Genomic DNA, 288,358 nt, shown 5'->3' on the forward strand with positions numbered 1-288,358 from the left:
TTTACCGATGCCATTTTGGCTCCGAACGCATCACAGGCCTGGAGGTGGTGGCGATACTGTATTCGGCGCAGCAGTTACATTTCCCCTTTTTTGACTCTGGTGGGCAATTGTGATTTTTTTTACCGGGACGTGAGTGTGGTGTTTTCAGGGATTGGGCTAAGAAAGGTTTTCATATTTTATCTCAGTGGGTTAATGAGGACCCCTTATCTTTGCATTCGTTTCAACAACTGCAGACGCACTGGGGGATCCCACATAAACAGTTCTTTGTATATCTGCAAGGCCGGCATTATTGTTTCCAATTGTGCAAGGGACACATGAGATTATTATCCTTACCTGATGCTGAAGATACCTTTCTAGACTTTATCCAGAAATTTAATAAAATCGCAATCTGGATTAATCACTTGAAGACTACCTTACAGGATCCCCACTTGTCGCATTTAGCTGGAAAATGGAGGGGAAAAGTGGGGGTTCCTGTGGATTCGGATTGCTATGAAAAAGGCATTTTCTTGGGCACGGTGCTATTTATCTTCAGCTGCATTATGGGAAATTCAGTTTAAGTTATTGCACAGGTTTATATTTCTAGAGTTTTGGGAGTTTGCGTGAGTTTATGGGAATCTGACCAGTGCCTTAAATGTAATGTGCAGGTGGGCGCATTATGCCATATGTTCACCGGATGTCCTAAATTGCGGTTATTGGGGTCAAATTTGTGGATTACTGGAATGAACCATGGGATGTGAGATTACATGGTCCGGTTCCCTCTTCTATTTCCATTTGATGGGCGGGGGTTCTCTTTTACCTCAAGAGGGAAGGAAATTTCTGTGAGGCACTAGTTTGGCTAAGAAACTCTGTAGGAGCTTGGAAGGAATTGATGCAACAGATGGCACAGTTGGAATTATTGAGACAAAGGTCTATACAGCTTCCTAAGCAACGTCTTTTATTGCAGGTTTATTTCATCTTATGGGTGAAAACTCTTAAAATGTTTTAGGAGATTATCTTGATTTAGCTTGAGTGTGTATGTCTGCCTGGTTATGTGTGCATGTGGTATGAGTGAGGGGGAAGGGTTTTGGGTGGGGAAGGTGTTGTGGGAGTTTGGGTGATACATAAAATAATCTTAGGGAAGATATTCATTTTTTTTCTTCTTCCTCACCGAGTCAGCTTTTTGTTGTGCTTCTTTTTCATATCTCTGTGCGAGTAGGTTGATTGAATGTTTGCTTTCTTGTGCTAGACTTATGTCACTGTATCAGTTGAGACATTACTGCAGCGTTGTTTCTCTATGATTTGAATAAAACAGAATTATAAAGAAAAAGGATTTGAGGGCGCCCCATCCTGTTGCAACCTTGCTCTTTAGACTGCCCAGGGTGTCGGGTGGCTCCTGGAGTACTCTGCTGGACCTTTCTCTCTGTACTTTATGCCACATTTTTCCACCTTCCTCTACTCTTGAGAATTTATTTATTTATTTTATTTAAAAGGATTTCTAACCTGCACATTACAAGAAGTTCATGTGAATAGAAGAATGTATCTATTAGAGTTTATAACGCTCAGCGTTAGAGCCGGTAAACGACGCCAGTCCACCAGGCAGTGAAGCTGAGGGGCAGCCCACCAGCATCGGGCACCTTGAGGGACAAACCCTGACAGAAAAAAAACACAAAAAAAGTGAAAAAATCGCCAGGAAACAAAGAAGATTGCGAGAGCTCAGGGAGAATGAGATCCGCCCCCTCTGACGTCACCACGCTCAGCGTTAGAGTCGGTAAACGACACCGGTTCACCAGGCGTCGCGCGACAAAGGGGCTCTCCCCTTTGTGCACCCCTTCGTGCAAACCTTTGTGCTTCTTTTAAAAAATTTTATTTATGTTTCCTTTGTTAATTAACCTTTATTAAAGTTGTTTAGCTTTTTGCTTTGTTAACAATTGTTTCGTTATAGATGTTCAGTGTATTAGACTAAGGAATCATATTTCCTGCTTATTCTGTTTCATTGTAAACCGGTTTGATTTGCATTTGATGCAAGAATGTCGGTATATAAAAATTAAAAATAAATAAATGAATCTCGGTTTCTTGTCCTTCCGAGCACAGCCTTTGGGGTGAAACACAGTGTCCGTTTCAGGGGAACAATTTTTTATTGTGTAACTAATCAATTTCAAGACTTAGAAGCTTCTTTTGAATAAAAATGTAAAAGACTATTCACTCTCTCTCCACTCATTCTTTTGTGTGGCTCACAAAGTATTACATCCATAAAAACACAAATAAAACCAATATTTATTTATTTATTTAACAATTTTTATATACCGACATTCATTGGGAATATCACATCAGTTTACATTGAACATGAACTTAGCTTTGTTGCGACCGTCAGTCTGCGACGGCTTCGCCCCGCCTACCTCACTCTTCTTGTGGCTCCTCCCGCTCACCTCGGACTACTGGCTGCTGCGGTGTCTGTCTGCCATCCTCTCCAGTATCCCCGGACCGGCTTTGGTGCTGCTTCCCGCCATGCTCCTCCAAGGTACCATAGGGCACATGCGTGCACGCCGCCCTCATCTTTATTTCCTCGTTGGCGCGAACCTCAGGGGCGTCCCCCTGAGATGACGTCACGCTGCCCGGATATTTAAGCCTACTACTTTTGCTAGCTCATCGAGTTAGCAACCGGAACTCTACGGATGGGATTCGCTCTCCGTACCGAAGCTACTCTGCCATTCCAGCGTTATCTGGAACTCTTATTGCTAATGGGGTACCCGCTCCTCGGGGGCCTCTTCTGCTTCTTTCAGGTGCTATCAGGAAACCAGTACTCGCTCCTCGAGGGCCCATGTTCCCTGAGACGCTGCCTGCATCTACAACCCTTTCTACTTGGAAGACTTCACTAACAGTATCCATCTGTGAGTACAACTACCATCTATTCCACAGTACTGCTTCCCTGGAACCAGGTACTCGCTCTTCGAGGGCCTGCCCTCTGTTCCAGTGCCAGACCTCTCGTCTAGTGGAATCGCTGTGTGAGTACAATACCTCTGAGTCTCCCTGCACTAAGGGATCAGGTACTCGCTCCTCGAGGGCCTGCTCTCCCTGTCTCGGAGCTTCTCCTATTCTACCTGGGACTCTGTATGTTTCTCACTGTGTACTCATAACTCTCAGTCTCTTTCCACTACAGCACGGCCAAGCAGAGGATTCGCTGTTCCAGAGTCCTATGGGATACTCGCCCAGCCAAGCTCAACATCTACTACTCACTACTGCCACCTCTGGTGGTTTCCAAACTGTTTAAATAAAGATTCAAATCTGTGTTTGTGTGTCCAGAGTCTAGCCCGACACCGTCGTCCCTCACGGGACTGCTCCCCCGTGGGCGTGGTCAGCTGCCACAGTGTCCAAGGATCCACCCAAACATCAATAACCATAACAGCTTAAACCGCTTTATAGGGAACTGTGTAAGAACTACAAATTAGAAACTGGATAGTTAGGGGGACAAAAAATACAGAGCCTATTTAGTTTGTCTATGATGCAGCGATTCATTCTTTGAAAGCAAGTGTACAGAAATACATTTTTTAAACGTTCTTGAATGATTGGAGCAGCACAATGGGATTCCAGTAGGCTGTTCCATAAATGTGGCCCAGTGATGAAGAATGCCCGATTTCCGGTTATGTCGAGTCTTGTACATGTATACTTTCTGTTCCAATTCCTTTATATTACAATCCTCAGTCAGGAGGATGTTTTCAGTTTTGCTTAATTTTCCTTTAAGGAAAGTCACCTTTGTACATTTTTCCAAACTGAAGGTCATCCTGATGTCATCTGAGAAACTCTTCACTACTTGAAGTTGTTCTGCTAAATGACCATCACAGGAGCTGTAACATTTGAACTTATCAAAAACAGTAGGGGAGTTATTGCTTGGGGGTTGGTAGCTCTAGAATAGAGGATAAATCTATAGCCCAATGAGTTAGAGTATTCGGTGTGTTTAATGCCAGACAAAGCAAGAGTGGTGACAGGGAATCTCCCTGAAATATTCCTCACTGGATCTTAATGTTAGGGATGACGTATTGTATATTTGATCAATACAAGGTTCATTTTATACATTTCAAGGCAGTCTATTATCCGTGTGTGGAATGCTGTTGATAGCTTCCTTATAATCAATCTATGCTATACTTAAGTTTTGACTATTTATAAAAATGCCCATAATAGCTTTATTCAGCTTCAACTGATCTTTGGTTCCATAGACTCCTCTTTTGTTACTGTAGGGAGATATCCCATGTTTTACCACTGAATTCACATAATATGAATCATAATAGCCAAGAAATATGCAGACCAGTAACCTGACAGGCCAAAACATTGTCACAGCTAAGACAAGAAACTTTGCCCAGATGAGAACTTTAAACTGAAGTATGCTATTATGATCTGCCTGTATGTAAGCTCCTGTGTAAATAAGACCAAGGCAGAGGGACAATGCAGCACTTAAGCTCATAAGCAGAAGTCAGGAACTGGCCAAGGCAAGTCCAGAATTCAGAGGGACCCATACCGTTGGAAGAAGGGGGGGGGGCAGTCTGAGATGGAGAAAATGCTGATGTTGGCATAAAGTTTGATGGGGGGCAGAGACCCTGAGTTCAAGTGATCCATTGGTCCTAGTCCAAGACATGTGTTGTATCCGTCGGTTCCCGACGCCCTCTCCCCACCCTCCTTACCTCTTTGGCGCCTCCCTCTTCGCCTGTGGGAAGATTGGCTGCAGCGGCGTCCTTCTGCCGAAGTCGTCCGGCATCCCTGGACCGGCTAGACGCTGCAACCCGCCATGTTTCCTGGAGGCCTAGGGGCGCGCGCGTGGCGTGGCCCCGACTGAAGTACCAGCAATGACGTGAACCTCAGGGGCATCCCACTGAGATGACGTCACCCGCGACGGATATATAAGGTCTTAGAATTTGCTACCAGATTGAGTTAGCATGGGTTCAGGTTCGGGTTACTCTACCTAAGCTATTCTGCCTCCTTGGACTTACCAGGGGTACCCGCTCCTTGGTGGGCTCACTCCTTTGTTTTTCAGGTGACAGTCTGGAACTGGTACTCGCTCCTCGAGGGCCCTCGTTCCTAGACTTGCTTCGTATTCTCTTCTGCCTGGAAGTCATCACTGCCAACTACATCAGTGAGTTACCATCGCTCTCTCAGAGCTTTCCCTGGAACCAGGTACTTGCTCCTCTAGGGCCTATACATTCTAGTTCCTGGGCTTCTATGAGACATTGTGTGAGTGTTACCATCAGGTTCGGTACATGAACTCTGCATTCCCTGCCTACTCACTATATTTCAGTTTCTCTACAGCTTAGCCTCCAGGGATCGCTGTTCCAGTATCTGAGGGACTACAGCCCAGCCGGGCATTCCAGCTCACTACTGCCACCTCTGGTGGTTCAGTATACTGTCTAATAAAAGAACTAGTGTGTGTCTGTCTCCATACTCTGAGCCTGACAGGTGGTCCCTCTCGGGATCTTTCCCTTGGGGGCGTGGTCATCTGCCACTGGTCCAAGGATCCACCCACAACTCTCCTAAATAACAACAGATTGCTAACTCCATGGATCCGGCACAACTTAATGCCTTGCAGGCCAGACCGGGCCTGGCCCAGCGCATTGTGGAGCAGCAAGACGCCTTGGAGAAACTTACTGCAGCATTTCATCAGCTACACACACAAAAGGTTCAAGGCACAGCCTCCATCCAAGGTCAGTCACCGGAGGTAACTTTAAAGACTGCTGTACCACTGGCAGCTCCAATCCGCTTTTCTGGAGAAATCCAGAAGACCTGGGGCTTTTTGAATCAGTGCTGCATGCACTTTGCCTTACAGCCATCTCTATTTCCACAACTCTCTCCAAGACTACCTATATCCTTTCTTACCTGGATGGTAGGGCCTTGTCTTGGGCATCCACCTTGTAGGAAAGCAAGGACTCTATTTTGCAGGACATAGAAGGATTTATGGACTTGTTTAAATCCGTTTTTGATGACCCTGCTCGAACTTCTGTAGCCGGTTCTGCCTTAGTGGATTTGAAGCAAGGCAACAGATCATTGGCTGAATTCGCCATAGAGTTCAAAACTCTTGCGGCAGAACTTCGCTGGGACCCCAAATGTCTCAAGACTCTCTTTTGCAGAGGCCTGGATAACCATTTAAAGGACGAGTTGGCTGCTTGCCAAACACCTGACTCGCTAGACGAATTAGTAGCCTTGGCCTCTTGGATTGATCACTGGCTCCGGGACAAGGTGAAGGAACTCCGGCCTAGGGTGTTACCCGGGTTGAAACAGGCCAGTGCTGTCTCTACACCTCGGATGGTTCCAGTAATCCCTGCTGCTGATACAGATGAACCTATGCAACTTGGTCACGGTCGCTTGACCTCCAAAGAGAGAAGATTTCGGAAGAAGCGCGGCCTTTGCATGTACTTTGGTCAGCCCAGCCATAATATCTCCACATGCTCCATTCGTCCAGAAAACGGACGGGCCTAAGTCCTGCAGGAGGACTGTTCTTAGGCCATACCATGTCATCTCCTCCGCTCTCTCTCTCAGTCTCTTTGACCTACGGACCGATCATTGTTCAGACTCCTGCCCTGGTGGACTCAGGGGCAGGAGGCAACTTCATTCTCAGACATCTAGTGGAAGACCTGAGGAGTCCCCTCTTCAAATTAGAAGATCCACTACTGTGTTACAACTTGAAGTGGGCTTTGGATGTTCCCCAACTTCGCCACTTCCACTGAAGATTTCAGTGACGTCCCCAACAGCTCATCCATCGCTGCTGATATCTATAACAACATACTCAGCAAATTTTCTTCCAAGACTCAAGATCTACTTATCATCAATATAGAAGACGAATTAGAACTTAAAGTCACAGAGATTCTGGATGTTTGTAAAAGAGGCAAGACTTTTGAATACCTTCCAAAGTGGGAAAGTTTCAGCCCCGAAGTGATCTCTCGGGAGCCTCAGACCAATATCCTGGACAAAGAGATGCTTCGTCAGTTCCACCTCACGCATCCTTCAAAACCTAAGCCTGCTACCCGAAGAGGAAATCGCCCTTTGAAGGGGAGTACTGTTGTGTCTGTCGGTTCCTGATGCCCTCTCTCCGCCCTCCTTATCTCTTTGGCGCCTCCCTCTTCGCCCGCGGGAAGATTGGCTGCCGCGGTGTCCTTCTGCTGAAGTCCTCCGGCGTCCCCGGACCGTCTGGATGCTGCAACCCGCCATGTTTCCTGGAGGCCTAGGGGCGCGTGCGCAGCGTGGCCCTGACTGAAATACCGGCGATGGCGCGAACCTCAGGGGCGTCCCCCTGAAATGACGTCACCCGTGATGGATATATAAGGTCTTAGAATTTGCTAACAGATTGAGTTAGCATGGGTTTGGGTTCGGGTTACTTTACCTAAGCTACTCTGCCTCCTCGGACTTATCAGGGGTACCTGCTCCTCGAGGGCCTCGCTCTCTTCTTTGTTTTTCAGGTGACAGTCTGGAACCGGTACTCGCTCCTCAAGGGCCCTTGTTCCCAGACTTGCTCCGTATTCTCTTCTGCCTGGAAGTCATCACTGCCAACTACATCAGTGAGTTACCATCGCTCTCTCAGAGCTTTCCCTGGAACCAGGTACTCGTTCCTCGAGGGCCTATACATTCCAGCTCCTGGGCTTCTATGAGACATTGTGTGAGTGTTACCATCAGGTTCGGTACATGAACTCTGCATATCCTGCCTATTCACTATATTTCAGTTTCTCTACAGCTCAGCTTCCAGGAATCGCTTTTCCAGTATCTGAGTGACTACAGCCCAGCCGGGCATTCCAGCTCACTACTGCCACCTCTGGTGGTTCAGTATACTGTCTAATAAAAGAACTAGTGTATGTCTGTCTCCATACTCTGAGCCTGACCGGTGGTCCCTCTTGGGATCTTTCCCCCAGGGGCATGGTCATCTGCCACTGGTCCAAGGAGCCACCCACAACTCTCCTAAATAACAAGAGATTGCTAACTCCAGCAGATTGCTATCTCCCTAGCAGACTGCTAACTCCCAACAATATGGCAGGACCCCCCTGATGAAATGGGGAGGGGGAAAAAGACCTGTAAGGCAGCAAAGACCCTCCACCCACCTTGTGATTATGCATGAATTTATGCATATTTATCAGCTGGAAAGTATAAGGCGGTGGGCAAATAAAGAGATGGAAGTGATCCTGAAAGAAAGAGTGGACCCGAAGCAGCCCAGCATCCCCTGCTATAGAGAAGGGAGAAGACTAAGGTGTGGCCAGGAGACGGAGAGAGAGTAGAGGCCCTGCCCAGGTTCTGATGGTGGTACAGAGCCTGAGGCAATGGGGAGCCAAGAGCAGCCCGACAGCTCTGCCAGTATGGGACCCAGAAGCAAGCTCCCAGACAGCTGGTACTTCTGCTAGTACCAGACCAGAAGCAAGTCTCCTCCCCTGCCCACATTTTCCAGCTCTCCAGCCGGAACCTACTTCAGAGGTAAACAGGGAGATCGCCTGAAGTTGGGACTAGGGCTAAGTTATCTAGCCATAAGTATTAACATATTAAGTAGGCTAAGGTTTATGGCATGTGTGAAACTACCCATGGTACAAAATTTTCTTTAGAGTAAATTGGTGCTTAGTGGCCAGGATGTTAGAGACAGGAATTGTTATCTTCTAAATGCTAAATCCTGCCAAATCTGATAAATAAAAGTCTAATTATGAGAAGAACAGTTGTCTTTTTCCTGAACTTAGGATCATGAAGTGAAGTGGGAGGGAAATTGGAAGTGTCCTGTAGCAGACAGGTTCCTGCACCTCTAAACTTACATTACTTTTCTGTTCTGATGCCAAGATGCTATTAATCTCTTGTGGAAAGTCAATGTTGTTTCTCCTTGTGTTGTAGGATGGGATCCACAGGTCTTTTTTTCTCCCACCTCTTCCAGGCAGATGGAAAAATCCTCTCAGAGCCAGGAATAGAGATTCTCCACAATCCAAAAACAACTGTCCAAAACAATTACACAAAACTGAGACAGCTCCTTCCAGACTGGTTGGGTATGGGACAGGGTCTCTCTCCTTCTAGGTATCAGACTATGTGGACTAGATGAGGAGTTTGGGAAGGGAACTCCCAAACTTAACACTCCTCCTTCTTCAAACTCTAAATTAAAATGCCACACCACTCTAAGCAGTCTCCTGCAGTTATGCAGGCAGGAGAAACCACTGCCAACATCTTTGGAGGAGGTGCAGGTTGAGAATGGTATACTCCGTCCTCACTCCCTACCCAAAGCCTAAGATAGGGACATTGAATGGAGATCGGGGGGGGGGGGGGGGGGTGTCTCTACACTGAGGTCTCGGGTCCCGAGGGAATGTAATCAGTTCCAGCATGCAAACTAGAGAAATCTCTTGAGAGCCTCAGTCCAGTATGTAGGTCATTTTCCCTATGCCCTCACCATGGGTAAGGAGTGGGTAGGTAGTAGCGGATGGGGGATTTATCCTTCACAACACTTACCAAAAGGACATGTAGGCTTACCAGATGGACCTGTAGGTCTCTAAGGGGATAAATTCTGGTACCTCTTTTACACTTCCCAGGTGTTCTTGCTAGGTCCTGGTGATAAAACATTGGCCACTCCTATGACAAATTTCCAGGCAGATGGAAAAATCCTCTCAGAGCCAGGAATAGAGATTCTCCACAATCCAAAAACAACTGTCCAAAACAATTACAGTGTCACTGCCTCAAATCCCCTCTACCCCACCTGGCTACTTTCATTTGAGCAAATGGGAGGTGCTTTCTGCCCCACAAAGTCCTCTACCTGAGGGCCACATTTGTGAATGCAGACCCCCTCCAGCTGCCTGAATGTGCCTGTGTCCTTGCCTCTCTGCGCGGGCAAATATGTTTATGTGAAGGGGTTTGGGGGTCTACAGGTCCTTACACTCAGAAAGTTCTGCTGGTTCCTATCTTCCCACCAGCTGCTGCCACTTCCCTCCCACACACCAAACTACCTGTACAGTGGTACAGAAAGATACACAACCAGTGCTGCATACAGAAATAGCAGGGGGCTGTGCTGTGAGGGTGGGCGTGCTGTGTGGAAATGTGGCTTCAGCTTGCCTCCTTCTATACCCAACTCACTCCTTTAAGTACTTCTGTCTCAGAGTGAGAGAGTCCAGGAGTGGAAAGGGAAAGGACGGGAGATGGAGGGTGAGAGAGACGGAACACCCTGGATTTCGGGGAGGAGGGGGAAGGGGAGAAAAGGGGAGGAGGGGGAAGGGGAGAAAAGGGGAGGAGGAGAGAGTCCAGGAGAAAGAGGAGAGAAGGAGGAGAAATGGGGAAAAGAGAGTAGGTAGGAATGAATAGGAAAATGAGAGAGAGAGGAAAAGCAGAAAAAAGGAAAGAAGCAGGAGGAGGGGACAGAAAGAGAAGGAAAAGAAAATATCCATTGATGAAGGAAAGAGATAACTGAAACAGAAGAGAAGAGAGAGAAATCACAGAAAAAGGAATAGGGACAAGCAAAAAATGAGCAAATTAGAAAGAGACACTGAGCCAGAAAATCAAGTCAGAGACAAAGGTTGGAAACTATTTTGTCTGGTAGAAAATGTTAATTAGCTGACCACAGTGAAATGTCCTGGGACCCAGAACCTGGATGTATTTCCCACACTGAATTTACAATGTTGAAACAGCTGAATTGTGTTGACTAATTTGATTCATTCCAGTGCATAATTAACCGCCTGAGTCACTGAGGCTTTTCTCCCATTCTATGTCTATTGGAAAATACCTAGATGAATAGGGCCCTAAGGTTTTTATATGCAGGACATACCCCTCAGACTTTTGTAATGGGTCCTAAATATTTTATGCTAACAAAACAAAAAAACTCTAAAAACCAATCTCTTCAAAAAAGCATTCCCAAACATACGGGCCGATTCAGTATAGTGCGCTCAGGCCGAGCACACCTTTAGCCCCCGTTTGGCTGCAAGTTTTCGACGTGCTAAGGTATCAAAACCACCATTTCAGAACAGACTGTTGTTCTCCTCCTGCCAATTCTTGGTCCAAAGGAGAGATGGACTGGGACCCTTCTTGTTTGGTGGTGGAGCAGGATCTGTTAGATGCCTCCTGGGTAAGTGATCTGAAGGGTAGGTTTCCTCGGCTAGTGGAGGAAGACAACACAGGTCACTCTTCACAAACTCCCCCCCCCCCCCCTCTACTTTAACCAATATCTCCTCCTTCCCCTCTATAATTTAACAACTGGAAAAGGAGCACTTACACCCCTTACAACGCATGACTTCGTATGACAGGATTAACGGAGACAACAACAGACTCCCATGACCTCACTTTGAGAGCTGGAAGATACCCAGACTGCCATGAGAAAATAAAGAGAAGAGAACATATGCATTTGAGACGGCCTATATTTATTAATAGCTCTGTCACAAGTGACACTGTGCTGAACGGCAAGGACATGTTGAAATGGTCCGGGCTGGTGTGAGCTGTGCTGATCCCTCACCAAGGAATGGTAGCTCCTTGCCAATCCAGCAGGATCCCATTGTGTTTCTCGGAGAGCGATTCCAGAACACCCAGGATCCCGCTCACACTCTTTTCTGTCGTAAGGGTGGCCTGGGAAATTGAAGAAAAGTTTGAAGAGATGGGAACACCTCTCATACACAAAACAAAATGACAACTGGTGGAGAGATTGTGCAAAAAAGGCTAAAGGGAATCCTAGTGAGCTCCTGGAGAAAAACTCTTGAAGAACTCTACTGTTGTGAAACTAGGGCTGCCAACTTTGACTGAACCTGTTCTTGAAGGTTTCGTCATATGATACGACTATTTTAAGAGCTGGGCTTACTGAAACTCATGTATTGTAAGAGGCTGCCTCCTCAGTTCGCTCCCAGTACAAAATAAGCATGCACATGTCTGTGTTAGATTTTTCCTGTACACAATAACGTTCAAGCATGCTACCTTTGTTTTCAATTTTTATTTTCCCTGGGAATTTCAATGTTATAACAAAAACAAAAATCAATGGAAAAATAAAATTTTTTTTAATAACAAACAGGAGAAAAATCAGTGGAAAAGTCATTTTTAAAGTTATTTGTTATACCATCAAAATTCCCAGGAAAAATAATATAAAAACTTAAAACAAAGGTCACTATACATGAAACATTGAAAAATCACTAGCAATAGTGAATCTTACTTTTGAAACAGTGATGACGTTTACTTTACTGTTTAGTCAATGGTAATAGTGTACCTGCATGCTAATTCCATTTAGTTCTTAAAAAATAAAATTATATTACTTTTACAAGATAATTGATACTTTCTATCTATTCATTAGACTAAAAGCATATAAGAACATAAGAACTGACATATTGGGTTAGACTAAGGGCCAGATTTTATAACAAACGCGCGCGCGTAGATTTGTTCGCACAACCCGGCGCGAACAAATCTACGCCGGATTTTATAACATGTGCGCGCTGCCGCGCACATGTTATAAAATTCAGGGTCGGCGCACGCAGGGGGGTGCACAATTGTGCAACCTGCGTGCGCCGAGCCGATCAGCCTGCCTCCATTCCCACTGAGGCCACTCCGAAATCAGAGCGGCCTTGGAGGGAACTTTTTTTTTCTCCCCCCCCCCACCTTTCCCTCCCTTCCCCTATCTAACCCACCCCCAGCCCTAACTAAATCCCCCTCCCCTACCTTATTTTGTTGAGTTACGCCTGCCTCTGGCGTAATTACTGGATTCGATTATTGCAGCTCTCTATACATTGGCCTTCCCATCACTAGAGTGCGTCACCTTCAATTAATACAGAACGCGGCAGCACGAATTTTGAATGAATTCTTGTGACCATATAATCCCAGTCTTACCTTCACTCCACTGGCTTCCAATATACAGTGGTGCATAATATATTAATTTACTAATGAATGTAAATGCACCATGGATCAGCACAACCCTGAGACTACTTGGTCTCTTCGCTCCACAGATCAATATCTGTTAGGCATTCCTTCCACAAGAGAAGCTTATTTAGCAGAGATAAGTGACAGAGCATTCTCTATTGCTGGCACAAAAATATGGGATACTCTGCCCCTCCCCCCATCCCCCACATTTGGAACACTCAGGATACAAAATCTTTTAAGAAGGCACTTAAAACCCATCTCTTTAATGAAGCATTTGAACTTTCTGATTAAGCTGATTTTTGGCATTGATGGATTTTATGGATTGTATAAATATTGTTGAATTGTTATTTTAGATTGTTTTATTGTTGTTTTGTTTTTTTTTTATTATGTATGTTCCAATGTAACCCGCCCTGAACACTGGAGGGTGCAGATAAAAAAAAAAGTTTAATAAATAAATAAAATTGTCAGGAACGTTAAGTTGGAAACCACTTACAGCTTCCAGCATGATTATTATTAGCCCAGAGGTTACACAAGTATGTTCTTAACTAAATCTTTTCACAACCATGTTCGCTCATACTTTATAAAAAGGCCTTCTGATTCTAGGTATTTATGAAATGCAAATTTAGGAGGCTATTTTTCAGGCACTTAGGATTTTTAGAGAATATCAAAAATAGATGTTTTAGATATTTTACAACTTGAATTAAAATTGTTGATGCATTTTTGTTACGTTTGGCCAGCTGCACTCACCAGCTCATCACTAGCACCTCTGGTGGCCTCCCGACATGGCTGGAATGCCACAGCTGACACCTAGGTCCTTCGCAGCAAGAGGCCATTGTGGAGATGCCGCCATCCACTTCCTTAGGTGCGCACGCACCTGCCCTCATTATAAAGGCCCTGTGGTGGGAACATGCTCCAGGCGCCCTCTGATGACATCAGCCATGCCGAGCTATTTAAGCAAGGACCCTGCAGCACTTTCTCACCTCAGCAATAGGTTTCCTGCCTAGAGCAGTGCTTCTTGCTCCTGCGTTCCAGTGTCCAGCCTGCCTGTATCATCCAGCCTGCCTTGCCCAACCTGTTTCATCCAGCTTTGCCTTGCCCAGTCTGTCTCATCCAGTGTCTCCTTGTCTGTCCTCATCCATTCTCCATTCTGATCTCCTGGTACTGACCATTGCCTTGGACCTGATCACGCCTACCTGCCGCCTAGACCTGACTCTTGCCTTGGACCTGACTACGTTTGTTTGCCGCCTACACCAGCCCTTGCCCTGTTCCTGGTCTCTACTGTCTGCTGCCTATCCTAATGCCGGCATATTCTTGGACTCTTGCTCATCCTACCACCCTAGGGACCCACCTAAGACCTGCCAGCTGCCAGAACCCAAGGGCTCAACCTGCAAGGGAGGCAGCTTGTATAGACAAAGCTGTAGCCTGTCCCGCATCAGGGCTTGTTTGCCAACTTCAGTGTAGGCCTCATAGGTTCGACAGGAAAAGGACCTGGGCGTGATAGTGGATAATATATTGAAATCCTTTTTCCTGGGCAGTAATTCCTAATGTGGCTATTTCCTAAGTCAAAATGATTAATAGCAATTTATGTACTTCTCCTCCAGGAAACTGTTATTAATAATGTTGACTTAGGGAATAGCCAGCCACTGCTTAATGCTGGCATCAGTAGCATGGGATCTATTTAATGTTTGTGTACTTGCCAGGCACCTGTAACCTGGAAAGGCCACTGTTGGAAACAGAATGTTGGGATTGATGGCAGGCCCGGCAGCACCGGATGTGCAAACCGGGCAATTGCACAGGGTGGAGTCAGGAGTAGAGAGAGGTCTATGTTGCCGCTGGTGGATATAATCCCACCGGCGGTGGAAGATTTTCACATTTTCTGCTGCCGGTGGATCGGGAGAGACAGCATGTGAGAGCCTCTGTGTGTGTGTGTGTGTGTGTGTGTGTGTGAGATAGCATGAGAGGGTGAGAGAGCATTTGTATGTGAAAGAGAGACATTGTTATGTATGAGAGAGAACATTTGGGAGTGAGAGCTGTGTGTGTGAGACAGCATGTGTATGAGAGCCTGTGCCTGTGTGTGTATGTGTGAGAGAGAGAGACAGCATTTGAGAATGAAAGCCTGATAGTGTGCATAAGCAGGCCCGGCGCCACTGGGTGTGCAAACCATGCAATTGCACGGGGCGGCACACCTGGTGAGATGGTGTCGGGAGCAGAGAGAGGCCCATGTTCCTACCAGTGGACCTGATCCACCGGTGGCAGAAAAATCAAGAAGTAGTTTCGTACCAAGGGGGCGTGTCACTTTGACCTGTGATGCATGATGCAGCTCATCCCACCACAGCCTGAAGAAAAATTCATGTCCAGGTGCCCCTCCTCCTTCCTGCCTCACCTGGAAGAAAAATGTTGCTGGAGCCGCACGGGCAGGAAGGAGGAGGAGTATTGGCCATGTGCACAGGAACAGTAGTGAGTGTGGCAGATCTGCTAAGGATCCCACCTTGCGGTGGCCCAAGAAGAAGAGGCCCGGTAGCAGGGCTGCTGCGGATCCCATCTCGCAGCGGCCTGAGAAGATCAGGGCCGCTTCAGAGCCCATCCCGCGGCGATCTGCGAAGAGGAGGCCAAAAGGTGAGGTCTTGTAGAGCGTGTGTGTGTATGAGAGTAAATTAAGAGACTGTGTGTGGGAGGGAGAGCCTGAATGATCAGAGAGTCAGCATGTGAGAGCCTCTGTGTGTATGTGTGTGTATGTGTGTGTGACAGCATGTGAGAGTGAGAGCCTGTGTCTGTGTGTGTATGTGTGAGAGAGATTTAGACAGTGTGTGAGAATGAGAGCCTGAGGGCCGGATTTTAAAACCTCTTTGCGCGTAAATCGGGTTATGCACGCCGGGCCTATTTTTTAAAGGCCGGGCGACAAGCGTAAAGCCCCGGGACGCGTCTAAGTCCCAGGGCTTTACAAAAGGGGCGGGGAGGGGGCGGGGCCAGAGGCCTCTGGCACAGTGGCCATTTGCTGCTGTGTTGGAGGATCGCGTGCCGGCAGGCTGCTGACGCACGCAACTTGCGCCTGCCCGGAGGCATGCACAAAAGGTAAGATAGAGGTCAGGAGGGGGGGTAGGAAGGTTAGAATAGGGGGGAGGGAACAGAAAAGGCTGCGGGCGTCAGCGGACATAAGATGCACTAGTGTGCATCCCCTTGCACGCGCCGACCCCCGATTTTATAACATGTGCGTGCCTGCGCACGCATATTATAAAATCGGGCATACATGTGCGTACGCCGAATAGCAAGCACACATATATGCCCGCGCGTAGGTTTGAAAATTTATCCCTGAGTGTGTATGAGAGAGAGACAGCATGTGAGAATGAGAGCCTGACTGTGTGTTTGAGGGAAGCAAAGAAGAAGACAGGTGGATAGAGAAGAAACAGAAAAAAAAGAGACCAGGTGAAAGGAACTGGCAAAAGACTAAGAAAGGGAAGGTGGAAAAAATAAGCCTGTGACTAATCAATTAGAAAACTAAGATCAGAGAGCAAAGGTAAAAAAAAAAATCATTTTTTTATTTTTAGTGATTGGCATATGTTATCTTTGGGAATGTGTAAGAGTAGCACTTTCTCTATGCTGATCTCGAGATGTACAAGATCAGCATGGAAGAACTGGAAGCCCTGCAAATTTTTTATACCGCAGGGCCTGCACAGAGGAGGCAGCAGAATGGGCTTCAGTGCCAGTAGCAGCAATCGGTGCCTCCCCAATAGCCATGCGGCAGCAGAGCAACGAGAGAGGCTCTGAGGTTGCTGGCAAAAGAAAGAGCGGGGGGTCTGCCTCAGTGTTTGCATGTGTTTGAATGGGAGCTGTGTGTGTGTGTATGTGTGAGAATGGAGGCTGCAGGTGGATTCCTACCTGCCAGCAGCTGAAATGAAGATGAGGGCCTGACGCTGCTGGTAGATCCCAACCAAAGAAAAGCTGGAGACGCCTGTGGGTTTGTCTGAGAGGGAGCATATGTGTGTATGAGCTTGTATGTGTATGTGTATATAAGAAAGAGAGGTGAAAGTATGTGCATCCCTCTTCCACTAATCCATGACTGGAAATCAAAGTTCCCAGGTATGGAGAGTATGAATTTTTAAAATCCTTTTAGTTTTATTTTTCAGGTGTTATTTGCTGTGTCTGCTGTTTTGAAATATTTCATCGGTGTTTGGGACATTTAAAAAGACTTGTATATGAGTTTTTAATTATTTGATCTTTTATTCATCAGCTTTTTAAAAATATTATTAGTATGTTTTTAGCATTATGATTATGTATTTATTTTATTTCTTGATGTTATTGTTTGATATTTGAGGAATGGTGATAGTTCTGTTTTTTCATTGTTGCACTGAATTGAACTGAGGCATTCTCCTAATAGGAAGTGTATTAGTGTTTTAAGGCTTTCGGAGGGTCAAGCCCACACCCAATACACATCACAATAAGCCTAATACCCTATGGGTCCAAAGTGTCTTTGTTCAGGGATTTCTGGTTGGCATCACAGCAGTGCATGTCAATACAAGGTAAGTGATGTTTTTACCACACAATACTGTACTTTGATATTTATCATGTAAAATATAAATGCATAACTCTTAACTGTGTGTGTGGAATAGGGCAGAGGGCATTGTGTAAAGCTATAGCGTTCACCTATGGCACCTAATACCTTGCACCAGCCGTGGGTTGGGGGGGGGGCAGGGGGATGGTGTCAGCTTTAAATGTTTGTATCACTGAAGGGAGCTGGGCATTTTTTTTGGTGGTCCTGGGACAGAGAATGAATGAACAGGGCAGGGGACAGCCCAGTAATTGTTTGCATAGGACAGCAAAAAAGCTAGCACCGGCCCTGATTGATAGGCACTTGGTCTGACCGAATATGGCAACTTCTTATGTTCTTATATTCAGGGAACATCTGCCATGCTGGGTCGGATCAAGGTCCATCGAGCCCTGCATCCTGTCTCAAACAATGGCCGGCCCAAGTCACAAATTCCTGGTAGATCCCAAAAAGTAGATTTCTTTCTTGTTACTTACTCCCAGGGATAGCAATGGCTTTCTCAAGTCTACCTGGCTAATACGTTTTATGGACTTTTCCTCCAGGAACCTGTCCAAACATTTTTTAAATCCCGCTATGCTAGTCGCCTTGATCATGTCCTCTGGTGACAGATTCCACAGCATGCGCAGAGTGAAAAAGTATTTTCTACAATTTTCTTTAAATCTCTTTGTTGTTAGTTCCGTGGCGTGTCCTCACGGAGGGTCCATCAAGCCAAATCATTTTTTGAACCTCACACATTTAGAAGAGATGCTGAGAAACAGAGAGCAAGGAATAGCACACAACAATCCAGAACAAAGGAAGGAAAGAGTTAACTATAATCACACTGTGCACGCTGTGGTGTCACACTCACTGCTTACCGCCTGGGTTCCCATGTCTGTCTTCACCCAGCCAGGGTGGATGGCAGCACACAGGATTCCATCTTCTTTATACTGCTTGGCTTGACACCGCATCAGCATGTTCAGTGCAGCCTGCAGGAGGAAACAGGAGGAGGAAAGGTCAGAGGCTGCCCTGGGCAAAGTGAGGTGAGAAAGATAAGTCACACAGTGCTTCATGAGCGCAAATGCAGTCCTTTAGTAAATCAGCAGTTTTTCAGCGTTAAAAGTGATGACTGGTAATGCTCCTAATAAACAGCCAGAATAGAGGAAAATGGTGAGAAAATGGGTAGGTACAAAGGTTTTCAAAAGGATTGCATACTGTCATTTTGACCTTTAATTTTTTTTATTTTTTTTTACTGGTATACTTAGATGCAAAAGTTTAAGATGACCCCTTAGAATATAAATCATAACAGAGAATGTATGTGCTCCAGTCATAACAGGTTGATAGTGGAGCTGAAAAAGTTTTCAGACATAAATAAACCTTGAGCGTGCACCTTTGGGCATGTGACACAAGCCGCTGGAAATAACGCTACAGCTTGGCTATGGATGATGCTTCGACCAATGTTCTTTATAACCCATTGACAGGACCCATCAGGACTCAGAGAATTGTGAGCCAGGAACTGCAAGGGCTCTGATCCAGATCCTCCGAGGAAAGAAGCAGGACTGGTATTGCTGAGATAGTGGTGTGAGCGCAGGTTACTACAACATAATTACTCCAGCATATAGGCCGATTAGGGTTGTCAGATGTGACAACACCAGTTTGCCTGTGGCAGATAACAGGCAGCAAGTATACCAAGTAATTAAGGCAAGAAAAAAAAATCATCTACATACAGTGCTGCCGAACTACATGGAAAACCTGTAACTGGGTTGCTGAGTTGCTCCAACACACAAAATGTGTACAAATTTGAAACTGGTCAGGAGTAGCACCAGTCAAGCCTGTAAACTTAGCTATTGATGATTTGTGCAGCTTTCATAAATATTCATAGTTGAAGGACCTTAAAAAATACAAATCAGAATTTCAAAAATAAAAGTAATCTTTCATTCACTTACCTGGATTGGTAAAAGGGTCTGTGAAATGCTGGCTTTGAAAGGGCCGTATTAGGGAATGTGTTAATCTGTGGGGAAGGGAAAGTTGAGGGGGAAAGCATTTTTTTTTATTAGTAGCTAGGAAGTGGACTTGGGAAGTGATCAGTGATGCCACCGAAACAAAGCACAAAAACTATAGGAAGAATCATGCATTGCTAATGACCCTGCCATGACCTCCGTTCTCCAGAAAGGAAACAACGGGTCATGATCTTTGGTTCTCAGGGGAAAGATGGCAGAATTGGTGTCAGTTAAAGTTCGGTTTTGGGTGCAATACTGTTCAACCTGTATATATCAGTGACCAAGAGAGATGAGTAGAAGAGTGTACATTTGACATCACAATTTGGAATATTAAGGATACACTAAAGAACATGTCCCTTCAACAAGGCTTCACCCAGACTGAAGGGGGCAGTTAGGATCTAGTTTCAGTAAGTAAGGTATGATGAATAACCCTAAGAGAGATTACATCTGAATGGGAAAATGCTCAAAGTCAAAGGATCTATGTGCAATCATCCTCAACAATCTAAAAAAAAAAGACAATGCCAGGAAACCGTCAAACACGACCCCCAGATACCTGAAAAGAAATATTTATAGCAAAGCATCATGGCTCAATCAGGTTTAAGCCTCCTGTCCAGTAAGACTTAGGATATTTTATTTATTTAACATATTTTATAGCCCACTATCTCCAAACATCAATATATATACAATCAATAAAAACAATAAACATTAAAAACAACAATACAATAATAATATATCAACAATACAAAATATATATCATGGAGGGAAATGACTACTGCTAAAACTGTGACAGCTGCAGGTGGTACATAAATGAATATGAAAGGTTCAGTCCTTGGTTAGCAAGGAGAAACTAAATCTCCCAGAGTAGTTATCTTAGGGAGGGGTAAAGGAGAAGAAAGAGAGAAAAAAAGAGTGAAAAAAAAATAGAAAAATATTTTGCCAGTCACAAACAAGAGATGATTAGACTTGTGGCTAAGAAACTTTAATAAACCACACTAAATAAGAGACAAAAACAGTTGTCAGTATATAAAGTAGGACTATTACAACAGTACATGAACTATGGGATGGAAGATTTATTTATTTAACAAATGTATAATCTGCACTAATCCCATGGTTCAAGGCGGCGTACAATGTAGACAGTCATAAAAGGACAGACTGCAAACTATAAGATAGTAACTTTTAAACAGCCGCATGAGTGTGTATGTAAATGTGAATGGATACGGCAATTTTATAACATGCGTGCTTATATGAGTGTATGATATTAAATTGGCTGTACGCGCGTACATGTGTACACAATTTTGTATAGCCATGCGCTTGTGCAAGCAAATGCCGGTTCTACCGGATAAGTGGGGAGGTTTTATTAGATATGTTTGCCGACGCAATTACCAGTTGCCCCAGTCTGTTCCCAGTTCTCCCAGGTAAGGGCTCAACTTCCTAGCCCCCATAATTAGCTTCCTCCCTTTTACCCTATTAGCCGCAATCCTTCAAACCCCACTGACTAGCCCTGATTTTTTTATCTTAAAACTTAACACATGACAACATGTCCATCACAGCAGAAGTAAAATTATGTGGTAGGAGACCCTGGCACGCACATTTCAAGTAACCATCCCAGATCACCTGTGTCCCGCCCATGCTCCGCCCAGACAATAGCCATACCCTGCCCCTTTTTTAAGCTTTCTGATTTGTGTGCATACTGGCAGATGCACGCGTACTCGGGCGCTTCTTAAAATCTACACGGCGCGCGCCGGCCTGAGACGCATATATCTCCCAGCTTTGACATTAATGGGGCTTTTGAAATTCACCTGTAAGAGCTCTATGTACCAACTTGCTTTAAAACTGAAGAGCAATGAACGTTGCTGCTTCACATGCAAGTGGTTCGTTGAGCTTCAATGCCCGCTTTAATAAAATAAAGAGATGCACAACATGGCAGCATTGACACAACCATATTAAAGAGAGCACAGCAACTCAGTCTTTCCCTTTGAGCTAACTGGCTGAAACCCCTGTACCTGCATCTGTTCCCCAAAGTCAAAGCTGGTTTTCTAAGCTTTTGGGAGCAGCAGGGGAGACAGAAAGGAGCCTGATAATGGGGAGTATACATGGCCTTTGCTTCAAATATCTTTATTTGGGCCCTTGCGAATAATTTAGAGTTTGAAAACACACCAAATAGTAGCTGAATTTTTTTTTTATGAAAAAGTAGATATTTGGCAAAACTCAATATTCTGGCTGCTGTTCATCTCCTGGAAGCCATAAATACTGGAGGTGAAATCAACCACTATGCTATCTAAAATAGTGATGGAGAACTTAAGTTCTCAAGTACCACAAATAGGTCTATTTTCAGGATTTCCCCAATGAATATACATTTAATTCAAGAACCACGATAATTTGCAAAATCTGACTATCCTAAAATCCAACCCAGTTTATGGCAATTGGTGATCAGAGCTTGCCATCCTTTAAACTAGAATATGGAAGATAGAAAACCTGATCCAGTTCTTCAAGATAAATGTTGAGGATCACAGGAGCTAGCTGATATTAAATGAATAGAAATTGCAAGCAGAAGTGGCTTTAGACAGGTCAGGGTCATTTCTTCCAAACTATCTTTTAAGCATTACCTTCAAACTTGAATGCATCCCTTTTTACTATCTGACAAAGAGGAGACTCACACTGGGGTTTTGTGTTTGAGTATGTATGCACATTACCTTGCTGACCCGATATGAGATCACAGGCTTGCCCTCTGGTATTCTCTCGATGGACCCTAGTGTAGATGATATGTGTATCAGAGCAGCCTTGCCACAGTTCAGATCTGCCTGGGGATTCTCCTGAGCAGCCTTCTTCAACAGTGGTAGGAATGCCTATGGAAAAATAAACCATCAGATCAACTCACCAATTAGTATCATTGCACATAGGTGGACAGATTTGGCAAGCTGGCGTTAAAATATCATATGAGAGAGAGAGAGAAAAAACCTATCTATAAGGCCCTTGTAGTAGTTAGGTATTTGTATCTCTATAAGAGGCCCACCTAGTAACTCAAGGTGAGGTTTAGGTAGGGATTAGGGGCCACTTTTACATGCAGAGTGAGACGTATGAACAGAACAGTGCTCTCTTGTGAAGATTTGATGTCCTTTGGAGTGAGGAAACACCCACAAAGATGAGATTTGTACAATGTTCTCTCAACTTAGCTTGATGTTTCCCAAGGACATCAAATCTTCACAAGAGTGTACTGTTCTGTTCGTACGTCTCACTCTGCATGCAAAAGTGGCCCCTAACCCCTACACTACTACCTAAATCTCACCTTGAGTTACTAGGTGGGCCTCCTATAGTAGCATAAACAGCTGCTTACTATGATGCCACACCCAGAGTGTTATAGGCATATTGCACAGCTCAACGCAATTGAAAAAGGTATAGTTATTTTCGGCATCAAAACTGTGCGCCATTGTGCGAGGCTTTGCGAAGCCAGCCCACTTTTCCAGAAATCCCACCCCGGACTCCTCCCCAATCCCTCCCCTTTTAAAAATTTGCATCGCACCATGTGTTATGACGCTTAGTGCGTGCATTAAGGCGTTTTCGCACGTGTTAAGCCGTTTTTCACATGCGAAAACGCCATAACACATGCGAAAATGCCATAACGCGATTTGATAAATGACCCTGTAAGAAAGCTTCAAATGGCCAATTAGCCTTTGAAGTAGCAAGTCATATGTATATATTTGTAATCGTTGCAGATCTCTGTTTTGAATAAACAGCAAAACAGCTTGTGCTACATAGTGTCCAAAATATCTTACAATATTCTTTGTATCCTAAAAAAGCAATATAAGCAAAAAAAAAAAAAAAAAAAAATTATCCCTAAAATGAAGGGTGAGTTCAATGTCTTTCCTGAAATGCTGCTGTAACTTGCATATAACATCCCCTTTCAAGGAAAAATGCCATTCAAGTATCATTATAGGGCTATCTCAAGCATCATTATAGCTGCTGCTATTCCAGTATGTTACAAAATGTTTAAATAAATCAGGAACCAGATTTAGTGTTCGTGCCTATCAGTGTTCTTCCAAAATGGGGTATTTTGGACACTTCATGTAGCACAAGCTTTTTTTGCTGTTTATTGAAAACAGAGATCTGCCATGATTACAAATATATATGCGACTTTACCCTTCAATGGGTATTTGGCCATTTGAAGCTTTCTTTGTCACTGCTGACTTACATTGAGTACATCTGATATACATACATGAATTTAATTGGGATGAATAATTTAAATGTTTGTGCTATCAACCTTTTTCTACTTAATCTTTTAGTACACAGATGCGGTTAAGCTGTTTTTCACCCTTATTTTTTCACAAAACATTGTGCACCATACACTGCTAATGTATATCTCTGTTGCAAGAGAGAATGTGAATGAGCATGTATGACTGAGCATGTGAAAGAGCAAAGGAGTGCATGTGTGTGTATATGATTGAGAATGTGAGACTGAGAGAGCAAATAAGTGTATGTGTTAGAGAGAGAGAGGAAAACATTTGTGCGCAACAAATCCCTCTCTTCTCCCTGCTAATCCATGGCAATCTCTGGGCATCTCAAAATCAAAATGTACCTAGGTATGGAGAGTGGGGGATTTTTTTTATCCTTATTAGTTTTAATTATTGGGTGTTATTTAGTGTATCTGCTGTTTTTAAATATTTTATTGCCATTTGGAACAATTTTATGAGTTTTTAGTTGGATACTAGTCTATTCATCAACTTTTTTGAACTATTTCTTTTTATTAGTATGGTTTTACTATTATGATTGATGTTTTATATTTCTTGATTTTATTGTTTGATGTTTTATGAGGAATGGTGGCGTTTTGTTTTTCCCTTCTTGCACTGCATACAGAGTCTGGCTTGTTGTGGTTTCCAATTCAGTTTCTTTATTCTATATTTAGTGAGAGTTTGTCGTGTTCTGCATGCATGACTGAGGAGAGGGACTCTGGTAGTCTTCACGTTGGGATCGATATCTGCTTGGCTTATTTTGTTTCCATAATAGGAGTGTTTTAGAGCCTGGTGTAAAATTTGCAATGCTGACTTTTCATAAGTAGGAGTGTTACTGTTCTAATGTTTTGCTTTTTTTCAGAGTTTTCTGGTTGTCACCACAGCAGTGCATGTAAATAAAATGTGATATTTTTACCTCAGAAAGCTCCTTTTCATTTAAAATCTATTATAAATGCATAATTTGTGATTGTGTATGGGGAGGGCATGCCTGGGGAGGACGGGGGTGCAAGGATATAAGGTTTACGTAGGGTGCCCAATATCCATACAGTGGCCCTAGGGAAGAGTGGAAGATATGAGCGGTTGGAAGATGTGCAAGGGGGAAGGGAGAAAAAGAGGATTTGGGAGTGAGAAGGTTTCAAGAGATCATGAAAGGATGCAGCTGTGAGGAGAAAGACAAAGAAGCCAGATAGCTGGGAGATGGTAAAAGGAGCAACTCTATGAGGGGGAGATGGAGGATTGGGATGGGGACAATAGAGGAGAGAGTTGGCAAGGTGTAGGATTGACACAAAGAATTGGAGGGAGAGAAGGGGGATGAAATCTAGATGAGTAGATAGAAAGACAGAAAGAGAATGAAGAAAAAGGAGAAGAAAAGGGAAAGATCTGTATTAGAACATAAGAACATGCCATACGGGGTCAGACCAAGGGTCCATCAAGCCCAGCATTCTGTTTCCAACAGTGGACAATCCAAGTCATAAGAACCTGGCAAGTACCCAAACACTAAGAAGATCCCATGCTACTGATGCCAGTAATTTATAAACAAAATAGCCCAATCTAGCAAACCGAAAAATTCCCAAATAATAATGAAACACGAATTGAAACTTCAATAATTAAAATAGTGAAGACAGGACTTTAAATTATAATAAGGACCTTCATACCACCCATTTGGTTGTCAAAACATGATATTATTTCAAGTGACAAACCTACATTGTACATTCAAGTATAAATTTCTTTATACCTTATCACATTGAAAAAGAAAATTATTAGAAAAAGAAAACAGGACCGATGATTATATAAGACCCTAGAGGTTTCTCACTTGAAATAATATCATGTTTTGACAACCAAATGGGTGGTATGAAGGTCCTAATTATAATTTAAAGTCCTTTCTTCACTATTATAATTATTGAAGTTTGCAACTGATGCTAGTAATAGCAGTGACTATTTTCTAAGTCAACTTGATTAATAGCAGGTAATGGACTTCTCCTCCAAGAACTTATCCAAACCTATTTTAAAACCAGCTACATTAACTGCACTAACCACATTCCCCGGAAACAAATTCCAGAACTTAATTGTGCGTTGAGTGAAAAAGAATTTTCTCCGATTAATTTTAAATGTGCCACATGCTAACTTATGGAGTGCCCCCTAGTTCTTCTGTTACCCGAAAGAGTAAATAGGGGAGGAAATGAAGAAGACAGGAAGAGAGAGATGAAATGGAAAATTTACAAGAGACCCTATAAAGGAGTTAGGAAACCAAAAAGAAGAAAGCAGTATATAGAGATGAGGACCAAAATGATTAGAAAAAGAAAATGTCCAGGGAGCAAGGCTAAATAAAAGCATTTTATTTTCAGTTTAGTGAATGGAATATGTCAGCTTTGGGAACCTGTAGCTCATGATAGCTTTCATTTTGCCCAGTACAGGAGGACATGTATTTCTATTTCTCTGGTGTTGAAATGCATGCAGAATCTGACTTCTTGGGGTTTCCAGTTCAGTTTTTTCAATGAAGTTTCATGGCACCGGGATCCCCATACTTGTTCCGATCGAGCTGGAAACCCATAGGAGCAGGGGGAAACTACTGGGTTAAAATAAAAATGAAAGCCCCCTACATTTAACAGCATCTCCCTGGTCATGGTGTTGTGCGTTGTGTTCAGGGTGAGGGCGCACTTTTATACTTGACCAAAGGTGCCCAATGGCTTGGCTCTGGTGTCTTCAGTCCTTTCTCTCTCTTTTGTCACTGGTTATATCCAAGTTATTCTTACCAGACGTCATCTTACCTGACTTACGAGCATTGGCCCAACCACATTTGTGTTAAACACGTGCAGCATGTCCTGGGAATCCACAGTCTCCAGAGTCACATAGGTCATAATCCCAGCATTATTTATGACCAGATTCAGCCCAGATCCTTCCAGCTGGTTCCCAACAGCTTTGGCAGCTGCAGCAATGCTTGCTGGATCCGTAACGTCTAATAAACCGAAAGATGGATGTCACAGTTATGCGGGGAAGCAGCATTGCACGTTCGCTTATACTCAGTAATGGTGATAGCTGGTGCCCACTCAGCAAGCAGCAATCTTTCACCTCAAAACGTATCGGCCCAGAAGCAATCAGTGAGGAGTCAGGGATATATATTGTTGTTATTGGAGTCCTCTCTGAGTTCTAATTCAGAAGAAAAAGGTCAGAGGCTCAATGGCAGTGCTGCTTGCACACTGCTGTGTAGAATATCTTGTTGATGTGACAGGTTTCTCAAAAAGGAGCTCTTTTTACCACTGAGAAGATTCCTGCAATGGATTCTGGGTAGGAGAGGCTACTTGACTTCTACTTAGGTTCTAATCTAAATGTCGTGGAGATACTATAGGAGAGCAGAAGCTATGGTTACTACTAATTCAATGTTTGGAAAGTGTAGTGCTCTGAATAGCCACTAGATGGCTGTATGTATGGTAATGTAACAGAGTTAAAAAAAGATAATTAATGTATTAATGTATAATCCCTGAAGGATGGGTCTGGGATAGAGATTGTCAGAGCTGCAATATCTCTACCAGAGAAAGCCTGTGTTTTTTCAATTAATTGCTTGCTGACCTGTAGAACCTTCTGCGGGGAGGAATTGTAAACATTTATGAAGAGCCTTAAGGATCTCAACTAAAAAGGTTTGTTCCATTTCTCATAGGGCAAAAGCAGTGGTGTTGAGGGTTTTAGCTCCCCTATGTGAGGGACTGGAATGGTAGTCCCCATGCCACCATGTTAGGGTGTGGACCTTTTGGTTATCCTTTGTAGGGGCAGCATGTCACTATGTTTGCTCCTGATTTGTTTAGTTTTCTTAGGGAGGAACCACTGGGTCTCTAAGGATGAGGTCCATATATGTGAAAGGAGAAAGGGTGCCTTGGTCTAAACTTACCATGTCTTTTTTGGAGACCTTTTAGTTTTGGAAGAAGAAAGTGTTCCACTTTTCCTTTCTCTATTTTTGGTTTCCCTTTGTTTAAGATTTTGATTTTTATAACATGCCTAAGTACCCTAGGGCCCAGGGGCTCAGTGTACGCCATCTAAGGGGAGCGGTGTCTCTCAACCCCAGAGCACGGGGAGGGGGACTATCGGACGTCATGGAGGAATTAATTTGGGGCAGCAGTGAAGAGGTTCTGTGGCACCCATCCGGTGTTAACCACATCCACATCATGAGGATGCTGAAGAGAGGAGTATGGAGGTACCCTCCAGGTACCACTAAGGGAAGTAAGGAGAATGACTGGGCAATTGGAAAGATAGGAGAAATGGGACTTTGAATTAGTTCATCTAAATTGTGATACCATCTCATTCAACAAATAGCGGGAGGAAGCTTAAAAACTACCCCATTAATTGGAAAGGATTAAAGATAAGAAAACTATTTGAATTCAGTAACAGAATATATTAACTGGAAGCTGAAAGTCACAAATGTTTTAGAAGGTCTGAAGCTGTAAAACTGATTGTAAATACCAAGACTTTGTCACATCATAATTTCATCAAATTTCCATCTTTCATCAGTAAATGTTAAGTTGGAACCCATCAGTTGCGCCCAGCATGATTATTAGTGCTGTATACAAGATACTTTAATACTTAATTAACTATTGAATACTTAGGGTTAGATTTTCAAAGGGTTACGCGTGTAAATCCTCAGGATTTACGTGCGTAACCGCTCCTGCGCACACCGAGCCTATTTTGCATAGGTCCAGCGACACACGCAAGCCCCGGGACACGTGTATGTCCCGGGGCTTGAAAAAAGGGGCGGGGTATGGGCGGTCCGGAGCAGGGCGGGGGCGTGGCCAGAGGCCTCCATAGGGCCTCTAGGCTGGGGGATCGTGCGCCGGCACTTGGCCAGCGCACACAACCTATGCCTGCCCATAGGCAGGCGCAACTTTAAAAACAAAGGTCAGGGGGGGTTTTAGGTAGGGCTGGGGGATGGGTTAGGTAGGGGAAGGGAGGGGAGGGGGGGCAGAGGAAACAGGGAAAGCCATCGGGGCTCCCATAGGGCTCGGCGTGCGCAAGGTGCACAAGTGTGCAACCCCTTGCACGCGCCAACCCCGGAATTTATAACATGCACATGGCTGCGCGTGCATGTTAATAAAATCGGACGTAGATTTGTGTGCACTGGGTTGCGCGCACAAATCTACGCCTGCGCATAGGTATAAAAATCTGGTCCTCAGAAAATAATCTTCTTCTTGACAAAGAATCTTGGAATCTCAGAGAGGCTTGACAACTGGAAAAAAATTAATAGCTTAAGCCCATAACTGAGGTATAAGAACACAAGATATGCCATACTGGGTCAGACCAAGGGTCCATCAAGCCCAATATCCTGTTTCCAGCAGTGGCTAATCCAAATCACAAGTACCTGGCAAGTACCCAAACATTAAATAAATCTCAAGCTATTATTGCTTATTAATTAATAGTAGTTTATGGATTTTTCCTCTAGGAACGTATCCAAACCTTTTTTAAACCCAGTTACACTAACAGGCCGATTCAGAAAAACGCGCGGGAGAGCAGGCAAGCGCCCGCTCTCCCGGCACGCGCACAAGTCACTCTCCTGGGCGCACGATTCAGGAGGGTGGCCTATGCAAATTAGGGCCCGTGGTAAAAGGAGGCGCTAGGGACACTAGCGCGTCCCTAGCGCCTCCTTTTTGACAGGAGCAGTGGCTGTCAGTGGGTTTGACAGCAGACGCTCAAATTTGCCGGCGTCGGTTCTCAAACCCGCTGACAGCCATGGGTTGGGAAAACGGAAGTCGGCATAATTGAGCTTCTGTCTTCCAACCCGCGGGCCGATTTTTAATTAATTTTTTTTTTTTTACTTTTCTTTTATTTTTGGGGCTTCCGACTTAATATCGCCATGATATTAAGACAGAGGGTGCACAGAAAAGCAGTTTTTACTGCTTTTCTGTGCACTTCCCCAGCGCCAGCAGAAATTAACACCTACCTTTGGGTAGGCGCTAATTTCTGAAAGTAAAATGTGCAGCTTAGCTGCACAATTTACTTTCTGTATCGCGTGGCAATAACTAATAGGGCCATCAACGTGCATTTGCATGTTGCATGCGCTATTAGTTTCGGGGGGGGGGGGGTGGTTAGACGCGTGTTTTCGACGCGCTATTACCCCTTACTGAATAAGGGGTAAAGCTAGCGCGTCGAAAATGCGCATCCAAATGCGGGTTAACAATGCACTCCGGAGCGCACTGTACTGTATCGGCCTGTAACTGCTGTAACCACATTCTCTGGCAATGAATTCCAGAGCTGAACTATGCACTGAGTGAAAAAGAATTTTCTTTGATTTGTTTTAAATGAGCTACTTGCTAACTTCATGGAGTGCCCCCTAGTTCTTCTGTTATCTGAGAGAGTAAATAAATGATTTACATTAACCTGTTCAAGTCCTTTTATGATTTTGTAGACTTCTATCATATCCCCCCTCAGTGGTCTTTTCTCCAAACTGAACAGCTCTAACCTCTTTAGATTTTCCTCATAGGGTCGCCGTTCCATGCCCCTTACCATTTTGGTCGCCCTTCTCTGCACTTTCTTCAGTGCAACTATAGCTTTTTTGAGATGCGGTGACCAGAATTGCACACAGTATTCAAGATGCAGTCTCACCATGGAGGTGTGGGCTTTGAGGTCCTGCGAAGGCATGCTAGCCCAGGGGATTCACATAAAAGTACATGGACAGAGAGGACCTTGGAGAAAAGTAAACAAGCATTTGGGCTGAACAGTGCCCTGTGCTGATCGCCTTTGCGTGTGGGAAAGGAACCAGTCTGGAAACAGATTGAAGAGAGACTGTGAGAGCACAAGAAGCATATCAGCGTGGCTGCAGCCAGTGAGAAAAAAAAAGTCATTTTTATTTTTTGTCAGAGAGCAAAAGGAATGTTTGACCAAAGAACGACCTTATTCCTTGGTAGACGTGGGTTGTATTCTAACCCAGAGATAACAGCTTTACCAGAAAAAGAGAACCTTTGAAAAGATAGGTAAGCAAAAGGAGAAATTTGTGTACAAGGCAATTTAGTTAAAAGTTAAAGTTATCAGCAGAGGCATGTGGAAAATAGTAATCTGCTGTAATTTAAAATATGAGTGAAGTAAAGTTTGAACTGAATCTGTCTAATTTTGAATTGGGGCAATAGACCAAAGGATTTGTTCAGTCAGAGGCTGGCTGGTATGAAAACCAGAAAGGCAGAAACTGTAAAATCTGACTGGAACCCAGTTTGAAATGCTGGATCTGCACAAGTACCCTGGCAGAGTGAACTGTGGTGTAAAGGGCAGTCTTGAGACCTGTAAAGTTTGCTTTTGGATTGGAACTAAATCTCCTACTTAACACTTGGGGGAGACAAAATTAGGGAAGATTTCTCCATTAACTTACAGCCAAATACTAGTAAGATTAGCATACATATAGTCAGAGAAAGAAAAGTAAATTTAAGTAATTGACAAAAATTAGATAAAGACATACATTTTCAAAGTTTATGTTTTTATTACCTAGTGAATTTATATATATATATATATATATTTTGCCTTTCTGCATTCAAAGCAGATTATATTCAGGTACTATTCTAGTGTACAACTCAGTCCAGTGACTCCAGCAAAGGGGGGATATGCATACATAGATTCTGCCGGAAGATAACTTGCACAAAGTGTAGATAGTCTCTCCTTTTCATTCTGTTACAGCTCGGGATAGTAGGTGCTGCATTGTGGCTGGATATGGACCAGAGGAACCGAGAACCAGAAAGCACACCTACCCATCACCAGCAAAGGCGGCAGAACCATGAGCTATATTTTGTACCCCTGTAACAAAGACAGTATATTTCTGGCAAGAAACATAGAGAAACAAACATAAATACACACAAAAATACTCAAGTACACACAGAAATTGGTCCACAGTGAAAAACTGCCAGAAATTTAATGTTCTTACCTCTTCAGTACTGAAGATAATTTATATTTATCCGGTGATTTTCTGAGTAAGAACTGAAACTTGCAAGAGACAGAAAGTGAAAATATTTTGAGAAAAGAATCATATTTTTGGTTTAAGAACGCTGTACTACAAATTTGTGTTATTTGAACTGAAACTTATTTGATATTTTTTTCTGTTCGTGAATCCTTATATCTGCAAGATAAAAGAAAAAGGAAAGTTAGTACTGATGTTCTTTGAAAAACCTGAAAAAGGAAAAGAAAATAGATAATAGTGAAAGGCAAATAGTTAAAGGAAATATACTTACCTGTTGAATATTTTATGTGAATCTTTAAAGATGTTCCTGGAAAGTATTAAAGAAATCTTACTTGCTACCAAAACGTTTCTTCTATTTGTATTCTCTTAAAAAGAACAGCTCCACCCCTTATGTGTGACATCATCTCCTGGGGCTGTTTAAAAGGACCTGTGTCAGCTTTTCCTCAGCTATCAATTGCACTCTGCACTTTAAATTTCTGCCAGGCTGAGTTGTTCTCTGCATGTGCAAGCTCCTAGCACCCGATGCAAGTTAGATGGAGGAGTTGAGTAGCTCTGCCCCTTACCTGCAACCTCATCTCTATGGCCTGTGGGGCCATTTAAGAGGACAGAGCCGAAAACAAAGGGCCAAGGCAAAGGGCATTGCCACTTTGCTTGGCTCTTCGCTCGGTCTTTGGTTTTTGCTTTTTCATTTTCTACCCTGTCATATGATGGATGCTATTCCTATCTCTGTGATTACTAGGGATATGCACTGATTTTTGTTTGTGTAATTTTTGTTTCTGGTCATTAACTATTTGATTTCATTTTTAAAATAGTTCGGGAGGTGTTTATTTCGGGTTTCTCTAATTTAGGAGTTAGAGCGCACTAAGGGGACTTAGTGCTCGCTAACTGTATGTTACCAATAAGTTAAAAAGTGTCAATTGGGGAACAGTTCGTTAGCTAGAGGTATGGTTCTGCATTCCCATTGGCTGTCTCCTTAGTTACTTATTTGTGTTGCCAAGATTGCAAGGTGGTGTTTGTGGGGAAATGGCCACTGGCCAGTGCCTGGTAACAAGTGTAAACAAACAAGTGATGTAATAATAACATCAAGTTCTAGTCAGCAAAAGCCTGTAATGCACATGCATATTTACAATTTGCCAATTCCTTTGTATTTTAGAAAAGCAGCCCTGTCATTTTGGAATATGCATACTTTGAATTTCCCTGGTGTGAATCTCTATGTTTGGGTGGTGGTGGGGTGACTGGCGAGAGGGGAAGTGACTTGGGTGAATGTATGAAGTGACAGGTGAGAGAGAGAGACTGGTTGGGGTGGTGACTGGAGAGCGAGATTCAACCTGGTGTGTATGTGGGGGGTGACTTGTCACCCCATACAGTTACCCCAGACACCCCACCACACACTCACCAGGCTGCCTCTCTCTCCCTCATGTCACCCTATACAATCACCCCAGTCACTTCCCTTTTCATCAGACCCACCCTACACACAACAGGCTGCCTCTCTCTCACCAGTCACCACCCCAAACAGTCACTCCATACAGTCACCCCAGTTACTCCCCCTCTCACCCGTCATCCCCCATATACCAGGCTGCCTCTCTTTCACCAGTTACCATCTCAACCAGTTTCTCTCCCCCACCTGTCACGCCAAACAGTTACCCCAGTCACTCCCCCTTTCAAAAGTCACCCCCATATATCAGGCTGTCTCTCTTTCATCAGTCACTGCCTCAACCAGTTTCTCTCCCACCAGTCACCCCACACATTCACCTCAGTCACTCCTCCTCTCACCAGTCACACCCTACATACCAGGCTGCCTCTCACTCACCAATTACCACCTTAACCAGTCTCTTTCCCTCACCTATCACCCCATAGAGTCACCCCAGTCACTTCCTGTCTGACCAGTCACCCCCCACATTCCAGGCTCTCTTTCTCTCACCAGTTACCACCTTAACTAGTCTTTATCTACCTATTACCCCATACAGTCACCCCCATACACACCAAGATGCCTCTCTCTCACCAGTGACCACCTCAATCAGTCTCTCTCCCCCACCTGTCACCTCATACAGTCACCCGTCACTCCCCCTCTCACCAGTCACCCCCACATACCAGATTGGCCCTCTTTCAACATTTACCACCTCAACCAGTCTTTCTCTCCACCTGACACACCATAAAGACACTAGTCACTCCCCCTCTCACCAGTCACCCCCACATACCAGATTGGCCCTCTCTCAACATTTACCACCTCAACCAGTCTTTCTCTCCACCTGACACACCATAAAAACACTAGTCACTCCCCCTCTCACCAGTCACCCCCACACACCAGGCTGCCTCTCTCTCACCACTCACCAACTAGTTTCTTTCCCACTTGTCACCCCATAAAGTCACCCAATCACGCCCCCTCTCACCAGTTGCCCCCCCACACACACCAGGCTGCTTCTCTCTCACCAGTCACCACCCCAGCCAGATTATCTCCTGTCACCCCATACAGTCACCCAATTCACCCCTTACCACTAGCCATTCCAGTTTCTCTCCCACCTGTCACCCCATACAGTTACCCCAGTCACTCCCCCTCTCACCAGTGGCACCCCACATACCAGGCTGCCTCTCTCTCTCACCAATCACCATAACAGTCTCTTTCCCTCACCTGTCACCCCATACAGTCAGCCCAGTCACCCCGTCTGACCAGTCACCCCCCACATACCAGACTGCCTCTCTCTCACCAATCACCACCACAACCAATCTTCTTCCCCCTATCACCCCACTTCCCCTCTCACCAGTCACCCACACACATACCAGGATACCTCTCTCACCAGTCACCATCTCAACCAGTTTCTCTCCCCCACCTGTCACCCCATACATTCACCCCAGTCACTTCCCCTCTTACCAGTTACCACCCCCTCAAACACATGGACAAATACCAGGAAAATTAAAAGTATGCATATTCTAAAATGCCAGGGCCCCTTTCCTAAAATACAAAGGGATTGGCAAATTCAAAATATGCATTTGCATTACATGCTTTTGATTTTTCGGACTAGAACTTGATGGTATTATTATATCACTTGTTTATTTACATTTGTTACTAGGTACTGGCCATCCCCCCCCCCCCAGATATCACCTTGCAACCTTGGCAACACAAACAAGTAACTAAGGAATGTTACTTATTTGCAGAATGCAGAATGTATGGTTCTTGCCCCACTATACCAGATACGAGACTCAGTGAAAATTTAAAAATTTAGCAAGATGTTTATTATTGTAGATAAATGACTGGCCAATCACACTATAAGTATCTGGGAAGGAGAATACAGGGTCAGTAAGAAACACCGAATACCTTGTGATTCCTCCTTCCCTATGTTACAACCTTACAAGGCTTATATATTTTTTTTCTAGTTACCTTTGCCAAGTATTGATAATTTCTAAATGCGACATTCTGACCTGGCTTCCTTTCTCTAGACCACCTGCACCCCAACATCTGTTCTCATTCTTCCTTTCTTTCTTTCGGGTCCAATTTTCCATTCTGTTTTCAGCTCCCCACAATACTTTGTAGGAAGACATAGATCATCTCTTATCAGTCGCTGTATTCTCCTTTGTAGTTGGTTTTCATAAAGCCCACATACATATGTCGTACGAGATGTCTTTCACTTCTCGCTGACTTAGACTCACATCCTGTAGTTCTAATTAACTGCTTTCCTTACAGCAAACAGCACAGCACATATTTGACATGTGCTGGCACAAGCTTAGTAAGGCCTCTAGTACAGCAGTCAGAATTAAACAAGAATCATACCTCTAGCTAACAAACTGCTCCCCCAATTGATTGTTAGCATTTTCAGTTAGTGTGCACTAACTATAATTAGTGCACGCCAACATCCAATTAGTGTGCACTGTGTCCCGTTAGTGCACACTAACACAAAATACTAATTGTTAGGAAATTTCGTCATCATTTTTGTTTCATGGTGCTCCCAAAACAAGACAAAATAGACAATTTCGTTGCCTTTGTCTATTTCGTTTAAAATGAATGCACATCCCTAGTGATTACTGGGAAAGGCAGATGTGGTATTTTATTTTATTTCCCCCCATGTGTTAGAGAGAGGATTTTGGCATGCCTTCCTCACCTTCCACTGACAGTTAAGTCCCATGATTTCCTCTTTTTGTTATGATCTTTCAATGTCTTATGTGAATATTTCATTGTTCAGTAAACTTTTGACTTTGTTTCTACATATTTGGCCGATGGGTCACTGGACATTTTCTTTTTATCTGAAACATGGCTTACAGAGGCTGACACATCTGTATTAAACCAGAATTGTCCCCTTGAGGGAGGGCAAAAGGGGAGGGGATGTTTTAATGTATTGCAAATCTGCTCTTCTTAAAAATGTTATCTTTCTCTTTTAGACATGCATGTGAAAGGGTTGTGGTGAAGCAAATGGCTGGGTCATTGCATTACTCTATTGTACTCTGGAAGTTTTAAGCAAAGATCTTTCCAACTTGTCCACTATGGGCAATTAGATGATTTTTTTATGTTTAAACATTTTATTAGGTTTTTCATAGAAAAAGAACATCACTAGAGAGAGTGTACTCAGATCTCTCTCATGAGAAACAAACCCAACAAGAAATCACTGTGACCCCCACAGAGAACCATACCCTACCTCCCTCCCTTAGATGATTTTTTTAAACAGAAATCAGATATTGCATCTTTTCCAGTATAAACCCACAACACAGACTTTACGTCTGTCAATAACGAATTACTTATTGCAACAGTGGTGGTGCCGTAATTGCTGTATACCTTGATATATCTTCATTCTTTGACTCTGTCTCCTATAAGGTTTTTTTGGAGCGTCTCTGGCTTTTTGGAATCTGAGGTACTGTATTCGCTTGGTTTAAATCTTTTTTGGAAACCAGAGAGCAACAGGTTTACTTCAATAATTCTTTCTCCTGCTGGCATACTACATCTGCTGGGGTCCCACTGGGATCAGTTTCACCTTCAGCCCTTTTTTAAATTTATTTAAGGCCACTTTGCTCCATGCTTGATCAGCAGATATTATGTTTCGTATTTACGCTGATATTCAGCTTTTTTTTCCCAGTGAGGGGTAATCTGAAGTCGGTTTTGCACCATGTTTCTAGTAGTCTAACAGTTATCAATACTTGATTATGTCACAACCATTTCATGTTAAAGGTCTCAAAAACCGAAGCAATTTACTTTATCAGAAAAGCTGATTACTTATCTAAACAGAATGTTGTTTCTCAGCTTTAGGCTCTTTTATTCCATTTAAAGATTTGGTTTAGAGTCTGTTTTTTTTATTTTGACACTTGACTCTTTTAAACCTCAGATTCAACAGATTCTTCATGCTGGTTATAATAAATTGCAAATGTTGAAATTAGTCTTGAACTCAATAGATTCTGGCACTGTTGTTCAGGTTTTTGTCCTTACCACCATAAACTGTAACTCCCTTTATATTGTGATTGTGGGTTCCCACCAGGGTTGCCAGATGCCAAAAATGTTTAGAGCCCAATTATTCACCAAATCTACCCCACAAGTAGCCCAGAACTCAAAAGTTGCAAAAACAATGTTTATTATGCATGACTGTACACAAATTCCTATATTGCAGGAATTTACAGGGGGAGGGTGCGGCGAGGCAGTCGGGCAGAGGGTGGTGTGGATTAGGGAGGGCAAGGGGTGGTCAGCCAGCGAGTAGACTGGATTGTGGGGAAGAGGGGGTGGCACAGTAGTCTGAATTTTGGGGAGGGAGAAAGTTGCAGCAAAAGCGGTCAGGTAGTGAGAAGTCCAGATCATGGGGGGAAAAGGGGCAGCGAGGTGGTTGGATAGTCAAGTGGTCTGGATCATCTGGAGAAGGTGTGAGTGGTGCCAAGTGGTTCCAATCTCAGAAGTAGAGGGGCGGCCAGGCAGCCTGCCAGTAAGTGGTCTGGATTGTGGGGGTGGGAGCGGTGGCAAGGTGGTAGGACAGTGAGAGATCTGGTTCATGTGAGGGGCAGGGGGAGTGTGCTAGGTGGTCAGGCAGCGGGCGGTCCATTTTTTGGATAGGAGCAGCATGAGGTGGTAGGGCAGTGAGAGATCTGGTTCATGTGAGGGGCAAGGGGAGTGTGCTAGGTGGTCAGGCAGCGGGCGGTCCATTTTTTGGATAGGAGCAGCATGAGGAGCTGTTGGGGGATGGGGGAGCGAGGGAGTGAGTGATCTGTTGGGGGATGGGGGAGCGAGGCGATTCGGCAGCCAGTGGTCAGTTTGTGAGAGGTGCACTAGGCGGTCGGGCAGCGAGCGAGTGGTCCGTTTCTTGAATTTGGGAGTGGCACAAAGCAGTCACGCAGCGAGTAGTTTGGTTCATGGTGGGGGATCGGCAAGGTGATTGGGTAGTGAGTGGGCCAGACACGTCAAATAAGTGCACCAGTTTCAGGGAAGGAAGGCACTCGGGGAGTGTCATAGCTTGTGACGTATTAGAGAAAGGTAAGCACTTCTACTTTTAAGGCTGTATGCCCCATCCACTCTGCTCCCCTTCTGGAAAGACGCCCAAAAACTGCACATGCCAAAAAAAAAAGAGCCCAAAATCCCGCAGTCAAAAAAAGCAAAAACTTTCCTGCATATGCTCACAAAAAGTAGTCCGAGTGGAAAACAGCCCATCTGGCAACATATTGCCCGCCTAGTTCTAGGAGGGCAGCAGGGAGATCATGTGACCCCATTCTTAAAGGGAACTGCATTGGATGCCTGTTAACTAGCGAGTACATTTTAAAATCTTAGTTTTAATATTTAAAGACCTAAGAGCTAATGGGCCAGCTTACCCTTCCAATTTGTTATGCCATTATGCCCCCTCATGCTTGTTGTGGTCTTCAGATAAATTGTTACTAGCTTTACCTTTGGCGAATTCGGTTCACCTAATGGAAACTAGGCAGCAGGCTCGCTCTTTTTTTTTTTTTTTTTATTGGCCCAACACTGTGGTGGAAGGTTATTACTAGGTTCCATACTTTTTTTTAAGGCCCTTTTGTTTCAAAAGGTGTAAGTTTCGGCCAGCTGGTCTTAGGTGGGCCTCTGCTTGAGGCAGGGAGCCAGGAAGCAGCAGAGTCACAGGGTCTAATGGAGCTGGGTTCAAGATGAGGCTTGGAACCAGAAGCCCGGACAGGCTGAAGCAGTCTAGGAGTCAGGAACACATTAAGCCCGGGCTTGCAAGTAGGTGAAAGCCTAAGAAAGGCCAAGTCCAGATAGTCAGCTGGAGGCAAGGTCAGGAGCAAGCTGGAGTCAGGGCAGGCGGCTGAAGACAAGGTCAGGTCCAAGCAGGAGTCAACGCCAAGGAAACCGTCCAGAGCATGGTCAGGAACAAGCGAGGGTCAAGCCAGAGAATACATCCGAAGGGTAAACTGGAAACAGGAAGCTGGAACTGAAGCACAAGGACTGGAACAGGAATGCAGGACTGGAACTAGGACAGGTACCAGAACAGGAACAGGAAGAGGAAGCAACTAAGCACGCAACTGGAAGCGTGGAGACCTGTTGCCAAGGCAAAAAACGAATGGCAGGGCCTGCCTTAAGTAGCAGGGCCCAAAGATGTCATCATCCGGGGCCGCGGAAAGGTTTCCCGCCGCAGCCCCTTTAAAGTCGGGGAAGGCGTCCGCGCGCCTAAGGCAGACAGACTGAATTACGTGGTAGTGGCGTCTCCTCTTGATGCATGTGGGGAGACCTGACTGGGACCAGAGGAGGCCGTGGAGCTGCCGGAGGACCCTGGGAGTGTAGCAGGAGCGCGAGCGCATAGGCAACTGCCTACCACTGTCAAAGAGAAAAACCAGGTCGGGATACGCAACACCGCTGAGGTCATGGAATGCCACCAGGATCTCTTGCAGTAGGGACACCACCATCACATGCTGTATCAGTCGTGCTGCACTCCTCCTTGGCATACACTTATTGACCATGCAGTGGGAGAGTCTTGCCGACGCCCCCCTGATGATGTCAGCGCAGCTGGATATTTAAACCCCAACTGCACTCTTGCACAGTACCTCAGCAACAAGTTTCCTGCTTGCAGTACATGTTGCTACCTCTCTGTGCCTCGCTGTCCTGTCTCGTCCTGCTGTCCTGCCTTGCGCTGTCTTGTCTTAGTCTTCAGTTTCTTGTCTTGACTTTTATTGTCTGTTTTGGCCTGTTTCCCGGTTCTGACCTCTGACCTCTTGCCTGCTACCTGGTTCTGACCCTTGCTTTGGATCTGACCATTCTTTTGTCTACTGTCTGGTTTTGACCTCTGCTATGAACTCCAATTTTATCTCTGGACTTCTGCCTTCCCCAAATTTGTCCTGGAGCCGGATATTGATTCCACCTACCTGTCCCGACCTCTGCCTTTATCCTGACTTCACTCCTTATGGGACACTCGCCTAAGCTTTGCTGGCCCCCAGAACCCAAGGGCTCAACCTGCAGGGAACGGGGCTGGTATAGATGGTCCCAGCTCCAGTCCCAGTAAGGGCGCGCCCACCAGCTTTTGGCATGAGCCTAGTAGGCAGAACCCAAGGCCACACATCCATGTGACAAGAGGCATATGATATTTGTTGATTTGGATTACTGTGTTTAAAATGTGTTAATTTCTTGTTTTATTTATTTTTATATTATGTTGTGTTTTAATTGTCTGTTTATTTGTAAGTCATTATTTTATGTTTTATTCTGTACTTCACTTAGTATTTGTTTAGTTAGAGGCGAAACACAAATGTTTGTAATAAATAAAATAATAAAAACAAATTCTACTGAATTTGAGAATTAACACCTATTGTATTTCAGAATTTTATCATTGATTATTTTTCTTTACTACCAAATTTTATGCTACTTACTTCTCGTCCTTATCTTTGGAGAAACCACTGCTATTGTTAATAAACATAAAACGGTGAAGAAATGTTCTTTTATGTATGACTACCATTAGAAGAAAAGTGAGGGAGATTGGTTATTCACTTTGGCCCCGTGACAGTCCTAAAGCTCTCCCTTTCTGGACTTTTGGCACTGAGGCGGTGCTTAGCAGTTGTCACTTGTTCATACTCCTAAGGAATCTTTGGCACATTTGATTTTTTTTCCTGCGATATCTGAAACCAATTGCACCATTTCTATTTTCTAAGATATTGGACCATACATGGACAACTTTGTGGTTAAACAATCTTCAAATATGTCAGGGAGAACATAGAAAGCTGCAATGGAGAAATCTTTGTTGCAGGAAGACAAGATGGCACTGGACACAGGCCCAACGGCAGAGGGGATTTCAGAGGCCCTCCTAAAAGAATTAACTAAGGCTGTATATGCTTCAGTGAATGATCAACTTCTGAAGCTACAATCATCATTAGATGAACTGCATGAAAAATTGGAGAATCATAACTCGGTCATCGTTGCTATTGATCTGAGTGCTTAGATTCCCCGGATAGCATAGGTGCGCAGTTATAGCCAAAGAATCAAGTGTTGGAAGTTAAATTGGATGACCTAGAAAATCATAGCAGAAGAAATAATTTGCATATTTTGGGCTTAGCAGAAAGCCTGTAAGGTGAGGTTGTGATCCAGTAGTATGAAGACTGTCTGCCAGAGTCTCCGGGTGCTAGGGGGCAGGAGCACTCAGTCTTCATGGAGCACGCGCATTGCATGGGCCCTGCCGTCGCTGCTGCAGTGCTAACCAGCCCTGACAAGCATTAGTGAAGTTTCTTAACTTTACAGACAAGATGAAACTTTTCAGTGCATATCGGAAAATGGACACACTGAAATATGAAAACAATAAACTGCTTCTTTTCCAGATTTTTCTGTGAGAGTGTTTGCATCACGCAAAGAATTATCATCGTACTGTTCACAGTTTTATCAGAAGAGAATAAAGTTTGCACTTCAGGTCCCTGCATGGCTTAAAGTCTTTCGTACAGGGGAGACTCAGTTGTTCTCTACCAAGGATGCTTTCATGGATTCTCTTTGATCAGCTCTGTGAACTGATGTTTTGTTTTCCAGATATGTATTAACGGAGGTTCCAGCCACAGAGTGTGTGTTCTAGTTTGATTTTTAAGGTTGTTGCCTATGGTGGGGCAAGATAACTGACTATATGTCTCGTGCTTTTGTGGACATAGGTTGTGTACCCTTGAGACCCTTTCAGAGAAGCAAGATAAGTGAACTACACACACACGTCTTTAACATTTATTGATGAACATTACAGTTTTGCTGCACTGTGGAACTTTACATAGTTTCTTGACAAGGAAAAGAAATACCCCTTTTAGGATCCATGATTGTATTGCAAAGACTGCACTGTTTGTGAATTTGCACTAAGTATGCCTTGTATCATCTTTGGGTGTGAGGTCTGTGGTTATGTTTATTTATTTATTTATTTATTGGTTTTTATATACCGGAAGTTCCTGTATACAATACATATCACTCCGGTTCACATTTAACAGAGATAACTATCGCCGGGTAGGTGGTTTACATGGAACATATCAAATATAATATAATGAACAGAAGAACTATAATACAGTATAATATATTATATTAAGAAACAACTAAGATCAACTTAGATGATAACTTGGAACAAAACTGACTCAATGTGAGCATTACATTATTGTGGTAAGACAAGGCTGGATGTTTGTTCTTCCTGCTTTAGCTCTCTGGGAAAGCGTGAAGGAAGAGCCAAGTCTTGAGTTTCACCTTGAACGTAGTATGGCACGGTTCTAGGCGGAGGTCCGGTGGTAGTGAGTTCCAGAGTGACGGGCCCGCTGTGGATAGAGCGCGTTTCCTCAGGGTAGATTTTGCAGGTTGGGTGATCATTCTGTTCTGGTATGCCCTTCTGGTTGGTTTGTTAGAAGAGTGTAGTTGAAGCTGGAAAGTTAGGTTGAGGGGGGAGATGTTATGTAGTGCCTTGTGAACCATCATGCAGGTCTTGAACTGGTTCCTATATTTGATGGGGAGCCAGTGGAGATGCTGTAGGATTGGGGTGATATGGTCCCTTTTTTTGGCATTGGTAAGGATCCTTGCAGTGGCATTCAGAACCATCTGGAGTGGCTTGGTAGTGTATGCTGGAAGGCCCTGCAGGAGTGAATTACAGTAGTCTAATTTAGTTAGAATGATGGCTTGGAGTACTGTGCGGAAATCCCTATATAGTAGAAGGGGCTTTCGTTTCTTTAGCACTTGTAATTTAAAGAAGCATTCTTTTGTGGTGTTATTTATGAATTTATTGAGGCTGAGTTTGTTGTCAAGTAGTACACCCAGATCTCTGACTTGAGGTGCGGTGGAATATCCTGAGGCGTCTGGAGAGTTGTTGGATGTTGGCGGGGCAGATTGATCTGGTGCTATGATGAGAATTTCCGTTTTTTTGGTGTTTAGCACCAGGTTGAGGCTGGTTAGCAGATCGTTGATGGATGAGAGGCATTTTTTCCAGTAGGATATGGTTTTATGTATGGTCTCCGTGATAGGGATGAGAATTTGAATGTCATCCGCATATAAGAAATGGGTGAGCTTGAGGTTAGTAAGTAGATGACAGAGAGGGAGCAGGTAAATGTTGAAAAGGGTGGGTGAGAGTGATGATCCTTGTGGTACCCCCATCTTGACTTGGATGGGGTGAGATTCCTTGTTGTTTATCTTAACTTTGTATGTTCTGTTCTCTAGGAAGGACTTAAACCAGTTGAGAGCTGTTCCACTGATGCCGATGACTGTTAGTTGTTGTAATAGGCTAGGGTGGTTCACGGTGTCGAAAGCTGAGGAAAGATCCAGAAGCACGAGAAGACAAGGTTGGCCTTTTTCGAGATTGAAGATAATGGTGTCTGTTAGTGTGGCTAATAAGGATTCGGTGCTCTTTTTCTTTCGGAATCCATATTGGTTGTTGGTGAGGATATTGTTGTCGTCAAGGAATTCAGAAAGTTGTCTGTTGACGATTTTCTCCATAATTTTAGCTAGCATAGGGAGGTTCGCTATAGGTCTGTAGTTAGCCAGATCTGTAGTGGGAAGGTTGGGTTTTTTGAGTAGAGGTTTGAGAAGCGCTAACTTGAGTTGTTCAGGAACTTGGCCTTGGGCGAGGGAGCAGTTAATGATATCAGCTACTGGCTTGGCAATGGTGTTATGGATTGAACTCAGCAGGTTTGATGGTATATGGTCTAAGGAGTGAGAGGACGGTTTTATCTTCTTAAGGATATTTGCTATTTCTAAGGTGGAAGTGGGTTCGAGAGATTCAAGCACTGCTGTGTGAGTGTTGGGTTGAGAAGCGGTTGTTGTATCTGATTGCTGGCTGTGGTTGCTTGTGAGGCTAGCGTGTGGCGTTGGCCCTTTGAGGGGGGCTACGAGGGCTGTGATTTTGTTGTCGAAAAAATCGGCAAGTTCACTGGCTTTTTTTAGAGCTTGGTCATCTGGGATGCTTGGTCCAGGAGGATTAGTGAGGGCTGAGACATAAGAGAAGAGTGCTCTTGAATCGAATGAGAAGTGGTGTATCTTTTTGGAGTAAAATTCTCTTTTTGTTTTGTGGATTTCGTTTCTGTAGGTGTTGAGGCATGATTTGTAGTTGAGGAGGGTTGTTGTAGATGGGCTTTTACGCCATAGGTTTTCCTTGCTTCTAAGCTCGTGTTTACGAGACTTCAGTTTTGTGGTGAACCAAGGTTTCCTGTTATCTTTGTCAGGGTTAATAGACTTAGTAGTCATGTACTTATGTACTAAGAAATATTCTGAAGTCTTTGTTGGATTGACTCGAGATTGATAGATGGAAGAGAAGAAAAATGGAGAGAAATGGCATGGTAGGGAAACAAAGCCAGTTGCACGGGGGAGAACCGAAGAAAGCAGGAGAGACAAAGAAGGAGAAAGGAAATGGAAAGTAAAATGAAGAAAACAAAAACAAAATGGGAAACGAGCCAAGAAAAGCCTGAAAGTGAAAACAGAGCAGAGATAAAATGGAGAAAAAAGATAAAGGTAAAAGTAAAAGTTATCTGATTGTGTGACTTTGGGAAGTTTTCATGATTTTATATATGTAGACACCTTTTGGGATGGCCACAAGATGGCCCTAGTATTAGACCTGGGAAGAGAAGTATAGGAGAGGAACAAACCACTTGCTACAGCACCCATGTGTGCTGGCTGCAGTTGTAGGCTCCTAGTTCCCTCCTCAATTGGACTGGGAGAGAACTTTCCTATCCCTACCCCTACCCTTCCTACCTCTTCCCCTCTCCTCCCTGACCCCTAACCTTAGCTATTCCTAATTTTTTTATTTTAATAATTACTGCTCCCTGGGAGCAGAAGTAATCTGCACGCGCCAGCAGGCTGCCGGCACGAGCTTCCCCGGGACAGCGGCTAATGGCGCTATCCGGGCCCGCCCCTTGCCCCGCCCAAACCACGCCCCCCCCAGCCCGCCCCTTTTGCAGGGCCCAGCACTTCAGCACGTAACAGGGGTTATGCGTGTGGTTGGGCCTGTTCTAAAATGTGCGCGGTGCGAGCAAGGCCCGACCACGCGCATAACCTCTGTTCTTTACACGAGTGCCCTTTCAAAATTGGGCCATAAAGGGAAACATACAGTAGTGAAGTATAATATAAACTTGCAGTTTTCTTATTTTAATCAAGAAATGCAAAAATAACACTGGGTTAGCCAGGGGAACCAACATACTCATATGGGTAGTAAAAGACAAGTAAGGAACGCTAATAGAGAAAGTGGGGGATGGGGGGGAAAGCAGTGAAGTACACGACTTTCAGAAATTGTCTTTACCCTGAGTACTCAAAAGGGGGAGGGGGAGAACAGATCCACCCCAATGTCACCAGTTTGTAAAGGGTGCACCTGTCCCAAACACAAAATTGTGTGGAAAAAAAAACCATTCAAGAAAATGAAGAAATCCTTCTTGATGTGGAGCTGGCTAACTTACAAACCAAATAGATGGGCACTGCAGTGTGTGAAAGGTCTCTCTCTCGCTCCTCGGGAGCTTCCCCAAATGGTTTACTTAGTACTAAACAGAAAGCCGGCCTGGTTTCAGTCTCTTACAGAGAGACCATGGTCCACCAGCTTCTCTTTCCCTGCCCTATCCCGTGTGGCTGTACCTGCCAGCTAGGGTTTATGTTTGACTTTAGCTGAGAAGCTGAAGCAATTAAGTTGAGATATTGAATTTGGGGGCAAAAGACAAGGAAATAAACCTTCTCCCTCCTCTGCTAAAATACTCTCTGTGCAAAGTTTTCATTACTTAACTCAGGGGCCGATGCAATATAAAGCACGGAAAGCGGAGGCTGAAAAGTCAGCGCCCGCTTTCCTAATGCGTGCATGGCGCCCGCAAGGGGGGTGCCATGCAATACCCAAATTAGGGGGTCGCGCTAGCAAGGAGGCTAGGTCGCGTAAGCACCCCTAGCGCCTCCTTGCTAGTGCGACCCCGCCGCGGCTGCTGGTTATGAAGACTGACGCCGGTAAACTCAATCTGCCGAGTTATTTTTTTTACTTACTTCTTTTACCTGGGGCTCAGCTATTAACACCTGCTCCAGGCAGGCGTTAATAGCTGAGCAATAAATGTGCGTCTGAGACACACATTTATTTGTTTGCATGCGGAGTGAATGAGTAATAGCCTCATTCACGTGTATATGCATGTAATGAGCGCTATTACATTCACTCCGCGTCTGACGCAGATTAAATAGGCGCTAAGCCCCCTTTTGCATTAGGGGTGGATTAACGCCTATTTAACCCGCGTCGGAGTGTGGGTTATACAGTGCGCTTGGCTGAGCGCACAGTATTGCATCGGTCCCTCGGTTTCTTAGGAGGGTGATCCAGCCATGTGGTCCTGGGCCTGGATATCTCTGGAAAGGAATTTTCTCACTCTTCCCACCTCTGTCCCTTGTTGAGATTTTACATGTACCTCGGCTATGAAGAACAGCTGTCTGTCTCTCTATTTCCTCAAAGCTTTAGCCCTTCAGGAGAAGAACTGATTGCAGGGCTGCCAGATGCACTCCTCTCTCCTTGACTCCAACTCCTGGCTGTCCCTGCCCTGTATACACAGACAGAGCCAGCCAAATTGCAACTTTTCTACCTTAAATGGTCTCCCAGCATTTCTTTTGCTTCCTCCTCTGCTGGCTATGTAGGGCTGTTCTCTGAGCAGGCTAAACAGTACAGCCCTTTTAAAATCATCCATTGTACCCCTAATTTTACACCCTTCCAACTCCCTCTGTGTAAATAGCTCCCCCTTCCTCCCCCCTCCCCCATTTCTATTTTAACTATTGCCTCGGGCTCCCTGTTAGAGCCCCTCTAACTCTTGTTCCTGCTGGTTCTCCACCCCCATCTCCCCGTTCGATGTACTTTCTACCTGCTGTTATAATGTAAACCGATATGATGTGTATTTTAATGTCGGTATAAAAAAAACTGTTAAATAAATAAAGACTGGAGGATAGCAAATGTAACCCCAATATTTAAAAAGGGCTCCAGGGGCGATCCGGGAAACTACAGACCGGTTAGCCTGACTTCAGTGTCAGGAAAAACAGTGGAAAGTGTTCTAAACATCAGAATCACAGAACATATAGAAATACATGGTTTAATGGAACAAAGTCAGCCTGGCTTTACCCAGGGCAAGTCTTGCCTCACAAATCTGCTTCACTTTTTTGAAGGAGTTAATAAACATGTGGATAAAGGTGAACTGGTAGATGTATTTATTTATTTATTTAACACTTTTCTATACCGACCTTCATGGTTAAATGACCATATCAGATCGGTTTACATCGAATTGGGGAACTGTAACAAAAACAATAGTTTGAACAGGAAGAACAAAGTTACATTCAACAAGGATAGTAAACTTGGAAGCATAGACAGCTGGAAAGAAAGGCCTAAGAACACAGTAAAAAAAGAGAATAAACAATTGATGAATCAGGGGTGGCTCTTATTAAGTACTTGAAGGTAGTACAGAGATCCATTGTTCATGAAGGAGTATACTTGGATTTTCAGAAGGCGTTTGACAAAGTTCCTCATGAGAGGCTTCTAGGAAAAGTAAAAAGTCATGGGATAGGTGGTGATGTCCTTTCGTGGATTTCAAACTGGCTAAAAGACAGGAAACAGAGAGTAGGATTAAATGGACAATTTTCTCAGTGGAAGGGAGTGGACAGTGGAGTGCCTCAGGGATCTGTATTGGGACCCTTACTTTTCAATATATTTATAAATGATCTGGAAAGAAATACGACGAGTGAGATAATCAAATTTGCAGATGACACAAAATTGTTCAGAGTAGTTAAATCACAAGCAGATTGTGATAAATTGCAGGAAGAACTTGTGAGGCTGGAAAATTGGGCATCCAAATGGCAGATGAAATTTAATGTGGATAAGTCAAGGTGATGCATATAGGGAAAAATAACCCATGCTATAGTTACACAATGTTGGGTTCCATATTAAGTGCTACAACCCAAGAAAGAGATCTAGGCGTCATAGTGGATAACACATTGAAATCGTTGGTTCAGTGTGCTGCGGCAGTCAAAAAAGCAAACAGAATGCTGGGAATTATTAGGAAGGGAATGGTGAATAAAACGGAAAATGTCATAATGCCTCTGTATCGCTCTATGGTGAGACCGCACCTTGAATACTGTGTACAATTCTGGTCGCCGCATCTCAAAAAAGATATAATTGCGATGGAGAAGGTACAGAGAAGGGCTACCAAAATGATAAGGGGAATGGAACAGCTCCCTTATGAGGAAAGACTAAAGAGGTTAGGACTTTTCAGCTTGGAGAAGAGATGGCTGAGGGGGGATATGATAGAGATGTTTAAAATTATGAGAGGTCTAGAATGGGTAGATGTGAATAGGTTATTTACTCTTTCGGATAATAGAAAGACTAGGGGGCACTCCATGAAGTTAGCATGTGGCACATTTAAAACTAATCGGAGAAAGTTCTTTTTTACTCAACGCACAATTAAACTCTGGAATTTGTTGCCAGAGGATGTGGTTAGTGCAGTTAGTATAGCGGTGTTTAAAAAAGGATTGGATAAGTTCTTGGAGGAGAAGTCCATTACCTGCTATTAAGTTCACTTAGAGAATAGCCACTGCCATTAGCAATGGTTACATGGAATAGACTTAGTTTTTGGGTAATTGCCAGGTTCTTATGGCTTGGATTGGCCACTGTTGGAAACAGGATGCTGGGCTTGATGGACCTTTGGTCTGACCCAGTATGGCATTTTCTTATGTTCTTATGTTCTTTTCCCAGCTTGTTATCACTGTGAGTGCTGGATGCTGGTTCTTGCAGAACATTTGTCATTCACAGAAGAGCACACAGGATTTTTTTTACATATTTTTATATTCCTTCACCTTGGCTGCGGTGGTTTGCAAGGTTGAAAGCCCCTTTTTGACTGGTCCAAAACACATCCCTCGGATCCAGGCGCATGTAAGGCTCCAACATATGATAAGCTCGTGGATGCAGGAACCTGATTTATAGTAGCTTCCTATACTCGTCTCCCTGAAGTCTATAATCCAAACTTGGGCTGTCTGTGGAGGGGAGATTTGGGAGGTAGAGGGGAAGAGCTAGTGAGAGAGAGAGACAGAGAGACAGAAAAACATGCTGGTCGGATATGTGTGTAAGAGAAAGGAAACTGTGTGTGTGTGTGGGGGGGGGGGAGCTGGATGTGTATTAGAGAGACTTTAGTCGTGACAGAGAGCAAAACTTTCTGAAAAAGGCTGTAGTTGATGTGTTTGTCAGGATGGTTGAAATAATTAATAAAATGTTCTAAAATAAAGTATATGGTGGTGGCATTGAGAGCCTGGAGGGGTTGCTCAGAGCCCAAGTCATTAGAGGACTGTGGATCAACCACTGCCAGCAATCTCGTCCCCGCCCAGGTCCTCACACTCAGAGGGTACAACACGCCCTTCCCTCCCTCTCCATTGGCACGGAGAGGGCAACACATCCACCCCCACCCCCTCCACCCCTACTTCTCAAATTTGGAAGGGTGTCCAATTACGGTCCACGGAAGAGCTGGCCACCCGACTGGAGAGGGAAACAGACAGAGGGCTCCTCTCTGAGTGAGATTCAGCACAGCTGCGAGGCAGCACATGTGGGATTTATTCACATGTAAAGAGTGAATGCTGCATTAGGATCTACCACGTGCTGGCAAGAATTTACCTGTGCCTGGCAAGCCTTTATTTCCGCTCTGCCACAGGGGCATCAAGAAGCTTTAAAAGGACTGTATTACTGAAAGGAATAACAAAGCTGATTGTTGAAATGTTATTAAAATGTAATTTGATTTTTTTTGAGTCCTTGCAGCTGAAATATCTACTTTTCAAAGCTGAGAAAGAACATGGAGTGGGAAGTGCATTAGAATGGATGATGTGTGATTGAGGAGGGAAGAATTTAAAAGGGAAAAAAATGAGTATTTGAAGAACAATATGGTTAATTTGTATTTCAATGGATAATATCGTTACCAGTACAACCAATCATGAATATGGTTATGTAGAGCAATGACTTGTATATCACTGGATCTTTGAATCCTGAATAGAGTTATGTCAAAAGAAGTGCAAGCTGCTGTCACTCTGTAAGACTGGGATCTAACATAGCTGTTTCAACAAAATGTCTCTAGCACTCAATATTTGTTTTTAGGTTATATAGTCTGGGCCAGTGCTAGCTTTTTTTCTGCCCGGTGCGAACAAGTACTGTGCTGCCCCTCTCCTCCCTCCCCCCAATTAGTTCAGTCTCTATACCTGGTAAACAAAAAATAAAAAAGCCCAGCTCCCTCCAGCAATACAAACTTTTAAAACTGACACCTCTCTTAACCCCTGAGACTTCACTCCGTGCCCCAGAATCCATGGCCAGTACAGGGTATTAGCTGCCCTAGGCGAACCTTATAGACTTGCACAATGCACACCCCCATCCCCGTCCCTCGCCACATACACAGTTGAGTTATGCATTTATAATAACATTTTATATGAAAAATATCATAGTATTGTATTCTGAGGTAAAAATATCACTTATATTATATTTACATGAACTGTTATGATCAGAAATCCTGGCAAAAAAAGACATTTAGAACTCATATGGTATTAGGACTATTTTAACGTGTAGGTTTAACCCTCTAAAAGCCCTAAAACACTAATACACTTCCTATTAGGAGAAAACCTCACCTCAGTCACACATGCAGAACATAAACAGACCTGCACCAAATACAGAACAGAGCAACCATAAAATACAAATACAAATACACACACAAAAACTGAACCGGAAACCACAAGAAGCCAGACTCTTTAAGCAGTGCAACAATGAAAAAACAGAACCATCACCATTCCTCAAACATCAAACAATAAAATCAAGAAATATAATAAATACATAATTATAATAGTAAAAACACACTAATGATAACATTTCAAAAAATCTGACAAATAAAAAAATCAAATAATTAAAAACGACAATATTTTTTAATGTCCCAAATACCAATAAAATATTTCAAACCAGCATAACACCCAAAAAGTAAAACTAAAAAGGATTTTTAAAAATTCATGCTTTCCATACCTGGGAACTTTTGATTTCCACTCACCCTGAGATTGTCATGGATTAGTGGGAGTGGGATGCACACATTTTCTCCTCTCTTTCATATATATATACACACGCACAAGTTTTCTCACACACACATAAATATATGCTTCCCCTCTCACACTTACCCAGCTGTCTCCAGCTCTTCTTTGGTTGGGATCCACCAGCAGTGCTGGGCCCTCCTCTTCATTTCTGCTGCTAACAGGTTGGGATCCACTTGCAGCCCCATTCTTAGCCCCCCCACAAAATCCACGCAGACTTCCATTTTCTCTCTCGCTCACATACACAACCCAGGAAGACTCACATTCTCTCTCTCTCACACACACAGAACCTAGATAGGCTCCCATTCACACACCCTCACACACCCAAATCCTAGAGAAGCTCCAATTCACACCCACCCAAATCCCAGGGAGACTCCCATTTACACCCACCCATCCCAGGCAGGCTCCTATGCATGTTTAACTCTATCAAGAGTCACTAACATGCTTCAAAAGATTCTATAGCTTTCTGGATAGTTCCGGCTGTCCAGGGTTCACCCAAAGTTCAGGGAGTTCTGTGTAGGATGAAGAACTCTTGCCCTCCGCAATCATCCTCTGTAAGGAGGAGTACTAAGGGGGATGAGGTAATGCTGGTTGCAGAGTTAAAGATGCAAGAGGAATGTAGGATAATATAAGAGGGAGGTGCACTCTCTACACAGGGAAGGAGTTGGGAAAAAGCTATTTAAGATATTGTACAGGCATTCAAAAAGAGAGAAAGAGGAGAAGAGTGAATGAGGACTTGGGAGCAAAAGGGTTCCTGAGGATCGAAGAAGTCTGAAATTCTTGTGTTATTGAAAATTCCTGATAGCCACTCAGAGGAAGAAAACCCCTAGGAGAAAGGAAGAACTTTGTTGCTGGGGAAGCTCCAGCAAAGAAGTTTGCCCCACGGATAGGAGGTTTTTCTTTTCACAAAGAGAGCTAATTTGAACAGGGTGCTGGCTGCCATTGTTTGGCCTGGAACTGTTATATTGAACCTTTATTGAAGAGCTCTACCCTGAAGAGGTGTATGAAAATGATTTGAGTTTTCATGGGCAGTAACCTGTTACTTCCAAATGAAGGATTAACATTTCTGGAAAGTTATCTAATCTCTTTTGGATTTACAAAATAAATTCATCCTGTCTGGAACCATTAAGCTTTGTGTTTGCTGAAGCCTTCCCTTGGGCCTCCCAGAAGCTGATCTGGTCCCTGCTGACAATCCCTGGAGGACCTTTACTGTTTCTGGGGCTGCAGCAGTGTAACCCACCACCTCCGCATCACCCGAAGGTGACCCCAAGGAAAAGGGGGGGTTACACCACATGCATGCACATACTCCCCCCCCCCACACACACACACCCATCCATCCATCTATCCCAAGCAGGCTCCCATTCACACTCACCCATCCCAGGCAGGCTCCCATTCACAGAAACACACCACAGGCATGCTCCCATATACACACACACAGGCAAACCAGGCATCCTCTCTCTCTCACACACACACACACACACACCAAGCCCAGGCATACTACCATTCTCACACACATATGCAATCCATAGAAACATAGAAGCATGGAAATGATGGCAGAGAAGGACCAAATGATCCACCCAGTCTGCCCAGGGAGCTTTTCTCAGTATCTGCTGCACTGTGCAAGTTACCCCAATGCTTATCAGTTTCCCAGACCATAAACGTCAGGGCTCTTGGATGCTGTTTGAATCCAAGGGCCTCGTTTTAGAAGATGAGGGGCGGGGGGCCGAAACGGGGGGCGGGCCTGCACTAGCCGCGGGCCTGCGCTAGCCGCGGTGCGATCGCTGCCGGTTTTGCACCCAAAAGCGCCACCATAGAAGGTGTACCTATTGGGTGCGAACTTGGACACGAAAAGGGCCTTTCCTTTTCGTTGTCCGCGGCGTCTTCGCGGAGTCGGCCCCGGTGACGCCCCGACTCCTCCTCTTCCGGGGCCGACTCCGCCCCCATTTTGGTATCGCACGCGATAAGGGACTTTTCGCGAGTGAAACGTCCCTTATCGCGTGCGATCCAGATGGAAAATGAGGCCCCAATTTCCCTTAACTGTTGCCATGAAAGCAGAGAGCAGTGTTGAAGATGCATCAAAGTATCAGGCTTAGTGATTAAGGGTAGTAAGCGCTACATCAGCAAGTTACCCCCATTTTTATTTGTTCCACAAACCGTAAAAGTCAGGGCCCTCCAAGCAGGCAAGGTCCACGGGGCCTTTTATTTCTTCTCTGCTGCTGCCTCCCCCCTGTGCCTCTGTTGTGAGGGAGAACCGGAATCATTGTAGAGCTGGAGCCCATTTTGTAGCTCCTCCTCGCTGCCAGCCCCGTGATATCCAGCACTCGTGGTCCTAGCACTTCCTATATGCTCCTCTCGTGATGCAGGAGTGTTGAATACCGCGGGGGCCAGGCATGTGAGGAGGAGCTGTGGGGATGGGCTTCCTCTTCTGAGTCGCTGAGCGCAGGCCTCTTACTTCCGCTGCCCGTGGGATCAGGTCCGCTGGCGGCTGCACGAGCCTCTCCCTGCTCCTGATACTGTCCCCCCCACTCCTGGGGGTGCCCCCCCCTGTGTAATTTATTTATTTATTTGTGTATTTTTATATACCGCGGCACGTTCGGAACATCACCTCGGTTTACAAGTAACAAATAAGCAGCAACAGGCTTTACAAGCAACATATAAGGGAAAATAATATGGCAACAGGCTTTACACAGTGAACACAAGTAATACTAGGAACTGATTAACCTATGGAAATATGTACAAAAAAGGAAATGACGGTAATAACAAGGTTTTACCAGCTCATAACAGTGTGGAGATAAAGGCAGAATCATAAGGGGTGCGAAAGGATTGGTTGAAGAGAAAGAGGGAAATTAATGGCAAACAGAGGGGGAAGTTATTAAACGTTCGGGAGGAATATTGGGGGCTTTGCATACAGTGCGAATCTATGTATGCAAAAAAATCTATGTATGTATGCATACAGTACAAATCTTTGCATACATAGATTTGCATACAGTGGAGGTAGTGCATGCAAATCTTTCTCATGCATATTCATTGTGGATATCCTGAAAACCTGGCCTGTTTGTGGCACTCGAGGACTAGAGTTCACCATCACTAGACTGGTGTTAAATAGAGCCCTGGTTATAAAACAATGGTTCCCAACCCTGTCCACTGCCTCTATAACATGCAAATTTTCTCTCATGCATATTCATTGTGGATATCCTGATAATCTGACTGGCTGGGGGGTCCCCAGGACAGGGTTGGGAACCACTGCTATAGAAGATTCAAGTTTTTTAGATCACTAACAGCATTCTGCGTCACCAGAGGGAATATGTTTGCCTTGGCAAGTGGACAGGAATGAGGACTTTGAACAGCCACCTTTTGTAAACTTGGCAAAAATCTTTTATCACTAGGGACCAAATATACAGGAGAGGTTAGCTATTGCCAGAAAGTTTTGTGTTTTCCTTCTGGGCCAAAAAATGGATACCTTCATCAGATTCTCTCTACTCCAGGAAGTTCTAGTTCGCTATATCCTGATCAGGAAATATTTGAAAATTATGCCGTTTTTGCCCTGATTTTGCATGATTTATTTTTCTCTTTATGGCCGAGCAGTTTCCTCTTGGTAAAGGGGATTCTAGCTCAACTGGAGCCAGCCTCTGCTGTGCTATGGTGTACAGAGCCTTTATTTGCTGCTACCCCAAATATTTTCCCCACAGCTGTCTAGCTCAGTCACAGCAGTGACAATTCTCGGCCAGGATTCACAGACTGGATTTCCCTCTAGAGCTCACACGCGGCCAGAGTCTACTCCCTAGGTCAGGGTTATTCACCCCGGGCTCTCGAGGACCTCCAACAAGTTGGGTTTTCAGGATATCCCTAATGAATATGTATGAGATACACTTCCATGCACATGACTTCAATTGTATACGTACCTACCTAAGTATATTTAGTAGGGATATCCTGAAAACCTGGCAGCTCTTGAGGGCTGGAAATCAATAGGCAAGGTTCCCTCCTCTAGGCACTGTGAACATTGCTTCTGTACAATTCCGAGCCCTGGCTGCAGACTGACAAGCAGAAGCCAGGTTTGGGAATCAACTCCAGATCTGCCACATGGTAGTGTGCATCATTGCCAAGAAATCAACGGGCCAGCAGTCTCTTGCCTGTTCTTTAATCTGGCCCTTACCAGACCCTTTGGAACTTTTGGCCTGGGGAGCTCCAGTTTCAAATGGTTCCATGCACCACATTATGCAGAGTTAGTGGTTAGAGTCCAGGGTCACCATGGACAGGATCAGCCTGGCCTGGTTTTGCCCCACTGGGTCCTTGTAGTTTGTAGTAGTTGTGCTTCTGTGGCATAACTGGGCCTGGTTCAACCCGTCCCTGCTGATCTGAGGTTATCTGTTAACCCCGCTATAACACCGTGTAGCACACCATCTCCCTCTTAGGCCTCCATTTATTACTGTGTTCCTCCTCCCTTTTAATATAGCAATCTTTGCATTTTACCTTGGCAGTTAATAGTTCCATATTACTGTCCTACCAGTATCTGGTTGTCTAATTGTATTTGTTATAGCTTATTATACATCTAACAAAAAGAAAGTCTGTAGAAACCACTGACTTTAGGTTATCATTTTCAGGGAAAGGGGAGCCGTGGAGACATACCTAGCTGAAGCAACACAAGGTTGGAATGCTTTGATGCCAAATCCCTTAATTCCTAAAATCAAAAAACAGAACAAAAAGTAAAATCATGGAAAATAAAAATGAGCAGAAGGCAAGGTCTGCAAGAATTGTCTGCAAGAATTGTCATGCCAAGAACAACTGGCACATTTTTCTTAGCATGAAAAACGAATGAGAGCATATAATATGACTTGCAGGGACCCCCCCTAGGTCCCAACTATCCAGTTTGTCCCTAGCGTAAGCCTTAGGCCAGGATCTTAGGGAAGAAGTAGGAGTTTGCAGACCATCCCTTGCAGGCACCTGGACCGGTCGGCAGCTTGAATAAAGGCAGGCAGAGCATGAGGAGGAGTAAGGCGTTGTTTTGGAGATTTGGAGTATCAGGAGATGACTGGAATGTTTCTCCATTTTTAGGACCCCCCTAAGCTTGATACCAGGTGGTGAAGAGGCGTATTTCTCACCAATATCTCCTCAGTCTGGCAGGGGATGCTCTGGGATGAGTTTTTGATTTTGTGTGGAGCTTGGTCCTGCTGTGATTCCCTGCCTGGACTACAAGGGAGGACAGCAGTGTCTTGCCAGAGGTGAAGAGAAGAATACTTTTTGGAGAAGGGTTTTGTTCCTGTTTAGCTGGGAGACATTTTTGCTACCAGTTCCATCCCGTGAGAAGGAGAAAAGGTTTTGATTCTTGCGCTGTTTGGGACTTTCTAAGCCAGAGGTCCAGGGGGCCAATGTAATAAGACCTGTGGTGAAATCGGCGCTGGTCGTCTGCGTGTATTTTTTTTTTTTTTTTAGCGCGGCAAAAGCAGGCGCCTCCGCAGGTTGTAATAAACGATGGTATGCAAGTGAGATGTGCATAGAAAACCCACGCAAAAGTAAAATGCGTGTGAAAGCATGCGCAAATACGCACGGTCAAGGCCCTATGCAATAAACCCCGTCAAAACCCACATTGATGTGGTGACCCAAAAGTGATCCATGGGGCAAGAGACTTCTGCTTTCATGAAACAGTGAAGAAGTTAGTGGTCTGGGAGTGGGACTGAACGTGGGTAGAGCCACGTCTAGCTCCTTCGTGTTCAGTCTCTGATTGCGTAGCAGGTGTACCAGCAGATAGCTAGTAAGCGCGGGAAATGCAGCGGAGATTTCTTCAGCCGACCTACAAAATGTAGAATAGCATGCGTGAAAAGTGAAGGAAATCCATGATTACCCCAGAGCTGCACGGACAACATACAGCCACACTAATGCCAGCAATTGAGTAAACTGGGCTCCAGCCATGCGCTCTAACTCCTGCCCTGACCCAGGCGCTAAAAAAAAACCAGCGTACAAAAACCCACACTAACCCATGCGTGGCTCCCTGCATAGCCCATGAATAGTTAATTGCCTCCTTTGCATGCCATTTGCATGCACTCGCGCAAAACCAGCCATGGGTTTTATCTGCACGTTTTTCCCCGCACTGACCACGTTATTACATACACACGCAAGACTAGTGCAGGAAAAACGCACGTAAAAACCCGTGCAAGGACATGCAAAAAACCCACGGCGGCTCTAGCGCAGCTTATTACATTGGCCCCCAAGTGTTAACATCAGAGAAAGAGATAAGGAGATTCCAGTCCCCACTAGGAGCCCACATTCTACCACGGGATCAGGCCTGGTGCCTGAAGGGACCCTAATTCAGCTATCCGGGTTTGAAACAAGAAGTACATTTGTGAAGTCTTTGAAGATCAGTTGGAGATTTTTGTTGTTATTAGGATTGAAGATAATTTTTGGTTGCAATAAAACGATTGTTGGGACACCACCCCACAGGCATGTCCCTTGTCTTCTTTAAGAATCAGAGGTGCCCCTACAGCAAAGACATCCTAATTGTGAGTCCATTTGCGAGAGACGGAGAGACTGTTTCCCCCCCTGGTTTGCTTTAGGTCTTGGAGGTTATCTTCCTCCCTGCCAGAAAGGACCCTGGCACCTAGGGCCTGTGGACTGGGAGAGAGAGGGAGACAGGGAGTTTGTGGCCCTGGGACAACCGTGTACCCCTATATTCAGGACACCCACCGAAAAGGGGGTTACATGATAAAGACATTGGAATAAGGAGAACTGGGAGTTTCCAAAGTGGAGAGTGAAGGTTGGAAGACTCATCTACCCATGCCTGCAAAGATCCAGGAGATCTCAAGCTGCTAAGTGAAGCCAAAAGGAACAAGTGAGGGGAGAGCTGTTTTTAATGTGTCGCTGATGATCCAAGGCGCATTCATTTCTCTATGCATGTGCTTGGGATTAAATCCAAATCATCAGATTCCTACTCAGCAAAATCCAGATTTTGTCCAACTAGATTTATGGAAGTTTTCAGCCACAAGCTCCGCTACTGCCACTTGCTGTGGCCTTCGGCAACGTTGTCTTATCTCTTTTTGCCTCCGTTACTCTTTCAGACTGTAAACTGTCTAGGACAGAGAACCATTGTATTTGTACGGGATCCCATATAAATAAAGAATTCCACTACATTCCCTTGCAGCTCCCCCCCCCCCCCCCCGAGACCATTTCCTGGCCGTCTTTTCTGATGGATCAATTAATGCGTCCAGAGTCTATCTGCCCTTCACTTTACTGTTTGCTTTATCTGCAATGATTGTAAATTAGCACATCTTTCATTAGAAAGTAGCAGAACAAACCAGGAGAAGATCAATGCTGTTTGGGGTTTAATAAATGCATTTTAGGAAGTGGAATGAGAATTATACACTAATTTAATCTGACCATACAGAGTGAGTTTGCTGGCTGGCATTCTGACTGACCTGCCTTTGCAGCTTTCACAGCTCTGAAAGGTTCACTGCGTCTAATCTGATTTATTTCACTTGAAACTGCACCATACATGAGATGACATTTACCTGGGCTCTTGCGCCATGGGGATCCCTGCAGCTTGCAAAGACGCACTTGGGGGGATTTGACTTTCCCAAAAACGTCTTCACCAGTTCCAAGCCGATGCCTCGGTTGGAGCCCGTCACCAGCACGCTGTGAACTCTCAGCCCGGCCATTTCCACTCAGCCGCTGCTGTAGCCCTCTCTCCCCGTTACACACAGGCTCTGGCACTGCTAGCTCCTCCTCCCACGGTATACATAACCTTGCCCTGTTTTCTCTCACAGAGCTGCTGATTAAAATAACAGCTAGCAGATTATGTGACAGCTTTGCAAAACGCAGCAGAAACGTTGCTCCAAACACAACCCATTCCTCCCACCTTCCTTGGAAAAAAAAAAATCTTCTATAAGTTTTATAAACCGCTTAGCAGAGTGCTTTGCTTTTTCTTTGGTGTTAATGTTGCCTCTGGCACCCGGCCCGATGGGGATTTTCTGCTAGGTCATGCCAGATCACCTGCCTGAAACCTTTTTGAACTTTCTTCCTTTTCACCAGCTGGAGTGGAAGATGGATGCCCCTGCTGGGGCCTGACTTGGTACCTTTCTTTTGTTATTTTATTGTTCTATGAATGTTTCACTCTAAGTCACTTAGAATTGTAAGATAACACGGCATATAAATGTTGCTTATTCTATTCATAAGCCTCCTATGTGGGACCGTATCAAAGGCTTTGCTGAAATCCAAATAAATCACAGCAAGCACTCTTGGAAAATGGCACAGGCCATCCATTGTTCCTTCCATGTGACAGGGATCAGCCAATGGCCCCGATAGCCCCTGTCACATGGTAAGGGCAAAGGGCCACCGGCGCCATTTTGTTTACTGGCAGCCGACGGCGCGAGAGCGGGAGATCGCTCCTGGGACCCCCGCTGGACCACTAGGGACTTTAGGCAAGTTTTGGGGGGTTGGGAGGGTGAGCGGTTTGTAATTAACTAAATTTGAAGGGGTGGGGGGGAAGGGGTTCCGTTTTTTTTCGGCGAAAATTGGTGAGAAAAAAAGTAAACGACCCGAAGCCCTACCCGGCAGATAAAAACGAAGCACATCCCAGTGCAGCAATGGGAAAAACAGAAACATAATCACTCCTCACATAACATCAAGCAATAAAATTAAGAGATAAGACATCATTCATAATATTAAAACCATGAAAGGAATGAATATATCAAAGCAGCCGACAAACATAGGGGGCCCAATATTCAAAGCCCATTCAGTGCTACTTAGCCGGATAGGTATGACTTATGTGATTAAGTAGCGGCCGCTGAATATGCGCTTACATTTAGTGGCTGCTGCTTCCCGCATAAGTTCCTTATATAGCTAACAATTTGTGCGCGGGCAGTGGGCAGAGCGACTTAGCCACATAATTTATGAAGCTAAGTAGCAATATTTTGTCTTAGCTGCATAAGTTAACTGGCCACGTTAGGTGGTTATAACTTATACAGCTAGGTACAAATATATATACATATATTCAGCGACATAGCCGTGCCGCTGAATATACCGTATAATTTAGCTGGATAAGTAATATCTGGCCAAGTTACTTAAATGGCCATCTTTCAATATTGGGTCCCTAATGATTTAAAATGTCACATAAATTTGTTCTAATATTTCCCAAACACCAATAAAATATTTCAAAACAGTAGACACATGAAATAACACCCCAAAATGTAAAATAACTAAAAAGTAAATCATTAAAAAATCTCCAGCTCTCCATATCATTAAATAAATAAATACCTGGCATCTTTTGATTTCCAAGATATTGTAGTGGATTTGGGTGAAGAAGGCCACATGATCTTTATCCTCTCTCTCTCTCTTGCCTTCACACACGTAGGCACTCTCTTTCTCATACACATGCAGACTCTTTCACACACACATGTAGGCTCTCACTCTCTCATGGACATATGCAGGCTCTCACTCTCTCCTGCATACTTGCAGGTACTCTCATGCAGACATGGTGCGTTCTTTCTTATTTACATGCAGGCGTTCACTCATGCATATATTCAGGCTCTCTCTCATACACACATGCAGGCTCACTCTCAATCACATATTCCGGCCATCTCTCTTTTATACACACTTGCAGGCTCACTCTCAATCACATATTCCGGCCATCTCTTTCATACACACATGCAGGTACTCTGTCTCATGCACAAATTCAGGCTCTCTCTCATACACACTTGCAGGCTCACTCTCTTTCATGCACATATTCAGGCTCGCTCTCTTTCATACAAACAAGCAGGCTCACTCATGCACATATTCAAGCTCTTTCTCTCTCATACACACATGCAGGCTCACTCTAATGCAAGCACTCTCTCTTTCATACACACATGCAGGCTCACTCTAATGCAAGCACTCTCTCTCTCATACACACATGCAGGCTCACTCTCATGCAAGCACTCTCTCTCTCATACACACATGCAGGCTCACTCTCATGCAAGCACTCTCTCTTTCATACACACATGCAGGCTCACTCTCTTTCATGCACACATTCAGGCTCACTCTCATGCACATATTCAGGCTCTGGAGGAATTGGGGTGGGATTCCAGGATCTGTGGAGAAGAGAGGATCCAGGATCTTGCGGATAAAATCCAAGATCACAGAGAGAGGATCTGAATTACTGTTGCGACCATCGCTGCCCAGCGTCTCCACTCTGCCCTCCTTACCTCTTTGGCAACTCCCTCCTGGGTTGATGGAAGTTTGGCTGCTGCGGCGTCATCTTGCCGACCTCCTCCGGCGTTCCCGGACCGGCTAGACGCTGCCTTCCGCCATGTTCTCCTGAGGCCTAAGGGCACGCGCGTGGCCCCGACTTTAGTACCAGCAGTGGCGCGAACCTCAGGGACGTCCCCCTGAGATGGAGTCATCATCTTCGGATATTTAAAGGTCTTTCATTTCACTAACTAATCGAGTTAGCAAAGGGTTTCCTACCTAGCTGCCTCCAGGTATCGCTGCGGATGGGATTCGCTCTCCGCATACCTTGCTACTCTGCCTCCTCGGACTTTACCAGGGGTACCCGCTCTCGGGAGCCTTGTTCTCTCTCTTGCTTTTCAGGTCGCAGTCTGGAACCGGTACTCGCTCCTCAAGGGCCCACGTTCCCGGACCTGCTACTGAATATACCTTCTGCCAGGAAGCCACCGCTGCCTACATCACCAGTGAGTTACATCTCTCTCTCAGAGCTTTCCCTGGAACCAGGTACTCGCTCCTCGAGGGCCTATACATTCCAGCTCCTGGGCTGCCTTAAGAGACTACAGTGTGAGGGTTACCATCAAGGTTCTGTTCCTGAACTCTGCATACTCTGCCTACTCACTATCTCAGTTTCTCTGCAGCTCAGCCATCCTGGGATCGCTGTTCCTGTGCCTGAGGGACTACAGCCCAGCCGGGCTATTCCAGCTTACCACTGCCACCTCTGATGGTTCTCAAAACTGTTTAATAAAATAACTTGTGTGTGTCTGTCTCCCAACTCTGAGCCTGACCTGTGATCCCTCTCGGGATCTTCCCCCGAGGGCATGGTCAGCTGCCACCGGCCCAAGGATCCACCCACAACTATCACAAATAATAACAATTACAGAGGGAGGAGGGGAGTGGAGGAGGCAGGTGTCCTACAATGCTTTCCCTTGTAGCATCTTTCTAACCTCCCACACAATCTGTCATATACACACATACGACCTGCACCAATCCTCTCTCACACACACGTGCCCCCACCTAGCTGATCCTCTCTCACCCCCACAGCCACTCTTCTCACTCCCCCAATAATTCCCCACTCAGCCCCTCCTAACCTCCACAAAATGATCCCTCTTTGCTCTGTCTACTCTAGGCTCATGTCTTCCCCTGCTCTTGTCCCTAACTGAGGCTGGATTAGAGAGCAGAATAGCTTCTTCTTTGCATTGCTATGTCTGCTCCAGGTTCACCCCCTGCCCTCTTCTGGTTGCTGTCTGGGAGGGAGGGTGCTGTATCAGGAAGCAGAAGGCTGTTTTCTGCTGAGGCAGCCAGCTGGAAGGCAATACATCTTCAGCCTGCCATTCCCCACATTTTTCTATTCTAAGCACAGGCTTAGTGTGCCTATTGGCAAATCCCGACCTGCTGATAGGCTTGGCAAAGGTGCATTCACCCTGCCCCTCATATTGGTGATGCAGATGGCTTGCTATGGTGTTAAGAACTTAAGAAATTGCTATGCTGGGTCAGACCAAGGGTCCATCAAGCCCAGCATCCTGTTTCCAACAGAGGCCAAACCGGGCCACAAGAACCTGGCAATTACCCAAACATTAAGAAGATCCCATGCTACTGATGCAATTAATAGCAGTAGCTATTCCCTAAGTAAATTTGATTAATAGCCGTTAATGGTCTTCTCCTCCAAGAACTTATCCAAACCACAGACAGCCCTGACAAACATGGTGATGACATGTGAAGGGCAATGGTGCTTTTCCTGTTGTCTGTTGTCTCTCTCTGCCAGGCTTCGGGGATGCTGTGGTTTTGTGCTGGCAGAACAGTCAGCCATCCTCAAGATGCCGGATGCTCAGTACTAAGCAGCCAGATCAGTGGCAGCAGTAGAGTCAGATGAGTGATGCAGGGGAAAGAGTGAGCAGCTGAAGAGTCCAAGGAGTGCCATCCAACCCCTTGAGGCTGTCAATGCATATCTGAACTGTTAAATCTTGATATTTCTGTGTTTTCTGTCATACAGTGTTTCCATCCAAATGGGGGTTTGTATGGCTTCTAGTGTATGTTGTGTGTGTGTGTGTGTAGGGGGGGAGATATGAATGACAAAACTAATTCTTGTTCTGTAGTGGTGATGGTTAGGGCTATGGTTTAGTTTGAAGAAACACAATATAAACTGGGACTCTGGAATGTTATGGTCAGTTTAAACAATTATGATTGTTGCTATTATTATTATTATCCAATTACAGTTTTGTGATGGAGTGACCCTATTTCCCCTATTTAACGTGTGTGGGACCAGTCTAGAGACCTAGAGGGAGAGAGCTCTATGGGCAGGATCATGCTGGGCAGGTTAAGAGGCAGAGCACAGCTGGGATCAGGAGGCCCCACGTCTCCAGGAGTACGAGCTCCTGCCCCTCTCTAAAGAATGTGTTGTAAGTATAGTGCAAAGATAGGCAGTCACTGTTAGTATTATTTCTGATTTGTGTGAACAAAAGTTGAAATTTAATGAGAACAGGCTGGAGTCAGTGTGGTTCCTGCTCCAGCCCACAAAATGTCTCTCAGTCATTCTCACAAGTTGATACTCAACAACAAATAGCAAAGGTCTTTGCACACTGCACAGTACAAATCAAGAGATAAGAAAATCAATGGTTTTGTAGTCCCAAGATATTTCCTTCTTAAAAATGCAAATATTATTTATTGCAAAATGGGTTCCCTTGGTGCAGTGAATTGGGGTGTTCTCATTGGTTGATGTACTTGTCTCAATCTTATTTATTTAGTTAGAATTACTTTTATACTGCACCCTCCACAGTTTGGGGCAGTTTACAATAAAATCTGCGTGAGCATTAACTAGTTTGTAGGCAAAAAGAAGATGTCAGCCAGTCAGATTCCTGGAAACCAATAACTACTTGCTGATTGATTAATTGAAATGGGCTCAATCAGTCTGGGTGATGGTAAGACTGCGTGGGTACATAAGTGATCACCATCTTTTTTTTTTTAGCCTTTTTAAAGCATCAATAAGTTAGGTAGTTATTTAAGGAACCTGTTTTGTACTTGCAATATTTCCCATGGATAAAGGCCTCTCCCTACATTAATGACCAGAATGGGATGGAGTCAGTAATTACTGTGAGATATTTGTATCTGAGGGTAGAACAGGATAAAGGTGCTGTTTTGATATTTTGCGCAAGCCACTAATAAGAATATAAGAGTAAATAGTGATTCAGTCTTAAGGTATGAGACTAAAGGCGATTTAAAACTCCTGGCATAATACAGTCTTGCACAGTAGGAGTCTGTGGGGCTTCAGCTTGAAATTTTATTGGCAAATAAGATAAAAATGACCTTTGTTTCCCTTCAACCATTTCTAACTAAAATTTCTGGAATTGCAGAATCATTGCATGGAAGCGTGCTGCGTGATCTACGGGCATAGCAAAGGCTTGTCTCTCCTCCCAGGCTGCATGTTTCGCCGTTTCAGTTCTCTTCCAGGGATGGTATTTGGTGAATTTCCGGCAAGCAGTACTAGGAGGCTGGGAGCTCCCTCAGTCAGTGTTTTCCTCCCTTTCCACCCATCGCTGGAAGACAGACAGACAGACATGTAGGAATGCTTATCATGAACTTAATCAGCTCTTTAGTCTTTTACTGTCATTATCTAGGTCAGTGATTTTCAACCAGTGTGCCGCGGTACACTAGTGTGCCGCGACACATGGTCGGGTGTGCCGCGGGGAAAGTTCCCCAAACTATAGTGCCCCCTGTGCAGGGCCGGCGGAAGCACTAGGCGAACTAAGCGGTCGCCTAGGCTAGGGCGCCAGCTTCCCGGGGGCGGCACTGCCCCGGTAAAATTAAGAGAGCCGCGCTTTCAAGCATGTGAGTCCTTTGCTGTCAGCCCGGGCGGAACGCGGCAGGACAGCTGGAGTCAGCGGCACCGGGCGTGCTCTCTTCTTCCCGCCCCCCCCCCCGCGGTCCGGAAGAGGAAGTGGAGAGCATCGGGTGCCTGCGCGGGAAGAAGAGACCACGCTAGTGTGGTCTCTTCTTCCGCGCAGGCACCCGATGCTCTCCACTTCCTCTTCCGGGGGGGGAGGAGAAGAGAGCATGCCGGGCACGACTGGAGTCAGCCGGGTGCCTGCGCGGGAGTCTTCCCGCGCAGGCACCCGATGCTCTCCACTTCCTCTTCCGGGCCGCGGGAAGAAGAGAGCACGCCGGTGCCTGCACGGGAAGAAGAGGCCACGCTAGTGTCCGACGGGAAGAAGACTGCAGCGCGGCTCGGAGGAAAATGGAGTTTCAACCGCGGCCGATGGGACTCCGCCTCCGCGAGGGCTGAAAATGAAGAGGTTAGCGTTGGGAGGAGGCTGCTGCTGCTGCTAGTTCCCGGGGTGGGGGAGAGAGATAGTGAATGAACGAGCAAGCATGTGTGTTTGAGATCCTGTGTGTGTGAGTGAGAGATTGCATGTATGTGAATGATTGAGAGCCTGTGTATGTGAAAGAGAGTATGTCTGTGATTGAGAGCCTGCCTGTGAGAGAGAGAGCATGAATGTAAGTTTACCATTGGGAACCTGTATGTGTAAGTTTGTGTGAAAGAGTATGTGTGTATGATTGAGATCCTTTGTGTGTGAGAGAAATCATGTGTATGTATGATTAAGAGCCTGTGTGTATAAGTAAGAGAGAGATCATGTGTGTCTGTGTCTGATTGACAGCTGGTTTAGGTGATGGAGCATGTGAGTATGTGATTGAGAGCCTGTGTGTAAATGAGAGAAAGAGAGGACATGTTTGTAAGCATCTGAATGAGAGTCTGTGTGTGAGAGAAAAAGACAGCATGTATTTATGTACTGTTTTAGTGTCATTTTGTGCCATTTTGGTTGGTGGTGTGCCCCGGGATTTTTTAAGTGTAAAAAGTGTGCCGCGGCTCAAAAAAGGTTGAAAATCACTGATCTAGGTGACTTGTTGATAGATTTGGGTCCCGGAAGGATTGTTTTTTTTTTTTCCCCACTGTGCTACAGAATAAGGGATAGATCTGGCATATTTTTCACTTTCCTCTCGGCTGACAAACAGAGTACAGCAGAGAGGTGTTCTACAAGCCCACAAAAGTCCCCGGAAGAAAGAAATCAATAACCTGGAGGTCCACAGGATGTCTCAGGGCTCCCAGTAAGAGAAATATTACACAATCACAGAAAAAAATCAACAGCCAGAGGAAAATAAAATGACAGGAAAGTGTAATAATCATGGTTTCTCTGATAATTGTGGCAAATATCAAACCCTTTCAGTTTGACGACACTGAAACAGGAGAAAATTGTAGTCAAGAATGTTCCCTCTAATTTTTTTGTGACATGTGCATGCAAAAAAACTTCGTGTGCCACGTCGTGTACAAATTTGTGTGCAGTATTCTTTGGAATGCTGTTCTATTTTCCTTTTCCTGTGCGGGCCTTGCTTTCCTGTGTGCGCTGGTTTCACCACCGGTGTGAGTGCGCACACACGCACACACAAGTACATCGCAGTTACCACTGTTGCTTCTCCACCCCGTGGCTTAAAGGCTCTAGACGCAGATGATAAATGAAATGGCGCACTTAGCATTTTAGACATGCAAGCTGTTTGCTAAATGCAGAAAATTCCATGCAACTTTCCCTTTCTAGAACTAATAACAATGTCTCAAAGACAGGGATTGGTTTGTTAAACATTTGGAGATAATTTTCAAAGTCATTTCCATGCATAAAATCCAATTTTTATGCACTGTTATAAAATCAGTTGGGGCTTTGTTTGTATAAAAATGTGCACAATACTTTTACACAAACTTCAGAGAGGCGTTCGGGGCGTCAGAGTTGGAACTTACGCGCATTTTAAAAAGTATGTGCGTAAATTAACCTGTAACTTTACGCAGGGCAATGTGTGCGCATGCTCGGCCAATTACCTGAGCATTTTCAAAATTAACTTAATGCATGCAAGTTCACCGTGAAAATACTTGGTATATAAAGGCTGTGTGCACGATGCATACGCACACTTTGCCTCTTTGTGGATTGATTTAAAAAATTGCCCTCCGTAAGAATTGCTTTACAGGCTGAAGAGAAAGTTGTGCTGTTGCCAACTGTACTCTCATAGTGTGACTGTGCTGGATCCCAGCGCACTGTCGTCATAGGAACACGAGGCAGTCTGACTGTGCTTTGGACCTCTGCAAAGTTCTACAGGGCAATCACCGGCCAAAATGACACCCCGAGCAAGGGCTGCTTTCAGCTCCCTTCTTCCCCTTTTATTAGGCTCACAGACTCATCAAAAAGGGTGATGTGGCAACCGTCCCTTGCAATGGCCCTGGGTGGAGGCATGGGGCTGTGATCATGCTGGATTCCACTGCAGCGTCATCTTGGGGGACGTTGGACAATATGACTGTGCTGGATCAGGAAGAGCGTGCTGGGACTTGGGAGGAGCCATGCAGGAGTCATAAAGAATAGAAACAGGAAAGAAGAGTAACGGGGCTTACAGATGGACTGGATTTTAGATGAGGTGCCTCCTTTGGGGACCCCACCCCCGTGTGACTGGGCTTCGCTTGACATCATTGTTGAAGCTTTGGACCCTCCGGAGATGCCAGAGCTGGTAAAACCAGAGGAGTGGGTAGAACCTCTAGCACCTGAAATACATAAAGTTAGATATAATAAAGTAACATGGGATATTCGACTAAACAGATTCCTTGATCGTATGATGTGCCATCCTCTTCCGCTCAGTCTTATATGTGTTGTGTTGTTGTGGTGTTGTACAATTGAGTAGTAATGAGAACATTTCAGTGCATGGGATCAAGGAGGCCGAGTCCCTGTTAAATAGGATTTACCGAGAACCTGTGAAGGTGAAACATATAGCTACTCTATAATAAATTACTAACTGCTGTAAATGCCAACTAGTTCTAGGTAACACCCTCATAATGAACTAAAACATAGATTATGCCAGCACATAATTAAGGCCCCTTTGGTTACCCTATCCCAACTTTTTTTGAAAAGGTAGCACTGGCAAAACTCCTGTTTTGCTCCTATTGAAATTTTTGTGAATTCTTTTTTGTGCACAGAAGTCAGGGTTTTTTTTTTTAAAAGATGTATTCCCCTTTGCTTGACTGAAGCTTTCATCTCCTTCTAAGAAGTTTCCCTGTTTAAGTTCCTGTACTTTGTTTATTTCTGAAGTTTAATGTTTATGTTTCATACTTAACCTTTATGTCCTTTTCCTTTTTTTTTCTGTTGCTTGTGTTTTTGCTTTTGCACCTGTCACTATGCTGTATCAATACATTGTTTATGTATATTGATGTTTTGGCGAGTATACTGCCTATTTAAACCCCGTTGTTGAAACTTTGCTTGCCTGAAGCCTTCATTTTTTTCTAAGAAATTTCCTTGTTTAAGTCATCATACTCTATTTGTTTTAATTTTTATGTTTCATACTTAACTTTCAGTGCTGCTTACTTTTTGTCTCTGTATCTTCGTTATGTGGCATCACTATATTGTTTATTTACATTGATGTTTTGGCGCATATTTTGCCGATTTAAACCCTGTTGCCGGAACTTCTGCTTTTGATGTGCTATTCAGTATGTTTGAAGCCGCTGCTCTTTCAGGTGAGTGTGCTGCATTATCATGCTTGTTATTAAGCCGATTATCTTTTGTTTCTTATCAATACTGGGTCCACCTAGACTAGTAATGCCATTCATTTTTGTTTTCTCTATAGCTTTAGAGGTCCCTCCTGACGCAGATTGTCGAAACACAGTTCTGTGTCGGGGGACCGTGTAAAAATTCCTATGCTTTACCTGCGGTGCCATCCAAAGTTTTAAGTAAAGCTGAATTTTTGCAAATTCGAACAATTTGTGGACTTTGAGATTTCTGACTACCCTTCCTCTTTGTGGATACCCTATCCCACCACCATATGCCCAGTTGCCCAGCTGTCAGCCATATAAATTAACTTAATAGATTTGTGAAGGCTTTTTGGGAGTTGTATTCAAGGCCCCCAGTTTTCAATGATTCTGTGGCTGCTGAATCTCAGGAATTGGGTTGCTCAGCTGCCACCTATGCCTTCATGAAGTGCCTCTTTAGCTGGTCCTGTCAGCCATGTGGGACCTTTCCTGCTGGCCTGTATGTGGCCTCTGTCATTGGCCCTAGCAGCCTGTACAGGGTCTTGATCTGCTTGCTTTGCCAGTTATGTGGAGCCTCTTCTGCTGGCCTGTTCAGCCTTCCTTCCATTAGCCCTAGAAACCCTGCTGGCCATGCAGGATCTCTGCTACCTCCCCCCCACCCCCCAAATACTTTTCTTCCTCCTCCTCTTTCACACCGACTCCCATCAGTACTATTGCACAACTCTGTCAGCCTCACTTTTGCTTTGATAGATTTGCTGTCTGGAGCTGACAAAATTGGTTCCCACCCTGTAGTCCTCAGCCCTCTGGTGGTCAGTGAAGCCAATACAGAAGTTCACGGGAAAGGAGAAAAAAAGTAAGCACTTTAATAGGTGCTGCCCAGAGAAGGTGGTGGTAACAGAGGCATGATATTGAGGTCAAGAACAGGTGCAGTGGTGGGATCAGCTAGGGGAAGAGACTCTAGGTGACAGGCTGGGGGGGGGGGGGGGGGGGGGGAGAGAGACTGAAGGGGACAGGCTTGTGGAGGACAGAGAGAGAAATTGGAGGGACAGGCTTGAGGGGAGAGAGACTGAAGGAGGCTGGGGGAATTGAGAGAGAGAGTGCAGAGACAGGGGAAGAGAGACACTAGGGGACAGGTTTAACCTGATGGCAGAAAAAAAGACCATATGGCCCATCTAGTCTGCTCATCCATCCAATTTATCTAGCCTTATCATTTCCATCACGCCCTCAGAGATATCCCTGTATTTATCCCATGCTTTCTTGAATTCAGATACCGTTTTTGTCTCCACCACCTCTACTGGGAGATGGTTTGAGGGAGAGAAAAAAACTGAAGGGGGGCAGACTATTAGGGCCAGAGAGAGATTGGAGGGGACAGGCTGGAGAAGAATATATAGAGCAAGATGTCTTTTATTTATTTATATAAAAACCCCATTTTAACCAACTTCCTGCAAGGCTCGGTGTTGGGTACATAAAAACATACATAATATCCGATATATACATTAAAAGAATAATGCTTGATACTTTCTCTGTCAGGGGAGACATCTAATGGTTGTACATACTTGAAGGAGGCTAACAATTGTGTCTATTCTGAAACAAATGACGCCAAACTTGAGTGCAGAAGATGTTATGGGGAAATGCACCTCGGAAACTACTGGCTAAGGAGGGCTCTAGATGTGATATTAAATAAAGCTTTAAGAGCTTTTTAGAATTCTTTAGGATCGTTAACTCAACAGAGATGTAATGATAATGTTTTCAAAAGGGAAGGTCCAGCTATTGAGAAGGCTCATTCTCTTGTGGCAACCAAATGAGCAAGCTGGGAAGAGGGAATGTCTAGTAGTTGTCGACCTGAGGAGTGCATGGCGTAGCAGGAGTGTATAATCTCAGAGTAGAATTGATCCAGGGGGAGTTTACATTGTATAGATATAGAATATTATGGAATACTGAAGCAATTTTATATTGAATGCATGATTGTACTGGCAACCAGATTGGTAGGGACTGGTTGGGCTGAGAGAGAGACTGGCTGTATAAGGGAGGTAGAAAGAGAGAGACTTGAGAGGACAGAGTTGGAGGGGGGAGGAAGAGATTTGAGGGCATAGGCTGGGGGAGAGAGAGATTGTAGACAGGCTGTGGAGGAGAGATTGGAAGGGAAGGCTGTGGGAAGGAGGAGCATGAAGGAGATACTGGAGTGAAAAAACTGAGAAAAAAGAAACTGGAAGAGGCAGGCTGGGGAAGGAGGAGAAGGAAAATAGACAGTGGAGGGGACGGGCTAGAGGGGGGGGAGAGAGACGAGAGAGGAAGGCTGGGATAAGGGAGCTAGACTAGAGGGGTTAGGCTGGGGTGAGAGATTGGAGGGGGTAGGCTAAGGGGAGTGGGGTGAGAGGGAGATTGGATGAGAAAGGCTGGGGAAGGGGACAGAGAGATATTGGAAGGGACAGGTTGGAGGGCAGAGACATTGGTAGGAGGAAGAGACTAGAGAGGACAGACTGGGATGGGAAAGGATGGAATGGAAAGAGGAACTATAAAGGGTAGGGGAAACTGGGAAGGGTAGGAGAAACTGTAGAGGGTAGGCTGGGGGGATAGAAGGAGAGTGGAGGGCATAGGCTGGAAGGAGCGAGAGAGACTGGAGAGGGAAAGGATGGGGAAAGAAGAGCGAGGCTTGAGAGGAAAGGCTGGGGAAGGACAATGGGGAGGGAGACGAGTGGACAGGCTGGAGGAGGGAAATTGGAGGGAGCAGCCTGAGGAGAGAAAGAGACAGGAGAGCACAGGCTGAGTGGATGAGGAGAGGGAGATTCTGGAGTGAGAAAATTGAGGAAAGAGAGAGGGAGACTAACGGAGACAGGCAGAGTACAAAGGAGAGGGACAGGCTGGAGGGGTACCCAGAAAGGCTGGAGGGGACAGATTGCCCTGGAGCTAATCCTGTAAATATGCATGTGGAGAGTGAGGAAAGAAGAGCACATATGAGAGGAAGAGTAGAGGTAAGAACATGCCTGGGAGGGCAAAAGGAAGCAAGGACACAGAAAGAAATGGCAAAACACTTGAGGAACACAAAAGAACTGAAATTGAGAAACAATTACAAATAAGAAAGGTCTGACCCAGTGTCTCAACGGCAAATACTGTGCAGTGCCATGGAAAGTTTCTAGGTTTGATCTGTGGCCCAGGCTTCTGCTCCCCAGGCGGCTGGGGGAGGGATTTACAGCCATTTCTCAACAGTGACACCTAGTGGCCAGAAGTCTGCCTTTGAATTGTTCACTCAAATACATATGAAACTCAAAAGGAAATGAGGAATTTACCGCTAGTAGTGTCCTCTGTCCTTGGATCTCCTTTCTCCATAATAGCAACAGTTCCCGATAATGAAATCTAGACAGGCACCTTTATCTCTAAGAACAGAAGTTCCTGACACTGGTTCCCTGGCTAATACCTACCCAGTGTAACTTTCTCTTGCCTTCCTCCAAGAGCAGAAGTTCCTAATATACGTTCCCAGGTTAGCCATGTCTAATGGGTCTTTATTTTATATCTCTGTGACTAAAACCTTGGCTAGCGATAATTTATCTTCTTTCTGTGCATACGAGAAGGACACACGGTCCTTTTGCTGATTCCTAGACTAGCAGTACCTTTTGTGTATATTCATCGCCTTTCTGTCTATGAGCAGAAATCCCTAGCGTTGCCAGCTGCCTGGGATTCGTCCTGCCCTTTTTTTTTCTTTTCTCTCACCGGGCTGCCTGACAAACTGATCATTGTCTCCTCCGCGCTGCTGAGGCTGGGCGGCTAAGTCACAGCACAGCAGATTAGCCGCCGTGTATAGAATCTGCACTCGGGGCTGCCGCCGCCCCCTACTGGGCAGGAAGCGAGCTGCCAGCTCGCCGCAGAGGAGAAGCGGGTGACGGGGCCGTCACGTCAGGGCCGAAGCCCCGTGCTGCTCATACAAACAGTGACGCACTCACGCTCGTCAAGCAGCCGGGGGGGTTACCTCACCTCACCGGAGACAGCAGCCTGGCCCGGGTGCTCTCGCTCTCTGCCTTCCGCCCCCTGGCGCCCACCTAAGGGAAAATGCCATTCATGACAGCCAGAGCCGGCCCTGCTCTGCACAGGTAATGCTTCTACCTGGGCGTAGCTTGCTCCTGCCCTGCCCCTCCCTGCGTGCAGGTGGCACCGTGCTGGGGGATGGTGGAGGGCACTCCCGTGCACACGCTGAATACTGACTGGGAGGAGGGCATGCAAAAAGAAGAGGTGAATGTTGGGGGAGAGGGTGCAAGAAAGCTGCAAATGGGGGAAGGGGCTTATGAAGGGTGAAAGCTGGGGGAGTACAAGGAGGGTTGACTGCTGGGCTGGGGAGGCTAGTGGGTGTAAGCTGGGGGGCAATGAAGAGGGGGTGAATACGGGGGCGGGGGGCAAGCAGGTGAAAGCTGGGGAACATGAGAATGAGTGAAGGCTGAGGAGGGGGGTCAATACTGGGAGGGCAAGTGAGTGAAAGCTGGAGGGAGGTGAGGGACGTGAATGCTGGTGAGAGAGGCAAGCGGGTGAAAGTTGGGGGGAGCATGAGGAGGGGTGAATACTGCACTGAGACAAGGCGGAGGTGAATGCTGGCAGAGGAAGCCATACGTCAATAGTGGGGGTGAATACTGGGGGGGAGGCAAACAAGTAAAAACGGGCGAGTAGGAGAGGGAGTGAATGCTGGATGAGAAAGAGGGGGTGAATCCTGGAGACAAGGTAAACGAAAGTATGAAGCAAAAAGGCTAGAGAGAGAGTTTGAGGCTGAGAGAATGTGAATGTGGCAGATTCCCCCCCCCCCCCCCCCCTCCCCTCGTTGGCAACCCTAGACGTTTCTGATTCACATCCCATACTTTTCTGTTCCTAATGCTGGTAGCTGGACTAGCATTGCCGCATGCACCTGTACCTGCTTTCTGTATCTTGCTGGTTCCTAATCATCTGTATCTCATGTCCCTTTAAGGATAGGAATGTTTGATATTTATCCCTAGGCTAGTAGTTCCTCTATGGTTACCCATTTGCTGCAGGTTAGAAGTTGCTCCTCCAGAACGCACGCTTCCTCCGTGGCTCTTGGCTTCATAGGACATCATATTGGACCCCGTCGATCCCTTTGAGATGCCCGAGGAGGTGAAACCTGCTTTGTTCACGTTTCTGTCTGACATCTTGCCTTCAGATGCTGAAAAGAATCTGGACTGGATCTCTGGTTGTATGTGCAAAGTCGGGACTGAATTTATACTCCTGGAAACCTCTAATCCCTCCTCTGCAATGGTAAGGAAATGGAAAGTGAAACTAGTGCTGGAGTTTCAGTTTCTCACTAATGGGTCCCAGCTGTTTTGAACAATGTGTTGTTTTTTTTCCTCTGGTATCTAAGAGTGACAAGTTTCTATCCATCTTCAATCTATTCCTCTCACTGTTGCTATTTCTACAAAAGTGAAAAGAGAGGGGATGTAAAGTGTATAACTGTGCGTGCGTTACTCCATTCCTGTGTCCTACACAGGTAAGGGGGCCACAGTGGAGCTCCTGAGCGCAGGCATTAATAGCTGAGCACAGGTAAAAAAAAGTACAGAAAAGCAGAAAAAACTGCTTTTCTGTACTTCTTTTTTTAAGTTAAAAAAATAATAATAACTTGGCAGACCGCTGAGTTATGAAGACCGACGCCGGTAAACTCGGCGTTGGTTTTCTTAACCGGCCTTCTGCCAGTAATGAAAACGGCTGCCGAGTTTACCGGCGTCGGTCTTCATAACCAGCAGCCACGGCGGGGTCGCGTTAGCAAGGAGGCGCTAAGGTAGCGCAAGTGACCCTAGTGCCTCCTTGCTAGCGTGACCCCCTAATTTAGATATTGCCCCCCTTGCGGGCGCCATGCGCACATTAGGAAAGAGGGCGCTGACTTTTCAGCGCCCTCTTTCCGCGATTTATATTGCATCGGCCCCTCTGATAGAATGTACAGTGTTAGGAGCTGAATCCTTACGGGTCAGTGATCACTCAGCAATCACCTTTAAACATTTGTAAAGTCCTTTTTTTTTTTTTGTGTTAATGGAAATGACTTCTGTGAGTAAATAGGTCCTAGGATCCCCTTACACTTCTGGAAAAAATGTGAAATTCCATTCTCTCCTTGTCTCCTCTGTCTCCTTTTCTGAGGCCTTTTGAATAAGTATCACGTTGGCAGTATCTCCTTCAGCTCCCATAGTAGATTTCTGGCACCTGGCATTAAGAATAAGGTCAGTTCATGTAAAACCTCTGTGTCATCAAATTTCTCCAGCTGGGCTCAGTGTGGTTCCCAGATCCCATTCTGGCAAACACCCACCAGATCCCAAAAAATACCAAAATAGAAGAGAATATGCACTGGGCATCTTGACCTACTTCCTAACTCCTTATCCTTCAAAATTGGGACCAGAGACTGCCAGCTCCATAGGCCTTGGGACTGCAGCTCCTGCCCAACACACTGCTGTCTCTGCTCTCCTCTTTTAACTCTCTAGAACTCTCTCTGGGTCAGTATATAAAAACCCTGGATTGCACCATTTAAGCACACCTTATGGGGATGCTCAGGAAATGGTAACATCCCACTACGTATTCTTGCCAATTGTAATATTTTCTCGTTGTGAGGCATGTGCTCTCTCATAGGGAACCACTTGGTCTCTACCTATGTAACAATTAGACTTCAGCTTCCAAAGTCAAGAATGAAGTGTAATTAGGGGCGTTCTATAATGAGGCAGGGTGAGGTGGCCACCTCAGGTACCAAAATTTTGGGAGCAGCAACAATTGATTTCCCTACAGTGGCCGCCTCACTGTGCCTTTTAAATTCTAATGCCAGTGGGGTTACTACACCCTGCTGGCAGGAAGACCAGCGGCAGCACGGAAGAATGAAGCTAGCAGGGTTCCTAATCCCCACCAGCAAGAAGAAGACACCACAGTGGAGGGCAGCATGGAAGAATGGAGAAATGACTTACCTGATAATTTCATTTTCCTTAGTGTAGTCAGACAGACTCAGGACCATCAATGTGTTCCTCTGCTAGCAGATGGGAGACGGAGTCAAATTTCAAAGCTGACGTCACCCTAGATATACCCCTGAAGTGAACTCAGCACTTCAGTATTCTCTTCGAAAAGCCATTGTGGACATATATATCGAAGAACTTGTTTAGAATTTGGATACAACTTGATTAAACTGTTGGTTAACAAAACTTGATTTAAAAACTTGATTAAAAACTGGAGACCGCCAGAGTACTCAACCAACATAAGCATTGAAACCAGCCATTCTGTGGATGCCCTGAACTAGGGGCAGGGCAACGGCTTACCCTTATTCATATAGAATCGAGGTTCGCCTCATGGGCGATTCCTTGGCGCCTCTCCTGGGCAGCCGTGGGTGGGATGCTGAGTTCATCTGTCTACACCAAGGAAAACAAAATGATCAGGTAAGTAATTTCTTCATTTCCTAGCCTGTAGCCAGATGGACTCAGGACCAGTGGGATGTACAAAAGCTACTCCCGAATGGGGCGGGAGGCTGCCCGTGGTCCAGTTAGCTCCGCCCTTGCAAAGACTGCGTCTTCTCGAGCCTGGACATCCAGGTGGTAGAACCTGAAAGTGTGTAGGGAAGACCACGTCACTGCTTGACAGATGTCGGTGGGCGACAGTAGCTTAGTCTCCTCCCAGGATACTGCCTGGGCCCTAGTAGAATGAGCTTTGACCTGAAGGGGTAAAGGCTTCCCTGCCTCTACGTAAGCTACCTTGATTACTTCCTTGATCCAGTGAGCTATAGTAGCTCGTGAAGCCGCTTCGCCCTATTTCTTCCCACCATGAAGAATAAACAAGCAATCTGTCTTGCCCTCAGGATCCGAGTGCTCCACGTACCACACTAGGAGTCTGCCAACATTTACATGGCGAAGAAGGCGGGGGTCTTCTGTTTCCTAGTGTCCCTCCGGTGATGGTAAGGAGAAGGATTGATTCAAGTGAAACTCCGAGACCGGAGGGGACAGTATGAAGCTGTACTATTCCTGGGGTAAATCGAAGGAATGGTTCCCGACAGGATAGTTCCTGTAGTTCCAAGATGCGACGGGCCGAGCATATTACCATCAAGAATACTGTCTTTAGTGTTAATAGGCGTAGTGACAGACAGCGCATCAGTCTGAAGGAAGGTCCTGCTAGGAAGTCCAATACTAGATTAAGGTTCCACAGGCGGACCGGCCACTTTAAGAGTGGTCGGAGTTGTTTAACCCCTTTTAGGAAATGAGCCAAGTCCAGATGTGCCGACAGATGGTTTCCGTTCACCTCGGCCCTGAAGGAGGAGAGGGCTGCTACCTGGACCTTGAGGGAGTTGAAGGACAACCCTTTCTTCAGGCCGTCCTGTAAAAATTCCAGAATCATGGGGATCTTGGCCATTCTTGGGGGCACCACGCAGCCCTTGCACCAGGCCTCAAATATTCTCCAAATCCGTATGTATGCCAGGGACGTTGAGAATTTCTGCATGCAAAGCAAGGTGGTGATCATGGCTGCCGAGTAACCATGTTTCTTCAGGTGAGCCCTCTCAAGGGCCAGACTGTAAGAGAGAATCGAGATGGATCTTCGTGAAGAATCGGACATTGCTGGAGAAGATCCCTGTGTGGGGGGAGGCACAGAGGACTCCCCATGAGGATCCTTCACATGTCTGCGTACCACGGGCATCTGAGCCAATCCAGGGCCACAAGGAGGATGGTGTTCTATCTTGTGGATGATCTTGCCTAGTAGAGGCCAAGGGGGGAAGGCGTACAGTAAGTCCTTCTCTGGCCAGGTCTGGATGAGGGAGTCAATCCCTTGGGAGTGCTGATCTCATCTGCGACTGAAGAACCAGGGGACTTTTACATTGTGAGATGTGGCCAGTAGGTCCATGGCTGGGAGGCCCCAATGATTTACTAGAAGCTGGAAGCCTTTGGTCGACAGTGTCCATTCCCCTGGGTCCAGGCTTTCCGTGCTGAGGACGTCCACTGTGACGTTGTCTTTTTCTGCGATGTGGGAGGCCGAGATCCCTTATAGGTTTAACTCTGCCCATTCCATAAGGGATTCTATTTCCTCCCAGGCAGTTGATGTAGGCAATCGTTGTTGAGTTGTCCGACATCACCTGGATTGCTTGCCCCTGGAGCCTGTGGCTGAACTGCAGGCATGCTAGTCTGACTGCTTGAGCTTCCAGGTGGTTTATGTTCTAGTTCACTTCTTCCTTGATCCATTGTCCCTGGGCTGTCAGCTCCTGACAGGGAGCTTGCATCTGTCGTGAGGACGATCCAGCTTGGTGGGGATAGGCTTACACCCTTGCTTAGGTGGATTTTCTGTAGCCATCACTGGAGCCGAGAGCATACCTCCGTTGGTAGGTGGAGGCGAATAGAGTAGCCTTGGGATAGTGGGTTCCAGCATGACAGTAAGGCGTGTTGGAGAGGCCGCATGTGAGCCCTCGCCCATGGTACTACTTCCAGTCTTGATGCCATGAGACCGAGGTCCTGAAGATAGTCCCACACCTTGGGACGCATTGTGGGCGTCAGCCGGTGTACTTGGTCCATCAGTTTCCTCCTCTTCGGGGGAGGGAGGAAGATCTTGTTCTGCTTGGTGTTGAATTGGGGTCCTGGGTACTCTAAGGACTGGGAGGGCTTGAGGCTGCTTTTGTCCATGTTCACCACCCAACCGAGTTCCTGAAGAGGGACCTGACCCTGCTGGTCACCTGGAGGCTGTCTTCCGCTGACTTCGCCCGGATCAGCCAGTCGTCCAAGTAAGAGTGCACCAGGATCCCTTCATTCCTCAGTGCTGCCGCCACGACCACCATAATTTTGGAGGGTGTTTTGGGGGCGGTTGCCAGACCAAAGGGCAATGCCCGGAACTGGTAATTGTGGCCCAGTACTGCAAAGCGTAGAAAACGCTGGTGGTCTTGATGGACTGGAATATGAAGGAAGGCTTTGGAGAGGTTCAGGGAGGCTAAGAACTCTCCAGGTTGCACTGCCATTATGACGGAGCGGAGAGTTTCCATGCGGAAGTGCAAGATCTGCACATGACGGTTGACGCTCTTGAGATCCAGGATGGGCCAGAATGAGCCCTCTTTCTTGGGCACGATAAAATAGATGGAACAATGCCCCGTGTTTACTTGGGGTGTAGGTACCGGAGTTATAGCCCTCAGACTGAGGAGCCTTATCAGTGAGGATTCCACTGTCAGTTTCTTGCGCTGGGAGTGGCAAGGTGATATCATGAACCTGTCCCGAGGGATGCTGTGAAATTCCAGAGCGAGGCCTTCTCGTATGATGTCCCGTACCCATTTGTCCAATGTGATCTTGACCCACCGCTGGTAGAAGAGGGAAAGTCGCCCCCTATCTCCTCTTCCCATGGATGGGTTGGCCCAACTTCATTGGGAAGCTTGGGTCGCGCCTGAGCCCAAACCTGTCCCTCTTTTGGGTTGCTAATTCCGAAAGGACTGAGACTTCCCCCGAGGGTCGAGGTGACTGGAACAAGGGATTTCTGTAGGGCCGGAAGTGCTGGGAGCCCCTGGCCCGACCTCTCATGGGAGAGGGGCACTGAGACCTCTTTTTCCTGTCTTCCAGTATTCGAGGCACTGGAGATTTGCCCCAATTACTGGCTAGCTTCTCCAACTTGCTTTTGAATAGGAGGGATCCCTTAAAGGGCATCTTTGTGAGGTTTGCCTTAGAGGTTGCGTCCGCTGACCAGTTCCACAACCATAGCTGTCTTCTGGCCGCCACGACTGAGGCTACTCCTCTGACCAAGGTACGCACTAGGTCTGAGCTTGCATCTGAGAGGAAGGCTGCAGCGGGTTCAATCGCCACTCCAGCGTGCGCCCCAGAGCTATCTGCCTCTCTTGAGAGGAGCAAGCAGGAACAAGCCACCAGGGCACAGCAGGAAGTGATCTGTAATGTCATTGCTGTCGCGTCAAAGGCTTGCTTAAGGATGGATTCTATCTACCTATCGTAAGCATCCTTCAAGGCTGCCCCTCCCTCAACAGGGATGGTTGTTCGCTTCGAGATAGCGCAGATCATGGCGTTCACTTTGGGGAAACTCAGGCGTTCCTTGACTGCTGGGTCCAGAGGATACAAGGCCTCCAAAACCCAACCGCCTTTAAACTTGCCTCCGGGGCCATTCCAGGTCAATCAACTCCTGGATGGCTTCCAGCACTGGGAAATAGTAAGAGGCTTTACAAAGAGACACCAGGAAGGGGTTCTTCTTTGGTTCCGCCATAGGATCCATGCCTGGAACTCCCAGACTCTTCAGGGTCTGGGAGGTTAGTGCCAGTAATTAATCTCTGTGGAAGAAATGAAGCATGGTCCGTTATGGTTCCAGGCCCAGAGGGATTTCCTCGTCCTCCAGTGGATCCCTATCATAAGAACATGCCAACTGGGTCAGACCAAGGGTCCATCAAGTCCAGCATCCTGTTTCCAACAGTGGCCAATCCAGGCCATAAGAACCTGGCAAGTACCCAAAAACTAGGTCTATTCCATGTTACCATTGCTAGTAATAGCAGTGGCTATTTTCTAAGTCAACTTAATTAATAGCAGGTAATGGACTTCTCCTCCAAGAACTTATCCAGTCCTTTTTTAAACACTAACTGCACTAACCACATCCCCTGGCAACAAATTCCAGAGTTTAATTGTGCATTGAGTGAAAAAGAACTTTCTCCAATTAGTTTTAAATGTGCCACATGCTAACTTCATGGAGTGCCCCCTAGTCCTTCTATTATCCGAAAGAGTAAATAACCGATCCACATTTACCCATTCTAGACCCACCTCAGTCGTCTCTTCTCCAAGCTGAGCAGTCCTAACCTCTTTAGTCTTTCCTGATAGGGGAGCTGTTCCATCCCCTTCTCTGTACCTTCTCCATCGCAACTATATCTTTTTTGAGATACGGCGACCAGAATTGTACACAGTATTCAAGGAGGGGTCTCGCCATGGAGCGATACAGAGGCATTATGACATTTTGCATTTTATTCACCATTCCCTTTCTAATAATTCCCAACATTCTGTTTGCTTTTTTGACTGACACAACACATTGAACCGATGATTTCAATGTGTCATCCACTATGATGCCTAGATCTCTTTCTTGGGTGGTAGCTCCAAATATGGAACCTAACATTGTGTAACTATAGCATGGGTTATTAGGGATGTGAATCGTTTTTCTGGCGATTGAAAATTTTGGACGATATTTTCAAACTTGTCAAATATTGGGGGGTCCCCAAAAGCGATAGGAAAACCCCATGAAAATTTTGTGGGGTTCTCTTATCGTTTTGGGGGGGTGCAGGAAGAAAGGGCACACAAAAACAACCCCCAAGCCCACCCCAACCCTGTAAATTGCATTATTTAGAATCCCCCACCCTCCTGACCCCCCCAAAACCTTTCTAAAGTACCTGGTGGTCCAGCAGGGGTCCCGGGAGCGATCTCCCGCTCTTGGGCCGTCTGCTGCCACTAATCAAAATGGCGCTGATGGCCCTTTGCCCTTACCATGTGACAGGGGCTATCGGTGCCTTTGGCCGGCCCTTGTCACATGGTAGGAGTAATGGACGGTCAGCGCCCCCAAAATTAAGCTCTGATAGCTAAACACAATCATTAATCTAGCCCACATTGGCTTGAGGGGGTTTTCAAAACAGCAGGAAATGTATATAAACATAAAGAAGAAAAGAAAATTGGAGAGAATATTTTCACGTTACAGCCTCCCCACCATTGGTAGCACAGCCTCTCCCTGGACTTTTACTGGTATTAGGCAAGAAAAACGCTTTATTTACTATAGGAATCTTTTCAATTTTAAATTTTCTAGGAAAAAGTTTTTAAGGGTACTATAAGTATCCTCACCCAGCACATGTGGAAAATTTAAAAAACGCAGATTTAAATGTCTGACATAATTTTCCAAGAATTCCAATCTTCTAGAATGATTTCCAAAGGCTTTTGCCAGTTTTAAATTACAAGCCTGAGCTTGTGATGTTGTTTGCTCCTCCAATTCAACTTGTTTCTTTATATCCTTGATTTGTCCACCCAAGTTCAAGTTAAGGGACTGTACGTTTAATGCCAGGTTTTCATATTTTATTTATTTATTTATTTTATTTAACATTTTTCTATACCGAACTTCATGACAGGCGTCATATCAAGCCGGTTTACATCAAACTTAGGGGTAAATTAGTAAAAAACCGTTTAACAAGAAGGCCGAAGCGCAGTTACAAATAACAGGGAAAATGAACTTGGAGGCTAGAGTAGCCAGGAAATAAAGGACAGAGAAAAGAAAAAAACTGGAGAATGAACATGGAAGAATGAGCAATTACTGAATTTGTTCATATTTATTTTGGCAGTCCTTTACTAGTCCTCCAAAACTAGCTACCAAATCCCATAACACTTCCAAGGTTACCACAGCCAGTTTAGGGGGAGGTTGAAAAAACTCACCCCCATTACCGACAGATGCCGCTCTAGAAGGACCCACCGCTAGCACAGCTGGGATCTTCCTGCCTTCATCCAGAACATCCACCGGTGACACTGGCAATTCAGACTCCGCAGCCTCCCTCAGCGGTGCTGAATCCAGCAAACTTGAGGAAAGTTGCGGTGACAGCGTTAAACCTCCGCTTCGGCTTCCCCCTCCCGTTGCTGGAATGATTTCATCTCTCTGTGCTGTTCCTTGAGGTGAAAGAAGCAACCCTGGCAACGGTGGAGGCCGATAATCAGGGGGACTTAACTTTCGGGATCGCCATGATATTAAGTTGGAGGGTGCACAGAAAAGCAGTTTTTACTTCCACAAATCCCTTCCCCATTAATAGTTCTGTAATTTAGAAGTTTAAATACTCTGAATTATTTTTAGTGATATTTCCTACAAAATTACCCAGAGGTCCAGGGGACTAAGACATGCAAATCCCCTACCTGCACGTCAGCCAAATCCATTCAATGGTCAGTTAAATATCTTCACAACAGGACATCTGTCACTTGTTTATGTGCTGTTGTCAGGGGGACAGATGGCTTCACAGTCCTACCTGTCCTTCTGGGCTCTCAAGGTGGCAGTGGAACCAGCATAAATATGAAGCTTTTATTTTCTTTCTTGTCTGGGAACTTCATACCCAACATGTCTGAATACCCCACTTAGTCGGGGTGAAAATCTGTCTGCCTCCCCGTACTGTCTTCCAGCACATTTCTTCCACAAATCTCTTCCTCATTAATAGTTCTGTAATTTAGAAGTTTAAATACTCTGAATTATTTTTAGTGATATTTCCTACAAAATTACCCAGAGGTCCAGGGGACTAAGACATGCAAATCCCCTACCTGAATGTCTGCCTAATCCATTCAATGGTCAGTTAAATATCCTCACAGCAGGACATCTGGCAACCTTTTCAGTCTCCTGAGCTTGTGGCTCAGGTTACATAGTTGTATTGTTATGTTCTCTTCTCTCCTGTAGCTCACTAAACCTCAGTCTCTTGGGTGGGGGGTTTCACTCTCCCCCACTTAAATCTCTTGTTCCCCCCCCAACAAGACACCACTCTCTTGCATGTACCAATCCTTTAGACTAAAGTCTGAAGGTATCCTTCATTGCTTTAGGGTAATAAGCAGTCACTTGTTTATGTGCTGTTGTCAGGGGGACATTCACTGGGTTTCCAGGACTATCATAAGTGAACCTTATGGTTGGCTTCACAGTCCTACCTGTCCTTCTGGGTCTCGGGGTGGCGGTGGAACCAGTTCCTCACCCTCTGTAGTTTCTGATTTCCTTTGGGAGTGAATCTCTTCTGTGGTACCTTTATCTCTTGTTCCAGGTTGTCCATCCGTTTCTCACCGTCTGTATCACCTTCAGTCCTATCATTATTCTGGAAGGCTTCGTGGATCTCCCTCTCCTCTTGTTTAGGGGCACTGTCTCTCCAATATGTCCCCCACCTGACTCTTTGTCCGAATCCTCATGTCTGTCTTCCAGCGGATACTCAGGGATCCCTACAATTTCATGAGGGGAATTCCTGTCAAACTGAGTTTGGGCCTCAGGTTTTACTGCTCCCCTTCTTATTGGTTGGGGGGGAGGGGGTTCGCTCTAGATTGGGATTCCTCTGGGGGAAATACCAACTATCCAATGGGCAGGAGGTGGTTTCTGTGTACTGTTTTTACTGGTCCTTCACTATGTACATTGCTAATAGGATGTCAAGTATCACAGTTATATACTCGTGGTTGGTAGTCTAGGTCTGCACAACCATATACATTTCTACAAGGCAGCAAGAATATTACATATTTGGCAATTTGGGGTTGTCAGTCCCCCACAGTACCCCCTATAGAAGTGAGAGAACCTCATGCATTTGTTCTTTGGGGACCCAACGCCACCTCCCGGTCTGCCACTGGGGGTTCTTTTACTCTTTGGGGACCAGACTTCACCTCCCAAAGTGCTGCTTTTTCTAGGGAAGGGCCGGGGGAGCCTGGTCTCTCTGGTCCATGATAATATGGGCCCCAGCCGGGCTCCTCTAGTTGGATGCTTGGGGGAGGGGTGGGGGATGGTGGAGTGAGAGGGGGGAGAGTCGGGACATGCGTACTGGCCCACTCCCTCCCCCCAGCATTGACAAGGCCATGACGTGGCGGGGCTGACACGGCTGACTCTAGGATTGTGGTTGGGTGGGCTCGCCGTGTTATCGCATTTTGAAGAGGGTTTAAAAGGGGGTAGAGCTGTTGTCCCCGTCCCTTTTTGACGCGCGCAGCCGGCCTGATCCTCTCCCTCTCTTTCTTTTTTCTGTGGGTTATGGGGCTTGTTTGTTGCAGATTGTGGGGGTTAAGCAGAGTGACCAGAGCCAGGACTCATTTGGGGTGGGGTTTAGAGCAAGGAACCCGCTAGGTGGCGGGCTTTCTTGACTCTGGCTTCAGCTGTGTGTGACTGGGTTCAGTCTCATGCTGGGGACCCCTTGCTGGGGGCTGTGGTGGGGGTCCCGGATAGCGGCAGGATGCTGCTAGTTTGTGCATGTTTGGTGGCCTGTGGAGGGGGTCATTGTGCTGGAGCATGGCAGATGATCCCAGGTGGGATGAGGAGGAATAGCCTAGTGGTTAGAGCAGTGGACTATGAACCAGGAGACAAGGGTTTGAGTCCTGCTGTCGCTCCTTGTGACCTTGGGCAAGTCACTTTACCCTCCATTGCCTCAGGTACAAAAACTTAGATTGTAAGCCCTCTGGGGATAGGGAAATACCTACAGTACCTGAATGTAAACCAGTGTGATATCTCAATTGAGATCAAATGTCGGTATATAAATAAATAAATAATAATAATAAGTTAGAGTTGGCTCTGGTGGTTTATTGTAACAATAAAGCTGCGGCCTTGTTTGAATTCCAAAATTCTGTCCTTAAGTGTTATTTATATAATGGAAGGGCTGGAGGAGCACAGTCTAGGAGGCCCGCAGTAATGTGGGCACTAGCCTGTCTCCTTGACCGGACGCACATGGGGTGGGCGTGTTGGGGGGGGGGCAAGGCAAGGCAACTAGCTCTTTCCCCTCCGACCCCCCTCCCCCTTGGTGCGTCCGGCAATTTAATTGGTGCCTTGGGGCCACCTCCTGCACATCCCTACCAGTTTTGTCCTTCTTCCTACCCTTTTTATGGTTTCTCCTTTATCTGCCTTGCTTTCTCTCCTTCCTGTTGCTCTACTGTTTTCTGTTCTCCCTCTTACTCTCTCTTTCCCAAAGGGTCATCTTCTCAGCCTTGGGGGTTAACTTCTCCGAGGTGAGGAAAAGTCTCTTCAGGGGCCGTGGGCTGAGGGCAGGCTAACCTGCGGGACCAAACTGGGTTGAGCAAATTTTCCATTCACTCCAATAAAATCGAATGTCCACGCCAGAATAAGTGCTCCAAAACCAAAAAGGAAATGTTATTTATTTATTTATTTATTTTAAGTCTTTTCTATACCGTCGTTTGGTGGGGACCGTCACAACGGTTTACATTAAGGCACATAAAATTAATGATACTACAATTTGTCCGTTTACATAGGTGCCATAAGGTTCGGTAACATAGTTTGTTATCAATGTTAGTTGTTAAATGTGATTAATCATGTCCATGTCTTTCCTTCTCAGTTTTAATTCCAGGGCTAATTTTACAAGTGTAACTTATCCATTAGTCATGGTGCGCTATATCTTAAAAACTACACACTTAGTGAATTTCTGCAGTGTGTATGGTTGTTTAATTGTTCGTGCTTTGCCCATCCCTGGCTTCTATTCTCCCTTTTCTTTCTGGAAGGCTCGTTTAAAGAGCCAGGTTTTCAAACCTTTTCTAAAGGTTTTGCTGTCTTTTTGTTATTACAACACTTCTTCAGCAGTCACTTATTACTCTGCTTTTCAGTCTACCTAGGCACCACTCAGCTTAGGACGCCGCTTCAGGTCCTCACGATTGTCCTGATCAGCTCAGGGAAGATTCACGCCTCCTTTCTCTTAGCAACGTGTTTCTCCGAGCCCCAAGGCAAGTTCCAGCTAGGCACAGTTTGTCTTCTTGTCCTGCAAGTTCCCACCACAGCTGAAAACAACTCTTTTTGTTTTTCTTACACTTCTCAGTTCACACCCGCCCAGCTTTCCTTCTCCCTCAGGCTTCCTGATGCACTGGGAGAGGTGATCCCCACCTGACTCCCGCTTCCCCACCCTGTAACCCCTGGCGTGGGTAACAGTTTGCATCCTCCTTGTTGATCGGTGACTCTGGAGAAGCCCCCGACTCTAAAGTGAAGCAGAGCTACGTATATATCCTACCTTAAGCAGGCTGTCATGCCCTCTGCCTTAGAATGACCTCCCCGGATTTAATTGACTTCCCTTGGATGGAAAATCATCTCTAAAGTACAGCGCATGCTCTCCTGAACAACCTCTGCACCTGTCTGTGGCACACAGGGGCCATATCCCCCTCCTTTCATTAGTTCTCCTTAGCCTCCTATTCTCTTCTTCCTCCCTCCTGCTAACTCCCTCCTTTCTTTTCTCCATTCTTATTCTCTATTCTCCCCAACTTTCCCACTCCAGTTGTTTCTTTCTTCCTACTGTTATCTCTCCTTGTCTCCCTGTGGTTTTCTTCCCTATTTCTCTCCTCACCCTCCTATCTCTCCTTCCCCTTTCTTTTTCCTCTCCTCACCTCTTGCCTCCTCTTCTTCCTGATCTCACCTTCCTTCCTGCCCCTGTCTATCCCTTTCTTTTTCCTCTCCTCACCTCTTGCCTCCTCTTCTTCCTGATCTCACCTTCCTTCCTGCCCCTGTCTATCCCTTTTCTTTTTCCTCTCCTCACCTCTTGCCTCCTCTTCTTCCTGATCTCACCTTCCTTCCTGCCTCCTGCTTCTCCTCTCCCTCTCCTCCTGTTGACTCTCCTCCCTTTCCTGCTTTCTTTCCTCCGCTCTGGCTGGCTTTCCCCTCTCCTGTTTTCCATCCCCTTCTTACTTTCTCTCCTCTCCAAGAAGCAGCATTAGGACTACAGTGCTTTCTCAGGGAAGGGAGGCACGAGATCCCCTGTCCCCTTGAGTGGCATAGAGGAAGCCATAGGGGCAAGGAGGACATCTAGCCCTTTGCAGGAATCATGCGGTGGCAGAAGCAGCTGCAGAGGTCATCGTTCAGAAAAAGCCGGAAAGGATTCTTTGCATCTTGCAGCAGGAGCAGTAGAGGGCTGTGGTCTGGGGGTGCCCAGGAGGAGAATCTCTCTGCCTCCCTCTAAAGCAGCAGCAGCATGCCCTTCACTTTCACCTTGCACGGAGCTGCTGCCAGCTTCATTTAGTTCTGGCTCTGCCCTTTCCCCTTAGGGCCTCAATCAGCTCATACCTGGTGCCAGCTTTCTGCTGGTCCTGCCTTAGTTATGCAGAGCTACCTGATCTCTCTTCTACAGGCCACCGTTGGGCAGGGGTCCACAACATTTGAGGGTGTCTGGCTGCGTCTTTGTGCCCTGCCTGAAAAGCGGAATATAATTCAAGAGGCCAATATTCGGTAGGCCGTTCACTGGACAAGTTTGCCAGTTAAAGTCAGGCAGATAACTTGTTCAGTATAGTCAGCGGGATAAATATCCCGGTGAATATACTTATCTAAAGTTATCTGGTGCTACATACAACCAGATAACTTTAACCCTACCCGGTCACTGGTTAGACCTAAAGTTATCTGGTCTCATGTGTCTATGTAACTCGCTACCTACCTGGATATCTTCAGAATATCCAGGTAAGAGGCACACCTTCCAAAAAAAAAAAACAAAACCTAAGGTGCAGGCCTACAAGCCGGATGCCCGTCTCCCTACCACTACCACATCTCTACCTCCTCTCTCCCTTCTGTCTTAAAAAAGGAGGAAAATCCTAACCCCCCCCCCCCCAAAACCCTTATAAACTGCCGCAACAGCATCTCCTTCCCCACTTAAAAATCATAAAACTGGTCTCCTCTGACTTCTCCTACAAGCACACTCCCTCCCCCACCCCAGGATGGCACACTGCCACCCTCCTGCCAGGATCGCTGTGCTTTGTGATCCCAGTGGCTTAAGGTGTTATTTAGGTACTTAGTTTTGGTTTTTTTAAAGGTGTGCTACTTACCTGCAGGTCAATACAGTAAAGTGCGGCCACGGTTACCCTGCTCCTAACCCGCTTTCTTCTCACTTTTCGGCCGCGTTAGTCCAACCCGCGATACACTATCCCCTTTAACCCATTCTTACCGCCTCTTTAAATCACCGGGTAACTCCTTCCGCCCGCGGCATGTATATCAGATGTAAACGATCGAATTAGCTATTCCCTCCCATACAGTAACGCACGCCCTGACTATCGCTTTTTTAACCTGCCGTTTTGCCGCGCGTTTAACCTGCTAACTTACCGCCTACCCCTACCCCTGCGTTACAGGCAGGGGTAAGGGTAGGCGGCAAACTTTCCCCCAGCTCCCGCTCACCTGCCCTGGCCGCGTCCATGGGTGCTGGTCTCCGGGGCAGCCCCAGTCCTCTCCCCTCCTCCCGAAGCAACAAAAGTGGAAATAATTGAAAAAGTGAAAGAAAAAAAAAAAAGCGAAAAAGCGAAAAAAAAAAAGTAGCAGCGAAGTGGACGGTTCTCCTATGCTCGGGATTGCCAGTCCTCTCTCCCCTCCTCCCGCTTTGCTTCGGAGCAGGGTAACCGCGGCCGCACTTTACTGTATTGACCTGCAGGTAAGTAGCACACCTTTAAAAAAAAAAACAAAAAAAAAAAACTAAGTACCTAAGTAACACCTTAAGCCACTGGGATCACAAAGCACAGCGATCCTGGCAGGAGGGTGGCAGTGTGTCTGGTCTCATGTGTCTATGTAACTCGCTACCTACCTGGATATCTACCTGGATATCAGCCTCCTGTGGCAAGATAACTTGCTCCTTACCCGGATATCTTCAGAGATATCCAGCAGGCCGATACAGTAAGGAGCGGTAGGAAGAGCTGCGTTAGTGCCGGGCGCACTCGTGGTTGTCGCCCGCACAGTCCGGCAACCGCGTAAAGCAGCTTTGTTTCGGGAGGAGGGGAGAGAGAACTGGCAGTGTAAAGCAACAAAGCGACTTACTCTTCTTGCAGCCCCCCTCCGGAGACGGACATCGCCGGAGACAGACATCGCCGGAGATGGACCGCGGCTCCCCTGCCTCCCGGAGGCAGCTGCCGGCGAAGATGGACGCCTGCACGGGCGAAAGCGGCCCCTGTGCGTACAATTGGGCCGCTTGAGGCGTGACGTCACGACGTTTGGCGTCACGGCATGTGACGTCACATCTTGAGCGGCCAATTGTACGCACAGGGGCCCCTTTCGCCTGTGCAGGCGTCCATCTTTGCCAGCAGCTGCCTCCGGGAGGCAGGGGAGCCGCGGTCCGTCTCCGGCGATGTCCGTCTCCGGAGGGGGGCTGCAAGAAGAGTAAGTCGCTTCGTTGCTTTACACTGCCAGTCCTCTCTCCCCTCCTCCCGAAGCAAGGCTGCTTTACGCGCCTTGCTTCGGGAGGAGGGGAGAGAGGACTGGCAATCCCGAGGTAGGAGAACCGTCCACTTCCTGGTACCTGTCATTTCAAATGTCACTTGAAATGACATTTGAAATGACAGATACCAGTGTGTCCGTGAAGCGTTAGGCCAGCGCACCCAGGATACTGTATAGCGCTCTATACAGTAAAATGGGTTGCGCGGGCCTAACGCTTCACGGACGCTTCTTGGACGCAGCTTGCATTTGCAAGCTATTTACATACAGTATCGAGCGGTAGGTGAGCCGGACTGTGCGTGCGGCATCCGCGAGTGCGCGCGGCACTAACGCAGCTCTTCCTACCGCTCCTTACTGTATTGGCTTGCTGGATATCTCTGAAGATATCCGGGTAAGGAGCAAGTTATCTTGCCACAGGAGGCTGAATAACTTTAGGCCTGATCTGAAGAAGGTGTAAAGTTATCCAGCTAGGTTAGCGGATATCTTAGCCCCTCCCTGGAACACACCCAAAATGCCGCCTTTACATAATACAGCTTAATTATAGCCAGATAAGTGGCTGAAATTGCCAAATTAGCCATTTAGACTGATAATTTTTCTCCAAATAAATGAAAATGAAAAATATTCTACCTTTTCTAGATTGTTGTATATTTTTTGACATAGAGTACGTAATTAGCAGAGGTAAAATACAAGTATATATACATAGGTCAAGAGACTTGGAAGCAATTTTTAAAGTTGTTTCAGGTTGAATGCTCTTTCAGAGTCCAAGTATATTTTCTCCACACAGACTTTAAGGTACCGCATTTTCCGGTGTATAAGTCGCACCTCTATATTCTGCTCTTGTAACGAAAAAGTTGGTAGATATGTTGCAGCTTTGTATAAGATGCACCTGTATCTTCACTACAGTGCTGTGTGTTAATTGTTGTCTCTGGAAGAAGGAGCTGGCAGCTGGAAACTGCTGGTTGTGAGAATATTACTGGCTCTCATGAGGAGTTAGGTGTTGGGATGGAGTGACGAGTTTACTGCCTGTTCTGAGTCTGTAACAAAGCCTTGCAAGATAGTGTTGAGCGATAGCAACGCTTCTGTGAGGGAAAGACCAGATTGCCGGTGAAGTCAGTTTGTGTGGGCTTGGTAGGGTAGGCACTCTGAGATGGCGACATAGTTACCGGCACACGAGAGAGGGAATGTTTAAGTTGCAATCACTGGAAAAAAAACGCGACTTATACACTGGAAAATATGACATTTTTCACGTGATACACTTTTTCTCTCAAAAAAATGTTATCTTGTGATTACATCTGCTGGTACTTGGTATAAGAACTTCAAATGTGTACTTTTTATGAGACCCCTCTTCCCCAATCTCCTCAGAAGCTGTGTTTTTAACAGTCCCACGCTGCAAAGTTAATTCTCAGCTGTTGTACAGTATTATGAAGGTGTTTGTAATATTTATCTGGATATAGCACCCATAGAGCATTGGTCTGCAACCTGAGGCTCCCGAGCTGCATGCGGCTCTTCCAGTACATCCATCATGCGGCTCTTTCTTACCTCCTCCCCTCCAGCGCCAGCAAAAGAGGAGGCCGTTATCTTAAAGAGCAGCTGCTCCTCTGAAGCCGTTCTCCTTTTAAAAGCAAGAAACTTGTCACTTAAAGTCACAACATTTTCTCCCGGGGCCCTGCATAGATTTGTTCAACTGGTTCATGTGATAGGAAATACCCACTAAGAGGCTAGATTCTGCAGCAATTCTTGATCTTCAAAGCAATCAAAATCTGGCCTCCTACTTTCTTGAAAGTATGCTTTTAATTCACCTTTCAGCTCACATACCCTGTTGAGAACGCTTCCTCTGCTAAGGCACCACATTCATGTAGGTAGCAGAAGGGTTTATGTGCTCTTTGCCCAGGTTTTCACAGCTTTTTTCTTAAAAACATTCTTGAGCAAACGGGTCTTTGTTTAATATAGTTAACCATCATACAGAAGTTTTTCATTTCGTCTCCAAGAGTTTTTGACACCATCTGTATGTTATGACATCAGGATTTTTTTTTTTTTTTTTTTTTTAACAAGAGAGGCAAAAGCTCTCATGGAGCCAACCATTCATGGGGCACCATCTGTACAGATGCCAACAGTTCCTCCGAGACAGGTCTTTTGTTTCCAGATAGGAAGACAAAACATTAGCATATATCTTGGCCTATGCTGCTTATGGGTGGCTCTTTGCGGCAGAAAACGTTTTCTTGCATTTCCCCATCATTTACAAATCTTACAAACTGCCACAGCATGACATTCATTGGTGAAATCTGTTGACTCATCAACCTGGATAGAGAAGCTGTTGTTTTTCAGTTTATCACTCACACAACCTCTTCAGCATCATGGGATATGTTATACTGTTTGAGAGTGGCACCTTTTTCAGTTTCTCGTACTGCATCTTCTCCTAGCATTAGCATTTTACTCACTATAATTTTACATGCTGGCATGATTAGGTTCTCACCAACTGCATGAATTTTCCTTTTCTGGGAAATACATTCTGCTACTAAATTACTTGCTTCCTGAGCCTTTTCATGGACTATGACTTTTTTTTTTTTTAACAAAAGCTCTGTTTGGGGGTTCCAACAGACTTTTAAAATAATCAGCACTTTGCTTGTCAAATGGCTGTGATTTATAGTTAAGTGACTTTTGAATTTTGCTGGAGCCATTGCTGCATTTGCAAGTCATTTGCCTCAGAGGAGGCACAATGCAAGAGGACAACTTGCATCACCAGTCCATGTAAAACCCATTGATGAGTAGCTTTCATTGTGAAGATGGACTTTTATTGTGTTAATTCTTGCACTAGTGCAGTGAAATGTTTCAGAAGATTGTAAATTCTTTATCACTTACCTTATCAGTATTGTCCTAGGTCTAGACCTAGAATCCTCCTCTTCTATCTCACCCTTCTCTTCAAAAATCGCCACAATGGACCTTCAAACAAATTTGTAAAATACAAAATTCTAATAAAATATAAAACAGAATGGCATTATAACTAAATGAGAACATTGCAAAAAAAAAAAAAAACCCAACAAAAAAAAAAAACCAACAAACAAACAAACACAAAAACTTCACAATGTAATTCACTTCTAACCTACACAATCTATGGTTTACAACAACAGCAAAACAGTAGGCTGGAAGCTGAGTCGTGGCGCATAAAATTCCGACCACTGTGCACCCTAGCATCACGAGGCGCACAAAGTTAAAAATAATGTTTATTTTCTTTCAATCACGATGTCTTGCAAAAACCCCTAGCGTCCTCTTGTGGAACCCCAGGGTTAAGAAAGGCTGGTCTATACACTACTTGGTCACTAATGAGTGAGATCTTTGTCACTTTAAATAGTTATAGGGGATAATCAGGCTACTTAAGGGGTCAATGCTGATGTTAGCAGGACCAGCGCAACCCACTGTGCAAGTCATGCACTTGCACAGGTCGGTGGCCTGAAGGGGGCGGCGACCTGGTGGCCACAGTCAGCCCCAAGATGAAGACAATGCGACTGATGCCGCCACCACCGGACCCCACCAGGAGGCCAAGAACAGGAAGAAGCTGCTGCCACGCGGTGGTTCCCAACTTGCCATGCGGCTGAGAGGAAGGAGCTGCCAGGCTGCCCGGTGCGCCTAACCTACCGTGCGGCTGAGAGGAAGGAGTTGTGGGGCTGCCCAGTGCTCCCAGCATGTCGCGCTGTGGGGCCACCCAGAGCTCCCAACCTGCCTAGCAGCCAGAAGAAAAAATGTTGCGAGGCAATTCCCAACGTGCCCCGTGGCGGGAGTGAAGAAGAAGAGGGACCATGGCTGCCGAAAGAATCTTTGGTGTGTGTGTGTGAGAGTGAGCCGATAGGTGTATGAGCAGGAGGGAACCTGTGGGTGTGTGTCTGAATACGTGCATGTGAGCATGTGTTTGTGTGTATCTGAGTATATGTGTGTGAAAGGGAGCATTAAGATAGGTGAAGACCCAAGCTCTAGGGATGATGGAGTAAGAGTCTAAATTATTCTTTTTGAGCAATAAATTATGCAGATTATATGAAGAAGGTTGTGGTGTCCAAGATTCGGGTGTTCTCTGAATGTGTGGGAGTCCAGGCCTGCCATTTCTCTTCATGTGTGTGTGTGAGAGACAGGGTGTGTGTGTGTCTCTGAGCATGTGTATGTAAGAGGGAGCATGTGTGTGTGTGTGTGTATATGTAAGAGGGAGCATGTGTGTGTGTGTGTGTGTGTGAAAGAGAGCATGTGCATGAGAGAGAATGTATGTTTGCATGTTTGTATTGTTCATCTGTGGGGAAGGTTTCTCCAGGTAAATGTCCCTCCAGGGGACCTTTCCTCCCTGTGATTACTTCTCGATGGCCTTTCCTCTCGGGTTGTATAACTGGTAAAGAAATTTCCTCAGTCTTGTAACTAAGCAATTATCTTTTTATTATGTAAAAGTAGGAAATAAGAGACAGTTAAGAATGCGAGAAATACAGTCAATTCTCGGGAGTAGATTGAGACAGTTCTAATAATGACTTGTCCCAGAATCTACTCAAAAAAATACATGGCATACAGGTTTCTTATATACAATCATTGATAGCAAAGTGCTTTACTATTTATTTTTCTTTTCCGGGACTTCCATATAAGAGATGGAAAAATACTGAATCTTCTCTAAAACTATGGCTATTGTTAAATGTTGCCAAGCGTCTTATCTGAGATATACTTTTTCTCTACACTGGCTTCTGGCCTTGGGCTGCTCATGTTTCTCACAGAAATGCCTGTTTTTCACTTGTGCTCCATGTTTGCTGAGTTAGTCTTTTTATTATTTATTTATTTATTTATTATCTCCTGTTCTCGGGAGATACTACTCATATCTCCTGAGAACAGCAATCTCACCGCTTCTCATCCAACCAACCCACCAACCACACAAGTGAGAGATTTAGGAGTGATAATTGACAACAGGCTGAACTTCAAAGCCTCCATCAACAGAACGACCAAAGACTGCTTCCACAAACTCCAAGTTTTAAAAAGGATAAGACCTCTCTTCCACGCCCAAGATTTCAGAACGATCCTCCAAGCAATTATTTTCTCAAAGTTAGATTACTGTAACGCTATCCTACTTGGTCTCCCTTCCTGCTACACCAAACTGCTCCAAATGGTACAAAACACAGCAGCCCGTTTACTAACAAACACCAGGAAAAGAGACCATATTTCCCCAATTCTAAAAGACCTTCATTGGTTACCAATTCACTTCAGAATCATCTACAAATCCATCTCCTTGATATACAAAATCATCCATCAACACACCTCAATTGACCTACAATTTCCTCTCTGCTTACACAACTCCACAAGACCTACCAGAGACGCATACAGAGGATCCCTCCATGTACCCCCTACTAAAACCACTAGTCACATTACCTTAAGAGATCGAGCCCTCTCCACAGCTGGCCCACTGTTATGGAACTCCATCCCTCCCGATCTCAGACAGGAGCCTTGCCTCCTAACCTTTAGAAAAAGACTCAAGACTTGGCTGTTTATGCAAGCTTTCCCGGACTTAAATTAATGCACCTCGCCATCAACATATCCAACACAGCAGCTGTACCTCTTCTCCTTGTATATAATTTAGTCTCTGCTAAACTATCTTTATTTCCTCTGATCCCAGTTCAATAGTCCTTGTTAATTGTAACTGCTTTCTTCGACACGTTATTTCTGTTTTTGATGTGTTTATTGCACCCCTGTTTATTTGTAAACCAGCATGATGTGATCATTTCATGAATGCCGGTATATAAAAATCCTAAATAAATAAATAAATAAAATAAATTATTTAATCCAATCTATCTTCATTATGTATAGATACATATCTGTATCTATGAGAGGGAAGAGAAAGCTTGTACAACCCTCTCCACTAATCTACGACAATCCCAGGTTGACTGGAAATAAAAAATTCCCAGGTATGGAGAGCATGAATCCTTATCCTTATTAGTTATTAGTTTTAATTTTTTGATATTATTTGATGTATCTGTTTTGAAATATTTTATTGGTATTTGGGCAATTTAAAAAAATGTTATGTTTTTAATAATTGGATCTTCCATTTATCAGCTGTTTTGAAAAATTATTTTTATTAGTGTGTTTATACTATTATGATTTATGTATTTATTATATTTCTTGATTTTATTGTTTAATGGCTGAGGATTGATGATGGTTCTGTCTTTCCATTGTTGCACTGCATACAGAGTCTGTCTTGTGGTTCCCAATTCAGTTTTTCCTGCATGTTTCCATTTATATTTTATGGTTTCTTTTTTCTGTATTTGGTGAGGGTCTGCCTGTGTTCTGCATGTGTGAGCAGGGATGTGAATCGTTTTTTGATGATTTAAAATATCGCCCGATATATTTTAAATCGTCAAAAATCGTTAGAGGCGATATAAAATAGGAATTCCCCCGATTTATCGTCAAAAATCGTAAATCGGGGGAAGGGGGAGGGGAAGGGGGAGGGCGGGAAAACCGGCACACTAAAACAACCCTAAAACCCACCCCGACCCTTTAAAATAAATCCCCCACCCTCCCGAACCCCCCAAAATGTCTTAAATTACCTGGGGTCCAGTGGGGGGGTCCCGGTGTGATCTTCCACTCTCGGGCCACGGGTGCGTTAATAGAAATGGCGCCAGCGCTACCTTTGCCCTGTCATATGACGGGGCAAAGGTAGGGCAGGTGCCATTTTGGTTCCTGTCCCCTGACGTCACGAGCGCAGGAGATGGCTCCTGGACCCCCAGGGACGTTTGGCCAGCTTGGGGGGCCTCCTGACCCCCACAAGACTTGCCAAAAGTCCAGTGGGGGTCCGACCTCCTGCACTCGAATCGTATTGCCGTATTGCAAAATGGTGCCGGCCGTATGGCCATATTGCCATATTGCAAAATGGCGCCAGCCGTATGGCCGGCACCATTTTGCAATACGGCAATACAATTCGAGTGCAGGAGGTCGCTCCCGGACACCCGCTGGACTTTTGGCAAGTCTTGTGGGGGTCAGGAGACCCCCCCAAGCTGGCCAAAAGTCCCTGGGGGTCCAGCGGGGGTCTGGGAGCGATCTCCTGCGCTCATGACGTCGGGGGACAGGAACCAAAATGGTGCTGGCGCTACCTTTGCCCCGTCATATGACAGGGCAAAGGTAGCGCCGGCGCCATTTCTATTAATGCACCCGTTGCCCGAGAGTGGAAGATCACACCGGGACCCCCCCACTGGACCCCAGGTAATTTAAGGCATTTTGGGGGGGTTCGGGAGGGTGGGGGATTTATTTTAAAGGGTCGGGGTGGGTTTTAGGGTTGTTTTAGTGTGCCGGTTTTCCCGCCCTCCCCCGATTTACGATTTACACGATTTTAAAAAAAACAAAACCGCGACGATCCGATTCCCTCCCCCCCCCCCCCCCCCAGCCAAAATCGATCGTTAAGATGATCGATCACACGATTCACATCTCTAGTGAGCAAGGAGAGGTATTCTGCTAGCATTTAGGGATCTATAGCAGCTTGGTTTGGTTTTTTTTCTAATAGGAGGTGGATCAGTGTTTTAGGGCCTAGTGTAATATTTGCAGTGCTGCCTTCTCATTGATAGGATTCTTACTTTTTAAGTGCTGGCAGTTAGTGCTCTTTTGGTATGAGGGGCTTATTATATTTTTATTGTAATTTACTCGTAGATTTCTGAGGGTCAAGCCCACACCCAACACGTGTTACAGTAGCCCTAATGCCATATGGGTTCTAAGTGTCTTTTTTTGTAGGGTTTTCTGGTTGGCACCATAGCAGTGCATATAAATATAATCTACATGTTATAATTTTATTTTTTATGTGAAATCTATTATGAATGCATATTTTTAACTGTGTGTGTGGAGAGGGTGGGGCTGGGATGCAAGGGTGTAAGGTTCACCTAGGGCGCCTAATAATCTTGCACTGGCTATGGGCTCTGGGGAAGGGGGTGAAGACCTGGGGGTGGGGGGTGACAGTTTTAAAGTTTAGGTTGTTGGAAGGAGCTGGGATTTTTTTGGTGGACCCAGGACAAAGACTAAATGAAAATGCGCGGGGGGGGCGCACAATAATTGTTTGCCCAGAGCAGCAAAAAGGCTAGCACCAGCCCTGGATGTTAAAGCCCATTATTGTGATTATGGGGAAGTACTGAAATACTACTGTTGCCTCATTTCAGAGTCTTTTTAAATCAAAGGCAAATACAGCCCTTATTACTGTGCACAAAGCACAGGATATATTACTGATCTGATGCGCAGATCTGAACATTAATTTTGAAGATACTGCATATAAAGGTCCCTTCCATAACTGTCTGATTCTTTTTTCTTTTTCCCTCTCTGGTGCATCAGCTGAAGCAGGATTTTTTACTCTCCCTAAGACTACCTTTGAGTTCCACTCTCTGTGCTAGAGGTGTGGTATTTCTTTATCCTGCATAGGTGCAGGGGAAGAGCTTACATAAAACGTGGGAGGAGACTCACTGCAAAAGGGATTTTAAAAAAGGGCAGGACAAGAAACTCGAAACCTGCTACCCAGAGCAGGCGAGAGAGAAGTGTGGCAGAGCCAGCTCAAGTGCTAAGTGTGCACCCGGAGACAGCAGCAAAACGACGATGGCAGGGTCGGTTCCTCGCGTGATCCTCATAACTGGATGCAATCGTGGCATTGGACTAGAACTGGTCAAGCAGCTTCTTGGGAAGCCTAATCCGCCGGAGCACATCTTTGCCACCTGCAGGAGCCCAAGCACGCCTCAGAGCCAGGTAAGCAGTGAGTTTTATTAGCATGCACGTTTGTGCATACTCCGCTTTAATCCAGGTCGCTTCCTGTGACTTATCCTTCCCTAACAATTCATAATAAATATCGCTAAGCATGTAACTGCAGTTTTAAGTGATATCAATTTTGCATGTAACAGTAATTTATTTAAAAACCTCTGCCTCTCAACCCAGTACCCGGCTGTGATCACTAGGACACAGACTCAAGCTGTGATCCTTCTTAGACACTGGCTGTGTCACCGTAAGATTCCTTGTGAAAAAGGAGAGACTCAGCAAATCATCCAGGGACTTGTAAACCTGCAGGCTGTAGGGAAATCGAAATTGCAAGTCCATAGATGGGGTGAAACTAGTGTAAATTCTGATGCATGTAACTTTCGCTAAATCCTGTTAGTTCAAGTCTAGACTGCTTGTCAGATGCCATTTGTTCTTCACCTGGGTGAGAGTCTCAAGCCTTGTCTCAGTCCCTGAGAAAGGATAAGGAAGATGGATAGAGGTGAAGGTGCCCTGCCTTCTAGCCAGATAAGGGTGGAGAACATTTGTGAGAGGGGAGCCATTTACAGTCACGGGAGGAAGGCAGAGTGGGTTGAGTAAGCACACTTTGTGTCCGTGTGTTTTCTTTTATGATTATGCTCCCTAGGTGCCCTTATGAGATCCAAGCATGAGGATCAAACTTCCTAGTCTTCTGTACACAAGGTAGTACGATGGTGTCTGTCCAAGCCAGGATCCAGATTTAGGCATAAGTAATATAGGTCGGTGTCTTAGGTGCCAAATTCTGAACATGCCCAAGAAGCGGGGCTTCTCCTTGCAGTTGTCTGCTTTCCAGGGAGGAAGGGGAAGAGGGAACCCTGGCCAAATCCTCTCAATCCTCCCTTCTTCCAGCTGGCAGAAGGAGTGTGGGACTTCGTGCCATATCTGTCTCAGTTTGCTGATGCTCGCAAGTCCTGCAAGAATATGGGGCCTTGTGCATTCATAAGAATATGATTTACCATACATCAAGTCCAGGATCCTGTTTCCAGTAGTGGCCAAGCCAGGTCACAAGTGCCTGGCAGGATCCCAAGGGGTAGATAGATTCCAAGCTGCTTCTCCCAAGAGTAAGCAGTGGATTTCTGCAATTCTATCTTAATGTTTAATGGACTTTTTCTCCTTTTTAAAAGCAGCTACACTAATAGCTTTCACCACATCCTGTGTCAAATGAATTGCAGAGCTTAATAATGCATTGAGTAAAAAAATATTTGCTCTTAGTAGTTTTAAATATATTACCTAGTAAAGTCATGTTGTGTCCCCTGGTCTTTTCACTTTTCAAAAGAGTAAACAACTGATTAATGTTTTACTCGTTGCATTCCATTCATTATTTTATAGACCTCTATCATATCTCCCTCAGCCGTCTCTTCTCCAAACAAGAGTCCTAACCTGTTTAGCCTTTCTTCATAGGGGAATTGTTCTCTCCCCTTTATCATTTTGGTTGCCCTTCTCTGTACCTTTTCTAATATTGTTATATCTTTTATGAGATGTGGTGACCAGAACTGCACACAATACTCAAGGGGGCCAATGCAATAAATATGAGCAGAAAGCGGGTGCTGAACAATCAGCGCCCGCTTTCTTAACATGCCATGCGATATTTAAATTAGGGGTCGCGTTAGCAAGGAGATGCTAGGGTCGCTTGCGCCCCCTAGCGCCTCCTTGCTAACGAGAACCCGATCGGCGTCGGCGGTCCACCGGTTAGGAAAACCGACACCGAGTTTATCGGCGTTCTTTTTTCCTAAATGCCGCACAGCCAGGGGGTTCAGGAAACGGACGCTTGTCAGTTGAGCGTCCGTTTCCTGCACCCGGCTGCAGATGGTTTGTTTTTTTTTAACTTTATTTAATTTTGTTTTTCCTCCTACTTCATATCACAACGATATCAAGTAGGAGGCAGAACAGAAAAGCAGTTTTTTCTGCTTTTCTCTACTGGTTTAAGGAGCGCTCAGCTATTAATGCCTGCTCCAGGCAGGCGTTAATTTCTGATTGCTAAATGTGCGTCCTAGACGCACATTTTTCTTTTTTGCATCAGGAGTGAATGCCTAATGCTTCATTCACATGCATTTGCATGTGATGAGCGTTATTAGATTCACTCCATGTTGGACGCACATTGTAGAGGTGCTAATCTCCTTATTGCATAAGGGGATTAATTAGTGCCTAGACAACCCGTGTCCAACTGCGGGTTATACAATGTGCTCGGCTGAGTCCACTGTATTGCATCAGCCCCAAGATGAGGTCGCACCATGGAGCAATAAAGAGGCATTATAATATTGTTTTATTCTCCATTCCTTTCCTAATAATCCCTAGCATTCTTTTTGCTTTCTTGGCTGCTACACACTGAGCAGAAGATTTCAATGTATTTTCAACAATGACACCTCGATCCTTTTCCTGAGTGTTGACCTCTAATGTGGTACCTTGGATTGTGTAGCTATAATTTGGGTTACTCTTCCGTAAGTGTATCACTTTGCACTTGTCCACAGTGAATTTCATTTGCATGCCCAGTCTTCCAGTTTTGTAATGTGCTCTTGCAATTTCTCACAATCCTCTTGTGATTTAACACCTTTGAATAATTTTGTGCCATCAGCAAATTTGATCACCTTACTTATTGTTCCCATTTCCAGGTTGTTTACAAATATTTTAAAAAGCAGTGGTCCCTAGGACACTCCACTATACACCTTTCTTCATTGGGAAAATTTACTATTTAGCTCTAATCTCTGTTTTCTATCTTTTAACCAGCTGGCAATCCACAATAGGACACTGCCACCTATCCCATGACTTTTTTATTTCCTAAGAAGTCTCTTATGAGGGACTTTGTCAAATGCTTTCTGGAAATCTAGATATAGTGTATCAACTGGCTCACCTTTATCCATATATTTTGTTTATACCCGCAAAAAAAAAGTAGCAAATTTGTGAGGCACGACTTCCCTTGACTAAATTTCTTTGCTTTGTCCTATTAAACTATGCCTATCTATACATTCAGCAATTTTGTTCTTTGTGATAGTTTCTACCATTTTGCCTGGCACAGATGGCACTCGTTGGTCTGCAGTTTCCTGGCTCACCCTTGATCGCTTTTTACAAATTGGTGTTACTGATATATGATGTTACTGATAGTTTACAAATTTCCAATAGCAGGTCCGTAACTTCATTTCTTAGTTCTTTCAGCACTCTGGGCTGTATACCATCTAGTCCAGGTGATTTACTACTTTTTAGTTTGTCAATTTGCCCTAGTACAACTTCCAGGTTCACTGAGATTTGTTTCAGCTCCTCTGAATCATTACCTTTGAATATCACTTCATCAGAATGTCATTCAAACCTGCTGAACTTTTCTCCCCGATGCATTATCTTTATTCTCTTCTCCCAGTTCTACTACCTTGTTATTTGTAACTGCTTCCTTCCACACTAATAAGCTATTCAATTGTTCATTGTACACCCCTGTTATATGTAAACCGGCATGATGTGATTGTATCATGAATGCCGGTATATAAAAATTTTAAATAAATAAAATAAAATAAATAAATCTTCATTCATAAATGTTATTATATCTCACAGCCAGTAAACACAATTTAGTTTTATTTATATCTGTTTTTACCAGAATAAAAATAGGTTTAACCTTTTGATTTCTGTAATCTGTGGTAAGCCAGTATAATTGATCTGTACTTGCACTTTTGTGTTTCTGATGTCATGTTTGTCCCTATATTAAACAATGCTATTTGTTTTTGATTTAGATATTTTGTCCCTTCCGACACAGTTGTTGTATGAAACACGGTCCATGCTGGAGGGACTATGTAACTCATATTAAGATTAGAATATCTGTGATACATCTGTAAGAAGTCAAATAAAAGACAATTGAACCTTAAGATATGGACAACTGAAAAGCTTTTTGCCATACCTTTTTGATTATTTGTGTTTACAATTGTGGTTTGGGCTTTCAACATATTATATTTGCCATGGGTATATCTTTGTTGCGTGTGTGGACCCTTGAGCCACGATGAGGGTGGAGTCTCCTCCAAGGGCAAGCCCCCAGGGATCCTCATTGTCGGGAGGTGGTACAGGTGATGAGGACCCAACAGGAGCTTCACTTTTACCAGCCCACGTTCCCTATGGATACCAACTGGGTGGCTGTTAGGCAAACTTGTGCCAGATCCAGAATGTACTGAGGCATTGTGGGGTCATCCTCTGTTTTGTAAACCTGGACAGGGCATCTACTCTGGCGTTTTTGGCTGCTGGGCGTTATCGCAGGGTGAAATTGAAATGGGTGAAGAACAGAGACTACCGGGCTAGGCGAGGGTTAAGGCATTGAGCTCGACTGAAGTATTCTAAGTTTTTATGATCAGTAAAAACCGTAATGGAGTGTTGTGCCCCCTTGAGACATTGTTGCCATTCCTCAAAGGCTATCTTAATGGCCAATAGCTCTTTATATCCAATGCCATAATTTCTCTTGATCGGTGTGAACTTGTGAGAGAAGTAGGAGCAAGGTAGTAGTGTTCCCTTGCTGGAATACTGGCTGAGAATGGCCCCGACCGCTATTTATTTATTTATTTTATTTATTTAAGTTTTTTATATACCAACATTCAAGACGGTGGTTCCATCATGCTGGTTCACAAGAAACAGGGGTGAAATTATAATAAACTTTACCATTTAAACAATAGTGCAGAAAAGCAGTTACATATAACAAGGAAAGCAATAACTTGGAATGAGAGAGGAAATGAAGATCAGATAGTTATATACAAGTATAAATAACATTGTGAAAGGTGGTTATTAACGCTAATGCTAGCGGAGCTTGTTGCATGAAGGGAGTTAGATGGAGTTGGAGTTAGGGAAGGCCTGTGTGAACAGCCACGTTTTGAGTCTTTTCTTGAATGTTGGGTTCCATTCTAAGATCGGGGGGAATGGAGTTCCATAATGTTGGACCGGCTGTGGAGAATGCCCGATCTCTAAGCGTGATGTGTCTGGTAGTCTTGGCTGGAGGTACTTGAAGTGATCCTTTGTAAGCATCTCTTGTCGGTCTTGTGGAATGGTGTAATCGGAGAGGAATATGGAGATCGATTGGGGCTAATTGATGGATGTTTTTGAAAATGGTGAGAATGGCCTTGTAGATTATTCTGAAGTGGATGGGCAGCCAATGGAGGTCCATCAAGATGGGTGTTATGTGTTCTCTTCTCCTGGTGTTGGTGAGTATACGGGCGGAGGCATTTTGTACCATTTGTAATGGTTTGGTATGTGATGAAGGGAGACCAAGCATGATGGTGTTACAATAGTCCAGCTTTGCGAAAATGATTGATTGTAGGATCGTTCTGAAGTCATGTGTGTGGAAGAGAGGTCGTATTCTTTTCAGCACTTGGAGCTTATAAAAGCAGTCTCTGGTGGTTTTGTTGATGTTGGCTTTCAGGTTTAGGTGATTGTCAATTTGAACTCCAAGATCTCTCACTTGTGTAGTGCTTGGTACGATAGGATGAGTGTATGTGATGGAACTGTTTTCAGGAGTGATGAGTAGAAGTTCCGTTTTTGATGAATTTATTATCAGGTTGAGACTTGTAAGCAGTTGTTTGATATTTTGGAGGCAGGATTCCCAGTACAACAGTGTTTTTGCGAGCGATTCTTCGATGGGGATCAGTACCTGAATATCGTCGGCGTATAGAAAATGTTTGAGATTGAGGTCAGTGAGAAGTTTACATAAGGGTAACAGATAAATGTTAAACAAGGTAGGAGACAGGGATGAACCCTGAGGGACTCCTACTGCTGCGGGGTGTAGAGAGGATTCTTTATTATGAATTTTGACCTTATAACCTCTATTGCTGAGGAAGGTTCTGAACCATGATAGGGCAGTGCCTGAGATACCTATGGCTGATAATTGGTTGATGAGAAGGGAGTGATTGACCGTATCAAATGCAGACGAGAGGTCAAGTAGTATCAGAAGGAAGGCTTGTCCTTTGTCTAAGCCTAGGATGATGTAGTCAGTCATAGAGATTGTCCACCTCGACAATGAACAGTCGTGTAGGTTTGGGATGTCGGAGACAGGTCTCCTGAAGGAAGGCTCGTTTCAATTCTTGGAAGGCCGAGACTGCCTCAGATGGTCAGTGCTGCGCATCGGCTCCCTTTCTTGTCAGAGTGGTGAGAGGGGCCACTAGGTGCGAGTATCGAGGGATGAAATGTCTATAAAAATTGGCAAATTTCATCCTTGATTTTTGAAGACAGACCCTCTAGGAAGATACTGCGTAAACTGTCCTTGTGCCATCCGAGGCCAGGGTGCAGAATTCCAGGGCGTAGTCCATCAGCGGATGTGATCCCTGATGAAGGTGCAGATGGTCGGAGGCAGCCGAAGATTGTTGACCAGGCTCATCGAAAACCAGTTTGAAGGTTTGTACAAAATGAGGAAGGTCTGCGAGGAGGGAGTCCCCATGCTCCCACAAGGGAGAAGCCCAAGCAAGGGCCTTGCTGTCAAGCAAGAACAAGATAAAGGTGGTTTTGACTGGTTGCTGGTAAACTGTGCTGGTTGCTAGGAAGAAGTGCGTAAAGCAATGGTTCAGGAAGCTGTGGCACTGCTTGGGGTCTCCTGCGCAGCAAGGAGGTGCTGGACGATGAAGAGGTGCGGCGTGAACCGGTGCTGCTGTAGGTGTGGTGGGAGGAGCTGCTGGCATCAGAGCTGAGTCCAACCGATTAGCTAGGCATTCCACTGTGGCAGCCAGGACATCCAGGCACTGCTGCTGTTGCTGTAGATGCTGAGCCAGCCCGGGAATGGCTTGAAGGCCACTCAGGTCTGCCGGGTCCATGGCCTTGGCAAACTGTTGCGCTTGTGGACCTTTGAGCCGTGATGAGGGTGGAGTCTCCTCTGAGGGCAAGCCCCCAGTAATCCTCATTGTTGGAAGGCGGTACAGGTGAGGAGGACCCAACAGGAGCTTCACCTTTACCAGCCCACGTTCCCCTCAGGTTGAGCCCTTGGGTGCCAGGGCCAGCAGGTCTTAGGTGCAGGTCACTCCCACAGAGGTGTCCAGAGGTAGGCAAGGTGGCATCAGGCAGACTGAGTCAAGGCTGGTAGGCATGACCAGGAATGGACCAGAGGTCAGGGCAGGCAGCAAAGAACCTGAGTCAAAACCAGGAAGTCAGTCCAAGGACGGATGCAGGAGGGGTGACAGGATGAAGACACAGGAACGAAGACGAACTGGAACGTAGGAACAGGCACACGAACTGGAACAGAGGCTGGGAGCAGGAACTAGCAACAATGCACTCACCAAGGAGTAGGACCTGTTGACAAGGCAAGGTGTAGCTGTCTGAGCTGGGTTTAAATAGCCCAGCACAGTGACATCATCTCCCGGGGCCCCTTTAAGGGGAGGAGAGAGACACGTGTGTGCGCGCCTAAGGAGACACATACAGGGAAGGAGCTGGCGACATCCAGGGCCACGTGGGCAGGCTGCTGCCCCATGGTTCGGGGCTGAGATGTCCTGAGCTGCCGAGGAGAGGAGTCGGCGCGGATGCCTGTGAGAGGTAGGGGGGCCCGGCTGCGGTGGTCCGTGGCCAGGAATCCCAGCAATCTTACATCTTCCTCAGTGAATATCTAAGCAAATAATTCATTTAGTCTCTCTGTTATAGCTTTGTCATCCCTAAATGTCCCTTTTATCTCTTGATGATCTAATGATCCAACTGACTCCTTTGCATTCGTTTTATTTCAAATGTACCTGTAAAAGTCTTTATTATGAGCTTTTGCTTCCACGGCAAGCCTCTTTTCAAATTTTGTCTTTGCCTTAACAATGCTTTGCATCAAACATGCCGTTTCCTGTTTTCTTCATTCAGATCCCATTTCCATTTCTTGAAAGATGTTCTTTTAGCTATTATAGACTTTCTTACCTCACCTTTTAACCATGCCAGTAGTCGTTTAGCCTTCCTTCCACCTTTTCTGTGTGGAATATGTTTGGTCTGGGCTTCCAAGATGGCATCCATTCCTGAGTAAAACTCTTAACCTTTACAGTTGCTCCTTTCAGTTTTTCCTAATCATTTTCCTCATTTTATCAGTCATCTTTTTGAAAGTTAAATGCTGTTGCAGTAGATTTTTTTTAGAGTGCTCCCTCCAGTTATTAAGTCCAATTTGATAATGTTGTGATCATTATTGCCAAGTGGCTCCAACACTGTTACCTCTTGCACCAAATTCTGGGCCTCATTTTCCATCCGGATTGCACGCGATACCAAAATGGGGGCGGAGGAGTCGGGGCGTCACCGGGGCCGACTCCGCGAAGGCGCTGTGGACAATGAAAAGGTAAGACCCTTTTCACGTCCCGAGTTCACGCCCAATAGCTACACCTTCTATGGTGGCGCTATTGGGTGCGAAACCGGCAGTGATCGCACCGCGCCATTTCGGCCCCCCGCCCCTCATTACCTAAAGTATCGCAGGCCTGCGATACTTTAGAAAATGAGGCCCTCTGTGTTCCACTAAAGACTGGGTCTAAAATAGTTTCCCCTCTTGTTCGTTCCTGTATCAGCTGTTCCATGAAGCAGTCATTTATTTCATCTAGGAACTTTAGCTCTCTAGCATGTCCTGATGTGACATTTACCCAATCAAAACTGTAGAAATTGAAATCACCAATTATTACTGTGCTGCTGATTTCGATAGCTAACCTCATTTCATTTAGCATTTACTTGTCCGTTAGTTCCTTCTGGTAGGTGGACAGTATTACACCCTCACTACTATTTTATTCTTCTTTTTACCTGGAATTTCTATACATAAAAATTCAATATTGCATTTTGTTTCCTCCAGAACTTTTATCCTGTTTGACTCAATGCTCTCTTTAACATATAGTGCCACCCCTCCACCAATTTGATTCGTCCTATCATTTCAATATAATTTGTACCCTGGTATCACAGTGCCCCATTGGTTATTCTCCCTCCACCAGGACTCTGAGATGCCAATTATATCTACCTCTTCATCCAGTGCTATACACTCTTAACTCTCCCATCTTAATTTTTAGACTTCGATCATTGTATACAGCCATTTCAAAGTATGTTTTTTGTTTGTATTAACAACCTGCTCACCAGTTGACAGGGGTAAATTGGAATCTTTCTGCACTTTACTTAAAGATACCTGGTCCACTTTGGCATTTATTGCAACCTCTCTACTGGGATGCCCAATTTTTCCTGTTCTCTTATGGCCTGATTTTAAAAGGCCCGTGCGTGTAAAAAATGGAGGTTACGTGCATGGCCGGGCCTTGCACAAGCCGCGTGCATTTTAGAATGGGCCCAGCCATGCGCAGAAGTGCTGGGCCCAGACAGCGCCATTAGCCATACATGCAGATAGGAGGTAAATAGTATCTCATTACAAAGTTCCCGCCCAGCCCATGTCGGACTGAGAGGGAACTGGGGAAGCCCTATTTGCGTCACTGTACCTTGCCTTTTAAAATTTCCCACCCCTGTGCACGGAGGCCACGCGCCTGCACATGTGCGCGTGGATGTTAAAATCTGCCGCACATATACGTGCGTATATCGTATCTTATAACCCGCGCGTGCCAATGCATGCATGTTATAAAATAGCCGCGTCCATGTGCATGCGCCGGGAACCATGTGCATATAGATGTGCGTGGGTCTTAAAATTGACCCCTTATTATCCTTCAAAGATAGGGAATAGTCACTGCTATTACAGCATTAATAGCATGGGATTTACTTAATGTTCGGGTACTTGCCAGGTACTTGTAAGCTAGATTGTCCGTTATTGGAAACAGGATGCTGGGCTTGGTGGACCCTCTGTCTGACCCAGTATGGCAACTTATGTTCTTATGTACATCATTCTGAACCATGCACTTCTGAGCGACTGTCGGCATTTCCCATCATTTAGTTTAAAAGCTGCGCCATCTCCTTTTTAAAGGTTAATGCCAGAAGCCTGGTTCCACTCTGGTTAAGGTGGAGCCCATCCTTTCAGAAAAGGCCCCTCCCCTTCCTGAAAATGAAACCCTGTTCTTATCAAACCTAAAAGCCTCTTCCTTGCGCCATCGTCTCTTCCACGCAGTGAGAATCTGGAGCTCTCCCTGCCTCTTGGATCCTGCAAGTGGAACGGGGAGCACTTCTGAAAATGCTACCCTGGAGGTTCTGGATTTGGCTTCCAGAACCTGCCTCCTGCACTTTTCTATGTCATTGGTACCCGCACGTGCCAAGACAGCCGGCTCCTCCCCAGCATTATCTGTGTGATGCATGAGGTCTGTCACTTTCGCACCAGTTAGGCAAGTTGCCAACTGATCCTCACATCCAGCAGCCACCCAGATATCTACCTTCCTAATAATTGAATCAGCTATGACGGCCATCCTAACCCTTCCCTCCTGGGCACGTGCCCCCTGGAGACCTATTCAGACCTGCAGTGTAAAGTTGGCTGACCAAAGAGACAGACTTTGCCTGAAGCATCGCTCTCCTGCTGGCTGGTGAGTAGGACTGGGGCTCACTCGGTCCTCCAGTGCCCCCCCCTTGAGATCAGGCCTGGCTGGATCTCGGCAGTGAGTGGTTGAGTAAGATGCAGTAAATGAAACTCAGCAGTGGCTGAATAAAACATTTGTTGTGACTAGGACTGGGCAGTGAATTGATTGAGATGTGGTGACTGGAACAATATATTTTATTTTTTAACAGCTAATAGGTTTTAGTTATTCCTTTCTTTTGAGTTTTGTTGTTTTTATTTTTATAATCAATTGTAATTTCTTTACTGTATATTTGTTGAAATGTAAACCGCTGTGAAGGCTATGCTGAGACAACGGTATGTAAATAACAATAAACCTTAAACCTTAGGTATTTGCGTTGGCTTTCCCTCAGTATCAACTTTCCAGGCAAACAAGTAAAACGTCTTGCAGCTAGCCCCTGGCAGCAATAGGATTCCTGTTTCGCTTGCTGCAGATTCTGTGTACTGTAGGCAAGCTGCTTTCTCCCAGCTCTGTTGCTCCTACTGTTTGCCCTTCTATAGAACCCATAGGGCCTTAACCTTTTGTGTACTTGTCTAAAGCCACTGCATTTTAATGTGGGGTAGGCCTAGCTTCACTGTAGCATTCAGAAATTTTGTCCTGAGAGGGCTGTGCCTGAATTCAACACTGCACAGCTTCTCCCAATATATGCGATGGAAAATAGTAACTGTGACACTACCCCATAACAGCATTTGTGTTTCTCTTTGTTCATATTGTACGTGTTTTTAGGAACTGATGAATTTGGCTGCAAAGCATCCCAACCTTTCGGTGATCCAACTAGGTATGTCCTACCTCATCCTCCCTTATTTCATCTCTCCTCAACTCCTAGTTTCAATTCCTCCCCCTCTCCCTCTCATCCCTCACTTGCTACCTCCCATTCTTTTCCTCTTCCTGAATTCCTTCCTTCTGTAGTAAAGTGGAAGATGAGTGCCAGTAGATGACGACTCTGAAGGCAGAGGCTCTTTACAGCTGGTTCTTGAGTCTGTCTAATCAGTAACCCAGACACACAAAGCAAGACTTCAGTGCAGGGCAGACTGGTAAAAAAAAAAAAATCTGAGTGATGCAATTCCCTAAAAAAGCAATGGAGCAGCCTCCATGCGCCTGTCGTCCGATCATTTGAAGCTTCGGGTTTCCAAAGAGCCACACGATAACTGCAAGCAATGTCATTATTATCGCATTTGATATTCCGCTTTTTTCTAAAGGCAGGCCCAGGACAGATTTCATTAAGTAATAAGGCACTGAGCACTTATGTAATGGATACATGCAGATAGGAGGTAGATAGCACCTCATTACAAAGTAACAGAACCAAAATAAGAGCTACAGTAGTAAGTGTCGAAAAAATACAAGGCCAGAGTAGGTGGGTTTTAATTATCTCTGTGCTAGCACAGGTATGGAGACTCCGAGTTGTTCCACATTATGGTTCATAATTGGTGTGGATCTTCTCAGCTGTCGTGTCATACACAGATCATATGTTGTGGACCTTCTAAGGTGTCATATCAAATGCATGTGATTTTACATATTTAAAAGCATCTGCAAACTGCTGTCTTTGCTTTCTAAACATGGCGCTCATATTCTCTGACCAAATGTTCCTGCTGGTGCTTCATTCGGGGACTCATCTGCAGCCTTTTAGGGTGGGGTTTCATCATAGTACAGTATGTCTGACCTTGGTGTGAGAGATGAGAACGCACAAGCCACAGGTTGCAGGGTTGGAATAAAATGAGAACAAAAACTGGGCAAGACCCTTGTGCCTTCCATTATCTGCGCCCCCCACCTCCCCAGACACTCATGCTTGGTTCCCTATTGAGTTCATGCCGAATGGTAGAGTCATAGCCATGTGGGAGGAGGAGGTAATACTTTCTGGGATTTCTAGCCAGAGACAGAAAATCTGTGGAGGAGGAAAACAGCAAATCTCGGAGAAGGGTGACAAAAAAAGGGGTTTGAGATCACTGCAAAAAAAAACAAACAGTTTCCCATAGCACAGGGGTGGCCAATGCAGGTCCTCAAGCGCCACAAACAGGTCATGTTTTCAGGCTATCCACAATGAATATGCATGAGATTCATTTGAATACACCGTCTCTATTATCTATCTATCTATCTATCTCATGCATATTCATTGTGGATAGCCTGAAAACCTGATCTGAGGCTGGCGCCATTCGGAAGTAGGTTAGCTGGCTCCATGTTGAAGGAAGGCTGCAGCGGAGCAGGAGTAATTCAGGATTTGCTCCTGCTTGCTTTGGACCCTGTAGGTGATGGGGTTAAGGTGCAGGGGGATTGATGGTGGGGGTAAGGGGAATATAGCGTGCAGCCAGGGGAGGGAGATCTTTTTTTTTTATAAAGCTTAATGTACCTCCCCCCCCCCCTGTTTCAGAAGGGACCACACTTCAGAGACTGCTGAACACTTTCCAACTTGGTACAGCATCAGGGATCACAAATTCTGCTACTGGGGAACGGACTAACCTATAAGGTTCCCAGGGACTCACACTCGGGTCACAACGAAAGGAAACGCTCCTCTCTCCAAGTGCGGTTGCCAAAAGAAAATAGATTTTACTTATCAAAGTATGCTGTGTAGACAGTGAAGCAATATTGACATCAGTGAAGGGAGGAGGATTAGCCTAGTGGTTAGAGCAGTGGACTATGAACCACTTAGATTGTAAGCCCTCTGGGGATAGAGAAATACCTACAGTACCTGAATGTAAACCGGTGTGATGTCTCAATTGAGATGAATGTCGGTATATAAAAATAATAAATAAATAAAATAAATACAGAAATCAGGAAAACGGTTCTTCAGAGCTCAACAGAAAAACACAAATAGAGTTCCTTATGCCTCTTCAGAAAATTTCAGGAAAACTGTGACCTCTTTCTCCCAAGAGGCCTCTGTCTCCCTTGGAAACCTGTCCTTGATACAGAGTCCCTTTCTCCCTGGTTGGGCACCCACTCTCTTAGATAGCTTCACTGATCTTGGAATAGGAAACCCTCTCGAGTCCGGATACAGCTTGGATCCCTTGCTGAATCCACTCCAACCATAGGATGAAAAAGAAAGGATCCCACGCCCATTCCTCATGGCTGCCTCTCACCAGCTCCCATTGACCTCAGGCCCCCAGAGACTGGCGGAGCCTCTCTTTTATAAACATCTACCAATGACCCAACCCTTCAGGGCAGGGACTCTGCTATCACTTACCAAAACCACTTCAGCCCCTGAACCTACCCTTACTGGAAAGTTACTCTCTAGGACGGCCTAGCCAGCCCCGTATTTAAAAGAGGGCTTCGTTGGTGGAGGGGGGATGGGAAGCCAGAGGTGGGGGCTTCCTGTAAATGAAACAAAAGGAAAACCAAAATGAAAGTGTTTGTTAGTTTTTTGTTTGTTTCATTTACAGAACAAAAGGAAAGCACATCCCTGGTTCCTGGTTTAACTGCAGGACCTGTGCCAGCTGCACACTGGTTTTCGGTGGTGAGCTCTTACTAAACCCATTCTGAACTTTTTATAGAAACAAAATCCCCTCTCAGCAAGTTAAGTGTGGAGGTAGAGGGATGGGTGCGGGCCTTATCCTCATTCAGCACACACTCATCCAGCAGCAAGTGCAGGCCTGAGAGCGATTAAGGATTTGGATGGATCCTTTGCCTCTCTTTCAGGAGGAGGAGCTCAGCTTTCCTGGCAGATAGAAGCAGCTCAGCACTGCAGCCAGGAGCTGTCAGCTGCCTCTCCTTTCAGTTCAGCCTGGAGGTTGTTACTCCGTGCAAACATCTGGAGCTTGGCATATGTTCTTTTCTGGACAGGCATGATTAGATAACAGAGAGCCTATTATTTGTCAATATCAGCTATGGAAAGAGCACACCCAGATTTTCATATTCTGCTTTTGTTCTGCAGTATCGGACTGTATGTAAAAAAAAGTGTTTGAACAGGGAAATGCTCAGAGCCCGGTGTTCAAAGGGTTGGGCCAGCAGTTAACTTTTAGACTATCCCCCCCTCCCCCAATACCTCGGCTAGATTTTGTCAGGTTAACTTAATTTGCACAAGGTTTACCTGAATATGAAAAGGCAGTGCTGGAAGCTTTCCCAGGCTACAGTTTTACTTTATCTGCCTAGTGCTAGCTGGATCAAGTTGGCCAGGTAAGTCTGATTGGAAAAATACCTGTCCTAATGTTATCAGGATAATTTTATCTGAGCATATTTGGTGAAACACTTTTATTCAGATAGGTTCTGCTAAATGTCTAGCTAAAGTTATCCAGATAATTTTTCTGCTCACTAGCTTGCTGAATATTGACCTCTCAAAGAGTAGCCCAAGGCTTTCAGGTTTCCACAAATATTATTATTTTTTTATGTAAAGTTTTTATTGGGTACATTTCAGCATCATTTGCACAATAATTTGGCACTTCATAAAAACACCAATATGCCATAAACCATTAAAATAAGTAAATAATCAAATAACAAACTAACAAGCACTCTATATTCGTGGATTGCCATAATCCCAATCTCATATCACCCAGTTTTTTGAAGTTTTCACCCCACCCAGCCCTCTTCCTTGTTCCCTCTACTCCCAGCACCCTGGTCTTGTTTGTTTGGGTCTTATATTTATGAGGGTATGCACAATGAGTTTTTATCACTGGAAGGAGGAGATTTTAAAAGTGAGCTCAGAGGTGAAAAAAAGTCATACCTTTTCCTGCAAGTCACTCCCCCAGGCCAAAATGTATTTCCCTAAATTATTTTCGAAGGAAATTGGCATGGGGAGTGGGTATTCACGAATCCCCTATTTTATTCTCTTTCTAGAAACAACAGATCCTGCAAGTGTGGCAGAAGCCGCGAAGGAAGTGGAGAAACAGCTAAAGGGACGTGGGCTGAATCTGCTGATAAATAATGCAGGAATAGTGACCGAGAGCACGCTGGAATCAGTGGATATGAAAGATCTGCTACATTTGTATGCAACTAATGTGGGTGGGCCAGCACTGGTGACAAAGGTAGACTCCTATAATGCTTTATTCATAAATGAGACATAAGAACAGGGTCAGACCCAAGGTCCAGCATGCTCTGCATCCGTCTCCTTGTCACAAGTACCTGATAGATCCCCAAGAGTTGATCTATTTCTTGTCTCTCAGAGATAAGCCCTGGTGTTCCCCCAAGTCTACCCGGCTAGTAACCGTTTATGGATTTTTCCTTCAGGAACTTGTTCGATTCTCTTTTGTGGCTCACCATGTTAAGTTGAATGGACCGCATCCTCTGGAAGAGTTTCCATAGCTTTATAGGTTCTGTGAAAAGAATGCTTCCTATGATTTTGTTTTAAATCTGACTAAACGGTGTGCAGGTGTAGCCCAGGCAGGAGTGCAAACTTCCTCTCACCTAATGCCCCACCACAGGACGGGCAGCAGTCTTGCGAGTTTCCCCTCTCATACTACTCCTACAAAACCAGGCAACAGCAGTGCAAGCTTTCCCCGCACACAGCCACAGAGGTTCACCATGAGAAACCTTTTGTATGCTTCTCTGCTGTCACTGCCAATAAGTATTCCAATTAATTTAGCTGTGATTTTTTTTTTTTTAAATGAACATTTGTCCATTGGCAGTTGGGTTGAGCAGACCAACTCATTTCACTTGCACCACTCAGATCCATCAGTCCATCCAAAGTCGCTACCAGTTGGAGCTATATTCCCCCCATTAGCCCAGAGGTGAATGGCTTAGAGATACGGAGTCAATCTGCTGCGTCCTCCAGTCCTAGAAGTGACAAGTCAATCCTACTGAACCAACCAGGGCCCTAGGGACAGTGAACATCTTCAAATAAGATGCATACTGTATTATACTGGCTTGCTTTTCCTATGTGGTTCCACGCCCTTCCATCTGTATTCTCATTGTGAACAAATTTGGTTGCTTGCTTTTAAAAGAGCAATTTTCAGTCATTTATATGAGTAAATGGGGATTTACCTGGCTATCTGAAAATTGTTCAATCCGGCTAAAAGTATGCATGGCATTCCATAGTGTGCCCTTTCTGGGGCAGGTCAAGGGCAGGACTGGAAAATAATGCACATAGATTGCATTTTCAAACCTGTTTGCGGTGTTTTCCATAAAATGTTTATCTGCAATAAAAAAGTGGGAACAAAAGTTTTGCAGGGAATAGTTCGTGTGTTCTTCCCCCTTCCCTAATTAAGTACAAGGTCCTGAAAATTGCCCCTATATGATATGATCTATATTTCTCTGCAGGCTTTCCTGCCCATGCTCAAGAAGGCTGCTCAGGAGAGCCCCCAGGCACCTATGAACTGGACCAGAGCGGCTATGATAAACATGTCAACTCTAGCGGGGTCTATAGAGAAAGCTTCACTATCCTATGCAATGTTTAAAGTAATCTCCTACCGTTGCAGCAAGGTATAGAATCCCAGCCTGAGACAGACTATTCCTGTTCTTTCCTGTTCTGCCCCTGTGTCCAATTCTGTTGTATTCTATTTTGCTATCCCTACAAAGATTGTTTCATCACATTCATGAATCTGTTCTACTGCTGTATATAATCTATCCTCTGCTATTCCTGCATAGATTATGCTCTTTTATATTCTATTTTTATTTAATGTTTATCTATCCCAGTCTTTTATATATATTTTATTCTTGTATGTAATGTATTCTTTTCTTTCTTTATGTATAATCTATTTTTTGGACCACTGGAAAACAGTCAGCTGGCAATAGACTAAACCAGGATGCATGACCAAAACATTTCTCTTCTTGTTTCAGCAGTGGACAAAGGCAGTTGCATGCAGTCCACAGCCCCCTATGCAGAAGTATACAGACTGTTGTCACAAATTGAGTTGTTTAATTTTTTTTTAAGCTCCTTATTTGTTAACCTTTCAAGGCATACACGAGACAAGATATGTGAAAACACCAAGCACCTAGTCCTCCATTAAGTGCAACACATTTAAGTATGCAAAACATCACTGAGCTAAAGGATGCAGACAGTGGCTGTTTAAATTTTTTCTTGCTAAATCAAACCAGGTGGGTCTGAGTTTTGAGAGAAAATGTGGATTTCCCTGAGGTCTTCTGGGAAAGTCTATCAAATGTTTCCCCTGCATCTCAGAGCCTTCAGATGCTTACCTGCCAAAACCTGATGCCAATCTAGTGATTCACAAACCCACGATGGATTTGCTACGGATCAATAACAGATTTTTGGATGTTTCTCTTTCCTTTGCAGGCTGCTCTGAACATGCTCACAAAGTGCCAGTCATTGGAATACAAGAAAGATGGCATCCTCTGCGTTGCCTTGCATCCTGGCTGGGTGCAGACTGACTTGGGAGGAGCAGAGGTTGGTAGGAAAGTGCCATTCAGAAAGTAACCCATTCGTTGGGCTAGTGGTTTTGTGCCAGAGTCAGTAAAAAAAACAACCAAACCCAAATGAAAGCTGCTTCTCCATCCTGACTTGTGTGCATTGATGAACGACACTCCATCTGCGGCTGACCTGGTTGTTTCCCCACGTCCCGCATCACATTCCCACCCCCCCCCCCCCACTGTTGCTGAAATGCAGACCACCCCAGATTTCCCAAGCCTGCTGAGAAAACTCGCAGGCCGCCGGCTCCCCCTCTCACTTTGCCAGGTCTCTTGGCTCAAATGCTGGTTGTGACAAAGGACGCCCATCTCCTTGTCCAGCCTGGCTGGCACAGCAGTAGCAGCAGCTGGGGCACAGTGAACGAGCTATACTTGTCCGCTATGCCGCCCTGTTCCATCTGTATTTTTATTGCCATCGAAACTGGATGCCTGCATTAGGGAGAACAATTTTCAAAATATTTCCAGTGGTTAAAGAGCCACCCTCCCCACCACCCAAAGAGACAAGGTCAGCACAGGGGGTGGGGGCTGACACAGCACTTGTACCATCCATCCACAGCGGCAGGGTGGTGGTGTCCAAGCAAATGATGAGTCCTTCTGCCAGCTCAGCTGGGGATATGATGGTAAGGGGGTCTTTTTTTTTTTTGGGGGGGGGGGGGGTGAGGGCAGTTCAAAGGAGAGAGGGGGGGTTAATAATATTCAAATTGGGGGAAGAAGGGAGGATCATATGAGAGCATGGGGGTGGGGAAAGGCTCCCACAGCCTCCTGATTTGAACCTCAGCTGGGTGGGAAGGCTATTGGAGGAGGCAGGATATTGATTCTTGGCCACCCAGATTTAGGGCTGTTACTGCAGCACCTACGGTCGATTTGGCCAGCCAAGTTAGGCTAGTCGGAGCTACTCATCTAAGTTTCACCTTCCACCCCTCTCCCTCTCCCTCCACTGACCTAACCTCACCTCCTACACCACCCAGAATTTTAGCAGTTAAAGTTAACTGCTTAGTGAAACTTAGGGTCTTAGAGGGATAAACGCACCCCCTGACTGGAAAATGTGTTCTGTCTGCATTTGAACGCGCATTTTCTGGGCACAAAACTAATTTTGCATGCAGAAAATTGCGCATTCCTAATAAGGAGTACTGCTTAGCCCGCTTGCATGGAAACCCAGGAGACTGCATCTGGCCAGCGCCCCTTTATTAGCGCTGGAAATGTAATTCCTGGGTCAAAACTGGAGTTAAGTTTCCAGTGCTAGGAAAAATAGTAAAAAAGTTAAAAAAAAAAAAAAAAAGTTTAAAAATAGTCAGAAACTCTGTGGGTAAATGCTGGCAGCCCCCATAAACTTAACTGGATAAGTACTGACTTTTCCAGATAGGTGGCAGCTGCCAATGACACTTAAGCCAAAAAATACTGATTTATCAGTCCACTGGCAGTGGGAAGCAGCTGCCAGATAACCACATAAGTCAATAATTATTCAGCTATCTGCCGCGGATCACCAGTACTTAGATTGTGGCAGATAGCCGTAAATAATGACGTATGTGGCTATCTGGCAGCTGCTTTTGCCTGCAGACAGATAAATCAGTATTTATCCAGCTAAGTGGTGGCAGCAGTAGCCTGTCAGGAATGGCCCCTCCCTGAGATAAAATGTGAGTTTCGCCTATGCTAAATGCACATTTTAAAGTTTAGGCACATTTTTAAAATCCTGATACATTAGCATAGCATTAGTGTACTGCATCAAGAGTTAAAAAATAATAATCTGGGTGTTAAAAATGTGCCCTGAAAACCAGAGCACATTTTCTTAGCGCCCAGATTATTGCATCAGCCTGTAAATCTGGTAAATTTCCAAAAGCTTTGATCTATAGCTAGTTATTTTTGGTTATATCCTTAGCTGGCTAGAACCCTTTAAAAATTAACTCCTGTGTGTGTGCAGATCACTCTTTCTTGCTTGCTTTCTAAAGTATGAATTTACATCTGAATGGTTTGTGATAATTAAGAGCCTGATTCCTAAACATATGTTAGGAGCCTTAGTTTGGTCCCTAATTTAGGATCCTATATTCAGACAATTTTAGGAACTGAAAAATCAAGCTGTCTGTAGAAGCCTAATTTAAAATTTAAGGCAGCTAAAACTGTGTAAACGTAACCTCTTAGGGCCTCATTTTCCAATATCGCATGTGATACCAAAAAGGGGTGTACCTTATTGCAGGGGTGGAGGGAGAGGGAGAGAGAGACTTGCCATAGTGCCTCCTCCTTAGACAGGTATTTGTATCCCTATGAGAGGCCCACCTAGTAACTCGAGGTGAGGTTTAAGTATTAGTGTAGGGGGATAGGGGCCACTTTCACATTCAACGTGAGACGTACGAACATAACAGTGGTCTCTTGTGAAAATTTGATGACCTACGGAGTGAGGAAACTCACTCCAAGATGAGATTTGTGCAGTGTTCTCTCCACCTAGCTTGTTGTTACCCAGGTAGAGAGTCCATCAAGCTAGGCTGAGAGAACATTGCACAAATCTCATCTTGGAGTGAGTTTCCTCACTCTGAGGGTCATCAAATCTTCACAAGAGACCACTGTTCTGTTCGTACGTCTCACGTTGAATGTGAAAGTGGCCCCTAACCCCCTACATTAATACTTAAACCTCACACCTCACCTCGAGTTACTAGGTGGGCCTCCCATAGGGATACAAATACCTGTCTAGGGAGGAGGCACTATAGCAAGTCTCTCCCCCTCCCTCTGAAACAGGCCTGTAGCACACAACGTAATGAAAGAGGTGTAGTTATAATTAAAAATTTGTATTTGTAAATCACATTAACTGCTGTTAGCATAGTTTGCAGAATTATCACACACAGTAACACCTTGGAAAATGAGGCCCTTAGTGCTGAAAATCAGCACTAGGCAGCTAAACCCTCATTCTTTCAAAACAAAATTAAATTGTGGTGCTGATAGCCCCTCTGATCCCCCTCCAGCCTGGCTAAAGATTTTTAAATAATTGAGAGCATAAGACATGTCATATTGGGTCAGACCAAGGGTCCATCAAGCCCAGCATATTGGAGGGTGTCTAATGTAACCCCAATATTTAAAAAGGGCTCTAGGGGCGATCCAGGAAACTACAGACCAGTGAGCCTGACTTCAGTGCCAGGAAAAATAGTGGAAAGTGTTCTAAAGATCAAAATCACAGAACATATAGAAAGACATGGTTTAATGGAACAAAGTCAGCATGGCTTTACCCAAGGCAAGTCTTCCCTCAAAAATCTGCTTCACTTTTTTGAAGGGGTTAATAAACACGTAGATAAAGGCGAACCATGTAGTGTATTTGGATTTTCAGAAGGCGTTTGACAAAGTTCCTCATGAGAGGCTTCTAGGAAAAGTAAAAAATCATGGGATAGGAGGCGATGTCCTTTCATGAATTGCAAACTGGCTAAAAGACAGGAAACAGAGAGTAGGATTAAATGGACACTTTTCTCAGTGGAAGGGGGTGGGCAGTGGAGTGTCTCAGGGATCTGTACTGGGACCTGTACTTTTCAATATATTTATAAATGATCTGGAAAGGAATACAAGTGAGGTAATCAAATTTGCAGATGATACAAAATTATTCAGAGTAGTTAAATCACAAGCGGATTGTGATAAATTGCAGGAGGACCTTGTGAGATTGGAAAATTGGGCATCCAAATGGCAGATGAAATTTAATGTGGATAAGTGCAAGGTGATGCATATAGGGAAAAATAACCCATGTTATAGTTACACAATGTTAGGTTCCATATTAGGAGCTACCACCCAGGAAAGAGATCTAGGCATCATAGTGGATAATACTTTAAAATCATCAGCTCAGTGTGCTGCAGCAGTCAAAAAAGCAAACAGAATTTTATTTTATTTATTTATTTAAAAACTTTTCTATACCATCGTTAAGTTAGATAACCATCACAATGGTTTACAGCAAGGCACGCTAATGAAAATGTGAGTGGTATAGCTTACAAATTAATCATGTGCCATCATAGTGCGGTAACAATTCATTTAAAAAAAACTATGTGTGTAAATTAGGCTTGTCTGTTGGGATCATATTAGGCGGTTTGAATTTAACATTAATGTGCATTTGTAGCTTACAAGTAACTACTTTTAGTTTGGTGCGTCCTTATCAGTCAACTGTTTTTTTCCTTCTCTTTATCTTTATAAAAAGCTTGTTTAAAAAGCCAGGTTTTCAGATTGGTTTTGAATATTTTGAAATTACTCTGCAGCCTTAGTTCGAGTGGCATGGTGTTCCATAGCACGGGGCCTGCCAGTGAAAGTGCTCTCTCCCTAACTTGCGTGAGGTATGCTGTTTTGACAGAGGGGACAGTTAGTAGAGCCTTATTAGCAGATCTTAAGTTTCTTTGCGGGAATATTAGGAATTATTAGGAAGGGAATGGTGAATAAAACGGAAAATGTCATAATCCCTCTGTATCACTCCATGGTGAGACCGCATCTTAAATACTGTGTACAATTCTGGTTGCCGCATCTCAAAAAAGATATAGTTGCGATGGAGAAGGTACAGAGAAGGGTGACCAAAATGATAAAGGGGATGGAACAGCTCCCCTATGAGGAAAGACTAAAGAGGTTATGACTGTTCAGCTTGGAGAAAAGACGGCTGAGGGGGGATATGATAGAGGTGTTTAAAATTGATGAGAGGTCTAGAATGGATAAATGTGAATCGGTTATTTATTTTTTCAGATAATAGAAGGACTAGGGGCAATCTATGAAATTAGCACGTAGTACATTTAAAACTAATCGGAGAAAGTTCTTTTTCACTCAACGCACAATTAAACTCTGGAATTTGTTGCCAGGGGATGTGGTTAGTTCAGTTAGTGTAGCTGTGTTTAAAAAAGGTTTGGATAAGTTCTTGGAGGAGAAGTCCATTACCTGCTATTAATCAAGTTGACTTAGAAAATAACCACTGCTATTTCTAGAATGAGTAGCATGGGATTGACTTAGTTTTTGGGTACTTGCCAGGTACTTATAGTCTGGTTTGGCCACTGTTGGAAACAGAATGCTGGGCTTGATGGATCCTTGGTCTGATCCAATATGGCATGTTCTTATGTTCTTAACAGTGGCCAGTCCAAGTCACAAGTACCTGGCAAGTATGCAAACATTAAAGAGATCTCAAGCTTCTATTCCTTAATGATTAATAACAGTTTATGGCTTTCTCCTCTAGAAACTTATCCACATTTTTTTAAACCCAGTTACATTAACTGCTGAAACCACATCCTCTGGTAATGAATTCCAGAGCTTAGTTATGCACTGAGTGAAAAATAATTTTCTCCAATTTGTTTTTGTAATGGTTAAGCGGTGTTTGGGTGGATTCTCGGGTACTGTGGCAGATGACCACGCCCACGGGGAGGAGCCCCGTGAGGCGCCACAGTACTGGGCAAAACGCAGGACGCAGAAACACAGAATTAGTTCTTTATTATATAGCAGTCTCAGGACCCTCAGCAGAGGGGACCCTTCTTACCCCGTTGGTATAGGGGAATTCCGGTGTAGGTTTCCCAGTAAGGCAATACTGTGGATGAGATAGACTGAGAGTTAGATTACTCACTAGATGGTTGCTGTAGGTATGTGATTCCACCAGGTTGAAGAAGATGGTACAGGCACTGAGGCAGGGAGAGCAGGCCCTCGAGGAGTGAGTACCTGATCCCTGTAAGGCACCTGAAATAAAGCAGAGGGCCCCCGAGGAGTGGGTACTCAGGTTAGCAATTACCCTGAAGGGCAGAGAGAGAGCTTCCAGCGGCAGCACAGAAGTGGCAGAGTAGTGTAGACCAGCCGAGACCAAGTCCTTGCTATCTCAATGAGCTAGCAACATAGTACAGGCTATATACCCGGATGGCGTGATGTCAGTAGAGGGGAATGCCCCCGAGGTTCGCGCCAGTGCTGAATAAAGACATGGGTGGCGTGCGCGCGCATACCCTAGTAGGCCCGTGGGAGGAGTATGGCGGGACGCCAGAGAGGTCGGCTTGTTGACGCGGCAGCAGCCATTTTCCCTAGGGATGGAGGAGGAGCCGTGAACAAGTTGAGGCAAACGGGGCGAAGCAGTCTAGCACCGATGGACGCAACAGTTTTAAATGAGCTACTTGCTGACTTCATGGAGTGCCCCCTAGTCCTATTGTCTGAGAGTAAATAACTGATTTATTTTTACCTGTTCAAGTCCTTTCATGATTTTGTAGACCTCCATCATATCCCCCCTCAGCCGTCTCTTCTCCAAGCTGAACAGCCCTAACTTCCTTAGCCTTTCCTCATAGGGCAGCCGTTCCATGCCCTTTGGTCACCATACTCTGTACTTTCTCCATTGCAACTACACAGCGATACAGAGTGCTTGAGTGCTGGCATTTAGTGCTGTTTTGGTATGGGATGTTTCTTTAAAATATTTCTAGGCTGCTTATAGCAAACATATTGTACTAAGCAGATTACAATGTTAACATAAAATACATCAAAATAGGTTTACTATATTATCATTGTTATTCAGTTTACTCATGGCTTTTACAATAGGTCTAATATAACAGATTACTTTTTTGCAGAGGTTTCTGGTTGACACCAATGCAGTGCATGTAAAAATAATATACATGTTGCTGTGATATTTTTACCTTGGGAGTCTATGAATATCTTTTTTCATGTACAATCTGTTGTTATAAATGGACAGTTTTTAATTGTGTATGGTGAGGGCTAGTGTGTAAAGTTCACCTAGTGCACCCAATATCCTTGCACTGATCTGGAGAGAGTGTGCCACACACTGACCCCCCCCCCTCCCCCACTATTCACCCATTTCCCACTTCTCCAGGGGGCAAATGCTGCAGAAATATGGGAGGCAGGCTGCGGTGTTCCTAGGAGTGTAGTAGGGTTGCCAGCTTCCAAGAAATATCATCAGTGATGCACTGTCTGCCATTCCTTTGGGAATTCCGACTCTTCCTTTCCCCCTTCTGTAACATTTCCAATCACTGGAAGGGCCAGACTCAAAGGGGACGCTGCCCCCAAGGACCCTCTTGATGATTTGACCTGTGCTTTGCCTTTGGGGTGGAGGCACGCCATCTCAACCCTCGCCTCTGTTGCATGTGCCGGCCGCGGCAGGCCCTTTTACCCTCTGCTGCCTAATCCAACGTGTGGCTCCACTTCCCTCATGGCTGTAGGCCGCCGGCTCCATCCCCGGGCTGACCCCGGCAGTCCTGGTTATACGACGGACTCCTGTGCTCCGTGGTGGGCTTCTCAGTATGGTCCGTGGAGAGACACCGCCATCCAGCGCCGTGTCCCTCCCTATGCGCGCGTGCGCACATCTCTGCTTCCTTTAAAGGGCCCATGGCGGGAACTTGGCCAAGGCACCAGATGATGACATTGCTGAGGCTCTGGTATATTAGGCCGGGCTCAGCTCCTGTTAGTTGCCTTTGCAACAGATCTCCACGCTGGTCGTGTACTTCTTTGCCTCCTGGTGAATCCTTCTTGTTCCTGGTTCCTGATCCCTATGAGTTCCTGTTCCTGGTTGTCGTCTTCTTTCCTGTCTTCATACTACCCAGCTTTCCTTATGGACTGATCTCCTAGTCTAGACCTCTGCTTCACTGACAACGCTACTGATCATCTCCTAGTCCAGACCTCTGCTTCGCCTGACCAGGTTACTGATCATCTCCTAGTCCAGACCTCTGCTTCGCCTGACCACGCTATTGATCATCTCCTAGTCCAGACCTCTGTTTGCCTGACCACACTACTGATCATCTCCTAGTCCAGACCTCTGCTTCGCTTGCCCACATTATTGCTTCCCTCTTGGACTTGACCTCAGCCTTGCCTTGCCACTACTCTTTGATAGCCGCCTCCCCCGACTTCAGCTTGTTCTACGACGCCTCCACTGTCTTCGTCCTGGACATGGCCTTTCAGGCTTCGGCCTGTTCTTGATCAGGTGCCCCTGGTCAGACTTTGGTTCCTTATTGGTGCCGGGGTCTCCGGGACTCCTTCTTGTCCAGTACAGACTCTTCAGTTTCACTGTTTCTGCCTCTGGGCTGACCTCTCCATCTTCTCTTCGACGACTACACAGGGAGGCCCACCTAACGCCAGCCGGCCCCGGTACCCTAAGGCTCAACCTGCGGGGAACGAGGGCTGGTATTGGCGAAGCACCAGCTGGCCTCCGTCAGTCAGCCCACTCCGCCTGCCGACGGTGGGGATCCATGGGATCCCTCCTATGTGTAGAGTCAACCCCACCTCGGCAAAAGGGTCCACCTCCTGCGTAACAGCCTCAGGCAGCAGATTTCTCTGAGCCGCCCCTGCCCATCCCTTCTTTAGAGTTATTTTGTCTCTAGACCAATGGATGGGTAGATATGGACCACTTTTTGTATATTTGCTTTTCAACATTCTATTGAATGGCAGACATAAGAATAGTTTAGTTCAGAGATATGAATGTTATCTGATCACAAGGGCCATTTAAGTCAAAATATTTTACTTGAAGGAACAAACTCATCTTTCACCTCACACTCCACATAGACCTTCTCTCTACCTTTCACATGGACCTCCATTTTTTTTCCCTCCCCTCGTAGACCTTCTCTCTCTCCTCTTTTTCCGCCCTACCATGGACCTTCTTTCTTAACTCTAAACCCTGTGGACCTTCTCATGAAATGGGCTGATCCTGGTCTGAGCAGTGAGAACAGATTGTGTAGGAGCACAGGCTGGGGACTGAGCTAATGTGCACTTCTAGGCTCTGCGATGCCTTGCTCTCTCCTGGAATATAAGAACATAAGAAATTGCCATGCTGGGTCAGACCAAGGGTCCATCAAACCCAGCACCCTGTTTCCAACAGAGGCCAAACCAGGCCACAGGAACCTGGCAATTACGAAACACTAAGAAGATCCCATGCTACTGATGCAATTAATAACAGTGGCTATTCCCTAAGTCAACTTGATTAATAGCCGTTAATGGACTTCTCCTCCAAGAACTTATCCAAACCTGTTTTGAACCCAGCTACACTAACTGCACTAACCACAATCTCTGGCAACAAATTCCAGAGCATGGGGAGCGCATATTAGCTCAGTCCCTGGGCCATGTCCTTCACAGCTTCCCACCGCAGTTGGGACCAAGTGACTTGGCATCATTCGCTCGGACAGTGAAAAAGGCATCATACACTGCATGTTTCATACCTCTGGTTAATCCCTAAAAATGAATCTTTGGGCCTAATTCAAGAGGATATTACTTAGCTGATTCAGGTTTTATCCCTAGCAGTTCACAATTAGCTGAAAGTGTGGGTCTTGAACTTACAATTCAGAGACTGAGTCCTGGCGTCTCTGTAATTTCTCCTGCAGTTTTGAAATAATATGTATTGTTTCTGACAGAAAAAATTACCCGCAGAGAAAGCAGGGAAAGTTCATTTTTTTCAGGGGGCAATAATGAACGCCCAAAGCATGCACATACTTTTAACTTTCATCAGTAAACTTCCTGGGTTAAAATTTGCAGATTTTGCCAGACCATGGGTAGTTTGATTTATTTATCCCGTAAACATAAAATCACAATAATAAAAGATTACCTCCACTAACAATCTCTCAAAATAAAAATAAAATAAGTCAAAATGCACCCAGCAACTCCATGTCACTAACTCATGGTAAATTAAACACCTGCTTAAAAAAACATTTTCTTAGAGGATAATAATCTTCTAAAATAGGTGCTTCAAGAGGCAGACGATTCCATGGGCAAGGAGCTATGCTTGTAAAGCATAGGTCCATTTGAATCTGTTAACAGATTCTCTGTAGCTCTGACTTACAACTTTGATCATTTCCCTTCTAAGCTATCAGGGTCCCCTCCAGCTGCCCAGGCTCATTGCTGAACTGTCTCTGGTGTGGGTGTCCCTCTCTAACACGTGCCATCTTTTTTGTCTTGCAGGCAACTCTGACTCCAGACCAGAGTGTGAGTGGAATCTTGAACGTCCTCTGCAGCCTCTCTGAGAAGCACAATGGGGTTCTTGTGGACTGGGAAGGCAATGTCCTCCCCTGGTGATAGCCTGAGATGTCAAGGATAGCAATTCCAAAGGCAGCCGGGGGGAGCTTTCCCCAGATGTGTGTGTCAATAAATACCCCATACCTTAAAGTAAAGGTGTCTATCTTTTTTCACTCCTGGTTTGGGTGATGTCTGACCTTTATTTACTAACACTTAAATATTGTATAGGTGGCAATTTTTTAAAATTATTCAGGCAGGTGCAAAGTCCACAGGAGCTTTTATCTAGAAAAAACAGTATGCACAGAGATTTGCATATGCTTTTTCCGTGGATACTCTTTTCTGATCAAAATGCTGCATATAGTTTGGAAAAATCACAAACTGTGCATTTTTTTTCCTGATCTAACATTGCCCCAGGAATGCCTCCACTACGATGCGGGTAAAAGTAACACATCGTGAAAACAGTATTTTTACCCCATATAGGGAGGGTGGGATACTTTCAAACAGTCCTTTTCCTATTGGGTAGACAGATAGACTCAGAGCAAGTGGGTTATGCTCCCCTGTGAGAAGATGGAGACGGAGCAAGCTGATGTCACAGTACATATACTCCTGCAGTGACCCCAGCCTGCCAGTATTTTCCGTCTCCAGCAGATGGTAGACATGCACCTCCCTATGGGGATTGCTTCAGATTTTGGAAGGAGAATTTTGAATTGAATAAGGAAAAGCCCAGCTCTCATGCGGTGATATCAAGTGGTCCCCCCCACAGTTGAGAATTCCTGAGGTGATTTCCATGGTCCCTCAGATGTGTTTCTTGGTCCCAGCGTGGACTTAGCTGATTGTACAGCTGAAAGGAAGGGTGTAGGAGGCCGCGCGTGGCGGTGATGGCAATTGCCCTCTCCCCCTGCAGCCAGAGACTGTCTCTGTACTCAGCTGGTAAGCACAGAGCTCAGGTAAGTACAGAAAAAAAAAAGGAAGAAGTTTTACATTCTGATACAGAGACAACTAGAGGTTTTGGTTTTTTTTTAGGATTTCCTCTGGTCTCCGTGCTCGGCGCGCCGTCTGACAATTCGTTCCCGTTTTGCAGAAGGGTTGAGCGGCCCTGGTGGGCTAGGCCCCCCAGTGGTAGGTCGTGGTGGTGTTTTTTCACACGCTTCTGTGCATGCTCTACTGCCCTCTACAGGACTTCGTGTGCGCAATGCGTTGGCTCTGGGCATGCGTTGTGTGCTCCGTTTTGGGCGCATCCTTGTGTGCACAAGTTTTCAGCGTGTAATACGCTTAGTGCCTGTGCGTGTGATTGAGCGGCACTTACCTTTTGAGGCGCTTAATTTTTGTGAGCATAATTTTTGAGCATGAGTCGTTTAGATGCACATTCACCGCCGCTGATGGTGCTGGTGAACAAGAAGCCCAAGCACCTTTCTGTGTTGCCTGTCATATCCGGGCTTCTCAGCTGACCTGTCTTCTAACCTGTGTCAGCGCTGTTTGGACATTCAGGGAAAGTTGTCTTCCTTTGATTTCGCTAAGCCTGGCTCCTCCCATCCTGATGATGATTTGATTGCGGCTTTGTCTAGAGGTTCACCAGACCCTGGCCTTCCCTTGACTGGCCCCTCCGCAGGTGATGGCAGTTCAGTGGGCCCCACTCTAGTTCCTTCTGGGTTTGGCCTGGATCCGGCTGCTTTTTCTTGGATGGATGTTTTTTCAGGGTTTACAAATCTTTCTTCAGGCGCAGTCCTCAACTTCACCAACTCCTGTCAGGTCGGACTCTTGGCCGGTGGATCCTCCCTCTTCCAGTTCCATGGTTCAGAGCTGGGGCACACCTCAGTTTGCAGCGAGTATTCCCAACAGGAACCCAGATGTCACTGATTCTGATTCTCTGGAGGTTGGGGAAATTCCTCCAGGACTGAAACCATATTGGACCATGTTACAGATCTTTCATAGAGACTAACTGCTGGCCCTGATTTCCCAGACCTTGGAGAGGCTGGGTGTTCCTGGTGCAGATGCCATGTCAAACCAAAGAAGAATCCCATTTTGGTTTCTTTGCGTAAGGCCTCTTCTTTTTTTCCATTATTGAAGCCATTCAGGACTTAATTGATCTTGAATGGGACGCCCCGGAGGAAAATTTCAAAGGGGGTCGGACCTCGGAGGGCCTGTACCCCCTGGATCCAGCTACGAGAGAGTATTTGCATCTTCCCAGAGCGGATGCGCTGGTCTGAGCCGTCTCTAAGCGGATGACTATCCACGTGGACGGAGGAGCGTCCTTGAAGGCTGTGCATGATAGACGGATTGAGTCTATTTTTGAGCAGGCCTTTGAAGTGGTGGTGATGACTTTTCAGATTGTTTCCTGTTGCACTCTTGTGGCCCGTTCTTGTATGCTTCTCTCTCAGGAAGTTAACTGCTCTGGGATTCAGCTCAGAATCATCATGGAACCCACTGCCACCTTTTTAGTAGATGGGGGGCTGCGATTTGGTCTCCATATTCATACTCCTTCACGTAATCTGAGATCTTTGGGCAAGGCATTACTCACAGTACCATCACCTAAATTAGCACAATTAAACGCAGTCAGGGAAAGGGCTCTTTCTTTAGCTCGGCCAAAACTCTGGAATTCTCTCCCAGCTAACACACGATTAGAGGTCAGTATACAGGCATTTAAGAAACAGGTTAAAACATGGTTGTTTGAGCAAGCTTTCAATAAGACAGATTAACATCTTCAGTGACTACTCCTAGGAATTTAGGCTTAAACAAAATACCCAGTATTTTCTAATTTGAGCTTTAAATGATAGTACCATTACGCATGGTTTTATTACATTTTAATTTGTATTTTATTATTTTGTAATTTATAGTATAGAATGTTATTATGAGATAAATTTCTAAAGGCTCTACATGGGGTTCTAATTTGTTTTTATTGTTTTAATTCCGTTTCAATTTTATTTTATATACAATGAGTTTTATGTATTTTGGGACGAATTATTAATAGCTTGTCCCCGATTTTTATGTAAACCGATGTGAAGTGTACACGATATGCTTGGTATATAAAAAATGCCTAAATAAATAAAATACCTCGGCCAGAGGAATGGCTTTGGTGGTAGCAGCCCGGCATCAACTATGGTTGCGAAATTGGTCAGCTGACCCAGCCTCCAAAGCTAATCTTACGAAAATGCCTTTTAAGGCATTTGAAAGTGAATTGCAAAAGCTGGCCAGTAAGTGGTGCGAGTCTCCAGTTCCCCGGTTGCTGGAAGATAAGAAGCAGATGCAGAGTTTCTCTGCTATGAAGAGTTGTTTCTAGAGCTCCAGACGGTTACAGCGGGTCAACCTTTCAGAGGACTCGGCCTTTCGGTAGGTCTCAGTCCTTTCATTCCAGTCAGCCCAGGAGAAGAGCGAGCTCGGGTGACAGATCTTCCCAATGAAGGTTTGCCAACCCACCTTCAGGAACAAGAGATAGGGGGCTGCCTCTCTCTCTCTCTTTTATCAGAGGTGGGTCGAGATCGCATCAGATCAGTGGATCCTGGATGGGATAAGAGGGATATGTGCTGGATTTTCGCAGTATTCCTCGGGACGAGTTCCTGGTGTCTCCTTGCCACTCCCCACAGAAGAAGTAGGCAGAAGAGTCTACATTTCTAAGGCTCCTCAGGCTGAGGGTTGTGGTTCTAGTGCCATCATCTCAGGCCGGTATGGGGCGATATTCCATCTATTTTGCTGTGCCCAAGAAGGAGGGTTCCTTTCGTCCCATCCTGGAGCTCAAAAAGGTCAACCGTCATTTTGAGGGTGACTCATTTTCGCATGGAAACCTTATGCTCTGTGATAATGGCTGTGCAGTCAGAGGAATTCCTGACCTCCCTGGATCTGTCTGAAGCCTACCTTCATATTCCCATCTATTTGGAACATCACTGTTTTATTTATTTATTTATTTAATTTAAGAGGTTTTTATATACCGATGCTCATGAAAAATCATATCGCGTCGGTTTACATATAACTTAATCTGTCTTACCTGCTTTTAAGTTCACTTAGGGGCGGATTTTCAGAGCCCTGCTCGCCTAAATCCGCACAAAACCGGGCGAATTTAGGCGAGCAGGGCCCTGCGCGCCGGGAAGCCTATTTTACATAGGCCTACCGGCGTGCGCAGAGCCCCGGGACTCGCGTAAGTCCCGGGGTTCTCCGAGGGGGGCGTGTCGGGGGGGGCGGGCCCGGTCGTCGCGGCGTTTCGGGGGCGTGTCGGCAGCGTTTTGGGGGTGGGTACGGGGGCGTGGCTACGGCCCGGGGCGGTCCGGGGGCGTGGCCGCGCCCTCCGAACCCGCCCCCAGGTCGCTGCCCGGCGCGCAGGAGGCCCGCTCGCGCGCGGGGATTTACTCCTCCCTCCGGGAGGAGTAAATCCCCGGAGAAAGGTAAGGGGGAGGTGTAGACAGGGCCAGGCGGGTGGGTTAGGTAGAGGAAGGGAGGGGAAGGTGAGGGGAGGGCGTTAGAGGATTCCCTCCAAGGCCGCTCCGATTTCGGAGCGGCCTTGGAGGGAACGGGGGTAGGCTGCGCGGCTCGGTGCGCGCCGGCTATACAAAATCCATAGCCTTGCGCGCGCCGATCCAGGTTTTTAGCAGATACGCGCGGCTCCGCGCGTATCTACTAAAATCCAGCGTACTTTTGTTTGCGCCTGGAGCGCAAACAAAAGTAGGCTATTCGCGCTCCTTTTAAAATCCGCCCCTTAGAGAATAGCCACTGCCATTAGCAATGGTAACATGGAATAGGCTTAGTTTTTGGGTAATTGCCAGGTTCTTATGGCCTGGATTGGCCACTGTTGGAAACAGGATGCTGGGCTTGATGGACCCTTGTTCTGACCCAGTATGGCATTTTCTTATGTTCTTATGTTCTTTAGTTGGAATTACAATAAACAGGAGATTTTAACCTGGAATTACAATAAACAGGGGATTTTAACCTGGAGAAACAACTCTAGAGAGAGTCACAAACAAGGATAGAGGTGGAGAAAGAGTAATAGCGTTAATAACATTAACATTAAGGTAACAACAATGATAACTGTGTTAAATAATGCGGTGAGGTGTAAAGAGTCTTATGGCGTTTTCTGCGTTTTGCAGAGTTTTCTGCGTTTTGCAGTGCTGGGATGCCATTATCAGTTTCAGGCGCTGCCTTTTGGTCTAACCACCAGCCCAGAATGTTTTCCAAGGTTATGGCAGTAGTAGTGGCAGCACTGAGAAGCGATGGGATCCTGGTACTGATTTGAGCCAAATTGCAGGAAAAGAGCTGCCTGGGGACCAACTAGGTGATCCTCTTGTTGCAAGAGCTCAGTTGTGGTGAACTTGACCAAGAGTCAGCCATCTCAGTCATTGGAGAATCTGGGTGTCTGGCTTGATATGAAGCAGGGCAAGATTCCCCTCCAGAAGTTCATTTTCAGAAATTGGTGTCTCAGGTGCTTCAGCTGGTAAACCTATACGACCACCAGTGTGGTGCTTTTTACAAGTATAATTAGTTTGATGGCAGCAATCTTGGAAGTTGTACCGTGGGCGAGACAGCATATTCACCCTTTTCAGCGTTCACTTCTGTCTTGTTGGAACTCGCAGTCTCAGAACTATTCAGCTCTTGCCGGTGGACTTCTGCTCTCGCCTCCAGTGGTGGTTATAGGAGGTTCATTTGAGCAAATGGGTTTCCTTGTCCTCCCAAAACTGGCTGGTACTCACAACAGATGTGAGTCTCCAAGGTTGGGGAGTTCACTGTCAAAAATTAACGGGCCAAGGATGTTGGAATGCCAAGAAGTCCATCTGGACTGGGGGCCTGGGTGGTCCAGTTGGCATGTTTGCAGTTCAGCCATCGGCTGCAGGGTCAAGAGTTCCACGTGCTGTCAGACAACACAATGGCAGTAGCCTACATCAATCGCCAGGGAGGAACCAAGAGCCAGCAAGTGTCACTAGAAATAGACCAACATGGAATAGGTGGAAGGATATTTACAGGTGATCTTGGCCTTTCACACTGAAGGAAAAAATTGTAAGAGTAGATGACTCTCTCAGCAGGGAGAGTTTGGACCCAGGAGAATGGGTGTTGTCTGCCGAGACATTTCAGCTGATAGTGGATCTTTGGGGCCTTCCATCCCTAGACCTGCTAGCGACTTCTCGCAATGCAAAGGTGCTTCTATTCTTCAGTCACTGGAGAGATCCGTTGTCCCTGGGCATAGATGCTCTTGTGCAGGTCTGGCCAGAAAAAGAACCAATTTATGCCTTTCCTCTGTGCCCCTTGTTGGGCAGGATAATTTGCAAGATTGAAGGCTACAGGGGGCTAGTAATCCTGGTGGCACCAGTCTAGCCCACTTGCACGTGGTATGTGGATCTGAGGAGACTCCTGGTGGAGACACCCCTTTGTCTTCCACCTCGCCTGGATCTGTTGCAGCAAGGAATGGTTCTTCACTAGGATCTGACTTGGTTCTGTCTTACAGTTTGGCTTGAGGGGGCTCGCTTGTTAAAGCGTGGATATTATTCTTCTGCAGTAATTGCCACCTTACTCCATGCTTGGAAAACTCCACTTAGCCTATGTGTTGGTTTGGAGAGTGTTTGAGGCCTGATGCAGGGAGTGTAGTATTCTCCCCCTTGCTGCTAAGAACTGCTCATTCTGGAGTTTTTACAGGACGGGTTGAATAAGGGATTGGCCTTTAATTCCTTGAAGGTCCAGGTCGCGGCTTTGACTTGTTTCAGGGGCCTGATGAATGGTATTTCCCTGTTGTCTCATCCTGATGTGTCCCGTTTTGTGATGGGAATGAAACATCTTCAGCCTCCCTTGTGGTTGCCGGTTCCATTGTGGAGTCTTATTTGGTGCTGGACTTCTTGGCAGGCCTTACGTTCCAACAGCTGCATGGCCTTTCCTTGCGGTTGTTGACCTTTAAGACAGTGTTCCTGGTGGCAATATGTTCTGTGTGGCAGATTTCCGAGCTGCAGGTCTTGTCTTGCCAGGAGCCGTTCCATCGGATGACTCCAGAGGCATTGCAGTGGCATACTGTTCCCTCCTTCTTGCCTAAGGTGGTTTTGGAGTTTCTTGTGAATCAGTCCATTTCCTTGCTGTCCCTGAATAAGGTCAGGGATGCGGAGGAGTATCGCTTCCTATGTCCCTTGGATGTCAATTGGCTTGTTGTGTGGTATCTAGAAGTTTCTGAACCTTTCCAAAAGATGGATTGCCTGTTTGTCCTTCATGGTGGAAGGAAGCAGGGCGAACAATAGCTCACTGGATTAAAGTGGTAGTCTCAGCCGCATATGTAGATGCTGAGAAGCTGTTGCCTACTCAGGTTCAGGCTCAATCTACTAGGGCTCAGGCTGTGTCAAGGGTGGAAGTTTGACTGTTGTCTCCTGTCAATTGTTGCGACTGTCGCTGCTCGACGTCTTCACTCCGCCCTCCTTACCTCCTTGGCGACTCCCTCTTGCTCTAATGGAAGGTTGGCTGCCGCGGCGTCATTCTGCTGTCTTCCTCTGGCGTCCCCGGAGCGGCTCGACGCTGCAATCTGCCATGATTCACAAGAGCCTAAGGGCGCACGCGCGGCGCGGCCCCGACTGATGTACCAGCAGTGGCGTGAACCTCAGGGGCGTCCCCCTGAGATGACGTCATCCGTTCCGGATATATAAGGTCTCAGAAATTGCTAACTGATCGAGTTAGCAAGGAGTTGGTTTCGGACCAGTTTCACACTCTCCAAGCTACTCTGCCTCCTCGGACTTACCAGGGGTACCCGCTCCTCGGGGGCCTCGCTCTCTCGTTGTTTTTCAGGTCACAGTCAGGAACCGGTACTCGCTCCTCAAGGGCCCATGTTCCCGGACTGGTTGCTGAATACTTATTCTGCCTGGAAGTCATCACTGCCTACTACACCAGTGAGTTACCTTCTCTCTCTCTCAGAGTTTTCCCTGGAACCAGGTACTCGCTCCTCGAGGACCTAACTCCTTCCAACATCTGGACTACTTCTAGAGACTATTGTGTGAGTGTTACCATCAAGGTTCTGTTTCTGAACTCTGCTTACCCTGCCTAGTCACTATATTCAGTTTCTCTACAGCTCAGTTATCCAGGATCGCTGTTCCAGTACCTGAGGGACTACAGCCCTGCTGGGCACTTCCAGCTCACTACTGCCACCTCTGGTAGTTCAATATACTGTTTAATAAAAGAACTAGTGTGTGTCTGTCTCCATACTCTGAGCCTGACCGGTGGTCCCTCTCGGGATCTTCCCCCGGGGGTGTGGTCATCTGCCACCGGCCCAAGGATCCACCCACAACTACCTCAAACACCAACATCAATATCTGCCAAGCTGTGACGTGGTCCTCCTTACATACTTTTTTCAGGTTTTATTATCTGGATGTGCAAGTCCAGGATGATGCAGTCTTTGCACGGGAGGTATTAACTGGTCCGCGGGCAACCTCCTGCCCTATTTGGGAGTAGCTTTGGTACAGCCCACTTGTTCTGAGTCCATCTGTCTAACACTAGGAAATGGAGAAATTACTTACCTGATAATTTTGTTTCCTTAGTGTAACCAGATGGACTCAGCTTCAGGTCCTAAGGGATTACTGGTAAGTGTTCATCCAGTCCCTAGGTTAAGGTACCTATGTTCTTGAGTTCAGTGTTTCTTGTTGGTTGAGTATGGTTATGGTTGACTGTTTTAATCAGGTTTTTTGCTAGTCTGTCCACAGTTGCTTTTGAAGAGAATATTGGCAGGCTGGGGTCACTGCAGGGGTATATATGCTGTGATGTCAGCTTTCTCCATCTGCTGACAGGGGAGCATAACCTACTTGTTCTTAGTCCATCTGTCTACACTAAGGAAAATGAAATCAGGTAAGTAATTTCTCCATGTACCCATGTAAGTAGCTTTTACATAGGATAATGGATTTTTTAAGTTTGCCCTCCTTATTTAGGAATGAATTTTCAGAGAGGCGTCATGCATAAGTAGCATTCTTGGGAGTATTTGCTATTTTGAAAATGTCAAAAGCACATATTTTCAGTTTCATGCATATATTTTACAGGGGTAAAAATAAGGGGCAGTCTAGGGGCATTCCAGGGCAGTAGTTGCTATGCACTTCCATTACCAAATTTATTCATACACTTTTACATCTGCTAATTGACTCACAGCAGTGAAATCTGACTTATCTGTTGGCAGTTTTTGGATGGGAGGTCTGGGTGTTCAGAATGAAATGCTAGAGGGTCTACATGCAATCTAGAAGGACTGGGTGAACTGGTGGAGATATCGGTGATTACAAGTATAAGCAAAAGTATTTTCAAACCAGCATATGTGCATACATTATAAAATATCCACCTCTGTGTGCAAAGGAACGTATGCATTTCCTGTAAAACTATTCTGAACAAACTAGAAGGGACTGAAAATACACTGTTCCAGAGGGAAGACTGTCTACAACCTTGTTTGTAAGCTGAATACTGCTAAGGTTTGCTGATGATTATATGAATAAAAGTGAATATTGCATTAGAAAAGGCTGTAGTCAATATGCGTCTTTCTGCCCATTCATATGCCCAAATGTATGCTTATGCATGAATACATGCAATGCATTGAAACCACATATCAATGCATTGAATGCACGTATGTTTTAAAAATATATATTTTACGCATGAAAGTAAAGTAGGATTTACTCATGCAAGCCCCAATTTGTGTGTAAGTCAGCCAATTTTAAAACATGCGCACGTCAAGGAAGTTAACCAGTTTAACAATCAGTCCACCAGTTTGACCAGTCATTAATATCTTCCGGCTCTTTAGCTTGATCTCTCAACACTTTACCCAGACCTTTCACTCAGTCAGTACTACACAAAGTACATATTTAATATCACATACACACGATAATTAACAAGTGTAAAAATACACAAATATGTTGGGAAATGTATGCGCGAGTTTTTTAAAATAGCAACTTAAGTGCGTAAATGTTGGCCCCGCCCCAGAATGCTCCTAGACCACCCCTTTTTTATTGTGTATATGCGTGTGCGCAAAATAAAGTTATGCATATATTTGTAACTTTTAGAAAATACGGAATACACGAGTAGAGGCTACTTCCATGAGTATTTGCTAATTTGTAAGCACATAACTTTTTGAAAATTCATATCTTTCTGTACATGTGTAACCAAATAACTAAAACAGCTCCAAAGGAAGGGGAAATGTTTTTTATTACTTTGCAGAGACATCCCTTCTCATCTGAAATTCTAAATACCAGGGAGAGGCGATGGCAATAGTTTTGCATGCGACTGTCCACAAGGTGTAGCTGAACTTCCATTTCGATTGCACTGACATTTGATTTTTCTTTCCTTAGAGATATTTTAGTGCCACTGTTCCTGGATTCCATGTTTTTCTTGCTTTTTTTTGTTTTTAATTAGCAGCAACAATTTCTTCAATCCATCCAAGCGCATAGGTGATGCGTGAATAGACGGCAGGAAGGGTCACATCACAGGCGCTGGATCCCCAGGAGACAATGCCAACCTGATACCATACCCTACCGACCTTGATGACCAAAGGACCACCAGAGTCACCCTAGGAAGAGAAGAAGAACGTTATTTTATTAAACATCTCTCAGTTTCCTCTCATCTCTAGAAGGATAACCTGAATAGAAGGCAGTCAGCCCATTCTTCATGTTTGCTTGGTTTAAAGACATCACCCTCATGAATGACTATCAGGATGTTCTGTCTTGAAAATTTCTAAATCCCGCTCATTAAGTAAGAAGGTGACTGTTCAAAGTGCTGTTTCATAGAAAAGTCTTTAACTGAGGCCAGTGCTAAAATCTAATGGTAAGTTGTTGCAAAAGAGGATACCATTTAACTGGATAGCCAAACTCTGCGTACTTGTAAATCGTGTAAACATGAGACTTTTATGTCTCCTGTATGAAGCTCTGATATGAATTACATGCCATATCTGCTCAGTTTACTAGTTAGAAATCACTTGAAGATCCAGAAATACTCAAAATTCTCCTTCATAGCTTATTATTCGCAGTATGGAGAACTACGTTGCAACTCTGCCAGGTGGTATCTACCCCGGCTGTAGAACTGTGGCATATTAGCACTCTCATGCCTAACATTGCATAATTTAAGCAAAGGAAATAGAGAGGTACATCCACCACAAAGCAAGGTGAAATATCAGAGTAGTGGAACTCAATGAAAAAGGTACCAAATGATAAATTATCTAAAAACATATTCACTCATGTATATACATAAGCAAGGGCTAGTACAATGTATGAAATAATTTAATAAGCATATAATATACCCACGTGACCTGTTCAAAATACAATAACTATAAAACCAAGTATAAGAGAACATGTGCTGGCATGCACATGTTACAAAATCAGCACGTCTGTGTGAGCATGCGCACCTTTTAAAATCTACCCCTATATGTGTGTGTGTTTGCCAGGGCCAGTGCAAGGGGATTAGGCACCCTAAGCACCTTCTGCCTTGCACTACACCACCCCCCCCCCCCCGCCCCCGGTTGCAGTCCCGACTCCTGCCTCTCACGAGCGGCATTGGCAAAGAGGAGTGGAGATTCGAATCCCCACTGCCCCTTTGCTGCTGCCGCTCGCGGTCCCACATGGCTCGTGAGTGGTGGCGGTGCGGCGACGCCCCCTAATGGTCGCCACCCTAGGCCCAGGCCTAGCTCACCTAGTGCTTCTGCTGGCCCTGGTGTGTGCCTATGAGGGCAGATTTTCAAAAGGTTACGCAGGCCGGGCCTATTTTAAAAAGTTCCGGTGACGCACGTAAAGCCCCAGGGCTGAAGTAAGTTTTAAAACAAAAGAAAAAAGAAAAAGGTAGGGGGGAAAAGGCGGGGGAGGTAGGGGAAGGGAAGGTGGGGTGGGGGGGATAGGGAACAGGGGAAGGCAGCGCAGCTCGGCGCGTGCAAGGTGCACAATTGTGCATCCCCTTGCGCGCACTGACCCCCGATTTTATAACATGCGTGCATGTGTGCGCGGCAGGTAGCGCGCGCACATGTAAGCCCGTGCGTACTTTTGAAAATCTACCCCTATATGTAACATGGGCTCTCACAGGTGCACAAACACACAAGCACATAGGCTCTCACACAGACACAAGGGTGGCTCAAGGCAATCTGCTGCCTGAGGCGAGGGAAGAGATGGCGCCCCCCTCCCCCCACCGACGCTTAGTCTGGCACAGGTCAAATCACTGAGATGGCAAGGAGTCTGCCCTTTCAATGACTTGAAATGTCAGGGAAGTGGGCAGATAGGGGTCAGCATTTCCAGAGGTGTGGCAGATAAGGAGCTGGCAATCCTGCCACACTCCTCGGAACCTCCTGCTTCCCACCCTTCCCCAGTATTTGCACTCTGGAGCCGTGGGAGCTGGGTGAATGGGGAGGGTCTGTGCGCGGCGCTCTCTTTGAGGGCCAGTGCAAGGGTATTAGGCACTCGGCGAACCCTTACACCCTTGTGCTCTCCGATTTCCCCAGCTCTCACGACAAACAATTAAAATTATGCAAGAATAGCAGATTTTTTTTTATATGAAAAAGGACATTCAGAGTACAGTCTTCTGATGTAAATAAATATATCTTACAACAAGGTTTACATGCACTGCTGTGATGCCAAAGAGGAAACCCTCCAAAAAAGACATTTGGAACCCATATGGTATTAGGCCTGTTGTAAAGTGCATTGGGTTTGGGCTTAGCCCTCAAAAGGCCATGAATAAACTGAACTACAATTACAATATAGTAAACCTCCAATACCAAAACTGCCCTAACTGACAGCACTCAAAATGTAAAAATCCTACCCATGAAAATGCAACGTTACAAATGTTACACAGGCTCTAAAATACCAATACCCCCCCCTATTAAAAAAAATCAAAACAAAATAACAGAACAAGACAGGCTATTATAGATCCCTACACAGAAACTATACAATAGCAGAATAATTCACTTCCATTGCACACCAGAACACAGACAGACCATAAAGTGTAACTAGAAATGTGCAAACACTGAACTGAAAATTGCTAATAGCCATACTCTGTATGCAGTACAACAATGCATCCCGTGGGGCGTGGGAACTCCAGTACTGCCCAAGGATAATCTTTCTGCCTGCAGCGTGTGAAATCCCTCCTGGAACGTCAAAATTTCAGATGCTACCACTGTTTTCTTCCTGCTGGGTTTGGGACACCCTCCCCCCGTGAGTATGTCATAAACCGGTGCTGCCGCTGCCTCTGTCTTCCTGCTCATAGGGGCTGGGAGCCCAGAAGCATATCTGAAATTTTTGCCGCCGCCATCTTCTTCCTACCTGTGGGGCTGGGGATCCCTGCTGGTATGTCATAAATATGCGCCACTGCCACTGTTTTCTTCCTGCTCGCAGGGCTGGGAGCCCTGCGAGCATATCAGAAATACACGGTATGCAAATCCGGTCGCACCGGGCCTGGCAGTGAACCCAGGCTAAAGTTTTGCATGCGTACATTACAAATAATGTGGTTTATTCAAAATTGCCCTCATAATGGTTATCGAAGTGATGAAGGTGATAAAATTATCTGGAATAACTGAGGTGCACTGTGTAATGTGTGGAACAGTGTACATAAACAGTATCCCCTATAACTGAAGTGCCGAATCTATCTAACATTCATCTGCTGCAGCTGAAATATACCATCGGGTGCCATACTTACGTGACAGGAAGAAGCACCAGCTGCGCCCCCACAGATCATGGATTCATTTACTAATTCTCCCCACTGAGCCTTGCAGGCCCCCTCACTCACTAGGGGCAGTGATACCTGCTGCAGTCGGACAGCACTTTCGTATGCTGTAAGAAAAAAAAATACAGAATTTATAACTCAGGTGCCTATCAGGAGCAAATCAGAGGCCAGTTTTCTATTTATTTAAAAGGATTTTTAGCCTACTTTCTGAAAGGAAAGATAGCATATGAGATGGGGGTCTGGGTGTCCCTCTCTGTGTGTCCCCCTAATAATAAGTTTTGTGATTGGTATCCTGTACACACCAAAATTTCAAAACATGAGGGTGAAGGGATTTTAGATCCATAATATATGCAGACTGTGAATGCTCGTGTCCCAAGAATTAGGCTCTTTAGTACTGGGGTGAACTTCTTGTTGCTATTTATTTATTTTATTTATTTATATTCCGCTTTTCGCACTTTTTTCAGCGCTTCAGAGTGGATTACATTCAGGTACTGTAGGTACTTCCCTATCCCTGGAGGGCTCACAATCTAAGGGGGTCATTCTCTAAAGGGATCGCACGCTAAAAGTCCCTTTTCGCGTGCGATTCCTAAATCGGGGCAGAGTCGGCCCCGGAAGAGGAGGAGTCGGGGGTGGCACCGGGGCCGACGCCGCGAAGACATCGCTGATGGCGAAAGGTAAGGACCCTTATCGCCGCCAGTTTCGCGCCGAATAACTACACCTTTTATGGTGTAGTTATTCGGTGCGAAAGCCGGCAGCCAGCGCACCGCAGTGGTGCGATGGCTGCCGGCTTTTACAGGCCCCCCCCCCGCTTCGCCGCCCCGCCCCCGTTACCGCCGGATTCTCTAAGGTCTGCGACCTTAGAGGATCCAGGCCTAAGTTCGGACCTGAGGCAATGGAGGGTTTGCCGGTAACTTTAATACTGGCACGTGGGCTCACATGCATGCGCTTCTGCTGGCTCGCGGCCATTTTATAACCTACACGTGTATATGCATGCACGCTAAAAAAAACCAGGCTGTACGTGCGTACCTGCGGGCACAATTTTATATGGACGCGTGCATATGTACACGCACATGCCGCCTCTACCAGATAAGTGGGGGGACTTTAATAGAAACGTGGTCCGATGCAATTACCAGTTAAACCACGTCATTCCCACTTCTCCCAGGTAAGGGATAGGACTTCCTAACCCTCCCTCTTTAAATGGCCTTTATTTTCCCCTCTTAACTCCGACCCTTCAAGCCCTGCTGACACACCTATATTTGTTTGTTTTAGGACTTACAAGCCATCATCCATAGCAGACGTAAAGTTACGCGGTAAGGAAGCCCGGCGCATGCTTATGTGCATACATTTTTACACACGGATTTCATTCATAAATTCAGGAATGCCCATTCCCCGCCCATACCTTGTCCCTTTTTTGGAGGTTTTCATTTGTGTACGTACCGGAAGATATGCGTGTACTCGAGTAGCTTTTAAAATCCGCTCAGCGTGCACCGGCCCAATATATTTGTGTCTCTCTTGGTTTTGGTGTGTGGCGAGCCTTTAAAATTTACCTATACGTTTATGCACACAGTGCTGGTCCAACCAACCTTTTTGGCATCTGCTCTGTGGAACTGCTATCTGTCTGACCTCCGATCCTCTTACCAGTGTTCCTGCTCTTCTCAACAGTTCCAGTGCTCTTTGCTCCTGTCCAGCACCTGGGCTCCACCAGCATTCCTCAGCCTTACCTCTCCAGCTATGCATATTCCCTCCGGGGTGGCCTATAATTCCCAAGCCCTGATATCCCTGGCAATAATAAGCAGGGATAATCATCCTGTACCAACAATAAACATTATTATCTTTCAAGTTCTTAAAATTGTTTTAAATGGTTTCTCATTCCTTTAGGAGTTTTAATGCTGGCATAATTATCACAAATTCTTTCACACATACTGGAATTAATTCATATTGGCTTCTTACATGAATTGCATATTTATGAGCCAACCAGATAGGGGTGTGGTGTAATATATAGCTTCCTTTAAATTATGATTGCACTCACAGATCATTACTAGAGGGTTGTTTACATTAATATAAAAATATTGGGTGTATATTAAAAGTTGTAGTTAATAGAGGGTAAGCTTTGCTGCTTGCTAGGAGGACTTATAAATACCTCATAGCATAAAATTCACCAAATACAAAGAAAATGGGTGAAGGGGATAACAAAAGTCAGCTGAATAAGGCACAAAATAAGCCCAAGAAAAGCAGTAATCTGAACGAGAAAAATTGGAAAGCTATTAGCACCAATGCTCGTAGTCTGGGCAAAAAATCCCAGACTTAAGCCCAAATAATTATTATTTATCCTCTCTAGTTATTTATCCTCTCTAGTTATTATTCATTCTCTTTAGTTATTGTCAATTCCTTTAATCGAATCTCTCAAACATTAGATATCGTTATAAATTTTTGATACACTGTATGTTCTATGTAAAGGGTATATTCTGTTTATTGTAAACCGGTACGATGTGCAAACGGTTATCGGTATAGAAAAATGTTTAAATAAATAAATAAATAAATAAATAAATAAATAAATAAATGGTGGAGGCAGACTTGGACATTATTACTGTTACAGAGTCATGGTTCGCGGACTCTCATATTTGGGATATGGCCATACTGGGCTATAACTTGTTAAGAAAGAACACAGAGGAGCTCTTTATGTCAAAAACAATATCCAAACAACTGAACTGCAAGGAAGGTGGGGTAGAGAAGAAGCATTATGGGCCGTCCTAAAGAAAGATGATGGTGCATCCATTTTTACTGGAGTGATTTACAGGCCTCTGACTCAAACAGAAGAACTAGACAGAGATCTGGTTGAATGCATCCAAAAGGTGGGAAAGAAAGGAGAAGTGTTGATTGTTGGAGATTTTAATCTGCCGGACGTAGACTGGAGAATCCCTTCTGCAGAATCTACCAGAAGCAGAGAGATAGTGGATGCTCTGCAAGGGGCTCTGTTCAAACCAATGGTAATGGAACCCACGGGGGAGGGAGCTATACTCGACTTAGTTCTCACTAATGGATGTAATGTCTCTAATGTCCAGGTGGGTGCCCACCTCAGCACCAGTGATCACCCAACGGTATGGTTTGATATCTCAAATAGGATATGGAGAAGTCACACGAAGACCTGAGTTCTGAATTTCAAAAATACACACTTTGCTGAAATGGGGAAGTACCTGGAGGTAGAACTAGAAGACATGGAGAAAATGAGAGAGGGGGGACAACAGTGGGCCAAACTAAAAGGAGTAATTCAAAGGCAACTAATATATATGTTAGAAAAGTAAACAAAAGCAAGAGAAATAAGAAACCTATCTGGTTCTCAAAGGAGGTGGCTGATAAAATAAAAGCAAAAGGAACAGCATTCAGGGAGTATAAAGGATCCCAAAGGGAGGAACACAGGGAAGAATATCTATTGAAAGCAAGAAGTCAGAAGAAAGGATTGCCACAGAGGTAAAGCAAGGTGACAAAATATTTTTCAGATACAACAGAGAAAGAAGAAAGGTCTGAAGTGGTATAATGAAATTGAAAAATGAAAAGGATAAATGTGTGGAGTTTATTTCTTGTATGCAAAGTTTACTGTTCTATGTAATGGCAGTGCCAAAAGTTCTGTATAATGACACTGTCAAAAAGTTTTAGTTATCTGTAAACCGATACGATGTGCAAACGGCTATCGGTATATAAAAACCTATAAATAAATAAATAAATAAATAAATAAATAAATGGCAGAATTATTAAACAAGTACTTTAGTTCAGAGTTCAATAAAGAAGACCCTCGAGAAGGACTGTTGCTAGTTAAAAAGAAAATGGAGGGGAGTGGAGTAGACAAAACTCTGTTTATAGAAGAGAATGTATGGGAAGAGCTATGAAAACTGAACATGGACAAAACCATGGGGCTTGATGAGGTTCATCCCAGGATACTGAGGGAGCTCAGAGATGTGCTGGTGGGTCCGCTACATGACCTGTTTAATAGATCCCTGGAAACGGGAGTGGTGCTGAATGACTGGAGAAGAGCGATGGTGGTCCCGCTTCACAAGAGTGGGAGCAGAGAGAGGCTGGAAACTACAGGCCAGTTAGCCTCTCCTCAGTGATGGGAAAAGTAATGGAGATGCTGCTGAAGGAAAGAATAGTGAACTATCTACAGTCAGGAGGATTGCTAGACCCAATGCAGCATGGACTCACCAGGGGAAGATCCTGTCAGACAAATCTGATTGATTTTTTGATTGGGTAACTAAAGAATTAGATCGAGGAAGAGCGTTTGATGTGTTCTACTTGGATTTCAGCAAAGCTTTTGAAACGGTCCCGCATAGGAGGCTTGTGAATAAAATGAGAAGCTTAGGAGTGAGTGCCGAGGTAGTGGCCTGGATTACAAACTGGTTGACGGATAGAAGACAGTGTGTGATGGTAAATGGAACCTACTCTGAAGAGAGAGCGGTGTTAAGTGGAGTGCCGCAAGGATTGGTGTTGGGACAGATCTTGTTCAATATCTTTGTGAGTGACATTGCGGAAGGGATAGAAGTTAAAGTTTGTCTTTTTGCGGATGATACTAAGATCTGCAACAGATTTGACACGCCAGAAGGAGTAGAGAGAATGAGATGTAATTTAACGAAACTTGAACAATGGTTGAAGATATGGCAGCTGGGATTCAATGCCAAGAAGTGCAGAGTCATGCATTTGGGGTGTGGTAATCCAAAAGAGCTGTATGTGTTGTGCACGTGTTGTGCACGGAACAAGAGGAAGCAATGTAACAAAGCAATAGCTAAAGCTAGAAGAATGCTGAGCTGCATAGAGGAATAACCAGTAAGAAAAAGGAGGTGATGATCCCCTTGGTGAGGTCTTACCTGGAATATTGTGTTCAGTTCTGGAGACCGTATCTCAAAAGGGCCAGAGACAGGATGGAGGTGGGCCAGAGAAGGGTGACAAAAATGTTGGGGGGGGGGGGGGGGGGGGGGGGGGGGGGGTGTTCTCCTTCAAATGACATATGAGGAGAGGTTGAAGGACCTGAATATGTATACCCTGGAGGAGAGGAGGAGTAGGGTTGATATGATACAGACCTTCAGATACCTGAAAGGTTTATTGATGCACATTCAAGAACCCTTCTCTGTTAGAAATAAATAAATAGAACTAGGGGTCACGAAATGAAATTCCAGAGACGACAACTCAGAACCAACGTCAGGAAATATTTCTTCACAGAGAGGGTGGTGGATGCCTGGAATGCCCTTCTGGAGGTGGTGATGAAGACAAAAATGGTGAAAGATTTCAAAGGGGCATGGGATAAACACTGTGGATCCCTAAATGCTAGAGGATTGAAATAAGGAAAACCCTTATGGGGGTAATTTATTTTGCTGGTATGGTGGTTACTACTCTTAACTAATAAGCCTTCATACTGTTGATGCAACTCATTATTGCTCTCTGCTTTAACGGCAGGGGGAAAAGAGGACAAGGGGAATTCGTTTCAGACAGCAACCAACAAGGACATTGAATTTTATAGTCTGGGAAAACAAGCATGGGGGTAACTTATTGATGCGCTGTTACTACCCTTAACCAATAAGACTTATACTTGTGATGTCACTCTAACATTGCTCTCTGTCTCAACAGCAAGAGATAATGGGGAATTGGACTCAACCAGCAACCAATAAGGGCCCTGACTTTGATGGTTTGGGAAACTAAGAATGGGGGTAACTTGCATGGCATGGCACATGCCACCCCCTGATGCTACCATAATGGGAGAGACCTGTATGGGGCAGCTGAAACTACCATAAGCTTGCTGGGAAGAATGGATGGACCACTTGGTCTTTTTCTGCCATCATATCTATGTTTCTATATATTTCTCATTTATAATGGCCTGCATATTTGTACATGGTTGATAATTGGTTTTGCATAGTATGTCATAAGCTGTACATACAATCAAGATTATCTCGCCCCCAGCCAGTGGTGACCAGCTTTGTTCCTTCTGGAAAATTATCCACAGTAGCCAGGCAGACAGGAGATACACGGTCATTGAACTGAATTGGAGAAGCCAGTTTCACCAGGGCTACATCTGTGGACCCAAGCTCATTCCATTCTGGATGGATAAAGACCTAGTTAAAAAAAAAAAAAGCAACCAATCAACTGCAGTTAATATTTGATCATAGCATTCACAAATCTGCAAAGCTTATTAAACTGCAGCTTTTTCATCTACCCAACCCATGGTGAAGCGGAGAGCAGGATTAGATTGGGCATTGAGCTGTAATGTTTCCCACAGAGGATGGCAAGTCAGGGGAAGGGTCTGCCAAAGGAGACAACAGAAACACACATGGGGTTTGCTTGCATTCAGATTGGGGCTGAATACTTGTCTTCATGGGAAGGAGGGCTGTGCAGTACGGGGTAGGTCATTGTTGGTATATGCTCGCTGGGGAGGAATTGAATCTATCTTGTATCTTGTTTTGTTTTGGGTATTTTTTAATTATAAAGAAAGAATTTATGCTGATTGGGGCCTCAGATTCTGAAGCTTCTGCCACTTTCCCTTCCCCTCACTGCTAAATCATGATTTTGAAAGTTATTTCTGCCCTGGCAGCTAAGTAGTCACCTGGGCAAAGCCCCAGGACTGGAAATTGCTCTCCCTTCAACAGCTAAAAGTGTGAGGGGAGTTTCCCTTCGAAAATGAGCCTGCATTAGTTTCAAAAGTGCCCCATAATATCATTAAGTGCAACTCAGTGCGCATTCTCTGTTTGGAATAACTATTACCATGTGGTGAATGAAATAGATACGATGGACCAGATAAGTCCCTTTTGGTCCTTAATACACAAGTGTAACCCTTCGCTGGGGTTGTGCTGGTTCCCTTAGGGCCATAAAAGTATTTATAAGTCAGGGCTGCTCTTGCCATCCTTCCCCTCCTTCCTGCACTTCTCAGGGGGTGGGCTCTTTCTGTGGGGCGGGATAGAAAATCCTCTGTGGCCCAGGTGATGAAGAGTCCCCCCTGATGTGTGTATATATCTTTCTGGTGCGCTGTTCTTCTCAAGGACAGACAGGCTGAACTCAGACTGGGAGCTCAAATTATATTTACTGATTAATTCCAAAAGGTCAATCACTGTCCCACAAACATTTAGCAAATGAAAATGCACAGCTGAACTATTTACACGGTGTTTCTGCTGTGGTGCTGGTGTCCCTCTCTCCAGCTCCTGGGAGGGAGCGTTCCACTGCCTACTCATCTGTGCAAGAGCCCATTAGAGGGGGAATCCTATGGGGAAGCCCCACGCCACGAAAAGATCCTATCTGAGTCCAGTCTGTCGCCCGCAGCCTGTGTCCTGAGGCCTTTGAGGTGGAGATCCGGCTGGGAATCTCCCAAAACTTGATGGTACAACCTTGCTGGTCCTCTCAGGGAGAGAGAGGCCAGATGTTCCAGTTCAGCTCACAGCTCTCTGTCTCCTTCACCAGGTTGTGCAGAGGGGTGGGACAGAAACCTCCACCCGAACAAAAAAGGGAGAAATCCAAAAGTTTCTATCCAGAAGGTCTCACACTGAGTAGTGCTGTCACAGGTCTTGCTTCCTCTAGGGTGTAGAGGGGATCGCTCACAGATCTCAGGCCCCTGCTCTCAGGATCAGAGGGGGGCTGCTCCTTTTCCAAGGCACTTATGTACCCCAGAACAAGAAAAACCTATCAAAACTGGACCAAAACCTACACAAACCTTCATTCTCTACAAAAGGGAGGCGGAACCTCACAGAAGGGATCTCCTCTAAACGCAAGACAAATACCAAGCTGGGTTAGCAGGCCCAGCTCAACAGCGAAAAACAAGAACAGCTCCTTACTCCTCAACCTGTAACTCAAACTGACCCCACTCTACACTTCTCTAACTCCGCCTTATGCCCCTGGGACAGCCAATCACAGTCAGCTCAGTGGAGAGACTGAAAGAGAATGGAAAATCCCATGAAGTTACTGGTCCAGATGGTAAGGGACCCAGGGCCATCTAGTGACAAACCGAAGGGTTGATCACACAAAGAATCAAAGCAGAGCATGGTTAGCATAGTTACCTTAACTCCGAATCACAGAATTATCTATTAACATTATTTCATGATAGAGCCTTGTGATTATTTGAACAGAGAATTTTTTAAATGGGTATAACAGTATTGGGCTGAATGATGAGCCACATATTATTCTGGTACAGCTCTGTGTGCAACCTGAGACAAAGTCTGATGCCTTCTAGACCCCTTAGAAGCACAGTAAGGTCTGCCCTTCCACAAGCACAGTAGTGAATTATCACGTTTATTATGGGATCAGTTCTTAAAAGCGATGAATCAGAGAGATCACATTGCCTTGTATTAGGTGGAGGGTTATTGCACTGTCAGGTGATCTCTTACCCAATCACACCATTGCATTTCCGAATGTCCTCTTATAATAACAACTGTAAATAGCATAAAACTGAAAGCAAACCCCTCCGCTGTAACGTTCTCCCCACCCTGCATCCTTTAAAGCTAAAACCCCTATAGGGTCCATTTTAAAACAAGTGCGCCGGCGCACATGTATGCCAACAAGCGCCAAAGGATGCGGCCATTTTTTCAACATTCGCTCGTATATGCGTGCGCAATATAAAATAGGCTTACCGTGCGTACATGTGCACACAAATTTGTAATGGACGCACGCACGCGCGAGCAAATGCTGCTGCTACCGTGTAAGTGGGGGGATTTCAATAGACGTGCACCGACGCAATTACCAGTTTTCCCAATTCATTCCCAATTCACCCATGTAAAGGATAATACTTGCTAACCTGCCCTAGTTAAATAGCTTCCTATTTACTCTGTCAGCCCCAACCCTTACAACCAAGCTGACTAGCCTTGTTTTTTTTTTTTGTTTTATGACTTACATGTCATCCATAGCAGAAGTAAAGCAGTAGGGGATCCCGGCGTGCACTTGTGTGCATAAAAACTTACACACTGGTTTCATTGATAAATCCAGGAATGCCCACGCCCCACTCAGACCAAGCCCACGCCCTTTTTTCAAGAGCTCTTGGGCAACTTTTAAAATCCTCTCAGCGCACACCGGCCCACCTTGTGCACATAATCTCCCAGTCTTGGTGCAGGGCTTTTAAAAGTGACCTGCATCTGAGCCCAAACCCGGGATTTTCATATGCATTTTATATATTAAAATGTGGCCTTGGCTCCTCATTGCTTTCCAGTGACTTATTCACAGTCTGCCAGGAAAGTCAGGCTGTGCAGCACAGTTGCCCCTGCTGTAGGTCTGGGGCAATCTTTCCCTTTAGTGCAGGTGTGGACAACCCTCAGCATCTGTAGCAGACTGTGGCACCTGAAAACATCTGCCTTGACCCCCCTGCTACTTAGAGCCAGAGAGCACTGCCTTCAGGAGGCATCAGCAGCGCATGCAGCCCTTCCCACTCACGGCAACTCAGAGATGAGAAGGTGGCAGGTGAGCTCCGGGGCCAGCCCAGGTAGGAGGTGCATTTCCAGAGCCTGCATACCAATCTGCCTTGGTGCTTTCTGAAATGGAAGATTTGAGTTCCACACAAATCAGCAAGGAAGGGAGAGAGAGAGAGAGAGAGAGACTGCCAAGAGAGCCTTCTCCTGCCTGAAAGAGAGATGCAGGCAGTGAGAGAACAAGAGCTATGAATGAAGCAGGTGGTAAGAGAACAGAGCTGTCAGAGACACAGATAGGTAAAGAGCAAGAGCTGAGTGAGAGAGAGCCCCTAATCCTGACCCAGTCACTCCCCATCCCCAGTTTTGCTGGTCTGGCACTCTAGCATCTTACAAGTAGAAGGGGGCCAATGTTCAAACTGTCATACTGGGACAAAATCTGTGGGTACGTTTTGCTCTCAGACATTTACATTTGATTTCTGTGCCCGTGGCGCCCTAGGATGACATCAGCAGTTCTGCCCTATATAAGGGTTCCTGGGCCTCCCTGCCTTGCCTCAGCAACGGGTCTTCTGCCTTGTAGTGTGTGTTGCCTTGCCTCGTTCAGCCTTGCCTTCCAGCCTTGCCTCATCCAGCCTTGTCTTCCAGCCTTGCCTCATCCTATTTGTCTTGTCCAGTGTTTCTGTGTGTCTTCGGCCACCCTTGGCCTGTTTCTCTGGATCATGACCTCTTGCTTGGACCTGACCACGATTGCCTGCTACCTAGATCCGATGCCTTGCGTGGGCCTGACCATTCTTGCTAGCTGCCTGTCCCGAACTTGGCCTGTCTCTGACTCTGGTGTGCTTCTGGACTTTAGTTCTTCACCACCTTAGGGACCCGCCTAAGTCCTGCCAACTGCCAGAACCCAAGGGCTCAACCTGCAGGGGAGGCAGCTGGTAAAGGTAAAGCTCCAGCCTGTCCTGCTACAGAGCACTTTCACCAGCTGCCAAAAGTAGGCTCATGGGTTTGCCCTCGAGGCTGCATCAACTACACCACAGCATGAAGGGCTCAAGCACCTGCTACCCTTCACTCAACCACAGAATCATCTTTTGCTAGGTATTGATTTACCAAGGGGTATCCAACCAATTAGTTCATCTCACTACCTGAGATGCTCCTCTGCTAGTTTTCTGACCCCCATGATACCACATGGAGCACTCAAGTATGCTTCACTCAGTTTGAAGGATTGGTTTGGTATATAGACAACATAGAGTGCAACACCACATGCAGCAGAGGAAAACCTATCCCATAAGAAAATAAAGCACCTTTGAAAGTGAAATTTGTAGCTGTTTTATAAAACATTAATAGGCACTGTGCACAATATCTTTTATTTTTGTAAACAAATTTTAACATGCATATATTTGGGTTGATCGATATGCAAGCACGAAGACTCCTGCATGCTGTAAAGTTGTGACGTAGTCATGATAGATACATGGGGCCAACATGCACTTTTCTACAGGTTCACCATCTAAAAATATTCCTGAGAGGATTTATAACTAGAGATAGGCAGAAAAATCAATCTGGATTGCAATTCAAATGCCTGGGGATTTTTCTGTGCATGGGATTTTTTGGTTTTGATTTTTCTTTTGCTGGAGTCCCTGTAATCTGCACTTTTCTGGAAATTCTGATAACTTATAGCAGCTAAAGGTCCGTGTATTATATTAGAGCTTCCAGTTATAGATGTTTAGTATATGTCAGCTCTGATAGCCTTGGAAGGGTACACAGCCTGAGTTTTATGGGAGTTCGAAGTAATGGACACTCCTATGTGACTCACCTCAATTATACCAATGGTTTGAAGTTGTTCTTCATCTGAGAGTCGGTCATGCTCGCCCATGACGATAAAGTCAATGCCTGGCCTGTAACAGAGCAAACAGTGCTGTAAATCAGAGGTCCCCAAACTATGGCCCGCTGAGCTTGTTTTACTGGCCCGCCATGCTTTTTCTGACACAGCCGTATCCATGCTGTGGAGAAGTTTCTTTTTTAAATACATGCTGGGGGGGGGTTTGGCAAGACCCCACCAGCATAAGAAAAGGCATCAGGACTGGCCCCTGAGGCAATTAGCTGGTGAGGAGATCAGGCATGAGATGAGGCAGTAAGATCGGCCATATAAGGACTCCACTGCTTGCTTGGGGGTTAAGAGAGTTAAGTGAGCGAAGGAAGGAAGAGGAGGGGAAGGGAATGAATGAGAAGAGTGAGAGTGACCTGACCAGAGGTTGGGGGAGGGAATGAAAGGGAACAGAGCGACTGAGAAGAATGAGTAAAGTGAATGGAGGGGATGGAAGGGGAGGAGTGGAAGGAAGAGAATGTGTCTGTGAGTGCCTGATTAAAAGTTAGGAAAAAAGGCAGGTAAGTTCTTTATTGTCTTTCTTTTCCTCTCACCCATATGTAGGCTCATTCTTTGATTTAGAAACTCTTATTTCAGCCCTTAATGGTCCCCTTGCAGGTCACTGTCAAGTTAACATTAAATACACCACATACATTTAAAGGACTTTAATTTAAGCATCCCTCTTCTTTTAGAAACTTAAATTAACTAAGAACACAACAATTTGAAAATGCAGACCGCAGTCCAGCAGTGAGATGGAGGAGGGGGGGGGGGGGGGGGGGGGGTCTTCCAATCTTGTATAATTATCTACCAGTTTGTGAAAGGTTTTATGTCTATGCCCGGTGCAAAGAGCTCCTGGCTCTCAGAGAACGAGTCTAATCACTGGATGCTAAGAGTGGCAGACTTGAAGGTGCTGAGGCAGACAGAGAGGTATATAGAGGAGATCTCCAGAGACATAGTAACCAAATCCCAACTACAATCTGGCAGCCCCTGAGCTGCCTTGGAAGAGGAAGGTCACCTGGTTGGAGAGCATCACATTGGTGTAACGGGAAGTGATCTGGTAGCAAAGAACTGCTCTCCAGGTGATGAATTATACTCTTGCGCAAGGATGAGTCTCCAAGAGCTAGTGCCCAGTAGGGATGTGCATTCGTTGCTCCATTAGTTTCATTCATTTCGGCAGTATACGTGTATCTGAGAATGGATAGTAGGCGCACCAAAATGGATGGTGTGCACTTATGTATGTGCCGACTACATACGCATACACCAGGAGGGAAGGGTTAGATCGGCCGTCTTACTTGGTGATTCAGTTATTAGGAATGTAGATAGCTGGGTGGCTGGAGGATATGAAGATCACTTGATAACTTGTCTGCCTGGTGCTAAAGTGGTGAACTTCATGCCTCAGCTAGATAGGATTTTAGATAGTACTGGGGAGGAGCCAGCTATCGTGGTACATGTAGGCCAATGTAATGCTGGTTTTTAAAAAGGGTTACAGAAGCGAACCAGGAAACTACAGACCGGTGAGCTTGATGTCAGTGCCAGGAGAAATGATTGAATCTATTCTAAAGAGCAAAATTACTGTGTTACGGTCCCGGGCCGTGCCCTGGTCCTGCCACCTGGCTTGGGCCGGCCCAGGCCGCTGGGAAGCTCCCCCGGCCAGGTAGACATGATCTGGTTCCTGCCACGGCGTTCCCTCGCCGAGGGAGACACCGTCCATCCTCGGACGCTGGCCCCGCCCCCTAGGCGTGCGCGCACGAGAGGCCCATCATTTAAAGGAGCCAGCGCGGGAAAACTAAACCCAGCCTTGGATGATGTCAGATGCTGGAAAGGTTATTTAAACCCTGCAGCTGGCCCAAAGCTTTGCCTTGCAACGAGGTTCATTCTTCGGAGTAGTTAGTTGTGCTTCCTGCTTCCCGGTTCCTGTTTGTTCACGACGTCTGACTTCTGGCTCCTGAGCTTGCTTTGTTCATCGACTCCGGCTTCTGCTCCTGTTCCTGGTTTTGGCTTCTGACTTCTGGCTCCTGACCTTTCTTCGTTCATCAACTCCGGCTTCTGTTCCTATTCCTGGTTTTGGCTTCCGACATCTGACTTCTGGCTCCTGACTTTGCTTCGTTCATCGACTCCGGCTTCAGCTTCTGTTCCTGGTTTTGGCTTCCGACACCTGACTTTTGGCTCCTGACCTGGCTTCGTTCTCTGACTCCGGCTTCAGCGCTCTCCGTTCCGCAGGTATCCGGTTCTTCACTCACCTGGAGGTTTCGCCTAAGTCCCAGCGGCTCGGGTCCTCACGGGCTCCTCCTGGGGGGGCTGCGGGCTTCCAAGGGTGAAGTCTCTTCTGACCTCCTGGGCTTGGCCTAGTCATTGGACTACCTCGTCGGACTGCTCTTCTGGTCCTTGGTCGCATAGGATCACACCTAAGACCAAGAGGCCCGGGTCCCTACGTGGCTCCTCCCGGGGGGACCTCGGGCTCCCAGTGGTGAAGCCTTCTCCGGATTCCTCCTCCAGCACCGCCTCCCGGCTGTGACGTCCACTGTGGGTCCTCCACAGTGCTTCAACATCACTCTCAGCCGGCCCCAGGGTTCACATCCATAATATACTGAACATATATGTAAACATAGTTTAATGGGACAAAGACAACATGGATTCAGCCACGAGAAGTCTTGCTTCAACAATTTGCTCCATATTTTTTAAAGGCGTAAATAAATATGGATAAAGGTAAGCCAATTGATATAGTGTATCTAGACTTTCAGAAAGTGTGTGACAAAGTACCTCATGAGAGACTCTTGAGGAAATTAAAAAGTCATGGGAGAGGAGGCAATATTCTATTGTGGACTAAGAACTGGTTAAAAGATAGAAAACAGAGAATAGGGCTAAATGGTCAATTTACTCAATGGAGAAAGGTGAATAGTGGAGTGCCCCAGGGATCTGTACTAGGCATAAATGACCTAGAGATGGGAACGAGTGAGGTGATCACATTTGCTGATGATATTTAAATTATTCAAAGTTGTTAATCACAAGAGGATTGTGAGAAATTGAAAGACTGGGAGACTGCGCAACCAAATGGCAGATGACATTTAATGTGGATAAGTGCAAAGTGATGCATGTAGAAAAGAGCAACTCAAATTATAGCTATACATTTCAAGGTTCCACGTTGGAAAAGGATCTAGGTTTCATAGTGGATAATATGTTGAAATCCTCTGCTCAGTGTGCAGTGGCGGCCAATAAAGCAAATAGAATTCTAGGAATTATTAGGAAAGGAAAGGAAAATAAAACAGAGAATGTTATGCTCATGCTGTGACCAAGCTTTGAGTATTGTATGAAGTTCTGATGAAGTTCTGGGCACTGTATCTCAAAAAAGATATAGCAGAATTAGAAAAGGTACAGAGGATGACCAAAATGATAAGAGGGATGGAACAATCAGGTTAGGGCTCTTTAGTTTGGAGAAGAGATAGCAAAGGTGAGATATGATAGAGGTCTATAAAATAATGAGTGGACTGGAATTGGTAAAAGCAAATCAGTTGTTTACTCCTTCAAAAAGTGCAAAGACTAGGGGACATTTAAGACAAACAGGAGAAAATATTTTTTTACGCAACACATAATTAAACTCTGGAATTTGTTGTTGGAGGATGTGGTAAAAGCTGTTAATGTAACTGGGTTTAAAAAAGGTTTGGACAAGTTCCTGAAAGAAAAATCCATAAGCCATTATTAAGGTGGACATGATGAAATCCACTGTTTATCCCTGGGATAAGCAACATGGAATCTATTGACCTTTTGGGATCCTGCCAGGTACTTGTGACTTGAATTGGCTACTGTTGGAAACAGGATAGTGGACCTGATGGATCTTTGGTCTGACCCAGTATGGCAAATCTTATGTTCTTATGCTTTAATGACATAGGAAGGTGAGGGAAAGAGGTTCTAGAAGCCAAATTTAGGCTGCTAGGTAGAAAGCTGAAATGCTCCAGAGCAGCATTCTGTGAAATTCTCCCCGTCCCACACACAGGACCCTAGATGCAGGCAGTGCTCTGGACTCTCAATACATGGATGAGACAATGGTGCAGGGAAGACTGCTTTAATTTGTTAGAAACTGGGCAACATTTTGTGGAAGGGGAAGCCTATTCTAAAAAAAGGGCTCTACTCTAACCAAGGTGGATCCACACTGCTAGCATTAACCTTTATAAAGGAGATATAGCAGCTTTTAAACTAGAGCAAAGGGGAAGACCAATAGTCACTCAGCAGTGCATTGTTCAGACAGAGGTATCTTTGCAGGATACTAAAGAATCAATGGAATTAGAGCATCTCAATAGAGAGGTTCCAAAAAAAAGAAAAAGTGCCTATAAATAAAGAACAAACAGGTCGATGCAATGTAGTGCGCTCGGCTGAGCGCACGACTTTACATGCGCTTTGATGCACGTTTTGGACACGTTTCCAAAACCCCTCATGCAATAAGAGGATTAGCGCGTCCAAACCAGCGCATAGCTAATAGCGCTCATCACATGTAAATTCATGTTGATGAGGCTATTACCAATTACCCCCAATGCAAAAAATTACCATGCAGCCACAGCACCCATTTTAACGCTGCAAATTTAACACCTGCCTGGGAGCAGGTGTTAAAGCATGTGGCGCTCAAGGGCCGACAAAACCCCCAAAAAATCCTGCTTTCTGCGATTCCTCCTATTACTAAATAGGAGGAAGCAGTTTTATGTCCCACTCAAGGGTACAGAAAGCAGCTGTTATGACTCTGGCTGCTGTACATCCTCCTCACCACCAGAGGTCCCCCATGAGCATGCTCCCCTGGATGTTTTGGCCTTCCTTGCCTACCTGCTCCATGTCCAGAACTCTCTATTTAACCCCACCTAGCCCATGCCTGGGTGCTTCGGCATCGAGTTCCTTTGGGCTCCCTGGTTTAGCCATCTGTTCCTTGCCATGCGTGCCTTCGGGCACCCTGCTTTGCACTGTGGCCTATGCTCATCTTGCTCTGTGTTCAACAGACATTCTAATTCTTGCCTGCCTTCTTGTCCCTCTCTCCCTGAATCCCTTTGTAGCTTCTATTACTCTTCTGCTTCCCTTGGACTTCCTTGCTTTGATGCCTTCGGGCATTTGTGTTTTCATGTTCAGTTTTCATGTACTCGTTGCTAAACTACACTGAACATGAAAACACAAATGCCCGAAGGCATCAAAGCAAGGAAGTCCAAGGGAAGCAGAAGAGTAATAGAAGCTACAAAGGGATTCAGGGAGAGAGGGACAAGAAGGCAGGCAAGAATTAGAATGTCTGTTGAACACAGAGCAAGATGAGCATAGGCCACAGTGAAAAGCAGGGTGCCCGAAGGCACGCCTAGTCCTGTGCCTAGTACAGATCCCTGGGGCACTCCACTATTCACCTTTCTCCATTGAGTAAATTGACCATTTAGCCCTATTCTCTGTTTTCTAACTTTTAACCAGTTCTTAGTTTGTCTGTCTGGTTTGTCTGTCTTCCTGCTCTGGTTCCCCTCCTCCAGCTCACACTTACCTGCACTCAGTTCCAGTGTAACAGTTCATGTTTACCTGCATTCACATCCACGCGTACCCACATGCTGTTCCTGTGTTTCCTGAACTTCACCCATACCACCACATACCCAGCTCCAGAGACCCTTCTCAGCCAGCACCCAGCTCCAGGGATTCTTATCATCCTGTACCCGGCTCCAGAGACACTACCCAGCCTCACCAGATCACCTGCGATTGCTCCCATCCTCCTGTCCTGGGTCACTCCTGCAGGTGGTGTTCACCACACACGGCCAAAACCGTAACAGCATGCCGAAGCCATCCTCCTCCAGATATAGGGACAGGAGTCTGCATCAGTTCTGTGAGTCAACTTTTTTTCTGCTCTACACAACATTCCTGATTCTCAGAGGTATTTTACCTGTACTCGTTGCTAAACTTTGAATTATCCACATTACCAAGACTGTCTAGCTTGTTAGCTTTCAGATCAGGAATCCTGGGCATCCAGTAGCTGTTAGAAGAAACATTTTTCAATATACCAAGAATGCTTGAACTGTAACACTCCTAAGCCAAGATGGTGGAAATGTCCCTGTATCCCTAGCCTAGTATCCCCAGAGAAAGCTTGCCCCCGTTGCACAGCTACCAGACCAGCATTACCTCTCACACCAAATCCTATGTTCCATTAAAAATTAGGTCTAAAATGGCTCCCTTTCATGTTGGTTCTCTGACCAACTGCTTCATGAAATGATGTTGCATTTACCCAATCAATATTGGGCTGATTGAAATTTCCCATTATTATTGTCCAGCTGGCCATATGCACCCAAGGGCTCAACCTGCGGGGAACGGGGCTGGTAGTGGTGAAGCTCCAGCCGGCCCTTGCTCCAGTTCCGCCTTGTCTCCCGACAGTGGGGGCCTGTGGGAGTTTGCTCCTTCAGGTAATGCCAACTCCCCCTCGGGCAAGGGTCCACATCTCCTCGGTCAGCACAACAGGAAGATGTTTTAATACCTCGTATTGCTCCATGGTGAGACCACACCTAGAGTACTGTATGCAATTCTGGTCGCCGTATCTCAAAAAAGATATATTTGAACTGGAAAAGTACAGAGAAGGGTGATCAAAACGATAAAGGGAATGGAACAGCGTCTCGATGCAGAAAGGCTAAAGAGATTATGACTGTTCAGCTTTGAGAAGAGATGACTGAGGGGGGATATGATAGAAGTTTATAAAATCATAAGTGGATTAGAATGAGAAAACGTGAATTGGTTATTTGTTAATTCTTTCAAAAAAAAAAAATGCAAAGACTAGACACTCCATAAAATTAGCAAGTAGTAAATTTTAAACCAAGAGAAAATTCTTTTTCACTCAATGCACAATTAAGCTCTGGAATTTATTGCCAGAGGATGTGGTTAAGGCAGTTGTGTAGCTGGGTTTAAAAAAGGATTGGATGAGTTTTTGGAGGAGAGGTCCATAAACTGTTATTGACCAGGTGGACTTGGGGAAAGCCACTACTTGTTGCTCAGCATTAGCAGCATGGGATCTATTTACTGTTTGGGATCTTGCCAGGTACTTGGGACCTGGATTGACCACTGTTGGAAACAGGATACTTGGCTTGATGAACCCTTGGTCTGACCCTCAGGCCGATTCTGTAAAGTGTGCTCAGCTGAGCGCACTGTTTTACCCGCCGTTTGACGCGTGTTTTCGACTCGTGTCCACTACCCCTTATACAGTAAGGGGTTTAGCTTGTCGAAAACCCGCGTCCAAACCCCCTGTGAAACTAATAGCGCTCATCACATGCAAATGCATGTTGATGAGCGCTATTAGTTATGAATCCGGGATACTGAAAAAAAAGGTGTAGCCAAGACGCTCAGAAAAGTCTACAGAAAAGCAGAAAATACTGCTCTTCTGGCTTCTGACCTCGGACTGGACTTCTGACTTAATGTCCTAGCAATATTAAGTCGGAGGAACCAAAAATGTTAAAAAAAAATAAATAAATAAAAATTTTTAAAATGTGCTGGAGGGTCAGGTTAGGAAAACGGACGCTCAGTTTTACTGGCATCTGTTTTATTAACCCATGGCTGTCAGTGGTGTTGGAAAAACGATGCTCAACGAACCGGCTGACAGTCACCTCTCCCTGGCCAAGGAGGCACTAGGGGCACATAATCGTCCCTAACGCCTCCTTTTAGCGCGACCCCTCATTTAAATACAGTATCACATGCCCGGGAGAGGTGGTGCTGGGCGTGCGTTGGGAGAGCGGGCGCTGGACACTGAGCTCTTACAGAATCGGCCTGCCGGTGTGGCAATTCTTATGTTCATTTTACAGGCCAGTTTGTGATAGCAGCTAGGTGGCAGCAGCAAAACCAGACCCACAAAGTAAAAGCATTTCATCTTACCATGGGTCACAGTGGGCAGCTGTCAAAATCCAGTTCTCATTGATGATCGATCCGGCGCAGTAGTGATTGCCATTGTACTAGGAGGATGAAAAGGCAATTAATTTTAATTTGCCAGCCCCTTGTGTTCTTTTCTCTACAAAAAACTCAGGAAGTGGTTTAAGGAACAAACTTAGGGCGTGATTTATTAAGCTGTGATAGGGCTTTACCACGTGGTAAATGGACTAATGCAGAGAAATCTGTGGTATTTGAAATACTGCACATAATCTCCACCCAAAAGAAATTAGCGCAACGTTAGCATGACATTGAGCTGATTTGCATGCAAATATGCTCATTAATAGTAGATCCTATGCTTAACCAATAACGCAGTTTGCCTTAAAATTAGCAAGTCGCATAATTTGTGATGAAGTTAGCTACACCTCAGTTTTCCCTGAGAGCATCAGGAATCTAATGTGTGCCCTATCTCCTCCTGGGTCTGTCCTTAAAAATCTCTCACCCTGAGTTTCAAACACACAGGGGGTCTTGAGAGGCTTCCCTGTCTCATCTTCCCCAAACCTCATACCCCTTGAGGCAGCCAAAGTATAAAAATAAAGTTTTAAAAGTTTACTATCCCTGGAGCATTTCCCACCCCTCCCTCCTAAGCCCCTCCCCAGACCTCTTGCCCCCACCCTAGTCCACCTCCGGACCCCACCCCTGCCTTTACCTAGATAGCTCCAGTGGCCTAGTGGGGCCCAGAATGCCCCTAGGGCTCCAGATCTGGCACTGCCATTTTCAAAATCACGCCAGCAGCATAATGACTTTTACCTTTATGATAGTCATAGGGAGGATAACTTTCAAACAAATGAGTGTGTTGTTATATACGCTCCTATATGGCTGCGAGGAGAACTGGGCAAGTATTTTATAATCCACATAAGCGATATATTCACATTTTATAACATACACGTATCTCTATCCCGCAGTTTACGTGCATAAGTAGACTTATGTGCGAATACATGGAAGGCATTGAAATCACATATATCAATGCATGGAACGCATATACTTTTCATACTTATTTTAAAAATATGCGTGCATATATTTTAATGCAAAAGTAAAGTAAAACTTAAGTCATGTAAGTCCTGAATTTATGAGTGTAAGTCGGCCAGTTTTAAAGCAAGTGCATAAATGAAATTAACCAGTTTACCATTTAGTCTGCCAATTCACCCAGTCCTTCTCCAGGTCATTGAGACCTTCCTGGTTCTTCGGCCTCGATTCCCCCCAGTTCACCCAGGCCTCCCACCCAGTCAGTCCTACACAATAAATAGGTTTAATATCACTTACGCCGGATAACTAGCAGGTGTAGAAATACACGAGCAAGTTGGCGAGTGAACAAGCGGTATCTTTAAAAATAGCAACCGTATGGGTGTAAGTGCTGGGCCTCACCCTGGAACACCCCCAGACCCCTCCTTTTCTATGCCTGTCCATGTGAGAGCAGATGTTAAAACACGTGCGCATTTTTGGCTTCTATAAAGCACCAGTTTCACGAGTAGAGGCTACTTTCGCGTGCATAGGCTAATTTTCACAGGTGTAATGTTTTCGGAATTCATCCCTTTGTGACCGGCTGGCACCATTTGAAAATGACTGCACCAGGCCCAGAGCCCTAGGAGAGAATGTTTCATGTCACCTTTCCCTTCTTTCTTCTGGAGTATACATTTAACGCCTTAAGTCTATTCATGTAAGTCTTTCTCTTTTTGGGCAGAGTGGCTCCTCCATTACTATTACTAGCAAGGGTAACATGGAATAGATTTAGTTTTTGGGTACTTGCCAGGTTCTTATGGCCTGGATTGGCCACTGTTGGAAACAGGATGCTGGGCTTGATGGAGCCTTGGTCTGACCCAGTATGGCATGTTCTTATGCTCTTATGTTTTAGATCCCTTCCCAAATCAGCTGAGTTATCACAGTGACAGCTTTCAACCGGGGGGGGGGGGGGGGGGGGGGGGGGGGGCCAAAAGCCAAGGTTCCCTGCAGAGCCTGGCTAACACGGGCAATGGCTTGTTACAAAATCACCGTGGGGGGGGGGGGGGGGGGGGGGGTTTGTGTGGGTAAAAGTCGGTGTGTAACGCGATTCTGTGCACATTTTTGCCCTCGCCGAGCACTGACTGGCGTTCTGGGGCAGGGGCTGGAGGAAGAGTGTGGGTGAGGCTGGCTTTTACCGAGTCCTGGATGGGGACCGGCTGCTTCACCCGGGAGTGAAGTGAATACATTGATACTAATTGCCGGTGCCTCTCAGCTGTAGCGGCGCTTTGTATTCAGCAGCACAGCTGGAGGGCAGGAGGGGGTAAGAGCCTCGCCCCCTCCTCCTCAGCCATGGGAACACTTTTGAGGATCCAAGAGTGGGAGTACGGGGAGCGGTGGTCACAAAGCTAGCGGATGGTGGGGGATCAGCGCTGCATGGCCGGACGATTTTTAAAGATATTGCGGGTTGGGAGTGGGGAGGATGCTCGGCCCACGCTACAGGGCGCAGGGAGTGGGAATCGGCTGCTGCTCGGCCGCTAGATTTTTGTTAGTTACCCAGCTAACTATAGGATAGCAATTTTCAGACCATATAACTTTACCCAGTTAACCCTGAATATCAGTGCTGGATGGATGAATTTTAGCCATACCTCTGCGATGCCTCTTTTTATCTAACTACATTTTGGCCAGATAATGACTTTTACAGTTAAAATTTAGCTGGTGAACTTGGGGGGAGGAGGGGGAATTTTAAAATACTGTGCTTTGTCTTGCTAACTCCAGATGTTGACTGGACAGCTGCTTGGAACTCTGACCTCTAGGTGCCTGTGTTGAATAATGGCTGAGAGACTCCCTCCTCCCTCTACTGGGGAGCAGAAGTCCAGCTTGGACTAGAACGCAAATCTTCTGCAGGGCTTCCCAAACCTGTCCTGGGGACCCCACAGTCAGTCGGGTTTTCAGGATATCCACAATGAATATGCATGAGATACATTTGCATATACTGTGTCTCCAGGGTATGCAAATTTATCTCATGCTTATTCATTGTGGATATCCCGAAAACTCAACTGGCCATAGGAAGCCCTGGTGCCCGGCACTTGCCACTTGAGCCAGCAGGCCAGCCTGCTTCATATAAGAAGTGGCCTTTCTTTGATGGGTCTCCACCTCATCAATGTCCTTTTTTTAGACAGAGGTAATATTACTTCCCTTTTCCTTTGAGCAATACTTCTCTTAATGCACTCAAAGTAAACTATTAGAGGTCAATATTCAAAGCCAATTAATCGGATAACTCAAAAGGTTTTCTGGGTCTGTGAGGGGTTTTCACGTTATCAAGGTTGCAGGTGGGCAAATGGGAGGAGGGCAGGAGGGAGGCGTTAAAAAATAAATCAAAACAGAGAAGGAGGGAGTGGGGGTGCTCTGCGAAACCTAAAACTATGTTTTCAGTCTTTGGTGAAGGTTTGGGGGATGGGGGCTGCCCAGCCCGGGACGGCCATTTCAAGCATATTAAGGAGGGGGGGGGGGGGGGGGGGGTGGAAGTTGGGCCACAGGCCTGCAAAGCATTTTTTTTTTTTAGTTTTACAGTGCTACGTAACTAAATATCTTTGAAGATATCCAGTTAAGTAGCAAGTTATCTGACCACTCAAGGCTGGATAACTTAAAACCTAACCGGTTATATTCAAACATAGCTGGTTAGGTTTTTAAGTTATCCATCTACACAGAGCCGGATAACTTCAGGCGAGTATATTCTGTCTGACGTTTATCTGTAGGGATGGTAACTTTTAAACCGGTGCGCGGGTGCTCATGTGCACGCATTCATCGGCCCATGCCCAGGGACACGGCCATTTTATAACATGGACGCGTCTATGTGCGCATGCGCTCTCAGTTTTAAGTGGACGCGTGCCTGTGTGCACAAATGCCGTTTCTACCACATTAGTGGAGGGATTTTAAAAGCCAGGCACGCCATCGCCATTCCCACTTTTCTCAGTTGGTTCCCAGTTCACCCAGGTAAGGAATAGGACTTCCAAAGCCCCTAGTTCAATAGCCTCCCTTCTCCCCTGTTAGCCCTGACCCTTTAAACCCCACTGATCTGTCTATTTGTCTTCATTTTATAACTTGCATGTCATCCATAGCAGAAGTAATGTTACAGGGCAGGGGATTACTACTGCTAACTGTGTTATTTAACCTTTTCTCCTAATTAATATTGTTTCTTTTCCTTATTCTTTCCTTCTGTTGACTAACATTTTGGACTGTACAGTGACCATGTATCTGTTTCTCTACAGTCTGCGTGTGGTACCCATGGGTTCAGACATGCATGTATTGGGGGCATCCGCTGGATTGTGATTGATGGCCCTTTTAAATTTGTAGCTATATGTACAGCTTACTATTTAAGTATTTACTGTGGCTCTTTGTGGGTTCTGCACCACTTCATGATATAATAATATGGAGCACAGCTGCTAATTTGCCTGTATATTTGCATCCAAAGGAAGCAGTCCATGCAAATATACCTCACATATATTCATTGTGGATATGTTTTTTATTTTACTTTTAAAAATGTCTCTACCATCTCCCTGGACCAAAAAAAATAAAAATGCTTGAAGCAGTGTAGAGCAGTAAAACATGTACACATCACATAAAAACCAACATTTTGAGTTTTAACCCACTAAATTTAAGCCCACTACCACCAGACTCGTTTTCTCCAGCTATGCACTAAGTGATCATGCTGGGAAATAAGTTCTAACATTTTTGTAAAGCGCAAAGGATCTCCTGAAAACTACATCTGTTTGTGGCACTTGAGACCCTGCTGAATGACAGCTGAACCTAAAGATGTCCTTTAACATAATCAAACTATAAAATAAAATGCAAGGGAGCATACTCCTAGCCCTTTCCCTTTGGTAGCAAATTAATTTTGTTAAAAAAAAAAAGAGGATTACTAAGGCCTCCAATAACTTCTGCATTTTAGTCCCCATGGAGCTGACCATGATTATTCCAATGTGTTTCAAAGCAAAACATTTCTGTGGAAAAGCAGAATTAAAATCACTAAGATAATGTTTGAGTAATCTAGGTGGTTGGGAGACTCAATTCAAATACCTATAAGGGTTGGCAGTTTTATACAGCACAAATCCCACCAGCTACCCAAAATATGACACACATATACACACACACACACACACGCACACGCACACGCGCGCGCACACACACGCACACACACACGCACACGCACACACAACATAAAACCAAAAGTTTTTTATAAAATGCCTTTATGCCTTTAATTTTATATCGATTAATTTTATATCTATATTGTTACCTGTTCACTGTTTCACTGTAAAGCGCTTGTTTGCTGATCTTTTTGTTTAATGTGAACCGATGAGATGTTCCCAACGTTCATCGGTATATAAAAACTTCCAAATAAATAAATAAAAGAATTCCCCAAGATGAGAAATGTTACCTGTAATGACACTTGCCAGGGCCAGGAGCCAGGCACCGCTTCTTCGCCATTGATGATCCTTTGCAGGTTACTCACAACTGGTGGAATAGCAGGAATGCCACAGTCTAGACAACATCAGTGCAAAAATGTCAGTATAGTGTGTTCATTTCCAAAACTGCTAAGTTCAAGTGCATTTTGGAGAAAAGCTTCGGAAAAGCTTTTTGACCTGCAAGAGGTATAGAAAACATTTAGACCTGATATTCTGCTCACCAGGAATGGATTCTGTTGGTTGTTTCCATTCCAATTGTGATGTCCAGAAAACCACAGTGAAGTATCCCTTGATCTTTTTCTCCACTGTTCTTATTCCCTCTCCCTCTGTCTCTTGCATCTTCTGCACAGCATAACCGTGAGATGACTTTAAGATAGGAAAAAAGGCTCTGCACATGGAGATTTCTTTACAGCCCTAAGTCACATTGAGGTTCATTTTCAAAGGGTTTAGGTACCTAACTTGGGAGTTAGGCTCATAAATTGGCCCTTTTGAAAATGTACTAGGTCTAAGTTCCTAACGTTATACTCCTAGTTTCACTAAATTTAGGAACCTATAAAGTGGGTGGCTATTACAGTGGAATTAGAGTGGGGAAAAAAGGTAGGAACTTAGCTCTCATTTTAAGAATTAGGCACCTAACTTAGGATCCTAAATCTAGGCAAATGAATAGCAGTCCTAAATGTAGGCTTCTAAGATTTAAGAACCTCAATGTAACCCCTGTGCCACCTTCCCAGCCCTGGGGGGCATTGGATGTACTCACCCAGGTGGGGTATACTATCTTTCAGGGGGCAGGGTGGGGACAGGACATCCTGTTAGGCCAAACTGACTGAAGACACATTTATAAAAATTCCACTGCCCCCAAGTTTCATGTGCTCCAAAAATAACTAACTTTATTAGTACAATAAAAAGAGGTAACCAAAACAGATCTGTAGTAATTCCACTGCCCAGAATCATAATCATATCACTTGCCATTTTGCTCAAATCACAAAAAAATCAGTCCCAGACTGATTTATGCTGTAGGTTACTCCCAAGTCTTTAGAAACTCAGGTTCATCTCCCCTGTGCTCGGTTTTTGCAGAGGTTACTCTCATTGCACACAATGCCCGGTTCACCTTTACACGACTTTTGATTTTACTCACTTTTTTTCCCACAGAAGGCCCACACAAATCCATACAAACACAAGTAGATGGATCGGTTGTAAACAGGATTTTATTGAAGCTTGCCCGACTCTGGCCGAGTTTTGCTCAAAGAGCTGCCTCAGGGGCTTTGAAGCCACTTCAATTGGCTTAGAACATCGCGTAGAAGAGTCAGAAGAGATCAAAACAGCTGGCTTATATCATAAAATATTTTTTATAAATGCTTTTAAAACCAAGTTTTAAAAGTGTTGGTATTGCATACCCATTCGCCGCTCAGCAATGGTAAACGCAAAGATATAAGCCAGCTGTTTTGATCTCTTCTGACTCTTCTACGTGATGTTCTAAGCCAATTGAAGTGGCTTCAAAGCCCCTGAGGCAGCTCTTTGAGCGAAACTCGGCCAGAGTCGGGCAAGCTTCAATAAAATCCTGTTTACAACCGATCCATCTACTTCTGTTTGTTGCTGACATCCACCTTGGATCGATTACCGGTTTGCTTTCTTGGACCACACAAATCCATTCCACACTCCTCACTCCACTCCACTTGATCTTAGCCAAAAGGCCGAGAAGCAATACCTTTTACCTCTCGGTCTCTTTCTTTCTCATTTATGAAATCAAGGTGTGCGTGTGTGTGTGTGTGGAGGGGGTCCTTCTGAAGCAGCTATGAAGACAGTCACTACCCCCCCCCCCCCTGGTCCTTTGGAGCCAGTGCTAGTCTCCAGCTCTGTGAAGAAACAGCCAGCTTCAGCCTCTCCCCTAGGCCCAACCAACCACCTCAACATAGTTCCTCAGAGAAATCTCCAAGTTCAGAACCTCTTCTCTCTCTCTCTCTGTAATTTTTGACTTCTGCAGCACCTTTCTAAATCCAAGAGAGCAGATGGTACTCTCATATGATCCTTCTCACTGGTAATCCTCTTGCACACTTCCAGCAGTGCTGCTGGGTGAAGCACCAGTTGTTCTCCTATCTCTCTCTCAGTGGCCTGGACCTTCCAGACACTCACAACCCTTGACCTCCTTCCTCAGTGACCGTCCCTTTTCACAGGCCACGCACACAGATTTATACCAGACACAAAACTTCAATCATGGGTCCAACTTCATGCTTGCCACTCATACACTCAATGCAACCCCCCCCCCCCCCCCGGGGCTGTCCTGGAACACTATCTGGAATTTTCCCAGTTCAGGAAATAGGATGAATTTTTAACTTCTATTAAAAAAAAAACAAAAAACAAACCCTACTCTGAACATCCCCTTAGAGGAAGGGCTACCCCAAAGTGTCCTCCTCCCAACATCCTTTGAACTGGAGGCAGTTCAAAGGAAGCCAACCGAAATGGTTCATGGCCTTCACTATAAGCCACAAAGGTGATAAAGATATATTCTGAATAATAGGGGGTCAGAAATCATTTGGGGCAGAGTTTCAAAATTCCCCACAACATCTGCTTTTAAGATGTTGGAATGCCAGACCAACTAAACAGGCAGTGGGGGAAGAGGGGAAGGGAAGTGGGTGAGAGGTAGGGTCTCGCTCTGTCTCACAGCTCTCGCTCTATCTCTGTCTGTGTCTCTGCACATTTAAACTTTCAAACCCTGTACAGAATACATCTGTGTAAACATGTAGCCCCATAAAAATACAGGACTAGTGCACATTCAGTGGCAACTGTGCCACATGAATTTAGGTCCCTAAACATTCAGCCATAAAGGTGACTGAAAAAGGTGCCTAAATTTAGGAGCGCAGCTTTTCTTCATTCTTGGCCTCAATTAACTTGACCAGTAAGAATACTTGTCATCAGGTACTTACCCTGACCGTACACGATGCCAATAGTGGCCAGGCTGAGAGCCCACAGGAAGTTCATGTTTGTTCCTTCTAATGGCAGCATACAGATGTTCTGCATCTTCTGCTCCTTCCTTTTTATAGCCTTCACCAGCAAACTTCAGCAGTCCATGAGCCCTCCTGCAATCTTATCATATTTACACTGTCCTTGAGCTGTCAGGAAAATTCACAGTTGGACATTCAGCCCTACCTGAATTCGTATTTTTTTTTTTGTTTGTTTAACTTGCTGTTATCTCTCTGTGTGAAAATTGTGCTTGAATATATATTTGTTCTTTATCATTTCAAACTTAGTTGCTCCACAAGATTAATAGGAGAGTGGAAGGAGGTAGAACTGAGGGGTTACATCAAGAAATATTTCTCCACAGAATGGTTCGTGGATGCATGGAACAGAATAATCTCTCAGTGGAGTCAGCATCAGAAGTGAAGGAAGAAGCACACACAGATGATCTTTTGTGCTGGCAGAAGCAGAGAAAAATCCACTCACTACCTTCCATGAGATTCTGTTTCTGTGGCTTATTTGGTTTAAGACTATAACTATATAATTTCAATTAGACTGCAATTATTTTCTGTTTCCTAATTTTATATAAAAGGGAGAAGGAAGATATAGAAAAGAGCAGATGTAGTACAGCTCCATAAGCGTAGGAACAAAGAGCATGTAGAAAACTACAGACCTGTCAATTTGACATTAGTAGCGGGTAAAGCAATGGAAACTGCACTGAAGGAGAGACTACAACAATACCTTGATCCTGTGGAACATGGTTTCATGCGATTGAATTCTTTGATGAAATGATTAGAGTAGTAGATTAGAGGGATGTGGTAGATATGGCCTTTCTGGATTTCAGTGAGGACCTTGGACATGTTCCATATAGAAGACTGGTGAGCAGCTGGCCAGTCTAGAAGCTAAAAGAAAAAATGCTAAACTGGGTGAGAAGTTGGTTAACCAACAGGATTCAGAAAGTGGTGGACAGTGGGGTCAAATCTGGTACAGGGAAAGAGGCAAGTGAGGTGGAATAACAGGGATCCGTGCTAAACACAGTCCTTTTTAATGTCTTTATAAGTGGCAGTGTAGAATGTCTGCAAGGGAAAGTGTGCCTTCTCTCAGATGATATAAAAATCTGCAATAGAGTAGGCTTTTCACTGGAAGACAGACAAGATGAAAGATACATTTAAAAAATGTAAGAATGCTCAAAGGTTTAGCAAGTTACTTCAACCACCAAAAAATTTGCAAAATCATGCATTAGAATACTAAATCCAAAGACCAAAAATTGGAAAGAACTAGTAATCACCAACTGGAAAGAGGTCAAAGGGAGGTCATCATTTCTGATTACCTCAAGATAGCTCGTCAGCGTGAAAAAGAAAGCAGTTAGGAAAGCTGATTGTGTACTTGGGTGCATAAAGAGAAGTATCGCTAGCAGAAAGAAGGAGGTGACATTACCTCTCCCTAGGTTTCTGGTGAGACCTCATCTTGACTGCTGTGTATAGTTCTGGATTCCATATCTACAAAACAGCATTGATAAGATGGAGGCAGTTCAAAGGAAGCCAACCGAAATGGTGCATGGCCTTCACTATAAGCCACAAAGGTGATAGAGATATATTCTCAATAATAGGGGGTCAGAAATGATTTGGGGCAGAGTTTCAAAATTCCCCGCAACATCTGCTTTTAAGATGTTGGAATGCCAGACCAACTAAACAAGCAGTGGGGGAAGAGGGGAAGGGAATTGGGTCAGGGGTAGGGTCTCGCTCTATCTCTGTCTGTGTCTCTACTCTCATTCACTGACTGCTTATCTCTCTCTCATAGCCCTTGCTTTCACAGCCTATCTCCTCACAGCTTTCACTCTCTCACCACCTATCTCTCACATCTCTTGCTTTCTCAGGCTGTGGAGTGGTCTGCTGCTAGCAATCTCATTTTTAGGCTGGGTGTCTCCTAGGAGTCTTTCTTTCTCTCTTTCTCTCTAACCATCTTCCTACCTGCTGTGTTGGATTAAAGCAATAGTTCCCAAACTATGGGTTACGACCCCAAGTAGAATGGCAAAATTAACAGATGGGTGGCAGTGCATCCTGGTGGATTTTTAAATCAAGTACTTAGCTCAGGGCTTCCCAAACCTGTCCTGGGGACACCACAGCCAGTCGGGTTTTCAGCATTTCCACAATGAATATGCAGGAGATAAATTTACATATGCCGAGTCTCCATGGTATGCAAATGTATCTCATGCATATTCATTGCGGATATCCTGAAAACCTGACTGGCTGTGGGGTCCCCAGGACAGGTTTGGAAAGCCCTGACTTTGCTGCTTCTGAGGCCGCCATGCTCCTCTACCACATAAGCAGCTGATGCCACTGAAAGCAAGCCCAGGGGAAAATGCTGCCGCTGTTGCTGGTCTGCTCTCTGTACTTCCCTTTGCCTTCTCATCCATCTCTCTCCCCCATCGCCCATCACTGCTGATCACAGCCAGCAGGAAGAGGTGGAGGAGAATGGCAGTCATACCTTAGGCTGTGTTCTCATCATCTGCCACCCAAAGTTGGGTGTCCTATTGTGACACTCCAGCTCTGTGTGTCAGAGGAGGAAATCGCAACCCATGGTACTGCCACTCTCCTCCTTCTGCTGGCTCCAATCAGTGGTGGAGGTGGTGTGAGGACAGGTGACTGAGGGTATTAGAATGGACCTGTGATGGCACCACTGCCGGCAGTGAGAACTCATAGAGCAGGAGCAGGCTGGATCCAGTTAGAGCTGGCTAGAACAAGACCAGGATTGGCTTTAGTACCAGGATCTTCTGCCTGTATCAGCCTCCTATCCCTTATGTTCAGCCTTCAGGTTCCAGTGGCCACATGTCAGTGAAAAGACCAATCCCCTTTCAGAAGACTGTCAGTGAAAAGGACCAAACAGGAACAGCCCTTCCGGTGGTGGGTAGGGAGTTCTGGGTAGGCTGTTCTAGACGCACAACCACTTCTCCTGGGTGCCCGATGCAGAGCGCTAGGGATGCACAAATTACATATTGCGCGGCAGATCATTTGCCTACTGCATTGAGTGCTCAGGAGAGGTGGATGTGCACACGTTCAAAAAATGTGTGCCTAGTTTGGATGCATATTTTTTACATGCTGATATTGCATCAGCCCATTTGTTTGCAGTTATATTGCCAACCGGTGGTCAGTCTGCACGTTCACAGATTCTGCTGTATTCAGTGCAGCTGGCTATACAGGGTTAACCTCAGACTTTGGTATTTTCTGGTCAGTTGTCTGGCCTGTGTGCATCAGCATCTAATCTGGCCAGCCCTGCCAAATTGTTCTCATTTTACCTGTCTTTATTTCTGTGTCCCAAACTATTCTGGTCACTCTTATCTCCAGTTTGTGCACAGTAAGACTTTGTTTAATTGTTTTACCTGTTAATAAAGTTTGGAGTTGAAGAAGTGGCCTCTTCTGTTTGTGAGTAGAGACTGAATGAAGCTATCTGTTTGAGCTGTGCATAGGGCATGCATAGCGGAGACAGAATAGCCCAAATATGTTTAGAAACTAACTCTAGTGACTATGAGAAAATTAATATTGTATCCTGCATAATAATAATTTGCTCTTGGTGTTTTTAATCTGTTTTTTTCTAGAAAAATGAAGGAAATAGGAGAGTCGCCAATTGGGTTTATCATTCAGGCAGCATCATGATGAAGACCAGCCCAAGAAATGAAGGAAGGGGAGCAAGAACACCAGATGTCCCTGATGTCAGGAGAAGTATTTTAGATAGAGAAAAGATTGAGAGGTAGAGAAACGTAGACATAGCAATACATAAACAGATGCAGATATGCCAGAGGAGCATCCCACCAACCTCGGCCACGACAGTGGAAGAAGGTCTCTGCCACAGGAATACACTCTTTAAAAATCTTCCCTCCTCTTCTCCATGGCAGCATATACTGTTTCAATTTGGGGACAGAGTATGCTGGAGGAGCCCGTCCTCTAAACTAGATAAGCACCATGGCTTGGCGTACTGATGGCGCCACTTCACAATCCTCCTTGTGCTAGTATAGAATTGTCAGTTCGAGCACCGCCACTACCGCCGCCAGCCATTGGACTGGAGCAGAAGCACAATCTAAATTAAGGCTGCTAGCTAGCAACCTTCTAGAGGGGAGCAACACTGTAGCCTGGAGCACTGCTTCCCGCCCTTGACGATAGACTACAGTGACTTCAAAGCAAGGAACATTGCCACTAGTTGCCAAGCCCTATCACAAAACTGGATTACTGTCATCACCTCCTTCCCTAAACCACAGCAGCAAACACCTGGCCTAGATTACCACTACAAACTGCCAAACTCTCCCTCCAGACAGGGCTATCACCATGGCCTGATGCCAAGAATTAAAAAAAAAAAAAGTCAGAAGTCTCAGAGCTGCTCCTGCTTCTGATGGTTCCGCTCCTATTTTCTCAGTCCCTAAGGGAAAAGGAGACAACCTTTAGTGGCTTTTAAGCACCACTGCATCTGCTGCTGCTGCTAACTGCCATGGGGCTGTGGTCTGCTGCCCGGACCTGTTGATTTACCTATAAACATATTTTCCGGTTTTCCGTCCCCCTTACAATATTGCCTTCAATGGACCTGGCTCAAATGTTTCACCAGCAACTTCCTCCAGGAACTTTTTTTGGGGAAAGCACTACAACTGCAGAAGGTCAAAAAAATTCAAGGTATCAATATTTTGATAATTGCAGGATATGAAAGTATAGGCCAAACATGTAAGGGGAAAAGCATGCTTTATGTACGACAATAACTTTCATGGTTTTCATTCTTGGAAGTTAAAACTTTTAAATTGAGATTCAAGAGGACTTAATTGTCTAATAGGCAAGATCTCTCTCTCTCTCTCTCTCTATATATGGCAATGGCAATTTTATTTTTAAGTACCGATTTTCACATAATACCAAAATGGGGAACAATATATATAGGTTGGCGTGAAGAAGTGGCCTAATGGTTAAAGGAGCCCTGATGATTTTGTGACCTTAACCAAGTCTGCTGATTGCACTCTGCTCTGAGTTTGCTAATTGACTGAGCTTGTTTTCAATGCTTAATGCAAGCTGTACTGAGAGCTGGGTAACTCCTCCCCTTCCTCCTCTGTCATCATCCCCTGAGACCTGCTGTTTTATTTTATATTTTGTAGTTTGCCTAGAACATTTGTTGTAGGCAAAACATTAATATTTTTAATAAATAAGTAACTTAATCCTCTGTTGTCTCAGGAACCAACTTAGGCCTGGATTTATCAAAATGCACTAAATATTGCATGTGATAGGAAAAGGGGTTTATATTAATGCTTCACATAGGTATTCTGCCTGGGCCACTTTGACATTCAGAGTGTGATGTACGAACAGAACAGTGCACTCTTGTGAAGATTTGATGACCCTCGGAGTGAGGAAACTCACCCAAAGATGAGATTTGTACAATGATCTCTCAACCTAGCTTGATGTTACCCATGTAGAGAGTCTATCAAGTTATGTTGAGAGAACATTGCGAAAACACCATATAGCACTTTGATAAATGACCCCCTTAGATAGTATATACGGTATATAATTTCTGTACATGTGTGACCAAATAACTCAAACAGCTTCAGAAGAAGAGAAAATGTTTTTTTATTATTTTGCAGAGACATCCCTTCTGATCTGAAATTCTAAATACCAGGGAGAGGCGATGGCATTAGTTTTGCATGCGACTGTCCACAAGGTGTAGCTGAACTTCCATTTTGTTACAGCGCTGCCTTTGATTGGGCTGCCATTTGTCTTTTCATTCCTTAGAGATGTTTTAATGCCACGCTTCCTGGATTCTGTGTTTTCCTCGCTCTTTTTGTTTTTAATTAGCAGCAATAATGCCCCTGATCCATGGAAGTGCAAAGGTGATGCGGGCGTATGCGGCAGGAAGCTTCACATTACAGGAGCTGGATCCCCAGGAGACAATGCCAACCTGATTCCATACCCCACCAACCTTGATGACCAAAGGACCACCGGAGTCACCCTAGGAAGAGAAGAAGAACGTTATTTTATTAAACATCTCTCAGTTTCCTCTCATCTTTAGAAGGATAACCTGAGTAGAATGTTTGCTTGGTTTAAAGACATTACCCTCATGAATGACTATCAGGATGTTCTGTCTTGAAAATCTCTAAATCCCGCTCATTAAGTAAGAAGGTGACTGTTCAAAGTGCTGTTTCATAGAAAAGTCTTTAACTCTGGTCTTAACACAAGCACTCTGCTAAGAACTAAGACAGTAATTTTCAAAGTGGCACACGGGCACACATTGGTGCGTGTGCATTGGCACCCACCCAGGGACGCGGCCATTTTAGAACTTGTGCATATATATGATGTGTGCATGATTTAAAAAATAGCCTGGCTGCGTGCAAGTGTGCAACAAATTTTAAGTGGGTGCGTGCACGGGCATGCAAATCCTGCTTCTACCGCATAAGTCGGGGAATTTAAAAAGGGGGGCATGCCCACGCCATTCCCAGTGTACCAGCTCATCTACCAGTTTGCCCAGTTAACAGCTAGGTCCTCCAAACCCCCTGGTTTGATAGCCTACACTCCTTCCAGTTACCCAGGCCCCTTTAAGCCCCTGAGAAATGGCTCGATCTTTTTATTTCTGAACTTACCCCTCCTGCGTAGCAGAAGTAAAGTTAAGTGGCAGGGGGCCTCGGTGCGCACCAGAGCAGAAGCGTATTTACATGCACATCTCTCGGACAGACCCCAAAATGCCCATGCCCCACCCAGACCATGCCTACGCCCTGCCTCTTTTTGGAAACTTTGCAGATGTGCGCGCAGTGGGTTTTATGCAAATGTCTGGTCACTATTTAAAATAGGGTAGGCGCGTAGATGCGGGCAGCAGGCTTTTAAAATTCACCTTTTATGGTGTACTTATAAATCGTGCCAACATGGGATCTTTGCGTCTCCTACATGAGGATCTAATATGAATTGCATGCCATATCTGCTCAGTTTACTAGTTAAAATTCGCTTGAAGGTCCAGAAGTACCCACAATTCCCTTCTGCAGTGTGGCACTTGACAGGGAACAGCAATAAAATATAACTGCAGACAGACATATGATAAAACATTGACAACTGCATACATATTATTAAACAATGTGTAAAAATAATACAGCCATGTCACCCTGCGGAAACTAAACATCAACATAACTTGCAGCGGTGTAATATTGCAATATGGAGACCAAACGCAACTTGCAAAGCAAATTGCTGCATCTCATAATGGTAAAAGCCATTTGTAGGACAATTCTGAAAGCCTTTACCTGGAAGAATAACGATTTATTTGCATAAAATGACTTGTATGAAAATGATGTCTTTTACCCAGCTAAAAGCATCTATGGGTTTCTGAGCATGTGCACCTTTTGCCGGGTTAAAGAGATGCATGTTTAGGTCATGGGAGGAATACATGGGAGGATTTTCCAATGTCCAATAGAAGCTGCGAATACGTTAGAGGTTTTGGTTTTAGTAAGTTGCCGTACATTTCCCTTTGAAAACTGACCGCAATGAATGCAGGCTAAAATTTTGCCCGCTTACATTGCAAATAGCGTGGTTTATATAAAACTGTCTCCACAATGGTTATCTAAGTGAAGAAGGTGGTAAAATTATACGGAATAACTGAAGTGTACTGCGTAATGTCCGGAACAGGGTACGTACGTAAAACAGTATCCCCTATACATGAAGTGCCGTATTTAACATTCATCTGCTACAACTGAAATATACCATTGGGTGCCATACTTACATGACAGGAAGAAGCACCAGCTGCGCCCCCACAGATCATGGATTCATTTACTGTATCTCCCCACTGAGCCTTGCAGTCCTCCTCACTCACTAAGGGCAGTGATACCTGCTGCAGTCGGACAGCACTTTCGTATGCTATAAGAAAAAAAAATATAATAAAGAATTTATGAAGAGTCCATCAGAGGCCAGTCTTCCGTTTAGTTAAAAAGATTTTTAGCCTGCTTTCTGGAATGAAAACAGGCATACGAGATCACTGTGTCTGGGCGTCCCTCTCTGGATTGTGTTTGGTATCCTGTCCACATCAAAACTGCAAAATATGTAAGGGGTGACATTAGACTCTGATGGGAAGTGGAGGGATTTTGGATCCATGCATATATGGGCCGATACAGAAAAACTTGCGGGAGATCCGGCGAGTGCCTGCTCTCCCGGCACGCGCCCAGGCCACTCTCCTGGGCGTGCGATTCAGAAAAATAAAATATGTAAATGAGGGCCTGCGGTAAAAGGAGGCGCTAGAGACACTAGCGAGTCCCTAGCGTCTCTTTTTTGACAGAAGCGGCGGCTGTCAGCGGGTTTGACAGCCGATGCTCAATTTTACCGGTGTCGGTTCTCGAACCCTCTGACAGCCACGGGTTTGGAAAACGGACGCCGGCAAATTGAGCATACGTCTTTCAACCCACGGGCTGCGGGCAGATTTAAAATTTTTTTTTAAAAATTTTAGATTTTTTTTATTTTTGGGGCCTCCGACTTAATATTACTATGATATTAAGTCGGAGGGTGTACAGAAAAGCAGTTTTTTCTGCTTTTCTGTACACTTTCCCGGTGCTGGCCGAAATTAACGCTGCCTTTGGCAGGTGTTAATTTCTGTAAGTAAAACGTGCGGTTTCGCTGCACATTTTCCTTTCTGTATCGCACGGGAATGACTAATAGGGCCATCAACATGCATTTGCATGTTGTAGACACTATTAGTATGGGGGGGGGGGGGGGGTTTGGCCGCGTGTTTTCCACACGCTATTACCCCATAGCGCGTGGAAAACGCGCAGCCAAACGGGGGTTAACAGTGCGCTCAGCCTGAGCGCACTTTACAGCATTGGCCCAATAGTAAGCCTGTGGATGCTCGTGTCCCAAGAAGCAGGCTCTATAGTTCTGGGTGGAACTTCTTGTTACTACATTTATGCACTATAAAACTGCAAAAGATATCTCACAGGGGTAGTGTCTCCAAATGGGTTAGCTATGCGCAGGAATGAACCTCACTCTTAAGTCAGGGCATGTTGGATGCCATCTCAGTCTCTCAGATTTACTGCCAATGCTTGCATTGTGCCAATGAAGATTTCTTCTGCAGCTTATAGGATGTAATATATAGAGGCAACATATCAAAATACCCTTGGAAGTTATTTTCTAATCAGACCCGTGGCACCCAATATTATCTGGGATTATTACTCTTTCATGCAGAAGGAGGAAGTGTCCATGAAGGACACTGTTCCCAGCAGAACTGATATTCCAGTCTGGGGAAGTGCTGCCATAAACATGGTAGACCGTTGTTAATTTCTAAACCTGATGCAAAATAAACCGCTAGGTCTGTAAAAGCCATTACAGTTTGCACTTTGCATGTACCAGTGGCGTAATATATAACTCCCTGTAAAATATGGATGCTCTCACAGGTCATCACGAGGGAGTTGTTTACACAAATTTAAACATAACGCCTTTGTATGAACAGTTGTATCTAAAAGTGGGTGATGTTTGCTGCATAGGACTTTTTAAATACTTCACAGCACAAAAGTCACCATTTGTCTAATATTTCTCATTTAGAATGGCCCATATATTTGGAAATGGTTGACAAGTGGTTTTGCTTATGTAGCAGACCTAAAGAATCCCCTACTAAAAAGACTGATCCAATCCTTTGGGAGGGGAGTAGAGTGATGTAATTAGTTGGATTTGTGGGTTCTGGCTTCCCCAAGTGCGAGAAACAGATGGTATGCTCTGACCGTATATATAAATAAACCCTGCCACCATTTTAGGATGTGCATTCTTAGTTTAGTTTTCTTCTGAAGTGCCCTGCTGTAGGACAAGCTGTGTGCGCTCTCCCCACTTTTGATTATTTTAAAGGGAAAGGGACTCTGGGGTTCTCATGGACAGAGGTCTGAGGAAAGAACTGGAGACAGAGTGCCTTACCCTTAAATTTCGGTCCAGATTTTTGGAAACCTTTTTGTTGTCTAAGGAGTTTTTTTCCTCCCTTCCTGGCTCTTATTTGATTTCCATTTTGAGTAAGATTTGCTTCCCCCTTTTTTTGGTGCTCACTGAGTAGCCTAGGGCCTTGGGTCTCAGATTTTATGTTATCTAGAAGGAAGCGGTGTCTTTTGCTTAGAAAGCATCTGAAGATTAGCTGTCTCATCAAGAAGGAAGGAGTTCACATTCATTACCAGAGAGTAGGAGTTGGGAGTGTCGTTCAAGAGTAATTCATTACCAACCCAGGTGAGAACACACGTGGGAGGAGCGGAGTAACATGGTGCCAGCCCGGTACTGACCGGGAGAATAGGGAAGACTACAGGAGAGGTATGATAACTGGCACTTTTTCCATTCAGACGATTAATGGGGTCTAAATTCTACAATGGGAAGAGCAGAACTTTAACTTTATGGACTTTGAAGGGTAAGACATTACATCCTCACAGAAATTGGCTTGATTCAAAAGGAAGATATTTGCTGGAAGTAGAAGATCACAAATGTACTGGAAATTCTGATTGTACCTCAATTGGACTTTAACATCAATGAGCTGTAAAAGAACTTTTCATTTCATCTTAACAAGCCATCCAGCTTCCAGCACAATTATTGCTTCTATTTACCTTCATAAGATTAGCTGTGCTGACTAAAAGGGCATTTCAGGAGCTAAGCAATGCAAAAGGGCCCAGAAGTTTACCATCCCCCCCCCCATAGGAAATCTTGAATTATCCGAATGAATTGACATCTGTTTTTGAGAACTGACCTATAAAAATCTGAATTGAGGTGTTCCCCTTGGCCCCTACCAGGGACTATCTGAAGCGAGGTTATACATACTGGGGCAGATTTTAAAAGCCCTATGCACGTAAATCTGGATTTACGCGCGTAGGGGGGTTGTGCGCGCCGGGCCTATTTTCAAAAGACCCGGTGATGCACGTAAAGCCCCAGGACACATGTACGTCCCGGGGCTTGCAAAAAGGGGTGGGGCATGGGTGGTCTGGGGCATGGTCGGAGGCTCCAGACACAGCGGCCATTTGCCGCTGTGCCCAGGATCGAGGGCCGGCGCGCGCAACTTGCGCCTGCCCAGAGACAGGTGCAAAAGGTATGATAAAGGGCAGGGGGGGGGGTTAGAGTAGGGCTTGGGGAGGGGGAAAAGGTTAGTGGAAGGGGTGGGAAGATCAGGTTAGGGGGAACGGGGGAAGGCTGCGCGGCTCGGCACACGCAAGATGCACAATTGTGCACCCCCTTGCGCGTGCCGACCCAGGATTTTATAACATGCGCGCGCCTGTGCGTGCATGTTATAAAATCAGGCATACATTTGTGCACACCGGGTAGCACGCACAAATGTACACCACGTGCATACCTTTTAAAATCTGCCCCACTATGTCATAAAGTGTACGTACAATTGAGTTTATCTCGCCCCCAGCCAGTGGTGACCAGCTTTGTTCCTGCTGGAAAATTATCCACAGTAGCCAGGCAGACAGGAGATACGTGGTCATCGAACACTGCTGGAGAAGCCAGTTTCACCAGGGCTACATCTGTGGTTCCAATCCCAGCCCAATCAGGATTGATAAAGACCTAGTTAAATAAAAACAAACAAAGCAAAGGATCAGCAGTTAATATTTGATCACAGCATTCACACATCTGGAAAGCTCATTAAACTGCAGCTTTTTCATCTACCCAACCCATGGTGAAGCGGAGAGCAGGATTAGATTGGGCATTGAGCTGTAATGTTTCCCACAGAGGATGGCAAGTCAGGGGAAGGGTCTGCCAAAGGAGGCAACAGAAACACACATGGGGTTTGCATGCATTCAGATTGGGGCTGAATAGTTGTCTTCATGGGAAGGAGGGCTGTGCAGTACGGGGTAGGTCATTGTTGGTATATACTCGCTGGGGAGGAATAGAACCTATGTGCTATATCTTGTATTATTAATTATAAATAAGGAAAAAATATAGAACATATGTTGACTGAGTCCTTTGGATTCTGAAGCTTCTGACGCTTTCCCCTCCCCTCGCTGTTAAATCGTGGATTTGAAAGTTATTTCGGAACCATATAAAGGACAGTTTTTAAAGGAACGTGTCCTGGCAACTAAGCAGTCACCTGGATAAACCCCTTTGAAAATAATCTTGCAGCGCATGCAAACTACCAGACTGTTTGAACAGCAGGCCCTCTACAACATCATTGTGAAACTCATAATCCCTTCTCTGTTTGGAATAACCATTCCCATCAGGTGAAAGAAATGGACACAATGGACTAGATAAGTCCCTTGGTGCTTATTAAGCAAGGAATCAAAGAAGAGGGTGGTGGTCTTACCTTAGAATCACAGAATTTCCTGCTAACGTTATTCATTGACAGGGCCTTGTGATTATTTTAATATTGATTTTTAATGGGTATAACAGTATTGGGTTGTATGATGAGCCACATGGCTCTGAGATGCTTTCCAAATTCCATGGAAGTAGGGTAAGATCTGCCCTTCCACATGCCCTACTACAGTTGCCCCTGCTTTTCCACCTTTCACAGTTTTTTCCCAGGTTCATCAGGAATTTAGTGGCAATGAGAAATGATGCAAGTTTTATGCTCGACGCATCAGATTTGATCAGCCCATGCCGCCCCTGGGATGAATGCCCAACTACAAGGTATGATGAGACATTAAAAAAAACCTCTGTAGCTGTGCATAAACGGAAGTTTCATCCATTGCGTCTACACCTGTTCCCCTTCCTACTGCCACAAACAAGAAAGTAAAAGAGCCAAACAATGTTCTTTGCACAAAAAAAACCCAACTCACTCTCTAACGAAGAGCCGTGGCTTCAGAGAAAGCTGCTAGGTGAACATAAAAAGTTACTCAAGGAATTAGGAATCTGCTTCAGATGCTGTTCGTCTACAAAACACCTCTCTCTAAAGATTGTAAAGCAGTAAAGTAAAGTGTATAGAATGTGACAGGGACTATGCAAAAGGAATCCCAGAATATTCAAGCAAGAAGAACCACAGACAGGTAACAGTAATGTCAATGAAGTACATGTAAATGCCTTGAACAGGGAGCACATGCAACAGCATTGAATATAATGTGATAATAAAACAAACATTATGGGAGGAGACCAAGAGAAGAAGTTCGATGGCCACTGGTAATTATACTCAGTGTCTGATTGATGCACCCACAACAACTATCACATAGTATATTTAGAAGATTAGGGCTATGATACAGTATTGCTTGTGGATATCACAAAAATCCAAGAGGTTCATAGCTGACTTACTTTAGCTATGTCTATGACCTGAACTTCTTCTGAATTTATGAGCCGGTTATGTTCTCCAAGGACGACAAGATCACTCCCCGCACTGTAACCAAGACAATAAAACTCTAATGATTAGTCACTCTAATGATTAGTTTCTATTTGTTCTTTGCAACTTAAAACAGCAGTACAAACACATGAATGTTTAGATAATTCATCTGCAGTTATCAACAGTCATTTAGCCTTTCCCTTCTCCAACATTTCTCTTCTTATATAGGTTTGGAGACTGAAAATCTGCTCAGAGATGGTGCTGGCCTCAAGAGCATGGACAAATTTACTTTGCCCATACTTTGCCCTCTAACTACCCCATGACATTAGAACAACCGGCCTCTGGTCAGGGGTGGCAATGGAGTCCCCACTACAGTTGTGGCTAGATGGGTATCTCCCCCTTCAAAATATTGAATTGCTGCTGGCGTGAGGAGGGGGATGGGATCCCAATACTGTAAGTTTCCACATCCTAGATATAATGAGGCCTAGCCGGTCTTACAGTTGGAATCACTTATTTCTCAGAAACATAGCTATCAGATGTTTCTTCTGGGTCACTAGACTAACATACTTCTCCTTTTCCAACTGGAGCACGAAGACTAATCATCTTCCCCTCTAACTGACATAGAGAGTAGGCCAGTATTCATGCTGCCTCTCTCCACAAAACCTCTTTTTTTCTCAAATTCCCTTTTGATATTCCTTTTATAAATTGTTGAAAACCCCACCAACATGTGGCACCCCTATGCATTGACCACTAGATGTCACTCTCTATTTAGAACTTTTCAGCTATGAGCCTTCCACCCCTTTCAGCCCCTCCCATCCGGACTGCTGTGGTTGGTTGCCTGCTCCTGTTTTGTCCAGCCATTTTAGTGCTACTTGGAGTCATTTTGATTTAGATTCAGAACAGTGAGGATGTAGCTTTTTCACTCTCTGGTGAGGCCTCCCTACCTCATCAGGAATTGTATTTTTTAAGAAGTTCCTCTTTGTGCACACCCTGCCAGAGGGTTGACATGTATTTAGTTGTAGTGAGATAGATTTTTGCTGGATTCCCTTGGGGCAAAACGCTCTCAATCCAGAGGACTGAAGACCCATGGGCACCACTCTACTCCCTAGGTGGGCAAGACCGGTGACAGATCCTTTTGAGTGAGATTTTTGATGGCCAACATGTATCCAGACTTTTTAAGCAGTCATTGAGAGATTTTTTTCAGAAAGCAAGTTTTTGGATTTCGTTTTGTGAGGAGGTTTTTGACTCACTAGGAAACAGGGAGATTTATCTTGGAGTTCAAGAAGCAGATTCCTGAGATATTCCAAAGAACCGGGGAAGAGGTCTAAAGGAAGAGGGGAGTTAGTCCCATACTCCTTATCTGTCTGAGAGAGATTCTGAGGAGTAACAGAAGAGAGAGATTGAGTGAGACTTGGATGGGAGGAAGTCAGTCTCTTGCCTTTGAGTTACAGAGGACCAAAGAAGCTTCCCCACTGTGGTGATACACTTGGCTTAACCCTACTATCTGCTCCTGGGTTAATATCTGAAGTGGAGAGATTTCCCATGCTGAGGGAGTAAATGTCTCACTCCTGGATTTGTCTTCAATGGCAGAAAATCCTAGTCGAGGTTTCAAGTGGAATAGACACCTGTAGTAGTGAATAAGCAGTGTTTAGGAAAAATAATGTTTAATCTGGAGAGAAGAAGAAGAAGCAAATCAGCCAGCCCAGCTGATACTCCAAGGTGCCATTCAGGCAACAAACTTGTTGGAGAGGAGAAAGGAGCAGAGATCAAGCATTGGAAAAAAGGTACACAGGAGGCCTTTGGGGAATTCAAAACCCAACATGAGCCCAAAGGGAACCCAAATTCCAGGAGAGAAATGAGTGGCTCCCAGGAGGGTATACAGAGGAGAATCAGAACCCCCAGTTACATTTATAAATGTTTGGCTTCGATGCCACAAGGAAAAAATTGTCCCGTGCACCAAATTGTTTATCTTGAAGAACTTCTGCAGTAAAGACAGGGAGGATAACTTTCAAACAAATATGAGTGGCAGCATATACATGCATATATGGCCAATTTTAAAACATACGTGCGGAAATTAAATTAACAAGTTGATCAATAAATCCACCAATTCACTCAGTCCTTTTCCAGGGTTCTCCAGCACCCCTCCCAGGGTTCTCCAGTCCCCCCCTCTGGGTTCTCCAGCCTGAGCACTCCCCCAGTTCACCCAGTCAGTACACAATAAACACATTTAATATCACTTACACCAGGTAATTAGCAGGTGTAAAAATATGCAAGTAAGTTGGCAAATATATGTGGGTGTCTTTTAAAATATCAATTTACATGTGTAAGTCTTGGCTGCACCCTGGATTATACCTAGACCTCCCCTTTTTTATGCACATATAATTGGGAGTGAATGTTAAATACATGCGAATATTTGACATTTATAAAATATCAGTTGCGTTTGTGGAGCTACTTAAGAGTGTATATGGTCATTTTTACATACGTAACATGTTGAAAATTCATCTTTATATTTTATGAACACTACCATAATGTGAAGAGTCTTTGTGGTACAATTACAAGTCTAACTCCTGGGTCTTGATGGTAAATCCTCCACCCCCCCATTGGAGAATCCTTATTGTGACTGGCAAAAGTGAGTCAGGACTCAGTTCATTATCGAGTAGTGCCTCCCTGTCCTGAAGACTACCTGGAGGGGGGAGCTAAACATGTATACATTGGAGGAAAAGAGAGGAAAGGCTAGGAGAAGAGAGAAAGAGGGGATATGATCAGCATTCAAATACCTGAAAAGTATTAGTAATGCACAAGGAACAGATCTTTCAGTAGAAAGGAAATTCTAGAACAATAGATCATGATAGGAGACCCAAAGGGATAAACTCAGGAATAAGGTTAGAAAATATTTCTTCATAAAAAAAGTAACGGATGCATAGAAGGGCCTTCCAAAAGATGGAAGAGGCAAATATGTTAGCAGAATTCAAGAAGTCGTGGGTGTTCTAGTAACAGTCAGAACGGCCTCTGCATTCTGTTGTGGACAGCCTCAAAAGGCCTTGCATTCTGTTACGCATGGGGGTTTAGTGTGCCCTTGGGCCTCGGGCCGACCCCAGACGGATCCAGGACCAAACCGAGGGTTGACGGCGTGTTCCAGCATGGCTGACGGTCTTACCCTCTGCCAGGCCTGCAAGCTCCCATGTCCAACAACAGGATGATGTTGGAATGTGAATGGTCCTCCAACCATTCCGAGCCCTTTCGGACCTGCCGCTTAGATCGGCATGGAGCAGCAGGCCTGGCCTGAGGTTGAGGGCAGATGGGCCTTGACACGAAGACATGGCAGACTAGGATCGATGCGATGGCATCACAGACGAAGACTGGGGTTGATGCAACGGCATCACAGACGAGACTTGGGTTGATGCAACGGCATCACAGACATGACGAGGAACTTGATGAAGTCCAGACGAGACGAGAACTTGGGTGGAGGACATTGGCACTGTCTCTCAGGGCGCCCTACTCAGTTCACCTGCGGAACTGAGTCATGGAACACCCTGTCCCACTGTGCGCCTTACACAGCCCGAGGAGGCTGGTCACGGACCACGCTGAGAATGGGACAAGCGCAGGGAAGAATCCAGTTGAAGCAGAACTCCAACGACGGAGCCGATGTCGTCCGAAGCTCCACCAACGGCTGGCAGGACTAGACGGCTCAGGAGCACAGGACACCTGTCCACCTGCAGGCTACTCCACGCTCGGGAAAGACGTCATCCGAGAGAGCATGGCCTGACAGGTTCCAGAAGGCTCAGGAGCGGAGACGAGAATATCAAGAAGGGCAGGACACCAAGGAACCTAGAACATCAGGAGACAGAGGATCAAGACGAAACACCAGGACACCTGGATGAGGACCTCAGGCAACGAAGACATAGAATGACAAGGAATCAGATGAGATGAGGAACTCCATGGAGAAGATAGAAGACCTGACGGAGCTCTGGCAGGTAGGAGCCTCCAAAGTGAAGCAACTCCGATGCAAGGCGCAGACTGACTGACGGAGCAGCCCTCTTATAGGGCTGGTACAGGAAGTCCCATTAAAGGTGGGACCAGCACACTTCCTGTGTCTGGCCCTTTAAATGTAGCAGAGAGGTGCGGCCGTCCGCCTAGAGGAAGCAGGAGAGCTGTGCAGGACCGCGGACAGTGGCCTGCACCAACGCACAGAGCCAGAGACGCAGGGCTGGCCTGAGAAGCAGGCTTCGATGACGGCAGCGGCTCCAGCCGCTGCAGGAAGCCCCGGGGGCGGCTCCAGCCGCTAATCAGGCCCGAGGATGCGGCCTCCACGCCGCGAAGATGAAGACAGCGTCGGCAGCGGTTCCGTGCCGCAGGGGGAACGCTGAAGGTCTGTGGCTCCGGCTGCGGCAAAGAAGGACAACAGGGGCGGCCTCCGGGCCGCGTGAGCAACTTCAGTCCGTGGCTCCGGCCGCATGGGCAGGCCCGACGGCGCATCCATGCCGCGTCGGGGAAGCAGTGGCAGCATGGGGTGAGTGCCTGCTCGCGGGGAAACCCGCGGGCAGCGATTCATAACAGTATCTGATGTTAGATTTCAGAACCTGACACCAGCCAGTCTCTGTGGGTTAAAAAAAATCACAAAAATGGTCAAGAAGATGGAGTAGTGACCTGGCCAGAGTAAGAGCTGTATTTTCTCTAGCTAAACAGGGAAAAATACAAATTTCTCTCTTTCCTCTCTATGACCATCTGACTGCACCTGTATAGCCATAAATCTTTCACGCTTCTCTTCCCTTCCCTGGCAGACTCACACTTTGAACCCAAACCTTGGGATCAAGTAATACGCCTTTTTAAGAAAAAAATACAAACTTTTATTTCTTCTGGAGTTACCAGCAAGCAATAGCATATGAATACAAGATCTTTAAACGGATGAATCACTGGAGATAAACAGCAGAACAAAGAAAATGCTGTTTATATTTCCTCTTCTTCTATTACAGGCTCCAGATATTAATCAGGTGCTTAAATATCATAAGTGGCTTAGTCACTTCTTCCAACCAGCTATCGGTACTCCCATCCCTTCACGTAGCTCTTCTCATCAGTGGTCTCCAAAGCAGCTCAGCACATTCCCTCAGCATTTCCACAAGAATGTTGTGGTTCGTACAGTCCCTGTAGGCTGCCGCCGGGCATTGTCTAGGATCCTAGCGATGGCACACTTGTTTCCGTGGTGGCATGGCCCTGCCGGACAGGGTAAACCAGCAGACCCACCAGGAATCACCGCAGAAGGAATCTCCCGAGTCCAGAATCATAAGACGGATCCCTCATTCCCACTCTGGGCACAAACCTATATTGAAATAGGGCGCACTGCCCCTAGAGGTCTTCTCTCATACAATTACTTACAGGTTGATGCAGAAAGGTGCGTTTACCTGCTCCTGAATGCACGTTTTGTGAGAGTAAACCTTACTGCCAATGTAGCAAGGAGTTTTACATTCTCAAAATGAGCATTAAAAAATGTGTGGTCAGCGCAGTGCCCGTGCATGGAAATTCCATGCAAATGAGGACATTAAGCCTTCCCTCCCGCTGCAAAGAGGTGCACTGGTTGTGAGCGCACATTTTTTTTAACATTGGAAACTTTAATCCTGGTTAAAGGTAAAATTTCTAATGCTGGATCCATTGCTGGGGCTCCCTCCCCAAAACTGTCAACAGTGCATTTATTTTTGAAGTTTACCCGTGGCCAGAAAGTCGGTAAGGAACACAATAAAAGCTATGCTCTAACGGGCCGATACAGTAAAATCGCGGGAGAGCGGGCGAGCGCCCGCTCTCCCAGCGCGTGCACAGGACACTCACCTGTGCGCGCGATACTGTAAGTTAATTTATTTAAATTAGGCCTGGCGGTAAAAAGAGGCGCTAGGGACACTAGTGCGTCCCTAGCGCCTCTTTTTTGACAGGAGCAGCGGCTGTCAGCGGGTTTGACAGTCGACGCTCAATTTTGCCGGCGTTGGTTCTTGAACCCGCTGACAGCCACGGGCTCGGAAACCGGACGCCAGCAAAATTGAGCGTCTGGTTTTCAAGCCACGGGCCCATTTAATAATTTTTTTTTTATTTTCTACTTTTTTAAACTTTCGGGACCTCCGACTTAATATCGCCATGATATTAAGTCGGAGGGTGCACAGAAGAACAGTTTTTACTGCTTTGCTGTGCACTTTCCCGGTGTCCGGAGAAATTAGCGCCTACCTTTGAGTAGATGCTAATTTCTGAAAGTAAAATGTGCGGCTTGGCTGCACATTTTGCTTTCTGAATCGCGCGGGAATACCTAATAGCGCCCGCAACATGCATTTGCATGTTGCGGGCGCTATTAGGTTCGGGTGGGTTGGACGCGCATTTTGGACGCTCTATTACCCCTAACTGAATAAGGGGTAAAGCTAGTGCGTCCAAAACGCGCGTGCAAATGTCGGCTAACAGTGCGCGCCATCGGAGCATCGCACTGTACTGTATTGGCCTGTAAATTAGAAGCAGAAGAGATATGCTCCTATATGATCTCTCTTGTTCAGCCCCTCTCCTCCTGAGTTAAAATGTATGTTCATCCTGTATGGAATGCATATTTCAACTCAGATTATGCACATTTTAATTACCAATGCATTAGCACAGCATTAGCTTACTGCATTGGGAGTTAAAAACCTGTTAACCTAGGTGCTAAAACTATGCGATGAAATTCAGCACACAGACTGTTAAATCACGTTAAAATTAGTTGACTGTTAAAATGAGTTATTTAGGTTAAAATTAGTTAATTAGGTTAAAGAGTGAAAATGACTAAGGGCCAGATTTTTAAACTTATGCGCGGGGGTAGATTTGTTCGCACAACCCAGCGCGAACAAATCTATGCCCGATTTTATGCGCGCATGTTATAAAATCCAGGGTTGGGGCATGCAAGGGGGTGCACACATGTGCACCTTGCACGCGCCGAGCCCGAGGGGAGCCCCGATGGCTTTCCCGGTTCCCTCCAAGGCCGCTCTGAAATCGGAGCGGCCTTGGAGGGAACTTTTTCTCCGGCCCCCCCACCTTCCCCTCCCTTCCCCTATCTAACCCACCCCCCAGCCCTAACTAAATCCCCCCCTACCTTTGTTGAAAAAGTTACGCCTGCCTGCGCACCAGCTCGCCATCCCCCGGCACAGGCCTCTGTGCCGGAGGATTCGGCCCCGCCCCTGGACTGTCTCTGAACTGCCGTCACGCCCCAGCCCCACCCCGGCCCGCCCATTTTTGGAAGCCCCGGGACCCTCGGAGTGCGCAGGGGCAGAAAGGGGCAGCTTTTTGGGGGTTACGCGCATATGTTACGCGCGTAACCCTTTGAAAATCTGCCCCTAAGTATTCAACTTGGTCAAGTCCTTGAGCATTTATTTATTTGTAATTCATACATATGAGTTGTCATATCAAATGAGTATCCACAGCGACATACAGCAATGACAACTTACCACAAGTGGCAAATAAAAAACACATTCATTAATCACAGTTACATCAATGGATAATTAAAAATAATACAAAATAAACTAAATGAACTAAATTTTCAAAAGCATATGCACATTTAAAACGCTGTTTTACACGAGTTTCTAGGCCTTTAAAAATTACCCCAGTGGTTGTATGTGTAAAACCTTTGTACAAAAGCACATTCACTCCTACTTTACATGTATTTGCAAGAGGCATTCCCGGAAGCAGAATGAGTGTGTAGAAACCGTGCATTCATTTTAAACGAATTAGACAATTTCATCAAAACTGTCTAATACGTCATGGTTCAGGAGAACCGATATATGAATTTCCGATAATTCGGAAAAATTCGTATTTCGTGTTAGTGTGTACTATTTATTAGGGATGTGAATCGTTTTTTGACGATTTAAAATATCGTCCGATATATTTTAAATCGTCAAAAATCGTTAGGGGCCACGATACAATACCAATTCCCCCGATTTATCGTCAAAAAATCGTAAATCGGGGGAAGGGGGAGGGCAGGAAAACTGGCACACTAAAACCCCCTAAAATCCACCCGACCCTTTAAATTAAATCCCCCACCCTCCCGAACCCCCCCAAATGCCTTAAATTACCTGGGGGTCCAGTGGCGGTCCGGAACGGCAGCGGTCCGGAACGGCCTCCTGCAATTGAATAGTGTTGTCTTCAGCCGGCGCCATTTTTCAAAATGGCGGCGCAAAATGGCGGCGGCCATAGACCAACATGATTCGACTGCAGGAGGTCATTCCGGACCCCCGCTGGACTTTTGGCAAGTCTTGTGGGGGTCAGGAGGCCCCCCCAAGCTGGCCAAAAGTCCCTGGGGGTCCAGCGGGGGTCCGGAAAACGATCTCCTGCCGCGAATCGTTTTCCGTACGGAAAATGGCGCAATTTACGGAAAATGGCGCCAGCAGGAGATCGACTGCAAGAGGTCGTTCTGTGGGGGTTCCGGACCGCCGCTGAACGACCTCCTGCTGTCGATCTCCTGCCGGCGCCATTTTCCGTACGGAAAACGATTCGCGGCAGGAGATCGTTTTCCGGACCCCCGCTGGACCCCCAGGGACTTTTGGCCAGCTTGGGGGGGCCTCCTGACCCCCACAAGACTTGCCAAAAGTCCAGCGGGGGTCCGGAACGACCTCCTGCAGTCGAATCGTGTTGGTCTATGGCCGCCGCCATTTTGCGCCGCCATTTTGAAAAATGGCGCCGGCTGAAGACAACTCTATTCAATTGCAGGAGGCCGTTCCGGACCGCTGCCGTTCCGGACCGCCGCTGGACCCCCAGGTAATTTAAGGCATTTGGGGGGGGGGTTCGGGAGGGTGGGGGATTTAATTTAAAGGGTCGGGGGTGGGTTTTAGGGGGTTTTAGTGTGCCAGCTCACGATTTTCACGATTTTCACGATACTTTAAACACCCAAACGGCAACAATACGATTCCCTCCCCCTCCCAGCCGAAATCGATCGTTAAGACGATCGAGGACACGATTCACATCTCTACTATTTATTTATTTATTTTAAGTTTTTCTATACCGGCATTCGCGATGAGTATTGCATCATGCCGGTTTACAATTAACAAGTGGAGAAGGAACAAAAAATAATAATAAATAATAATAATAAACATTAACAAGTGCTGAGAAAAAGGTTGCAGTTACAATAAAACAGGGGAGTTACACAACTTGGAACAGAGAAAAGAAGCTAGGATTTTAACAGAGAGAACTAAGTTCTGGCATTTGCAACATTAATGAATTACCCTGTTGAGGTGGAGTTATTAATTACCATGTTAAGGAAAAGTCTAACGGGAGTTAATGTGCACCAACGTAATTAGTGCATACTAAGTCCCGTTAGGGCACACTAACTAAGTTACAGACTTAGTGCGCCTAGTTTTCTAATTTCGGAGTTAGTACACCCTAATAGGACTTAGGGAACATTAACTGGTTGATGGTGCGCACTTACTAAAGTTAGTGCGCACTAACAAAAAATGTTACTAATAAATTACAAAATGTGCCAATTGGGGAGTGGTTTGTTAGCTAGAGGTATGGTTCTACATTCTCATTGGCTGTCTCCTTACTGTGTCTTTAGAAGGAAACAGCCAGTTAGTGCGCTTTAAGCCCCGTTAGGGCACACTAACACTGAAATTATAAAACTGGTTAGTGTGTACTAACGTGACAGGGGTAGATTTTCAAAGGGTTACGTGTGTAACCCCCGAAAACCTACCCCTGCGCGTGCCGAGTCTAATTTGCATAGGCTCGGCGGCATGTGCAAGCCCCGGGACGCGCATATGTCCCGGGGCTTTCAAAAAGGGACGGGGCTGGGAGCGGGGCTGGGAGCGGGGTGGCGGTCCGGGGTGGTTCGGGGACAGGATTGTGGGCGTGGCGCCGGTCTGAGGGCGGTCCAAGGGCGGTCCCAAGTCCTCCAGCACAGTGGCCGTGCCTGAGGTTCGCACGTCAGCAGGCGCGCACAAGATACACCTGCAAGAGGCAGGCGTAAAAAATAAAATAAGGTGGGGGGGATTTAGGTAGGGCTGGAGGTGGATTAGAGGGGGAAGGGAGGGGAAGGTGGGGGAGACCGAAAAAAAAGTTCCCTCCAAGGCCGCTCTGATTTCGGAACAGCCTTGGAGGGAACAGGGAAAGCCATCGGGGCTCCTCTTGGGCTCGGCGTGCGCAAGGTGCACAAGTGTGCACCCCCTTGCGCGTGCCGACCCTGGATTTTATAACATGCGCACGGCTGCGCGCACATGTTATAAAATCAGGTGTACATTTGTGCGCGCCGGGTAGTGCTCACAAATGTACCCTGCTCGCGTAAGATTTAAAATCTGGTCCTTAGTGCGCACTAACACCGAAACAAGAGAAACGCAAAAAAAAAACAAAAACCCAAGGGAAAACCAAAATTTCCCGCGGGGGACTCAAACCGAAGCACGAACTGATAAAATAAAAAAATGTTCAAAAATTGAAAGTATTGCAGATAAACTTATGCATGAATAAACGTGTGTGTGTCTGCCTGCGTATATCCATCAATTCATGTGTACCCAATCATTTTCAATGTAGTCATACGTGCTTAAATCCACTTTGAAAATTATGGCTGAAAAAGTGCACGTGAACTTCAGTCCTAATTGCTATGTTATAAAATTGAGTTTACTATCTCTAAAACAGTAAAAGAGCAGAAACATCAATAAGATGCTTAAATGAACATGGAACTCTTAACTAACTTTCCAAATTTCCTGCACTCACTCCCTTTTGAAAGTGTGTCTGACTGACCTACAAGAACCCTTTGTACTGTACGGGAAGTAAAATGCTTACATTGGACCACAGTGAGCAGCTGTCACAACCCAGTATTCATTGATGAGAGATCCACCGCAGTAGTGACTGCGACCTTTGGACTTTGAAGAGACAATAAGAAGGAAAAATGGAGAAGATTAATTTACAAAGTTGAGGAGCCTTTTCTTTGCACATGCCATGTTCTCATGAAATCTAAAAACATTCAGCACATCCCTCATCAAAGCAGTTACCACCCAAAGCACTCCGGCGGAGCGCACTGTTAACCCGCGTTTGGACGCGCGTTTTCGACGCGCTAGCTTTACCCTTATTCAATAAGGGGTAACAGCGTGTCGAAAACGCATGTCCAACCACCCCCGAGACTAATAGTGCCCGCAACATGCAAATGCATGTTGATGGCCCTATTAGTTACTCCCGCGCGATACAGAAAGTAAAATGTCCAGCCAAGCCGCACATTTTACTTTCAGAAATTAGCGTCTACCCAAAGTAGGCGTTAATTTCTCTCGGCACCGGGAAAGAGCCAAGAGAAATTATCATGGCGATATTAAGTCAGAGGTCCCAAAAGTTAAAAATAATCAAAAATTTAAAAAAAAATAAATTTAAAATCGGCCCGCAGTTTGCGGGTGGAAAACCGGATGCTCAATTTTGCCGGCGTCCGGTTTCCGAACCCGTGACTGTCAACGGGTTTGAGCACTGACGCCGGCAAAATTGAGCGTCGGCTGTCAAACCCGCTGACAGCCGCCGCTCCTGTCCAAAAAGAGGCGCTAGGGACGCGCTAGTGTCCCTAGCGCCTCTTTTTACCGCGGGCCCTAATTTGAATAATTTTATTTACTGAATCGCACGCACAGGAAAGCGGGCGCTCGCCCGCTCTCCCGCGATTTTTACTGTATCGGCCTGTAAAGCAGTGAATATTTCTTCTCAGCAACCCACTTTTTTGTCTGCAGGAGTATTTTTGCCTTAACTTATGGGATGAGGTCCCTTCCCTACATTTCTGGCTTTTGAACTGTTTGAAATCTTTCCAAGCAGAGAGGTGATGGGGAAGACGATGTTACCACCTGAGGCTGTGTAACTGAGGAAGAGAATGTGACCGTGAGGGAGTCTACAGGAAACTCTCTCAGACTACCTTAAGGGACCGGCCACAGCTATCCAGCCTTGTCCTCCTTAAGTCCCAACTCAGCAAGGGATTTTGGGCCAAGGGAGGATCCTTTCAGCCTAGCATAAGAAGGGTCCAGAAGGGTTAGAGAGGCCCTGGGGAGCAAGCAGGAAGCCACTATATGAGAAAACCTGCTATAAGAACATAAGAACATGCCATACTAGGTCAGACCAAGGGTCCATCAAGCCCAGCATCCTGTTTCCAACAGTGGCCAATCCAGGCCATAAGAACCTGGCAAGAACCCAAAAACTAAGTCTATCCCATGCTGCTGATGCTAGTAATAGCAGTGGCTATTTTTTAAGTCAACTTCATTAATAGCAGGTAATGGACTTCTCCTCCAAACCTTTTTTAAACACAGCTACACTAACTGTACTAACTACATCCTCTGGCAACAAATTCCAGAGTTTAATTGTGCGTTGAGAGAAAAAGAACTTTTTCCGATTAGTTTTAAATGTGCCACCTGCTAACTTCATGGAGTGCCCCCTAGTCCTTCCATTATCCGAAAGAGTAAATAACCGATTCACATCTACCCGTTCTAGACCTCTCAATTTTAAACACCTCTATCATATCCCCCCTCAGTCGTCTCTTCTCCAAGCTGAAAAGTCCTAACCTCTTTAGTCTTTCCTCATAGGGGAGCTGTTCCATTCCCCTTATCATTTTGGTAGCCCTTCTCTGTATCTTCTCCATCACAATTATATCTTTTTTGAGATGCGGCGACCAGAATTGTACACAGTATTCAAGGTGCGGTCTCACCATGGAGCGATACAGAGGCATTATGACATCCTCTGTTTTATTCACCATTCCCTTCCTAATAATTCCCAACATTCTGTTTGAGGACTGGGAGTTACCTGAAGTTAAGGACAGCTGCATTGTTTGTTTGTTTTGCTTGGCACTTTGTTTTTCACTGTAAATAAACTGCACAAAAGGGAAACAGCCAGAGTCTGCCTCCTTATTCTCCAAGCCACTATCACCCAAGTTAGCACAGTGATTACCTCAAGCCCATCATTAGAGCTTTAAACTGGATACTTTTCACCTTCATGTACCAGTCCTTTAAGTCAAACCCTTTGTTCCCAATGCAATTTTCTTTTGGTTTATGTAGAAATAATATCATATTGTGTGGTCCTATTTTAGCCTGCAGTTCTGCATTTCCTGTGTATTACATTTTTCCTTGAAATTTTCATTTGATGGACCAGTCAATAGAGTCAAAAGTACAGTCGATATATGCAAAAGTCATTTAGACGGATAACGGAAAAGTTATCCATCTATATGGCAAAACAGGGATATTCATTGCCGTATGTGGCTACATTCTAGTCACATAATGAGTTGTGGGGCTAGAATTGTAGCTGCATTAATTGGGAGTGGGTGGGAGGCAGGTCCACGAGGAGCGGAGTTTGCTACTTAACCTACGCGGCTAACTCTGGTCAGGCTGTAGGGCTGTCCTAAAGTTAGCCGGATAGACATTTATATACCCTGCTCGTTAGCCAGATATGTATAGCAACTGAAAATGGACCCTCAGCCTTAATAGAAGGGTAGGAATGTATGTCCCAGGAACTGTCCCAAATCACAGCTTAATGATCTAACCACTAGACATCATGTTCTCCCTAAAAAAACAAACCAGTTTATTACTAATAAAGACAGATATTACCTGCAGTGACACCTGCCAAGGCCAAGAGTGAGGGATTGCTTCCTCCCCATTGATAATTCTGTTGTAGTTACTCACGACAGGTGTAATAGCGGGGACCCCACATTCTGAAAAGACGACAAGAAAGGCCACAAAGTTTGTGTGAAAGAGGTGCGGCACAGAGAGGGTAAAGAAATGATAGCTTTTGGGGATAGCAGAGGGCCTGATTCAACTGGAAAGAAAAGCTGTAACATTTTGCAAGTAACCAAAACTAAATATGGTGCACTTACCTTCACCGATATTCACCTTCCTTTAAAAGCCCACCCCCTCCCCCCATGCCATGGCTGCTGTGCCTCTAAAACCAGCCCATCCTGTGACATCGCCTCTGCTTATTTTCTTCTTATGATCTCAGGGAAGGAAGTGAGCCATGTTTAGTGCAGAGTCTGAGTTGTATTCATAGTGCTTGAGCAGCAGTTCCCAAGTACGCGTGCCAAGATCTTGATGAGGCTGCAGCAAACCTCAGGCACTGACCCGGCATTGTGACATCATGCCAAGCAACCAGAGACTGACCCGGCACTGTGACATCATGCCAAGCAACCAGAGACTGACCCGGCACTGTGACATCATGCCAAGTAACCAGAGAGCTTTTCTGGCAGCCAAGAGAGGCATTTCTAGCAGCTGTTGGTGGTAAGCAGGAACAATCATGAAGGTGGTATTGTTTGTTCTTAATAAATATGTAAATGTTTCAAGTTCTTATTTTAAATAATCTATAGGAAGGCCTCCCTCTGACTAAGCAGGGAGGATTGGTTGCTACATGGCACAGACTTAAAATATATTGAGAGAAACAGGCTAAACTGTAGCATAGTCTAGGGTTTTTAGAAGAGTTGTTTGAGGGATTTTTTTTTTTGGATAGGTCTCCCTTGTTTCCCCTACTGCCATTTGAATGAAGCCAGGACCGAACAAGTGGGGAATGATTCTTTTACGCCAAAATAGTCTACAGTAGGGTGAGCAGCATAATAAGTGAAACCCGTGATCAAGGAGAATGTCCTTAAGGTTCTTTAAAATTATGATCAATGAGTTGGTGGAGTGGACCATGAGTGAAAACACTCAAAGTAATGGATGAGCTCACTCCTCTGTGGCAGCACAGATTTCTTTACTCTGAGCATGAAATTATGGTACACAACTTCAAATCCGTGGTTCCAAAACAGGTCTGAATTTTATTTACAGGCAAAATCATTTACAAGCTGCTCCACAGGCACCATTGAGTGTACACAGCTAGCCTATGATCCATATGACCTGGGCCACAGGCGCTACTGAGAGAGGGGCACCCTGCTCCGACTGCCCAGAGTGGGGAAAACTGGAAGGGAGGGGAGCAGAGTAGCTCTTCTTTGGTGTCTTCTGCTCTATTCACTCCAAATTCTCTCCCTCTGCTCCTGTTCCCTGAAAGATTTGAGGGGAGGAGCTGGATTGAGGAGCAGAGTGATTGTCTACTGAATTGTCCACTTCAAGACAGGAGGGGAGGGACTGGATTGAGGAGCAGAGTGACTCTTTTCTGCGATGTGTGCTCCAGCCTCTGTCTCACTCGACTCTTGCCCTATCCTGCAGGCAGCCTAGTGGGGGTGAAGCTGGAATAGGAAGCAGAGGGCTGATCTCTGCCTAGTAAGATTCTTTGCACAAGTTGTGTGTTTATAGCTAGGGAAAGGGGTGAGTGTTGGGGTCCCTCAGTGCAAGGGGCCAGGGAAAGTGGAGAGTGTTAGGCTAGGGATTGGAGAAAGAGGAGGATAGAAGTAAGAGTGCAGGAGTTATCCCTGGAGGGGGAAAGACAGAGACAGAATATGTGTGTGAGAGACTGTGGTGGGGGAATGGAAGAGAAACAGTTGAAGCATGCACCCCTTACCCCTCAAACCACAATGAATTTCAGAGTAACTACAACTCAAAAGTTCCCAGGTGTGGCATTTGCAGGTAGGCGACTGGGCAGAGAAAGAGATTAGAGGGAGGGTTTGCTGTTTCAGACTGCATACAACACTATGCATTGGATGGAAATATAATCAGGCCTGGCAGAATCTTCCAAAGAGGGGTAAGTGCTGATCCCATTCATAAAAAGCAAAAAAAAAGATACTGAGTGAGAAAACTAATCAGTTGTGAAGGAGAACCATACAACTGATAAGTCATGTTGGACTTATGGCAAACAGAAAACTCTAGTGAGAGACTAAGCAGTGAATAGTGTTCAGAAAGTAGACAGATGGGTTAGCCTGGTGTATGGGGAGAGGAGTCTGTTGTGCAAAGGGCTTTAGCTAGCAGGCCCTATAGACTGTGAGTCTAGGTGTTAATACTGTTATTGTATGGCAGGTTTGGTATAAAGGTTCTGAGTATGTTTTTGGTAGGATTGTACGTTGTATCACAATGTGCTTCGTAATGGAGGGAGTTTGCTTTGCTGTTAATGAGACCTAGAATCTAAAAAGGCGACATCATCATGGCTTAAAGGCACACATGTCCTCTTTAATACCTACTGCGTAACAAGTGTTGCCCAGGTGCCACTGGATGGCATGTTTAGCCCTGTATTTTATGAGGGCTCATGGTTAAACTTTTTTGGGAGAGCAAGTCCAATGCTCCCCAGAGATCAGAAGGAGACCCCCATGATGGCGTAGATTACAAACTGGTTGACTGATAGGAGGCAGCATGTAATAGTAAGTGGAACCTACTCTGAAGGGAGAACCATGTTAAGAGGTGTGCCACATGGATCAGAATTGGGACCGGTTCTGTTCAATATCTTTGTGAGCGACATTGTGGAAGGGATAGAACGTTTGTCTATTTGCAGATAATACTAAGATCTACAACAGAGTGGACACACTGGAAGGAAAAGAGAGAATGAGACGTGATTTAAGAAAGTTTGAAGAATGGTCAAAGATTGGCAACTTGGATTCAATTCCAAAAAGTGCAGAGTCATGAATCTGCGGTGCGGTAATCCAAAAGAGCTATATGTGAGGAGTGAAAGACTGATGTGCATAGACCAAGAGAAGGATTTTGGGGTAATAGTGTGGCAATCTGAAGATGGCGAAGCAATGTGACAAGGTGATAGCTAAAGCCAGAAGAATGCTGGGCTGCATAGAGAGAGGAATAACCAGTAAGAAAAAGGAGGTGATAATGTCCTTGGTGAGCCCTCACCTGGAGTAATGTGTTCAGTTCCAGAGACCATATCTCAAAAAGACTAGAGACTGGATGGAGGTGGTCCAGAGAAGGGTGACCAAATTGTGTGGGGTTTGTATTGGAAGACTTATGAGGAGAGGCTGAAGGATCTAAATATGTATACCCTGGAATAGAGGAAGTGCAGGGGACATATAATACAGACCTTCAGATTGTCTGGAATACCCTCCTGGAAGAGGTGGTGAAGACAAAAACAGTGAAAGAATTCAAAGGCGTATGAGATAAACACTGTGGATTTCTAAAGACTAGAGGATGGATATGAAGAAAAGAATGCATGGAGGTAAGTTGCTGGTGTGGCAGTTACAACAGAAAAGGGGAATTGGATTTAGTCACCAACAGGGGGGGGGGGGGGGGGGGTGAGTTTCCTCACTCCGAAGGTCATCAAATCTCGATACGGTTTTGCAAAACTGTGAGCCCAGCCCACTTGGCCAAACATCCCGCCCCAATATCCTCCCCTTTTTCTCATTGCATCGCACCATGTGTTATGGTGCTTTCGCACGCATTAATAGCGTTTTTGCATGCATTAAAGGCGGTTTTTGCATGCGAAAACACCTTAACACATGCGAAAACACAATATAGCACTTTGATAAATGACCCCCTTAGTTTTGAAGCAGATAACTTAATAAATATATAATCATCCTACAGATCCAGACACATTGGGTTCTGTGATGGTTATGTTAGGAGCTGCCAGTTGTGAAGGTTTTAAATGTAAATATTTACACACAGTAACTGCTACCGAGGCCATGGCATAGGTGCTGGTCATCTTTCTTTCTGTGGATAGGGTGCCAACTTTCAACTTTCAGATTTCTGAGCACTCGGAGATGCTGTTTAAAATCTTCACCGATGGGCTTTTCACACATGCAACTTTTATTGCCACTCTTCTTCATTAGAAAAACACAGAAATGTGGAGGCCAGTATTCAGAAGCCATTTAGATGGATAACTGAAAAGTTATTATTGGTTTTGCCTCTATTACCCCCAGTAGGTGATTGCTCCATGCATCCACCTCCCTTTCTGTGAGGAAATCTATTCTGATGCTACTCCTGAGTCTACCCTTTTCTGCCTCATCTAATGAACTGCTTTACTCTGAAAAAGTATTACCGTACTTTTATTAGTTCAGGGGCTAAACTACACTTTTGGAAAACATTTTTTTAGGTCTCTGATTAAATCATGGACTGAAGTCTTTGTAAGTAACACAAAATAAATACATCCAACACATACTGAATATCAAGTATCTACAAGTGCACACCGTATTAACATACTGCATAGCATTAGATCCTCCACTATGATCATATAATGCTCAACTGCAGCTGGAGGGCTAAAATCTGGCCATTTCTGAACATTGGAGTCATCCCTCTTTTTTCTGTCCAGTATCCCAAAAACCTGTATAGTTCAGAAAAAATCAGGACTGTTTGCCTCCCTGTATGGGGGTGCTCAAGCACCCACAGAGCTGGCGCCTATGTCTCCGACCGCCATCCATTACCTTCTGGTGTTCACCCAAGTCATCTGTAGACCCCCTTCTCTGGCTGTCACTAACAGTAATCTTCAAGGCTTGCACACCCTTCACACCTGAGTCACTGCCTCCTGTCTGGCTAGGCCCAGCCCTTTTTTTCCCAGCTCACATGGAAAGGGTTTCCATAGATAGGTTTGGATGACCTTTTGGTAACAGAACTGGAATCTCAGTAAGAGTCTCTCCTACCAAGTTTCATCCAAATCTATCCATTGAGCATTCCCCTGAAATGGTCAGAAAGACAGACTGACACAGTGATGGCAATAGGCATGTTTGATTGATGAAAAGCACCGGATAGGTTACATGGTGTCATCCAGGCTAATGCATATTTGTGAGAATTAAAGTTTGGCCTTCTGCTTCTTCCCATAAACAATCTATAAAGTAACATCAGTTGCGGCTTAAATATTGGATATGAGCAACCTGAATAGAACAGTGGTTAGCTAGGAATCTGTAGTTAAATACTCACCCTGACTATATGCAGTGCCAAGAAAGGCTAGGAAGCAAAGAGCCCATAGGAAGATCATGTTTCTTCTGCTTGGATATGATTTGTTAGACTGAGAAATCATGGTACCGCAATAAGTCTCTTTATATACTGTACAGCTGAGCCTGTGGCCTTCACAAGGTGCTAAGCTGGCACATGCTATACTCATTCTGTACTGGAATAGTAACACCTGCTCACATTTCCTGCCCACATTTTAAAATTTGTTCTGAAAAAAATTCTGGAACACATTTAGGTTTTCTGTTTTCTCTTTCATTATCTCTTTAATGTGACCCTTTTGGCTTCATGCAGTTTTATTTCTATGAAAGTTAAGAGCTTGAACAAAGAGGGAAGTTGTTATCATCACATTATAATTTATCATCTGGACAGGGCATAGTCAGTAATATGAAATTTCTGCACCTTGCCAAACCCAAGGGGTAAGTGACATCATCCACTACATTGACAAGAGAGACATTCTGGAAAAAGAATGTTCGGTCATGAAGGATTTTATCATTTAGACATAATTGCTAAAAAAAAAAAGCCAGCCATGTGGACTCAGCTGGAATAGTGCAACTATATACGGTATATTCTACTGATAGCAAATGTTATGTATGAAGCAGGGAGTGCTCTAGTTGTATGGAATGTTCTAGTTCTATGCTACACGAATATAACACCTTCCCAGTATGATTAACCAATACTTTTTACATTAATGGACAAAAGGACCATCATACAATGAACCAGTTGTTGATTTTAACTAGCAATGGTTCAGTCATTACAATTTTCAGTTCATAAGTTCATCAAAGTCCACATATAAAGTCTCTCAATAACCTCTTTGCTTTTTTTAAAATTTTTAAGTTATAATGTAATTGACAATATTGCAGTACTCTTACCCAATCCCAGCATGGATCCATGTTTCAATTTATGTATGTCTAAGGAAGAAACACTCATATTTTCATTTGCTTCAAGACACAGTCCTCCACCTATCTTGTTTCATTCTAAATAAAAGAAGACATACCCAGTGACTGTTTAAATGTGATATATCTGCTGTTTTGAAATATTTTATTAGTGTTTGGTCATATTTTAAAATTTTTATATGTATTTTTAATTGGCTGAACTTATCAGCAGATTTGACATTCTTTTTATTGGTATGTTTAATGTTTTATATTTCTTGATTGTGTTTGCATTGCTTACTGAGTTTGATTTCCAGTTCAGGTTTTGTCTGCATGTTTCAATTTATATTTTATGATCTCTTTATTTTGTATTTGGTGAGAGTCTGTCTGTGTTTTGCTTGTGTGTCTGAGGCGTTAGGTATTCTGCTAGCATGTAGTTTCTGTGTAGGGATTTACAACAACCTGTTTTTAATCTGTTTTTCTAATAGAAGGTGCATTGGTGTTTAGGACCTGATGTAATATTTGCAATATGGTTTTTTGTTGAATGCTGGCAATTATGATTATAGAAGGCTTACTATAGTGGAATTGTAGTTCATTTTATTCCTGGCTTTCTGTGGACCAAGTCTACCCCCAGGGCACTTTACCATAGGCCTAATACCACATGGGATCCAGTAAACCATCTCTTGGATTGCTATGAGAAAGGTAGTTTATTAAGTCTTTTAAGCTATTATTATTGAAAGTGGTTTTTTTTGCAGTGTATGCCTATATATTATATATGTTTTAACATTTTTACTTCAGAAGATTGTACTTTGAATGTCTATTTTCCATGTGCAAACTGCCTTTTTAGGTTGGGGAAGTTAATACATTTTAAAATGAAAAGAATGCATAAGTTTTAATTATGTGGGGAGGGGAGGGAAGGGGGAATGAAAGGCTGTAAGGTTTGTCTAGGGCATCTAATATCCTTGTATCAGCCCTAAGAGAGAGTGTGTGTCTCTCTCTCTCACAATCCTGGAGAAGGATGGGAGGCAGGCAGTAGGGAATGGAGGAGTCCTATTTCTAGACCCCACCCCATTAAACATTTCTCCAGCACCCCCTAGTCTGAATGATGAAGACAGAACAAAAAAATAACAGGAACAAAACCTGAGTGGTTAGAGCACTGGGCAGCAAACAAGGGAAGCCAGGGTTCAAATCCTATCCTATTGCCATTCCTTGTGACCTTGGGCAAGTCACTTCACCCTCCATTGCCTTCCCCCTGCCCTGACCCTCAGTGATTTCACCTGCACCAGGTCATGGGGGGGGGGGGGGGGTTGCCATTTCCATTTCCATTTCATCCTTTGCCTCAGGCAGCACAGACTGCCTTGAGCCGCCCCTGGACACAGTGTTTGTGTTAAAGAAAGGTAAACTGCCCTAAAGAGATTTTGCACTCTCAGTGCATGATGTGCAATGCAGTGACAGCTTGCTTTCTGTCTCTGTCTAAATGTAATTCAAGCTTATTCCATCTGTTAATTAAGTTACACAGTTTCTATGTAAATCAAACTTAAGTTCCAATTTGTTTAACTAAGTTTCTATGTTAAAATGTAATAATAATAATGACACCGTTGTCATATTATACCATGAGTTATTTCTGTAAACCGATGTGATATACCAAATCGAATGTCGGTATAAGAAAAGACAAATAAATAAATAAATAAAGATGTATTGTGTGACACACATAACAGCAGTAGACAGAATCTCCGTTAGTGAATACACACAAGCAATATACAGCAGGGTTTAAAAGAGGTTTGTGCAAGTTCCTGGAGGAAAAGTCCATAAAACATTATTAGCCAACTAGACTAAAGAAAGCTATTGCTATCCCAGAAAATAGATCTACTTTATGGGATCTGCCAGATACTGACCAGCACGGCATTTCTTATTTCACTAATAACATCCATTTATGGGCAATGCAGATTACTGAATAGGGCTGATAGTGTTTCAAGGTGATCTTATACATTTTTTCTTTTCCTTTTCCAGATAAGTGTACTGTCATGTGCAGTATTTACAACTTTCTAAAAATAAGATAATGTTAGTTTTTGATTGACCGATGATTAAAACACTCAGATGCTTTCAAACCTTATATCCACTCTAATTATACTTTTCTGTTGACTCCCCCTCCTCCAATTTGCTGTTCTCCCTGTTCCATGTATTTTTGCGTTATGTTCTATGTAAACCAATATGATGTATCTACGAATACCGGTATATAAAAGCTGTTAAATAAATAAATAAGTGAATAAACATTAGTCGCACCAACAGAGTAATTTTAAAAGGAATGCGCGTGCGCCCATAAACGTGCATATCGGTGTGCGAGTGGAAAGAAGCTGCACGTTTAAATTGTGCTCGCACGTACACGCATATCATATAAAGTACCCCTCCTGCGTGTATGTCGGCTAGGGTTTTATGCGCGCACGCAGGCAGATTTTAAAACATGTTTGTGAGAGGGAAAAAAACAGTTTTTCCAAATAGTCCACCAGTTTACCCAGTTCATTTCAAGTTCTTCAAGACCCCTCTGGTTCTTCATCCTGCAGGCCCCCCATTTGACCTGGAACCCTCACGCTGTGCTAAACGCCCTAAAACTCGAGATCTCCAGACTTGCTCCTCATCAGGACCAGAAGTAAAGTCAAGCGGCTAGCAAGCCAACGTGCGCCATGGTCAGCTTTATTAAAATGCAGACTTACGCGCATAAGTCTTGACTAGAACACCCATGCCCCGCCCATTCCCCTCCGCATTTATACCCTTTCTTCTTGACTTGTGCATGAGTACGTATGTGCTTACTTTGTGGCTTCTTAAAATGCACATTGCTCGCGCAAGGCCTGCATACATTGCCATTTGTGCGCGAACAACGCTTTTAAAATTGACCTTTTATTGTGTGCTGATTGCATCTGAAATATGATAGTCATATAGAATTATATTTAATATATATTTTGTTCTTTGACTCACGAGTGAAGATTTTTTAAATTTTCATGTCACTGTAAAATTGTACCCAGAGGCCCTTGAGGTTGAATTCTTTTGACCACTCTTCTCTTTACCAAACCAAAACACAGCCAACAAACACCTTTTTTTCTCTGGCATTCTTGTACACGTACACATACACACTACAAATATGCCTTCTTAACAAAACAGTCATATCTGACAGAGGCTTTTCAAGCATTTCTTCACATCTCATAATGTAGAAGGCACAGAGGCTTCATAATGGTGTGTAAACAGGCTCCAAGACATTGGCTTGCTTGTCGGCATCATTACTGCCCTTACTATAGTTAGCCTGGTCAGCGAGCACTGCAGGCAATCAGATGCTTGACCATAAACAGCAGTTTTTATGGAGCATTCAGCCTCATTCTCTGTCTACTCAAAAAAAGCAGGGGACCTCCTTCCAGAGACTAGTAATTAGCCATGGGCCAAACACAGCCGTTGCCCACTCGGTATAAAAAAAGAAAGTTTTCACAGGCCACTAAAAGGACAGAGGAGACATGAGGGGAGAAGAGAATGAGAGAGAGAGAGAGAGAGAAGGAGATGATAGGGAACACACCAATACGTACTTAAATATTTCAAAAATAAATGTACCTTTCTTTACACAAGGCAAATGCATTTCTAAGCAACAGGTCACTAGAGAGCAAATGTCTTTGCTGTCATTAACATGGCTTAAGACCACTGTTGGCATTCACAAGCTTGAGGCTGAGACTTAAAAGCTTTCTTCAGCTGACCAATTGTTTTGGTTGAATACAGAGCTCATTTCTTTGAACTTTGAGGCTCTAGCAGCCATCGTTGTCCAACCATTGTGATGTTTACACTATAGGGATAGTCAGTCATTCCCTTCCATTCTCTCTTCTCTTTCCAACCATATCCTTTCACACTCTGCTCTTTGAAGACCCTCACTGACACAAAAGGCAAATGGTTATATAAACAGGCATTCATTCCAGTTTTCTGCTCTCCAGCAACTCTGCTCTCTATTCATCTCCTCTCTTGAAGTGTGGTAGATTTCCCACATCTTCTTTCAGCATTGACAAACAACCCCTACATGCCAAGCTTACTTGTACACCCTTTGAATGTAAGGAGGAGCCAACTGAGCATGCTCAGTTTAGCGTGATTGTGTTATGTAGCTTCCCGTCAGTAAGTAAGTTGGTCACACAATTTAGCTAATTCATGTTTTCATGCACAATAATAGAATGGCCCATACCATCAGGACATTTTTACTGCACACATGCCAAATTCTCTTTGCATCACTCATTAAGGGGCATTTCAGCTGCATGTACATTTTTTTTTTTTTTTGCGAATGCATACTAAACATTTTTTAGTACGTTTTATTACATAGGCTCCTAAGATTACATAGCAGAATTTAGGGACAATAAATATCATGGCCAAAAGAGTAAGAGGGTAATTTTCAAAGGGATTTCTGCAGATAAAAAGTATTTTTTGTACAGAAATGTTATGGAAGTCTCAGTTTATTGGACCCTTGGGCCGAACTGCAGGAGACTGGGAAAGATGGTCAATGTCTCTAGTATGTGGCAGGCCGGGAGGCAGATGTACAGGCTGGATGTAGAGGTGCTCTTCACCCTGGAAGCTGGTACTCCCCCGGGAGAAGCCCGTAGGAGCCCAACCGCTGGGATTTAGGTGGCTTCACCCTTGGAAGCCTAAGCCCCGCCGGGAGGAGCCAGTAGGGGCCTGGCCACTGGGACTTAGGAGGTAGTGGATCAGGACTGGGAATTGGAACCAGACTAGGACAGTAGGTCAGTACTGTAACGGGGCTCGGGTTCTGGAACCAGGCAGGAACTGTAGCAAGACTCGGGTACTGGAACCAGGCAGGAACTGTAGCAGGTAAACAGGAACCAAGCAGGTACTGTAGCAGGCAAGCAGGAATGGAGCGAATAGCAAGGCAGGTCACTCCAGGGCACAACGCAACAGGGAACCAGGATGTAAACCCGTTGCAAGGCAAAGACTGAGTGACCGCGACCGGCTTATCAAGGCCGCGGCATCTGACGTCAGGAATTGGCTGGAGTCACCATTGGCAGGAAACGGCCTAGAAAAGCGCCCAAGTGACGCGAGAGCGCGCCTAGAGACAGGGCGTCCATGGAAGGCTTCCCGGCGGCGCGGTCCCCGCAGGGACACCACCAAACAGGCCACAAACCAGGCCAACAAAAGCAGGAACAGGTTCAGAAACATGGAGGTAAGGGTCTGGTCGCGGCGCTCGCGGCCAGAACCGCAACACAGAAATGGTCTTTTACCAAATTGTCCACTGAACTTGCAGGTAAACTTGTACATTTATGTCATGTTCGTGTGTAAATTTACCCAGAATGAGTGGAGGTTTGTCTGGGGGCAGAGGTGGGGAAAGGTTTGGATTAATACACCTACTTTTAGATTTTAAAAAGAATGCACTTACATTTTCAGGGAAAATTTGTGTGGACATTTCTGCAGGTCTAACTTGTGTGAGTAGATTTGGTGGGACAATTTTCAAAGCTGACTTATTATACACCTAAGTCTGCTTTGAAAACTGGTGTCATTCATACACAATTATAAAATTGCCTCCTAATAGTCCTGGTAAAACTGGGACAAATGTTATAGCTAGTCCTACTTTCGTATTCATTATTCAGCATTTGCAATAATGACTGGGGCTTCAGAACAGGATGACAGAGAGAGTTGGTTGACTTGGCAGATTGGATGGTGCCATCTAGTCTGATGCATTCCAATAAGTGCTGCTTGACTAGGAAAGAAATGTATAAATTCTTTGCCTGATTATACACATTGCCAAGAAAAAGCTTGCAAGAGACAGCATACAGGAAATTCACGCCTCTGTAACATAGAAGTTCGCAACATACTGCAGACCTGAACCTGTAACCTTGAGAAGGTGCTAAATGGCCACAACTCATGCACATTCTGTACTGGAATTTTAACACCTGCTTACATTCCTTACCCACATTTAGACATTTGTCCTGATAAAACTGGGATAAGTTCAAGGTTTTGTTTTCTTTTTCATTATCGCTTTAATGTGACATTTTTGACTGAACATTTTTTTCCCTTGAAGGTTAAAAGATTGGCAAAGATGGGGGTTGACATCATTTTATTATCATCTTGGAAAAGATATAAAGCTCCTACATATTTCCTGTTCCATCTCACCAATGGCGTCAAACTTGACCTGGAAGCATGTGTTTAAACTTTGACGAGGATGCTAGCATAAAACACACTCCATGAAAAAGACTACAATGAAGGACTGTAATATTTATATATAGTTACCAAAGCAAAGTCAGCCATGTTGTAACTTGTAACATTGGCAGTTGTGAGCTTTTTCATTGCATTCCCTTCCCTAACGTTTGTGAAATTAAAACAGGCCTCAACCTTGTTAACACAATATGCTATAATCACAGTCAAGCATCGTTCTCGTATCTGGCTTCATGAAATAGCTTAGCTAGGCAGCCTGCATAATCCACTGAGCCTGCCATTTACCAAGCTAGCCTGCTTCTCTTGGGTCCCTACAATGTCCAAGCAAAAGACCCTTTCCCCACATGTTGCACCTGACACTCGCTGAGTAAAATTCTAAGGCCCCCCAGTGCCATGACTGGCTGCTTGCCTGATGAGTTGTGTGCCACCCCTCCACCTCCTCCACAAGCAGATGTCACAATGCACACTTCCCTTGGTAAGGAGGGGGGGTTCCCTGCCTTCCCCCAGCAAAAGGTGCTGTGTGAGACTAATTTCCCTGCATTTCAACCCCTTGGTTACGGTATCTTCATAACAGGCTTGAGGTAATCCAGACTTGCACTAGCGACCCCACACTCATGCTGTGACCTACCGTATCTAAGAATAATACTGTTCCAACTCTTCCTGTATTGCATTATCAAGAAGGTTCTGTCCAATGTTTGAGAGGTGCACGTCATCTTTGCAATAAAATCCAGAATGATCTGTTGAAGCCTATTTGTAGCAGATTTGGTAGACAGCTACTTACCTGATCTGTAATGTTGCTGACTATTCTGCTTGGCTATAGCGTATCCAGTTTTTGCAAGACCAATCGGAAGAATTCAAAAAGCTTATTAAACTAAGTTTAGCCTGCACGTTAAGACCTTTTTGCACAAGCTAAAAATAGAGTGCTAGAAAGTTAGAGGGTAATTATGCAAACTACATTGGTTATCAATCCCCTATAGAACCAAATTCAAAACCCTGACATTAATTTTTAAGGCTTTGACAGAACGATACAGAAAAACGCGCGGGAGAGCTGGTGAGCGCCTGCTCTCCTGGCACGTGCACAGGCCACTCTCCTGGGCGCGTGATTCAGGAGGGTGGCCTATGCAAATTAGAGCCCGCGGTAAAAGGAGGCACTAGGGACACTAGCGCGTCCCTAGCGCCTCCTTTTTGACAGAAGCGGCGGCTGTCAGCGGGTTTGACAGCCGATGTTCAATTTTGCCGGCATCGGTTCTCAAACCCACTGACAGCCATGGGTTTGGAAAACGGACACCGGCAAAATTGAGCATCCGTCTTCTGACCCACAGGCCACGGGCTGATTTTTAATTTTTTTTTTTTAATTTTTACTTTTTTTTTTACTTTTGGGGTCTCCGACTTAATATCGCCATGCTATTAAGTTGGAGGGTGTACAGAAAAGCAGTTTTTACTGCTTTTCTGTGCACTTTCCCGGTGCCGGAAGAAATTAACGCCTACCTTTGGGTAATAGCTCACTTCAGATGAGGACTCTCTGAGCCTTATGGCTCCTTGCCCACTGCCTCAACCTACCTCTTCTCCCAAGGGAAGGGGATCTGTAGTTTTGGGAACTATGGATATTTCTGGAATTTCTGGAATGCCCTTGGGGGTGTCTTACCCTTGGGGGTGTCTTACCTTGGGGGTGTCTTACCTCCCACTCTGTTGACAGAAGGAGGTGGGAATGTGGTTCCTACTACAATCCCAGTTCAGTTGGAGGGTATTCCTAGCTGTGGAGGTGTGCAGGTTGATACACCTTCAGTCAGAAAGGATTTGGCAGCAGTTGTTCCTATCCCTGCTCCACTAATAGTGAATGTGCTCTCGATTTCATCTGAAGAGGGATCTACAGGTGGCATAATTACAGAACCAGCTGAAATAAGACTGTGGGATGTCTGGAAAATAGTGTCTCGAACTGAAGTGAATCATAGTCAGTCTATCTCCCAAATGTCATCTTTTATGGTGGGGGCAGTCTCAAAGTTTTCTGAGTTGGACAATTGGATCGCTAGTAATGAAAAACAAAATGCTTCACTATCTGAGTCAATAGTGGTCTGCAAGCTTCATTAGTGGCTAAGATGAAAGACTGTCTCTATATTCGTTCTAAGTTGGAGTCCATTGAAAATAATATGAGAACAAAAAATGTACATATACTCAATTTTCTTAAAAATTAGGTGGATGTCTCCAGTTGAGTTGTTTAAGAAATATATTAAAGAGGTGTTACAAATAGTGCGGGAGAAAGAAATTGTTCGTTCTAGATGTTTCTATATTCCTGAGTTTAAAAAGCAAGTTATGGAGGAAGGAAATATTGATGTATTTACATCATTTAATAGTTCTAATGTGTCAGCATTTTTTACTAACTCACAAGATACTATAATAACAAGAGATACTCTATTACTTTTGTAGTTGAAGTAGGTAGAGAATTGGCCTTTTACCAATACTTTATGAGGCAGAGGGCACTCCTGTCTATGAAAGCAAAAGTTCTACCCTTGGGAAGGTTATTCATCTTAAAATTTCCCTGTGTTTAATTACCCTCCAGGGGAATAAGTATACCTTTATTGACCCCACCCATCTGGAACTTTTTATAAGGAATAAGTCTAATGCTTCTACTACTGCAGAAATGTGAATATTAAAGCGTATTTAAATAGATTTTGATGGACTCAGGAAGCTTAGCTGAAATTATGCGTATTTTCCTGCATTTTTTCTTTCTTGGCTCCATGATGTGGACTAGGAGTGTATAAACTATTTTATTATTTTGTTTATAATATTTTATTTATTGTGAATGAAAAATTCAAACCTTTGTTCATTTCTTTTTCCTTGATAAATTGGTATATTTAAAAATTTCCAATAAAGTTTAAATAAAAAAAAAGAAAAGGATCAAATGATCTATCTAGTCTGTCCAGTAGCCTGCACATGGTAGCAACTGCTGCTCTGTGCAGGTTATCCCATGCTTTGTTAAGAATAGTAATACTTACAAGCAAGGCCAAGCAACTGTCAAACCCATAACCAAGGCCGCTGCAAGACCTTCTGCCTTGCGTCTTCCTCCACCCTCCCATGGTCGCACCCCCCCTTTGCGGTCGCGCTATCCCTCCTGGTTGCTCCGCCCCCCCACCCAGGGTGGTGGCGTGACCGCTCCTACCTTGTCTCTCCGTTTTCTGGGCCATGAGCAGCACGCGGCCCGCTGAATCTCCACTCCTCTTTGCCGCCGCCGCCGCTCGCAGCCCCATATGGCTCGCACCCCCTAATGGTTGGTGCCTTAGGCCCAGGCCTAGGCCTAGTTCACCTAGTGCTTCTGCCGGTCCCGCCCATAACAAAATTATTGCTACATTTTCACATGGTAAGCAGCCGATAATTCAGACTATACTCCTTGAAAGTTCTTTGCTTTTGGGCTTGGCTATAGAAGCCTTATCCCCAATGTCAGTGTATCAGTACCCCAGACCATAAAAGTCGGGGGTTCAGCATTGGCTGTCTTCAGAATCAAATAACCTTCTATCTCTCTCCTCCCCCTGCAATCCATTGGCTGTTGGCCAATGGGCTTCGGGGAGGGCAGGCACTGTGCTTCTGTCTCTCTGCTACGGTTCCCATCTTCCCCTGCAGCCTATTGGCTGACTGTGGAATGTCTGACCAATAAAAGACCAGAGAGCTGCAGACAGGTTGTGTGAGGTGCAGTGGAGATGGGGGGTGCAGTGGAGATGGGGGTAGGGAGGGGGGAGGCGGGGTAGGGAGATGGTTAAAATAATCTATAACTACAGCCCTTATAAGGGCTCACATCTAAGGTGTATTTTCTTCTCCCTAAATACCATAAAAATGAACACAAAAAAAATCACCTGAAACTTACAGCTTTAAAATTGGAGTAGAATTGTTTTATTACTATACCTAGCACATATAATTTTTACCGAGCTAAAAGAATTAGTCTGACATACATTGAATCACTTTAATCAGTTTCCAACTGAATGTGCAGCGGGTTGCAGCATTCTCTAGTATTACATTTTCTTTGAATCATTAGACCCACACGCCATATTCATCTTCTTTCAGATGCTGTTTTAAGCTAACTCCCAGACTACTATGTGAAAGCGTTTGTCTTTCTTGATGTTATTCCATTCGGATTAATTAGTGGCAACGATTTGGTCAATCCAGCTGCGCAGTTTGGTCACACGGGCATACATGGCGGGAGCCTGGACATTACAGTTTCTGGTCCCCCACGAGACTATGCCTATCAGAGTCCAGGCACCCCCTTTTTGGCACACCAGAGGACCCCCTGAGTCGCCCTGGAAAATGGAATAAATATTATTTTGTTTTATTAGTGGTTTTAGCATTTGTCATATAATTACAACATTGTATAGATTATAACTGATTTTAACTTACAATACAGCACTAATTCTCTTTCTTCCCCTGGGTTTTTATCATCCAGTTATTATTAGGCCTTTGTATAGCTTCTCTGATTGTATCAATATACTGTTTTATATTCTTGTTTTGTTTGTTAAATTTTTGTTCATGTTGTCAATATCTATTGCCCTACTATCGTATTCTGTTTTAACCTGTATGCCACCTAGAGCTCTTCTGAAAAACTGCGTGACAAATTTAAATAAGAAATAAAAAGGTCTTTGAAATTAAACTGGCCAGTCAGGTCCTGAATCCATAGTACTGGTACAGCACAATAGCATAATTTTCTTCACAGACTATTCACATATTGGGTTGGTACTAAGCATTGGCAAGGCAACGTCAGCAAACCTTGAGTGTATCAAAATGCAACTAGTCGCAAACTACGTGACAAATTCAATAGGAAACAGTTAAACATGCATAGCACTAGGAGAAAGGAAATAAGGGACAATACTAAAATTATTGTAATTATGGTTAAAATGACTTAATTGCACCTGGCTAAACTGAAAGACAAGGGCATAATCAGATTGTCTCCTTACAGACTTGTGGGCCACCTGTAAAATGATTCTGCCTCTAGTATGCTTTACGTGTGCAGTATGTGCCCTGCATACACCGGGCACACATGCAGGGGTGGATTTACTAATAGGCAGGGTAAGCAAGTGCTTCCAAGCAGCTGCCCCAGTGCTCCAGCCGGGGGTATAAATCCACCCCTGCATACGTATTTTTGCAGCCCACGTGCATCCCGTTACACACCTGCCTCTGCTCCAGGCTTACTGCAACGGGGACCACTTGTTGTACTGGGGTGATCCTTGCTAAGTGTTTGTAGCCTCATTATTTCTCTTATATGGCACAGTCAGAACTACCAAGGAGTCCCACACTAATTCCCAGGGTCAGATTCTTAAAGTTTTTTGCAGGACACAGTACAGACATTTCAATGAAGGGTAAGGTTGAAGGTTGGTGTCACACAGCAGAGGGAAGGTAATTTTACCTGCAGACCTTCCACTAATTTTCAAAGTAAAAGTGCCTGTGTATTTTTACTTTGAAAGTGAGTAGTCACTGCACGTTCAAACTCGCTGGTGCAAAAGGTTCCCCTGCTATCGGCAGGGGCACCTGTGTGAGTGGAGTTATGCGCATCCTTTTGAAAAACAAAGTTCTGCGCATAAATCTGAACTATGCCCCCATTTCACCTTCTAGAATGCCTCTTTTTTTTTTTGTGTGTACATAAAAATATATGCACATACCTTTTGTGTGCAAAGACCAGCAATTTTTCTGAGAAGCCATTCACACGCATAAAACCTGATTGTGTGCACAGAAACGGCTTTGAAAATTACCCCATCCCACCCCCAAGAAAGGGCAACACAATGCTGAGCTTCGGTGACACGGTGCACAGATGTAGGCTGTGTTCAGTTTTCCTGAATATGGAATTTTAGGACAGGCGTGAGAGAATAAAGAGACTCTGCTGAATGTGAGACATCAGTGCTTATGTCATCTTTTTCTCTCCTTTTCCTTCCATTTTAACCACTTTGGGGGTGAGGAAGGAAGAGTCCCTCCCCAGCTCTGCCCCCGGCAATGCCTCTTCATACGGCGGGTACGGTTCTGCGGGCAGTGGCATTAAGCACGCAAGGTCGCCCACATGTAGGGAGGGCTAAAGTGGTTAAAGTGCTGAAATGGGCTTTGCGCATTGCGCCCTCCCTGTGTATCATTTTGGCGACCCATGCACACAAGTTGTTGTCATGCCTGTAACAGTCTCCTCCTGGGCGAGCAAGTGCTGTAGTTACCTGGCAGGAGGAGGCTCCAGCCCCGCCGGCACAGATCATGGCATCGGTGATCTGTGCGCCCCAGTACTGCTTGCAAGCAGCTACAGTAACCAAGGGGAGGGCCACCTGCTGCAGCCTGGCAGGAGTTGCATTAGCTAGAAGAAAAAAGAGATAAGCAATTCTATATGTTTTCCAACTCTTAACCATAGGGAGCATCAAGGAAAGCTTAGAGAGGCAGAATCACAGCATATCTGAAGTGCTCCAAATAGGAATGGGCCTTTGGTTTGGCAGAACCTAATGGTCGAAGACTTTTTGGCCTTGCATGTTTGTTGCTCATATAGCCAGGCATTGAAAATGAGGTTTGGTGTGTCAGGGGGTTATTGACCAAGTGGACCCCGATAAAGAAAAGCAAAAGAGAAGCTTATGAAGCCTCCCCTACTCAAATTGAGTTTCCTGTGGCCTAAGTCCACAGAACAAGTCCCCATTTGTTTTCCTATTGGGGGCCTATGCAGTAAAACCTATGCTATAAAGTTTTAGCATGCAACTCAGTAAAATCTTCACATGCACATTTAATCCCATTTAACATGCCATGTGATAAATTTTACTGAGGATACGCTAAGACGTGCCCTGCATAGCATGACCTTGATACTAATGTGGATGTTAACCCAAAAATACTAGCATGCACATTAGCTGCTACAAAATCCCTCATAAGAGCCAACTCAGCCTGCTAGAAGAGTGGATTTAATTCCCACCCCACCCTGGTAACAAACATGAAGGGGAAGACAATCCCTGATGTTCTCCGCCACCCCCAGAGTCACCCTGAATGACTCATTAGCCTAAAGGCTCCATTCCTTTTGCCACTTCCTGGAGTCACCCTAAGGGCACCTTCCTTCCCTCCCACCGCCCTCTGGAATCACAAACAAGAGCTAGCATGTCTGATGGCTCCTTAACTCCCACCACACCTCTGAGTCATCTGCAAGACCTCATGGTCCAATGCCTCCTCCATGTCCCCCCCCCCCCCAGCAGATCCCTTACTCCTTGTGACCCTCGGCTAGTCACTTAAGAACATAAGAACATGCCATACTGGGTCAGACCAAGGGTCCATCAAGCCCAGTATCCTGTTTCCAACAGAGGCCAAACCAGGCCATAAGAACCTGGCAAGTACCCAAAAACTAAGTCTATCCCATGTTACCATTGCTAATGGCAGTGGCTATTCTCTAAGTGAACTTAATAGCAGGTAATGGACTTCTCCTCCAAGAACTTATCCAATCCTTTTTTAAACACAGCTACACTAACTGCACTAACCACATCCTCTGGTAACAAATTCCAGAGTTTAATTGTGCGTTGAGTGAAAAAGAACTTTCTCCGATTAGTTTTAAATGTGCCACATGCTAACTTCATGGAGTGCCCCCTAGTCCTTCTATTATCCAAAACTTCACCCTCCACTACCTTTCGTTCAAACTTAGGGCCTCGTTTACTAAGCATTTTTCCATAGACACAGAATGGGAGAAAAGCCTTAGTAAATCGGGCCCTTAGAGACCCTTAGAGACCTCTGGGGATAGGGAAATACATACAGTACCTGAATGTAATCTGCTTTGAATGTGCCTGAAATGCAGAATATGAAATCAAATGAATACATAAATAAACAACCATTTCAGAAGTGGCTGAAATGTGATGGGCAGAAAAGAACATGGCTCCTTCTCTGATATCTTAAAAAATGGTGCCAGCTGGAGCACCCCTAGCAGAGCTGCCAAGGCCGGGAGCAATTTTAAAGATTTTTAGCACATGCCCCCCCACCCCCATACACTTTCTTGTATTAAATTTATAAATTATTTCAACCGCAGCCGCACACAATAGCTTCTCTCTGCAAGCAAAGTCTGTCTCATATATATAGATACATTCAAACGCACATCGTCTTTCTCATCTAGCGATCTACTCTCTTTCATACACACAGGCGTTTCTCTCCCTCTCTTTGTCATCTTCCACCTTCCATACCTTCCCTGTGGAAAGATCCTGTGGGTTTCCATTAGATGGCCCTAGCTCCTAGCCCTTGGATTGGACAGCAGTAGAGGAGCAATAGCATTCTAAACAGAACTTCCCTAGAGGTTTGCAGTAATGGACAGCTCTTGGTACACATAAGAACATAAGAAATTGCCATGCTGGGTCAGACCAAGGGTCCATCAAGCCCAGCATCCTGTTTCCAACAGAGGCCAAACCAGGCCACAAGAACCTGGCAATTACCCAGACACTAAGAAGATCCCATGCTACTGATGCAATTAATAGCAGTGGCTATTCCCTAAGTAAACTTGATTAATAGCCGTTAATGGACTTCTCCAAGAACTTATCCAAACCTTTTTTGAACCCAGCTACACTAACTGCACTAACCACATCCTCTGGCAACAAATTCCAGAGCTTTATTGTGCGTTGAGTGAAAAAGAATTTTCTCCGATTAGTCTTAAATGTGCTACTTGCTAACTTCATGGAATGCCCCCTAGTCCTTCTATTATTCGAAAGTGTAAATAACCGATTCACAGCTACTAGTTCAAGACCTCTCATGATCTTAAAGACCTCTATCATATCCCCCCTCAGCCGTCTCTTCTCCAAGCTTAATAGCCCTAACCTCTTTCGTCTTTCCTCATAGGGGAGCTGTTCCATCCCCTTTATCATTTTGGTTGCCCTTCTCTGTACCTTCTCCATTGCAATTATATCTTTTTTGAGATGCGGCGACCAGAACTGTACACAGTATTCAAGGTGCGGTCTCACCATGGAGCGGTACAGAGGCATTATGACATTCTCCGTTTTATTAACCATTCCCTTCCTAATAATTCCTAACATGGGAACAAAGGAGAGTATGCCAATGTAGAGTTGTTTAAGGCGTATTTGGTGAGCTCTCCCAATTTTAGGCCCCAGCCTAGAGCAGAAAGGGGAGAGACACTGCTTTGTCAGTTCCTTGTACAGGGTTGGCAGGGAAGTTGAGAGAGTGAGAGTTTTTCTCCTTTTTAATTTATTTTTTCTCTAAGACCTGTGCCTTTCTGGGAGCTTGTATCCCCTGCCCAGGAGGGAGCTATATACCTCTTCACCCAATCCAAGACGGAGTTACAGTGACCATCAAGGTGAAAAAAAGAGGGCTTTCTTTTTCCTGTTTTGTCTGTCTGAGTTTGGGAGGGAAGATTTTCCTGCCACCCGTCCTTACCCCAGAGCTGGAAAGCTTTAAGAATTGTTTTCCAGTAGAGGAAGTGATAAAAAATAAGATAGGGGAAGTAAAAAAAAAAAAGTGACATGCAAAAGGATGAGAGGTGTGAAGTGATGATGAGTAGAAGAAAGGCAGAGAAGAGAGATGGGGGAAGCAACATGGAAGGTAACAATATCAGGTGGAGAGAGGAGGAGGAGAGTGACAATGGAGAGGTAAACTTGAAACAAACACAGGGAAAAGAATGAGAAGGAGCCAGAAGATGAGAGAAGAGAGAACAGCATGATGTGAGGATAAGGCAAAGATAAAATGTTTTTTTTGTTTTCAATTTAAATTTAAATTTCTTAATTATGTTACCTTCCATGCCACTTCCCCACCTCTCTTCTCTGCCTTTCTTCTACCCATCACCTCTTCACATCTCTCATCCTTTTGCATGTCATTTTTTTTACCTTCCCTATCTTATTTTTGATCACTTCATCCAGCTCTCCTTCTCCAGTCTTTCACTCCCACACAGCCTTCGTTCTTTTCTCATATTCCCTGCTTCCCAAAGCTCGCTTTCACTCTCTCTTAATGCCTCCTAGCTTTCCATCTCTGCCTCCCATGTGCCCCGTCCCTCACTATCTCCTCTTTTGTCTCTCCTTTCCTCTCCCTCCCCATGTTTTCATTTTTCTCCTCTCTCTTCTGTGCTCTCCTCAATTTCTTTCACTCCCTTTCTCCTCCCATCACCTTCCCATGCCCTTCTGTCTTCCTCACCTTTCCTCTCCCTTCCCCCCATGCCCTCTTATCTATCTCCCCTCTCCCCTCTCCCATCCCTGCATCCCTTCTCTCCCATCTTCTGTGCCCCCTTTCTCTCTCTTTTCTCCCTCCCTTCTGTCTTTTCTGTCTCTCCTTCCCTCCATGGCTGCTTCTGTGTCTACTCTTTTGTCTCCCATGCCCCTCCCATTGTCCCTCCCCTCTTTCTCTCCACCTTCCTCTTCCATCCTGTTCTTTCTTCCATGCGTGCCTTGTCTCATCACTTCTCCATCCCATCCAGCACACCATCAGAGGGTGGGATTCAGGGGGGCATTGCTACTGTAGATACGGGAGGGGCAGAAGCTGTGAGGAGCTGTTGCCCTGGGCCAAGGGTGGTCAATCTGTAGCTTGGGAGCTACATGTGGCACTTTCAGAGTGGAAGGTTAAACTGGTCCAAGAGATGACAACTGGAGCCAGATTACTACCCTATTAGACCCTACATCACGGCTCCGATTTCCCTTGAACTGAAGAACCGGTATGCAGCCCTGAAAGTGAAGAAGATATCATCCCATGATGAGGGGGAACCAGGACATGCAAATCCAAAACTGCAGGCAGAGCAATCACTGCACCTAGGAAGCGGATGATAGAGGTTGTTGATGACTCACTTCTGAGGGGCATGGAAGCATCCATCTGCCGACCAGACATGTGCTATCTGCCAGGTGCCAAAATCCAGGACATTATGGAGAGATTGTCGAAAATCCTCAAGCCTACAGACCACTATCTGATGCTGCTCATCCATGTTGGCACAGATAATACTGCTAGTGCTAGATATCACACAGATCATATAAAAAATGACTTCATGGCTCTGGGAGAGAGGGTAGAACAGATAGGTGCACAGGTAGTATTCTCCTCCATCCTCCCAGCTAAGGATAAAGGCCCAAGCAGGGAAGCTTGCATTCTGGGTTTAAATGAATGGCTGCGTAGATGGTGTCTATGTGAATGTTTTGGTTTCCTGGATCATGGGATGATATTTCAAGGATTGCTGAGCAGAGATGGGATCCACTTGTCGAAGAAGGGGGCGCAACATTTTTAACACAGAATGGCAAACCTACCGAGGCTTTAAACTAGAATCATCGAGGATGGGTGAATAAAACCTTAAGATAAGTAAAACATTAAATACTCATATAGAAATGGGAGATATGGGGGGGAAAAAAGACAATATTTAGACAGCTATGTACACTAATGCTCATAGTATGGGGAATAAAGTCCCAGATCTAGAAGCAGTCAAGAAAGAAGCTGATTTAGATATATTAGCTGTCAAGGAGACCATATCTGGGATATAATTATACCCGGCAACAATGTATTTAGGAAGGAAGGGTGGAGGCATGGCATTATATATAAAGAACAGCATTAAAGTAACAGCATTGATGGGCTTATGAGGTAAGGAGATTAGGAGAAGGCACTGTGGTTAATTTGGAAAGAGGGTATGGAACATCTGTTTATATTGGTGTAATATACAGACCTCCATCACAGACAGAGGAGATGAATAGAAATTTAATGGAGAATATTCACAGAACTGCTGTGAAAGGGGAAGTGCTACTGCTAGGGGATTTCAGTCTTCCAGATGTTGATTGGGACATCCCAACTGCAGTATCTTCTAGAAGCAGGGAGGTCCTGCATTCTCTGGTAACAGAACCCACATGAAACAGGGCAATAATGGACCTGGTGGTTATCAATGGGGACAGTATTTATGAAGTTGTAGTGGAAGGTCATCTGGGTTTCAGTGATCAGTAGATGATACGATTCAATATCTGGATGCAAGAGATGAAAGTTCACGGGGGCGGTCCTGAGGCCTCTGGCACAGCGGCTGTGCCGGGGATGGCGTGCCGTCAGCTGGCCGGCGCGCACAAGTTACGCCTGCCAGAGGCAGGCATAAATCCTGAAATAACAATAGGGGGGGATTTAGGTAGGGCTGGGGGGTGGGTTAGATAGGGGAAGGGAGGGGAAGATGGGGGGAGCGGATTTCAGAGTGGCCTTGGAGGGAACTGGGAAAGCCATCGGGGCTCCCCTAGGGCTCAGCGTGCGCAAGCGCACATGTTATAAAATCAAGTGTACATTTGTTTTCACTGGGTAGCACGCACAAATGTACCCCGCGCGTGCAGATTATAAAATCTGCCGCTTTCTGCCTAGTATACTATTTTTAATGCATGTGAAATGGTCATACATGCATGTTAAACTTTATTGCATAAGTCCCAGAGTATGTAAAACAGAAAACCAACATTTTGTAGTACTTATTTTTTAAAGTATAGATTAATCCTTTTGGATACCCAATATACCTAACATACGCACTAGTGCCACTTAGGCGGCCCCAGCCAGTGGTGACGCAGACAATGCCAGATGGAAGTACATCGTTGGTGGCAGCCAGACAGACGGGAGAAATGCGGGCATGGAACTGAGCTGGAGATGACAGTTTCAGAAGGGTGATATCATAGTCCATGGTGTTGGGGTTCCAGTACGGATGTGTAATGGCCTAAAAAAAAACAATCATGAAACTGAAGGTTAATAATGATGCTGGAAATGGTCACTAAGGGTCACTAGTTATTTTATATAGATATAAAAGGAACATTTAAAAGTCAAGTTTGCAATTTTTTTCTGCAGTCTGTGCAACTACAAAGTATATCCTGTCTCTGCTATTAACAGATAGGAATAGGCACTTGTGCACAAGAGCGAAACAAAGGGGATGGGGGACAAACATGAACACATGTAGCAGATCTAAATTTAGTTGGGTCAAAATGTCATCCCAAAATTAAACAGGACATGCTATCTACAGAATCGTGGCAGTAACATCTGGGAAAGAACCGTTGTTGCAAATGTCAAACAGGCTGGAAAAAAAATGCCATTGAGGAAAAAGGTTATGATGACCAAATAATGACTGGGCCAGTCAGAGCTTGACAATGCATCTTGACATAGCCAGGTGTCCCATGGAGTCAGACCAGCCAATCTTGTTTCTAGAAGCATGGCCTTAAGAACTGCCTAGAGCTGCCTAGCAACCAAAAGGTAGCCAACCATGAACTAGAGACCAATGATGACAAGCTAAGCTCTGCCCATGATGACAACATATAAAACCACCAATTCAGCAATAAACCAGGAAGAATAGGGAGAGCAGGAAGTGCTCAGAGCTGAAGATAATGCAGAGGATCCCAGCAGCAAAGAAGCACATCCTACTAAAGTCTTTTCCAATTGCCAAAAGACCTCTGATGCAACTAAATGTCAGGTAATATAGTTGTAGATGGGGATTAGATACTTATCTAGCCAGCTTCATAGGGTAAGCAAAGAATGTGATAAACTTGCATAATAAACCTTATATGATTCCATTACTGTTTCTTCTTTTCGGATCTTATAAAGTGGGGTCTGGGATTTGTGGGAGACAGTCCCCTAGGGACCCCAGCTTACAATACTGTATGGTAAATATACCCAAATTGTGTCCAATGATTATGATTAGAGTTTTGATATAGTCTCGTTTGAAGAAGCTCATGAATTACAATATATTTTGATTATTCTTATATTGGTCAAATGCAATGTATCACAAGTATAACTCCCTGATGGGGTACTTAAAATAATATTGGGTCTGATGCCTGTTTGTGAGCTAAGCACTAGTCTCTAAGTAGGTTCAGCAATAAAACTGGTCAAGCATATGGTATAGTAGATCTGGAACAGAGAAAAGAGCAGTATTCAGAAAGCTAGAGAGGGAACACACCAAAATAGTGCTTTCCCCTCTGCGAACCCCTGATTGCTCACTAATCTTCTGTCTCTCATAAGATGCCTCTAGATGAATTCACACCTTGAGATTAGGAAGGGTCATATTTTTAGAGTAATATTCAAACAACAAAACTTTTATTTTAAAAATTTTGGACTTCCAGCTGTCAGGCCATAGTAATTATAAAACACACTGTTAATCAAATTCACAGGTTCTGACAGCATTGGTATTACAGCAGCATCTGCAACAGCAAAAACAATAACAAAACATTATTCCTCCAACTCTGTACTTAATATGCTTTATAGTAAAGCAGAATTGCTTACCTGTATTAGGTGTTCTCCAAGGACAACAGGATGTCCGTCCTCATAAGTGAGTGACATCATTTAATGGATTCTGGCCTGGAATTTTTATATAAAGGTTTCTGACTGTGCCTACTGGGTATGTGCAGCACGCCATGATACCAGTTGTTTATGCAGGGGCACCTTCAGTGTACTTTCCTAGTCTTCTTGGACAAGCCAACTCTAAGAAGAGGTGAGCAGGATTCATGAGGACTGCCATACTGCTGTCCTCAGAGAATACCTTTTACAGGTAAGCAACTCTGCTTTCTTGTAGGACAAGCAGGATGGCAATTCTCGTAAGTGGGTAATCCCTAGCTACAGGCTGCGCCAAAATGAAAAAAAGGGGAAAAATAAAACAGTGCCAATGGACATCACACACACCTTTTTTGATGGCAACGGGCCTTTTTTCTTGGAAAGGGGCAGCTTAGAACAAAAACAATGAGCCCAGGGCCGGTGCATCCACTTGGCGAACTAGGTAGTCACGTAGGACACCAACCATTAGGCGGTGGCAAAGAGCAGCCAGGTGGGGCTGCGAGCGGCACCCATTATGCTCCTGTGCTGAGAGGAGCAGAGACTCAGTGGATGCGAGTGGAGCCCATCCCGCTTGTAGCCGAGGTACTTGGCAGGCTGCAAGCAGAGCCCATCCCACTCATGGTGGAAGATTTGGGCCAGCAGGGCTGTGGGCGGAGCCCATCCCATTCATGGAAGAAGAGAGAGGGACCTGGGAACAGCCAAAGGTAGAAGAGATAGGCCAGGGAGAGTTGGGGGCAGAGCCCATATGCCTGCAGAAGGAAGAAGGAGAGACCAAGTGAGCCTGTAAGCTAGAGGGAGATTGGAAGGCTGTGTGTGAGGGCGCCTCTGTGTATGTGTGAGATACAGAGAGGGAGCCTGTGTGAGGGAGTGAGAGTGCATGTGTATGTGTGAGAAAGGGAGCCTATGTAAGGGTGTGTGTGTCAGAGAGTGAGGGAGCCTGTGGGAAATGGTGTGTGTGTGTGTGCAAGAGACAGAGTGTCTGTATGAGGGGGGTGTATGAGAGAGAGAGAGACAGAGGGAAAGTGCATGTGTGTGTGTGTGAGAGAGAGAGAGAGAGAGAGGGCGGGAGCCTCTATGAGGGAATGTGTATTTGAGTGAGGGGGGGAGTTTGTGAGAGGGTATATATGTACGTGAGAGGGATTGTGTGTGCACGAGAGAGAGATGGTATTAGTGAGAGAAAGGGAGGGAGCCTGTATGAGGGTGCATGTGTGAATGAAACAAGGAAACGATGTGTGTGCGTGTGAGAGGGGGGTCTGTCTGAATGAATGAGGGGGTGTGTATGTGACAGAGAGAGGGTGTGTGAGCAAGAGAGCATATGTGTGTGTGTGTGTGTTTGGTAGAGTGTGCATATGTAGGAGACCCTGAGTGTGTTTTTGTGTGAGAGAGAATGAACATGTATAATTAGGTGTGTATATATGAGAGAGAAAGGAGAAAGTTTGTGCACAACAACCCCCGCTATCCACCCCATCAGCTAATCGACAATAATCTCAGGGCATCTGGAAATCAAAAGTTCCCAGGTACGGTGAGTGGTTCATTTTATATCCTTGTTAGTTTTAATTATTGGGTGTTAATATTTGATGTGTACGCTGTTTTCAATTTTTGTTTTGGAGTTGGAACCTTTTTATTTTTATGAGTTTTTAATTATTGGATGTTATTCTAGTTGTCTGCTATTTTGAAATATTCCTTTTACTATAACATAGGGATGGAATACTTGCTCTCGACTTGTGGTCCACATCCCCCCCCAAATAAACACTCAACACATTAAATGGGATGTAATTAGGCTGCAGTTTATTAACACACAAAGTAACCCGAGCCTTTACAATTTGAAATTATTAAACAGCCCCAACTTACCCCTCTTCCCTTTCTTCCCCCCTTTTCTCCACCACCTTGCCCCCCAGTGGTGAAGGAAAACCCCCCACCCCCTTCCCCGCCTACTCCGCCTCGAAACGGCTAGAGTAAGCTCAAACCGAGAACTTTAGCCCCGTAGTTCTCCGGTCCAAGCCGCCGGATACTCAAACTGATCCCATTTAAATGTGCATGTGAAGATACCTGTGGAGCCTATCAGCGATGTGACCAATTAAGAACAGCCCGGCGGCTTGGAGAGGAGAATAGCCAGCATGACACGGCGAACAACAAGCAACAATAGACATGAAGGGTAATTTGTGGTGAGGTCAGAATCTAATGAGGTTGGTAATATCTTGACATCATATTCCCCTGAAGAAAGACTGACGTCTGAAACATGAACTGTTCGTGTCGGGATTGTATTTCAAGGTTTGAAATTTGCCAACAATCTGGGAAGTCAGTTGTGTACCCGCTTTAAATTAAATGGCAAGTCCAGCAGGTCATATTGAATTTTTTCACAAGCAAGGTGAACATCTACAGTGCCACGGATGCCATTGAATATCATTGGGACTTTTATTTTTGATTTATAAAAATATTTTCATAAAAATTGTTTTCTTGGAGGTGGTGGTAGGTTGATGATTATAACCAATTACATATTGGTGCGGAGTCACCTACACTATATATGAAACCTTCCACTCCCCCCTTCAATATATTTTCAGTTTTTGAAAAATTTTCTTTGGAAATTATACAGTTCCATGGAGTGTAGGTTGAGAAAGTAACTCATTGAAGTCTAATAAAGCATTCAATAACTTACTATAAATTATACATTTCGGCAGCAATAGAGCAACATTTCAGCTAACAAGATAGCCACTAAAATTTAGCCGGCTAAGTTAGGGGATTTCCAGGGGCATAACTGGGAGGAGTTGGGTTAGCTAGTTAAGTTAGCTGGCTAACTCCGATATTCAGAGTTAACTGGATGACTTAGCCAGCTAAGCCTAGTCAGGCCAAAGAGCTGTCCTAAAGTTAAACAGCTATAGTTAGCCAGCTAACTTTAAGATAGCTGGCTATATATTCAATAGTGTAGTTTCATTACTGAATATTCCTCTAAAGTTATCCAGATGAGGGGGTCATTTATCAAAGTGCTATATGGCGTTTTCGCATGCGTTAAGCACCTTTAACGCATGTGAAAATGCCTTTAATGCATGTGAAAGCACCATAAGGCATGGTGCGATGCAAATGAGAAAAATAGGAGGAGTGGGATTTGTGGCCAAGTCTCACAGTTTTGTGAAGCCATATTGTATGGCTTTAACTATACCTTTTTCTTTTGTGTTAGGGCATTATTCTGTGTTGTGATGTTTTTGCAAATGCTGTTTTTAGTAGTTTTGAGAGAGAGAGAGAGAGAGAGAGAGAGAGAGAGAGAGAGAGAGAGAGAGAGAGAGACTAGCCATGATACTGTCATCCTAGGTAGGTATTTATATCTCTATAGGAGGCCCATCTAGTAACTTGAGGTGAGATTTAGGTATTAGTGTAGGGGTTAGGGGCCACTTTGACATTCAAAGTGAGACGTACGAATAGAACAGTGCTCTCTTGTGAAGATTTGATAACCTTCGGAGTGAGGAAACTCACCCAAAGATGAGATTTGTGCAATGTTCTCTCAACCTAACTTGATGTTACCCAGGTAGAGAGTCTATCAAGTTAGGTTGAGAGAACATTGCACAAACTTCTCCTCTCCTCCCCATTGGTACTAGCCTCCTCTCTTTCCACCCCTTCCCTTCCCCTTCCCCTCAACCTTCAAGTCTAATTTAGTTAAGGTTAAAGTTCTTCCACAATCGCCTTGCCTAGGTCCTCCTGACCTCCTTTATGTTCTCTCTTCTTCCCACTTTGTTCCTTTTAGCTCCCTGTTACATGTAACTTTTATTTTCCCTTTCTTAATTTATGTGTTTTCCCCGTTTCTTGTAAACCGATTTGATATGCAAATGAATGTTGATATATAAAAGTTTTTAAATAAATAAATAAATAATACAGGTGTAACTTTATACAGATTAGTTTGTGTGCATTATTGCAGATCCTGGGAGTATGTTAGGTGCTGTATTTCTGTTTCCATTTCTCTAGTTTTGCACTGCATGCAGAGTGGCTTTTTTTGTTTTTTTATTCCAGTTTCTGTCTCCATAATTTGGAGTCTTTCTGTATTTGGTGAAGGTCTGAGGTGAGATATTTTACTAGCATGTAGGCATTTGTTTCAGTCTTATTTGTTATGTTTTCTCAGTAGGACCTGCATTGGTGGTGAACTGCTGTCTTTTATAAGAAGGGCTATTGCGCCTGGTAGAAGAGGGAGTTTGTTTTGTAGGGATGTGAATCGTTTTAGGACGATTAAAATTATCGTCCGATAATTTTAATATCGTCTTAAACCGTTATGGAACACAATACAATAGAGATTCTAACGATTTATCGTTATAAATCGTTAGAATCGTGAGCCGGCACACTAAAACCCCCGACCCTTTAAATTAAATCCCCCACCCTCCCGAACCCCCCCCCAAATGTCTTAAATAACCTGCGGGTCCAGCGGCGGTCCGGAACGGCAGCGGTCCGGAACGGGCTCCTGCTCCTGAATCTTGTTGTCTTCAGCCGGCGCCATTTTCCAAAATGGCGCCGAAAAATGGCGGCGGCCATAGACGAACACGATTGGACGGCAGGAGGTCCTTCCGGACCCCCGCTGGACTTTTGGCAAGTCTCGTGGGGGTCAGGAGGCCCCCCACAAGCTGGCCAAAAGTTCCTGGAGGTCCAGCGGGGGTCAGGGAGCGATTTCCCGCCGCGAATCGTTTTCGTACGGAAACTGGCGCCGGCAGGAGATCGACTGCAGGAGCCATTCAGCTCGCTGAATGGCTCGACTGCAGGAGGTTGTTCAGCGCGCTGAACAACCTCCTGCAGTCGATCTCCTGCCGGCACCATTTTCCGTACGAAAACGATTCGCGGCGGGAAATCGCTCCCTGACCCCCGCTGGACCTCCAGGAACTTTTGGCCAGCTTGTGGGGGGCCTCCTGACCCCCACGAGACTTGCCAAAAGTCCAGCGGGGGTCCGGAAGGACCTCCTGCCGTCCAATCGTGTTCGTCTATGGCCGCCGCCATTTTTCGGCGCCATTTTGGAAAATGGCGCCGGCTGAAGACAACAAGATTCAGGAGCAGGAGCCCGTTCCGGACCGCTGCCGTTCCGGACCGCCGCTGGACCCGCAGGTTATTTAAGTCATTTGGGGGGGGGTTCGGGAGGGTGGGGGATTTAATTTAAAGGGTCGGAGGTGGGTTTTAGGGGGTTTTAATGTGCCGGTTTTGCGATTTTTCGATTTTTCGATTTTTCACGATTTTTCACGATATTTTACCCCCCCAAACGGCAACAATACGATTCCCTCCCCCTCCCAGCCGAAATCGATCGTTAAGACGATCGAGGACACGATTCACATCCCTATTGTTTTGCTGTTATTGAGATGACACCAGAATATCTTTTTTATAATGTGAATGTCCCAGTTCTGCTCAGCGCCTATTGTTGGGGGGTCAGAAGCTCAATGGGTATGTTTACATTTAGCACTGTGACAGTCATGTGTTCAGTGTGTCACGCATGTGAGAACCATTTGTCAGGTGTGTCCTGACAGATAAAAGATTGAGAACCACTGCCCTAGAATTTAAGTGATATTCCGAATAATAAGGATCCAAAATAATAAGACATTTGAAGTTATGTTAGATGTCTCTGCCCCATAGAATCCTCTCAGAAATCAGCAAAATACAAATATGGACAGACTTATCATAGAACAGAATCACATTAATACACCACTTGTAAAGAGCTCACGGGTCTCCCCGACGATCCCACAACCTTTCTTGGCTACCGTGCTGTCTAAATGCTGACAACACCTGTGAGGCGTCCCAGCACTCCTTCTGAGTCCCCTGAAGACCAATCTGGATTCTCAGAGGCTATATCACAGGCTGTCTTTACTGCAGAATTGTCTTTGTCTGAGCCATTCTGTGGTTCAGTGAGCAAACCCCCCAGTTCTGAACCAGTTCAGATTCCAGTTCAAACCCAACAGACATGCCTTTTCCTCTGACAACAAGCATATCAGGCAGGCGGGTGCCTTTTTTCTCACAGGAGATTAGAGCTCCGCGTGCAGTTAGTCACGCGGAAAAAACAGGGAGGCAAGGGAACATACAAGAAGGAACACCTCACTAAAAGACTTTAGTGATCTTAGGGAGCTCCGCCACCTAGTGGCACGGAGGACTACCCAGACAGCATGAATAATTCATCTGCTATCTACGGAAAACACCATTTACGGTAAGCAAACTTGTTGTCTCTAAAATAGAAAGTATCAGCATCTTAATCTCAGTGGCTCAGGCTGGAGCTCCTGAGTAGCTTTATCTTCTGAAGCCTCTGTTTCTCTTTCCTGGTGGAGGCTAGACAAATGGAGGATACATGCATGATGTGTGACAGCTGGCAGATAAACCAGTCATCCGGTTTTTGGTTGGCTCATTGAATATAATCAGGTGTTATGCTTTGCAATAGATTCATAGCAGAAATTTGTGGAAAGCCCATTTACATTCCCTGTAATATTTATTTATTTATTTTATTGTATTTATATACCGACATTCATTGGGATATATCACATCGGTTCACATTATAACTATGTAATAGTAAGAGAAGGGTCTTACTATTTATACATTAAACCCTGAACATTGATACATTAGAAAATAGAACTAAAGGCTAGGAGGCGATATACAGTACTTTGTCAGAAGGTGATGCTATACAACAAGCCAATGGAGAAAAATGTAAATCGGTGTACATGGGGGACATATTGCCTCAAAAGAGAGCCCTGCAATGGACTGGTATGATAATTACATCAAAGACACAGCATAGCCTGTCAGTAATACTGCTGTTCAGCTGAGCAAGATCCATACTGGTAACTTACCCTGGATATGGTCTTGACCTGAAGTTGCTCACTATTTGAAGATCGGTCATATTCCCCAAGGATGGCACGATGATTATTGGGACTGCATGAAAAGAAGAAAGCAACAACTGGTGGGTCATAGACTTTGCTGCTATTCATCAAAACTTAGGATATAGGCAAGAGTAAAATCTGATTGATTCCAAAAATTGACAATATAACTAGAGTTCTGTTATATTACGGTATAAGTGTTGATGATCAGTAGTTACAAAATCTAGTCCTTTAGGCTCCCAAATAGGTCTGTTTTTTAAGGTAACCAAAAATATGCCAATTAATTGGGATATTAGAACCAATGTGTGCAAATAAAAGTCATGCATATGTAACCCTGGCACCCTGTCCTTTAGCTCACTGATAGCCAGAGTGGGTTCTTTTATCCTGTTAAAAGAACATCTATTAAAGGAATCTCGGGGTGTCTCCTTAAGTTATGCCTTGCTGTAACCATCAAATGCAACACATTTTAATAATAGCAGCATCCTCTTGAATAAAGTTCAAATATCTATAATCCTAAGAGGGTCACTGATGGCATAATAGCACTATACTTTATTTATTTATTTATCTGATTTATATTTTGCCATTTGGCACTTTCTAGTCAGTGCTTTTACTGAGTTTATGTATACTGTTGAAAGGTTAAAATGTTAAGCTATACTTTACAATGGAGAAAGTAATGGCCTGGGAAAGTTCAGGCACAGGATACATGGGAATGGCTAGTGTGGGAGGAGAATTCAGGAGGCCCTCCCATTAGGGGAGTTTGTGGGAATAGTCAAAAAAGTTGAAAAGTTTTTCCTATATTTTAACATTGAGAAAATTCCAGAGTGATGGGCAAGCACAGCCCATATCAGTATGTTTCAGTGGCATGTGGCAGTCTCTGAGCCAAAGGCAATATGTGTTTGGTGTGGTATAAAAACTAAGGGCCAGATTTTAAAAACAGCGCGAGGGCATAGATTTGTTTGCGCAACCCAGCGCAAACAAATCTACGCCCGATTTTATAACATGTGCGCGGAGCAGCGCGCATGTTATAAAATCCGGGGTCGGCGTGCACAAGGCTGTGCACACTTGTGCACCTTGCAAGCGCCAAGCCCTAGGCGGGAAATTGGAGCGGCCTTGGAGGGAACTTTCCTTCCACCCCCCCACCTTTCCCTCCCTTCCCCTATCTAACCTGCCCCCCAGCCCTAACTAAAACCCCCTCCTGACCTTTATCTCGGAAGTTACGCCTGCCTCTGGGCAGGCGTAACTTGTGTGCGCTGGCTGGCTGCCGGCATGCCATCCCTCGGCATGGCGGTTGTGCCAGAGGCCTCGGCCCCGCCCCCGGGCCAGTGCCCCGCCCATGGCCCCGCCCCAGAATGCCCCTCTTTGCAAGCCCCGGGACATATGTGCGTCCCGGGGCTTGTGCGTGCCGCCGAACCTATGCAAAATAGGCTCGGCACGCACAGGGGCAGATTTTCTTGGGTTACGCTCGTATGTTACGCGCATAGCCTTTGAAAATCTGCCCCTAAGTGTGCACATAGGCAAATTGCTGACCATCTGAGGAAGGGAATCTGGGAGCAGAGCCTGGAGAAGCCGTGCCAGGAATGCGGAGCGAGAGTCCATGGTGCCATCTCCTGAGGTGCCCAAGTGGGAGAGAGAGGACTGAGAGGAGTTCCAGCCTACTGAGAGTTGAAGAGGTTAAAAGTAAGGAGTCTGAGGGGCTCTCCTAACCCTTGTAGACAGTCTGAAAGAGCCGGAGGAAGTGTGGTGTGGAGGTAACTAAGGTGCCATCCCTTATGATATCATCAGAGACAGAGCTGAGTTATAAAGATGGAGAAAATCTTAAGACAGAAGCAGAAAATGCTCTTTTGAGGTGCTCCGGGTGCTAGAGGGACTGGTTCAGTGGAAGAGTCCAAGATTGCTGGAAGCGAGCAGTGGATTGTGACTGGGCAGAGAGAGATGTTGGAAGCTTGCAGGAGCCAGGGAGAGTGCTGTCTGTGAGAAGTTCCAGGGTGGATCAGGTGCTGCTTATTCCTTCAGAGTTAGAGTGAGTTATCTGGCTACCTGTTTTGAGATCTTGAGAAAAGACTTTGGGGTGTGAGTGGAAGTAAAGTATCTGCCCCAAGGAGAGACTTTGGGGAAAAGATAATTTGGGGTGAGAGGATGGGAAGTGCTTGCCTCTGAGGAAAATGTTTGGATAGAGACTGTGTTCAAGTACTTTGGGTTCCCCTAGAGCTTGGGAAAACAAGGAATAAATAGAGAAATTGTAACCTGGAAGAGAAGTGAACTGAACTTTTCAATTTTGACCACCACGATCAGTAATAGATAAACTTTGTATCCAGTCATGAAGCACAATTTCTTTCACCAGATGTCTTCTAATCCAGGTGAGAATCTGCACATACGTTCCAGCTAAGAAAAAGCAGTGTCAGGAACTCACCAGTCCTAGGCTAGTGGATTGTGGTGATATCCAATCAATATCAGCTTTTACATCCTAAGCATGCGAATGAAGTTCTGACAAGAGCCAGAAGAAGAAATCTTAGAGGTCACTGATTACGAAAGAAATAGTCCCTGTGACTTGCGACTGTTTGATTTCAGACTTCCTGGTCCTATAAAGGTGCTACCCCTCCCCCCCCACCAACATCAAAAACAACCAATTGAAGTCTGGGCACATACTTTTTCTGACTCAGTTTTCGAAGTCTGCGGATAAAAAATATCCACAAACGTTACCCTTCTGCGTACAGTGTGACTGGTGCTAAAATAACGCAGCATGCTCAGAGTTCCACTCAGGCTGCTGTTAGTATTAATAACTCTATAAATCAATGCTGTACTCACGCGGAACTGAATGACATTACCTCACGTTGCAGTGGGCAGCTGTCACCACCCAGTTCTGGTTGATAAGGGATCCACCACAGAAATGAAAGCCGCTTCCATCCTAATGAAGTAGGGGAAAAGCCTTCAGTGCGATTTGTTGTGAAACCAAAGGGGCAACGTGGGTTGGGGGTGGGGAGGAGGCAAGCGAGCAGGTTCCTAGCGATACATCACGTGCAGAAGTGTAAAACAGGGCACATCTGCACATTGTGGGTTTCATTTAAAAAGCGAACAAAGTAAACCTGCATGTGGGTGCAAAAATATATTTATTTAGACCTCCTTATAATTCATTTTCCCAAACAAGTCCTCACAAAGCAGAGTACAAAGCGAACATTACTAATACAATGTATAACTAACACACTAAAAAAATACAGTATAACACAATATATTAGCTAGACCACAATGAATTAAATCAGAATAAAAAATTCTATGATGTAAGACGGCGTCTCAAGGCTTGGGGAGATAACTGAGACACCAGTACTGAGTCATTTGGATTCTGAGTTCATGTCATATATTTTGGTTAACTGTGAAGTAGGAGGGGTAAGACCTCAAGCAGACACTCTGAAATGGAATCTGAAGAACTAGTCTGCAGGGATTTTTTTTTTGTCTCTTTACATCTGAACTCAGATCTGATAAAAGTAGGCACTTATGATGACCCCTAATGGTGGAAAAATATATTATACCCTACACTGATTTCTTGCAATTATTATGAAAAATATGAGCAGTAGCGCCAATCATCAAGGCTTTGATATTACCGCTCATGTTTCAAATTTGTGCTAATTTATCCCCATTTATGTGTCCAATGTACATGCATGAATTTTCCTGTTTAAATTATTTGATTCCGAATATGGGGTGTAACTTGTTTCTGTTTTTTTTATTTTCTTGTGCACCCCATAATAAACATTATAGTTATTCTTACTTTGGGTATTAGACTTCATGAATAGCTTGGTAGTAACCAGATTAAGTAACCATCCATCATGGCATTGTGGTCAGTGTGATCTGTATTGTGTGAGTTTCCTTCCTGAGCAGGACCCCCTCTACTCTTGACAAAAAAGGAGTGAAGAGAGTGGAGGTATTGTTGGTGCTATTGTGAAGAATAACTTTAGGAGCAGATGTTATCATCAGCTGTAACAGGGTTCTATACTCAACCCAGGGCCAGTGACATTCCCCGAAAGACACGATGAGGAGGCCCTTGGGAGGAAGCAGGAGTGCTACAAGGCTGTGCACATACATTTACTGCACAGAGAAATCAGAACCCAAAGCTCAGAATGCAATTCATGTCATCAGACCACAGAATAGTTATTGTCCAGTCCTACCAATTGCATAATTGCATTATGAAATCAAATCAGGAAAGAACAATACCTTGAGCTCTTTATTCTGTTTAACCTCCCAATATCTGAGTGTGCAAAAAATCGCAAACTGAGCAACCAGTTATACTGCAAGATTAAGCAGAATAACCAAACCCTAATGCTGCTGTCCAACTCCAGTGGGAATAACATGCCTTGTTCTGGGGGGAATGACACAGTACCTGCAGAGATACTTGCCAGGGCCAAGAGCCAGGGACTGCATTCTCCCCATTTACTATTCTGTTATAGTTGCTTACAGAGGGCTTGATAGCTGGGATCCCACAGCCTGCAAAGAAAACAATGTCACAATGGGAAGAGCAGCAGCTTTGCTCCCTCCAGGTACTGTGCTGCATCTCACTTGAGTCAGGAGTCCACTCCGCTATCAACTAACCCAATAATGCAGTCTGATGTTACTCTCCTCTAATACTGTGACTCTCCGAATTAGTTCACTTAAAAAAGGCAAACAATCTACTAACTAAAGAAAGCAGTCTATTAGCTAAAGGAGACAGTCTGTTATGGAAAACTTGCACAATGAGTGCAGTTGCAGCCACAGTAAACTGAGGCATGACCAGGGCTGTGTTTAGTGTGGGGGAGGAAAACAGGAAGTGTACATTTGATTTTCAAATGTTCGCAAACTGTTTTCCCCCTCGGTTTATGGACCTTTCCTCCAGGAACTTGTCTAAACCATTTTTAAATGCAGCTACTCTAACTCTAATAGCTTTCACCACATCCTCTGGCAATGAATTCCAGAGCTTAATTATGCATTGTGCATCCCCTAGTTTTGTACTCTTTGAAAGAGTAAGCAACCGATTAACGTTACTCGTTCCACTTCAATTTTTTTTTTTTATAGACCTCAATCAAAACACCCTCTTAGCCATCTCTTCTCCAAGCTAAAAAGATCTAACCTCTCTAGTCTTTTCTCATAAGGGAATCATTCCATCTCCTTTATCTCTTTTATCATTCTCTGTATCTTTTCTAATTCTGCTATATTTTTTTTTAGATGTGACCAGAACTACACACAACTCAAGATGAAATGGCACCATGGAGCAATATAGAGGCATTATAATATTCTCTGTTTTATTCTCCATTCCTTTCCTAATATTTCCTAGAAATCTGTTGGCTTTCTTCGCTGATACTGCCCTCTGAGCAGAAGATTTCATTATATGATCAACGATGATCCTTTTCCTGAATGGAGACTCCTAATGTGGAATCTTGCATTGTGTAGCTATACTTTGGATTACTCTTTCCTAAATGCATCACTTTGGACTTCTACATATTAAATTTAATTTTCCATTTGCATGCCCAGTCTCCCAGTTTTGTAAGGTCCTCTTTCAATTTCTCACAATCCTCTTGTGATTGAACAAATTTGAACAATTTTGTGTCATCAGTAAATTTTATCTCCTCACTCGTTGTTCCCATTTCCAGATCATTTATAAATAAATTAAAAGGCAGTGGTCTCAGAAGAGATCTCTGGGGCACTCCACTATTCACCTTTTTCCATTGAGAAAATGTACCAGTTAGCCCTACTCTCTATTTTCTATATTTTAACCAGTTCCCAATCCTCAATAGGACACTGCACCCTATTCCATGACTTTTTATATTCCTAAGAAATCTCTCATGAGGGACTCTGTCAAATGCTTTCTAGAAATCCAGATACACTATATCAACTGGCTCACTTTTATCCACATATTTATTTACGCCCTCAAAAAAATATAGCAGATTGGTGAGGCAAGACTTCCCTTGGATAAATCCATATTGGCTTTGTCCCATTAAACTCTGCCAATCTATATGTTCAGAAATGTTGTTCATTATGATAGTTTATTTCTACCCCATTGCCTGGCACAGACATCAGACTCACTGATCTGTAGTTTCCTGGATCACCCCTTGATCTCTTTTTAAAATTTGGCATTACATTGGCAACCCTCCAGTCTTCAGGTACCATAGATATTTTTACTGATAGTTAACAAATTACTAGTAGCAGGTTTGCAATTTCAGTTTTCAGTTCTTTCAGCAGTCTGGGATGTATACCATCTGGTCCATGTGATTGGCTACTCTTTAGTTTGTCAATTTTCTCTATTACATCTTCCAGATACACTGATACTGTATTTATTTCCGTTCTGCTGAATCATCACCTTTGAATATCATTTCTGGAATGGGTAGCTCTCTTAAATCTTCCTCAGTGAAGACCGAAGTTAAGAATTAATTTAGTCTCTCTGCTATGGCTTTGTCATTCCTAAATGCCCCTTTTACCCCTTGATCACTTAATGGTCCCATTGACTCCCTCGCAGGCTTTCTATTTCAGATGCATCTGAAAAGTTTGTTTTATGAGTTTTTGTTTCCATGGAAAGTTTCTTTTCAAATTCTCTCTTTGCCTTCCTTTTCAATACTTTGCAACTAACTTGCCAGGGCTTATGCTGTTTCCTGTTTTCTTCATTTGAATCCCTTTTCCATTTCTTGGAAGATGTTCTTTTAGCTATTATAGCCTCTCTAACCTCACCTTTTAACCATGCCCGTAGTCATTTAGCCTTCCTTCCACCTTTTCTAATTTGTGGAATACATCTGGTCTGGTCTTCCAAGATGGTATTTTTAAACAACATCCATGCCTGATGTCAACTCTTAACCTTTGCAGCTGCTCCTTTCAGTTTTTTCCTAATCATTTTCCTCATGTTATCAAGGTTACCTTTTTGAAAGTTAAATGCTGTTGCAGTAGATTTCTTTAATGTCCTCCCTCCAGTTATTAAATCAAATTTGATCATGTTCTGATCACTGTTGCCAAGTGGCTCCAACACTGTTACCCCTCGTACAAAATCCTGTGTTCCACTAAGGACCAGATCTAAAATAGTTTCCCTTCTTGTTGGTTCTTGTACCAGCTGCTCCATGAAGCAGTCATTTATTTCATCTAGGAACTTTACCTCTCTAGCATGTCCTGATCTAACATTCACCCAGTCAATACTGGGGTCATTGAAAGCACCCATTATTACTGTGCTGCTGATTTTGTCAGCTTCCCTAATTTCTTTCAGCATTCCACTATCTGTTTATTCATTCTGGCCAGGTGGACAGTAATACACTCCCACTGCTATTTTATTTCCCTTTTCACCTGGAATTTCTATCCATAAAGATTCAACATTGCATTTTTGTTTCCTGCATAACTTGTATCCTGTTTGACTCAATGCCCTCTTTAACATATAGTGCCACCCCTCCACCAATTTCATCCTTCCGATCATTTCAATATAATTTGTACCTTACCAACACAGAGGTCAATATTCAAAGCTGTCCATTTAAGTAACTTAGCCTGAGAAGTTACACGAATATGCGCGTATATGTGCACATTTTGCAGGATAAGTCTAGCCAGCTTAGCTTAGACCTGCTCTATGGGGGCACTTAAATTTAGACGTATACTTCTACCCCTAACTCCAAATCCACTTTTTTTGTGCATACATGTTAGCCACATATGACTAAAGAGACTTGTACGGCTAGGCAGCAGCAGCAGCAGCCAGTGAACATGGGTGCATATTCAGCGGCTGCTATTCAACCAGATAAGTCCTGCTTCTCTGGCTAAACAGCACAGAACATGCTTTGAATATTGACCTCACAGTGTTCCATGGATTATCCTGCTTCCACCAGCTCTCAGTGATGCCAGTTATATTATCTACTGCTTCATCCAGTGCTACACTCTCTAACTCTTCCATCTTATTTTTTAGATTTCTAGCCTTTGTAAAGAGACATTTCAAAGTATGTTCTTGTTTCTGTTAGCATCCTGCTCATCAGTTGGCAGGGGTAATTTAGAATCTTTCTGTTCTGTTTGCTCTTTACTTAAAGGCATCCTGTCCATTTTAGCATTTATTGCAACCTCTCTCCAAAGATACCATGCGCTTCTGAGTGACTTTCGGCTTTCCCCCATCATTTCTGAGTGACTTTCGGCTTTCCCCCATCATTTAGTTTAAAAGCTGCGCTATCTCCTTTTTAAAGGTTAGTGCCAGCAGCCTGGTTCCACCCTGGTTAAGGTGATGCCCATCCTTTTGGAAAAAGCCCCGGCCTCAAATGGTGACAAGTTCCTAAGAAACCTAAAACCCTCTTCCCTGTACCATCATCTCATCTATGCATTGAAACTCTGGGGCTCTGCCTGCCCCTGGGATCCTCTGCATGGAACGGGGAGCATTTCTGAGAGAGCTACCCTGGAGGTTCTGGATTTCAGCCATCTATCTGAAATCCTCAATTTGGCTTCCAGAATCTCCCGTCTGCACTTTCCTATATCATTGGAACCCACGTGTACCATGACAGCCGGCTCCTTCCCAGCACTATCTAAACTCCTATTTATCTATCTATCTATTATAAGCTAAAGGAGGTGCTTTCTTAGTTTAAGGAGGCAACATAGTTATAGAAGCTAGTAGCCCTATTAGCTAAAAAAGGTGGTTTTGCCAAGTAAAGGGGCAATCTGTAAACGGGGCAGTTTGTCCGACTAAAGGGGATGGGTCCTCGCTTACCATAGGCACTGCCAATGAAGGCCAGGCAACAGAGGGTCCACAGGAGAGCCATGTCTGTGCAGGCAGCACGCAGGTATCCTCCTATCAACAACTGCTCACACTTTATAGTGCTCACCTGCTAGTAAACAAGCTGGATGACCTTGTGCTCCTTCTAAATAAATCCATATATATCTAGCCTATGCCACCTGCTGATATTCCTCAAGGTGATATAAAATAAAAAGACTTAGACTCCATTGACAATGAAGCCTTGGGGAAAATAAATGTTTGTTTTTTTTCTTTCCTTCTTCTGTTGGATTGTAAAAGCAAAGGTTAATGCTGTCTTTTCAAAGTAATTCACAGGGGGAAAAGCATTTGTGTCAGTTGGCTGTGTGCAAATTGCCCTCCCGTTTGTAAAGGGACTTTTAACCGTATTGAGAGGGGCATGTTTAGGTCGAGGGAGGAAGGTCTGCACGCGGAGGGCATTTTCAAATCTTCGTGCTTGCTTTTCTGGCAAACGTCTTCCCGCAGAAAGAGCAGGTGCACACGACTGCACCTACTTTGTACCCTACTGCAAGCTTCAAAGGGAAAAGGCGCACGCATGTTCTCTTTGAAAACTAGCGCAAAACCCATGGGTAAAAAAGATGCACGGACTTTGTCCCAGTGCAGACGGTTTCAAACCTGCCCCCCATTATAACCTGCCTGACATCCACAGAGAGCTGAAAATAACATCTCGGGCCCCGATGTCTGAGTTGTGTACTTGGTTGTGCACACATTTTTGTGCATACTGTACAGCTTTGGTCAAGTCGGGAGTTAACACAAGAAAAATGTGTGCACAGCCGTGAGTAAAGCCATGTAAACAAACTTGCACAAAATCCCATGCTAATCAAGGCATTAGCTATTGCTCCACAGTGCAGAAAGGTGCGAAGGCTTAGCTCAGCTTTCTTAATTCCGGCTGGAAATTTAAATCCTGGTCAGATTTTAAGAGCAGAACACTCAATTTGAGCACACAGCATATGATTTCTGTGCAGAAAATGTTTTATGCACATAAATCATACTCTTACGTCCACCGGCCGCGGCCGGCTCAACTCACCTCATGTCATGCTTGGCCCTTTACTCCGGGTGTTCTCGCTGCCGCAGCCAGTCACTACCACCACGTTCCACCTAGCTTACAGTGCTCCGCGTGGCGGCTGGGTCGCTGCCAACCTGCATTCCGACTCTGGGCCTCCCTAGGCACGCACGCTCACCATCTGTCCTCCTTTTAAAGGGCCAATGGCGGGAACTTCAGGCTCATCCCTGGCTGATGACATCACCGGCCCGGGATATTTAAGGACTACCTCTCTCCACCACTAGCTGACTTGGCAACGAGTTCCCTGGTTCCTCCACTGGTGCTTGCTCCAGTAATCCGGACCTGTTGTTCCTGCTCTATGCTCTGCTCTTTGGGATTCTGTTACTGTGCTCCTCGGGACCTGGCTCAGCGCTTCTACATCTGGGACCCTGTCTCTGTACTCCTGCTCCTCGGGGCCTGGCTCAGCGCTTCTACATCTGGGACCCTGTCTCTGCACTCCTGCTCCTCGGGGCCTGGCTCAGCGCTTCTACATCTGGGATCTGTCTCTGCACTCCTGCTCCTCGGGGCCTGGCTCAGCGCTTCTACATCTGGGACCCTGTCTCTGTACTCCTGCTCCTCGGGGCCTGGCTCAGCGCTTCTACATCTGGGACCCTGTCTCTGCACTCCTGCTCCTCGGGGCCTGGCTCAGCGCTTCTACATCTGGGATCTGTCTCTGCACTCCTGCTCCTCGGGGCCTGGCTCAGCGCTTCTACATCTGGGGTCTGTCTCTGCACTCCTGCTACTCGGGGCCTGGCTCAGCACTTCTACATCTGGGGTCTGTCTCTGCACTCCTGCTCCTCGGGGCTTGGCTTAGCGCTTCTACATCTGGGACCCTGTCTCTGCACTCCTGCTCCTCGGGGCTTGGCTTAGCGCTTCTACATCTGGGGTCTGCTCTGCACTCCTGCTGCTCGGGGCTTGGCTTAGCGCTTCTACATCTGGGGTCTGTCTCTGCACTCCTGCTCCTCGGGGCTTGGCTTAGCGCTTCTACATCTGGGGTCTGTCTCTGCACTCCTGCTCCTCGGGGCTTGGCTTAGCGCTTCTACATCTGGGGTCTGTCTCTGCACTCCTGCTGCTCGGGGCCTGGCTCAGCGCTTCTACATCTGGGACCCTGTCTCTGCACTCCTGCTCCTCGGGGCCTGGCTCAGCGCTTCTACATCTGGGGTCTGTCTCTGCACTCCTGCTTCTCGGGGCCTGGCTCAGCGCTTCTACATCTGGGGTCTGTCTCTGCACTCCTGCTGCTCGGGGCCTGGCTCAGCGCTTCTACATCTGGGGTCTGTCTCTGCACTCCTGCTGCTCGGGGCCTGGCTCAGCGCTTCTACATCTGGGACCCTGTCTCTGCACTGCTGCTCCTCGGGGCCTGGCTCAGTGCTTCTACATCTGGGACCCTGTCTCGGTGCTCCTGTTCCTCAGGGCCTGGCTCAGCGCTGCTACATCACGAGACCCTATCACTGCGCTTCTGCCCCTCGGGGCTTGGGTCAGCGCTTCTATGTCACGAGACACTGTTTCTACACTCCCGCTCCTCAGGACCTGTCTCAGCGCTTCTACATCACTGGACTCTGTCTCTGTGTCCCTGCTCATTAGGGTATCTCTCAGCACTTCTACACCATAGGATCCTGCTACTGCATAGCCGCTCCTCGGACTGTGCCTCAACGTTTCTACTCCACTAGGACCTGCCATAGCGGATTCGCTGCACAGGTCCCACTTCAACATACCATTATACAGGCTCCTGCTCCCACACTTCCTCTCCACAGGGCCTGCCCCATGTGGTCCTGCTTTACTGAAACCGGAACTGCTATTCATCTCATCCTTTGGGGCCTTCTCTCTCTCGCTCCTCGAGGGTACCTTGACTTTGCACTGAACCTGACCTCTCTGACTCTCTCTGCTGCCTGACTCCTCCTGGACCAGCCACCCAGAGGCCCACCTAAGACCAGCTGGCCCCAGCAACCAAGGGCTCAACCTGCAGGGAACGAGGACTGGTACAGGCAAAGTTCCTGTTTGCCTTTGCTCCCGGCCAGCCTCGCTTCCCGATGGTGGGTAGCGTCAACCCCACCGCGGGTCAACGGTCCACAATTCCTAACACATATTTTATGTGCATTAGGCATGGCTTTGCACATTTTCAGGTTTGTGTTCTTTTTTTTTTTTAACTCTCGATGCATTAGCATACCATTAGTTTACTGTATCAGGAGTTAAATCTTTTTCAGCATCTAAGTAACAAGAATGTGCACCGAAGTTCAGCTCACGTATTTTACTCAAGTCTTATCACATTGGGACATCTATAATGTTGGAGCCACTTCTAAGACTGGTGCTGGGGCGCTTCTCAGATGGTGGGATTCAGCTCATGAAAAAATCTCGTTTTCCGCGGATCGACGTTTTTTTTTTTTAGTAAAAAATTGTTTTTCGGGTTAGCGCGCACTAACAAAAAATAACAAAAATAAAATGTTTTTTTGTTAGTGCGCCCTAACGATTTTCACAAAAGTTCGGGGGAAAAAGAGTTTGTTTCTAGTTTTCCATGATATATAAGGAATTAAGAAATATTGTTCGATATTTCTATTTGTTATAAAAACGATTCACATCCCTATTATCTATGCAGTATCTTCATGCAGCTGACCAAAGAGTTTAGCAAAATGGATCTTTCTCAAACCATCATGGAAAATGTGTGCAGCAAAGGCATACAGATGGGGTTGAGGGAGCTGCTAAGGAAGAGCAAAGCAATGAGGATGATTCTTCCTGCTTCGATGGCTCTTGCCAGAGCTCTGGAGGCTTCTGGATAAGCAGACTTTAGTGACACAGACAAAACAATCAGCAACTTGAAGATATAATGAGGAAACCAGCACACAAAGAAAACGAGGACCCACTTACAATCAGCTTCTCAGATTTGGCTTTCCATGGAGATTTCAGGCATTTAATTCTTTTTATGACGCAGATGGAGCACATAGTTAGGACAGTGAAAGGTACAGCAAAACCAATCATAGTCTCCAACAGTAGAACTGTGATTTGCTGATTGTCGGAGGCGTACTCCCATTCAGTGCACTGGACAGTTCCATTTCTCTCCACAGTAGAACGAAACAGAAAAGCAGGCACAGCTAATACCAAAGCGAGGACCCATATGACCAAAACCAGCTTAAAAGCTATGTTCTTCCTTTGCAGTCTTTGTAATTGAAAGGGGAAGGTGACTGCCATGAAACGCTGGATGCTCATTAGGGTGATGAAATATACGCTGGCATACATTGTGCAAGAGATGAGATAGGTTAGGAATTCGCAGAAGTGGAGACCATAGATCCAACCACCAACAAGATTATGAATACTCAAACGTAATGTGCCCAGAGTGATGAAGTCAGCTATAGCTAAGTTGAGGAGAAGCAGAACAGTAAATGAATGACGTGGGATCTTCGTGAATATTGACCAAATGACTAAACAGTTCCCTGGGATGCCAACAAGGAAACAAGCTCCAAAGAATAGGCAAGGGACAAGTATACGTTCCAACCACAGAGATTCATTCCTGGCATCATTACTCTGATCATATTTCACTATAGCAGATGGAAGATCCATTCTCTTTAACATAACAATAGAGTTTTTTGCAATACTAATCTAACTAAGACAGTTTTCCAACTACAAGTATAAAGGAAGTACAAGTCATGATCATGAATTTCAAAGGAAAGAGGAAATTTAAGTCAGATAAGCTGAAGAATTCTTAGAAAAGGATGCTCATAAAAATAGCACAGAGCTATCAGAAGGGAATGAATAGGGAGGAGAAGTATATTTGTACTAAAATTAGCTACGAAGGACCTGATGTCCCTTTTAAGCACCCCTAGGAACAAGAATGGAGGGGATTTCTGCTTCCAAGAATGGGAGAGCCAGGGGCTGAGGGGGAGGGCTCCTGTCCATCACCCTGTGCTGGGGGTGTATTTAGAGGGCATGTGGGTGGGAGGTTGTATATGTGGGGGATGTGTATGTCTGTGTTTGGGGGTGTGGAAGGTGTCTGGAGGTTATGGGGGTATGTGTGTACTCTTATTATGAAACTGTTACAGTATTTTGATGGCACCTGTTTAATTGTTAGAATTCTAGACACTTTATACAACATATAGTTATGTGCCCTATTGTGAACCGTTGTGATGGCACCCACTTAACGACGGTATAGAAAAGATTTTAAATAAATAAATAAATAAACAAATATGCAGGGATGTAGGTAGGAGTGTGTGTAAGTGTGGACGTATATTGAAGGGTTAGATGTGTGTGTAGGTAGGGGGTTGTGAGGAAGCATTGTTGTGTGTGTGTGTTTTTTTAGGAGTATGGCTATATGTGTAGGTAGGGTGTGTCGTTATGAGATATAGGAGGTTTTTTATGTATGGGAGTGTTAGGGGGCTTTGTGTATGTGGGATGTTTGTAGGGCAGGTTGTGTTTGCTAAGCTATGTGGGATGTGGGAGGTGTGTTTAGGGTATGAAGGCATAGATGCAAGTGTGCATAAGTATGTGGGGGGGGGATGGATGTGTGTGTATGTGTGGAGCAGTTGTGTGGGGCACAGTGTGGGTATAGGGGAGTATGGTGTGTGTGGTTTTTGGAGGGTATGGATGCATGCATGTATTTAGGTGGAAAGTGTGGTTCTAGGGCCCAGGAAATGGTATGGGTCTGGAGGTTTGACTGGGGTGGATATGTGTTTGGGGGAGGGAGGGGGGTAATATGGTGATTTGAGTTGAGGTTGTTGGCAGAAGTGTGTTTGCATATTTTGGAAATGTCAGGGAGGTGGCTTTGAAATTGCCTTTTGATACCATCTTTTGCCAGCTGCTTCTGTTATTTTTCCCTACCTCTTTTGGCCTGTGTTGCTATGGGTCAAAGTGCTGGAAGAGTGGGCGGAGGCAGGGGGCTTTTTGAATAGAGCACGAGGCAGCATTCTGTTGCATCTGTTTCCCATACACATCAACGGGAACTTTATTTTAGAGGCTCAGTTTCTCTGAAAACACCGATCCAATATTTGAACTAGTTTGATATCCACATTTTCATCCTGCATGCTAAAGTTGGTGAATTTTCATTTGTTGTTTGGAAAGTTGTTGTGTCTACGGACACAAAGAAGGATGGATAATGATCCTTTTTATTTAATTCTTCCCAAAATTCCATACGTTGGAAAGCATTAAAAGAGCAAATAATTTCATCACCCTGTGCCTCAAGTGTAATCCTACATCTTCCACTAGCTCTCTGTGTGACATCGGGCAAACCTGTGCTTCTTGTTATGACCTGGAGAGATGTGAACCCTTGGACCGAGGGGGAATTGGTACTACCTGAGGAGATGGCTCCTCGGGTTCCCCTGTTGGGTGGCGAGGCGGAGTCGGAGTCAGAGCTGGCCAGTTCTTTGCCACTGGAAGCCCGCGGTCCCCCTGGGAGGAGCCCGTAGGGACCCGGGCCGCTAGGACTTAGGTGGGCCCTTGAAGGTGGACGATCTGTCAAAGTAGTCCGAGGTCGAGTATCAGAGAGTTGTCGCTTGCCAGTCCGAAGTTGCACACCGAAGAATCACCGCTTGCCAGTCCCAAGTCAGACACCGAAGAATCGTTCAAGTAGAAGCAAAAACCAGGGACCCAAGGCTCCAGGAGACTCACCAAAGTGAGCAGACTCGTTGTCAAGTCAGCGAGTGAATGAAGGAAGTCTCCTTAAGTACTCTCCTGCGTCCGGCCCATCTGGAACAGGTGCAGGTAATTTAGGGGACGAGGCCCCTTTAAATCTTTTCAGGAGGAGTGGCCTCGCGCCTAAGGGCTGGGCAGCCTGATCATTCCCGGAAGTGCCTGCAGAGGCCCGATGCTGGTGGCAGTGGCCTGACGCTGCTCGAGGGGGTTTGGGGGTGCCCCCCCCCACCGGCGAATCCCTTGAAGGTCCGTGCCCGGACGTGGGGATGGATGTGGAGTGCCGGAGGCCAGCGCTGGAATGCCTAGTCACCGCCGCGGCGACCTGAGGTAGGGAGTTCGGTCATGGGCGCCCGTGGCCGGAACCCACAACAGTATCCCCCCTTTAGGGCGCCTCCCAGGAGGTTTGGGTTTAGACGGATGGTCAATGTGGAACTGAGTAAGAAGATTTTGATCTAGTATATTCTCTAGAGGTTCCCACGTATTTTCTTCAGGGCCGAACCCCTCCCAGGCTAGCAAATATTCCCATCTCTTCCTATGTTTCCGAATGTCTAGCAACTCTTGGACCTGGTAGGTGGTGTCATCTTCTGAAGCGACGGGTTGGGGTGCTGGAGGCATGCTAGAAGGCCAGGACAGCATGAAGGGCTTCAAAAGAGGCATGGAAAGTGTTATGGATTTTGAGTGACGGTGGTAGTTGAAGTTGATAGGACACCGCACCAATCTGACGGAGGATGGGAAATGGCCCAATGAACCGAGGGCCAAGTCGCGCTGATGGTAATTTTAGCAGGATGAATCGTGTACTCAGCCATACCTTGTGACCGGGTCGCAGAGGAGGACAAGGTCTTCATCGGCGGTCAGAATATTTCTTTGCCATTTGATTGGCTTTGAGCGGGGCAAGCCGGGTGGAGATCCAGAGTCGATGTAGTTCATCCACGGAGAGTTGGGCCACCGGGGACGTCACGGCAATAGGAACAGGCAGTGGCAGTTGAGGTTGCTTCCCATAGACCAACTGGAATGGGGATGAACTGGTGGCAGTGGAAGGGTGCGAGTTGAGGGCGAACTCGGCCCACGGGAGCAGGTTTGCCCAGTCTTCTTGTTTATTATGAACGTAGATACGAAGGAACTGCTTGAGCGTTTGATTTGTTCTCTCTGCCAGGCCATTGGTTTGCGGGTGGTATGCAGATGTATAATCCAAGGTAACATCGAATTTCTGGCAGAGTGCTCTCCAGAACCTCGCAGTAAATTGGGGTCCTTGGCCAGACAGGATGCTTTTGGGTAATCCATGGAGTTTGAAAATATGCTGGACAAATAACTGGACTAGTTGGGGTGCGGAAAGCAACCCTGGGAGTGGTACAAAATGTGCCATTTTGCTGAATCGATCGACGACTAACCAGATGACGGTATTTCCACAGGACGAGGGTAGGTCGACCACGAAATCCGTCGAGATGTGAGTCCAGGGTTCGGTAGGCACCGGCAGGGGCTGGAGCAGGCCTGGTGACAATCCTGGGACTCTCTTATGACGGGCACACATGTGACATGATTCCATATATGATCGAACATCTTTATTGACCTTGGGCCACCAATAATATCGGCGAAGGGTGTGCAAGGTCCGCTGTTATCCTGGATGACCTGAACAGTGGGAGTCATGGGCCCACGCCAGAACCTGTTTCCTTAGGTGAGGTGGTACAAAGGTCTTTCCAGGGGGAATGGTCGTGGTAGCGGATAGCAGGACTCGCGACGGTTCGATTATGAATTGGGAGGAGTCAGGAGTATCCGTAGTCTCGAAGACTCAAGACAGTATGTTGGCCTTTAGGTTCTTGGTGGCCGGCTGATAGCGCAGGACGAAATTGAATCTAGTAAAGAATAGTGCCCATCGAGCCTGTCGGGGGTTGAGGCGTTGTGCCCGATGCATATATTCTAGATTTTATGGTCCGTATAGACCGTGATCTGATGTTGGGCTCCTTCCAACCAAGGGTGCTATTCTTTGAAGTCCATTTTGATGGCCAGGAGCTCCTTAGCCGATGGCGTAATTTCATTCTGCTGGGGAGAATTGGCGAGAGAGGAAGGAGCAAGGGTGTAACGTGTGATGGGCTGAGTTCTGACTAAGAACGGCTCCTATGCCTTCGGAGGATGCATCTACCTCAATAATGAATGGACGTTGAAGGTCAGGATGATGAAGGCACAACTGGCAAAGGAACGCCTCTTTAAGATGGAGGAAAGCGGCTACAGCTCCAGGGGGCCAGTGCTTGGAGTCAGCGCCTTTCCGGGTTAAGGCTGTTAGGGGTGTGACAATGGAAGCATAGTTGGAGATGAATGAATGGTAATAATTAGCGAAACCCAAAAATTGCTGAAGTGGTTTTAAGCCAGATGGTTGGGGCCATTCTCGAATAGCCCTCAATTTCTGGGGTACATGCTAAATCCCTTGCTGGAGACGATGTATCCCAAGAATGGGAGAGCTTCCTACTCGAAGAGGCACTTCTCAAGCTTGGTGTAGAGTTGTTTTTTTCTTAATCGCTGTAGTACCTGGATGATGTGTTGACGATGAGCAGAGAGGGATTTGGAGAATACTAAGATATCGTCGAGGTACATGACCACACAGTGGTATAGCAAGTCTCGGAAGATCTCGTTCATGGTATTTTCAAACACCGCTGGGGCGTTGCAGAGCCCAAATGGCATCACTAGGTTCTCGTAGTGGCTGTCTATGGTATTGAAGGCCGTCTTCCATTCGTCCCCCTCCTTGATACAGATTAGGTTGTAGGCTCTCCTGAGGTCCAATTTGGTAAAGATTCTAGAACCTTGAAGGCGGTCAAAAAGCTCGAAGATTAGGGGAAGTGGATTCTGGTCCTTAACCGTTATGGCATTCAAGCCCCGGTAGTCAATGTAAGGATGAAGGGTTCTGTCCTTCTTCACTACGAAGAAGAAGCCAGCCCCCGCTGGGGACATTGATTTGCGGATGAATGCCCTATCCAGATTTTCCCTGATGTAGCGAGACATGGCTTGAGTCTCCAAGGGTGAGAGGGCATAGATGCGTCCCCGAGAGGGTTCTGCGCCGGGAAGGAGTTTAATGGTACAGTCAAAGGGCCGATGAGGCGGGAGCACCTCTGCCCTTCGCTTGGAAAAGACATCCGTGTAAGTTGTGTAGGGTGTCGGCAGGCCCTGGAGAATTGCGATGGTGGTCGAGCACTGCATTGGAACTACCGGTCGGAGACAAGTGCCTTGACAAGTCAGGCCCCTTTGGACCAGTTGTAAGGTTTTCCAGTCAAACTGGGGACAATGCTTTTGAAGCCAGGGGAGCCCCAGGACGATGGGGTGTATAGAACGTTCCAGAATGTGAAAGGAAATCTGTTCGATGTGAAGAAGTCCAGTATGAACTTGGACGGCTTCCGTGAGGTTTGTCACCCACCCCGGGAGGGGCTCGCCCTGGATGGATGAAAGGACCAATGGAGCCTGGGCGCGAAGGTGTGGAATTTTTAAATGGTCCACTAAACTCCTCATGATAAAGCTTCCCCCGGCTCCCGAGTCCACCAGGGCTAGAGTATGGAATTCGCGGTCCCCTGATGTCAGTGCGACTGGTAGAGTTAGTAGAGGTGCAAGTGATGTTAGGCCCAGGAAGAGTCCTCCTTCAGGTCCTAGGCCCGGGAGTTTCCCGGTCGCACCGAGCATGTGGCTAGTCAGTGACCCGCAGCGCCGCAGTAGAGGAAGAGTCCATCTCTTATTCTGAGTGGAGAGCTTCTCTCGGCCCAGCTGCATGGGTTCTTCGGCCAGTGCTCACTGCTCAGGAGGCTCCCGGTTCACCTTTGGGGGAAGGTAAGTGTTGAGGGCGTCTAAAGGAGTTCAAAGATTTCTTGGCCATCTGGACCTCCTGGGAGCATTCTTGACGGCATCTATCAATGCGCTCCGCCAGGTCGATGAGGGAGTTCAAGGACCTAGGTAGCTCTCGACCCGCGCATTCGTCTTCAATCCTTGGACTGAGTCCCTGTAGGAAGATAGTTCTCAAGCAATCCGGGTCTCAACTGAGCTCTGAAGACAGGGTCCAGAACTCAATGGCATACTCAGCAAGCATGTGCGAGCCCTGGCGCAGTTGGAGGAGTTTGGGCCCGGTAGATACCTCCCAAGTGGGATCACCGAAACTCATTCGGAAAAGCTCCAAGAACTCTCTCAAATTACACAGCATGAGGTCATCCCGTTCCCACAGAGGGGAAGCCCATTCTAGGGCCTTCCCTTCGAGGAGAGAAAGAATGAAGGTTGTCTTAGTAGTGTCATCGGGAAAGAGGGTCGGCTGCAGATGAAAGTGCATATTGCACTGGTTGATGAAACCCCTACAAGACCGGGGTTCCCTAGAAAAGCGTGGTGGTGTAGGCAGGCGAATCACTGAATGGGCCCGGGGATCCATAGGCGGAGATGGCCCTAACGCCTCGAAACATCGGTTCAGGTTCTCCACTGCAGAGACAAGGGCATCCAGGGTTTTTTGCTGGTTCATCATCCGTTGGGCCATCCCAGGAATGGCCTGGCGGGCAGAAGCCTCTGCCAGGTTCATGGACTTGGCAATCTATTATGACCTGGAGAGATGTGAACCCTTGGACCGAGGGGGAGATGGTACTACCTGAGGAGATGGCTCCTCGGGTTCCCTTGTCGGGTGGCGAGGCGGAGTCGAAGTCGGAGCTGGCTGGTTCTTCGCTGCTGGAAGCTTGCGGTCCCCCCGGGAGGAGCCCGTAGGGACCCGGGCCGCTGGGACTTAGGTGGACCTTTGAGAGGTCGAAGAGGTGCGGAGTCGGTGCAAGGGCCAGCTGGATCTTCACCACTGGAAGCCTGCGGTCCTCCCGGGGAGGAGCCCGTAGGGACCCGGGCCGCTGGGAATTAGGTGGGCCCTTGAAGGTGGACGATCCATCAAAGTAGTCCAAGTTCGAGTATCAGAGAGTCGTTGCTTGCCAGTCCGAAGTCACACGCCGAAGAATCGTTCAAGTAGAAGCAGGAACCAGGAACCCAAGGCTCCAGCAGACTCACCGAAGTGAGCAGACTCGTTGTCAAGTCAGCGAGTGAATGAAGGAAGTCTCCTTAAGTACTCTCCTGCGTCCGGCCCATCTGGAACAGGTGCAGGTAATTTAGGGGACGAGGCCCCTTTAAATCTTTTCAGGAGGCGCGGCCTCGCGCCTAAGGGCCGGGCAGCCTGATCATTCCCGGATGTCCCTGCAGAGGCCCGATGCTGGTGGCAGCGGCCCGACGCTGCTCGAGGGGGTTCGGGGGCGCCCGCCCCACCAGTGAATCCCTTGAAGGTCCATCCCCGGAGGTGGGGATGGATGTGGAGTGCCGGAGGCTGGCGTTGGAATGCCTCCCCACTGCCGCCGCAGCGACGGCGGTGGTCCCAGCATTGCGACCCGAGGTAGAGGGTTTGGTTGCAGACACCCGCGGCCGGAACCCACAACACTTCTGTTTACACAGGGTAACAGTAACATTGTTTTTTTCTCATCTCTCCCTTTTTGAAGCTTTTGTGTAGTCCAGGTCCAAAAAGTGTGGTATCTAGCCTTCCATCCTAGGGCTGGCTGCAAGAATATATTTCTCAAGGATTAAACTGAAATGCACATTGGAATCTAATTTGAATAGATAACACCATACAAAATGAAAGTTAATATTACTGCTATTACACACACGCTTAACTTGCTTATGCTGGCAAGTGGTAGCTAGACCTTGGGAGGAAATAAAGTACAGCTATATGTAAAAAGTAACTTGTACACGTTTAGCTAATAACTGTAACCATAGGGAGGACTTTTACCAGGAGAGACCTCTCTAACGAGAGGAAAGGTGAACGGGACCGCTGAGAGTTGCTCCTTTTTTCAGCTGGGAGCTTGATTCATCTGCCTCGGCGCTGTTGGCCACGCCCCCCCTGTGACGTCATTGAGCGGAGACAGGACTGGTGAATAAATTCGGGGCAGGGCGGCGCACTCACCCGGAGGACTTTTACCAGGAGAGACCTCTCTAACGAGAGGAAAGGTGAACAGGACCGCTGAGAGCTGCTCCTTTTTTCAGCTGGGAGCTTGATTCATCTGCCTCGGCGCTGTTGGCCACACCCCCCTGTGATGTCATTGAGCGGAGACAGGACTGGTGAATAAATTCGGGGCAGGGCGGCGCGCAGCCGAAGCCGCGCGCCAAAGGGGCGCGCCCCTTCTAAAAAATTTTCTGTTAGTTCATATCTTGTTCCTGTATGGGGAGAAAACGAAAATCTAAGATGTGGACATCTTCTCCAGCACCGCTTGAAGCCAGAGGACCAATGGACTCCCATATTATCAGAAGGGTAAGTCAATCTGCCCGTGGCTCGATTCCTGATATTTCCTTTTCATCAGGAACCTCTCAGAGCCCTAGCCAATTGCAGCCACCTCAGCAAAATTTTGAAGAGCCAGACCTCTCCCATCAAAATTTACCTCAAATGGAAGGAATACCAAATATGGACTCTCCTGTTCCCCCTATTATTGGGGGTACAGAGGAGGTGGGGACAATAGGAGATCCAGGATCACAGGTAGTGATCACGGAACACGTTGATCCCCAAAATGTTACTTTGGGAGATGTTTGGCGAGCTATCAATGAGTTGCAGAAAACTATGACTATGTCAATTGCTCAAAATAATAAAACCTGTAATGAGATTAAAGATTCTGTAGGAAAACATAATGATCGATTAGATAAATTGGAGGAAGCTAGTAAGAATATGACAACACAATTAAACTCTTTACAAGGGGTTAATAATTCATTTATTAAGGACAGTTTGTTAACCCAGAGGCAGATAGAAAATCTGGAAAATACAATTAGGATGAAAAATTTACGTTTTTTAAATTTTCCAGTAACCAGACTTATATCAGCCCAAGAATTATTAAAAAAATATTTTGTAGAGATTTTGGCAATCAATAATATTGATGAAAAAAATATCTCAAAATTATACTATATTTCTAATACGAGTTTGAGGTTACAGGAGGGTGAGGAGGGTATGGACCAAGTCCAATAGGACTCCCCTAATTTAACAGCGTTCTTAGAATCATCAATTGATGATATACCCAAAAGAGCAACTTTATTTGTCACTTTTTGTAGGGAAAGTGATAAAAATTTAATCTTACAGAAATACTTTAAAAATAAGGATTATGTGTTTTGTGGCCAGAAAATTCAGGTCTTTCCAGACGTTTCACGTAGTACACAATTAAGAAGGAAGCAATTCCTAATGTTAAAACAAAGGGTTTTGGCATGGGGGGCAACCTTTTTCCTAAAATTTCCGTGCAAATGTTTAATTGTACTACAAAGAAACAAATTTATTTTCCAGGATCCAACTCATTTAGAAACTTTCCTACAAGATAAAGGTTGAGGTAGATAAAGCTGCAAATAAATGATGTTTATCTCTAATGTTGCAAAATTGATTTGCATATTTTCCTAAAATGTATCGAATTGATCCTCCCATAATGTGGACTAGGATTTTTGATGTATTTGTTTTCCTAAATATGATTGCTTTATGTTTTATTCATACATGAAAAATGTTTTCTCTTTGATTTTTTACAATTGTAATTTGTTTAAAATCTCAATAAAGTATAAATAAATAACTGTAACCATAAAATCGCATTTGATTTTTTAATGACTATTGTAAAGGAAAGACAAAAATCATTTTCCTAGTGAAAGCCACTTTGTAAAACTAAGGCTCGAGGTTCTATGCAGTATGGGGTAGATTTTCAGACATACGCGCGGGTGTAGATTTGTTCGCGCAATCCAGCGCGAACAAATCTATGCCCGGTTTTATAACATGTGCGCGCAGCCACGCGCATGTTATAAAATTGTGCAACTTGCGTGCGCCGAGCCGCGTAGCCTTCTTCCGTTCCCTCCGAGACCGCTCCGAAATCGGAGCGGCCTCGGAGGGATCTTTCCTTCCACCTCCCCCCACCTTCCCCTCCCTTCCCCTACCTAACCCACCCCCCAGCCCTATCTAAACCCCCCTGACCTTTATTGTCGAAGTTACGCCTGCCTCTGGGCAGGCGTAACTTACGCGTGCCGGCTGGGTGCCGGCGTGCCATCCCTCGACAGGGCCGCAACGGAGGAGGCCTCGGCCACGCCCCCTGGAATGCCCCCGGAACGCCCCTTTTTCAAAGCCCCGGGACATACGCTCATCCCGGGGTTTGCGCACGTCGCCAAGCTTATGCAAGATAGGCTCGGCACGCGCAGGGGCAGGCAGGGGCAGGTTTTCGGGGGTTATGCGCGTAGCCCTTTGAAAAATCTACCCTCATGTGTAGCAGTTCAAATATGGGTTGCTAATAATAGCTGCTTAGTTTACAAATCAAAATTCACTTTTTATACCCTCAGTTACTGTTCAGTGAACATAGCTCAAGCTATGCTCCCCCAACTCATGACATCAAGGGAAGGAAAAATGCAGAAGAAGCATCACAAACCTTGATCTAGGTGTATGTACTGTTAGTTTATAACGCTTGATGAGTGAACTTAGTAAATATGTCCTGAAAAATGCAGGTACATATACAAAACAGGCAAGCGTTGGTCCTATCATAACCATCAGACTGCCACCTCCCATTTCTATCAGCAGAGCCACTGTATCCTGTGTCTGCCGGCTGTGGTAAGGCCTAACTGTGTGCCAGCATGGAGGGCAATTTTCAAAGCCAGTTACCCGAGGACATGGTGATTTACCTGGATAAAGTGGCCTCTCTGAAAATTGCCTTACTCTGCCCAGCTGTGTGCCATCCTTTCACTATGCTCACATTTATCGCCAAATCGAGGGGAGGTGCTCCTGGGGGCATATTTTAGGCAAGACTGGAAAACAATGCATGTAGATTGTATTTTCACATCTAGGTGCGGTGTTTTGCATGGAAATTTTGCCCACAGAAAAAGTAGGTGGAAGATCCCCTGTAATTGTTGACCACCCATGTAGTTCCCTTTGAACACTTAGCTACACGTGGACTTAGCTACACGTGGACTTGCAGCCTGCTTGAAAATAGTCCCAAATGATAAATGACTGCCAAGTATAACTTTAAGATACCTACTTCCTGCCAGAGGAAAACCTCTGCTTTTGTTAATTTTCCTACACTGGAAGTGAGATCTGCTGTGTTTGATTAAAATACATTGCTTGTGTACAGAGCCCGAAACACAAGCATAGCAAAGTGAGGAGGGGTACCAGGCATCCTATGGTGATACATAGCCACCTAAATCTAGAAGAGGACTTCCTGGACCTTCTCCACGGTGTATCTTCATGCAGCTGACCAAAGGGTTTAGCAAATCTAAAGATATAACGGGGAAACCAGTGCACAAAGAAAGCAAGGACCTTGCTTACAGCTTCTCAGATTTGTTTTTCCCTGGAAATTTCAGGCGATTAATTCCTTTCATGACGCAGATGCAACATAGAGTCAGAATAGTGAAAAGTACAGCAAAGCCAACCATAGTCTCCATCAGCAGAACTGTGATTTGCTCTTTGTCAGAGGCGCACTCCCATTCAGTGCACTGGACAGTTCCCTTTCTCTTCACAGCAGAACGATACAGAAAGGCAGGCACAGCTAATATCAAAGCCAGCATAAGAGCCATGTTCTTCCTTTGCAATGTTTGGAACTGAAATGGGAAAATGTTCGTCATGAAACGCTGGATCCTCATCAGGCTGATGAAATCCACGCTGTGAGCTTACTTTTATTACGTGTAGCTGAGGCTACTATCTACCCTACTCTGTGCACAAAGGAGACCTGAGGCAGGACAATCCCTGTAAGGCATAATCTATTACTGTCTTTGTTTCTGTGATGCTAGAAGGAGAAAAAAGCATTAGCAACATTATTTATTTGTTGTGTCTGATATCCCATCTATGCCCCATATGCCTAAGAAGGCATACAAAATTCAATATACACAATATGCAGTAGTGATATTATTGTAACATAGATCTTCACAAAACAGAAAAAAAAAACTACAAAACACATTAAACATGCATTTAAAATATATTAAAAACCTCTTACCTCTTATCGCCCCATCCCCGCTCTCAACTTATCCTAAGCCTCCTATTCTACTCCATCTCCCAACCCACAAACCCGTTTTCAAAACCTGTGCTCCCCTCCCCCTCAATATATTTACCTTTCAAAGCCCTGCAAACCTACAGTGAATAATTCAGGTAGGAGCAGAAAAAGGAGTATGGCAGTCATAGAAACAGAGAATATTATGGCATATAGAGACTTCCAGGCCCATCTACTCTGCCCATTTGCTTTAGCTGCTTCTATATCCACAAAACCAATTTTGGGTCCTAAGCAATATAAGTTAATGAACATGGTAATGCTCTTTAGTGCATCTAAAAATAGCCTTCTATGCAATAAGCAGTCGATTTTAAAATGAGTGCGCACGTGCCCATACACGGGCATTTTGGCACACAAGCGAAAATACGCAAGACTTTTTAATCGTGCAAGTACTTATGTGCTTATGTTTTAAAATGCACCAGCCACACGTAAGTTTGCTCCTAATTTTAAGAGGTTACTCGAGCACAGCTAGTGCGTGTGTCTTCAATAGGACCATGGTGGCTTTTAATCATGTTTGTCAGCGAATTTTAAAACATGCTCGTGTGAAGCCCATTCCCAGTTCTCCTGTTAGTCCACCAGTTTGTCCACTTAATAATGAGATCTTTCAGGCCCTCTGGTTCTTCATCCTGCAAAGAGCCCAGTTGACCCGGACACCTCCCACTGTCCTCTAAGCCCTAAAACTTGAGCTCTACGGACTTGGTCCTCTTCAGGAGCAGCAGTAACGTTACGCGGATATCTAGCGTAAGCGTGGTGCGGCTTTCGTTTTTAAAATTTGGGATTCCATGCGTATGTCTTGTCCCCGCTCCAGAATGCCCACGCCATGCCCCTTTTCTGCCCCCTTATTCCTCACGCATGCACAGGTACATGTGCGCATATTTTGCAGCTTTTTAAAATCCGCGTTGCTCACACGTGGACCACATACACGCATATGTAGCCATTTTTGAGCGAGCAACGTTTTTAAAATTGACCAGTAAGGCCTTAACGTGTACATTAATACAGTCCCCCAAAACCTTAATATGTGACTGATAAAATTAGCACTTACCTGCAAATAAATGAAGAAACATCTCAAGCAAAATACGATTTTACTAGTTCCAAAGGAAATAACATTGTATGCAGCCATGCATTCTCTATTTGCCAGAGGCCCAGTAAAGGCAAAAATTTAATTCTTGCCTGGTCCCAGGAGTTAATTTTTTTTCATTTACATGGTGACCTGAAATCCCCTGGGCTAACTAGCCCTTTCTTTTTGGACTTGTCATAAAGAATTTCCTCTCTTCTGGCAAAAAAAAAAGTGTCCCTCCTCCCTAATAAGGTATTACAAACAAAGGGATTCAGTCAAAAAGCTATTCTCTGTTCTTTTAACCACAACACACAAGAGAAACTATCAAGTTTACAAATGCAATATATATGTTTATTCACATCAAATATATATCAGCGTCTATCTAGACAATTAAAATTGAACTCACCAATACATTACTCACACATCCATCATTCATACCAATTAAAACAACATATAATACATGTAAACATTGTGACTCCAAATGATTTTTATACATTCAAGTACTATAACATTTTCATTTATATTTTATTCCTTTATTATTTATCTTCCCTCTTGCTTCTCATTTCTTCTATCTTTATCTCTTGAATTGTACTCAAATCTCATTAGGGTTTCATATCTTATATCTGGTCATACCTTGTATCTGGTCCGTCCCTCCTCCCTAACAGCCATCCTGACTCCAAAAGGCATATCGTTCTCCAAATAGGTATCTCCCCTGCCTATACTCTACTGTACAGCACAGGCACCACCACATTTGCAAGACATCCTGCCCAATAGGCAGTAACCCCCTCATATGCAGCCCTTTCCGCCAAAGAAACCCTGACCCTCTACCCCTTCAGAAACATGTCCTACCCTTTTGGAATCACACCACTAGGGGCATTGTGAAGGGTCATTTGCCAGTTGAGGCAGTGTAAGCAGGAGGGCTCTGATGCCCCTTCTGACCATGAAGACTCAGTCCCTCTGGAATGGTAAGACATGTTTTTTTTGGGAGGGGGGGGGGGATTAAGTAGGGAAATCCTTTGCCATTTGACGGGAGAAGCCTTTGGGGCAGTTACTGCTTATCTCAGGGAGATGCCTTGGTGGGGGATTCCTATACTGAAAGAGATATCTATTGAGAAGGGGAAATGCCTATCAGTGTCCAAGGGGAGATGCTGGAGAGGGGGGACATTTTTTCCACCGGGTTTCAGGGAAGAATAAATGCCCCATAATAATTGGCTCAAAGTGAAAGTATCAGTTAGCTTGGCAGATTTCGGGCCACAGCTAGCATGGGTATAACATTTTAGTTCCCATCAGTACTAAGGCCACTGTATTGAGGCCACATTTTAACATGCCCTTGGTAAACATTTCTGCCCACAGGAAAAATAGGTGCAAAGTTCTCAGGAACCTTTGACTACCCATATATTTTCCAATTGAAAATTAGACACAGGCTACGCAAGTTGAAAGTACTTACAGACTTTGAAACTACATAGGCTCTTTGAAAATTGCTCCCTAACTTTTCTATATGTCACCAAGTTATAAATATAACTTGAATCACCACAAAGAAGTGGGTCACACAAATTTAGAACCTTAAAATTCAACAAACGTCTTTTGAAAATCGGCATCATATAGAACCTTTTTGGCTAACCATTGCCACGTTAGGGTTGAGAAATAAATATTATCATATGCCAGTCTAAAAGGAATTTTTTTTATCTTTTTTCTTATAATAGTGTAAAAAACAGTTTCCTAAAAATATAAAAACTGCAACACCTTTGTTTCAAAAAATTCAAATGAATGCAAAGTACCAGTGCTTCAATACTGAAACTACCATGGTAGTGAAAAGCACTTATCTTGCTCGTAAATGTTTAGGCAAAGAATCTTCTGCAGATAACAACTATTCCCATGACTTCGATGTGAAGTATAACTTTAAGTCATATCCATTCCTGTTAGGGGAACACATTCTGCTTTGTTGTATATTTCCTGAACCGGACATTGGATCTGTTGTATGTATGCTAAAACTGAAATTGCTAATGTACAGAGTCAAGTCAACCTGCAAATCAAGTCAAGAGTAGTACCGGACATTCTATGGAGAAACATATCCATCTACATCTGGAAGAAACCGTGCTGGGCATTATCTATGCAGTATCTTCATGAAGCTGACCAAAGAGTTTAGCAAAATGGATCTTTCTCAAACCACCATGGAAAATGTGTGCAGCAAAGGCATACAAGATGGGGTTGAGGGAGCTGCTAAGGAAGAGCAAAGCAATGAGGATGATTCTTCCTGCTTCGATGGCTCTTGCCAGAGCTCTGCAGGCTTCTGGATAAGCAGACTTTAGTGACACAGACAAAACAATCAGCAACTTGAAGATATAATGAGGAAACCAGCACACAAAGAAAACGATGACCACACTTACAATCAGCTTCTCAGATTTGGCTTTCCATGGAGATTTCAGGCATTTAATTCTTTTTATGACGCAGATGTAGCACATAGTTAGGACAGTGAAAGGTACAGCAAAACCAACCATAGTCTCCACCAGTAGAACTGTGATTTGCTGATTGTCGGAGGCGTACTCCCATTCAGTGCACTGGACAGTTCCATTTCTCTCCACAGTAGAACGAAACAGAAAGGCAGGCACAGCTAATAGCAAAGCGAAGACCCATATGACCAAAACCAGCTTAAGAGCCATGTTCTTCCTTTGCAGTCTTTGTAATTGAAAGGGGAAGGTGACTGCCATGAAACGCTGGATGCTCATTAGGGTGATGAAATACACGCTGGCATACATTGTGCAAGAGATGAGATAGGTTAGGAATTTGCAGAAGTGGAGACCATAGATCCAACCACCAACAAGATTATGAATACTCAAAGGTAATGTGCCCAGAGTGATGAAGTCAGCTATGGCTAAGTTGAGGAGAAGCAGCACAGTAAATGAATGACGTGGGATCTTGGTGAATATTGTCCAAATGACTAAACAGTTCCCTGGGATGCCAACAAGGAAACAAGCTCCAAAGAATAGGCAAGGGACAAGTATACGTTCCACCCACAGGGATTCATTCCTGGCATCATTACTCTGATCATATTCCACTGTAGCAGATGGAAGATCCATTCCCTTTAGCATAAACTATAGAGTTTTTTGCAATACTAATCTAACTGAGACACTTTTCCAACTACAAGTATAAAGGAAGTACAAGTCATGATCATCAATTTCAATGGAAAGAGGAAATTCAAGTCAGATAAGCTGAAGAATTCTCAGAAAAGGATGCTCATAAAAACAGCACAGAGCTATCAGAAGGGAATGAATAGGGAGGAGAAGTATATTTGTACTAAAATTAGCTACGAAGAACTTCAGGGCCTGATGTCCCTTTTAAGCACCCCTAGGAACAGGAATGGAGGGGATTTCTGCTTCCAAGAATGGGAGAGTCAGGGGCTGAGGGGGAGGGCTCCTGTCCAAGGATACAGACACTATTGCAGGGTGGGAGGGAGGAGGTGGGATGTAATTTCTTTTGAACATGCTTTGCACTGAAAAGGACACCTTTTCCTCTGTCCTGGTGGCACTTTCTCACAAGCAAGAAGTGATTCTACAATGCTGCCAGCCTTGATCCTTTCGGGGGCAGGCCTGATGAGGTGCTGTTGCTTGGGCTGTTGCTTGGGCTGAGTGCTGCATTAAGAAAGTGTTGTTAGGATAGAGAAGAGGATTTTACTTTCAGCTCATCGAACCCTAGGTGGCTGCCTGTTTTGCCTAGTGGGAAATCCCGGCCTGAATAGCACCGATGAAAGGTGTCCTAATGGTCAAGAATACAGTACTATGAAAGGTCTGGTCTTCAGGTTTTGTCTTGTAACAGTGTTCCATGACCTGCAAAAATGTGCAAGAGTCAAGAATGGGGGATGAATAATTTCACAGACTTGATAAGAAAAAAAAGTAGAGTTTTCAGGAAAGATGGAGAGAAAGCAGTAATGAGAAACAAGATAGCCTGCTAGCTAAAGATCAGAAGCAAGGTTGAAAGGCAGAGAGACAATCAGAAAAAAATAAGAGGTAGGTACTTATGGCCTGGATTGGCCACTGTTGGAAACAGGATGCTGGGGTTGATGGACCCTTGGTCTGACCCAGTATGGCATGTTCTTATGTTCTTATGTTCCTATGAATAAGATGAAGGCAGCAATGGATGAGGTTTCTGCTGCCTGGCCCCCTCCCACCTTGTTCCCTGCATATTTCGTGGAAGGGGAGGAGCAGGAGCAGGAATCAGACATCTATTCTCTGCTGAGTGAAATTCGGTGTAATTGGGAGGCAATAAATCTTCAGTTGTTCTGCTGCCTTTAGATTTTTGCCACTTTAGGCCAAGCCTAGTAACGTAAGAACAAAGAAAAATAGACAAAAGGTGTGATCAGATAAGGGAAGGGTTTATGTAGTAATGGACAGATGTCAATTTTGGATAAAAATAAAGGCTAGTTAGTGACCAGTAGAGTCAATTAGAGAAGTGTAACCTTTTCTTTCTGAGGGGCATCTCCTCTAAGGGCACATAAAAACGAATTTAGATTGTTCAGGGGTTATTTCCTTTTGCCACAGATCCCCTCCCACTTGTAATACCCCGAGGGTGAGTTCTTTCTATGGGGGAAAGTAGAATGCTTATGGCCCAGGCGGTAAGGTGACCTCCTTTCTGGAGTGCAGCTGGTTAGTCTAATTCTGAGGCTGATCAGGACAATAAGCGCAGGACACAGAATTGGGTGTTCAAAATTACTGACTATCAGGCTAATGCAATGTGGACGCGCTAAAACAGTGCATCCAAACTTGGCGCCCGCAGTTTCAGTGTGCGCACAGACTCCTCTCCTGGGCGCTCGATGCTGTATTTAAATGAAACACAAATGAAAAGGGCACCCAAAATGCACGCGGGTGGTAAAAAAAGAGCGTTCGTAGTGCTACCTATTTTTTTGCATAAGATGTCCATATAGTAACGCTTGTGCTCCGAAATTCTGCAAAGGGGCAATTTCTGTCAAAAAGGCATGTGGTTTATGAACTACGAGAGAGATGTTAATTGAAAATTTTTATTATTATTATTTTGAAATTTTTCCTTTTTCTCCCAACATGACGTCATGATGTGAGTCATGTTTCACGCCATAATCCTGCTTGGGGGGTATATAAATTGCTGCAAGGAGTCAGACAATGCTTTTTTGCTCAGTTCATCAATTGGATCTCTACTGTGAACTGATTCATGAGATTCAGCTGGCAGATCTACTCAGCTTCAATGTCAAGAAGTAAGAGGATTTTTTTCCCTTAGGTGAACAGCATAGATGCCCAATTGCTGGATGTCCGGGTGAGGAGCAGGCTAGAGCCTGAGTCCTCAACGTCCATTCGAGGATAGGCCTGTCCCTGGGTGCCCAAGACCTGCACGGCCATGCGAGGAGTACGACCTGGGTGCTCGTAACGGGTCTGTACTTGGGCACCCAAGTCTTGGAGGTTCTTGTATGGACATCTAGGGCACCCGGGTACAGGCCCATCCTCGCATGGACGTCCATGGGAGGATCAGGACCCGGGCGCTCGTAATGGGCCTGTACGATCCTGGTCCTCATCTGGACATACATGTTGTGCTATCTCTTAATGCTCCCCCAAGTGCCCTGCTCTTGTTGCCCTTACATTAACTGTTGAACATTTCAATCCATGTGGCTGGTATGTTGAATTGATTAGGGGACATCGCTTTGTGGACAGTAGATATTAATACATGTTGCCTTTAATTGCAATTTGGAATTGACAATGTTCTGACATATGCAATGGGTTGTTTTTTTTTTTTGTTCACAGTTCCGACGAGCAGAGAGTTAGATTGTCATGGCTGAAAAGTGACCCTTCAAGCAGATGGAGAGGGATGCTGAAGGTCAGGAAGAGCAGGCAGGTCCCAGCAGTTGCCAAGCACCCAAGAAGCGATCATGTGATGCACGCTTCTCAGACACCGAGAAGGAATTGCTTTGCCTGGCCGTGTGTGAAAATTATAAAGTGCTTTTCCGATCGAAGGCTTCCTCTTCTACCAAGAAAAGGATTTGGAAGAGGATAGCTGTGGATGTGGGCTCCTTGTCAGTAAAAACCAGAGATGCCAATCATATCCAGCACCGCTGGTGAGACACACGAAGGGAGATGAAAGAAAAGGCAGCAAAAATCAAGGCATCGGCACACAGGACCACCTTGCAATATCATTTTAAACCCCATCGAGGAGCTCGTCCTGAGCACTCTTCACCTGGAAGTCATGGATGGTGTGGGTGCACCGTAAGGTTGTGACACTGGGCCAAGTGAAGGTATGATTTTTGAATGTGCTTCCATGTTTTCATATGATGGGGATTTTTTGAACACTTGTGTAGTTAACAGTTGAGAATTATATAAAGAATTTCAACTTGTTTTAATCTATCATTCTCCACAGATCACGGAGTCAACAGTGTGGCTGATGGCGTTGAAGGAGAGACAGTCTCCCCCGACGTCGGACTTCACCTTTCCTACTTCAACAGAAGTGTCTCCCTGCCAACCAAGCTTGCTTGTCGAGAAGACCCAGCCTGAGGTACCAATCATACTTGATATGTTGCATATTATCCCTGAAACTTTGGGAGATGAGACAACAATGGTTCCGGACACCCTGGAAGAGGCAGTCTTTTCTATGGAAGGGATGGGCACTGACTTCTGCGCCAGCCTGATGTCAAACAATAAGCATTGTGACAAGTCAGTCACCCAGGTTGGGAATCTGTGCACGAGGTACTCAATATTCGTACAGAAAATGCCAAGACAGTGGCAAAAGTGCCCCGCCTGCTGGATGAACTAATCAGTGCTGTAAAGGATGTTGCCAGTATGGTGCGGTCTCTCAAAGAATGAAATTTCTTATATTGGCTTAATAAAAGCTTTTAGTTTTGTGCGAGCTAAGCGTTACGTCTCTTCTTTATAGGCTATGATTTGGACAAAGGCCAGATTAAGACCAAATCACTGACTAGCTAACTGTTATTTGAATGGACAATTAACATTGGTGTTCACTGCACTTTACATTAAAAATATAAGAGATGTGAATCGTGTGATCGATCGTCTTAACGATCGATTTCGGCTGGGAGGGGGAGGGAATCGGATCGTCGCAGTTTGGGTTTTTTAAATATAGTGTAAATCGTGTAAATCGAAAACCGGCACACTAAAACATCCCTAAAACCCACCCCGACCCTTTAAAATAAATCCCCCACCCTCCCGAACCCCCCCAAAATGCCTTAAATTACCTGGGGTCCAGTGGGGGGGGGGGGAGGGCGGGAAAACCGGCACACTAAAACAACCCTAAAACCCACCCCGACCCTTTAAAATAAATCCCCCACCCTCCCGAACCCCCCCAAAATGCCTTAAATTACCTGGGGTCCAGAGGAAGGGTCCCGGTGTGATCTTTTACTCTCGGACCTCCGTGCGTTGTAGAAATGGCGCCGGCGCCTCCTTTGACCTGTCATATGACAGGTCAAAGGTAGCGCCGGCGCCATTTTGTTTTTTTGTCCCCCGACGTCAGGAGCGTAGGAGATCGCTCCCGGACCCCCGCTGGACCCCCAGGGACTTTTGGCCAGCTTGGGGGGGCCTCCTGACCCACAAGACTTGCCAAAATCCAGCGGGGGTCTGGGAGCGATCTCCTACCGCGAATCGTTTTTCCGTACGGAAAATGGCGCCGGCCATATGTGGCCGGCGCCATTTTTTGTACAGAAAAACGATTCGACTGGACTTTTGGCAAGTCTTGTGGGGGTCAGGAGGCCCCCCCCAAGCTGGCCAAAAGTCCCTGGGGGTCCAGCGGGGGTCCGGAACGACCTTCTGCAGTCGAATCGTTTTTCCGTATGGAAAAACGATTCGCGGTAGGAGATCGCTCCCGATCTTAGGGGGTGCCGCGGCCAGCCTCCGACTCGCCCTGCCTCTCCCCCAGTGCCACCCTCCCGATGCCCCCCCTGGTGGTCCAGCGGAGGGTCCTGAAGCGATCTGCTGCTCCTGGGGCCTTGGCTGCCACTAAGCGAAATGGCGCCGGTGATCTTTAGCTCCTACCATGTGACAGGGACCAACCAATGGCACATGGTAGGGGCTGAAGGCCACCGGCACCATTTTGGTTAGTGGCAGCCGAGGCCCCGGGACTAGCAGATCACTCCCGGGCCCTCTGCTGGACCACCAGGAGGGCGTTGGGAGTGTGGCACTGGGGGGAGGCAGGGCGAGTCGGGAGCTGGCTGCCTGCCGTGGCGCCCCCTAAGTCTTGGCGCCTGGTCTCCGGCTGCGCCGATCTTCCTTTCTTCGGCCACATGATGAGCTAGACCGGCTGCGCCGATCTTCTTTCTGTGGGTGTGTATGTGATGTATATGTGAGAAAGGAATGGTGCTTCTGCGTGTGTGTATGCGGTATGTATGTGAGAAAGGAATCTGCCAGTTTAAAAAAATGAAATGTGATAATACATTTACCTCAACTTTTGTGCTGGTAGCGCAACTTTTGAAAAGTTGGATGAAAGATGAAATTACTGAAGTTTAAGCATCCCTCTTTTGGAAAATAAAATTAAAGTGGGTAGAGACAAATACTAAATAAAAAAAAATGTTAAAGTATTTAAAATGTTCATCTCAGAAAAATCACAAATTTAAGATACTGATGCCAGGTGGGATTTGGGGTTTTTTTTAAAGCATAATTTAAGCATGAAGACTAGAATAGTTCCAATCTGAAATGGTTTTGCTTTTTTTTTTTTTTTTAAGCCTTTAGAAAATGTATATTTTTAAATGACTAAAACTGGAATCTTCCCATTTAAAAGGGAAGCTGACTAAGGACGTCTTTCTGTTCCATATCTCCCACATGAATAATCATACAACTGATAGTTTGAAGAAAGACACTTACTTTATTGCCTGAAAGCATAAAAGAAGAGAATCTGTATGGTGTGGGTGGCTGTCCCTTGGGAGGACAGAACCTGCAGGAAGGGTGTCATTTCGCCTTCTGATAGGAATGTGGTTTTCTTATTTAACAGTTGGGAGCATCACTTTCACTTTTAGTAAAAGTGAAAAATGCTGCAAGTCTGAAAGCAAGGTGCTTCTGTGAAAGTGTAATGTGTATGTGAGAGAGGGAGGGTGCTTCTGTATGTGTGTAGTGTATATGTGAGTCAGGGAGGGTGCTTGTGTGTGTCAATGTGTGTATGCGAGAGAGATGGAGCATGTTTTTGGCTGGCTTGTGGCTGTGAGAGAGGGCATTGCGTGATTGAGCCTGTTTGTAAGTGAGATAAAACATGTGTGTGATTGAGAGCATGTGTGTAAGTGAAATAGAGAGAGCATGTGTGTGATTGAAAGCCTATGTGTAAGTAAGAGAGAGCGAGAGCATTGTGTGATTGAGAGAGACTGCCCAGAGAGCTGACGTGTGTATGTGTAAGAGAGACTGATCAGGGAGATGACTGGTATGTGTGTGCTTGTGTATGTGTGTGTGTGAGAGAGAGAGAGAGAGAGAGACTGGTTGGGAGATGATTAGTGTGTGAGAGACAGAAACTGGTCCTGAGGGTGTGACTGGTATGTGTGTGTGTGAGAGAGTTGTGGTTGTTGTCCCTAAGGAAGAGGACTGTGAGGACAGCTTCAGCAGCTACTGCTGCTTCTGGTGTGGCCTGCAAGGGAAAGGAGTAGGAGAACTGCTGGAGAGGGTAATGGTGGCTTTTTAAGTTCATTTTTCTTGATTGACTACCATTTTAATTATTGGGTAGTATGTGATGTGTCTGCTGTTTGAAATATTTTATTGGTGTTTGGTAAAGGTTTCAAAATTTGCTTGAGTCTTTAATTATTGGATATTCTATTCATCAGCTGTTTTGAAATTATTTTATTTGTATGATTTTATAATTATGATTAATGATTTATATATCTTGATTGTATTGATTTGTTTCACGAGGAATGGTGAAATTTTTGTCTGGCGTGATGCGTTTTAAAGTTCAGTTTTTGTCTGCACATTTCTATTTATACTTTATGTGGCTTTATTCTGTATTTGGTGAGGGTCTGTCTCTGCTCTGTGTGTGTGACCATGATGAGAGATTCTGCTAGCATGTAGTGTCTGTATAGGGATCTATAGCAATCGGGTTTGTTTTGTTTCCTCAGTAGGTGGTGTATTGGTATTCTAGGACCCAGTGTAATATTTACCTTTGCTTTTTCACAGATAGGGTTATTGTTGTTTGAGTCCTTGGTGTTATTACTGTTATGTTATGATGGGATTGCAGTATAGATTTTGAGTGTCTTTTTTGCGGGGTTTTGTGTTAGTTCACAATGTGCCTGGCAGTGGAAGGTGTTTGTGCTGTTGTTACTGTGAGGTAACACCAGAATTTGAAAATATTTTTTAGTATGATGAGCTGTAAGGGAAACATCCAAGCTCCATTGTTTGGGGGAATTTCAGTGGATGCACAGAGTTACAGAACTGGAGGTGCAGGATTTGTATTGACATTCTTTCCCTTCCTATATATTCCAGACTTCACTCTCATAGCCATATAGAATTAGTTGAATGAGGCTATCAAATAATTTTAGTGTGAAATTGGCCAGCTTTTTAAAAATACGCAGAAGACCCTTTGGACTTTTTTATTAACACTTTATTTTTTTATAACCAATTTTAAAGCAGGATCCATGCTATAGAGGTGGGTGTGATGAAGAAATGTCATTTTGGCTCCCCCCCCAACAATTCTTCTGTCTAGAGACGCCATGGATTTTCTGTGACCTTAAGCATTAGTACAAGAAGGATTAAGGGGGGGATGCTGGAGAGGCACAAAAAACGCATTGGCCCCCGGGCGCCGGAGACCCTTGGTGCACCACTGGGTGCGAGCCATATGGGGCCGCAAGTGGTGGCAAAGAGGAGTGGAGATTTGTCAGGCCGCGAGCAGTGCCCAACCTGCTCGCAACCCAGAAAACCACACAGTTGGCAGGCGTGATTGAGAATGAGGTAGGAGTCTGGGCCGAGACCGGGGGGTGGCAGCGCGATCTGGGAGGGGGGGCACAAGGGAGAAGGCTCGCCTAGGGCGTCAAATCCCCTTGCACCGGCCCTGACTCGACCAGGTATCTGGCCTGGTCCACCTTAAAAGTTAGCTACAGAAGTAGGTCTCTGGAGTGTCCCCAGAGAGTAGAAATAAGAACATAGGCCCAGAAGGGAACAGACAGGCCCCAGGTCTCCAGGAGAAGGCAGCTCCTGACTCATCTCTGTCCTGAAGGTGAACTCTGTAAATGCTGAAAGTAAATGTTGATTGTGACTACTGCTGAACGTAAGCAGTTTATATGGAAGTTGCTTATGGAAAATAGTTTTATCTAAGAAGAGCCAGGATCCCATGTGGGTCTGTCCTCTGGCAAACTACAGTTGCTCAGCCATGCCATTCAGGGGGCTGCAAACACTGAACGCTATTCACTCAGGGGACATAAAACTATCATTTTATGAGTGCTGAAAAGATTTACAATGGAAGGTTTCAAACAAAGTCACATAAAACACTTATGTCATTGAGCATCAGTTGTTCACATAAAACCATATCTACTAGATAAAGGAGCCCTGACCGACGTGCCGCAAATGCACAATAAAGAGCAGCTCTACCGCGCATGCGCGGGCGAGCACATCGGTCAGAGCGGAATGTGCCTGAAAAAAAATGGTGCTGGGAGGAGCAGTAGCGGCGGTGGTGAGCAGCAGTAGTGGCGGTGGTGGCGAGGAGCGGCGGAGAGGAGCAGTAGCAGCGGCAGCAGCACGTGCGAGGGGAGGGACCCCCCCCGGAGATCTTCTGTCTGCGCCATCGAGGGAAGGGTTGTGGATGAGCTGAAAGGGGAGGGGATGAGAGAGGTGGAGTGACTGAGGGGAGGGGGGAGGAGAGAGTGAGGGGAGGGGGAGGGGAGTGACTGAGGGGAGGGAGGGGGAGGGAGGAGAGAGTGAGGGGACGGGGAGGGAGGAGGAATGAGGTGGGGAGGGGAGGGGGAGGAGGAAGAGAGTGAGGGGAGAGGTGGGAGGGAGGAAAGAGTTAGGGGAGGAGGGGAGGGAGTGAGAGATGGAGAGTGAGGGAAGAGGGGAGGAGGAGAGTGAGGGGAGGAGGGGAGGGAGGAGAGAGTGAGAGGAGGTGGAGGGGGAGGGGAGTAACTGAGGGGAGGGGAGGTGGGAGGGAGGAGAATGAGGGGAGGGGGAGGGGAGTGACTGAGGGGAGGGGAGAGGGAGGAGGGAGGGGAGGGGAGTGACTGAGGGGAGGGGAGGTGGGAGGGAGGAGAGAGGGAGGGGAGGGGGGAAGGTGAGAGGGAGGGAGACTAGAGGAGGGAGGTGAGAGGGAGTGGGAGGGAGACTAGAGGGGGGAGGTGAGAGGGAGTGGGAGGGAGAATAGAGGTGGGAGGGAGAATGGGGAGGGGAGGGGAAGGGAGAATGAGGGGGAAGGAGAATGAGTGGGAAGGAAATGGACCGAATTTTTTTTTTAAATGTAGCCTGTTGTTACAGGCTTAATGGCTAGTATTAAATAAAAATGGAAAAATATTCATATTTGTGAAATAATTCTTTTGAAATAAAATCCCCATATCATTCAAATAAGCATGTGCCATTCTATTTCTTCATTAAAGAACGTGTGGTAAAATACCCTGAAGCATATAAAACCAATACTGTTCTTGTTTATTTAATAAGGCATCATGATACCTCCCTGCCCCCTCCCCCCCCAAGGGAGAGGTTGTACATTGTCTATAATTCTCCATTTAATACTACTGGGGGAATTCAGCACACACAAAATTAAAATTCTGCATACTTTATATTGATTAAAATAACACAATACACATTAGTCTTTGAATAATTAATTTAAAGCATAATACAGAAAATGTTTTATTCAAAGATGCAGCATTTTAAATATTTTAAGCTGAATTCCACTAGACGTACACTATAAGTGGGTCCCTTCCACTTCTTTCCCTATTCCCCTAACCAGACCTCTTTCACTCTGTCCTCTCAGGCCCAACTCCTACGTTCTCTATTATTTCTACTGTCCCCCTCAAGCCTCAACTCCTTCCCCCACTATCTCCATTCCCCTCCAGCCCTCCACTCCCACTCTCTCGTACAGCTCCTTACACAGGCTCCCTCTTTCTCTTGTGCAAACACACACACACACACACACACACACACAGCCTTGCACAGACTCCCTCTGTACCTTTCTCGCACATATATCCCTTTACAGAAGCTCCCTCTCTCGCACACATGTACGCACACAGACACAGGCTCTCTTTGTCCCACTCTCTCACACATACACACACACACACACACGCACACTAACACACAGGCTCTATCTGTCCTCTCTCACACATACACATCTCACACTAGCTTCTTCTCTCACACACACTCATATACTTGCACACAGGCTCCCGCTCTCTTTTGCCACATACACACACACACACCTCTTCACACAGGCTCCCTCTCACACACACACATGCACAATCCCTCCCACACACATACAGGATCCCAATCTCTCACTCATGCACACTCCCTCACAATCTCTCCTCACATATATGCTCCTTCACACAGGTTCCCTCTCTCTCACACAGAAAGGCACTCTTACATGTACACTTCCTTTGTCACACAGGCTCACAAGCTTTCTTGCCTCTCACACTGGGCCTTCTCTGCTGCTAGCCCTGCTGATCTTCATTATGAGTGGTATGGAGTCTGTTCGCAGCCAGCTGATCCTCCGGGGCCTGATCCTTGCCACAAGCGGGATGGACTCTGCTCACAATCCATAGGGCCCTTCTCTGAGATTTTGCACAAAAACTGTAAATTCTGCACAGGAGGGAGATTCTTCTCAAATTCTGCACTGCACAATAACGCAGAGTTCCCCCAGGAGTAATTTCAGTTGATGAAAATAATGTTCCAGAGAGGTACAGTGTTAGATTATAGGTACCTGTATTTTCCCTATAATTGAGGCAATTTCTGTGTTCTCTCAATCAGTTCTTATGGTCCGTTTAGTCTTCTCACACAAATCAAAGGGGCAGTCACAGTGGATAACATATATCACATATTGAGAAGCACATGCTGTATGATATTTACTGCTATGTACTAAGCTGTCACTGTATGTGCCCACTCTTAGCCTGATAGAGTAGAATCACCAAATTACAGGAGCACCACGAATATGACTTATTAATTCTGAACCAGTGTGAAACTGAGTGGGAGGTTAAAGCTGCTCACATTACTATATTCTTAATATTGCATCTTCTCGTAAAGAGAAAAACAAAGGCACCTCTGAGAACACTGACCGCATGGACAATTTGCCTCCACTGCTTCTTAATAGCTGCCGCCACCTGGTGGGACAGATTGGAATGGTGCTGGTTCCAAGAACATGCTGATTTATACTCCAAAGCACTGACAATCAGTGACCCTAGCTCTCTTATATGCTGATGCTGGAATACCCATGAAAAGAAAATCTATCAGACAAAATCTCTGCCTGGTATTTAAGTCCTGAAAATCAGAACAAATGTGACAAATGCAAAAAAATTGACCAATCAGTAAACCTAATTTGAAAGAACGAGGATGAAAAACTTTGAAAACACAACAAATTGTTGTGTTCAATGGAATTATGATACACCAATTTAATAACAGCAGAAGAACTTTTGTAGATCATGATGTCCCAAAAAAAGAAATCTTCTGTTTGTGAGAATCCAAAGCGAAATGCAAATTCTTGTCAGAGAATTGACCAATGATAAACTGCATCAATTAATCTGCTGAGCTAGTCCATTAAAAAAGATTTCATCTATATACCTGCTCCAGATTACGATCTTTGGAAACTGAGCTGAAGAATCTGTATACTTCTCCTCAAATAGTGCAGCATATAGACTTGCTATATTGGGGCTACGGGAGACCCCCCATAGCTACTCCATGCACTTGTAAATAAAAAAATCAGATTGAAAAACAAAAATAATTCTTAAATAAATCAAAAAAGTTAAATCCAAAATAAATGAAGATGACATATCTTGAGGGTAACAGTCTCTCAGCAAATACCTTTGAAACTATATCCAAAGCTGCAATTTGGGGGTATGTTGGTATTATAAAGGACTGTAACCACCCCCCCCCCCTGTCCTCCACCACATAAATAACTTCACCTCTCTCCTGGGCATATTTAACACACCTTACACATCTACCGGTTCTCCCAAGCATGCGGAGGAGAGGCAGGAGGAGAAGAAAATACACACAATGTTACTATGGAATGTAATACAAACAAAATCAATGCATGTGCATTTACATAACACATTTAGGGGGTTATTTTCCAGCTCGCATTATGGCATTTTGCATGAGTTAAGGCATTTTCACATACGAAAAACACCTTAACGCATGCGAAAGCACCATAATGCATGTGTAATGCTAATTTTTAAAAGGAGAGGAGTTGGGGTGGGATTTTTGTAAAAGTGGGCTAGCTTCACAAAGTGCGAGGCCATAACGCTGAAAATAAACTATTCCTTTTCATTGTGACAGAAGAAAGTTACTTTTGTAGTTTATAACAGAAAACCACTAACTCCACCCAAGATCTCATTTTAGTTCAGTTCCAGAAAATAAAAAATTCTGACCAGAATACTAGCATATTATTTCAGGTCAGCCTGTACACTTTAGAACTCCTCTGCAGTCTTATTGATTGATGAATACAATTGCAGATGCTTGGGGGATATTTCCAGTGCTCCATGTTGATCTGGAGATGCTCTCCAAAATAAAGAATAGAATTCCTTCTCTATTCTGAATAAACTCACAGCAAATCTGAAATTCCCTCCAACTTAGTTAGCCTAATGCAGTCTGATGCAAGGTAGAGATTCTGTCCTCGTGGCCAGTAGCCCCCAGGTGCTGGAAGGGATTGTCTTGGAGGAATGTGAAGAGAATTTTTTGAGGAGTTGTTTGTATTTTTCTGAGCTTGGTCCTGTTCCAGGAGGATTGTCATCCCTGCCTGTAGGAGATCAGGATAAGGTGCTGCATGTCCCTGCTGCCCAGAGTACAAGGAGGGATAGTGGTGACCTGAAAGATACAATAAGTTATTTTGGAGAAGATAATTTTGCTCCTGTTATTTTGGGAGGGATTTTTGTGGCACTAGTCCCTGCCCACTGAGAAGGAGGAAAGGATTTTGATTTTGAACACTTTTTGGGAGAGAGAAGAGAGGTTATGCCTGTAGACCCTTGGACTGAGGTGAGATTGATGCTTCCTGCAGGTTCTCACCATTGGCAGGCAGACCCAGGCGAAGCAGAGACCGGTCAGGACCTTCACCTATATCAGTCCATGTTCCCCTTGGGTTGAGACTTTGGGTGCCAGGGCTGGCAGGACTTATGTGGGGTCTCTGCAAAATAGCAGAAGAAGAAAATCCCATAGTTAGGGTTTGTAGGCAGGCGGCAGGCAGTCATCCAGCTAAATTCTAGCTGGAGAATTCTTATCTGGCTAAAATTTGGCCGGATAAGTGAGGGATATTCCAGGGGTATTACTGGGAGGAGCTGAGTTAGCCAGATAAGTTATCCAGCTTACTCCAAAATTCAGAGTTAGCCAGATAAGTTAACAGGCTAAGTCTGGTCATCCCATAGACCTGTCCTTAAGTTAGCCAGATATTGCTAAGTGCTTCAAAGATCTGGGGCACAGCCCCATAGTTCTTTCATTTCCTCCCCCTGCCCTGACTTTTCCACAGAGCAGAAATGGGACACTTGAAGAATGGGGGAGGGAGGAAGCTGATTCCCCTTTCCCTCATTGCATAAATTCGCCACCACTGCTCCTGAACCAGCCTCCTCTTTCTCGTCGCCTCTATTCCTTCTTTTCTGGCATCCATGGGACAGTGGCAATGAACAATCCAGCAATAGATCAGCAGAACCAACGGACCATCAATGATGAGTGATGCACTTATGAGTCAACATGAAACATGAGAATGATGGAGCATAATTGCAAAAATGCATGCATTCCATTTATTGTGTGCATGCATGTATTTTATGGGTGCATTGCTCATTTCCCCAGTGATATGGAAATATTATGAGTGCATCAATCATCTGCACTCTTTACTAACTTCTTAAAGTGTTCCCAACAGCTGATTGAGGGACCTAGACACAGAATAGCACAGCACATAGCCACTTACATACAACCTTTGGGTTTTAGTATTGTAGACATTTAAAAATCATGCTGTCTTTAATTTGATGCTGAAACCAAATATGAATCCCCTGAAAAAATTGAATTACAATGACAATATAGTAAACCTCCTACCAAAACAGCACTAATTATTGGCATTCAAACAGTAACAGCCCTGTCTATGAAACAAGTATTACACTCCAGTACTATTATGAAAATAGAACAAGCTGAACTTCTATAGATCCCTATGCAGAAACTACAGACTAGCAGAATACCTCATCTCAGAACACAGACAAATCCTTCCTCACCAAACACAGAATAAAAAGATCATGAACAGAAATATGTAATCAAGAACTAAACTGGAAATCGCAACAAGCCAGACTGTATGCAGTGCAACAATGGGGGGGAAAGAAATTAGCCATGCCACATACATCAAACTATAAAAGCAAGAAATATAAAACATCATGATAGCAAAACCATACTCATACAGTTAATAAATATTTAGAAACAGCTGGATGAAATGAATATCCAATAACTAAAAAAATTTAAAATTTCCCAAACACCAATACATTTCAAAACAGCAAACACATCAAATAACACTGAATAATTATTTAGTTAGTTAGTTAGTTAGTTAGTTAGTTAGTGCTTTTTTATACCGACATTCATGATACAGATCATATCATATCGGTTTACAAGGAACAGGGGGTTATAACATTAACATTCACGTAAAGCAAAGGCAAAAGTAAAAAAGTTACAATAAAACAAGGATACTGGAACTAGGGAGGAGAGAAGCCAGTAGCAGAAGGTAACTCGGTAACTATAAAAAATCATATACTCGGTATATAATAACTATAATAAATCATATACTCAGTAAATATAATTAAAATAAATAAGGATTTAAAAAAATCTCCCATTCTCCATACCTGGGAACTTTTGATTTCTAGTCATTCTGATATTGTTGTAGATTAATGGGGGAGGGGTGGGAAGGGGCTTGCAAACTTTCCTTATATACACACACACACATTATCTACTCACACACACTCGCATACACTTCTGTTTGTGAGAATCCAAAGTGAAATGCAAATTCTTTCCATAGAATTGAACCAATGATAAAACTGCATCAATTCATCTGCTGTGCTAGTCCATTAAAAAAAAGACTTCATCTATATACTCTCTCTCTTACTTTCACACACACACACACACACACACACACACACACACACACACACACACACATACACACGATGTCTTCTCTCTCTCTCATATGTTTTCACATGCTTGCTCTCACACACACATACATACACACACAAATAGATGCTCTCTTTCTCTTTCTCTCTCTCCCCAGAACAAAGAGGCAGCAGCAACCTCCTCCTTGGGCTTGTGCAGTGTCTTTCTCACACACACGTACTCTCTCACACAATCTCTCACATGTGCTCCCTCTCCTAAATGTTCTCACATGCTCTTTCTAACAAACACATACAAATATGCTCCCTTTCTTCCTGTAACTTGTAGGCAATAGCAGCAGCCTCCTTCTTGGGCCAACGAGGTGTCTCTCTCTCTCTCACACACACACACACACACACACACAAGCTACTTCTCTCTCTCAAACACACACACATACACACACACACAAACACACACACACACTTTGGCTCACACTCACTAGCTCTCACACACTCTCTCTCTTTGACCCTGCCACTGATGCTGCAGCCTCCTCTCTTTCACCTCATGGACCAACCTTTAGCCCCACATGACACTGGCCTCACGCAATAGCCTTCTGTCTTCAACCGCACAGCCCGGGCCCGATGCTGTAACTTTCTATTTTCAGCCTCGCGGCCTGGGCCCCATGTGGCAACCTTCTTTCATGGGCCACATGGTCTGGACCCAACATGAAAATCTTCTCTCTTTGGCCACGGGGCCCAGTTGACTCACCAGCCTTCTCTCTTGAGCCTGGGCCCCGATGCAGCAGCTTCCCTTTAAATTCCACCATGGCCTGGCCAGGATTGAAAACAATTAGCGGGGCCACTGAGATTAGGAGCACTGAACGTGAGATTTGGGGCATGCGCCCGTGTGCCGGTGCTGGCCAGATATTTTCAATGGTGTGGCCATGCCACTGAATATATAGTTAAAGTTAGCCAGGTAAGTTTGTCTGGCTAACTTGCTGAGCACATATTGGCTGAATATGGAGTATTTTTGCACAAAATTTTGTTGAACACCCCTACCAGAGCATCCAGCATCTTCATTCAGTGTCAGAGGTGCCCTAAAGTAAGGACATCAGAAAAATGAGTAAAGCTGAGCAAGCTACCAAAGAAAGAATGAGCGACTGTGTGTTGATGCCCACCCCCATGAGCCTAGGGCTCCGGATGTTTATCTTCCTCTCCACCAGAATGAACCCCAACATCCTGGAACAAAGTGGACTGTGTTGGTAAGATGATTGTGTGAATTTGGGAGTAGACGTGGCCCCAGGGACAAGTGAAGCCCTGCATTCCGAGAGGTCCCTGAAGAGGGGATTACATAAGTTGGCGCTCAAACAGGCACCCAAGGGCATCCACAAGGTAAAGTCAGACAAATGTGAAGAGAAGTGTTTTACAATTTCGGTGTAGTTTGAGAGGTTTTGATGAAAAACCGCAAAGGTATAGAAGATGAATTTGAATGTATTATTAAAATTATTTGAATTTATTAAAATGTATTATCTGCATTCATCACAATAAAAGGTCAAGGAGGATTACAAAGTATAATATACATTAAATCAATAAACTAAAATAACATTAATCAGACAAACCAAATAAAAAATACAAAAAAAGACCTGCAGTTACATCCTCATCTGCTTACCAAATCAAATAAAGACAGCACCCAGTCTCTGCTCACAAAATATTACTTAAGCAGACATCCCCTAATTGTAAACCTGTTTAAATAAATGCATTTTCAGAGCCTTTTTAAAAGAGTTGTGACATCCAATTGTCCAGATCGGATCCAGTAAGGAGTTCCAGAATAATGGTACCGTAAAGAAAAGACTTTGTCCCTTCTGATGTCTACAATGGCTGCCGCTCCTGCCTTGGGATAACTTGGTGGGAGAAATAACACCAAAAGAGGTAGAAGAAGAAATCTATGCACAGGTGCTTGACATCAAACAATCCATCATCTGCGTTAAGCCGTTCAGGACTTATAAAGTAGCACAAGGCCAGCTTAGCACAAGGAGAGCAGGAATCAGAGCATGCGCCATTTGGAAGTGAAGGAGAAGTGTATCAGTGCTTACCAGCAGAGGCCTGTATGGGAGTGGCGAGATTCAAGAGTTATGGGGCGCGTTCCAACATGGAGAATTCATTCCAGTCTGGGATGGGAGATGACAGCCCGCCATCACACCTTGAAGAGGATCAGCTGCCAGCAGTTGGGGACTCCATGATCAGCTTAGACAGCATGGCCACCATGGCCGTCGAGCCTTTTCCATCAGCTACATATGCCTAGCCCAAAAGTCCAAGGTACTTCTACACAAGGGGTCGTTTCCACTTGCCCCTTGTCAGGTGTGCCCAAATGGGAGTCCTGACTGCATAAAGTGCCATGCATTTTAGTGGCCACAGCTGGTGGTGATTTAATGTTTTCAATGCAGTTCCAACCTGTTTCTAGAAACAAACGTGGGTGCCGTTCTGGCCTTGCTAGCACATATTGATTCACACCTATTGAGTACTCTGTAGAGAGTGGGTTTCGGAACACAAAGAGGACCCTCCTCTCTGGTGGAATCAGATGGGAGCGAGGGAAGTAGCAGCAGTCATAGACATGGATGGGACAAGACTACCTCCCCAAGCATGGTGTTGGAATCCCAGCAGAACCCCCAACCCATGAGTGAAGGAAAGTTTAAGATGCCACCAGTATTGATGCCCTGGCCACAGGAGTGGCCAGACATAGCAACTGAAGAGGTGATCAAGGAGTCAGCACCAGCTTCTCTCAGTGAGGAAAAAGAGCCCTCATGGGCTTAACAAGTGGAAGCTGCAGAGCACATATCAAAGGAGGAGAGTGAAAGGATGTTGAGGTGGAAAAGTCACCCTGCAGAAGCCATAATAATTGGCTAGGCCTCGGATTGTACGTCAGAGCTCCCCTGCCCGCCCCGACCCAGTGAAGAGGGTAAAAGGACTTGTTTTTTCTGATGAGGGATCTTAAAGTTCATGGTCCCCACAGAAGGGTGGCAAAATGTGGTGGAATGGAGCAAGGACTCCTGCAAATAGAACATTGCCATCAGTGTGAAATATGCTAGAAAGCAATTCTCCATAGTCATTCCTAAGCCCCCATCCAATGTTCTAGCTCAGGGTTTTCCACCCTAGAAGTCTTTCAGCATGAGCACGTCCCTGTTTTTATTGCCTAGTGTGCCAGGAGAAGAAAGGTCTTTTACGTCTAGTGGCATTTACTTACCCTGCAGTAGGGCCGGGATGTTTGAATCAGGGCATCACACAAGCAGTGCCGGACCAGTCCTAGGTGGAAATTGGTATATAAAATGTCTACATAAATAAATGAAAAAAAGCCTGAACATTTAGAAGCATGTATGCCACTTGAGGGATGGTTCTATTAATAAGATTGCTTGCTGCCTAATGGCTTTACCATTAAAAAGCTTCACCCCAATCATTATGATCTGGCCACATTGGAGAGCAAAGAAGAGGAGGGGTTGGAGTAGTGAACAGTTCTAACCTAAGTCTGGGGAGGTTAACTGTGCTGTTTCTGCTGTTTCATCGATTACTGAACGGTGCATGATTGCTTGATAAGTAAAGGGAGTTTGTTGCTTTTCATCTTCAAGAGGGAGGGTATGTCTACCTCAGTGATCTTCTATCAAGCCTGGCCATGAAGAGGCCTAGAAGAACCGAAGGCCAAGAATGGACTTAGTATTTTAATGAATGCTAAATGAAATCTGTATTGTTCCCATTTGGAGAGTGGGAATGAGTATTGTTCCGGCCATGCAGATGTATGATATGTTTTTTTTTTTTTTTTTTTAGAAACCCCCCCCCCCACCCAAATTATTCTATAAAAACCATAAAATATTCAAAATAATGCCAAAAACAGATATTCTTTTCATTACTTTGGATAATCAATGTTTAATCATGTAATTATTTTCAGGTGGGATTCACCACAACCAGAATCTTTCCCAGTTTCTAACATTTGATTTGTTTTATAGTGCACTCTTTGGATCTCCTGTCTGGAATAATGAAGAAGTGTGTTCGATGTATTTGTAAGTGCGAGGGGCGTTGGAGCTCTATCGAGTGTTCAAAGAATAAAATTGCTTTGCTTGTATTCCTGTTTAGTTCTCAAGGGGTTAGCATGAGGAAACAATCTGTGTCAGTGTCCCGCCATCAGAGTTTTATTCTTCTTCTGAGGGGGAAAGATGCAGGGACCCTCTAGGACCCTCATAAACTAAATTCTCCCTAGCTTAAGCCCTTGGCTAGGAAGTTGTAGTTTGCAGAAAATCCCTGGAGGCTTCGCACTTAGGATTGCCTGACCTGGCCTAAAAGCAGACTGTGCATGAGGACGGGTGTGGGTTTCTTTGAGTTGAAGTTTTGAGAGAAAGGAACTAGTAGCAGTGGTCCCTATTTTTAGGTCCCACAGACTGATCCAGGGGAAAAGACTATGCCCTGGCCAGTACCACCCAGGCCTGGAAGAGATTGTCTTGGAGGAGTGTGAAGGGGAAGTTTTGAGTAGGTTGTTTTTTCAGAGATTTTGCTTTTTTTTCTGAGCTTGGTCCTGTCCGAAGAGGATGGTCACCCCTGCCTGTGGGAGGTCAGGGTAAGGTGCTACATTTCCCTGCTGCCCAGAGTACAAAGAGGGATAGCAGCGACCTGACAGAGACCCAGAAGTGGTTTTGGACGAGAGAATTTTGTTTCTAGTTATATTGGGAGGGATTTTTCTGCCACCAGTCCCTGCCCACTGCGAAGGAGGAAAGGTTTTTGGTGTTGAATAGTGTTTGGGAATTTCTTCCAGAAGAAGAACCTGAATGAAATTTGCATTGAAGTGCTGAAAAGTGGAAAAATAAATACATAAAATAAATAACATGCAATCAGAGAGAGAAGAGACAAGGGATCCAAGTCCCCACTAGAAGTCCACCTTCTAACATTTAGAGGGCAGGCCTTTGCCTAGAACCTACTACCTAAAGGACACTGACTCAGCTAACAGTACTGAGAAAGATGCATTTCATTTATTTCAATTGTATATTCCTCCTGTCAAACGTTATCGAGGTGGTAAAACAGAATAAAAGTCCACATGCACAACATATAAAAACACTTAAACAAATTAACATAAAACAGTTTGCATTTAATATCATGAAACATTTAAACTAACATGAAAACAGTTTGCTCTGACAAACTATACAAATTAACATAAAGGTAAATAAAATGTAGCAACAATCACAACACTGGCAAGATCTTTAACATCAAAAGGAAGAAAAAACTAAGAAGAAGCTAAAAATAATAAAAACCATACAAAAAAGTTCCTGTATTAAATTAACGAATGAAAAAACTTAATTAAAAAACCAAGTTTATACAGCCTTTGGACAGGGCCGGTGCAAGGGCCTGTAGCACCCGAGGCAGACCAATGTAACACCACCCCCAGAGTTGAATGTGCCCTCTGACGGTGGGAGAGATATACAGTTATGGTCGCCTGCTTACTGTTCTCTCTCTTTCTCTCTCCTGTTGCCCCTTCCTTCACATTTTGAAATTGGTGCCGCCCTAGGTGACTGCCTAGTCCCACCCAATGGTCCTGCCGGCCTTGCCTTTGGACTGTTTGTTTTTGGGAGAAGATAACTTGGAGAATCTTTGTTCTGCATTGGACTTTATTTCTTTTTAGCTGCAGTAAATGTTTGTGGAATACCCCCCCAGGCTGTCCAATGTCTCCATTTAGTGTCAGAGGAACCCTGAAGCAAGGACACCAGAAAAGTGAGTAAAGCTGAGCCTTGGGCCCCAGAGGTTTATCCTCTTCAGCACCAGGAAGAACACCGGTGCCCCAGGGCAAAGTGAACTGTGCTGGTAAAGCAAGGCGAGAGTTTGGGAACAGAAGTGGTTCCAGGCCCCACAGTGAGCCCTTGTATTCCAGGAGAGGAAATGTCATGTAGTTACCTGGCTGCTTGTCAGATCATCTCCCCCCAGAGGGAAGGAGAGTGAATTTGGTGCCTCGCAGTTATTCCCCCACCTGATATAAGCTGCTTCGGGCTGTGGAGCAGTTTACAGAGAGCTGGGGTGTATTTGAACCGCTGAGGAGGCAAAAACCAAGGCTGAGCCACAGGACGGTGGCACAAAGAGAAGCAGCCGATGGGCTCCTGAGCTGTTTCCTGAATCTGTATCTGACTCTACCAATGTCTGTTTTTACAGATATCCTCCTCATTGTATCTGATCGTTGCATGGTGCTGGTATAGCTACTGTATAGGTGTGTTGGCGACAGTGGAGGTATTTGGAAGACCAAAACGTTTCAGGTGGGGGAGAGTGTAACAGGACCTCTTAAGTAGGGTCTGGTCACTAAAATTTTGCTCTTGGAGAAATCCTGGAGGGAGGGGAAATGTTATTTAACCACCAGTTATGGGTTATTGTAATGTGTAAATATGGCAGAGGTTATCTGGGGGGGGGGGGGGGGGTTAGTATATTCATCTAAGAGAGTGAGTGGGGGAGAGCCACAAGGGGTAATACATGTGGTATTGAGCATGGGGACTCAGAAATTCCTGCTGCAGGGAGGGGAGTGTAGGGATGTTCACGGTTCCTGGAGGGGCCTCTGGTCTTTACCATCTAGTGGGGCCCAGACATGGGAGAGCAGTGAGATGTCTGGTGACAGTCTGGGAAGATTATGAGCCACGCCATTCTGGTGAGAAGAGGTGAATTCAAACCTAAGGATGAGAGACTGGTCATTGCAGCACAGTACAGTGGACTGCAGACGAGGTAGTTCACAGCCAGCACAGGAAAGACTGGTAAAAACAGACAAATTTAGATTCTGCGGAACAGAACTGGAACTGGAAATGTTTGCCTATCTCATTGCAAGATGTGATGTGCTGATGTCAGAAGGCCTGTATACAAAGAGGCACAACAAAATAGCAAGGCTGTTCATTGGAGGCTGTGTAAACATTATAAAATGAACATATCAAACAAACATTCGGGCCGATTCAGTAAAGTCCGCGAGAGAGCGGGCGAACGCCCGGTCTCCCGGCACGCGCACAGGCCACTCTCCTGTGCGCGCAATTCAGTATGCTAATTAGGCCCGGTGGTAAAACCAGGTAAAAGGAGGCGGTAGGGACACTAGCGCGTCCCTAGCGCCTCCTTTTGGACCGGAGCGGCGGCTGTCAGCGGGTTTGACAGCCGACGCTCAATTTTGCCGGCGTCGGTTCTCGAGCCCGGTGACAGCCACAGGCTCGGAAACCGGACGCTGGCAAAATTGAGCATCCAGTTTTCAACCTGACAGCCGCGGGCTGACTTCAAATTTTTTTTTTTTTTTTACTTTTGGAAAGTTTTGGGACCTCCGACTTAATATCGCTATGATATTAAGTCGGAGGGTGCACAGAAAAGCAGTTCTTACTGCTTTTCTGTGCACTTTCCCGGTGCCCGAAGAAATTAGCGCCTACCTTTGGGTAGGCGCTAATTTCTGAAAGCAAAATGTGCGGCTTAGGTGCACATTTTGTTTTCTGAATCGCGTGGGAATACCTAATAGGGCCATCAACATGCATTTGCATGTTGCGGGCGCTATTAGGTTCGGCGGACTGGACGCGCGTTTTCAGCCCCTTACTGAATAAGGGGTAAGGGAAAACGCGCGTCCAATGGCGGGTTAACAGTGCGCTCCGTCGGAACGCACTGTACTGTATCGGCCTGATTGAGAGCACAGCCCTAATAGAATAGAACGATGAAGTTGTGAGCACCTGAGACATTCCTGTTGCCATCAATAGGAAGACTAATGTGTGAAAACCAGACATTGAGGTGAAGGGGAAGTATACATGAATGGCATTGCTGATACAGGTGTCAGTACCCAGCGAATATTCTGTGGTTCCTATGGAGAAAGCTAAGATCCTTAAGTACCAAGAGATGCAATCAGAGACCAACAAGATGTGGCAGAAAGATTCAGAAATAGTTTGAATCGTATTGGGTGCCACTGGTCTGATTAGGAGGGATTTTCAAGCGCATCCTGGGATGTTGCCTGTTAAGATTGCGCCCTATGAACGTCAGATTGACATCATCCCCAATACGCCATGGCTTACGAATGAATTAATTCCTGTCAAAGTATACGCAAAACAAATTCATTTGGAGAAACTGCTCCATGAGAATTCTTTTGGGAATTTTTGAACCGTGCTGATGGGATCATGGAGGAGAAGAATTATGTGGGAGATGTGAGTAATGAATTTCGTTCTTACCCAAGGAAGGGGCATAATTATGAGCTGCTGCCCATTGAAATGAAGGAAGAGTGCTTTGATGATGCTGATACTGATGCTGTGAGAAGCCTGTGCACTCTGAGAAATCAGTACTTTTTTTTTTTTTAAGATTTTGACTCTGACTGCTTGCATCTCCATATTTTAGTCTATGAGGCATCTATCTGTCAGCATATAGAAGAGGATGGGGATCAGTCAGAGGGGTCACAGAAGGGTAAGAGGTTTTTAGGGCAGTTTCCCCCTTGTCCAGCATGGTAGAATCAGCCCTTACCTCTGAGCCGGGCCTGTAACACCATCAACTTTACCATTTTTGCATTTGAACCCAAAAGAGACTGGTGCTCAGCTCCCATACAGGCATTAAGTGCTTTCACATTTTGTGTGCCTGTCAGGGGGTCAAATATAGATGATTGTAAATTCTGGATTTGCTGTCCGGTGCTGCATACCTGCCTGTCTTCTGACCCCATGTGGAGGCTATCAAAGAGGCATACTGGGAATATTCAGAGCCTTGTTAGACTTCTGAGGGGTTCAGAGAATGCTACAAGGCTGGGAGAAGGCTGCGGGGTTAGAAACAAGAGTTCTCTTAGTAATATACAACCTTGGGGAATATTTCTACCTAACCGTCATACCATATCAGATATATCAAAATGCTACATTAATCTTATAGTGCTATGACAATTTTATACCGCTCTATAGCACATCTAATCTGCACAGGATGTCTGTGAATGATCACTGCGCTGTTTGTATTTTCATGTCATCACTTTTTCACATTTTGGTTAGATCTGCTTTGCATGCAAAAGGAGTTTCCTTTGGGTTGCTGCAGTAAACACTTAGCTAGCAAGCACAGCAGAATGGGTCATGTGGGAGGCATCGACTGTGAGAGGCCTCAGGGGTTTTTCCCTCTGGACAGAGAGATTCTCTAGGTCCTCAGCAAAAAAGGGTTTGGCTAGTGTGGTCTTCTGGCAGTTGATGATCATCATAAGAACATAGGAACTGCCATACTGGGTCAGAACAAAGGCCCATCTGGTGGCGAGGAGCAAGTGCTTAGAGGAAGTATATAGGGAACAGAGCGTGTGTAGAATTGTCTAATCACTGTAATACTCTTCTGGTTTCTAGTAGTCATGATTCAGGGATGCATTGAACCAGGTTGACATCCCTGTCTTGTTAAATAGCCTATAATAATACAATATACCTTTCTTCCATAAATTTGCTTAATCCTTTGTTTAAGCTCTTAAACTATTTGACTTCAAAGCATCCTGGGGCAATGAGTTCCACAAATTAATTATGTATTGTATGAAAAGATGTTTCAAACCTGCCACCTGATAGTTTCATTGACAGCTCCTACTTCTAGAGTTATGAGATATTAGGGTTGATTTTTCTTTTAGTCATTTGGTCTCCAGAGTAGAGGCGTAGCCAGATCTGAATTTTTTGGGGCCCAAGATTAACATGGGGAGCAGGGGCACTGTGCTAGTCCCCTACCCCACCCCACCCTACCTCGCCCCGTCCCTTACCCCATCCTATGTGGGTCTTCATGGCAGTGGCTGCAAAACCCCTTAATTTCACTAGTAAACAAAGTTTTTGTTTCCTTCAGGCTTTTTGGTGTTCCAAATAGATTTTTTGATGCTGTTCACAGTTATCACTTTGAAATTTGTACATCACATAAGGTTTTTGAGAAACGGCCAATTTTGTGTTAGGGACATAATCTTGCGTACATATATTTTCTTGCTGGACAGTAATTTTTAAGTTTTTTAAAATTTGTTGTATTTTTGACGGCCAGAAGAAAATAATATGTAACAGAGACAAACCTTTTTTAAAATACACCAAGAAACTCTGCCTGATCATGCCAGAACTTGCTCGGGCAAGCCCTAGCTCAGCTGCAAGATTCCAACTTGTTTCCATGAAGACGCAGCCTTATATAAGCAGCTGCAATGAGTAGTTTCCTATGCAATGTCTGTGTGAATAAGCACATCATATCGCTAAAATTGTTGAGTTTAAAGCTTGTGGAATCTTTTGTCATCTGATATGAAAATTTCAGTATTTCGCAGCCGTCATGAAGATTTGACAAAATATTTCAACCAAGAAGACAGTCTGACTTTACTGTGACATCAATGGATTGTTGCGTGGACAGCCTTCAAGAATGTTGTTTGTAACTTTCTAGGCAACTATAAGGCAGCAGACTGTTGAACAGGTTGAAAATCTGCTTCAGGCATACAAATTGATGTCATTGAAGATACATTTTCTACATTCCCACTTGGACTTCTTCCCAGACAACCTTGGCGCTGTGAGTGATGAACATGGTGAAAGGTTGCATCAAGACATTGTCAAAATGGAGAAACGGTATCAAGGCAAGTGGAACCCCCTCCATGCTGGGTGACTATTGTTGGACTCTAATGTGCGAAGCGTCGGACAGTGATTACAAACGAAAATCTGCGGCAAAACATTTTTAGTTTTGTTTTCTGGTGCCAGCGTTGCCATTACAGCTTACGCCACTAAAGACACGTAACAATGCTTAATGTATGTCGCACTTTTCTGGCAAACGGTACGTGATGCAGACATGATGATTAAACCGGCATGATGTGAACGCTTTCATGAATGCCGGTATAGAAAAACCTTAAATAAATAAATAAATAAATAATAAATGCATATTTGCGTTTAGCTTGTTAAAATCTACTTGTTTCACCAAAGGTTATGGAGGAAACAAAATGTTCCCAGAAATTTGTTTACCAGTGTTTCAGGCCACGCTCTGTATCTTCTGTTTTTCACTCTCTCCTTGCCCTAGCCATCTCTCGCTCTCCCTCTCCCCGTCTGGTTACGGCAACTGCTTTATGCAAGTGTTGATCTGAATTCCTCAGGCTGCTGTAGATCAGTCACACCAGGTACTCATGAACTTTTAAGGTGCTGAGAGGAGGGGACACAATTATTTGTCAAAAGTAAACAGAAAGACTTTGATGTGCTCAAATCTTTACGGGAGCAGCATAGAAACAGGATGGCACAAAAAGACTATAGGGCCCATCCAGTCTGCCCAATTCATTTAGCATTATAACTCCCATGACGCCCTTAGAGATCCCCTGTATTTATCCCAGGCTTTCTTGAATTCAGATACTGATTTTGTCTCCTCCACTTCACTGGGAGATCCGTCACTTTCTCTGTAAAGAAATATTTCCTAAGATCACCTTTATCCCATGACCCCCCCTCTTTCTAGAGCCTCTTCTCTATTGAAAGAGGCTCACCTCCTGTGCATGGGAAACTTTTGAGATATTCAAATTAATGGAAACGCTGCTAAAACAGAGGATAGTGCAGTTTCTGGGATGCAACAGATTGCATCCAACCTCCACAAGAGAATATATTTCAGATTGTATCCTAAAAAGAGGGTTATACAACTTCTTGCAGTAGGACTCATCTGCCAATTGTCTGCAGATATCTGAAAGCAGAGCAATAGCACCAGCCTCATCCATGGGCGAGACACACACTCATAGTCCAAGCCAGTGAGATGAAAAGTCAAAGCAACAGCGTTTTCTGGTCCTGATGGCATCCAGTAATGATTTCTTCTTAATAAGAGAATTATCAATAGAAACATTCAAACACCTTGACAAAAATATTGTTTGCAAGCCTTTAAAACTAGGAGTTTTCTCCACTTTTAGAGCCAAAGCTTTTTTCAAGATTGCACCAGGGAGGGGACACAACTGGATTACTGCAGTCAGATATAATTAAGCAGTGCTTTTTTTTTTTTTTATCAAAGATAAGCCATGCATACTTCTACCTATCCAAGAAAAGAAAGAGAAAAAAAATTCAAGTAACCAGAGAGAGGATAAGTCAATTTGTTGACCTGCAGACATGAGAGAGAAAAAGCAAAAATAAAGCATATCCACCTTCCAATCGGACAAGAGACAGGTAAAAGTATAGACCTCCTCTTCAGTAGACTTGATTTGGATGGGGGCAGGACAGCAAGTATTTTTAGTCAGAAAAATTACCTGCACAAAACAGCAGGTGAAAATGTATGCAGGTAATTTTCCATAGGCAATTTTTGAAGAGAAAGTATGCTCATAAAACGGACTTGGCAGATATACGGCCAGTCTGAAAATTAGCTCTAAGATGTACACACACAAAAGATGAATTGCTGTGTGAAAGAGTACATATTAACAAGAAGCCACAGAACACCTTAAAGGACCAGCTCCAGATATTTGGCCCAGTCCATCTTAAGATATGCACGAGAATGGAATCCTGGTCAGGGGCATTTCCCTTAGCAAGAGGATAAAAAGCTAGGCTTGGGAGGGAACAGGAGGCTCCAGACAGGAGAAGGAAGCAAGAATTGTACCATAAACTTCTTATATGTAAACTGCTACATTTGTGTTTGAGTACTGCTGAGGTAAGCACACCTTTTTCTGTTCATTTTTCCTTGTAATTAATAAAGGTTCTGCAAGAATAGCCAGAGTCCAGACTGATCTGTTCTCCAGCAAGCTAAGGAATTCTCCCATGGTGCAGACTTTAAGAAATGTAAATAAATAAATAAGAGAAATATTAAGCAACCTCCACATCCCATTAAATCACTGCTGTCTAATATTCACAGTCAGCTACATGACACTGGCCTACAGTATGCTGTCCACCACCTATAAATGGCTCCGTGGCACCAACTTCCTATCATTGTTCACCATCCACAAGTAGCTGTATGCATTGCCTGCAAACAACTGTATTGCACTGCCTAACAAATCCCTACCACCCATTAATACCTCTGTGGCACTGACTACCTGCTACCAAACCCCTCACCCCAATCAGCTTTGTGGCACTACCTACCAGTTACTGTCTACAACCCAGAAGCAGCTTTTCAGCATTCCCTATCAACTACTGTCTATAACCCACAAGCAGCTCCATGGTACTCCCTGTTGTTTTTTTTTTAACTGTCAACCATACAGAGCTCTGTACCACTGCCTGCCTGCCTTCTGCTACTTACCACCTACCAATGGATCCATAGCATGGCCTGTCCGCTGCTGCTCACTACCCACAAACAGCTCTATGGCATTGCCTACCAGCTGCTGCCTACTAGCCAAACCTTGCTCATTTCATTCACTACTAATATGTTTATATGCTAAAGTTCATACCTGATACACCACAAATTCTTGACAATAATAAGGCATTATAGTGAATAATTATGTTTTTGAACAAATTCATATTTATTGTGGTTTGTGGCTCCAGAATGAATACATAAGGGTAGTAATAAGCTCAGAGTTTGCACATAGTTATTTTATCTTTATTAGTAATCAACAAGTGTGAATTTTAGCCTTATCACAGCTAAATTTCCTGTACTGAATTTCCTGTGTTGCTTAACCTCTGACATTCCAACACTATCACAGGCAATGCTGTTTTAGAAAACCCAGCGATGAGTGTCCAGAATAGTACACTGGAGGATTCTAACATTGAAACTCCTAGCATGGATACTGTTCATCATGGGGTTAATGAATTTGTGGTGGTCTCCAGTGTGTTGCTGGGGTTGTGTTTTCTATTTGGAGTTCCAGGAAATGGTTTGGTCATCTGGACAATACTTTCCAAGATCCATAACCGTTCTTCCACCATTCTGCTTCTTCTAAACTTGGCCATCGCTGACCTCATCGCTTTGGTCAACCTTCCTTTCTGGATTTATTCCAACTTGGGTGAGTGGGTATATGGATTGTTCATCTGCAAGTTCATGACATACCTTGTTTTCTCCACGATGTATACCAGTGTGTTCTTCATCACCTTGATGAGCATCTTGCGCTTCATGGCTGTCATATATCCACTGGTTCTGAAACGCTGGCAGAGGAAACATATGATTTATGGAATGGTGTTGTTCATTTGGGTCCTTTCTCTGGCATTCGCCTCTCCTTTTTATGTGTTTCGTTCTATCGATGAAAAAAATGGAACATGGTGCACTGGCTGGAAGTACTCATCCAACAAACAGAAAATCATAGACATCTTGGTAGAGACCCTGGTTGGCTTTGTTATACCTCTCTGTATCCTGACCGTGTGCTATGTCTGTGTCACAAAAAGAATCCAGCACCTGAAATCTCCAAGGAGAATCAAGTCTTGGAAACTGATGGCAAGTGTGGTCATTGCTTTCTTCCTTTGCTGGTTTCCTTATCATTTCTTACAAATACTCTGGATATCTTCATTGTGGCTACGACCTGACATGTCCAGGATCTTAAACAGAGTGGTCACAACTGGAGAAAGCATCGCTCTTGTGCTGTCATTTTTCAACAGCTGCTTGAACCCCATCTTGTATGCCTTTGCTGCTAGAAGTTTCCGAAATAGCTGGCGCGGAATTAACTTTTCCCAGCTCTTTGGACGATTAAATGATGATACAGTGGAGAGACCCACTAATAACTCTAATACTATGAACAACAATGCATCAATAGAGAACACATAAGCTCTTACTGTGCCTTGCCCATTATTGTTTGCTTCCTGTGTTCTATCGTATGTTGTGCAGAACAGAAATTCTATGAGCTTTATGGATGGGCAGTTGTGGTGGAACTATACACCTTATAACAGCGGTTCTCAACCAGTGTGTCACTAAGGGCTGAGAGATGTGCTACCAAAATTTGATAAACTCAGTAAGCCTCTGCTTTCCATAACAGCCTATTTGACTGAGGGGGCGCCTAGCAGAAGAGAAAGGCACTTGAACTCTCCATCCCTACTACCCGTTGCTGTTTTTCTCCCACCTTGGCAATCACTGCCACTGCCAACCCAAGCTGGAAATGTTGTGTTTTATTGTCTCCCCCCTCCCACTCTCAGCACATCATGCACCCATCTGTGCCACAACCAGGATCACTGCCACCACCAGCTGGAAATGCTGTTCTCTGCTCCCTCCCCTGTGATCACTGTTGCCATCAAACTGGCTCGGAAACATGAGGTCCCATGGCCGCAATCAGCACCAGTGAGAGCTGCAGAAGAACAGAAGATGGCTCAAAGCAATTCCTGATTTTCCTCCTCCTGATGGCTCTGATTGATTGTCACATGCAGAGGGTGAGTGAGCGAGAGGTGTTAAAGGGGAACGAGAGGGAGCTGAGCCTGGGGGGGGGGGGGGGGCAAGAGAGTAAAGGAATGAATCTGATGCAGTGGTGTTGCTATTGAGGGGAAGGTGAACCAGAAGCAGCAAGTTCCTCTCCCCCAAAAAATGTAGCTTAAGGTTTTGAGATTAGGTGGGGATTTTGGGATGGGAAGAACTTAGTGATTGGACAGGAATGGGGGAGTGGGGGCTCAGGGATTAGGGGGACAGTGGGTATTAAGTGATTGGGTGGGGCAGGATGTATAAGGGTGTATTAGATGGGTTGGGGTATGTGAGAAAACGTAGTATGGGATGAAGAGATGTGAAACTGTGAAAGATCTAGAGGGGCTGGGGAGCAGGTAAGACAAAGTGAAAATGGGGAGCTCGGAAAAGGGGAAAGAGACAGAAGAAAGGGCTGGAGATTAGGGAGGGGAGGATGAATGATAGAGAAAGAGCCGCGGGGGGTGAGTGGAAGAAGAAGTTAGGTGAGGGATGGGGAGGGGGAGGGACTGTGGAAATGGACTGAGGAGGAGGTGAAAGAGGGGAAATGGGAAGCCGGGAAGGGATTAAGAGAAAGGAAAGGGGTTGGAGGGTTTGCGTGACAGTAAAGGAAATGGGGTTGATCAGGAAATGAAGGTCAGAGGAAGGGGGAGTGCAGAGGGTGGAAGTGGGGAACTAAAGACTGGAGAAGCAGTGAGAAATAAAGGGGGAACGGGAAGATTGGGAAGAGTAAGAGTGGGAGATAGACAACTGGTAGGTAACTGACAGGTAAAAAAGAGGGAGTCTGAATAATGGGAGGGTGAGAGAGGGGAGAGGGAGAGGTAAAAATCTACCTACGAGTGGATGGAGGAGCAGAGAAGAGAGCAATGTCAGAGACAGATGCAGGGAAGGAACGGGGAAGCCATGGATTTAGATTTAATCGCTTGGCTTTCCAATCCAAGCTCAAGGCAAGTTATCACCAGGTACAGGAGGTGTTCCCCTGCCTCAGATGGCTTACAGTCTGATTTACTAAGCTTTTACTCATACTCACAAAATATGACAAAAGCCTTGGTAAACGAGGCCCTAAGTCTGTCAGAGAGGCAAAGGAGGGATAAGTTGACTTGCCCAGAGTCACCAGGAGCGTGAGTAAGAGGAGTGGGATTTGTACCCTGGTTTCCAGGCCACCGCTCTAACTGCTCCTCTTCTCTATCAGGCCTATCCAGTAGCAAGCGGTAGGAAGAGCTGCGTTAGTGCCTGCGGCACCCGCGGTTACCGCCCGCACAGTGCAGCTCACCTACCGCTCGATCCTGAACTCTAATTGCATGCAAATGCATGCCGCGGCTAATAAGTGCCCGTGAAGCGTTAGTCCCGCGCAACCCATTTTACTGGATAGAGCGCCTATACAGTATCCTGGGTGTGCGGGCCTAAGGCTTCACGCCACGCTGGTATCTGTCATTTCAAATGTCATTTGAAATGACAGATACCAGGAAGTCGGGACTGCCAGTTAAAAGTAAGTTGCTTCGCCGCTCAGTGTCTCTTCTCCCCCCTCCCGGAGCAGGGCGCGAAAAGCAGCCTTGCTCCGGGAGGAGGGAGAAGAGACACTGAGCGGTGAAGCGAAAAAAAACCCCAAAAGCGACTTACTTTTTTGCAGACATCAACAGGAACACCATCGTGGCTGCCC

The 288,358-nt window shown here is 45.1% G+C and overlaps 7 protein-coding genes and 1 long non-coding RNA gene across 10 annotated transcripts; 3 read left to right on the top strand and 5 right to left on the bottom strand.

The window, feature by feature from the left end:
- Positions 1-11,291: 11,291 nt before the first annotated feature.
- LOC115095329 (C-factor-like) lies at positions 11,292-58,607 on the bottom strand. The gene is made up of 6 exons (XM_029608856.1): positions 58,390-58,607; positions 55,517-55,568; positions 26,300-26,487; positions 21,999-22,151; positions 18,184-18,294; positions 11,292-11,514 (listed from the first exon to the last, which is right to left on the bottom strand). The coding sequence occupies exons 1-6, from the start codon at positions 58,534-58,536 to the stop codon at positions 11,401-11,403; spliced, it is 765 nt and encodes a 254-aa protein (XP_029464716.1). The 5' UTR covers positions 58,537-58,607; the 3' UTR covers positions 11,292-11,400.
- A 5,723-nt stretch (positions 58,608-64,330) lies between these two features.
- On the bottom strand, positions 64,331-73,798 carry LOC115095334 (interferon alpha-inducible protein 27-like protein 2B). Its single transcript, XM_029608862.1, has 3 exons — positions 73,621-73,798; positions 67,503-67,649; positions 64,331-64,611 (listed from the first exon to the last, which is right to left on the bottom strand). The coding sequence occupies exons 1-3, from the start codon at positions 73,766-73,768 to the stop codon at positions 64,583-64,585; spliced, it is 324 nt and encodes a 107-aa protein (XP_029464722.1). The 5' UTR covers positions 73,769-73,798; the 3' UTR covers positions 64,331-64,582.
- LOC115095333 (C-factor-like) lies at positions 72,674-125,956 on the top strand. Of its 2 annotated transcripts, XM_029608860.1 has the most exons (8): positions 72,674-72,709; positions 73,780-73,874; positions 97,749-98,153; positions 109,334-109,385; positions 113,369-113,556; positions 114,788-114,949; positions 115,761-115,871; positions 125,747-125,956. In XM_029608860.1, the coding sequence occupies exons 3-8, from the start codon at positions 98,007-98,009 to the stop codon at positions 125,858-125,860; spliced, it is 774 nt and encodes a 257-aa protein (XP_029464720.1). In that variant the 5' UTR covers positions 72,674-72,709; positions 73,780-73,874; positions 97,749-98,006; the 3' UTR covers positions 125,861-125,956. The 2 variants fall into 2 exon arrangements, with proteins under 2 accessions (XP_029464720.1, XP_029464719.1); XM_029608859.1 differs by lacking the exon at positions 72,674-72,709 and having other exon boundaries at positions 73,744-73,874.
- A 9,941-nt stretch (positions 125,957-135,897) lies between these two features.
- On the bottom strand, positions 135,898-166,969 carry LOC115095331 (chymotrypsinogen B-like). Its single transcript, XM_029608857.1, has 7 exons — positions 166,851-166,969; positions 163,902-164,005; positions 158,477-158,553; positions 150,572-150,653; positions 145,326-145,500; positions 139,379-139,512; positions 135,898-136,277 (listed from the first exon to the last, which is right to left on the bottom strand). The coding sequence occupies exons 1-7, from the start codon at positions 166,942-166,944 to the stop codon at positions 136,116-136,118; spliced, it is 828 nt and encodes a 275-aa protein (XP_029464717.1). The 5' UTR covers positions 166,945-166,969; the 3' UTR covers positions 135,898-136,115.
- Positions 166,970-172,453: 5,484 nt separating this feature from the next.
- On the bottom strand, positions 172,454-198,866 carry LOC115095332 (chymotrypsinogen B-like). Its single transcript, XM_029608858.1, has 7 exons — positions 198,777-198,866; positions 193,623-193,726; positions 190,849-190,928; positions 180,066-180,147; positions 178,217-178,391; positions 174,604-174,737; positions 172,454-172,851 (listed from the first exon to the last, which is right to left on the bottom strand). Exons 1-7 carry the CDS (start codon positions 198,832-198,834, stop codon positions 172,690-172,692), a joined length of 795 nt encoding a protein of 264 aa, XP_029464718.1. The 5' UTR covers positions 198,835-198,866; the 3' UTR covers positions 172,454-172,689.
- A 10,861-nt stretch (positions 198,867-209,727) lies between these two features.
- Positions 209,728-235,631, bottom strand: LOC115095335 (chymotrypsin-like protease CTRL-1). The gene is made up of 7 exons (XM_029608863.1): positions 235,553-235,631; positions 231,251-231,354; positions 229,707-229,786; positions 226,855-226,936; positions 218,288-218,468; positions 212,038-212,171; positions 209,728-210,147 (listed from the first exon to the last, which is right to left on the bottom strand). Exons 1-7 carry the CDS (start codon positions 235,602-235,604, stop codon positions 209,986-209,988), a joined length of 795 nt encoding a protein of 264 aa, XP_029464723.1. The 5' UTR covers positions 235,605-235,631; the 3' UTR covers positions 209,728-209,985.
- Positions 235,632-256,817: 21,186 nt separating this feature from the next.
- Positions 256,818-260,148, top strand: LOC115096115. 2 transcript variants are annotated; one of them, XR_003857975.1, is made up of 3 exons: positions 256,818-257,102; positions 259,082-259,569; positions 259,692-260,148. It is a non-coding gene; the product is annotated as an uncharacterized LOC115096115 (long non-coding RNA). The 2 variants fall into 2 exon arrangements; XR_003857974.1 differs by lacking the exon at positions 256,818-257,102 and adding an exon at positions 257,213-257,323.
- A 24,909-nt stretch (positions 260,149-285,057) lies between these two features.
- Positions 285,058-286,080, top strand: LOC115096170 (C3a anaphylatoxin chemotactic receptor-like). The gene has a single exon (XM_029610682.1). It carries the CDS (start codon positions 285,058-285,060, stop codon positions 286,078-286,080), a length of 1,023 nt encoding a protein of 340 aa, XP_029466542.1.
- The last annotated feature ends 2,278 nt before the right edge of the window (positions 286,081-288,358 follow it).

This window comes from Rhinatrema bivittatum, chromosome 7, assembly GCF_901001135.1.
Source record: "Rhinatrema bivittatum chromosome 7, aRhiBiv1.1, whole genome shotgun sequence".
Lineage (NCBI taxonomy): Eukaryota > Metazoa > Chordata > Amphibia > Gymnophiona > Rhinatrematidae > Rhinatrema > Rhinatrema bivittatum.

Bases quoted from the DNA above. Each gene is read 5' to 3' on its own strand.
- LOC115095333 (XM_029608860.1), top strand. From the start codon at position 98,007: ATGGCAGGGTCGGTTCCTCGCGTGATCCTCATAACTGGATGCAATCGT. The intron at 98,154-109,333 runs GTAAGCAGTGAG...ACGTGTTTTTAG, and splicing joins CAAGCACGCCTCAGAGCCAG to GAACTGATGAATTTGGCTGC. The intron at 109,386-113,368 runs GTATGTCCTACC...TTCTCTTTCTAG, and splicing joins CCTTTCGGTGATCCAACTAG to AAACAACAGATCCTGCAAGT.
- LOC115095332 (XM_029608858.1), bottom strand. From the start codon at position 198,834: ATGATCTTCCTATGGGCTCTTTGCTTCCTAGCCTTTCTTGGCACTGCA. The intron at 193,727-198,776 runs GTGAGTATTTAA...TCGTCTTTTCAG, and splicing joins TGGCACTGCATATAGTCAGG to AATGTGGGGTCCCCGCTATT. The intron at 190,929-193,622 runs GTAATATCTGTC...GTCTCTTCAAAG, and splicing joins CTTGGCAGGTGTCACTGCAG to TCCAAAGGTCGCAGTCACTA.
- LOC115095335 (XM_029608863.1), bottom strand. From the start codon at position 235,604: ATGGCTCTCCTGTGGACCCTCTGTTGCCTGGCCTTCATTGGCAGTGCC. The intron at 231,355-235,552 runs GTAAGCGAGGAC...TTTTCTTTGCAG, and splicing joins CTTCATTGGCAGTGCCTATG to GCTGTGGGATCCCAGCTATC. The intron at 212,172-218,287 runs GTGCGTATGTTA...TTTTTCTTCTAG, and splicing joins GGGCCGCCTAAGTGGCACTA to CTAATGCAACTCCTGCCAGG.
- LOC115095329 (XM_029608856.1), bottom strand. From the start codon at position 58,536: ATGGCCGGGCTGAGAGTTCACAGCGTGCTGGTGACGGGCTCCAACCGA. The intron at 55,569-58,389 runs GTAAATGTCATC...TTTTGATTTTAG, and splicing joins CCCATGGCGCAAGAGCCCAG to GAATTAAGGGATTTGGCATC. The intron at 26,488-55,516 runs GTATGTCTCCAC...TCGGTTTATTAG, and splicing joins CCTTGTGTTGCTTCAGCTAG to ACGTTACGGATCCAGCAAGC.
- LOC115096170 (XM_029610682.1), top strand. From the start codon at position 285,058: ATGAGTGTCCAGAATAGTACACTGGAGGATTCTAACATTGAAACTCCT.
- LOC115095334 (XM_029608862.1), bottom strand. From the start codon at position 73,768: ATGTCAGACAGAAACGTGAACAAAGCAGGTTTCACCTCCTCGGGCATC. The intron at 67,650-73,620 runs GTAACCATAGAG...TATGTATTTCAG, and splicing joins TTCTAACCTGCAGCAAATGG to GTGCTAGAGGTTCTACCCAC. The intron at 64,612-67,502 runs GTAAGCCCCGTT...TCTGTCTTCCAG, and splicing joins ATCTAAAATCCAGTCCATCT to CGATGGGTGGAAAGGGAGGA.
- LOC115095331 (XM_029608857.1), bottom strand. From the start codon at position 166,944: ATGCAGAACATCTGTATGCTGCCATTAGAAGGAACAAACATGAACTTC. The intron at 158,554-163,901 runs GTAACATTTCTC...TCATCCTCCTAG, and splicing joins CCTGGCAAGTGTCATTACAG to TACAATGGCAATCACTACTG. The intron at 150,654-158,476 runs GTAAGATGAAAT...GCTCTGTTACAG, and splicing joins GCTGCCCACTGTGACCCATG to GCCAGGCATTGACTTTATCG.